The 274,520-nt window shown below is 46.2% G+C and overlaps 2 protein-coding genes across 24 annotated transcripts; both read right to left on the bottom strand.

Moving 5' to 3' along the window:
• Positions 1-9,218: 9,218 nt before the first annotated feature.
• prkg2l (protein kinase cGMP-dependent 2, like) lies at positions 9,219-86,880 on the bottom strand. 2 transcript variants are annotated; one of them, XM_085970731.1, is made up of 18 exons: positions 86,386-86,880; positions 77,116-77,282; positions 67,375-67,488; positions 66,399-66,504; positions 65,753-65,816; positions 57,340-57,417; positions 55,593-55,687; positions 53,441-53,509; positions 52,584-52,682; positions 48,759-48,909; positions 42,839-42,975; positions 34,946-35,035; positions 31,508-31,649; positions 29,030-29,193; positions 17,859-17,981; positions 16,798-16,860; positions 13,022-13,088; positions 9,219-10,783 (listed from the first exon to the last, which is right to left on the bottom strand). In XM_085970731.1, exons 1-18 carry the CDS (start codon positions 86,853-86,855, stop codon positions 10,688-10,690), a joined length of 2,295 nt encoding a protein of 764 aa, XP_085826857.1. In that variant the 5' UTR covers positions 86,856-86,880; the 3' UTR covers positions 9,219-10,687. The 2 variants fall into 2 exon arrangements, with proteins under 2 accessions (XP_085826857.1, XP_085826858.1); XM_085970732.1 differs by lacking the exon at positions 48,759-48,909 and adding an exon at positions 46,418-46,492 and having other exon boundaries at positions 52,589-52,682.
• A 31,950-nt stretch (positions 86,881-118,830) lies between these two features.
• Positions 118,831-256,645, bottom strand: col13a1 (collagen, type XIII, alpha 1). 22 transcript variants are annotated; one of them, XM_085970715.1, is made up of 43 exons: positions 256,315-256,640; positions 255,597-255,632; positions 249,338-249,364; positions 244,375-244,425; positions 236,801-236,836; positions 234,220-234,246; positions 231,993-232,019; positions 231,093-231,119; positions 230,959-230,985; positions 220,697-220,723; positions 218,219-218,245; positions 209,882-209,947; positions 209,567-209,674; positions 207,661-207,723; positions 205,818-205,844; positions 201,664-201,726; positions 193,212-193,274; positions 192,617-192,643; positions 190,914-190,958; positions 169,091-169,135; positions 167,998-168,030; positions 167,846-167,881; positions 166,912-166,965; positions 163,113-163,157; positions 162,871-162,966; positions 157,828-157,905; positions 156,747-156,791; positions 155,758-155,802; positions 155,492-155,626; positions 154,706-154,804; positions 153,302-153,328; positions 151,987-152,037; positions 148,802-148,828; positions 144,352-144,414; positions 142,086-142,121; positions 138,869-138,904; positions 132,425-132,478; positions 130,646-130,681; positions 127,212-127,298; positions 126,523-126,600; positions 122,516-122,554; positions 121,095-121,120; positions 118,831-118,941 (listed from the first exon to the last, which is right to left on the bottom strand). In XM_085970715.1, the coding sequence occupies exons 2-42, from the start codon at positions 255,615-255,617 to the stop codon at positions 121,118-121,120; spliced, it is 2,007 nt and encodes a 668-aa protein (XP_085826841.1). In that variant the 5' UTR covers positions 255,618-255,632; positions 256,315-256,640; the 3' UTR covers positions 118,831-118,941; positions 121,095-121,117. The 22 variants fall into 22 exon arrangements, 19 of the variants coding, with proteins under 19 accessions (XP_085826841.1, XP_085826838.1, XP_085826837.1 ...); XR_015074218.1 differs by lacking the exon at positions 121,095-121,120 and having other exon boundaries at positions 122,516-125,426; positions 256,315-256,641; XM_085970712.1 differs by lacking the exon at positions 121,095-121,120 and having other exon boundaries at positions 155,504-155,626; positions 256,315-256,645.
• Positions 256,646-274,520: the final 17,875 nt, after the last annotated feature.

The following is a 274,520-nucleotide window of genomic DNA, read 5'->3' as shown; positions in this document are numbered from 1 at the left end:
GAAGCCATCTGACCCGCTCCCAACCTGCATCCATTGACAAAATCGCGGCCTAAGAATTTTTATAAATCTCGAAGGGCAATTTACTACCTGCAGGAATGAGACGCCACAGTTTAAATAGTTTGGTTTCTGGGCCAAAGAGGTTGAGTGGCATTGCAGGAGCAATGATCACATCATTAAAAGGGTCCTTGTGCTCTTAAGTACCAGCTCTATGTTTCTGTGACCAGTTTAATTCGGGTTTAATGTGCAAACCCAGCGAGTTCTTAAAAACAACAGGGAGTCTGAGGAGGAGCTGGTGTTCCCGGGCGGCCGGCAGTGATTCATGGGGAAGCTCTCCCTCGCCACAGGCCACTGCACGATTCACACAGTAATAACAGCGAGCGCCATTAAACTCACCGCCACTTTGGCAGCAAATTGTGCGCCAATGCGGTTCCTGGGAATAATGAACACAGCAAATTAATTCTGAATCCCTCACGATGGTATGACATTTTGTTTTGAGCTTGATTGAAAGTCTTCAATTATGATGCCGTTGCCACGGTACCAGCACACATTGCCTCTTGTCGATTTCTCTGTCAATAACATGTTGCTATGGAAACAGTCATCTAATTTCTAAGTACACCCCATTTTACCACCAAATACGGAATAATTCAGCCACTTATATTGTAATTAGTTAAGCTTCAAATGACACAATCAGCTCAGTCAATTCTGCACAAAATTATAATGAAACAAATGATCAGTTAATTGAGCTATTTTTTTATCTTTAGTCCTCTCGCGTTCTCTCTTCATCTCTCTCTTTCTCTTTCTCTCTTCCTCTCTCTCTCTCTTTCTCTTTCCCTCTCACTCTCACTCTCTCTCTCTCTCTCTCTATTTTTCCTTTGGCTCGCTGAGCAGGCTGGTCTTTGCTGTGAGCTTTGCTCTGGCTGCTGTCCAGGGCTCTCTGTCATTATCCCCCAGTAGATAAATGCATCTCAGTAAGGTTGGGCCTGGCAATATGTTGTCCTATGAGGAGAGATTGAGCAGATTGGGCCTCTGTAGTTTAGAAGAATGAGAGGTGGTCTCATTGAAACATACAAGATTCTGAGAGGGATTGACAGGGTAGATGCTGAGAGGATGTTTCCCCCTGGCGGGAGAGTCTAGAACCAGGGGTCACAGTCTCAGGATAAGGGGTCAACCATTTAGGACTGAGATGAGGAGAAATTTCTTCACTCAGAGGGTGGTGAATCTTTGGAATTCTCTACCCCAGAGGGCTGTGGAGGCTCAGTCGTTGAGTATATTCAAGACAGAGATCGATAGATTTTTGGACTCTAGGGGAATCAAGGGATGAGGAGATCGGGCGGGAAAGTGGAGTTGAGGTGGATGATCAGCCATGATCTTATTGAATGGCGGAGCAGGCTCGAGGGGCCGAATGGCCAACTCCTGCTCCTATTTCTTATGTACAGTCTGGCTCTGTGTGTAGGCAGGCTGGACCTGACCTGACTCCATCAGTTGTGTATTTGGCAAACTACAATTTTTCTTCTAAATATTTGTTTTATGAACTCGGTGCTTAATGTGCGGGATGTCGATGTCAGATTGCCCAGAGGCAGAGTGATATTGGCAATGCTGGCGAAGGAACAATTTCTGCTTCTTAAATAAGTGAGGTAGATTCCATGATAGTGTCGGCCGAGGCTCAGTTGGCAACACCCTCGCCTCTGAGTCCGAAGGTTGTGGGTTCAAGTCCACTCCAGAGACTTGAGCACAAAATCTAGGCTGACACTCTAGTGCTGTACTGAGGGAGCGCTGCACTGTCGGAGGTGCCGTCTTTCAGATGAGATGTTTAACCGAGGCCCCGTCGACCCTCTCAGGTGGACATAAAAGATCCCCTGGTACTATTTTGAAGAAGAGCAAGGAAGTTCGTCCTGGGGTCAATATTTATCCCTCAACCAACATCACCAAAACAGATGATCTGGTCATTATCACATTGCTGTTTGTGGGATCTTGCTGTGCGTGAATTGGTTGCCACGTTTCCTACATTACAACAACGACTGCACTTCAAAAAGTACTTCATTGGCTGTAAAGCGCTTTGGGACGTCCTTAAGTTGTGAAAGGTGCTGGAGAAATGCAATGATCTCATTGAATGGCGGAGCAGGCTCGAAGGGCCAAATGGCCGACTCCTGCTCCTATTTCTTATGTTTTAAGTTTTTCTTTTTCTTTTTAGATGGCCTGTGGAAGATGCAGGCTTGATGGGTGAATGTCCTTTTCCTGGTCCAGGTGTTCTTAAACAAATAAATGAACCTGAGTTGCAGTGTAACTCGCTGATCATCAACGCATCAAGCAGGGGAAGTTATAATGGGGAACAAAGAAATGGCAGGCCAATTAAATGCATATTTTGGTTCTGTCTTCACAAAGGAGGACACAAATAACCTCCCAGAGATGTTGGAGGACATAGGGTCTGATGAGAGGGAGGAATTGAAAGAAATCAGTATTTGTAGGGAAATGGTGTTATGGAAATTGACGGGATTGAAGGCCGATAAATCCCCAGGGCCTGATAATCTACATCCTAGGGTACTTAAGGAAGTGGCCCTGGAAATAGTAGATGCATTGCTGGTCATCTTCCAGAACTCGATAGACTCTGGAACAGTACCCATGGATTGGAGGGTAGCTAATGTTACCCCACTATTCAAAAAGGGTGGTAGAGAGAAAACGGGGAATTACAGACCGGTATGCCTGACATCGGTAGTGGGGAAAATGCTAGAGTCCATTATAAAGGATGTAATAGCTGAGCACTTGGAAAACAGTGACAGGATCGGACAAAGTCAACATGGATTTACAAAAGGTAAATCGTGCTTGACTAATCTACTGGAATTTTTTGAGGATGTAACTGGGAAAATAGATAAGGGAGAACCAGTAGATGTGGTGTATTTGGACTTTCAAAAGGCTTTCGATAAGGTCCCGCATAAGAGATTAGCGTGTAAAGTTAAGGTACATGGGATTGGGGGCAAGGTATTGACTTGGATAGAGAACTGGTTGGCGGACAGAAAGCAGAGAGTAGGAATTAACGGGTCTTTTTCCGAGTGGCAGGCAGTGACTAGTGGGGTACCGCAGGGATCGGTCCTTGGACCCCAGCTATTCACAATATACATTAATGATCTAGATAAGGGAACTAGATGTAATATCTCCAAGTTTGCAGATGACACAAAGCTGGGTGGGTGTGTGTGCTGCGAGGAGGATACCGAGAAACTCCAGGATGATTTGGACAGGTTGGGTGATTGGGCAGAAGCGTGGCAGATGCAATATAACGTGGATAAATGCGAGGTTATCCACTTTGGTGTCAAAAACAGAAAGGCAGACTATTATCTGAATGGCAATAGATTGGGAGAAGGGGAAGTGCAACGAGACCTGGGTGTCCTTGTGCACCAGTCACTGAAGGTAAGCATGCAGGTGCAGCAGGCGGTGAAGAAGGCAAATGGTATGTTGGCCTTCATAGCGAAAGGGTTTGAGTACAGGAGCAAGGATGTCCTGCTGCAGTTGTACAGGGCCTTGGTGAGACCACACCTGGAGTACTATGTGCAGTTTTGGTCGCCTTATCTGAGGAAGGATGTTCTTGCCATGGAAGGAGTTCAGCGAAGATTCACCAGGCTGATCCCTGGGATGGCAGGAATGACGTACGAGGAGGGATTGGGTCGATTGGGCTTATACTCGCTGGAGTTTAGAAGAATGAGAGGGGATCTCATCGAAACTTATAAAATTCTGACAGGTCTGGACAAACTAGATGCAGGTAGAATGTTCCCGATGGTCGGAGAGTCCAGAACCAGGGGTCATAGTCTAAGGATAAGGGGTAGGCCATTTAGGACAGAGATGAGGAAGAATTTCTTCACCCAGAGAGTGGTGAACCTGCGGAATTCTCTACCACAGAAGGCGGTTGAGGCCAAGTCTTTAAATATATTCAAGAAGGAGTTAGATATATTTCTTAGAGCTAAAAGGATCAAGGGGTATGGGGAGAAGGCAGGTACGGGGTACTGAGTTTGGATGATCAGCCATGATCGCATTGAATGGCGGAGCAGGCTCGAGGGGCCGAATGGCCTACTCCTGGTCCTATCTTCTATGTTTCTATGTTTCTATGTTTCTATCTGCCTGCGAATGTTGGGTAACAACAGGCCTCACCGTTTATCTCCGTGGAGACTGGTTGAGAATCAACTTTACTCTTTTTTCACCCAGGTCAATAAGTTTAATTTTCAGTAACCATGGTAAATAAATCAAAACTACCTCAGAAAGAACAGAGTAATCAAAGTATCACATTCTCTAATCAAACCCCAGCTCACATTTCCCAGCGACACACATCATCATCATCCAACGGCTCAACCGTTTCATAGCCTCACGTGACACCAGAACTGGCCCTCAGCAGTGACAGTGAAACTGCCAAACTACAGCTCCAGGGCGGAGGCCCAGGTTGTAGCTGTAGGCCCAGGCTGTGGGCCCAGGTTGTAGGCCCAGGCTGTAGCTGTAGGCCCAGGCTGTGGGCCCAGGTTGTAGGCCCAGGCTGTAGCTGTAGGCCCAGGCTGTGGGCCCAGGTTGTAGGCCCAGGCTGTAGCTGTAGGCCCAGGCTGTGGGCCCAGGCTGTGGGCCCAGGTTGTAGGCCCAGGCTGTAGCTGTAGGCCCGGGCTGTGGGCCCAGGTTGTAGGCCCAGGCTGTAGCTGTAGGCTCCAGGCTATAGGCCCAGGCTGTGGGCCCCGGCTGTAGGCCCAGGCTGTGGGCCCCGGCTGTAGGCCCAGGCTGTGGGCCCCGGCTGTAGGCCCAGGCTACACCACAACTACGTGCAATGTTCACACACTGTGACAGACCCAGTTCCAACAATCAGCACGTTAACAGAATGACTACACACAGCTCTGTGATCACACAAAAATATAACAGGACTTAAATTTGTTTAACCTTTATTTGTTTCTAACAACATTTTAAACATTTTAACAACTTGAATCGCATTGCCATTGACTGAATAAAGAAATAAATAAAACAACAGATAGGCCCTGATCTGACTGCAAGCCATAGGGTTTCCTTCCCGATTACATGCAATGTCTTATTTTCATGATCTGGGACTTGATCCCACACATATCCTAATAATCAACACCTTTGAGTAAATCATGCTGTTTTATTTAATGAAATACATGTGACTTATGAACAGAATACAAGAAAATAACCTATTATGAGGCAAAAGCTGTTGAGGCTGGGGATCAATTGTAAATTTCAAAACTGAGATCTGTTAAAGGTTTCGCAACCAAGGCGGGTAAATGGAGTTAAGATACAGATCAGCCATGATTTAACTGAACAGCAGAATAGGCTCGAGGGGCTGAATGGCCTCCTCCTGTTCCTATGTTCTATCCATTCAGTTCTACCTCAGTAAATTAGATTTGTTTCTCTCACAGATAAATACTGGGCCGTAACTTTATTCTCCAAGCTCCACAATAATTATACAAATAGGCCTAGAAATTCAGTCTGGACACTTTTGGGGCGCTAAAGTCGGGCGCTCGCTAAAGTTAGCGCCCGCCGGAAAGTGCAGGCCACCTCACCGAAATTCAGTAGAGTTGGCCAAGAGTTTGGCCGAGCGCTGAAACTGGCGTTGCAATACTCTGTTCAGGCGCTAATCCAGCGATGCGGCCTGATAACGCCGAGGCCGGGCGCAGCGCAGGTGCGGTCATGTTTTGATTGACAGCAGGCACCCTGACGCCGGCCTGCTCTTAAAGGGGGAAGGGTCGACTTTGACTGCTGCCACGCCCTGCATACTGGAGCCCTGCAGCTAGGCCTCAACACTGCTGGTGGGCCAAAATAGCGCCATCGGAGACATGGAGAGGGCCCGTGAACGAGCGCAGCGCTTCTCCGAGCATGCTCTGAGGGTGCTCATTAATGGTGTGGAGGACAAAAGACAGATCTTGTGCCTGGACAGTGGCAACAAGGCTCCCAGGAGCGAGTACAGGAAAGCCTGGAGGAGAATCGCCCGCAGGGTCTCATCCACCTGCGATGTCCCCAGGAGTGCGGACCAATGCCGCAAGAAGTTCAACGACCTCACTCGGTTGGTGAAGGTGAGTACCCTTTCCAGTGTCCTCCTCATCCTTGCATGTGAACCTCACATTATGGGCAAAGGGACCTCAAAGGCCTAATGGGCAGCCCTCCTCCCGCAGCAATGGCACTGGCATGATCATCAATAGCACTTTCTGCACTTACCACACTGGCCAAGCTATTCCACCATGGGAGGCAGTGCACACAGCAACAGGGCACCACACTGGCCAAGCTATTCCACCATGGGAGGCAGTGCACACAGCAACAGGGCACCACACTATACTTAGAGTCCGTCCTTTCTCTTGCAGGCCAAGCTGGCAAGGAATTTGAGGAGCCAGACTGTCACCGGTGGAGGCCGTCCCCAGTACCAGGTGCTCACTGATCTGGAGGAGAGCGTGGCTGGACTCATGCGTTCCCGGGTGACTGGCCCTGTTGCGATCGGAGATGCGGACCCTGTACTGGAACCCACTGGTAAGGACATGACCGGTTGGACCTCTCTCGTTGCCCTAGCGCTTCAGATCTAGATCCTTTCCCACTGACCGACAAATGCGCATAATGCCACCACTCAGGCCTCCCTCGCTGACGCCGTGTCCTCACTCTAAAGCTACTCTTATGCCTTCCTGCTTTCAGCTGCTGAGGAGGAGGTGGTCCCTGAAGCTCCGAGTGCCAGGCCCTTGGAGGAGGAGGACGACGAGGACCAGGAGGAAGGCGGCACATCGGGGGAACCCTCAGCCGCACCAGGGGATGGCAATGGAGGGGGGACGTCTGGCCTGCAGGAGAGCCAGGGGGAAGTGTTGCAGGGGAGGGCAGATCCTGTGGCCAGTGGGGTTGAGGCACGCGGGAAGGGTCCGGCAGCACGCCGGCCTGCTCCCCAGAGGGGGGAGGTGTTGCAGGGGAGGGCAGATCCTGGGCGCAGTGGGGTTGAGGCACGCGGGAAGGGTCCGGCAGCACGCCGGCCTGCTCCCCAGAGGGGGGAGGTGTTGCAGGGGAGGGCAGATCCTGGGCCCAGTGGGGTTGAGGCAGGCGGGAGGGTTCGGCCAGCTCGGCCGCCTTCTCCCCAGAGGGAGAGTCCTCCCTCCAGTCCGGAGAGGGTCCTCGCCCAGGAGGTGCGCCTCCTCGAAGAGATCTCGGCGGCCTCTGAGCGGCGCCACCAGGAGTTCATGGGGGTTGTGGACCAGATGCCTCAGGCCATTCAGTCCCTGGCTCAGAGTGTGGTCGCATTCGGGGAATCACAGGCCAGGGGGGTGGAACAACTCGCGGCAGCCCATGACAGGGGTGTCCAGCATCTCGCGGCAGTGCAGGACGCGACTCGCGAGATGAGTGGTGCCGTCCAGACACTGGCACAGCTGATGCGGCCACATACCAGGGCAGTTCGGGCACTCACTTCTGCCACACTCGCTGTGGCGCAGAGGCTTCGCCACGGCACCCGCCGCCCTGCTGCAGCACAGCGGTCTGGCCTCCACCAGATAGCTGCGCCTGCTGCTCTGCCAGGCCGGCCGAGTGCCAGTGTCTCTGGCGAACATCGCGCGCCTGCCATCAGCCAGCTTGCCCCCCTTGGTGCAGCCGACACTGCCACTCCCCCAGCCAAGGTGCGACGAGCTGCTGCTGGCACTGATGCTGGCCAGCGACAGCTGCAGCAGTCAGCAGCCGGCCCCTCCTGGGACGTGCGTCGTCTAGGCTGACCCCCAAGGGCATCTGCCGACACGCCTCGGGGCCCTCATGAGCCTTCCCCCAGCCTTGTCCCAGCCACAGGGCCCAGGTTGAGGCGGAGCAGCAGGTCGGGCAGGGGCCGGGGAAGGCTGTCTAAGGACTCGCCCTCTCGGCACACCCACTAGAGTGTGGTGAGAGCGGTTTTTTATATATGGGGGGGCTTGTGTTTTGGGGGGGATTATTTTGGGAAGGCCGAAGATCAAGGCCTTGTTTGTTTTTATGGGGGTGTTTGTGTTGTGGAGGGGGGCCCTTATTTTTGTAAGGCCGATGTTGAAGGCCATTTGGATGGCCAAGTTTTGTAAGTCCTCCCCAGGTTTTGGGAGCAACAGATGTTTTTGACTGTTTTTTGGGGCTCTTGTCTGTTTTTCTGTTTCATGTGGGAAGGGCCCTGATTTTGTGAAATAAAGCGTTTTATTTATTTAGCATGTCCAGGTGTCATGTTTCAAGTGGTTGTTGCGTTAACCGGCTGAGGGCTTGCGGAGCGGCTGCCTTCAGGTGCGTACATTTCCACAGCCCATTCCCTGACAGGGGGCCTAGAAGTGTCGAGCAATAAGCCCCCGGCGGACGGCCCTTGGACCTTGTGGCTCCCTCCTGGGCTGGTACTCCTCCTCCTCCTCCTCATGGTCCTCCTGCTCGTCCTCCTGAGGTGGTGGTGCAATGTCAGGTGGCAGTGCCTGAGTCCTGCGGATAGCCAGGTTGTGCAGCATGCAGCACACGACGACGAACTGGGAGACTCTATCCGGCGAGTACTGTAGAGAGCCGCCGGAACAATCCAGGCAGCGGAACCGTTGCTTGAGGATGCCTATCGTTTGCTCTATGATGTTCCTTGTGGCTTGATGGCTTTCGTTGTATGCCTCCTCCGCTGGGGTCCTGGGCGCGCGGAGCGGGGTCATGAGCCATGTACACAAAGGGTAGCCCTTGTCCCCAATAAGCCATCCCCTTGGTGGAGGCTGTGCCTCGAACATGTCAGCCACAGTAGTCTGGCGCAGGATGAATGCATCGTGGCTGCTTCCTGGGAAGCGGGCATTGACAGCTAGGATGCGCTGCCTGTGGTCACACACCAGCTGTACATTGAGGGAATGGTAGCCCTTCCGGTTGCGGTAATCCTTGGCATTGTGGATAGGTGCCCGCATAGCCACATGCGTGCAGTCAATGGCGCCCTGCACCATGGGGAAGCCCGCGAACCTGCCAAATCCGACTGCACGCTGCTCCTGCCTCTGTCGGGTCATGGGGAAGGAGATGAATTGGTGTCTCCTCGCGAAAAGTGCATTGGTGACCTGCCGGATGCAGCGATGCGCGGCAAACTGGGAGATGTTCGCTATGTCCCCAGCAGCGGCTTGGAAGGAGCCGCTTGCATAAAAGCTCAGAGCCACCGTGACCTTCACTTCCACCGAGAGAGACGTCCTGCACATCAGCTGTGGACGCAGATCTCTGTGAAGCAGCTGGCAGATCTCTGCAACCACCTCCCTTCTGAAGCGCAGCCTCTTAACACAATGCGCGGCAGTCATGGTGAGATAGGACACCTGCTGCCGGTATTGCCTGAGTGTGTAAGGCCTACGTTGCCGACGCCTGATGGCCCCTCTGCGTCTAGGCATGGCTGGCCCTCTCTCACAGCGTCTGCGAGCCCTTCGCACATAATGCTGCAACTCAGGGTTGCACCCCCATACAGCCCCCATAATGAAGTTGAAAACAGTGAAATCACAATGAGTCAAATGTCAAAGCACTGGCCAGAAGCCAAAAATACCTCTCCTATGTTGTCCCAAATCAGTTAGCTCTGTCCCTTGGTCTCTGTCCAGAAATCCAAAGCAGTAAAGTAATTGCAGCAAAATGGCTGGGCTTTATAGGTCAGTGTAAGTGCCCTTTAATTAGTGCTCCCCGAGGCCCACAGGGCCTCTGTTGCGTTCCACTTCACAGTTCTTAGCAGCGCCACGCCCACATTGGGCGGGCGCCACTGAATTTCCGGTTTGGGGCGCACAAACAGCGTTGCGCGACGATATGACGTCATAAGCTGCGCGCGCGCCTGAGCGGGCGCAAACACTTTGCGCCGGCGCTAAATGTCAACTGAATTTGGGCGTCGGCGCGGATCGCGCTGCGCCCGGGCGCAAAGTGCCTAGCGCTGGAAGTAGACCCCTCTTATGGCGTTAACGGCTGGCGCTATCCACTGAATTTCTAGGCCATAGTGTTTTCTTCCGTGCTACCTCTCTATATGTGAGTAAAGATCTTCTGGCAAAGCGATGAATTATGGCCAATTCCTACAGGGTTCCAGTCACTAAGCCGCTGGAGAGTTATGTTAATACAATAAAGTTTACCAAGACCTGCCCCTTACTCATCAAACGTTCCTCCTATTTTTTCCCGTTGACAATCTCTCTGCGGTAAATAACACTGGTGGTTTTTCCCATCTGCTGGGACAACTCGCGCATCAACTGAATGTGTCTCGAGTGCGATACAGGAGCCACATCTGATCACCACTTGACATCGCTCCTTAAAGCCATGACCACAGGGCAATTGAGCTGAGCCGCTGTCACTCCAGGGCTGCGGAGAAACACAGGCCTCCAAACTTCAGGGCCCATCCAATCTGAACAGAACTATCAGATTGTAATTGAGTTGGGTTTTTTTTTAAAAGAAAGCTTATCATAAAACATTATCTTTGTTATAAATCTCATCATCAAGAAACTACTTATGAAATAATGCTGGACGGCCAGCTGGTGGCGCCGTCCAAGGAGTATAAATACTCGGGCGTGGGCCCAGCTTGCCCAGGGACATTTTGTAAGACAAGGAGCTAGTGAAGTACAACTAGACCTCCATGTTCTGAAACAAGTTGATTAAAGCCTTGCTTTATACTCAAACCAAGTGCGTAGTGAGTTTTATTACGTCAATCTTATTCTCTCTTTTTGAAGATTCCTGAAGTTTTCGATCTTCATCCCAGAAATGTCCCAGGTGTGGGGATCATTCCTCAAAAGTCCTCATCCCAGCCGGAGAACTCATCCGGAGGCTCGTCATTCTCAGGAGAGAAGCTGTCGAAGTGACTGTGATCTGCTGGTCCTTTCAACTTAAGGCAAGGAGTTAGCAAAAGATTATACGAAGAATGATACCGGGGCTAAAAGGGTTAGATTATGAGGACAGGTTGCACAGACTGGGCTTGTGTTCCCCCGAGTTTAGAAGATTAAGGGGTGATCTAACCGAGGTATATAAGATGATTAAAGTTGATAGGGTGGATAGAGAGAAACTATTTCCTCTGGCGGAGAGAGTCCAGAAGAAGGGGGCAGAACCTTCAAATTAGAGCCAGGCCGTTCAGGGGTGATGTCAGGAAGCATGTCTGCACACAAAGAGTAGTGGAAATCTGGAACTCTCGCCCACCAAAAAAGCTGTTGAGGCTGGGGGTCAATTGGAAAATTTCAAAACTGGGATTGATAGATTTTTGTTAGGCGAGGGTATCAAGGGATATGGAACCAAGGCGGGGAGAGAAATAATCAACAAAACTGGCCATAAAAATTAAAATCTACAGTAAAAAAAAAAGAAATTCTCAATCACCATTTACAATCTTAGAGTCACCTCTTAAAGTCACTCGATGTCTTTAGATAGGAGCTGGGTCAGAATCTGGCGAGGAGGAGGATCAGCAGCTGGAGAGGTTTTAACAGCATTGCTCATCTTATTTCTTCCATAGGAGATGGTGTTCCCCTTTGACATAGACCATGGGGTACGACTGTCTAAATGCTCAAATGTGTTCATCTGAAATTCCTCTCCCGGGTATTTTAGCAGTGGTTATCCTGTTTATTTCGATTGGGTGAACGGCCCACTAAAGTATGAAAGCGAGGACTCTCAGACCAAAACGACAAGCCAGGAATGTTCAACTATTTGGTCTTTGGGAGTCTCATAGAGTCATAGCATCGTACAGCACAGAAGGAGGCCATTCGGCCCATCATGCCTGTGCCGGCTCTTTGAAAGAGCTCTCCAATTAGTCCCACTCCCCCCTGCTCTTTCCCCACAGCCCTGCAAATGTTTTTCCTTTTGAAAGTTACTATTGAATCTGCCTCCTCCGCCCTTTCAGGCAGCGCATTCCAGATCACAACAACTCGCTGCGGAGAAGACTGTCTCCTCATCTCCCCTCTGGTTCTTTTACCAATTAAGGATGCGACTGCTGCCAACAAACCGGAAGCGGACTGCGCATGCACGCTGCCGGTTCGTTACGGGAGCAGGTTCGTTAAAAAAATGGAAATGCCGGGAGAGCGGGCCGTGAGGGAAAATGCCGGGAGGGAGCGGGCCCTGAGGGAAAATGCCGGGAGAGAGCGGGCCCTGAGGGAAAATGCTGGGAGAGCGCGGACCGTGAGGGAAAATGCCGGGAGGGAGCGGACCGTGAGGGAAAATGCCGGGAGGGAGCGGGCCCTGAGGGAAAATGCCGGGAGAGAGTGGGCCCTGAGGGAAAATGCTGGGAGAGAGCGGACTGTGAGGGAAAATGCCGGGAGAGAGCAGACCAGGAGGGAAAATGCTCTGTGGAAAAAAAAAAGAAGCTTCTGGTTCCAGATTAATGCGCTTCTGCGCAGCTTCCTGTCGTCGGCAGGAGTTACTCCGTGAGCTTAAATCTGTGTCCTCTGGTTATCGACCCTCCTGCCACTGGAAACAGTTTCTCCCGATCTATGGTATCAAATCCCCTCATGATTTTGAACACCTCTATCAAATCTCCCTTTAACCTTCTCTGCTCTAAGGAGAACAATCGCAGCTTCTCCAGACTCTCCATGTAACTGAAGTCCCTCATCCCTGTTATAATTCTGGGAAATCTTCTCTGCACCCTCTCCAAGGCCTTGATATCCTTCCTAAAATGCGGTGCCCAGCATTAGACTCAATACTCTAGCTGAGGCCTAACCAGTGATTTATAAAGGTTCAGCAAAAACTTCCTTGCTTTTGTACTCTGCCTCTATTTATAATAAAGCCAAGGATCCCATATTTATTTAACAGCTTTATGAACCTATTCTTGAAAGATTTCTGTCTCTCTGTTCTGGCACCCCGTTAACATTGTACCATTGTTCCTACGTTCCAACAGTGACTACACTTCAAAAGTACTTCATTGGCTGTGAAGCACTTTGGGGCGTCCTGAGGTCGTGAAAGGCACTATAGAAATGCAAGTCTTCCTTCCATTAAATTTATATTGCCTCTCCTCATTCTTGCTACGGTCCAACGGGATTGGCTCCCTGAGATGCGTGGGGCTATCGGTGTCATTCCTTATTTCAGAAACGTGAAAAACAGTATAAAGAAAGTGCCCAGCTATGAGTCATGGCAATGCTGTAATTACCTCTCTTTGAAGAAAGGACTTCATTTTCCGAGATCTGAGCCCTTCCCAGTCAAAGCCTTGAAACCATCTAAAACAAAGTGAAAAATAAACAATGTACTTGTAACGTGGTTATAAGAGACAAAGGTAATTTATTCTCTTCATATCAGCGAGGTCGCAACGATCAATTAGAGACTGACAGCTCGAGTACTCTCTGAGAGCAGTGTGCCTATTAACAAAGCACGACAATGACTTTTATTCCACTGAATATCAAAGCTTTAATATTTTCATAAAAAAGTACCGGAAAGTATTTGGATTTCACCTTGATCTTTCCTGCACATCTTGCATTAAAAAAGCACCTCTCCCATCCAGATATCGCCATGTGCCTCACACCATTATTTTTGATGGTGCAGTGACTGTTATGCATTGCGTTCGGAGCTCCGAGTTCAGAATCTTAGTTACTTTCAAAAGGGGCCACAACTGAATTAAGGCGGGAGTAAAAGCAACCGTACAACATTCACATTCACCTCCCCCCCAACCCCATGGTAGGTGTTAGCAAATTGATGGCGTGTAAACCTGTCATTTGCCAGTCCTCCGACATCAGCCACACTTTTCTCTCAGTGTCAGCCGTGGCTCAGTGGGCAGCACTTCCTCGCCTCTGAGTCAGAAGGTTGTGGGTTCAAGTCCCACTCCAGAGACTTGAGCACAAAAATCTAGGCTGACACTTCAGTGCAGTGCTGAGGGAGCGCTGCACTGTCGGAAATGCCGTCTTTCTTTTTTTATATTTATTCATTTTATGGGATGTGGGCATTGCTGACAAGGCCAGCATTTATTGCCCATCCCTAGTTGCCCTCGAGAAGGTGGTGGTGAGCCGCCTTCTTGAACCGCTGCAGTCCATGTGGTGATGGTACGCCCACAGTGCTGTTAGGGAGGGAGTTCCAGGATTTTGACCCAGCGACTTCTAAGTCAGGATGGTGCCTGACTTGGAGGGGAACTTGGAGGTGGTGGTGTTCCCATGCGCCTGCTGCCCTTGTTCTTCTAGGTGGAAGAGGTTGCGGGTTTGGGAGGTGCTGCCGAAGAAGCCTTGGCGAGTTGCTGCAGTGCATCTTGTAGATGGTACACACTGCAGCCACGGTGCGCCGGTGGTGGAGGAAGTGAATGTTTAAGGTGGTGGATGGGGTGCCAATCAAGCGGGCTGCTTTGTCCTGGATGGTGTCGAGCTTGTGTTGTTGGAGCTGCACTCATCCAGGCAAGTGGAGAGTATTCCATCACACTCCTGACTTGTGCCTTGTGGATGGTGGAAAGGCTGAGACATTGAACTGAGGCCCTGTCTGCCTCTCAGGTGGACGTATTTTGAAGAAGAGCAGGGGAGTTCTCCCCGGTGTCCTGGCCAATATTTATCCCTCAACCAACATATGAAAAACAGATTATCTGGTCATTATCACATTGCTGTTTGTGAGAGCTTGCTGTGCGCAAATTGGCTGCTGTGTTTCCAGCATTACAACAGTGACCACAATTCAAAAAAAGCACTTCATTGGCTGTAAAGCGCTTTGGGACGTCCTGAGATCCTGAAAGGCGCTATAGAAATGCAAGTCTTTCTTTATTGTAACCTTTAGTTTTTACACCTGTTGTATCTTTCTTTTTCCTGGACATAAGAACATAAGAACATAAGAAATAGGAACAGGAGTAGGCCAATCAGCCCCTCGAACCTGCTCCGCCATTCAATAAGATCATGGCTGATCTGATCCTAACCGCCAATCCACTATCACAGAACCATCTCCTGAATCTAACAGAATTAGACACACGAAATAGGAGCAGGATCAGGCTACACGGCCCCTGGGCCCGCTCCGCTACCCACAGGGCCATGACCGATCCGAACCTAGACTCATGTCCAAATTCCTGCCCGCTCCCCGTAACCCTTAATTCCCTTTACTTCTAGGAAACTGTCTATTTCTGTTTTAAATTTATGTAATGATGTAGCTTCTACAGCTTTTTGGGGCAGCATATTCCATGGACCTACCACCCTCTGAGTGAAGACATTGTGTGTGGCCCAGGAGTAATGTCGCTGAAAGGGTTTATCAGTTGGTCTTGGGGCATGATATGGTTGGTGGTTGTTTTTGTCGGAGTTTTTTTGTCATTTACCCAAAATTTCTGGTAACCTCCTCCTTATTGGCCCCATAAATACATAGAATGTACAGCACAGAAACAGGCCATTCGGCCCAACTGGTCCGTGCCGGTGCTTCTGCTCCACGCGAGCCTCCTCCCACCCCTCTTCATCTCACCCTATCAGCATAAACTTCCATTCCTTTCTCCCTCATGTGCGTATTTCGATTCCCCTTAAATGCATCTATACTATTCACCTCAACCACTCCCTGTGGGAGTGAGTTCCACATTCTCACCACTCTCTGGGTAAAGAAGTTTCTCCTGAATTCCCAATTGGATTTATTAGTGACTGTCTTATATTTCTTATATTTATGGCCCCTTCACAGTTGTTTTATTTTGTAGTTTATCTTTTTATGGTCACAGAAGTCACAGAAACCCCACAGTGCAGATAGAGGCCATTTCGGCCCATCGAGCCTGCACCGACACATATCCCACCCGATCCCCGTAACCCCTACGCCAATCCCACCCTATCCCCACATATTTAATCCCCCTAACACTAAGGGTCAATTTATCATAGCCAATCAACCTAACCTGCACATCTTTGGACTGTGGGAGGAAACCGGAGCACCCGGAGGAAACCCACGCAAACACGGGGAGAATGTGCAAACTCCACACAGACAGTCACCCGAGGCCAGATTCGAACCCGGGTCCCTGGTGCTGTGAGGCAACAGTGCTAACCACTATGCCACCGTGTCTGGTGAATGTTTGTGCTTGTCAAGGTGAAGACTATCACTGCTGTGGAGTTGAGGATTTTGCTCTCACTCGCTCCCGGCCCAGATTCAGTATGGTCTAGATAAAGAGCGGAAATCCAGCCACTCACTGCCCCAGGATTTCCTGACCATCAGATGGGAATATTGCCGGCTGCGTGTGTCCTGAGTACTGAAGGGCCGAGAGTGGGTGAGGCTCCCTGCGGGCACAGAACTGAGAGCATGAAGAACTTATTGACTTGAGCTGACTTCAGGCTCCCAGTGAAGTCAGCTCTCCAATGACCAGAGGTGTGGTTCGCACCCTCAAATCCATTCATCGGAACAGGAGGAGGCCATTCAGCCCCTCGAGCCTGTTCCACCATGCAATCAGATCAGGGCTGATCTGCATCTTATCTCCATCTACCCGCCTTGGTTCCGTATCCCTTACTACCCTTATCCAACAAAAACCTATTGACATGAATCAGTCATTCATGAAAGAAAGACTTATGAAATAATACTGAGCGGCCTACGGGTGGCGCTGTCCAGGGAGAGTATAAATACTCGGGCACGGGCCCAGCTTGCGCAGGACATTCTTAACAGGAACTAGTGAAGGACACAACTAGACCTCCATGTTGTAAAACAGTTGATTAAAGCTTTGTTTAACGCTTAGACCAAGTGCCTAGTAGTTCTCTTACGTCACCTATCAATCTCAGTTTTGAAATTTTCAATTGACCCCCAGCCTCAACAGCTTTTTGGAGGAGAGAGTCCCAGATTTCCACCACCCTTTGTGTGAAGAAGTGCTTCCTGACATCACCCCTGAACGGCCTGGCTCTAATTTTAAGGTTCTGCCCCCTTGTTCTGGCCTCCCCCAATTCCCACCAGGACCCTAATTTCCACCCCAATACCACAGTTCCATTCCCCACTTGGCCCTTTACTGGTCCCGTCACTTACTTGTGTTTCCGAATATCATTTATTCCATTCTTCTTGTTTCCTAACCTCTCTGTTGGATTAATTCTGCACAATTATTAAACAGCCACGTTAAAATAGGAACACAATTCATCAGCCAGTTTCAAGTCAGCAATTCATTCAGCAAACACATTAAAATCTGGCAACATTTAAAGAGCAATAGTTTCCTCTTTGAAACATAAGATAAAGAAAATAAAATTCCACTAAAAACATAAAATGGCAGAAATACACAGCAGGTCACTCGGCCTCTGGAAAGTGAAAGGACCAGTTCTGATGTTTCAGGTGAACGATCATTGATCGCTCGTCCTGATGAAGATTTACGCATCCACTGAATCACGGCTGACACCTCGCTCCTGGAGGGACAGACCCGCATGTCAGGAACTTGGGGGTGAGGTTGGGAGCACGAGATCCTAAAATCTACCTTGAGAAAACCTTGAGAGCCACGTGAAAAACCTTAGGACAAATTCATTGTGAAATCTTAACAGAAGAAAGAGGGAATGTATTTGAGGCTAGTTTAAGAGATGAGGCACAAACCACAATCGCTACGGCGTGAGGTTAGATGGAACCTAACAAAACAAGCAGAAATACTCCAGAAGACTCGAGTAATGAGGATTGGGATTCAATGCAAGCAGTTGAAGATAGTTGAAGAAGGAATTAGGAGAAGGAAGAAAGCAATTTGGAGACAATTGAAGACAGCAGTAGGAGGGAGCAAAGACTATAAAAACAGTAGGAAAGTTAAAGAATAGGATGGCCCATTAAGGGATAGATTCGGTAAATCTTTCATAAATAATGAAGATATGGCAGATGGTTTTAAATGGATTTTTCACATCAGTCTTCACCAAGGAAGAATGTGGACAATCCCCAGATACAGTAAGTGTGGCTAAGACTTGTAGAAATGAAGATAGCACTCTGTACAAAAATATGAAGGATTAAAATGCTCCTGGGCCAGATGGGCTAGATCTCTCTCAGAGAAGCCAAGCTCTGGTTGCTGTTTTTAGCCATCACGTTTCAATAAAGGGTCATGTTTGTAAATAACATTTTCTTACTTGCACAGTCTCCTGATCAGATCCTCTGGCCGTTTGGAGATTCGCTTTGGAAAATCCACTTTCTCCATTCCTCTCAAAATCATGTTGTAAATTTTAATTGGATCGGATCCTGTGAAAGGAGGACTGGAGAGACAGAACGACGGGATCATGAATCAACTTGGGCCTGTGTGTGTCCGTAATCTGACAATCCTTTCGATGTTTAGTGACACAGCTACACAACTGGGCGAGTGGTTCAATGTGGACACATCTAGCAACGCAGGAGGTGTCAATAAATACAAACTAGGAAGTCACGCCTGCAGTAGGGATAGTTAATAAAGAAAAACTGTGAAAACTGGAAGTATTGGAAAGACCCAGAAAATGCATCAGGATCTGAAGGAGAGGAGACAGGTGAGAGTTTCAGGTACAACTCCTTCAGAATAGTTAGAATGCTGCTCTTTGTTGTACTAGCGTCATTTCCCCTCTGGTTACCATGGAAATGTAGGGTAGAATGTCAGGGGTCAGGGTCGGGGTTCGGGGGGAGAGACTTTCTCTGTAACAAAACCATCAACGCAATCTTTCATTGTGCGGACCAGATGGAGAACTCCTTTGATGCAATGGATGTGCAACATTTCTCAGTACTTTTGTCGGACATACACTCCTCGGAAGGTATTTGGAGAGAACACCACTTGTGCCTTTCTTACTATTCATGTGTTGTGCTGGGTGATCTACTCATTGCAGAGTCTGAAGGTTCTGTATGGTCTCCTCTATTTCACAGATTCTTCGAGCCTGTAGCCTCACTCCACCACTGGCGGCCGTGCCTTCAGCTGTATAGGCCCAAAGCTCTGGAATTCCCTCCCTAAACTTCGCTACCTCGCTCTCCTCCTTTAAGACATTCCTTAACTTTCTTAAAGGAGGATAGCGTCAGCCAGTGGCTCAGTGGGCAGCACTCTCTAGGTGGGAGGGGCTAGGAGTGAGCCAGGTGTGACTGGTTGCCTAATTGCAGCTGGGTGTTGGAGGAAGTTTTGTAAAAAGTTGGTGGAGGGTTTTGGGGTGTTGTTTTCAGGTTTTAGGGCCTTTTTGGCCCACAAAAAACAGTCAGATGGCTGCTGAGGGGTCCGGAGTGCTGGGCCCCTCAGAGGACAATATTCCCGAGAGGAATTTTATTAGGGAAGAAACTGTGGTGGGAAGGGGGAAAAAAAGGCCCAAAGATTTGGGCTGGGACCTCAGGAGGTTTGGTAAAGAAAATACGGTGGTGGTGCAATGTGAAGATAAGAAGATTCGAGCCTGGGATATAATTCAGGCGGTTCATGAGGACTGTGGTGAGGGAAGCTGTTTTGCCTGCCGACCAAAACCAAATGTGGGATTTGAGGTGACGGTCAGTGGCCGTGAGGAGGTGGAAAAACTGCTGCTCAGTCTGAAAGTTGGGGAGAAATTTTTGGAGGTGACTCTGCTATATTCAGAGGAGGTGGTGGTTTCATTTTTGAACTTGCCTGTGTACATCAAGGACGAAGTGCTGAGCAAAAAGTTGGAGTCGTGGGACATTAAAATCTGTTCCGAAATAAAGAGGAGGTACTATCCGGGAACACGGGTAGCAGACGGAACCCGGTTTGTAAAGGTGCGGTTCCCAGGGGGGGTGAGGTCTTTGCCTTACAGTATGAAGTGCGAGACACTGGAAGGAATACAGTACTTTCATGTGCTGCACGATAACCAAGTAAAGGTGTGTTACTATTGTCTGGGACATGACCATCTCGTAAGAAACTGTCCTGATTTGTATTGTTACAATTGCGGTGAGTCGGGACATATCGCACGGAGCTGCAAGGCAGAGAGCTGTGGGGTGTGTCGTAAAGGCCCCGCCCGCTGTGAGTGTGTGGCAGAAGGGAGAGAAATGAGTGATGAGGAGATGGGAGAAGGAGCAGGAGAGGAGTGTGGAACGGCCGGAGGCGCGGTGCAGTCGGAGGACACAGCCGGTAAAATGAAGGAAAAAGGAGCACAGGAAGAGGCAGAGGTTGGCGGAGCGGAGATCGAGATGGAGATGGCGGAAAACACGGCGAATGCTATGGAGGGGAATAAAGACAGCAGCGGGCAGCAAGGGTCGAGTGCAGACTCGAGCCTTAGTGCAGTTCGGCTCCCCCTGGGGAGTCTGGTGTCTGCGGGGGGAGAGGAGGCGGGAGCGGGGTGTGTGGTGGAAGTGAGTGCTCCAGGGAGAGGCGGGGAGTCGGATATTTTGGTGAGCGGGAGGGGGCAGGGCGGGGAGAGGGTGCAAGAGGCAGGAGCCTTAAAGGGACAGCAGAATGGGATCGGCGAGATAGAGACGTCAGAAGGGAACAATTTAGGTGCGCCATTGTCCCATGGAGTGAGGGAACAAGGTGCAAGGGTCAGAGGTAGAGACGTGGTCAAAGGGGGCGGCACAGTGGGAGAAACTGCGACAGCAGGAAGACTCTCTATGGGAGATGAAGTATCTGACGGGGAGCGGGATTATGTATCTGACGGGGAGCAGGCACAGGGGGTTGCAGAAGAGCTTGAGTGTGAGGAATTAGAGGGGGACAGAGACATGGAAGTCGGGGGTGGGGTGGCATCATGTGGAAAGGGAAAGGTTAGTGAGGGGCAGAAGGAGGGAGAAAGGGCAGCTCCTGGGTCCAAACTTAAGGCAAGGAAGAGGCTGAAATAGCAGGGAGGGGTCAAACAGGAGGGGAAAAAGAGCCGGAGGCTGCAGGAAAAAGCAACAGCTGCCCGGAAAGTTGAGAAGGAGTATGAGAGGAGGGAAGAGCCAGAGATTAAATGATGGGGAGATTATTGGGCATACTTCCCTTCTTTGGAGCCATGATTACATTGGTCTCGATCAATGTGAACGGACTGAGGGGTGAGAAGAAATTGCAGCAGTTGTTGCAGGGTTTTAAAGGCACGGACTTGTTGTGTCTGCAAGAAACCTTTTGGGATGAGGATATTCTAGAAAGAGTTCAGAAGGTTTGGAAGGGAGAGGTGTTTGCAAGTTGTGCAAACATTAACCGTAGAGGGGTGGCTGTTTTGGTGAGTCTGTCCATAGAAGGGAACGTTGCCTTAGTGGACAAGGACACTGAGGGGAGATTTTTACGGCTAAGGGTAAAATTGGAGGGATTTAATTGTGATCTTTTTAATATCTATGCACCGAACGACCATTGCAAGCGTCGCGAGTTTTTTCGGGGGTTATTCACTGAAGTGGCAGAGGTGGAAAATCCTTGTATAGTGGGGGATTTTAATGTATTTTTATCTTGGATGGACATTTCAGCCCAGATGACCTTTAAAGAGGACAACTCCAGAGGGATGATTATAAAAATGATGGCAAATTTAAATTTGAGAGGCTTATGGAGGGACCGGAACCCCGTAAAAAGGGAGTTCTCCAGAGCAGGTTGGGTGGGTGATGTTTTAAAACAGAGCCGAATAGATTTTGTGTTAATGCGGGAAGGGTTAAGTTCGGAGGTGATGGAGATTTATTATAAAAAAGTATTTTTTAGTGATCACTCGGCTTTGGTTCTTAGAATTAGGAACAGCAGAGTTAAGATCAGTTCAGGGGTATGGATTTTAAACAATCAATACCTGAAGGAAAGTGCTTATAAAGAAGGGATTATAAATATAATAAAGAATGCTCGGAAGGAACTTTTGTTCTTGAAAGAAAGAAGAGTTTGGTGGGACAATTTCAAATATGAGGTAAAAGTTTTTTCGGTACGTTATGGGAAAAAGAGGGCGGCAGCTAACCGGCATCGAGAAGAGAATATAAACAAAAGGTTTACGGATGTCTGTAAAGCAGTTGACGGAGGGGATAAAGGAGCTGAGACTAAGTTCCGGGTGCTAAAGGAAGAGTGGGAATTATTGCAAGCTGAAAAATGCAAGGGGGCCATTCTCCGTGCAAAGGCTAGAGATGCATTGGAGGGCGAAAGATGCACTAGATATTTTCTAGAGCAAGAGAAGCTGCGACAGAGATTATCGTTAATTGAGGAGTTGAAGGTTGGGGAGAAGATCATTCATGAAAGTGAGGAGATTTTGGAGGCGGCTAGCAGCTTTTATCAAGAGCTATATACAAAAGAAGACATTTCCAATTTGGAGATGGAGAAGGTTACTGCTTTTATTGAAAAGGGTTTAAAGGATGAGGAGAGAAGCATGTGTGATAAAGAAGTAGGATTAGCGGAAATAAAAATAGCAATAAGTGGTATGAAGGGGGGGAAAAGCCCAGGGTCCGATGGACTAAGTGCAGAATTTTATAAGGAATTTTTCGAGATTTTAAGTCCATTGCTCTTAGGAGTTTTTAAGGAAATTAAAATTGAGGGAAGCCTGGCCCCATCTATGAGGAGAGGTATCATAAGCTTAGCTTATAAAAATAAAGGGGATAGACGGGATCTGAAGAATTGGAGGCCCATCACACTATTAAATGTGGATTATAAGATCTTGGCGAGGGTTATGGCAAATCGTTTGAAGGAGGTGTTACCGGAGATAGTTTGGCCCTCTCAGTCCTATGGAGTCATAGGCCGGGACATCGCAGATTCTGTGGTCTCAATCCGAGATGCAATAGAGCTCATGGAAGAGAGTGGGAGGGAGGCTTATGTATTAAAGATAGATCAAGAGAAAGCCTTTGATAGGGTCTCACATGAGTTTTTATTGAAGGTTTTGGAAGCATTTGGTTTCAAGGAAAATTTCATTCAGTGGATAAGGATTTTTTATTCAAACATATTTAGCTGTGTTAAATGTAATGGTTTTTTATCTAAGTATTTTCCAATACAGAGATCAGTGAGACAGGGTTGTCCCCTGTCCCCATTGCTGTACACATTGGCAGCAGAACCATTAGGTTACATGATGCGAAAGAAACAAGGTGTAGTTGGGATTGTGGTACCCAGTTCTGGGCTGGTGTCAGTGATACACCAATATGCAGATGACACAACCTTAACATTGAGAAAAGGGGAGTCAGTGAGGAAAGCTATGGAGGTAGTGGAGGAATATTGTAGAGCTTCAGGTGCCAGAGTGAATTATAGTAAGTCCCAATGCCTGGTTGCAGGGAGGGGTAGGGGGGAATGTCCCTTTAAGGTGTTGGAGGTTTTGGAAGTTCTGGGGGTGCATATGGGGTGCAAGAAAGACAGGGAAGAAGTGGATCGATTAAATTGGGAACCGAAGGTTATGAAAATTAAAAAGATTTTGGGAAGATGGGAAAGAAGGTGGTTGAAAGTGCAAGGAAGAGCGACAGTGGTGTCTGCTCTCCTGCTATCTAAGCTATGGTACTTGTTGACGGTGGAGGATATTCCTGAGTGGGCAGAAAAGTCCATCCGAGAGGCTTGTGTGAGGTTTTTATGGGAAGGGAAACCAGCCTTGGTGGCTTACAATACTATCATTGGACGGAGAAATCAGGGAGGACTCAACTTCCCAGATATTGATTTGAGGAAAAATCCTTTAGAATCAAATGGGTGAAGAGATTCCTTCAGAAGTCAAATTCAAGTTTTTGGAAGAGTTGTTTTGAGCATTTTTTTAAATGAAGTGGGATAGGAGGGCAGGGGATATTGTATATGGAATACAATAATATGTTTTTGAAATCGATTAAGCTTCTCCCTAGGTTTTATAAGGGGGTTGTAGAGACTTGGGCTCAATTTTTAAAAAGTGTGCAGTTTATGCCCAAGGGGGCTGAGGAATTTTTAGAACAGCCTTTATTTTTGAACAGGTGGGTCAACATCGAAGGAGAGGTTTTATTTAATCAAGCTTTTATAAAAGCTGGGATTATATCGGTGAAAGATGTATTATACGAGGTGATTCCAGGTTGGTTGCCGGAAGCGATAGTGAGGGACATGGTGTGGGAGGAGGATCAGGAGGTAGAAGGAAAAGCAATAGGAATCATGAATGAGAAGATTGTGAGGGCAATGCCACAGGATTGGATGGAAGAAATAAATGCGGAAATCTCCAAAGGAAGTAAAATGCGTCCTGCTTTTCCAAGCTTTGTACTGGAGAAAGGGGGAGAGTTAGTCCAATTTGACAACTGTAATACTCGAGATTTCTATGAGGTATTCAGAGAATGGAGATTCAAGACACCTGCTGGTCAGGAGTTTTGGCAGAGTATATACCCACAGCTGGACTTCAACAGGATTTGGAAGGGAATGTGGGCAAATTTTAAATGTCCAGAGTGGATTGAACTGGATTTCAAATTGGCTCATAACCGGATTTTTACCATGACGGTCTTGTGCAAGATTGGACGAGTGGAGGCGGCAACTTGCCCAATGTGTGGGACACAGGATGAGACTCTGTCCCATTTACTGGTGTTATGTCCGCAGTTAAATGACTTTAAGTACTATGTTCGACAGTTGTGTGAAGCTTTTTTGCTGGGTGGGGACTGAACAGCGAGAATGGGAATCCCGTGGGACTCAATTTTGAGATGGGGATTGCAGGAGAGTCTGCCAGTGTCTAGCGGAGCGGCAATTAATTTAATGTTCAGTTTGGCTAGATTCGTGATTGTGCAAAGAAGGAATGCTCTGTTTTTTAAGGGGAGGAGAATCAATCTAAAAGAGTATTTTAAATATAAGCTAAAAGACCATTATAAGGCTCTGTGGATGTTTTATTCAGAAAGGAATTTAAGGACAGTATTTTACAACCAATTTTTAAAGTACAATCGATTAATATATGTTACAGGTGACAAATTAAACTTCAGGTTTTGATGTTAAAATGTGGTGGCGGAATGGCTGTGCAGGGCGGTGGAATTGATTTGTATCATACAATGTAATGATCACGATGTTGTAAATGTTCTTAATGTTCAATAAAGTATTATAAAAAAAAAGTGGGTAGCACCCCTCACCCCCCGAGTCAGAAAGTCGTGGGTTCGAGTCCTACTCCAGAGACCTGAATGCAAAATCCCAGCTGACACTCCAGTGCAGTGCTGAGGGAGTGCTGCACTGTCGGAGGTGCCGTCTTTCGGATGAGACGTTAAACAAGGGCCCTGTCTGCTCTCTCAGGTGGACGTAAAAGATCCCACAGCACTATTTGAAGAAGAGCAGGGGAGTTCTCCCCAGTGGCCTGGTCAATATTTATCCCTCAATCAACATCACTAAAACAGATTATCTGGTCATTATCACATTGCTGTTTGTGGGAGCTTGCTGTGCGCAAATTGGCTGCTGCGTTTCCTACATTACAACAGTGACTACACTTCAAAAAGTACTTCATTGGCTGTAAAGCGCTTTGGGACGTCCTGAGGTTGTGAAAGGCGCTATAGAAATTTATTTTCCTTTTAAAACTTACCTTTTTGACCAAGCTTTTGGTCACCTGTCCTAATATCTTCTTATGTGGCTCGGTGTCAAATTTTGTTTGACCATCGTTCCTGTGAGGCGGTTTGGGAGGTTTAAGTTAAATGCGCTGTGTAAGAGGAAGTTGTTGCTGTTGTTAAGGGTCCCACAGTGTCTCAGTGGGTGAACACAGCACGTGATACTGAGTCACACAGACCAGGAAGGTCCCAGGTTTGACACCTTGACCAGCTCTTCTCAGCTGGGGCTACGGTCGGTGTGACAATTCACAGAATCACAGAATCACAGAAACCCCACAGTGCAGATAGAGGCCATTTCGGCCCATCGAGCCTGCACCGACACATATCCCACCCGATCCCCGTAACCCCTACACCAACACATATCCCACCCTATCCCCGTAACCCCACGTATTTAATCCCCCTAACACTAAGGGTCAATTTTATCATAGCCAATCAACCTAACCCGCACATCTTTGGACTGTGGGAGGAAACCGGAGCACCCGGAGGAAACCCACGCAAACACGGGGAGAATGTGCAAACTCCACACAGACAGTCGCCCGAGGCCGGATTCGAACCCGGGTCCCTGGCGCTGTGAGGCAACAGTGCTAACCACTATGCCACCGTGCTGCCCGAGTTAAGGACAGGAGGAGTCCGGCTACTTTTTCAGACACTCCGGTTGGGATGTGCGTAGGTTTGGAGGATAGGACTTGGCTGTGAAGCTCTCATGGTAGAATAGAAAAGAGAAGTCTGAGGGGTGGCCTGATGGAGGTCTTTAAGATAATGAAGGGGTTTGATAGGGTAGACGTAGAGAAGATGTTTCCACTTGTGGGAGAGACCAGATCTAGGAGCCATAAACATGGATAGTTACTAATAAATCCAATGGGGAATTCAGGAGAAACTTCTTTACCCAGAGAGTGGTGAGAATGTGGAACTCGCTACCACAGGGAGTGGTTGAGGTGAATAGCAGAGATACAGTTAATGGGAAGCTAGATAAACACATGAGGGAGAAAGGAATAGAAGGATATGCTGATTGGGTGAGAAGAGGGGTGGGAGGAGGTTGGTGTGGAGCATAAACACCATAAACACCGGCACGGACCAGTTGGGCCGAATGGCCTGTTTCTGTGCTGGCTGGCATTCACTGATTGGGCCCAAATATGGAAATTGGTCGTCTGGTCAGATGGTTGCAGGTTTTTGTGAATTCTTGCTGTAGCGTTAGTTACTGCTTGTAGGTAAAGAGGAGAAAAATCTGCATTGAGAGCAATGCTAATCCAAATCACTGTCCCCTTAATAGGAATCAGAGAGTGAAGAATTACTCATTGTAGCTCCAAGGACCAGAGTAATCCCCGGTCCTTACAGACATGAGCATAATGTCCCAACCTAACCAAAGTGTCCACCCACTTCCCGGTCCCCCAGAATGATGCCTTTAACACCCTGCCTCAATGTTTGGAATCCCAGTAATACTACAACAGGGAGAGAGGGACAGGCTTCAGAAAATGAATATGTTAATTGTCCACCTCATTAGAATGTGGAGAGTTGATTATCATATGTATCACTTGTTGAAGGAGCCTTTGAAAAGGAATGATATCACAAGGAGGTGCCTCAGCACCTGAATTTATTCTGTACAAATTTATCAACAAGAGACACGTCTGTATCTCCACATTAGCCAGTGATTTCCAAGGGAACGCCTGTTTATGATAACTTTGCGTTTCATAGAAACATTAGAAAAATAGGAGCAGGAGTAGGTCATTCGGCCCTTCGAGCCTGCTCCACCATTCAATATGATCATGGCTGATCCTCTATCTCAATACCATATTCCCGCTCTCTCTCCATACCCCTTGATGCCTTTTGTGTCTAGAAATCTATCTATCTCCTTCTTAAATATATTCAGTGACTTGGCCTCCACAGCCTTCTGTGGCAGAGAATTCCACAGGTTCACCACCCTCTGAGTGAAGAAATTTCTCCTCATCTCAGTCCTAAATGTCCTACCCCGTATCCTGAGACTGTTCCCCTCGTTCTAGACCCCCCAGCCAGGGGAAACATCCTCCCTGCCTCCAGTCTGTCTAGCCCTGTCAGAATTTTATACCTTTCAATGAGATCCCCTCTCATTCTTCTAAACTCTAGTGAATACCGGCCGAGTCGACCCAATCTCTCCTCTAACAGGATCTCCTTTTGAGCTACCAACGGGATGATGAGAACATGTTACAGGGACACTATCCTCACACAACTGTGTTTGGCAATCCCTTTAGTTCGGTTTGATGACAAACTCATGATCCAGTGACATAAGTTCTGTTGGAACGAATCACCTAATGGATCGTCGCCTTCTGCAAGTGAAAGGAGATGGAAAAGTTCGGACAGTTCTCCTTGCAACAGAGGAGGTTAAGAGGTGACCGAATAGAGGTTTTCAAGATGATGAGAGTTTCTGACAGAGTAAATCTGACGAGTGGTCAATAACCAGAGGTCATTGATTCAAAATCATTGGCAAAAAATCTCGAAGGGAGACGAGGAGAATCTTTTTCACTGAGTGTTGTCGTGATCAGGAACACTCGACCTGCCTGAAAAGGTGGTGAAAGCTGATTCCATCAATAATTTTAAAAGGGTGTTGGACGGGTTATTGAGGAAGAGGAACTTACAGGGTCACGGACAAAAAGCGGGGATGTGGGGCTAAACACGAACTGCTCTTTCAAAGAGCCAGCACCGGCTCGACGGGCCGAATGGCCTCCTGTGCTGTAAGTTTCTGTGACTCTCAATGATTCTATGAGATGAAAGATGTAAATTACGAATAATATTAAACCCCACATAACAAGTTTGTTTTACAAGCCTGTGTTCTCCTAAAGCAGCACACAGAGGAGCCCGAACAAGAACAATTACTTGGTAAAGAACATGTCAACCGTAAATCTTCAGTGCCTCACAGATATCAGCCCGGGCTCTCCGCCTTGGTACATTCCAGCCAAGGTACGGCCACAGGTTAGGGCGTTCACGCATGAACACACTGAAGGTGGAATTCCTGGCCGCCAAATCCGATTTAACCATAAGCCAAGTTCTGACTCACAACATTTCATTCCAACATTCTATCAATCCACCTGAGTGCAAAACTTTTATACTCATCACCTCCTGACTGTAATGGTGATAAAGTGTACACATATCACCTGCAGGGCTCTGGGGAAAGAGCAGGGGGGAGTGGGACTACTTGGATAGCTCTTTCAAAGAGCCGGCACAGGCACGATGGGCCGATTGGCCTCTTTCTGCGCTGTATCATCCTATGATATAAATGGGCTGCCGGATCGCTATCGCCTGTTTTACACTTCTACATAAAGTCAAGATCTACCCCTTAGTGTTAAGTCCTGTGAGTGTGTGCATTGTGAGTGTGTGCTGTGTGAGTGTGTGAGTGTGTGCTGTGTGAGTGTATGCTGTGTGAGTGTGTGCTGTGTGAGTGTGCTGTGTGAGTGTGTGCTGTGAGTGTGTGCTGTGTGAGTGTGTGCTGTGTGAGAGTGTGTGTTGTGTGAGTGTGTGTGTTGTGTGAGTGTGTGCTGTGTGAGTGTGTGCTGTGTGAGTGTGTGCTGTGAGTGTGTGTGCTGTGAGTGTGTGCTGTGAGTGTGTGCTGTGAGTGTGTGCTGTGTGAGTGTGTGCTGTGTGAGTGTGTGCTGTGAGTGTGTGCTGTGTGAGTGTGTGCTGTGAGTGTGTGCTGTGTGAGTGTGTGCTGTGAGTGTGTGCGGTGTGAGTGTGCGCTGTGAGTGTGTGCTGTGTGAGTGTGTGCTGTGAGTGTGTGCTGTGTGAGTGTGTGCTGTGTGTGTGCTGTGTGAGTGTGTGCTGTGAGTGTGTGCTGCTGTGTGAGTGTGTGCTGTGTGAGTGTGTGCTGTGAGTGTGTGCTGTGTGAGTGTGTGCTGTGAGTGTGTGCTGTGTGAGTGTGTGCTGCACTGACGCTGTGATATAAATGCTTTGCCTCAATACTCACTTTCCAGTCAGCAGCTCAAAGACCAGGATTCCCAGGGACCAATAATCTGCCCCGAAGTCATGTCCCTTGTTCATGATGATCTCCGGAGCAACGTACTCAGGGGTTCCGCAGAATGTCCAGCTCTTCTTGCCCAGACCGATCCGCTTCGCAAAACCAAAATCAGCCTAAGAGGGAGAGGGAGGGAGAAGGGGAGCGAGAGGAGGTGAGAGAGAGGGAATGAGAGAGAGGGAATGAGAGAGAGAGGGAGAGAGAGGGAGAGAGAGGGAATGACAGAGAGGGAGTGAGAGAGAGGGAGTGAGAGAGCGAGGGAGAGAGGGAATGAGAGAGAGTGAGAAAGGGAGAGAAAGAGAGGGAGTGAGAGAGAGAGGGAGTGAGAGAGAGAGAAAGGGAGAGAAAGAGAGGGAGTGAGAGAGAGAGGGAGTGAGAGGGAGAGAGAAAGAGAGGGAGTGAGAGGGAGGGAGAAATGTGATAACACGGTTAGAGAAAGGAGAAACCACCCCGACATATTAAAACCAAGAAACTTGTTATCGACCTATTGGGAGACGGCGATATTAGAAGTGTCTGATAGCCCAAACCTTCAGTACTTGTCAACGTGAGATTCACAAATCTGATGATTTACATCAATGGTGTAGGATCAAGTTCATAGAATCATACAGCACAGAAGGAGGCCATTCGGCCCATCGTGCCTGTGCCTGCTCTTTGAAAGAGCTCTCCAATTTGTCCCATCCACTGCTCTCTCCCCATAGCCCTGCAAATTTTTCAAGTATTTATCCAATTCCTTTTTGAAAGTTACTATTGAATCTGCTCCCACCGCCCTTTCAGGCAGCGCATTCCAGATCACAACAACTCGCTGCGTGAAAAACAACTTTCTTCTCATCTCCCCTCTGCTTCTTTTGTCAATAATCTTCAATCTGTGTCCTCTGGTTACCGACCCTCCTGCCACTGGAAATACTTTCTCTTTACTTACGCTATCAAAACCCTTCGTAATTTAAAAACAAAGACTCATTGAGGATTACAGGAGAATTTTTGCACCATATGCAGTTTGAAAATTCACTCTCTGTATTGTCTGGGCAATGAAAGGTTCTGTGTTCTATTTACAACGTGGATTTTAAGGACATTTATGAAAAAAACACTCTGGTCAGCTCACTGCCCACATAACTGGTCAGTGCGGAGCTTTGAGTTGATTGTTCTGGGATCAGTGGGTCTCCAAAGCACCGGGTGAATACAGTATAAAAATTGAAACCTCTGCAAATTTGGCAATGCTTCTGGATGTTAAAGTGCCGCTGAGATCCTGCAGCTGGGTCCTGCTCAGGCTCTGGAGGGGAGCAGTGCGAGACCTCCTAGAACAGGCACCCCGCACATCACTTGGATTTGACACTGCATGGAGTTAAAAAAAGACTTGCATTTCTCCAGCGCCTTTCACAACCTCAGGACATCCCAAAGCGCTTTACAGCCAATGAAGTACATTTGAAGTGTAGTCACTGATGTAATGTAGGAAACGCGGCAGCCAGTTTGCGCACAGCAAGAACCCACAAATAGCAATGTGATAAAGGCCAGATAATCTGTTTTAGTGATGTTGATTAAGGGATAAATATTGGCCAGGACACCGGGTAGAACTCCCCTGCTCTTCGTCGATATGGTGCCATAGGATGTTTTACGTCCTCCTGAGAGGGCAGACGGGGCCTTGGTTTAATGTCTCATCCGAAAGACGGCATCTCCGACAGTGCAGCACTCTCTCAGTATGGCACTGGGAGTGTCAGCCCAGATTTGTGTGCTCAAGTCTCTGGAGTAGGACTTAAACCCACAACCTTCTGACACGGAGGCGAGGGCGCTGCCCACTGAGCCGCGGTTCACACCACTAGAGACCCAACACACCAAATGATCAGAGGTTCAGTTGGAGACCCTGGACACATTTCAAACTTAGGCAAGAGATATGTCAAGGTACTGAGAGATATGTCAAGGTACTGGGAAAGCTCGTGCTCTGCAATGCCTGCACTGTGAATGGAAACTGTGATTGGTTACTACATAAATAACTGAACGCTGAATTTCTCTCACCTTTGTAAATGTAAACTCTTGGAGAGATCTACTCACATCTGAAAATACAGGGGTTGCCAACACCTCCAGGATTGCCCTGGAGTCTCCAGGAATTAAAGATTAATTTTCAGGAGAGAGAAAAATCAAAGGGGCATGAAAGAAATGGTGTGTTTTTCTCATTTTCTTTGAACATTTTCCTTATTAAAGTATTGGAGATGGGGGAAAAGGCTGTTTGGCCGGGTGGAGTGTTTGGAGCCTCCAGGAATAGTCAGCCAGAGTTGGCAACCCTAGTTTCAATTGACTTTTATCCTTAAGTGTTTTTATCACCACAAGATCCCTCCAGATGGTAGTGCCTGAAGGAGGCTGAATCTATTTGGTTAACGAGGGTGAATATAATGCCCAGACGCAGGATGGGAGGTAGAGTTCCATTGGAGCAGCACGTACCATTTTCACATATCCATCTGTGTCCAGCAGCAAGTTCTCTGGTTTGAGATCCCTGTAAATGACCCCTCGGTTGTGCAGATAATCAAAGGCCTCGACAACACACCCAACGCAGAATCTAGCTGTCGACTCCTCGAAGAAACACCTGCAAAAGCACACACAAATTCAGCTCTTGTAGGGGAAAGGGAGTCTGACGAAGGGTCATCGACCTGAAGCGTTAACTCTGTTTCTCTCTCCACAGATGCTGCCTGACCTGCTGAATATTTCCAGCATTTTCTGTTATTATTTCAGATTTTCAGCATCCGCAGTATTTTGCTTTTGTATTAGGTTTTTCTTTGCCTGGTAACGCTCCTGTGAAGTGTCTTGGGATGGTTTACTATGTTAAAGGCGCTATACAAATACAAGTTGTTGTTGTGGTAGTTTTGTATGCGTCTGTCATTGTTAACGGGCCTATCAGTCTCTGATGGCCAAAGCTGGAGCGCCTCTTAACCCAGAATGGTTCTGGCAGTTCACCCAGTCGAGGAGAAGGATCCACATTTGATCCATGCGGGGGCCGTGTTAACTTTGTGTCCAGTTCCCCGTGTGGAGGTCTGTGTTTGTGTTTAGGCCAAATACACAAGGGAGTTCGCAATGGCAGCCCCCATCAATCGGAACCCGCCTGGCAGTGCGATTGGGATTTCATCCTCAGAATCAGTTTCAAGGATATCCTAAATTCATGGAGTTCCCAATCCAAAGCCCAATGGTCTGGAAAAGGTCAACTCACGGCCCCGTTTACTGCATCTCAGTTTGGTTGCTGGGAAGGTCAGTTATTCACCTCAAAAATGTGGACTCCAAAATGATGAACAGCAGCAGTAAATATTCAACTGGGCCCAACCTTTGTGAAGTAACAATTCAGCCCAGTTCATCCTTCAACCAACACCGCTAAAACACATGTTCTGGTTATTGTCTCATTGCTGTTTGTGGGAGCTTGCTGTGCACAAATTGGCTGCCTTGTTTCCTACATTCATTAATTCATTACTTAATTGATTCATTACTTCCTTCCTTACTTTCTTTCTCCTTTCTGTGGCTGAGCTTTCAGCCACCTTCTCCCAAGAATTTGGAACTCTCTGGCTAAACCCATCCAGCTTGTTATGTCTTTACAAACCTCCTTACAGCCTACCCATTTGAACACACCTCTGGTCACCTCCCTACTGATGGGTCCCAACCCTGACAGTGAAGGGTTTGGGGATGTTTTGCTTTCTAAGTGTCTGTTGTTGTTATTGGTTGCCTGTCTGCTCCCTTACACTGGTCGTATTGGAGCTGGGGAGATAGCAGTGAGTCTGCAAGGTGAGGTCGTGCGGCTGGATCCTGGCACTTACTCACCTTGGGATCCTTGAAGGTCAAAACTGGCTTGTAGGTTAAAAAAAACGAAAATCCTGAACACGATATAATGAATTTTTATGTTTCTGTAGCTATAGAATATTTGTTATGTATAAATCATAACAGAACAGTAAACAGACGTACAGTTTGTCCTTTATCAATGGCTAAACGTGCGTCAGCTCGTGAACATTAAGGGTTACATCTCCATGGGAGTTCTCCCGATCATCCACATTAACTTTGACAGAAGATCCGTGTAAACCCAGGAGAATCGGACTATACGTTGATTCACCAGAGTTTCCGTGGACATTCTGCCGAAGTTACGGGAGAGGATCGGGAAACCCCCCCACAGGAACTCACCTCCATTGTATTTTACACGCACTGAGAAACACAGTTCATTTCGACCTTGATATTTACATCGAAACACTTACCAGAATTTGCACTGGTTTTGCCATCACCAGAAGAATCCATGGAGCTCCTCCACAGGTACCAGTGACTTCAGGGTCTGGGTCCCTCTGCTGCTCCCACTAATCTGGCAATAGAATATGATCTTCTCTCTGGCAATCTTCACACCATTTCATTATTGTTATTGCCAGAGTGATGGCCAACAGCTCAGGAGCTCGACACCATCCAGGACAAAGCAGCCCGCTTGATGGGCACCCCATCCACCAACTTAAACATTCACTCCCTCCACCACCGGCATACCGTGGCTGCAGTGTGTACCATCTACAAGATGCACTGCAGCAACTCGCCAAGGCTTCTTCAGCAGCACCTCCCAAACCCGCGACTTCTTCCACCTAGAAGGACAAGGGCAGCAGGCACATGGGAACACCACCACCTCCAAGTTTCCATCCAAGTCACACACCATCCTGACTTGGAAATATATCGTCAATCCTTCATCGTCGCTGGATCAAAATCCTGGAACTCCCTCCCTAACAGCTCTGTGGGAGCACCTTCACCACACGGACTGCAGCGGTTCAAGAAGGTGACTCACCACCACCTTCTCAAGGGCAACTAGGGATGGGCAATAAATGCTGGCCTTGCCAGTGATGCCCACATCCTGTGAACGAGTAAATATTAATAAGTCTGTCCTCAGGCAGTTCTGCAAGCTGTAGATTTTTGTAGGTCCGCAGTTGTGCCTCAATGTCTGCTCTGTAAATCTTGGCTTCCTCGATCCCACAGGTAGAGATTTTGCTCCAGGAGTGGGGTTTACCTTGCGGTTTGGGGCCTCAACATTGACCGTGTCCCTGAATGGCTCGAGGCCCTGTTCAGTAGCAAGGTCGGAGCGCCATCCCTGGTGTACTCAATGTTACTGCCACTATTAGCATTTGTAATTGTTTGGCGTGAGTGACCTGATGTCCCCCAACAACCAGGCATTGATAAAAAGACTTAAAATGCATCAAAAATGCAACCCCATTTATCCGCTTTTGATCCATATCCCTCGATACTCTTACCTAAGAAAAATCTATCGATCTCAGATTGAAAGCTCCAATTGACCCCCAGCAGCCACAGCCTTTTGTGGAGAGAGTTCCAGATTTCTACTGCCCTCTGTGTGGAAAGTGCTTCCTGATTTCACTCCTGAACGGCCTGGCTCTAATTTTAAGGTTGTTCCCCCTTGTTTTTCACTCCCCCCACCTGAGGAAATAGTTTCTCTCTATCTGCCTCATCGAATCCTTTCATCATTTTAAACACCTCAATTAGATCACACCTCAATCTTCTAAACTCTAACAGGAATACAAGCCACGCTTCTGCAACCTGTCCTCATAATTTAATCTTTTAAGTCCCGGTATCGTTCTGGTGAATCTGCGCTGTACCTCCTCCAAGGCCAAGATCTCCTTCCTGAGGTGTGGGGCCCAGGACTGAACACAGTGTCCAGATAGACTCTGACCAAGGCTGTGTGCAAATGAACATTAATTTCCTCCCCTTTATATTCCAGCCCCCTTCGGCTCTTAGTTGCATGCCTATCACACAGGTGCTGCTTCACACTGATACATATTACTTGTATTGATATACAAGGCATTGAGACATACGGGAAGTTTTGAATGTGCAATAAAACATGGGATCATGAAAATGACATACACTCACATGTCACGTAGGACGCTCCACAGCTCCCCGCCCAGACACACCTCCAGCAGCATGTACACATACTTCGAGTCTCGAAAAGTTCGGTACAATCTGTAAGAGAGAGCAGGCTGGCGGTCAGACTTTCTCCGCGCTTATGACATTCATGCCTTTCAGCAAAGCCCCTTCTTTCCTCGGCGAGTTACAATGATTAGTTTTTATTTTTTGTTCTTGTGTCTCAGACATGATATTGGACTCTGACAGGTCAGCCCCTCGGAGTGGGGGAGGGGGCGGCCGTTTCCTCCCTCGCCCCACTTGCTCTGCCTTTTCGCATCGAGAATTGTAGACACACATTAGCTCTCGTAAGGCGCTTCGGCTGCTCTTGGCGAGACCCAGGCTCGAGGGGCTGAATGGCCGGCTCCTGCTCTTAACACGGGAATTAAAAGTTGTGAATATTTTCAAAGAGATTTTCTTGATCATTAAAAGCTTAAATATAAAATAAATAGAAATCATGTAAAGCGAACTGGCAAAAATAAATGCTCGTATCGAGTGACGAACCTGCTTTGAGAGTTCATCCATCATCCCCGTGCTCGCTGATTGGCTCCCGGTCCCTGAACACCTCGATTAAAATTCTTAACCTTGTGTTCAAATCCCTCCCTGGGCTTTACTCCTTCCTGTCTCTGTAACCTCGCACAACCCTCTGAGATCTCTGCGCTCCTCTAGTTCTGGCCTCTTGCGCGTCACTGATTTCAATCGCTCCGCCATTGGTGGCCGTGCCTTCAGCCGCCGAGGCCTCCAAGCTCTGGAATTCCCTCCCTAAACCTCTCCACCTCTTTACCTCCCTCTCCTGCTTTAAGATGCTCCTGGAAATCTCCCTCTTTGACCAAGCTTTTGGCCACCTGTCTCCTCTCCTTCTTTGGCTCAGTGTCAGGTTTTGTCTGATTTATGCTGCTATGAAACGCCTTGGGACGTTTTACTACATGACAGACATTGTTTAAATGCCAGTTGTTGATGTTCTATGCATGGGAAAGAGATCTAATTACACTCCCCAGACAAAAAAAATCACAATTCCACCAAACTTGTCCAATTGAACTGAACGACCACAATGTCCAGCTATTTGCTGGTTCAAAATTTCAACAACGATGTAAAAATGCTGCAAAGCACAAGCAGCAGAGGGCAATGGAAGGTGAGCTGTCACTGATCGGAAAGGCAGTGTAGCAGCTCCACCAGACGCTGAGAGTGTTTTGCACAACTGATCTCAGTGACTGCTGTCCCCTCATTAACAATTAGAGTTACCATCTTCCGATAAACCCTCACGCATGTTACGTTCGGATCGAAAGTTCACTTCTCATCAATCAATGTCGAGTATAAATATGAAGAGCTGGAGACGCAGGACAACACATTGTCAGGAGAGTTCTGGAAGGAAGTAACTGCACCGGTTGAATCCCAGTGTTGCTTCCTCTTGGCATGTGCTCAGAATAAGGAGGTTATAGCCAGAAACTTACTTGGCAAAAGAGTGGATAGGGCTGGATGATGAGAAGAGGAGATTCTTATTATGAAGGAGGAATAGGCTGGAAAAGAGTACTGAGCTCTGGGGAACCTGTGAGTTAATGGAAATTAGATGATTTCCAAACCCGTGACCTCCACTACCTAGAAGGACAAGGGCAGCAGGTGCCTGGGAACACCACCACCTCCAAGTCACACACCATCCTGACTTGGAAGTATATCGGCCGATCCTTCATCGTCACTGGGTCAAAATCCTGGAACTCCCTCCCTAACAGCACTGTGGGAGCACCTTCACCACACGGGACTGAAGAAGGCCCACCACCTTCTTAGAGCATCTAGAGGTGGGCTGTAGAATGCCGGCCTTGTCAGCAACGCCACATCCCGAGAATGAATTTTTAAAAAGGTAGCCATGAACATAGATATGGCGGGGGGGCCATAACATGCGTGAATAGTGCCAGACCCTGTCACAAGCTTCAGAGATATACAAGGCAATGATGGATGATTCATTGTAAGGCAGAGGATCCAAGCTGCATAATAAAGGCAGCAAGAACACTATTGGAACAACCATCTCAAAAACGATACTGAAAGGCCAGAACTTTGAAGGTGATGGACACTTTGAGTAAATAGCAGTCCCGTTATAAAGACAATAGGAAGGTTGTTAGATGGCTATGATGGATCATTTTCCTTCGCAGGGGATGACAAAAAAGAAAGACTTGCCTTTATACAGCGCCTTTTACAACCTCAGGACGTCCCAAAGTGCTTTACAGCCAATGAAGTACTTTTTGAAGTGTAGTCACTGTTGTAATGTAGGAAACGTTGCAGAAACATTGTGCACAGCAAGCTCCCACAAACAGCAATGTTTTAATGACCAGATCATCTGTTTTAGTGATGTTGGTTGAGGGATAAATATTGGCCATGACACCAGGGAGAACTCCCCTGCTCTTCTTCGAAATAGTGCCGTGGGATCTTTTACGTCCACCTGAGAGAGCAGACGGGGCCTCGATTTAATGTATCATCCGAAAGGTGGCACCTCCAACAGTGCAGCACTCCCTCAGCACTGGACTGGAGACAAGATTGAAGACTGAAGATTAGCCTGTATGAAGTGAATTCAAAGCAGATAACCTGAGGGTGCTGGAAGAGATGCCAACAAGACCAAAGGTCCGACTGAAGCCTAGGGATCAGAAATTCCAACTCACCAGGTGGGAATAACCTTGATTGCGGTTATAATGGTCAAATGCAATGGAGCAAACAAGAGAGATTCTTTGCCACATTCATAACTGAAGGAGAAACGTCAGCCAAAAAGGGTCAGCTTTTGCTTTACCAAACCAACTGGGTAAACTTGTCTAGTTTTATTTGTAAGAACAGCACTTTTATCCCTGAATGCATCTGCTTTGTTTTCTGTTTTACCAATCGAACAGTTCTGCCTCCTGAGATTAATTATTTTTTGAGCCAGATTCAGCTTCAGCTTCGGTGAGAGTTGAAGTGATTTATATAAACCAGACACAGCGAGTCTGCTTCTGATTCACATTGTCCCTCAGCAGTGGCTGGGTAAAGATACATGATGTAGAAAGGGGGAAGACAATTTAGTAACAAGATACAGAAAGACAGATAGGTTTAGGAAATATCAGGGTTAAAAATATATGACAGACTGCTTAATAAATATAATCACTACAACAGTCTTAGAGTGTTCCCCCCGAAGAATAGGTCGTGACTTTATCTTCTGCCTATGTGGGATAATGAAGAGGTTTATTCTGGCTCCTTTTGCCTTCTCTCTCAATCCCCACAGACAAGTTAAACTCGTCGGCTCTGACTGACAAAATACACAGTGGTCAGGTTTTCCCCGTTTAGCGCACTTTCATCTGGTACAAAGGTCACTCCCATTACAGTCACAGGAGGAGTGCTCTATGAAGACAACCCAACATTTTTGTCCTTGTCCTCAATTTTCTTCCCGTTCTCCCCCTCTTCTTCTGTCTTATGCCCCAGATGTTTCCACAGATGCTGACAGCCCTCAAAATGGCCATCCTCCATTGTGTGAGCTTTGGCAGCAAGTATCAACACGGTATTGGACTATAGAGAGCAACAGAACAGAGCCTGAACTTGTCCTCATCCGACAGCTGCACGTGTATCTTCCAGTAGAGTCACCCGAGAGCGGAATCAAACCAGAAACGGGGTTTGTTCTCTCTGACCTTCTAGCTGAGCTGGATTGAAATCACGCCATCCAATAATAGTAACAAACCTGTTAATGTGTTCAAAGGAAACTTCTTTGTCCAATATTTGAGCAAAACCTATCGATTTTTAGCATTTTCATTAAAATAGTGGGTGAATGAACTTGATATGGTGACGTTAAATGTGTTTGTTACTAATATTGTACAGCTTAATTTCTCACTGTCAAATTATGCTTGATAACACTCCTGTGAAGCACCTTGGGACATTTTACTACATTAAAGGTGCTTTATAAATGCAAGTTGTTGTTGTAAGGTTCAATGCTCTTCTCCTGAAATGGAAGGTCTTCAGGAAGAAGATGGTTTTGGAAAGGAAAAGAGAGAGAGAAAAAAATGAGAGATAAAGATTGCCACGACCTGAGCAAGAAGCTGACTCCAAGAACCTGAATCAGCACAAGGTGATACCCCAGGTGATCTCGGCCTTTCAAATAATTCGATTCATGTGATTAACAGTGGAAGCTGGCCAGTGCGCCCCTGAACTTTGCCAAGGATGTAATGCAATCTTGGAAGTCGGATTCTCCTATCATATAATGTAATCCCGCTAGTGCTGTGACATTGTAATACTGGATCATTGAATTTATTACATTGGTTTTGATGATTTAGATTCTATTTACTTGTGCCAAGGATCATGAGCCCTTTGAGCTGTGTTATAATCACACAGATCGAATTTTACAATGCTGATGACTGTAAAGTTGCAGATGGACTTGTAAAACATTGAGTCCTGTATCAATTCCTATCCTCATCCAAATGTGTTGAGTTAATAAAACTTTGAATAACTGCACTAGTTTCATGTTAACCACGAGCTGTGACAGTCCCTGCAAGCTGGTGTATGCAGGGTGATTCCAGAGCAGCTCTGTACAGTTCCTTAGATATGAACTGTGTCATGATCCATTCTTCCTATATTGGGTTAGTACAAGCTAAATACTTGAAAAAGACCAAACACAACAAGAGCATCAGCAAAATGCACTGTAAAGAAATGGGAACTACAATTAGATGGTGTTAGCCGTGGCTCAGTGGGCAGCACTCTCACTTCTGAGTCAGAAGGTTGTGGGTTCAAGTCCCACTCCAGAGACTTCAGCACATAATCCAGGCTGATACTCCAGTGCAGTACTGAGGGAGCGCTGCACTGTCGGAGGGGGAGTACTGAGGGAGTGTCGGAGGGGCAGTACTGAGGGAGCGCTGCACTGTCGGAGGGGGAGTACTGAGGGAGTGTCGGAGGGGCAGTACTGAGGGAACGCTGCACTGTCGGAGGGGGAGTACTGAGGGAGTGCCGCACTGTCGGAGGGGCAGTACTGAGGGAACGCTGCACTGTCGGAGGGGAGTACTGAGGGAGCACTGCACTGTCGGAGGGGCAGTACTGAGGGAGCGCCGCACTGTCGGAGGGGCAGTACTGAGGGAGCGCTGCACTGTCGGAGGGGGAGTACTGAGGGAGCGCTGCACTGTCGGAGGGACAGTACTGAGGGAATGCTGCACTGTCAGTGGGGCAGTACTGAGGGAGCGCTGCACTGTCGGAGGGACAGTACTGAGGGAATGCTGCACTGTCAGAGGGTCAGTACTGAGGGAGCGCTGCACTGTCGAAGGGGCAGTACTGAGGGAGCACTGCACTGTTGGAGGAGCAGAACTGAGGGAGCGCCGCACTGTCGGAGGTGGCATCTTTCAGATGAGACGTTAAACCGAGGCCCCGCCTGCCCTCTCAGGTGGACATAAAAGATCCCATGGCACTATTTCGTAGAAGAGCAGGGGAGTTCTCTCCGGTGTCCAGGTCAATATTTATCCCTCAACGTTCACCTAAAAACAGATGATGTGGTCATGATCACATTGCTGTTTGTGGGACCTTGCTATGCACAAATTGGCTGCTGCGTTTCCTACATAACTACAGTAAAAAGAAAGTATTTCATTGGCTGTAAAGCGCTTTGAGACATCCTGAGGTCATGAAATGCGCTGTAGAAAGGCAAGGCTCTCTCTCTTCTTTGATCTGATTAAAACACCGCAGAAAAGCACAACATCCAGTACAATCGTGGATTGGTAATACGTAGCTTAAAATAAATCAACATGAACTGATGTTTGTCTTTCCATAATAATAGGTATTTATGCCACGCTTTGTAGCATAATCTTTTATTTTTAAATTATTCTAAAATATTCTATGATAAAAGACTCCTGTGTTCTCTTAGACAGGGAGCTGGAACAGAAGGTTTTATCATCTTTGTTACACAGCCCATTGAAAATCAATTCATTTATGCTGAGTCAGTTGGACACACAATTCATTTTAATCATAAATGTTTGGATTTTTTTTGGTGACATCTGAAAATGACATGTGCTCCATATTCCATTTAAGCAACAACAGTCTGCTGGCACAAAGCAGCAGGTGGTTGGGTGTGTAAGTGTCAGAATGAGAATACCGCCTTCTCAAGGAGCCTGTGACCATTTTAATCGCTAGAAATGATGGCCCATTAATCAGGGAGAGATGGATTTAATGTTGAGGGGATGCCGAAATCAAAAGTGTGTGTTGGAAGAGGAGGTGTAGGAGAAAACCAGCTACTTTTGAAAAGCATTGTATTTAGGCTGGAAACAATCAAATGCAACGAAACAGAACTTATGACAATTTGTCTGCCAAATCCCCTCCTGCAATTTCCCTGACCCAGCAGATTACAGAGCCAAGTCAAACAGCTCGGGATTACTCACTAATGGGCAGGATTAAATTGGCCTGAAGCATCTACGCAAAATTGATTATCAGAAAATGTGTTCATGCTGTGTGATTGATTCTCACACCTCTGATTGGCGAAGTGACAAAATAGTAATCGAGTCACTCAGTGCAGACAAAATCTGGATAAGGCTAGGTCTTGTTCACTAATGTAACCTGGCCACAGCTGGAAGACTGTATGCAAATTGAAATAGACTTACACACACCCCTACACACTTACGCACTACACACACACTCCTACACACACACTCACACACACCCTTACACACGCTCACACACACCCCTACACACGCTCACACACACACTCCTACACACACACTCACACACACCCCTACACACACCCCTACACACTCACACACACACACTCCTACACACACACTCACACACACCCCTACACACTCACACACACACACTCCTACACACACACTCACACACACTCCTACACACTCACACACACACACTCCTACACACGCACACACACACACTCCTACACACACACTTACACACCCCTACACACACCCCTACACACTTACACACCCCTACACACACACTCCTACACACACACTCACACACACCCCTACACACACTCACACACACACACACTCCTACACACACACACACACACACAGACACCCCTACACACACTCACACACACTCCCACACACACACACACACACACAGACACCCCTACACACACACTCCTACATACACACTCCTACACACACACTCCTACACACACACACACTCCTACACACACTCCTACACACACACTCCTACACACACTCCTACACACACTCCTACACACACACTCCTACACACACACTCACACACACCCCTACACACACTCCTACACACACTCCTACACACACTCACACACACTCCTACACACACTCCTACACACACACTCCTACACACACACTCACACACACCCCTACACACACCCCTACACACACACTCACACACACACTCCTACACACACACTCCTACACACACACTTACACACCCTAACATGCACACACATGCACTTACCCCTACACACACACTCCTACACACACACTCCTACACACACTCCTACACACACACTCCTACACACACTCCTACACACTCACACACACACTCCTACACACACACTCCTACACACTCCTAAACACTCACACACACACTCCTACACACACACTCCTACACACACTCCTACACACTCACACACACTCCTACACACACACTCCTACACACACACTCCTACACACACTCCTACACACACACTTACACACCCCTACATGCACACACATGCACTTACCCCTACACACACACTCTGACACACACACACACTCACTCACACACCGACACACACACGCCAATATACACATACACATGCCTACACACACTCACTTAAATCGGTAAATCGTCTGCCTTGAGAATAATTGGAATGATCGGGCAGCTGCTTCTTAATCATCTCTTCCCCTCTCCTGAGAAGGAAGCTTCTCTTACCTCACAATGAACTGGGATTTGGTCTGAAGCAGGATGTTCTTCTCTGAGTAGACATGTTCTTGTTGCCGAGTCTCCACAATGTGTTTCTTTTTGATGCATTTCAGGGCAAAGGTGATGTCCTCATCCTTCAGTTTCACCTGGAGTACCAAAGCATTTTTCAACACATTTTAAAAGCTGTTGCTGTAAGTGACATGAAGCGATGGCTGATGGTCTTATGTCCAATTGTTCAAAAACTGCACGACACACTTCAAAATATCCCACAAAAATAACCAGACTATGGGGCAAACTCCAGATGGAACAGCTTACATTTTAAATCAACAGGCAACTGAACACAAAGCAATGAATTTGAAAGTAAAGCAATGTGTCACATGGAGGATCAGTTACTGAGAAACTAACGTAGTGAATAAGGAACATTTTTTAATGTTCATGTAATGGCTTAACTCAGAAACAAAACCATGGTTGATTGTGTTAAAACATTGCCGTCACCTTTGGGTATGGATTTTAAACCAAAATGACACAGAGTGGTGAATAGTTTCCTTCCCCTTACAGTTAATAATGATCCTAGGAATGGTCAAACAAGTCCAAACACAAAACTCTCTTCAAACTAAGACAGGTGTGTAGCAACGGATGTAAGTGTGTAGCGCCTTTTAAAGCTGAGAACAGGGTGGGTGACTAATGTACAAGAATAAAGCACAATCCCCCATAGTTTTGCCTTGATTATAAACTTCTGTTAATAGTGAATCTCTCCCATCAGGCTGATTAACGGTGCTCTCACAAACCCATGTCAATCCTCATCGAATATCTCAAAACTGACTGAACTGGCACCAGGATCTGGTTGTGTAGCGTGTTGCCATTAACGACATCATGGTACGACTATGTGAGGGTGCTGGTTAGTTCCCTCAGTAACCCCTAGATGGCACCTTCACTTGTTTTTTCCCTTTGCTAATTGTTACTAGTTTCTCCTGTGTTTATTACTTAACTGCCTTTTATCAGGTTTATTGGTTTCACCTGTTTTTGCTTGTATTTAAGTTCTGTGGTTTCTTCCCTCTGTGCTCAGTCTTGACAAGCCGTTTGCCTAGTGGTAGCTTGTCTTGAGTTTGTAACTGTTTACCTGTGTGATTCTAGTAAAGGAGTTTTATTTAAGACTGCATACCTGCTTCTCGCCTCGTCTGTCTGCACTTGGGTCCAGAACCAGCCTTGCCCTGACAGCAAGACTGAGCCAGTATGGACCCAGCAGTGATGGAGGAATTTCGTTCTATTCTCTCCCATCAAGGTGCTTTCCTCGGCCGCCTTGAGCAACTTCTCCAAAGCATTTCGGACAAGGTAAATACGTGGACTCAGACCATTCAACACCCAGCCGCTGTGGCTTCTGCTCAGGATGTTCCTCCTCAGTCAGTTCCTTTGGGTACTACCCCACGGTCGCCGACCTCCAGACTCACCGAGAGCCTCGCCTACCCACGCCAGAGCGCTATGACGGTCATCCGGGCAAGTGTCGCGGCTTCTTGACCCAGTGCTTCCTAGTTTTTGAACTCCAACCCTCCATGTTCCTATCACCCCGTTCTAAGGTAGCGTTCATCATATCACTACTCTCGGGAAAAGCTCTCGCCTGGGCTACCGCTATCTGGGAGCAGCAATCTTTCGTCTGCTCGGACATTCTCCTTTTCGCCGAAGAGATGAGCAAAGTCTTTGACCATCCTGTGAGTGGATGGGAGGCAGCTAAGAGACTTTTGAATCTGCGCCAGGGCAACTGCAGTGTAGCCGACTTCGCCATTGAGTTCCGCACATTCGCTGCAGAAAGCCGCTGGAACACCGAGGCCCTTCTCTCCACGTTTCTTCATGGCCTTTCCAAATCTATCAAAGATGAACTGGTGTCCAGAGAGGTTCCGGAGGACCTTGACACGCTCATCTCCCTTGCCATCAGAGTGGGTAACCGCCTCCGGGAGCATGGTAGAGAGAGGAGATTCACTACTTCCACAGAGGTGAGATCTTCCGGTGTTTTGAATCTGACCAAGAGTTTCCAAGTACCCCCGAGTCCACCTGTTAGCACCGAAGAGGAACCTATGCAACTCGGCAGAACTCGGCTCTCCCAGTTTGAGAGACAGAGGAGATTGAGAGAGGGGCGTTGTCTTTACTGTGGCCTGTCTGGCCATCTCAGAGCCACATGCCCTGAGCTTCAGGAAAAAGCCAGGAGGATTGGGAAAATACTGACAATCAAATCCCTTCTCCTACCCCTTCTGTCTTCCAAACCCTGCTTCCCGCTCGTCTCTCTTGGGAGGGACAACAGTACAACCTCCAGGCGTTTGTTGACTCTGGGGCCGCTGGCTGTTTTATCGATGCCACCCTTGTGCGCAGCCTGAAAATTCCTTTCTCCCACCTTGACAAGCCTTTACAAGTCACCGCCCTCGACGGCAGGCCCCTTGGTTCTGGACATATTCATCATATCACTGGAGTATTACATGTCCAAGTAGGGGAGAGACATCAAGAGTTGCTGCAGTTTCACCTTATCGATTCACCTGAGCTCCCTCTCATTCATGGACATCCATTGCTCTCTCTTCACAACCCTCACATTGACTGGACTACCGGGACTGTGCTGGAGTGGGGTCCTTCATGTCTAGCCAACTGTCTTAAGGTCTTCCCTAGTCTGCCCCGTCCTTCCTCTCCTGAGCCAGCTGATCAGTTGGACCTTGCTCATGTGCCCCCTGAATATTCGGACCTCCATGCTGTGTTTAGTAAGAGGCGGTCCACTACACTCCCCCCACACCGGTCCTACGACTGTGCCATTGATCTCCTGCCTGGCACTAGCCCCCCTCGGGGTCGGCTCTACTCTCTCTCTGGCCCTGAGAATGTTTCCATGGAAGAATACATCAAGGAAGCCCTCGCTACAGGTTTCATTCGCCCTTCCACCTCCCCAGCGGGTGCTGGCTTCTTTTTTGTAAAGAAGAAGGATGGTGGTCTCAGGCCTTGCATAGACTATCGGGGGCTTAACAAAATTACCATTAAGAACCGCTATCCTCTCCCTTTGATGTCTTCAGCGTTTGAGCAGCTGCAGGGAGCTACCATCTTCTCCAAACTTGACCTCCGCAACGCGTACAACCTGGTCCGCATTAGGGAGGGGGATGAATGGAAGACTGCCTTTATCACCCCTAGCGGTCACTGGGAATACCTCGTCATGCCCTTTGGTCTCACTAACGCTCCTGCTGTCTTCCAAGCTCTGGTCAATGACGTGCTCCGGGACCTGCTGAACCAGTTCGTGCTTGTTTATTTGGATGACATTCTCATCTTCTCAAAGTCCCCCCAGCAGCATGTCCAATACGTCAGACGGGTGCTGCAGAGGCTCTTGGAGAACCGTCTCTTTGTCAAATCCGAGAAATGTGAATTCCACGTCTCTAAGGTCACCTTCCTGGGCTACGTCATCTCCTGTGGAAGCGTCCAGATGGATCCTAGCAAGGTTCAAGCCGTCTTGAACTGGCCGCGTCCCACGTCGGTTAAGCAGGTTCAGTGGTTCCTGGGATTCGCCAACTTTTCCAGATGCTTCATCCGCAACTTCAGCTCCCTTGCCGCCTCCCTCTCCGCATTGACCAAGGGCTTGTCTTTACGGTTCAGTTGGTCTTCTGAAGCGGAACGGGCCTTCCAGGAGCTCAAACAACGCTTCACCTCTGCTCCCATTCTGGTACACCCTGACCCCACCCTGCCCTTTCTCATAGAGGTGGATGCCTCGGATATTGGAGTCAGGGCTGTCCTGTCCCAGCGCTCCCCTAAGGACCAAAAGCTACATCCCTGTGCCTTCTTTTCCCATCGCCTGAAGCCAGCAGAGAGTAACTACGATGTCGGCAACAGGGAGCTCTTGGCAGTTAAGTTGGCCTTGGAGGAGTGGAGACACTGGTTGGAGGGAGCAGAGCATCCTTTTGTCGTCTGGACTGACCATATAAATCTGACATATATCCAGGACGCCAAGCGCCTCAACCCTCGCAGGCCAGGTGGGCTCTCTTCTTTAACCGGTTCAACTTTCTCCTGTCTTACCGCCCAGGGTCTAAGAACCTCAAACCGGATGCCCTTTCTCGCCAGTTTGACCCCTCGGAAAAGGACCGGACCCCGGAACCTATCATCCCCAGTTCCTGCATCGTTGCTCCTGTCGCATGGGAGATTGAGACTGTGGTGCGAGGGGCCCAACATCAGGAGGCTGACCCTGGAGGAGGCCCTCCTAATAGCCTTTATGTCCCCAGTCAGGTGCGCGCCCAGGTCCTTCAATGGGGGCACTCTTCTCGATTGACTGGTCATCCTGGGATCCGTCGGACTCTCGAGTTCCTTAAGAGGAGGTTCTGGTGGCCTTCTATTGAAGCCGACTCCCGGGCCTTTGTCTCCGCTTGTCCCGTCTGTGCCCAGAACAAGACATCCCAACAACCTCCGCTTGGTCTCCTGCATCCTTGCCCATCCCCAGCCGTCCCTGGTCTCATATCGCCCTGGATTTCATCACCGGACTACCTCCATCTGAGGGTTTCACTACCATCCTAGTTGTGGTCGATCGCTTTTCCAAGGCTGCTCACTTCGTCCCTCTTGTCAAGCTTCCCTCTGCCAGAGAGACTGCCCAGCTGGTTGTCCAGCATGTCTTCCGCCTCCATGGCTTGCCCCTGGATGTCATCTCTGACCGTGGTCCCCAGTTCTCATCCAGGTTCTGGAAGGCTTTTTGTTCCCTCCTGGGCGCTTCCGTCAGTCTCTCCTATGGGTTCCACCCACAGTCTAACGGCCAGACTGAGAGAACCAACCAAGATCTGGAGAGGGTGCTAAGAAGCTTTGTGTCCTCCAATCCTTCCACCTGGAGCAAGTATCTGGTCTGGGCGGAGTACGCGCACAATACCCTTCAGAGCTCCTCCACTGGCCTCTCGCCTTTCGACTGTCAATATGGCTTCCAACCGCCACTCTTCCCTGAACAGGAGAGGGAGGTAGGCGTCCCGGCTGCCCAGGAGTTCGTCCAACGCTGCCGCCGTACCTGGAGGAGGGTCCGATCCGCCTTGCAGCTCGCTTCTTCTCGGCAGAAAGTGCAGGCTGACCGACACCGCCGCCCAGCTCCTCGGTTCCGGACCGGACAGAAGGTCTGGCTGTCTACCCGGAAACTTCCGCTCCATGTGGAGTCCCGCAAGTTGGCTCCCCGGTTCATCGGACCTTTTAGGATTTTGGAAAAAGTAAACCCTGTGGCCTACCGGCTCCTCCTTCCTCGGTCGATGAAGATACATCCCACGTTCCACGTCTCTCACCTCAGGCCGGTACTTACCAGTCCCTCGGTTCCTGCTTCCAGACCTGCCCCCCCCGCCCCGCATGATTGACGGTCAGCAAGCCTACACTGTCCGTCGCCTCCTTGATAGTCACCGGGTTAGGAGGAGCATTCAATACCTGGTCAACTGGGAGGGTTATGGTCCTGAAGAGCGTTCCTGGGTTCCGGCCTGGGACATTTTGGATCCTGAACTCATCAGGGATTTTCACCGTCGCCACCCTGATCGTCCAGGAGGAACGTCAGGAGCCGTTCCTAGGGGAGGGGGTCCTGTGAGGGTGCCGGTTAGTTCCCTCAGTAACCCCTAGATGGCACCTTCACTTGTTTTTTTCCCTTTGCTAATTGTTACTAGTTTCTCCTGTGTTTATTACTTAACTGCCTTTTATCAGGTTTACTGGTTTCACCTGTTTTTGCTTGTATTTAAGTTCTGTGGTTTCTTCCCTCTGTGCTCAGTCTTGACAAGCCATTTGCCTAGTGGTAGCTTGTCTTGAGCTCCTATGTTTGTAACTGTTTACCTGTGTGATTCTAGTAAAGGAGTTTTATTTAAGACTGCATACCTGCTTCTCGCCTCGTCTGTCTGCACTTGGGTCCAGAACCAGCCTCGCCCTGACAGACCCTACCATCCTGCATCACCTTCCTCCCCATCACACTTACCAGCTCCACGCGCCCAAAACCGCCCATGCCCAGGGTGGCAATCATGTCCAAGTGCTCGAAAGGGCAAGAGTTTGAAAATCTGGCAACCTTGTCCCTCAGCCGCATGATCTCGCTGCACTCGGATGAAGCCTGGATGGCGAACGCGAGTGGCCTTGGGGTATAAAAAGGATTCCATTTACATTTGGCGATAGTGAAGCGAGGGAAAGAAAAACAACAGAGCTTGTGGTCTCTGTAGCACAAAGCAATCAAAGGCAATCATTACATCAAATATTCGACAGCATCTGCAACGACCTGTCTGTATAAACCCACAACCAGCAGAAGTTTTAAAGGGGTTATTATGTCAGCAGGTCAGAAAATTAACATCTTCTTCCCAATTCTCGTTGTATTATGAATTTCTATTTTATCAGTTTACCTGGAGTTAACAATCAGGAATCAATGAGCACTTTCATTGTACAATTTGTTTACATCGATCCATTATTGCATTTACAAGGAATTAAATGACCACTACGCCATAACTACTTGTAGTAAAATAAAAAGTATCTATTTTACAGTATTTGGATTTAATGTTCAGTGTGTTATTTAAATTAAGCTACAGCTTTTAATGTCTTTGTGTGAGTATTTTGCTCGTCAAGGTGAGTCGTTTTAGCCCAAATCATCCTTGGTCATATCCTGTTCTACAGGGTTTGGCTTTCTCCTGGGTTTATTAACAATAAAAGGCCTGTATTGCTCTCCATTTATGTTCTGATCCAGTTGGTAGGGTTTAAGAGAGTGAAACAAAAGCCAGCGCTATCTTCCCGCCTTCTCTCTCTCTTGGAGCGAGTCCCTCATCTTTGCTTAACACCCACCCAAAGATACCTGCCGATGGTCAGGAACTCAGGATCTGGAGGGTCCGAGGTGTCCCCCCCACATTAGTGCTAAAGGTCTACTTTCTAAACTCGACCGCTACACACGGATTCGGTTTTCTTTCATTCTTGCTGGTGATTAAAGTATCCAAAGGTGGAGATTCCCGGGATACGCAAGGTGCAGTGTCATTTCCGAATGGGGTCTCAACCTGACCCTGGAGGGAAGTGACGTGAGATCCGTTGGAAGAGGCAGTCTCACACCGCTAAGGTATGACAGCACATGCAGTATAACTCCAGTCTGAAACATCAAAAATCCAGTGTCTGGGAGCAGTGCTCTGTGCAAGCCTCGAAGTTACCCTGAAAACAAAGTCAGTGATCTGTGTTCAGAACCTACAACACGCAAAGTACAAGGGTGACTGGAGGGCAATTAGAATATTGTAAAGAGAGCGAGAGCGGAAGAGAAGTACAGTTACTGATTTGTAGCACAATTACCATTCATTATTAAATACTCTGATTGAAAAACACTCTTGGGCTACCAGGACACAGAATGGATGAGGAAAGGTCGAGTGCCCTCTGTACTTTGTGAGATCTTTGGTGATATTAAATGGCTGTTAATTATACAAGTAACAGCTGGGGCAGATGAACTCTCTCAGTGTAAATACAGCATTGACGAGCAAGTCAGTGACTGTCACAGCTTGACTTTCCATGATACATTGGCTGGGAGTTTCAGCACGTGATTTCTCCCCCGGAGCAGTCACTCAGACGTGGAAAATCCCAGCACAGTTCTCAGAGAGTCAAGCTCAGCAACCGCAGATTCCTTCAGGATTCATTACAAAAAGCAATCATCGGAACTTAGCTCAGGTCATTCGCAAATGATTATCCAGAAAGAGTGTAAATGTCTCATTAACATTTTCTGTTACGTTAAACATTAATTATTCATACAGGTACATACATGTATTCATAATTAAAAATAATTTAACAAAACAAAAAATGGCTTGCCTCACATGTCCGAAATCTTTATGAGTTTCTTTAAAACAAAAAGACAACCCAGTGGAGAAATTTGTGTAAACTTAAAAAAAAAAACCTCCTTCCTCTGTGGTTGCAAACACATCATTTGCAATTATATAGCTCTCCTTGTATATCAGCGGAGAGTGTTTGCATTGGGGGAGGGCGGAAGGGAAGGTATGGTCAAGGCTTTTGAAGAGATGCTTGGGTAGCTTGATGAAGTATATTTGGGGCAGAATTCTAAGGGGACAAGGCAAGGACACCAGGAGAACGCACCTGTTCTTCAAATTAATGCCATGGGACCTTTTACATTCACCCGAGAGAGCAGACGGGGCCTCGGTTTAATGTCTCAGTCAAAAGACGGCACCTCAGACAGTGCGGCGCTCCCTCAGTACTGCCCCTCTGACAGTGCGGCGCTCCCTCAGTACTGCCCCTCCGACAATGCAGCGCTCCCTCAGTACTGCCCCTCTGACAGTGTGGCGCTCCCTCAGTACTGCCCCTCAGACAGTGCAGCGCACCCTCAGTACTGCCCCTCCAACAGTGCAGCGCTCCCTCAGTACTGCCCCTCCGACAGTGTGGCGCTCCCTCAGTACTGCCCCTCCGACAGTGCAGCACTCCCTCAGTACTGCCCCTCCGACAGTGCGGCACTCCCTCAGTACTGCCCCTCCGACAGTGCGGTGCTCCCTCAATACTGCCCATCCGACAGGGCAGCACTCCCTCAGTACTGCCCCTCCGACAGTGCAGCACTTCCTCAGTACTGACCCTCCGACAGTGCGGCGCTCCCTCAGTACTGCCCCTCCGACAGTGCAGCGCTCCCTCAGTGCTGCTCCTCTGACAGTGCAGCACTCCCTCAGTACTGCCCCTCCGACAGTGCGGCACTCCCTCAGTACTGCCCCTCTGACAGTGCAACGCTCTCTCAGTCCTGCCCCTCCGACAGTGCGGCACTCCGTCAGTACTGCCCCTTCGACAGTGTACTGCCCCTCTGACAGTGCAGCACTCCCTCAGTACTGCCCCTCCAACAGTGCAGCGCTCCCGCAGTACTGCCCGTCCGACAGTGCAGCGCTCCCTCAGTACTGCCCCTCCGACAGTGCAGCGCTCCCTCAGTACTGCCCGTCCGACAGTGCAGCACTCCCTCAGTACTGCCTGTCCGATAGTGCAGCGCTCCCTCAGTACTGCCCCTCCGACAGTGCAGCACTCCCTCAGTACTGCCCGTCCCACAGTGCGGCGCTCCCTCAGTACTGCCCCGCCCACAGTGCGGCGCTTCCTCAGTACTGCCCCTCCCACAGTGCAGCGCTCCCTCAGTACTGCCCCTCCCACAGTGCAGCGCTCCCTCAGTACTGCCCCTCCCACAGTGCAGCGCTCCCTCAGTACTGCCCCGCCCACAGTGCAGCGCTCCCTCAGTACTGCCCCTCCCACAGTGCAGCGCTCCCTCAGTACTGCCCCGCCCACAGTGCAGCGCTTCCTCAGTACTGCCCCTCCCACAGTGCAGCGCTCCCTCAGTACTGCCCCGCCCACAGTGCGGCGCTTCCTCAGTACTGCCCCGCCCACAGTGCGGCGCTCCCTCAGTACTGCCCCTCCCACAGTGCAGCGCTCCCTCAGTACTGCCCGTCCCACAGTGCAGCGCTCCCTCAGTACTGCCCCGCCCACAGTGCGGTGCTTCCTCAGTACTGCCCCTCCCACAGTGCAGCGCTCCCTCAGTACTGCCCCGCCCACAGTGCAGCGCTCCCTCAGTACTGCACTGAGAGTATCAGCCTACAATTTGTGCACGAATCTCTGGAATGGGACTTGAATCTACAACCTTCTGACTTCAAGGCTAGACTGAGCTACAGCTGACACCTACACTTATACTGTAAATTCACAGCGCCTGTATACGTGAGTTCACTGAAAAACAAATGCACCAAATCAGCAAAGTTGTGAGCCAAACTGGCTGGTGCAGCTGTACAATTAGAAATGATTTGCACATTTCGGGAATACTAACATCGCATTTCTCTTCTCATCGCTGCGAGACAGTTGCTCCACATATTCCTTTAGGTATGTCTGCAGCTCCTCGTAGGTGCCAACCATCTGGTTAAAGATGCTGGGGACACATTTTAAAACATATTTAGATATAAACGCAGACATTTAAAAAAAAACTTCTAGCCGGTCATGTTAATTTTCTTATACAATTACAATAAAATGCATAGCAATGATAATTCTCCTGTTGAAGGATACAATAATCACTATCATAGTCCCTGTGAGATTAAACATTTTGAAATGAAACTGGGATTGTTCGCTTTACAGCAGAGAAGGTTCAGGGGCGATTTGTTAGAGGTGTTCAAAATCTTGACGCGTTTTGATAGAGTAGAGAGGGAGAAACTGTTTCCAGTGGCGGAGGGTCGGTAACCAGAGGACACAGATTGAAGGTGATTGGCCAAAGAACCAGAGGGGAGATGAGGAGAATTTTTTTTACGCAGCAAGTTGTTGTGATCTGGAATGCGCTGCCTGACAGGGCGGTGGGAGCAGATTCAATGGTAACTTTCAAAAGGGAATTGGATAAATACTCGAAGGAAAAAAATGTGCAGGGCTCCGGGGAAAGAGCGGGGGAGTGGGACCAAGCGCTGGAAAGTGGGATTAGGCTGGATAGCCCTTTTTGGGCAGGCACAGACATGATGCGCTGACTGGCCTCCTTCTGTGCTGTATCATTTTATGATTCTATATAAGATAATCTGAAAATCAGGAATCTTGTCGATTTGTAAAACATATATTACTCTCGCCAAAGTTAAAAATAGCATCCAAAACTCCACTACACCCAAGGGCGCATGTTGGAGGAAAGCTCACTCCACAGGCAAGACTTACTCGCGATCTATTACCAGGCACTGGGTATCATCATCAGCTGCAATGATGTTTGCAGAACGAAGGTCCTCACTGTGTAAGCAAAGAAGAAAGAGGTTGGGTATTCCGGAGCAAAATCAGATCAGGGCTGAACCATTCTCTGACGTGACTGTTAAATCATTGCGCCCTCTCTGCCAGAGTTAAAATATTACTGTTTTCCCATTAGAATAAACTCGTTAAACTTCAGAAGTCAATAATAGATTTTTAAAACACTATTTCAAACATATATTGCTTAGCAGTTAGAAAACTAGCAGCAATGCAGACTCGGTACCTAAACCTGATAAAGTGATCACGTCACATCCAAACTGATGGCTTAGAAGAGCAGAAGAACATAAGGAATAGGAGCAAGTGTCGGCCATTCGGCCCTTGGAGTCTGCTCCATCATTCAGTAAGATCTAGGAGTCACACGCTCAGAATAAGGGCTCAGCCATTTAGGACTGAGATGAGGAGAAATGGCTGATCTTCTACCACAACTCCACCTTCCCGCCCAATCCCCAAATCCCTTGGTTCCCTTAATATCCAAAAATCTATCGATCTCTGCCTTGAATATACTCAACGACTGAGCCTCCACAGCCCTCTGGGGTAGAGAATTCCAAAGATTCACCACCCTCTAAGTGAAGAAATTTCTCCTCATCTCAGTCCTAAATGGCCGACCCCTTATTCTGAGACTGTGAGCCCTGGTTCTAGACTGTGTTGCATGCACCCTATGCTGATATAACTATGCAAATGAGAGCTCTGACAGACTCGACTTATCTATGATGCAGTCTCAGGAAACTTGGAACATTGGCCCATTTCATTAGGTTTGATTCAAGAATTCCTTTCTTGTTAGTCAAAAAAATAAACTCTTTAGATTTACATCAGTAGCTATTGAAATACTGAACCCTGGGATACAAAATAATTAGGGGCTTAATTGTCCTTATTTTGGCAAAGCAAAGGTGAGGGTCCCAAGGAGAAAGAGGGAGAGAAGGTAGTGGAGGCACAGTCAACGGGAGAAGTTAGGGAGAAGACGGAGGGCAGGGTCAAAAGGGTCAGTGACAATGTCCACATTTTGTCTTCACTGTCGTTGTACAGAACTCTCAGCAAACCTTTCAGCTGGCTAATCACAGGCAGACTCCACAAAAATATCAACAGTAAACGGCTCGAATCAGGAGGATTTGTTTCGTATCACGGTGGTGCTGCTGGAAACCCTGGTTGTCCGACTTGTTCAGCATCTGTTGATTCCTGGTGTTCACTGGAGCTCCTCGTACCAACCTCGCACCAGCAGGTGAAGAAACGCTTCCCATGCATTGTCCAAGCACTGAGATCAGCACCCATGTGTCCTGGGTGAGGGACAGCCTCAAACCTGTGGCTGCTGGCTACAGTGGAAGAGTGAGTTAATACTGGCAATCGTGTGTTTAGAATCGGAGCTATCTGTGATTGGAAAGTAGCAACGAGTGGAAGAACTGCCTCGTGTTATTGAGCAGCAAGGGGCGATGGAGCCACTTTTTAGACTGTGTGTTTAGTTTTGTCTCTCGTGATCTCTCGTTTCTTTCTGGTTCTTCAACTTTAAATTTATTTTCACTTTGTTATATTTTCAGACTAAGGCATTTTGTGAAATGGTATTTTCCTGTTATAACCAGAAGAGCTGTGTGACAACCCGTAACATACCAGGATATCAGATAACATAAGACACTGACCAGCAGCATGAAGGCCCCCATTGTAGAACAGGACCTAAACATTCTTACCATATCTTGTTGTTGTTTTTGTATCTCCATGGAGAATAAAGTAATGGAAGGATTTACAGGCTGATTGCCAGTCTGACAGGCCGCGACATGAACACTCCTTGCATGGTGTTAACCATCTCTGTACCAGCCGATAGGGTGGTTAGTCCGATACAACAGGAGGGTTTTATGAGGCTCCCACAACCCATATGATGAGAGAGGGGCCTAATGGTTAACAGCTGTTCCACAGTACCAGCACAGGCATGATGGGCCAAATGGCCTCCTTCTGTGCTGTATCATTCTATGAAGGTTTTGTGCTGGAAAGAGGCCCATGCACTGGTTAAAGTGCCATTTGCAATCTGTTCCCTTTTCTTTTGGCCCATAATAGATTTATGTCATTTCATGCACTCCTCTACCTTATTAGAGCTTTCTCTCCAAAGTATTCTCCTGCTCCCAATGTTTTGATTTCTTGTGGATCTTCATCTCCCTCTCTTGTCTGTGTCACAAGAACCTGCCCAAGATCAATAAAACTGTGTGAACGCTTTAAATGTTAAAACAGAGGATGGAGAGAATTTCACACATTAAAAGAAACAACTTGCGTTTATATAACAATTGATCACATCCCTAGGACATTATAAAGCACTTCATATCCAATGGGTTACTTTCAAAATGGTCACTATTATGTTTACACACATCGCAGCCAATGTACACACAGCAAGATCCCCAAAAAAGCAAACGAGATGAATAACAAAGTGATCCCACCACCAAATGCATCTTCCCCTCCCCTCCCCTTTCAGCATTCCGTAGGGACCGCTCCCTCCGAGACACCCTAGTCCACTCCTCTATCACCCCCAGCACCCCTTCCCCTTCGCCTGGCACCTTCCCGTGCAAGCGCAGGAGATGTAACACCTGCCCTTATACCTCCTCCCTTCCCACTGTCCAGGGCCCAAAACACCCCTTCCAGGTGAAACAGCGATTTACTTGTACTTTTTGCAATCTAGTATACTGTATTCGCTGCTCACGATGCGGTCTCCTCTACATTGGGGAGACCAAACACAGATTGGGTGACCGCTTTGCGGAACACCCCCGTTCAGTCCGTAAGGGTGACCCCGAGCTTCCGGTCGCCTGTCACTTTAATTCACCGCTCCACTCCCGCTCTGATCTCTCTGTCCTCGGGCTATTGCATTGTTCCAATGAAGCTCAACGTAAGCTCGAGGAACAGCACCTCATCTTCCGATTAGGCACTTTACAGCCTTCCGGACTCAATATCGAGTTCAACAATTTCAGATCATAACCTCGGCCCCTATTACATTTTTACTTATATGTTTTATCCACACCTTTGTTTTGGTTTTTCCCTCCCCCCCTTTCCTTTTTTTTCTCTCTCCCACATGGCAGCTGTCTCCCATTCTGCCAGCACATTTCACACCTAATCTAGAGCCGTCTTTTGTCTCCACTAGTCCTATCACCATCTTGTCTTGTTTTGAATACCTCTTAATGTCTCTTCTTCTCTTTTGTTCTCTCCCAGCCCGGCCTCTTAACCTATTTCATTCCCTGTGCCTCTTAAGTCTTGATAAAGGGTTTTGACCCGAAACGTCGACTCTAATTTCTCTCCTCGGAAGTTGCCTGGCCTGCTGAGTTTTTCCAGCATTTTCTGTTGTTATTTCGGATTTCCAGCATCTGCAGTATTTTGCTATCGTGAATAACAAGTTAATCTGTTTATTTTGGAGGCGTGGATTAGGGAGGAATGTTAACCAAGACATGTCCTTGCTCTTTTTTATGCCCACCCAGTCATCTTAACATCTCACCCGAATTATACCACCTCCAGGAATGCAGGAATCTCCCTCAGTCCTTCACCCAAATATTAGTCTAGGTTATTCGCTCAAAGCCTAAAATGGGATTTGGACCGCGGACCTTCCAACACAGAGACAAGAGTGCTACCAATATAGCCAAACTGTCACTTAGCAAGAGTTCATTCATTGGCAACTAATATCGCAAAGTGTGGCTTCAATTTCTAAATGTAGATAGCTCTTCAACCCAAGAAAAACCTTCACAAGCCTGTCAGAAGACCCGTGGGACATCACTATTAAACGGCCCACACCACACAAGAATAGAATTATTTCTACATTCCGGACCTAGATTTATAAACGTAAATGATCTTCCTACCTTTCCTTTTGCAATAATGAAGAAGGTGTTGCCTTGCTCCCCTTCACGAATTATATAATCTCCTTTATCATAATAATCCTATCAGATATGGAGAGATTGCATAGTGGTATCAGACATTGGAAATAGACTTTAAAAAGTAATAGCCAGATAATTAGAATAAACAAACGTCTGACTGATAAATTGGAAGTCTATGTTGAATCAATGACAGAGGCTTAGTTTTCTTTGTGGTGTCTTCTATCTGACTGGCCTTTTCCACATCATTCCAAAACCCAGCTCATTGAATAGAGCAGGATGTGGACATCTCCGGCTCCGTCAGGAGGGTTTCCTCAACAACCCTGCTACATATCGTCATCTCGCCTGGCGCACTCTCTTAACATGCTTAAGGCATCCAATGGGAGCTAAAGGTAACACTTGAATCTGTAGTGTATGTGCATTAAGTCAGAACTACTTTTTACAGCTCCTGTATACTGTAGTACCGGCAGTGACCACACTGGTATATAAGCTGTGCGCATGCCTCTGTACCCCAGTCTAGAGATTACCCTCCTCCAGTAAAGACCTGTTATTTGTTTATGTACAGCATCCGTGTAATTATTTATCCACTGAACCACGGATCTAACAGTGGCGACGAGTGTTGATGCGAATCTACCTGCAACATAATTTTTTTTTTTTAAATAGTCGAGTCCAGGAACACGGGCGTCGACCGCGAGCAACCGCCCAGCAGTCAGGCAGAGATCCAACTTCGCTGGGGAGGCTGTGGAGAGCCGGGCTTGGTTCCCCAGCCACAACGAGCAGTGAGAGACCGACGACAGGTCCAGAGCAGACCCTTCCCGAGCAGCGGTGGCTGGAGCCGACCGACGGCAGAGAGAGAGAGCCGGGCAGCGTCGATGGGGTAAGAAAGAGGGTGAAGAGAGTAGGGCGCAGCCGGGGGTTGATCACCGAGCGGCGTCGAGGAAAAATACTGCAAACCGGAGAGAGAGAGGGTAAGAAACAGCCGGGTTCTAGACGGAGCGGCGTCGACAAATATCAAGAGAAGAACGCGCAGAGCACAGCCAGGGATCACGGGCTGATCAGGGTCTGCGGGGCAAAGCAAGGGGAGACGCCATTGAGCCGCGGAGAAGCAGGGAGAGCGCGGGAGATGCCATTGAGCCGCGGAGAAGCAGGGAGAGCGCGGGAGGCGCCATTGAGCCGCGGAGAAGGAAGAGCGCGGGAGACGCCATTTTGTGAAGCCGCAGCGGAGAAGACGGGTGAGCGCGGGAAGGAAGGAAAGCGCGGGAGACGCCATTTTGTGCCAGCGGAGAAGAAGGGGAACCGCGGGAGGCGCCATTGGTGATAGTTAACGCACAACCAAGGATGCCGAAGAGTGGCAGTATCTCTACGTTCGACAATGAAGTCGAAGATTGGGCGACATATGTGGAACGTATTGAGGTGTACTGCAGGGCGAATGAAGTGCCAGATGCTAATAAAACACTGGTTCTGTTAAATTCCACGGGTGCAAAAACTTATGGGTTACTGCAAAATCTAATAACCCCAGAGAAACCGGTAAACAAGAATTTTGAAAGCATAGTAGAAATCCTACAGGACCACTTAAACCCCACACCGCTGCTGATAGCAGAATGATTTAAGTTCCATAAAAGGAACCAACACAAAGACGAAAGCAATGCTGAGTACCTAACGGAACTGCGCAAGCTATCGAAATACTGCCAGTTTGGAGCGGGACTAGCAGACACGTTACGGGACAAGTTTGTGTGTGGGCTACAAAGTGAAGGAACCCAGAAACGGCTTCTATCAGAAAAGGACCTTACGCTGGACAAAGCTTTCAGTATGGCAGTATCACACGAAGCAGCCGCAAGGGGCGCTGCAGAGATAAAACGGAGACTGCAAGAATATGGCACCAACGAAATGACCTATGGAACAGGGAAGTGCTATCGCTGCGGCAGAACAACACATGACCAGAAAGATTGTTGGTTCAAGGACCAAGAGTGCAGACAGTGTGGGAAAGCAGGACACATAGCAAGAGTCTGCAGGTCTGGGAAGAAAACCAACAGTAAGAAATCTCCACAGGAGAAGTACAAAAAGGTACACCAGGTGATGGACAGTGGTTCAGACGAACAGAAAAGTGACACAGACTCCGGAAGCAAGGAGCTGGGTTGTCTGAAACTACATAATGTAACCAAAATGGAGGATCACCAGACTATCTGGGTTACACTCAAGATAGAAGGAGTCCAAGTGGAAATGGAATTGGACACAGGGTCAGCTCTAACAGTCATAAATCAAAGAGACTACAAGCGGCTATTTTCACACATACCCTTGAAAGCTACAGAGATTGTCTTGAAGACGTATACGGGGCAAAAAGTCTACCCCAAAGGAAAAATAAGGGTGAAAGTGACATATAAAGGTCAGGAAATACCTAAAATGGATATATATGTATTGCCAAATGGAGGACCACCACTGCTAGGATGTGAATGGATCCGGAAGATACATTTAGATTGGCATTCCATACAGGCACTGAAGGTGGAGGCCAAAAAGGATGACGACGTCACACCTGGGCGACTGTCAAAAATGCTAACTGACGCAAAAGAAGTGTTCCAGGAGGGACTAGGAACACTAAAAGGAATAACAGCAACAATTAAAATAGAGGATAATGCAAGCCCAAAGTTTCTGAAGGCCAGACCAGTGCCTTATGCGATCAGACCAGCGGTTGAAGCAGAGCTGGAAGGGTTGGAACGTTCAGGAGTACTGTCCAAAGTGGACTGGAGCGAGTTGGCTACACCCATCGTCCCTGTAATGAAGAGGACGTTGAGTAATACGCCTGGGGAACCAAAGAAGGTCCGCATCTGTGGGGATTTTAAGGTGACAGTGAACCCAGTCCTTCACACGGTGCAATATCCGCTTCCACGAATTGAGGATATTTTCGTCTCGCTATCTGGTGGTAAACGCTTCACCAAAATTGATCTAAGGCGTACTTGCAAATGGAGGTAGAAGAAGCTTCGAAACATTACCTTACGATCAACACCCATAAAGGTCTCTATCAATACAACCAGCTGGTGTTTGGAGTAGCCTCGGCTCCGGCTATCTGGCAAAGGGCGATGGATCAGGTCCTGCAAGGGACTCCAGGGACCCAGTGTTATTTGGACGACATCTTGGTCACGGGCAAAAATGACGGTGATCACCTCGCTAACTTGGAGAAGGTGCTCGCCAGATTAAAGGAATATGGGCTACGAGCTAATCGCCACAAGTGCGAGTTTTTCCAGAAACAGATCTCGTATTGCGGCCACGTCATCGATGAAGAGGGGTCACATAAGTCCCCTGACAAGATAGGGGCAGTAGTCAAGGCTCCAGCACCGGAAAATGTGTCACAACTGAGGTCGTTCCTCGGGCTGGTAAACTATTACCACAAGTTCTTACCAAATTTGTCTACAGTATTACACCCGCTGAACACCCTACTGCAAACAGGGGTACCATGGAAGTGGGATGACGAACGTAGACGAGCTTGCCAGAAGTGTAAAGAATCGATCACATCAAAAGAGGTGTTGGCCCATTTCAACCCAGCACTACCAATTCGTTTGGCATGTGATGCATCACCCTACGGCATTGGAGCGGTGCTGTCGCACAAATTCCCAGACGGGTTGGAGAGGCCAGTAGCCTTTGCGTCTCGGTCACTAACCTCAGCCGAGCGCAACTACGCCCAGATTGACAGGGAGGCCCTCAGCCTAGTATGGGGAGTAAAAGAATTCAACCACTATCTGCATGGACAGAAGTTCACCTTGCTGACTGACCACCAACCACTTGTCTCCATCTTTAATCCTAAGAAGGGCGTGCCAGTAATGACTGCACAGCGGTTACAAAGATGGTCCCTGTTTCTAGGGGCGAATCAATATGAAATAGAATATAAAGGCACGAGACAGCATGGGAACGCTGATGGGCTATCGCGCCTGCCACTGCCTACTGTGGAGGAAGCACCAGCAGTGGACCCTATCGAGATATTTTATTCGTCAATAATTGAACAATTGCCAGTAACAAACGCGGATATAGAGGAGACCCGCAATGATCCGACGCCGTCACGGGTATATGAATTGACGGTGAGGGGATGGCCAACACATGGCGACTCACTGTTGCCAGCATTCTCATCCAGAAGAGAACAGCTGTCAGTATGCCAGGGGACAGTGATGTGTGGATCCAGAGTGGTGATTCCACCCAAGTTAAGGGAGAGAGTGCTAAATGAGCTACATGAAGGTCATCTGGGGGGAGTGAAAATGAAAAGCCTAGCTAGGGCTTATGTGTGGTGGCCGGGAATCGATCAACAAATCGAAGACCTAACTAAGAGCTGCTTAGGATGCCAGAAGGTCCAAAATGCACCACCACATGCCCCTCTACACCCATGGGAGTGGCCCTCCTCTCCATGGCAACGGGTGCACATTGATTTCGCTGGTCCATTCATGGACTCAATGTTCTTAATAGCAGTGGATGCTCATTCAAAGTGGCCTGAGGTGATAAAGATGTCTTCAACCACTATAGAGAAAACAATTGCAGTCCTACGGACCATATTTGCCAGGAACGGTTTGCCAGAGCAGATCTGCTCTGATAATGGACCACAGTTTGTGTCCGACGAGTTCCAAAAATTCATGAAAAGGAATGGGGTAAGGCATTACACATCCGCCCCGTATCATCCAGCCACCAATGGATCGGCTGAGAGGTTCGTACAAACCTTTAAGAAGGCGATAAAGGCCATGTGCGACGAGGAAATTCCACTACAGCATAAGATGGACAATTTCTTATTAGCCTACCGAAACGCGACACATGCAGTTACCAACCAGACCCCGGCCATGATGTTCTTTAACCGAAGGTTGAGATCTCGTCTGGACTTGCTCAGACCAAATGTGCGAAGAAATGTTGAGGACAAACAATTCCAGCACATCAACGAGAAGCCGACAAGCAGCTTCAATGTAGGGCAACCAGTCTTGGCCCAGGTCTATCGAACAGAGAAGTGGCAACCCGGAACGATATGTACAAGGCAGGGGCCATTAATGTACACAGTGGATGTCGGGGAGAACATTGTGAGACGCCACGTCGATCAGATCTTAGCGTCACAGGAATGCGTCAACCCCATGTCTCGAGTACCTGGGGATGAACCCGACATACCGGTAGTATCTACTTCAGACCCAGTAGCAGTGGAACCCGATGAACTACCCGATGAAAGGGGGTCAGAATCGCCTCTGCACCAAGAACAAGAACCTCCGGAAAGGCGCTATCCCGAAAGGGTCAGGAAGCCGCCCCAAAGACTGAATCTATAAATGGACTTTTGTTATTGAATGTACATGTAAAAATGTAATTGTTATTTGAATATTAAGGGGGTATTATTAATCTAAAAAGGGAGGAATTGTAGTGTATGTGCTTTAAGTCAGAACTACTTTTTACAGCTCCTGTATACTGTAGTACCGGCAGTGACCACACCGGTATATAAGCTGTGCGCATGCCTCTGTACCCCAGTCTAGAGATTACCCTCCTCCAGTAAAGACCTGTTATTTGTTTATGTACAGCATCCGTGTAATTATTTATCCACTGAACCACGGATCTAACAGAATCCCTCCGTCAAGTCGAGCTGTAAATAAAATGTTGTTGGCTTGACATGAAAAGCACTTTTATATTGATGCTCTGTCACTGGCTGCAGGTGTCTGGTGCTACTGTCACCAGTGGTACAGATAGTACAACAGACACGACTATATGGGGGACTCGACAGAGGTGCAAATAGGTCAGACTTTACTATTGGCACTCCAACAAGGGTTGATGGAACAGTGGTTCAGTAAAAAAAGGGGCAGGGACACTTGAAGGTCTCATGCTCTGCTTGACCTTTGCCCTTTTGGTGCCCCGCTAGCAATAGGAAAATCCCAATAGCCTTAAACATCACCAAAAACCCTCACAGCAACAGCCAAAATAGCTGTGCTTCCCTTCCAATGTTAACTGATTGCACGAGCTAAAGACTCACTTTGCTTTGAAGAGCACAGCTCAACTTCCCTTGAAATTCAAACCCAAAGATTGTGGGTTTTTTGGTCAGCTGCACGTTTGACGTGTGTAGAAACCCAATCATCATGTTTAATAATCTTCAAGATAAGCCGCTGAGAAACCTGTAGGGTTTCTGTTTGCTCGGTATGGAGTGCACGCTCTCCCCTGTAGGGGCATGTCCTACTTACACAAGTCCAGTGAGCTTATCCACAGGTTGACAGATCCAAGGTTTAGGGACCCCTCGTGTGCACAGGTGGACATTAACCAGATGCCACCATGTAGCTTCTCAGAGCTGCTGCCCACTGCTTGCCCAGCTAGGACTACCCTAACTGTTGGGGAGTTAGCTGGAGCTGAGTGAGCAGAATCTCACTCCGTGGTGACAGGTGACGTCCTTGAGGCTCCACCGGTGAGCCTAGCTGGCCAGTCAGTCATCAACAATGCCCCGGAATACTACCGGCCCACCTGGTTCAGGTGTTGAACTATCAAGTTGGCCATGAAGGGTTGACTTGCTTCTAAGCTCAGATCCCAATGAAAGCTTACTTACCGCTCCCCAGGAAAGAGTTTGGAAAAGTCAGTTGAGTGGAGAGCCAACACTGAATTTCCTACCTCTACATTGCATTTAAATTTCTCTCGGCTATGTTATCCTTCTTGTTTAAAATGCACATGAATAAAGATGATACTAAGCCTATTAAAAACTCAGATCACTGACTTGCCACCACGCTATCCCTGGACATACACAATGTTAAATAGGAAGGGAAATTAAATCTACAGGAAATATAACTGCTCTGCGTTCTGTATGTAATTAAATGAGTTCCTAGGTTTTGTTTGTTTAGAGAATGACATGTAGGATAGGGTGTATCTGTATGATTTAGTAAACATTTTTGTATAGCTATAATATGTGACGTTGTGTGTTAAAAGCCTAAAAGCCTGTATAAAATGGTGACTGGCTGAGAGAAAAGCAGGATGGGAAATTATGCCAACCTGACTGAAACTCGCTCTGTTTTCAATTACTGAAGTAACGGAATGTAGTGCTAAGTTTATGGAGACTGTCAGGGACGTGGTATTCAGTAATGTGATGGAAAAGAGATAAGAGTTAGAGAAGAGAGGTATGAATTGAAGGCGTCCCTCAGTGATACTACTATAAAATGGACAGACTGTTTAGATAGCGGCCCAGAACTTCGGGTCCCCACGGGTGAGTACGCACGGGGTCCTCACCCGTAGGCCCAATGGAAGTGCCGGTTTCGTGCATGCACTGCGCATGCGCGGGAAACCGGCACTTCCGTTCCCCTGAAAGAAGGGGTTCAGAGTTCAAACGCGTGTGCGGGAGAGGCTGCGCGTGCGCATTGAACTTAGGTTTTTTTTGCAGGTTTTCCCGGGAGGGTAAGTCTCCAGAAGTTACACATTTAAAAAGCAGTCGCAAGGCCTGCTTTTTACAAGGTAAGTGGTGAATTAATTAAAATTAAAACATTTTTTCCACAGGTTTATTATTTTTAAATACTTTAAAGCAAGGTAAGTTTATTTTTAGCCCCGTTAGAAAATAAAATTATTTTTTCAAAAATTTAAATTATTGTTTAAAATAGTTATTTCATGTAATTTATAATTTATTTAAAAAATGTGATTTAAAAAAAAAATTATTTGAAGATTTAGTGATGTTTTGGGGTCCGTAGTATTTATAAGTTTTGACAGCTCTTCCTGTCAAACTTATGAATGGGCATTCCCTGCTCCGATTGGCTCCCCATGGCCCACGTGATCTCAGGGGACGCATTGAACTAACTGCGCCCCTGGGATACGCAAGCACTGCACGCCGGCAGTTGGAGCAGGCCCAGGATCGGAATCCCACGCGGGCCCACAGCACAACGGCCAGCGCGCAAGGTAAGTCCAAGTCGGAGGCTTGCACCCGTGGGAAGCCCCTGACCCAAATTTCTGGGCCAACATCTTGGGAAATGGTCTTTGAAAAGAGAACATCTAAAGATAAAGGGCACTTTGTTATGCACAAAGGGAGACTTAGTGGAATCAACAAGGTCATAAGATGTCATGAGGTGACTGACAAGGAAAGGAGGGACATTTACCAGGTGTCAGAGAGCTGATTACAGTCACGTAGGCAAAGGAAGAGAAAGTGTATAAAGATACAGATATTGAACACTGAAAGCAGCGCGCACCAAGAATCAGAGTTGGAGGAGCTTCAGTCAACAGAACACAGCAAGAGAACAAAGTCACTCGGAAGGGACGCCGAGGCTCAAATGATCTCCTTGTTAAGTATTACTTCTCTGTACTGGATGTTTAATGCTGAATAAACCTGTTTTACTGATACACAATATACCTGAACCCAGAGCGGTTCGTGTAGTCACCGACAAATTATTATAAAGAGCTTTTGGAAGCTACAGACATACCCGTGATTTAAAATGGTACTCACAACTTCAAGGCAGTCTACAATCTTGGACAATTTCTCTTCGGGCAAACCCTTCAGCAGGGAAACACTGAGTACAAAAAAAACATACAAAATGTTTAAAAACTGCCCCGTCATATCAAAAACCACTGCACGAGCGCACTGACCTCCAGTACCAACATACTAACAATAAGCTCTGAATCTCTTCAGCTCTTTGTATGAACACCGCACGGGAGATGCAACATTTGTTCTCTATTCAAAGACCTTGATTGCATTGTCCGATGAATGAGATCACAAAAGGGTAGAAAACAGGAATCAACATGGATATTTTGGATTCAACATTGCGAAAGCTGTTGGGGCCGGTTTGTAAATGAGTCAGCATTCTCTTTGTAGATTCCCTCAGTCGTCTGCCTTCAGTTTGTAACGTTGAACTACAACGCCTCCTGCTTCTGAAGATGCCCGTTATTACCGATTTCAAAGGTCCCAACACAACTATCTATGGGGTAGAAACTGGTATGCGCTGTGCCTGTTTTTCGGGCATAAAATGGGCGCAGTGTTTACCAATTTCGCAGTGGGATGGCCTGCGCCCACGGCATCCGTGGATTCCATTTCTTGGGTCTCCCGGGGGTGGGGGGGGGGATGCCTAAAGTCACCAGTGGCTCGTAGTTCTCACCTGCTGAGGAAGTTGAAATATTTCTTGTTCCTCGCCTGCGCCGTCTCCATCATGATGCTCTGGAAAACCTGACGATCTAGAACCCAAATCCAAGACTCCGCCACAGCTGAAAAAATACAGCACTGGACCGATTAACACTTTAAATGTTAAAGACTAATCTATAGGGCTATGGTTTCACTTTTGTGCTGTTAATATCTCAAGGTCTTCAGCGATAAAACTGTGGAAAGAGTATCCATACATCTCACTCTTTACCTCCCACCACCACCCCAAGGCAACTTCTTCCATCTGTCTAAAGGATGTTAGATTTAAAGACACAAACAAGACTTGTTCAGCCAGTAGTTGCTCCAAAGCGAGATGGAGTATTCCTCTGCCACTCAATGCTCATTCCATCCATGATTCTGCTCAAGAACAGGCAGAACTCTCTCAATGAAGGCCATCGAGGCTGGTGTTGAAACTCATGACCTTGGTTAGGAGAGTTCAGCTGCTAAATTGCTGAGAAAGTTCAGGGTGTGACAACGGCTCATTGTGGTTTGCTGGTAATGAAGAGTTGACGCTGTGTACGTTTGGGGATATTTAAATAAACATGCAACGTGTATTTAGCAATCACCAATCAGCATCAATCTTCAATTAACTCCATGTGCCTTGCTCTTGGAGAGCATTTGAAAGATCAACCTCAGTGTCATTGTCTACCACCACCATGATGTATTTGAGGTTCATCAGCTTGACTATTCCTCGGCAACACTTCCAAGTAAATCTCACACAATCACACACAACACGAGCTGTTGAGGCTGGGTTCAGTTCTTGAGCTTCACAAACTATTCTAGTTTGGATCTTTGGTGCTGAATTTGAAGTTGACAACTAAAGAAGCTCAGATCAACCTTCAGCACCAGATTACTGGCCGGTCACGTACCCACAGGCAGAGAGACAAATGGAGTGACAGAAAGACAGACACTCACAGAGAGGCACCATCCATTACCTTTCACCGTAGCAGTCCTTTTGCAGTTGTAGAGGATTGCAAGCTCCCCAAATGCTGTCCCAGGACGCATCTGCCCCAATAGTTTGCCGTTCTGCATAACTTCCAAAACACCATCTTTAAAAAGTAAAGTTAAAATTTATTTGCAACAACAAGCGATGGTTACAGTCACCTCTACTTTACTAAACACTGACACACAATACTAGACCCGTAAGCCCCATGATTGGAGGATTATTTCCATTTGCCTTTATCATAGCATTTTGTATCCACCTCACCACACTCTACAATATTCGTAATTCTTGTCAAAAAACATTGACATAATGAGTGACAATACAATGAGTATCTCACATAGTCTTACATCGAATGTACAGCACAGAAACAGGCCATTCGGCCCCACTGCTCCGTGCTGGTGTTTCTGCTCCACACGAGCCCCCTCCCACCCCTCGTCATCTCACCCCATCAACATATCCTTCTATTCCTTTCTCCCTCATGTGTTTATCTTTCTTCCCCTTAAATGTATCTCTGCTATTCGCCTCAACCATGCCCTGTGGTAGCGAGTTCCACATTCTCACCACTCTCTGAGTAAAGAAGTTTCTTGTGAATTCCCGATTGGATTTATTATCCTATATTAATGGCCCCTAGTTCTGGTCTCACCCGCAACTGGAAACATCTTCTCAACTTCTACCCTATTGAACCTCTTCAGAATCTTAAAGACCTCTACCAGGTCACCCCTCAGTCTTCTCTTTTCTAAAGAAAAAACCTCCAAATAATTTTTCGCACAGACGCAGTCCTGCTTTAATACACAGGGTAACCTTGGTGTGAAAGCACTGGGTAAGTTAAAGGGATCATGTGGCCGTCACCACACTAAGGGCTAGAAATTCCTGCACTTATCGCCACTCCGTAGCACCATAAAATGGCGATAAAATGGCGGCCGCCGCTCTTTCGTCAGCTGGTGGCAGTTCCCGCGACGGCCGCCATATTGCTCTCCCACTTTGCGCTGCCAGTAACTGGCAGCACACTGGGGGAAAAAAAAGGCGGCGTGTTGATGTTAATTCACGTGCAACGCCAACTTAACATCACCAACGTGAACTTCGACCCTAGCGCTGAATTCAGCACTGGGTCCTAAGCACGCCAGGTTAACAGTTTGACAATGGCGATGTCTGCAGCTCTTAAACTGACACACACATCATTCAGATAAGTTTGAATTTAAGGGTTTCGACTGTTTTTTTTTGATTTTATTGAAGTGGTGACTTGCTGCAATAGATGTGAAAAGTTTTTAAAGTTTGGAGGGAGTGCTGCTGGATGCTTGCAGGGGCTCGGATGGTAAATTAAGGCCTTTGAGAAGACAGCACATTATGTGAATACGCAGCTCAAGCAACCTCCTTGGAGAAAAAACAGAGCTGATGTCTCACATCGACAGCATTTTGCACTGTCATTTCACATTTACAGCATCCACTTGCAGAGGGAAGAGGAAGATGCAGAAGATGAGGAAGCTGAAGAGGAGGAATCAGATGGAAGGATGCATCCCAGACAGGCCCTTTGTGGCCGGGATTTCCGGAATGGAATCATCCGCCTGCGGTCCCACTGGCTGGGCAGGCTGCCTCCTTTTGTTGGCCCACTGGCTGGGCAGGCTGCATTTCTTGGGTGTGTGAAATGAGGAAGGCACAAGGGTGGAGTTGTGCTGACGGGAGGGCGGGAAAGCAAGAGGTGCATGCCGGAAGGAGGATAACGTATGAGGATACCCGCATCTTGTATCCTTTCAGCCCCGCCGCTGGCCAAGGGCTCAGCCATGCCCCTGCCAAGAATGGCCTGCACCATCTCCTCCAAGGGGGTGAGGTGAGGCTTGGAATGGGAGATGTGCCTCATCATTGGTGCAGATTGTTGGAAGGTGAGTGATTGGGGGTTGTGCATTGAGCAGTGTGTGAGGTTAGTGGTGCAGTTGGTAGGAGACGGCTTTTGAAGATGCATTCACTGACCTTGACTAGTGGTCTGAGGTCCTGAAGCTTCTTTGGTCACTGGAGCCGGGTGGTGGGGGCGACACTGCTGGCAGTGACAGCCTCGGTGATGTACTCTCACATCGTTCTTTCTGGAGGGTCTCCTGGCCCCTGTGGGTAGAGGGCTGCTCTTGCAGTATTGACCCTCTGCACAAAGCTGGAGTGCTGCGTGTGAGACACTTGGTGCCCCTTCCCTGGCTTGTTGAGCCATGTGTGTTGGTGCTGAGGCAGTTTTCCCATTTGCTGAGGTTGGGAAGGTAATTCAGCTTTAATTCACATTTGGAACTTCTTTTAAATATTGAATATTTCTTAAAAGGCAGAAAGGGCTGAAAAATGTATTGATTCACTGCATTTTATTTTGTCTTGCTTCAGTGTGCGTGGCCCCTTTAAACCTCAGACCTCTTCATTGCCCAGAATTTCTTGCGAGCTCCACAGCTTCACTCCCATTGGCTGTGCGAAGCTGCAAGACCGGACCTGGACAGGAACTTGGTCCCGAAACCCTCCAGCAACGCCCCCAGGACGGCGCTGCACGACAGGGGAGCGCTGTGCCACCGATCTCCAGGCCCCCCAGACCAATTTCATTCGGTTAGTGTTGCGGCCATTTCCCACCGCCGTTAACTGCAGTTTAACACCAGCAACTTTGCTGGCGAACACGAAATTTTCCCTCCCACGTCTTCCTAGACGTACACTCAGCAAGTAGCGTCCTCAATAAGATAAGGAGCGGGTAGTGTTGTGTATGTACCTTTAAGGGAATAACTGGTCTCAGACTGCAGTACCGGCAGTGACCACCCCTGTATAAAAGGCACTAACAGCCTTCTGTAGTTTCAGTTTCCCGTTTGTCTCCATTCAGTAAAGACTTGTTATAATCAACTCCTGCTGTCCGTGTCTCAATTATAGACGGACATAATATTGGCGACGAGCAGATACGAACTTACCTACAGTCTGCACCACCTCCTGGGATCCATTCCTGAAGTGAAGTGAGCAGAGGTCGAGGCCAGAAGGAAGAAAGAAGCAGTAGAAACGGGCGTCGACCGTGGGCATCCGCCCCTGAGTCAGCGGAGTTGAAGATTGCAGGAGAGGCTGTCGAGAGCGGGGCTTGGTTCCTGTCGATGGTGCTTCAGCTAATCGGGCTGGTGGCAGGTAGTACACTGATCCTTCCTGGGCTGCGGCGGTCTAGAACTCGAGCGGGTGGCTTGCAACGGGGCCGAGCAGCGTTGTCGGGAAGAGGAGAGAGAGAGAGGGTGGAGCACACAGGGCGCGGCCGGTGCTACGAAGCCGGGCAGCGTACAGACCCGAGAAGAGGGAGGCAAGAGTCCCACAGGGTTGTTCCACGACGGGAAAATAATAAAATAACAAAAAAATATATATATATTAAATGCACAAAAAGCCGCGAGGAGCTGCAGGTTGCAACGGAAACCGCGGAAAGCAGCGCTAGCAACAGTGGGGAAGAAGGCAAAGCGCGGGAGGCGCCATCTCAATCCAGCCGGGAAGAAGGCAAAGCGCGGGAGGCGCCATTTTGTTAAATCGGGGAAGAAGGCAAAGCACGGGAGGCGCCATTTTAGATTTCCAAGATGCCAAAGACTGGCTGTATCACTGCCTTTGATAATGCAATAGAGGACTGGACCACGTATGTGGAAAGAGTTGAGGTATATTGCGAGGCAAACGAAATAGCCGATGAGAAAAAGGCATCGGTACTGCTAAACTTAATGGGCGCAAGAACGTACGGCCTATTGCGGGACCTGATTGCTCCAGCCAAACCGAAGGCGAAAAGTTTTAATGAAATTGTTGCTATCCTACAGGAACACCTAAACCCTGCACTGCTGCTGATAGCAGAAAGATTTAAATTCACAGGAGAACTCAGCATAAAGATGAGAGCAATGCTGAGTACCTTACGGAACTACGCAAGCTATCAAAGCACTGCCAGTTCGGAGCAGGACTGGCAGATACCCTACAGGACAAATTTGTCTGTGGACTCCTGAGTGAAGGAACCCAGAAGAGGTTACTCTCAGAGAAAGAGCTGACGCTAGATAAGGCTTTCAGCGTGGCAGTATCGTATGAAGCAGCAGCCAGGGGAGCTGCGGAAATACAACAAAAGCCACAGGAATACGGCACCCACGAAATGACACGGGGATTTGCAAAATGTTATCGCTGCGGCAGAACTAACCATGACCAGAAGGACTGCTGGTCCAAGGACAAAATATGCAGGCAATGCGGAAAGATGGGACACATTGCACGAGTTTGCAGGTCTGGGAAGAAGACCAACAACAACAAAAAGGCTACTAAGGAACCGTACAGGAAAGTACAAAAGATGACGGACAGTAGTTCCGAAGACCAGATGAGCGATAGTGAATCCGGGAACAAGAGACTAAGCTGTCTCAAACTTCACAACGTAATAGCAAAAGAGGATCACCGAACCATTTGGGTCACCCTCACGATAGCAGGGTCCCAAGTCAAAATGGAATTGGATACAGGATCAGCTCTAACCGTCATGAATCGACGAGACTACGAGCGGCTATTCTCACACATACCCTTGAGAGAGACATCCATTGTCTTGAGGACGTATACGGGGCAAAAAGTATACCCCAGAGGAAAAATAAGGGTGCCTGTCGAATACAACGGCAAGAAAATACGGAAATTGTATCTCTACATTCTGCAAGATGGTGGACCACCGTTATTGGGACGTGAATGGATAAGAAAGATAAATTTAGACTGGCACTCCATTCAGGCACTGACGGTGGCGGGTAAAAAAGATGACGACGTCACTCCTGGGCGATTGTCAACAATCTTAGCTGACGCCAAAGAGGTATTTCAACAAGAACTGGGCACTCTTAAAGGCGTAACCGCCTCGGTAAAAATAGAGGAGAATGCAATTCCCAAGTTTTTCAAAGCAAGACCGGTACCATATGCAATTCGCCCAGCTATCGAGGCAGAGCTGGAGAATCTGGAGAATGCAGGCGTGTTATCTAAGGTAGACTGGAGCGAGTGGGCGACACCCATCGTTCCTGTCATGAAGAAAACGTTAAGTGATAAGTCTGAGGAGCCAAGGAAGGTTCGCATCTGTGGGGACTTCAAAGTGACAGTGAACCCAGTCCTTCACACAGTACAATATCCTCTTCCAAGGATAGAAGATATCTTCGCCTCACTATCTGGAGGGAAGCGTTTTACAAAAATTGACCTAGCACAAGCATATTTGCAGATGGAGGTTGAAGAATCCTCTAGGAAGTATCTCACGATAAACACTCACAAAGGTCTTTACCAGTATAATCGACTGGTATTCGGAGTAGCATCAGCTCCGGCGATATGGCAAAGAGCGATAGAACAAGTCCTGCAAGGGATTCCGGGGACTCAGTGTTACTTAGACGACATCCTAGTGACAGGTGAAGATGACAGTGAACACCTTGCCAACCTAGAGCAGGTGCTCACTAGACTACGTGAACATGGGCTGCGAGCCAATCGCCCCAAGTGCGAGTTTTTTAAGAAACAGATATCGTATTGTGGCCACGTGATTGATGAAGAGGGGTTGCATAAGTCCCCTGACAAAATTGAAGCAGTAGTTATGGCTCCGGCGCCTGAAAATGTGTCACAACTGAGGTCATTCCTCGGATTGGTGAATTGCTACCATAAGTTTTTGCCGAATTTGTCCACAATTCTGCATCCACTGAACGCCCTACTATGAACGGGAGTAGCATGGAAATGGAGCGATGAATGTAAGTGGGCCTTTCAGAAGAGTAAGGGCCTAATCACTTCAAGAGAAGTATTGGCTCACTACAACCCATCACTACCGATAAGACTGGCGTGTGATGCATCTCCCTACGGCATTGGGGCGGTACTGTCACATAAATTCCTTGATGGTTCAGAGAGGCCCATAGCTTTTGCGTCACGCTCGTTAACTTCAGCCGAGCGTAACTACGCCCAGATTGACAGAGAGGCCCTCAGCCTGGTGTGGGGGGTGAAGAAGTTCAATCACTACCTGCACGGTCAGAAATTTACTCTACTAACTGATCATCAACCTCTCGTCTCCATTTTCAACCCTCAGAAGGGCGTACCGATAATGACGGCACAACGGCTACAGAGGTGGTCCCTTTTCCTAGGGGCACACCAATATGACATCAAGTACAAAGGAACTAAACAGCATGGGAATGCTGATGGATTGTCGCGCCTACCGTTGCCGACGGTGGAAGAAGAACTGGCAGTGGATCCAGTGGAGTTATTCCACTCGACTATAGTCGAATGTTTCCCTGCGACGAATGCAAACATAGAAAAGGAAACACGAAATGACCCGACACACTCCTGGGTCTATGATTTAACGGTGAAGGGATGGCCAGCACATGGCGAACCACTGCTGCCAGCATTCTTGCCGAGAAGAGAACAGCTGTCAGTGTGCAGAGGAACCTTGATGTGTGGATCCAGAGTAGTAATTCCACCCAAATTGAAGGATAGAGTGCTCAATGAGCTTCATGAGGGTCATCTGGGAGGGGTAAAAATGAAGAACTTAGCCAGAGCGTTTGTGTGGTGGCCGGGAATCGATAGAGAAATCGAAGAGATGACCAAGAGCTGTACAGGATGCCAGAAGGTCCAAAACGCCCCACCACAAGCCCCTCTACATCCATGGGAGTGGCCCTCATCTCCATGGCAAAGGGTGCACATTGATTTTGCTGGTCCCTTTATGGACTCGATGTTTTTAATTGCGGTGGATGCACATTCAAAGTGGCCAGAGGTAATAAAAATGTCCTCAACCACCACAGAAAAAACTATCACAGTCTTACGAACCATGTTCGCCAGGAATGGGCTGCCTGAACAGATTTGCTCTGACAATGGACCACAGTTTGTGTCTGAAGAGTTCCGGAGGTTCTTAAAGAACAATGGTGTTAAGCATTACACATCCGCCCCATATCATCCAGCCATGAATGGATTGGCCGAGAGGTTTGTTCAAACATTCAAGAAGGCTATCAAGGCAATGTGTAATGAAGATATACCCCTACAACACAAGGTGGATAACTTCTTGTTTGCCTACCGGAATGCGACACATGCGGTTACCAACCAAACTCCAGCCATGATGTTCTTCAATCGAAGACTACGATGCCGCTTGGATTTGGTTAAGCCAAACGTCAGAAGAGATGTGGAGAACAGGCAGTTTCAGAATATGAATGAAAGGCTGACCAGGAGTTTTAAGATAGGCCAACCAGTTTTGGCCCGGAACTACCGCACAGAGAAATGGCAGCCAGGAACGACCTGTACACGGCAAGGACCTCTAATGTATACCGTGGACGTTGGAGAGAGCATTGTAAGACGCCATGCTGACCAGATTCTAGAGTCACTGGAAAACGTCAACTCCACACCACGATCTGATACACCTGGCGATGAAACCGAAGTACCAATTGCATCTACCGCAGAATCGGTGATATTGGAAGCAGATGAACCAAACAACGACATTGATCCCGACTCAACCTCACCAGAAGAACCTGATACCCCAAAGAGGCGTTATCCAGACAGAATCTGGAAGCCTCCTCAAAGACTGAACTTATAATTGCTTAACCTCAACCAATGTATCTAGCAACCGTAATTGTAATTGTAATTAGTTATTATTTAGCTGTTAAATGAATGTTATGTACTGTTTATCTAAAAGGGGAGGAATTGTTGTGTATGTACCTTTAAGGGAATAACTGGTCTCAGACTGCAGTACCGGCAGTGACCACCCCTGTCTAAAAGGTCCTAGCAATCTTCTGTAGTTTCAGTTTCCCGTTTGTCTCCATTCAGTAAAGACTTGTTATAATCAACTCCTGCTGTCCGTGTCTCAATTATACACGGACATAATAGGTAGAACCAGGATCCTTTAGTCCAGAACAAGGGGGACATCATCTTAAAATTAGAGCCAGGCCGTTCAGATGCGAAATCACAAAGCACTTTTTCACACAAAGGGTAATAGAAATCTGGAACTTTCATTCCCCCAAAAAGCTATGGGTGCTGGGGGTCAATTGGAACTATCAAGACTGAGTGGGACAGATTTTTATTAGGCAAGAGTATCAAGGGGTATGGAGAAAAGGCGGGTAGATGGAGATGAGGTGCAGATCAGCCGTGATCTGATTGAATGTTGGAGCAGGCCCGAGGGGCTGAATGGCCTCCTCCTGTTCCTAATGATCCTATCCTCTGACCAGTATTTTCACAGTATGGTAACTGATCATTACAAGTGAGTTGACAAAGTTACAGCAATCTGGAAAGCATTGTTAAAAATGATTCTAAAGCATACATGGATAGCTAATCTTGTAACATGACTTCTATGTGGCCATAGTTATCATTAATAAGCTATAACGGACTGCACAGATTCCACTTTCTACAACACATAAGAGTTGTCTGATTAGCTAGAGGCTTGATTCTAATCAGTTAAAGTGATGCACCGTGTTCAGTGTTTAATGGAGTGGGACCAGCTCTAAGACATCTGCACACTGGCGAGCACAAGTCCCAGGTCAATGTTCAGCTGTAGTTCAATCACCGTCGCGTGCATTCCTCTGTTGCCACCAGTACAATAGTCTTTGTCACACACAACTGTTTCACATTCACAATTGGGGAGCAGTATTATATTTTTCGTATTAAATAGTGTCAAATTGCAGTTTTCAAAAAGTACTTGGCCCTAAATTGGACAGCAGACATGCACACGGCAATCCACATATCAACAGGACTTTCAACAAACACTTAACTCAGCCCTTCAAACCTCAGAGAATCAACTTTCTAAGAAATTACAACGGACGGTCTTAGGACAATCCCACTCGGGGGAAAAGGAGGAAGGGGAAAGGGGGAAGGAGAAAGGGGAAGAAGAGGGGGAAAGGGGGACAAGGAAGGGGGAAGGGGGAAGGAGAAAGGGGAAAGGGGGAAGGGAAGGGGAAGGGACGGGGAAAGGGGGAAGGGGGAAGGGGAAAGGGGGAAGGGAAGGGGAAAGGGGAAGAAGAGGGGGAAAGGGGGACAAGGAAGGGGGAAGGGGGAAGGAGAAAGGGGGATGGAGAAAGGGGGAAGGGGAAGGAGAAAGGGGGAAGGGGGAAGGAGAAAGGGGGAAGGAGAAAGGGGGAAGGGGGAAAGGGGAAGGAGAGGGGGAAAGGGGGACAAGGAAGGGGGAAGGGGGAAGGAGAAAGGGGAAAGGGGGAAGGGAAGGGGAAGGGACGGGGAAAGGGGGAAGGGGGAAGGGGAAGGGGAAAGGGGGAAGGGAAGGGGAAAGGGGAAGAAGAGGGGGAAAGGGGGACAAGGAAGGGGGAAGGGGGAAGGAGAAAGGGGGATGGAGAAAGGGGGAAGGGGAAGGAGAAAGGGGGAAGGGGGAAGGAGAAAGGGGGAAGGAGAAAGGGGGAAGGGGGAAAGGGGAAGGAGAAAGGGGGAAGGGGGAAAGGGGAAGGAGAAAGGGGAAAGGGGGGAGGGACGGGGAAAGGGGAAAGGGGAAGGGACGGTACATTTTAAGGTTAGGATCTGTTACTATAATAGAGGGACAAAATCAAAGGGGTAAATGAAAAATGACTGGAATCTATAGAATTACAAGGCCTGTCAGAAAGGGGAATTTCTGTTCCCTTTCCCCTGATGTTGCCCTATTGCCCCTGTGTACTGAACGCTGTGCTGCTGTTTGTGGAGAAACACAGATGTTCCTGGTTTTCATCACATGAACTGTGCCCTAAGCAAGAGCAATATTGAGCATCACAAGCCGTGCATGAACCATTACTGACCATCAGTCGGATGTTACTAACTGGCCAGTCGCCAATACATTCGGACCCACCTGCCAGGACATAGAGATGGTTTCCTGGTTCTCCCTCCTGGATGACGAGGTCTGTTTTCTGATAGCTCCTCTCGTACATACATTCCACAATCTCCCGCACGTGCTGCGGCTCCAGCTTTTTCAGGAAGTCGTTATGCATTATTGCATCGGTGATCAATTTCTTTAAGCTGCCAAATACATCATTATTTTGGTTACCACCAACACTTCAGGTCCAATTCATCACTGCTAATATCACCCCAATACACTGCTCAAACACTCAATCTACATTATTTAGTACCATCTACAAGATGCACTGCAGCAACTCGCCAAGGCTTCTTCAGCAGCACCTCCCAAACCCGTGACCTCTTCCACCTAGAAGGACAAGGGCAGCAGGCGCATGGGAACACCACCACCTCCAAGTTCCCCTCCAAGTCACACACCATCCTGACTTGGACATATATCGGCCGTCCCTTCATCGTCGCTGGGTCAAAATCCTGGAACTCCCTCCCTAACAGCACTGTGGGAGTACCTTCACCACACGGACTGCAGAGGTTCAAGAAGGTGGCTCACCACCACCTTCTCAAGGGCAACTAGGGATGGGCAATAAATGCTGGCCTTGCCAGCGACGCCCACATCCCATAAACAAATAAAAAACATTTTTTTTTAATGTTCTGTTGGCGGGGGGGAATTAATTTCATTTCCCTTTTTCCCATCCTTGACTCACTTTCCCAGCTAAGACAGCAAGCTGAAGCTGTTCCCAGGTCTCCACGAGGATCGTGACACCAGCAGCAAGCTGGTGACCTGCCCTCCGACCGCCCTCCTGTCTCTGGTGGAGTCTGAGGTGTACGTTCAGTTCCAACTCAAACCAACGTGAGAAAGTCACCCGTGTAAACCCATCATATCACTCAGCCCCGTCGTGACCATGTGCTACATTCTTGGAATGAATGAACCCAACATTTCTTCATGGATGAACCCATGTAGTGAATGTTGGCTATTCGCTATGGAGGGCATCACATGGGCTGTAAAGCGTTTTGGAATGCCCTGAGGCCGTGAAAGGCGCTATAGAAATAGGAGTTTGTTCTTTCTTTTTCTTTTCTCCAGCGCCTTTCACAACCTCAGGACGTCCCAAAGCGCTATACAGCCAATGAAGTACTTTTTGAAGTGTAGTCATTGTTGTAATGTGGGAAACATGGTGTGGTAAACCACTGTTATTGTTGTTCACCATTGTTGTTGTTGTTGCACACTGTTGTATCTATGCATGCCTCAGCATGCCTCTGCTGGCTCCGCCCCTGGCTCCACCCACAGGCCCAGGTATAAAGGTGACTGCTCTGCAGCCCCCTGCCTTCTTGGAAACCAGTCAACCACGAGAGGCATGCTCTGTTCTTTGTTAATAAAAGCCTTTTAGTTACTCTCCTAACTCTCCGTCTTTTATGAGTAATTGATAGCGCATCAATTTTATTAACAAAAACAAAATGTCGGCACCAAACGCTGAGCAGCAGGAGCTGCAGCAAAGGACGGCACCAAACGCTGAGCAGCAGGCGCTGCTGCATGCCCTCAGACCAACATGCCTGGACCTAGACCCTCAAGAGGCGGGTTCGTCTACCAAGTTCGCACAATGGCTGCGTTGCTTCGAAGCTTACCTGGAAGCCTCAGCCGTGACACTAGATGGAAACAAACTAAAAATCCTGGCCTCCAAGGTGGGCCACCAAGTCTACACGCTCATCCAGGACACGACTACCTACACGGCGGCTATCGATCTGCTAAAAGGACAATACACACGCCTGGTAAATACGGTTTATGCCAGACACCTCCTGAGATCCCGCAAACAGCAGTCCGGGGAATCGGTGGAGGCATTCCTACGGGCACTACAGATACTCGGCCGAGCCTGCGATTGTAAAGAGGTATCGGCCGCGACACACACGGAGGGACTTATCCGAGATGCTTTTGTTGCGGGCCTCAAATCCGACTACTCCCGGCAGAGACTGTTGGAGAAGGGCGAAATCGACCTGAAGAAGGCAGTGTCCCTCGCGCTCTCGCTAGACGCGGCCCACCGGAATATGGACGCATTCTCCCCTAACCGCTCCGCACCGTGGACGCCGCAACCTTGGGTCATGGGACCGCCACCCCCGGCACCGACTGCTGCAGCGATGTCCAAGGGCCCGAAATGTTACTTTTGTGGCCAGGCAAAACACCCCAGAGCACGCTGCCCGGCGAAAAACGCTACCTGCTCTGGCTGCGGGAAGAAAGGACACTACGTCAGCGCCTGCAAAGGTAAAACTGCTAACGCCAGCAGCGCCGCGTGTGAACCGTGGGGGCAGCCATCTTGTCCGCCATCTTGGACACCTCCAGCCGCGTGGGGATCGGGATCATGGGCGCAGCCATCTTGTCCGCCATCTTGGACGCCCCCAACTCCAATCGCGGGTGACCCGGACTCAACCACCGCCTCGTCTGACGACCACAGCGACTCGCTCGACCATACGCTGGCCTCCGCAACGCTGGACCAATCTCTCCCTCACCAACTGTCCAGGTCCATGATGGACATTACGGTAAACGGCCGTGCCACTACCTGCCTTTTCGACAGCGGGAGCACGGAGAGCTTTATCCACCCCGACACGGTGCGCAGTTACTCTCTCCCGGTCCTGCCAACGCGCCATCGGATCTCTATGGCTTCCAAATCCCATTCAGCAGACGTCGGTGGCTACTGTGTAGTGACCCTTTCAGTAAGGGGCACAGAATACAAAAATTTTAAACTTCTTGTCGTGCCCCATCTCTGCGCTGCCGTTCTACTGGGGTTGGATTTTCAGTGCCACCTTAAAAGTGTCACATTAGCGTACGGCGGACCCCTCCCCCCACTCACAGTCTGCAGCCAGCAACTTTTAAATCGCCCGCCGCGCACCATTTGCAGCCTCTCCACGCTTAAAGTCTCCCCCCGCCCTTGTTCGCTAACCTCACCCGCGACTGTAAGCCCATCGCTACCAAAAGCAGGCGGTATAGTGCCGGGGATAGGAGCTTCATTAAATCTGAAGTAGCAATATTCCTGAAGGAAGGGATTATTGAGGGTAGCACTAGCCCATGGCGAGCACAAGTGGTGGTAGTGAAGACTGGCGAAAAACAGCGCCTAGTTATTGACTACAGCCAGACGATCAATCGCTACACCCAGTTAGATGCATACCCACTCCCCCGCATATCTGACATGGTCAATCAGATAGCACAATACCGGGTGTTCTCGACGATTGATCTGAAATCGGCATACCACCAGCTCCCCATCAGGGCTGAGGACCGCCAGTACACAGCTTTTGAAGCTGACGGTCATCTCTACCACTTCCTCCGAGTCCCCTTCGGCGTCACCAACGGGGTTTCGGTCTTCCAAAGGGAGATGGACCGAATGGTTGACCAGAACGCACTGCAGGCCACCTTCCCCTACCTAGACAACGTCACCATTTGCGGCCACGACCAGCAGGACCATGACGTTAACCTAGAGAAATTCCTCCGTACGGCCCAGCGGCTGAATCTAACATACAACAAGGACAAATGTATGTTTCGCACCACGCGCCTCGCCATTCTTGGCTGCGTAGTGGAGAACGGAGTCATCGGCCCCGACCCCGACAGAATGCGCCCCCTTATGGAGCTCCCCCTCCCCCACTGCCAAAAAGCACTGAAGAGATGCCTAGGGTTTTTCTCTTACTATGCTCAGTGGGTGCCCAACTATGCGGACAAAGCCAGACCCCTCATCAAGTCCACCTCCTTCCCCCTGACAGCAGAGGCATGTGCAGCCTTCACTCTCATAAAAAAAGATATTGCGAAGGCCACAATGCACGCAGTGGATGAGTCCATCCCTTTCCAAGTGGAGAGCGACGCATCCGACTTCGCCCTAGCTGCAACCCTTAACCAGGCGGGGAGACCCGTGGCCTTTTTCTCAAGGACCCTCCAGGGCCCCGAGATTCGACACGCCTCTGTCGAAAAGGAGGCCCAGGCCATTGTGGAAGCGGTGCGACATTGGAGGCATTACCTGGCCGGAAAACGATTTACCCTGCTCACTGACCAGTGTTCAGTAGCTTTTATGTTTAATAATAATCAGAGGGGCAAAATCAAGAACGACAAGATCTTGAGGTGGAGAATTGAACTCTCCACCTACAATTACGATATCTTGTACCGGCCCGGGAAACTCAATGAGCCCCCAGATGCCCTATCACGTGGTACATGCGCCAACGCGCAGGTTGATAGACTGCAGACCCTCCACAATGACCTCTGCCACCCGGGGGTCACCAGGTTCTTCCATTTCATCAAATCCCGTAACCTGCCCTACTCCATCGAGGAGGTCAGGACCATGACCAGGAACTGCCAAATCTGTGCCGAGTGCAAACCACATTTTTATAGGCCAGACAGAGCAAGCCTGATCAAGGCCACTCGCCCCTTCGAGCGCCTGAGCGTCGATTTTAAAGGGCCCCTCCCCTCCTCTGACCGCAACGTGTACTTCCTCAACATAATTGATGAGTACTCCCGTTTCCCGTTTGCCATCCCGTGCCCAGACATGACCAGTACCACGGTCATTAAATGTCTGAATGACCTTTTCGCCTTGTTCGGCTTCCCTAGCTATATCCATAGCGACCGGGGCTCATCCTTTATGAGCGACGAACTCCGTCAGTACCTGCTCACGAGAGGTATTGCTACAAGCAGAACCACCAGCTACAACCCCCGGGGGAACGGCCAGGTGGAAAGAGAGAACGCGACGGTTTGGAAGGCCGTCCTCTTAAACTTAAAATCTAAGGGCCTTCCGACCTCTCGCTGGCAGGAGGTCCTCCCTGCGGCGCTCCACTCCATTCGGTCACTGCTTTGTACGGCCACCAATGCCACCCCCCACAAAAAAATGTTCACTTTCCCCAGGAAGTCCACATCGGGGACCTCGCTACCGACATGGCTGACGTCTCCAGGACCCGTCCTACTGCGGAAGCACGTGAGGTCCCATAAAACAGACCCCCTGGTCGAGAGGGTGAGCCTCCTCCACGCCAACCCCCAGTATGCTTACGTGGCGTACCCGGACGGGCGGGAGGGCACAGTCTCCATACGAGACCTCGCACCTTCGGGTGCACCTGAAACACTACCATTGCGGGAGGACACAGTCTCCATACGAGACCTCGCACCTTCGGGTGCCCCTGAAACACTACCATTGCCATCCACCACTACCCACAACCCAACCCCTGTAGACGGCATGCCACAGCCCCAGGACCCGTCATTGACCACCCAACCACCCAATGAGGCGCCAGATTCAACGTTGGATGTTGCACCATCACCGCCGCCACCACGACGATCAGGACGGCATACAAGGCCACCTGATAGACTTACTTACATGAACCTTTAGTACACTTCACCCCGCCGGACTCAATTTTAAACAAGGGGTGAATGTGGTAAACCACTGTTATTGTTGTTCACCGTTGTTGTTGTTGTTGCATACTGTTGTATCTATGCATGCCTCAGCATGCCTCTGCTGGCTCCGCCCCTGGCTCCACCCACAGGCCCAGGTATAAAGGTGACTGCTCTGCAGCCCCCTGCCTTCTTGGAAACCAGTCAACCACGAGAGGCATGCTCTGTTCTTTGTTAATAAAAGCCTTTTAGTTACTCTCCTAACTCTCCGTCTTTTATGAGTAATTGATAGCGCATCACATGGCAGCCAATTTGCACACAGCAAGCTCCCACAAACAGCAATGCGATAATAACCAGATAATCTGTTTTAGTAATGTTGGTTGAAGGATAAATATTGGCCAGGACACTGGGGAGAACTCCCCTCTGTAAGGCATCAGTGAGCTGGCAACTGACACAGAAGCCCTGACATCCTGTTAAAGGGGACAATGTTGTTTGGGGAGGAAGAGAAACAGAGACGGAATATTGCCTCTGTCGCAGTGTTTCATGCGGGTGATGCAACGGATTTATTTATGCCATTGAATTTGTGTTTGTAAACAAATGAAGAATGATTTGCCTGACACTTTTATGGAAATGGTGTCCTTTAGCTCTTTAATGAGATGATTACTAATGCAGAATAAGGAATATCTGGGAGTTATTGCATAGCAGTAATCTAATCGAGATAAACAGAGCGTGAAACTCGAGCAATTTCTAACCACATTCAGGACGCAAAGATTAGATTACAGCCTTTAAATCATCCCCAGTATCTGTTATGAATTTCAACATCTACAGTTTCGATTTGATACATGGCTTTCATTCTATTTCAGCTCAGTTTTTTTTTATTTCAACAGCAGCTGTTGAAATGAAAACCAACTGTCAGTGCATTTCCGGTCCTCGATGTAAGATAATTAGCAATTCTGAGATCATTACTGCGTGCAATCAATCGGCAGGTGATTACCAGGCAAACCCTAGGTTCTGCCTACATTACATTAGAGTTAAACACTTCCATTATGCTATCTAGTTAAGGTTAGATTTAAGGGCAGAACGTGGCTTGAGTATGGATACTGTCCTTTACCTCTCAGGATGAAAGACAACTATCGATTGGCTGTAAGTGTTTGATGTAATAAGCCTGAACTCTCTCCATCCAACTCTGAGCTCTCATTGGACAAACCTGCCTATAATTAGCACAAATTGGCTGTGTCACTCTGAGAGGCAATATGGTTGGCTAGTGTGTACAAAGGAAATATTCATACTAGCGACACATGTTATCTTCTGAGGTTGACATTAGGAGCACTGGAGGACTGACGGATCTGAACAATATATCTGCTCTACCAACACTAGACAGACAAAGTGGGGAAAATGTCCCCAGCACTGACTTCACTCACCATGATGAACAAAGACAGAAAGACTTGCATTTCTACAGCGCCCTTCACAACCACTGGACATCCCAAAGCGCTTTACAGCCAATGAGGTACCTTTGAGTGTAGTCCCTCTTGTAATGTGGGAAATGTGGTGGCCATTTTGTGCACAGCAAGCTCCCACAAACAGCAATGTGATAATGACCAGATAATCTGTTTATTAGTGCTGTTGAGTGAGGGATAAATATTAATGGCCCGGACACCGGGGAGAACTCCCCTGCTCTTCTTCAAAATAGTGCCATGGGATCTTTTACATAGAAACATAGAAGATAGGAGCAGGAGTAGGCCATTCGGCCCCTCGAGCCTGTTCCACCATTTAATAAGATCATGGCTGATCATCCAAATTCAGTACCCTGTCCCTGCTTTCTCCCCATATCCCTTGATCCCTTTAGCCTTAAGAAATATATCTAACTCCTTCTTGGATATATTTAATGAATTGGCCTCAACTGCCTTGTGTGGTAGAGAATTCCACAGGTTCACCACTCTCTGGGTGAAGAAATTCCTCCTCATCTCAGTCCTAAATGGCTTACCCCTTATCTTTAGACTGTGACCCCTGGTTCTGGACTCCCCCGCCATCGGGAACATCCTTCCTGCATCTAGTCTGTCTAGTCCTGTTAGAATTTTATAAGTTTCAATGTTTACGTCCACCTGAGAGAGCAGACGGGGCCTTGGTTTAACGTCTCATCCAAAAGACGGCACCTCCGACAGTGCAGCACGCCCTTAGCACTGCACTATGAGTGTCAGCCTAGATTTTTGTGCTCAAGTCTCTGTAGTGGGACTTGAACCCACAACCTTCTGACTCAGAGGCGAGAGAGTGCGGCCCACTGAGCCACAGCTGACTCTAAATCATAAAAAAAAATCACAAAATCACAACAAACGTTCAGAATCCAGCTCCCCCGAAGATTTAAGGGTTAAATACGTCGCACGGTGATACACTGAGCTACGGCTAACAGCTCCTAACAAGTGACATGGTTACACAGAAACAGGCCATTCGGCCCAACTGGTCCGTGCCGGTGTTTCTGCTCCACATGAGCCTCCTCCCACCCCTCTTCATCTCACCCTATCCTTCTATTCCTTTCTCCCTCATGTGTTTATCTAGCCTCCCCTTAAATGTATCTCTGCTATTCGCCTCAACCACTCCCTGTGGTAGCGAGTTCCACATTCTCACCACTCTCTGGGTAAAGAAGTTTCTCCTAAATCCCTTATTGAATTTATTAGTGACTATCTTATATTGATGGCCCCTAGTTTTGGTCTCCTACAAGTGGAAACATCTTCTGTACGTCTACCCTATCGAACCCTTTCTTAATTTTAAATACAATGCACAGCGAGACACTGAGCCGAACAGATCAGGAAGCTCGGGCCAAGGTTCAGTTTGTTGATCTCAGGCAGGGCAGGGATGGGGGCCACCATAACTGACCTCAGTGTCTCTTGGCTGGGACGGGTGGGGGCGGGGATTGCCGTCCATTCCCACTATCCAGGTGGATGTTTGCTGAGAATCAGACCAGGTATGGCTGGGGTGCCCCAACAGTTGAATTTCTTGGCTTGTATTAAACTCTTTGTTTAGATTCTTAGCAAAGGTGCTAATAGTTGACTCTAGTTACTGACTATACACAGACTAGAAAGACACCATTTAACCTAGTGAGAGAGGGTAGAAACAAAGTAAAATAATGTTCTGTTTTTAGGGTGTTTCTAAATACAGTGAGGCCCAGAGAACGAATTCTAGGGAACATTGATGTGGTTTCATGTTATTTTAGGAACGTGTATTTTCCTGAGTAAAATGGCAACTATACCCATGAGTTCTTGGAAGTGGAATATTATTGTGCTGGAATATTTGACAGGGTTTACACAACATGCTCTAAAGTATCTGTAATAAACCCGGTAGTAAACGTGGGGGGGGGTTTATGGGCGGTGGGTTTATGGGCGGTGGGTTTATGGGCAGGGGGGTTTATGGGCGGGGGGGGTTTATGGGCGGGGGGTTTATGGGCGGTGGTTTATGGGGGGGGTTTATGGGCGGCGGGGGTTTATGGGTGGGGGGTTTATGGGCGGGGATTTATGGGCGGAGGGTTTATGGGCGGGGGGTTTATGGGCGGGGGGGTTTTATGGGCGGGGGGTTTTTGGGCGGGGGGGGTTTATGGGTGGGGGGTTTATGGGCGGGGATTTATGGGCGGAGGGTTTATGGGCGGGGATTTATGGGCGGAGGGTTTATGGGCGGGGGGGTTTATGGGCGGGGGGTTTTATGGGCGGGGGGTTTATGGGCGGGGGGGTTTTATGGGCGGGGGGTTTATGGGCGGGGGGGTTTTATGGGCGGGGGGTTTATGGGCGGGGGGGTTTATGGGCGGGGGGTGTTTATGGGCGGGTTTATGAGTGGGGGTGGGTTTATGGGCAGGGCGGGTTATGTATCCCCCGCAGTGCCCCCTCTGTTGTGGGGAACCAGCGACCCTTTGTTCCCCTGGGTCAGGGAGGTTTGCTTTCTTACCTGGAGTCCTTCCGCACCCGGATCTGCTCGATGGAGAACTTGTGAACATTGTGACAGTAATAATTCCAAGAGGTCGGTTCCGCAGACACTCCCTCTTTGGCCTTGAAGCGTCGGTGGATCTCCGTCGCCACCTGTGCGAATCGCTTTGGCCCCTCGTTTATGACGCTGACCAGTTTCTTGTGCTGGCTGACGCTGGGGGACACAGGGGCGGTGTTGTATCCGATAGCATCCTGAAGCTTGTCTATCTGAGAAAGTTTTCCTTTCAGTTCTTTCTCCAGGGATTTTATTTTCCTTGACTTTTGCACCAGTTCATCGTCCTTCTTCTTCAATTCTTCCTCCAGGCTCAGAACCTTCCTCCTGAGCTTCTCGAGGATCTCCAAGGACGGATCCGTCAGGCTGGGGACAGAGTTGGTCTTCTCAGGCCTTGACACTTTTACAGAACCGTTTCCCATTGCGTCGATATAAATCATCCCAAACACCTCTCAGCACTCTCCTGGCCAGGTGGCTGCTGAAATAGAAACCATTCAGGCAGTAGCAATATCATTTAAAACACAGGCTGTGGAGCAACTGTTTTTTGAAGCTCTTATACTGACTGTTTTCTATTCCTTAAACAATCATCTCCTCTTTGCTTGAATTCTATCTGCAAATAACAGGTGTAAAGTTTAGCTTTAAACCTTTGCCCAATATCACCAGGCTGCTGCTTAGTGGGACGATGGGATGTGTGTTCCTCTCCATTATCCTCACAAGCTGGGTTGCTGTGGGAAACACAGCAGCCAATTTGTGCACAGCAAGATCCCACAAACAGCAATGCGATAATGACCAGATAATCTGTTTTATTGATGTTGGTTGAGGGATAAATATTGGCCCCAGGACACCGGGGAGAATTCCCCCTGCTCTTCTTCAAAATAGTGCCATGGGATCTTTTACATCCACCTGAGAGAGCAGACGGGGCAGCACTCCCTCAGCACTGCACTGGGCGTGTCCGCCTGGATTATGGGCTCAGATCTCCGGAGTGGGCCTATGAACCCACAGCCTGACTCAGAGACGAGGGTGCTGCCCACTGAGCCACGGCTGACACCATTGGCCCGTGAGCTATGAAGTGGAACAGTAAACATTTAAACCTGCAGAAAAAAATGATTGAATCACACAAACCTCCTCAAAGTGGTTAATCTCTACAATGATTATCCACAAATTTTTTTTTGATAATTGGTCCAAACCTAATGTCATGAATCAGACAGATGGCCAGAACTTCAAAATGATCTGTTTACTAAATATTTCCGGTCTAGCTGCCTCCTCACTTTGTTTTTTTTTACTTTATTATCAGTAGGAACAATAAGGAAACAGGAGGCATCCAACAAACACACCCGAAATAAATTAATTCTGTACATCATGAACCGAGTCAAAGATTGAGAACTGGAATTTACCCTCACTGAGGAAACATGCAATAAAAGGCTTGTTCATTGTTTAGCTAACACAAGTTATATTTAATCTTTCACATGCTGAGATTATTTTGCAACGTGTGGTACGGTTTCAGCTCTCAGTATTGTGTTTTGTTTGAAGGTAAATTGACCTTATTATGGAGGGAAGGTCATTGATGAAGCAGCTGAAGATGGTTGGGCCTAGGACACTGCCCTGAGGAACTCCTGCAGCGATGTTCTGGGGCTGTGATGATTGACCTCCAACCACCACAACCATCTTCCTTTGTGCTAGGTATGACTCCAGCCAGTGGAGAGTTTTCCCCCTGATTCCCATTGACTTCAATTTTACTAGAGCTCCTTGATGCCACACTCGGTCAAATGCTGCCTTGATGTCAAGGGCAGTCACTCTCACCTCACCTCTGGAATTCAGCTCCTTTGTCCATGTTTGGACCAAGGCTGCAATGAGGTCGGGAGCCATGTGGTCCTGGCAGAACCTGAACTGAGCATCAGTGAGCAGGTTATTGGTGAGTAAGTGCTGCTTGATAGCACTGTCGATGACACCTTCCATCACTTTGCTGATGATTGAGAGTAGACTGATGGGGCGGTAATTGGCTGGATTGGATTTGTCCTGCTTTTTGTGAACAGGGCATACCTGGGCAGTTTTCCACATTGTTGGGTAGATGCCAGTGTTGTAGCTGTACTGGAACAGCTTAGCTAGAGGCACGGCTAGTTCTGGAGCACAAGTCTATTTCTGGAGCACAAGTCATTTAAACAATGGGGGATATTGTGACTAAAAACTAAGGTCATTTCTTTTCTTCCTCCTCTCCACCTCTCCGAGTTTTTGTTTCCCTTTTCTGAAGGCACTGACTAATGTTCTGGTACAATTCCACAGGTATCGAGCCACTCTCTGGTAGCTCATCTACAAAAATCACTCCTCACGTGTGAGGCAAGGATTTTAGTGTTGACCGACTATTCAACCAAAAGGCCATTACAGCCAAACCCAATTCATTCCACACCACATGTCCACACTTACTATGCAGCAGTGGTCGCTGGGTATCAATCAGGAGCAGCAATCTTGGTTTTTATTATCTCCTCTCTGACTATCTCAGCACAGACCGCAGATAGGAACTAGTTTCTTTGGCTCAGTACTGCTGTGGACTTTAAGAACGTAAGAAATAGGAGCAGGAGTAGACCATTTGGCCCTTTGAGCCTGCTCCGTCATTCAATAAGATCATGGCTGATCTTCTACATCAAATCCACCTTCCTGCACTATCCCCATGTCCCTCGGTCCCCTTAGTGTCCAAAAATCTATCGATCTCTGTCTTGAATATACTCAACGACTGAGCCTCCCCAGAAATCCAAAGATTCACAACCCTCTGAGTGAAGAAATTTCTCCTTCACGACTGAGCTATCAGGGGAGTTCAAGGTAAGTCACAGGGTGAGAACCTCGATAACTGAGTGACACTTCAATATTCAAGACATTTTGATGTTATAGGGATTTCTGCACTTTGTATAAAACAAAATTACAGCTTCTTAAAAACAATACACAGCAAAAGGTATCTCTTGTTTTCAACCTACTTTTTGATGACTGGCACCATCTTCATGAGGAAGCCTGTGATGAACTGATGAGGCTACTTTACTGACCATAGCTTTCCAAAGTTAGCCTCACATCAGTTGGAGGACAACTGCTGGATACCATAGTAAAGGATAACATTGCTGAACACTTTGAAAGCTAGGGGCTAATCAGGGAAGGTCAACATGGATTTATAAATGATCAGCGTGTTTGACCCATTTAATGAACATCTTCGAGGCAATTACCAAGTCTATGGGCAAAGGGGATACAACTGATATGGTATATGAACTTTCAATAAAATGTGATAAAGTGGCACATAAGAGGTTTGTGATGAAGCCTAAAGCTCACGGTGGCTTGGACAGTTGGCTGGTTGAAGGACAGAAAGCAGAGAGACGGAGTGAATGGATGATTCTCCAATTGGCAAGATGCAGTTAGTGACATATCACAGGGACCTGTGTTGGGACCTCACGCTATCCATAAACATAAACGATTTGAACGTGGGTATGGAGAGAATATCAACATTTGCAGATGATACCAAATTAGGGGACAGAGCAAACTGTGAGGAAGAATGGAGAAGGCCACAGCAGAACATGATAGGTTAGGAAAGTGGGCAGGTATGGGCAAAAAACAGTCTGATGTAGATAAATGTCAAGTACTGCATTTTGGGAAAAATTATGTAAATAGTGTGATTTTCAAAGGAATAGACAATAGAGAGATCTAAGGGCATAGATATAAAGATTGTTAAAAGTAGGGTTGCATGTGAAAAAAGCCATAAAAAGGGCAAATGGGATTGTGGGGTTGATATACAAGGGCAGTTAACACAAAAAATGATTTAGCCCCTCAATCCTGTTCCGCCATTCAATGAGATCATGGCTGACCTGTGACATAACTCCATCTACCCGTCTTTGCCCCATAGCTCTTAACATCTTTGGATAACAAAAATCTCAGATTTAAAATTAACAGTTGATCCAGCATCAATTGCCATTTGTGGAGAGAGTTCCAAACTTCTACCACCCTTTGAGTGTAGAAGTGTTTCCCAACCTCACTCCTGAAAGGCCTGGCTCTAATGTTTAGACGATGCCCCCTAGTCCTAGACTCCCCAACTAGCAGAAATGATTTCTCTCCAAAATAAAACCAGAAAATGCTGGAGAAACTCAGCAGGTCAGGCAGCATCTGTGAAGAGAGAAAGAGTTAACGTTTCCGGTCCACGACCTTTCGTCAGAACTGGAAAAAAGCAGGAAATGGAACAGATTTTTAAGCAAGTTTAGGGGCTGGGAAAGGGGGGAGGGGATGAAAGAACAAAAGGGAAGGTCTGTGATAGGATAGAAGGCAGGAGAGGTTAAGAGACATTGAGAGATATTCAAGGCAAAAGGTAATGGGACAGGTTAAGAAACAAAGGATGGCTCTGGATGAAGTGTGAATCGCGCTGGCAGAATGGAAGACAAGCTGCCCTGTGGGGGAGAAGAAAAAAGACAATCTCTCCATCTGCCCTATCAGTTCCCCTTAATATCTTGAATTAAGATAAATCTGTACAAGAGGTTATCTAGGTCACAGGTGCCGAATACTTTCAGGTGCTCGAGTATGGAGCAGATACAAGAGCCGTGGCAAAGGTGCAACACATATTGACAGGTACTTTTATGATGAGACTTAGATAACAAAGTATTCGAATGAGCAGCAAAAGTTAAGAGGGACGAAGAGAAGTATCTATGAAAGGGTTTTAGCGGAGAAGTAATGAAAGGTTGTATCAGTGACAAGGCGGAATAAATTAGTGTTGGAAGCATAAAAAGGGCGATTTGAAGGACGTGTTTCAGACAAAGAGTCATTGGACTAGAACTCCATTACCACAAGTGGCTACTGCAGCCGCGACAATCGCAGCATTTAAGGGGGAGTTAGATAAATATTTGAAGAAGGAAAATATTAACTAGTGTGGGGAAACAGTCGGAAAATGCGATTAGAGAGGGGGAGTTAGCAGAGGCTCCGACACCATTAGCCTAATCATTGAAACGCGGAGAACAGTAAATAGGCCACATCAAAAGTCATCAACCGCACCCAATAGGAGGAGGGTGAAAATCACGCTGCGCTCGTCTCACTCCAGAAGATGCTGAACGTTCGTGAAAAGGCTTTTCCCACAAACTCCAAAATGGTACATCCCATTATGCACTGCCAGAGGGTATTTCTAGTATGGAGTTATACTGCACTCGGTGCAAATTCAACCCGACCTTCCAGAGGGGAGAGGGGTGTCTCCAGGTTTTGGTGCACTTGCTGGTCCCTGAGTTACACTGACAATTTCTGCTTTGATGTGTGGCCAACACTTCTGTGTTGATGAAAAGTGATGATGTAGCAACAGCTTTACTGATTTTAACAAAGAAACAACATCAGGCGTGAGACCAATGTGGGGACCCCGTGAAACATAGAATTACATCGAGTCTACAGCACAGGGGCAGGCCATTCGGCCCAACCAGGTCATGTCGGCGATTATGCTCCACTCGAGCCTGCTTGAGTTTTAATGGAGGAGGAAGGATAGAAGGGGAGGATGGAGGGAGTGCGGAGGATGGAGGGGAGGGAGGTGGGGAGGATGGAGGGGGAAAGGGGAGGGGAGGAGGGAGGATGGAGGGAATGCGGAGGATGGGAGAGGGGAGCATGGAGGGGGAGATGGAGGGGGTGCGGAGGATGAGGGGAGGGGGAGGATGGAGGGGAGGGGAAGGGGAGAGGAGGAGGGAGGATAGAAGGGGAGGTGGGAGGATGGAGGTGAGGGTGGAGGGGGAGATGGAGGGAGTGCAGAGGATGGAGGGGAGGATGGAGGGAGATGGAGGGAGTGCGGAGGATGGAAGGGAGATGGAGGGAGTGCGGAGGATGGAGGGGAGGATGGAAGGGAGATGGAGGGAGTGCGGAGGATGGAGGGGAGGATGGAGGGAGATGGAGGGAGTGCGGAGGATGGAGGGGAGGATGGAGGGAGATGGAGGGAGTGCGGAGGATGGAGGGGAGGATGGAGGGAGATGGAGGGAGTGCGGAGGATGGAGGGGAGGATGGAGGGAGATGGAGGGAGTGCGGAGGATGGAGGGGAGGATGGAGGGAGATGGAGGGAGTGCGGAGGATGGAAGGGAGGATGGAGGGAGATGGAGGGAGTGCGGAGGATGGAGGGGAGGATGGAGGGAGATGGAGGGAGTGCGGAGGATGGAAGGGAGGATGGAGGGGAGGATGGAGGGAGATGGAGGGAGTGCGGAGGATGGAGGGGAGGATGGAGGGAGATGGAGGGAGTGCGGAGGATGGAGGGAGATGGAGGGAGTGCGGAGGATGGAAGGGAGGATGGAGGGGAGGATGGAGGGAGATGGAGGGAGTGCGGAGGACGAAGGGGAGGATGGAGGGAGTGCGGAGGATGGAGGGGAGGATGGAAGGAGATGGAGAGAGTGCGGAGGATGAAGGGGAGGATGGAGGGAGTGCGGAGGATGAAGGGGAGGATGGAGGGAGATGGAGGGAGTGCGGAGGATGGAAGGGAGGATGGAGATGGAGGGAGTGCGGAGGATGGAGGGGAGGATGGAGGGAGATGGAGGGAGTGCGGAGGATGGAAGGGAGGATGGAGGGAGTGCGGAGGATGGAGGGGAGGATGGAGGGAGATGGAGGGAGTGCGGAGGATGGAGGAGAGGATGGAGGGGGAGATGGAGGAAGTGCGGAGGAGGGATTCTGAATGTTCCTGGCCCCCAGCGCCCCAGGAATCCTCAGTCTGGCTCTGAGCAACTTTGCCCCAATCTATGGAAATGTCCAGAGATCGCAGAATTCAGAAATGGGGATCGGATATGAGGGAGAAACAGGAGCTGGAGGTGGGGGTGGGAATAGTGAACTAAAATGAAGAATAAAATTCTTCGTTTTTGCTCTGATTTTTTCAATTATTAAACTAATCACAGAGAAAGGCGTTGCCCTTTTTTGGATCACCGGTTGCAGGTCTGTCATTGAGAGCGCTTTGTAAAGCACAGGAGTTAAATACTTTTGTCTAAATATTGTTCCTTTAATGATGACACTCGCTCACCTGCACCAGGGGGAAATAGAAGATCCAGAAATCAATGGCAAAACCCTTCACAAAACTCTTTAACTGCTGCGCAGATATAAATCTCTCAGTTTAGCTCAGGTAAACCTTGTCATTTTTCGGAGCAAAGAGACAAATAAAATATTTACAGAACCAGGTCAAATCTTCGTCCGATTCTCTAAACTTCTAGATGAGAAGTGGGAGAGGGAGAATTAACACATTAACCTGAAATGACAATAAATCAGAGGAAGGGATTCAGAACAGCGACTAAAGAGAAATTGAAAGAAATAATTCGCCGAGTGAATTCACAGACTGGTTTATAAACTGTGACTTTGGAACAACATTGCCTTTCAATAGGAACCGTTTAAGGAACATGTTTTCTGCCCTTTTACAAACACGATGCAATGCACAATCCTGTCAGTTTCTTGTAATGAAATTGACAAACGTCTCCTCACACAAGTGAAGGTTATTCCCCCACTCATAGTCAAAGTTAACAGATCGGATCCAATCATAATCAGCAAAGAACGAAGGAGATAAATGCACATCAAAAATATAAAAAGTAGAATCTCGATTACATGGAAACATTCAGCTTTGCCAGCTTAGCTTTTAAAGTGGAAACTCACTGATGTGATGCTGACTGGCTGAAGGTTCGCCAACATTCATTCCTTAAAGCCGCTGTTTTCTGAATCTGTCCACGGTGCAGAGTCCTTGGCCTCCCATTGCAACAGTAGCAGCAACAACAGGTTGTGTTTCCCTCTCCCCCCCCCCCCGCCCCCCGGGCTCTGAGTCTCTCTGGAGGTCGGAGCTCCAAGAGTGACAGATCAGAGTGGCACTGGTGGCCAGAGATTACTGGGAATCCCAGATCCCGCAGCCTTGGGGCTGGTCCGTTCATCTCACCACCTCCCTCTGGAGGACAAGAGCAAGATGTGAAATAAATAAATAAATAAATAAATAAACACTCCGAGAAACAAATTTGCCGAATCCGTGAAGGTAACATCCACATTCCAGATCCAACTTTATAATCAGCAAAGGGCACATTTTCAGGAGAAAATGGAGCTGTGTGCACAGAGCCGGGACTATCGGCAATAATGAGTGGCAATGGGAATTCGGTGAGACTGGGAATTCGGTGCAGTGGGGGGAGGAGGTGCTAAGTAATTTAAACCAAGGGGCAACAGTAAATATATAAATAATCAGAATAATTCATTAGGTCTAAGGGAATTTTTTTTAAAGTAAAATGATGGGACAGCTGAGACCCGTTGCCTGCAATTCCTGTGGGAACTCCAGGACGCTTCAAGTGTCCTGGATTAACCACCTATGCAGGAAGTGCCTCCAGTTTCTGAGCTTGAGGTGCGGCTGGAGTCACTGCAGGGCATCCGGGAGGTTGAGAATTTCCTAGAACGTACATTCCAGGAGGTGCTCACCCCGCAGCTACAGAGAGTTCAGGAGGAGAGTAAGTGGGTGGCCATCAGACAGGGTAGGAAGAGGCGGGCAGTGCAGGAACCCTCCGGGAGTGTGGCACTCTCAAACCGGTTACAGTGCTGAATACCAGCAGGGTGACGACACCTCAGGGGAGTGCAGTCCAGAGCACATCCACGGCACTGTGGGGCAAATGACTGCAAAGGGGCCACAGCAAAGTGTAGAAATGCAGTGGTTATAGGCAATGTTCCCCGTAAATTTATGGACCGCACGGCCCATTCAAAATTCCATGCATTCAATGTAAAAGCTGGCTCACTGGCTGCATGGGACCCCTGTACGGCCACGCGGCTGCACAACTTAAAGTGAACATTGGTCATAGGGAAATAACAACAGAAAATGCTGGAAAAACTCAGCAGGCCCGGCAACATCCGCGGAGAGAGAAACAGTCAACGTTTCGGGTCAAAACCCTTCGTCAGGACTGAGCGTAAACACAGGAAATGAAACCGATTAAAAGGCCAGTTTGGGGGCTGGGAAATGGGGATAAAGAACAAAAGAGAAGTGAAGAGACATTAAGAGGTATTCAAAACCAGAGGAGATGGTGATAGGACTAATAAAGAGACAAAAGACGGCTCCAGATGTTGAAACGTTGACTCTATTTCTCTCTCCACGGATGCTGCCTGGCCTGCTGAGTTTTTCCAGCATTTTCTGTTGTTATTTCGGATTTCCAGCATCTGCAGTATTTTGCTATCTGACTTAGAAGTACATCGGCCGATCCTTCATCGTCGCTGGGTCACAATCCTGGAACTCCCTCCCTAACAGCACTGAGGGAATACCTTCACCACACGGACTGCAGTGGTTCAAGAAGGCGGCTCACCACCACCTTCTCGAGGGCAATTCAGGATGGGCAATAAATGCTGGCCTTGCCAGCGACGCCCACATCCCATAAACGAATAAAAAAAATAAAACAGGTTAACGTGCAGAAATGATGTAGGAGCCAGGGCTTCAGATTCCTGGGGAATTGGTACCAATTCTGGGGCTGGAGGGACCTGTTCAAGGTGGACGGGTTGCACCTGAACAGAGCTGGGACCACTGTCCTTACGGGAAGGTTAACTAGTGCTGTGGGGGAAGGTTTAAACTAATTCGGCAGGGGGATGGACACCAGGATGAAACATTAGAGAGGGGAAACAAGGTGCAGAGGACTGGAAGAGGCAAGTAGCACTAGAGTAAAGAATATTTCAGAAATAGGAAGGATCAGATAGGGGGCAAATGTGAAGTAGTCTAAGATGGGTTTGGAGTGCATGTACGTAAATGCACAAAGCGTGGTAAATAAGGTTGGTGAGCTGCAGGCACAAGTCGCCACATGGGACTATAATGGCAATAACAGAGACCTGGCTCAAAGAAGGGGAGGATTGGGAACTTAAGATTCCTGGCTACAAGGTATTCAGGAAAGATAGGGAAGGAAAAAAGGAGGGGGAGGCACTATTGATCAAAGAAACTATTATAGCACTGGAGAGGGATGATGTAGTTGAGGGGTCAAAGACAGTGTCTATTTGGTTAGGATTAAGGAACAATAGAAGATCTATTACATTATTGGGTGTATACTATAGGCCACCAATTAATGGGAAGGTTATAGAGGAGCAAATTTACAGGCAAATTACAGAAAGATGCAAGAACTACAGAGTAGTGATAATGGGGGACTTCTATTATCCTAATATAGACTGGGATAGTAACAGTGTAAAGGGCAAAGAGGGAGAGGAATTCCTGAAATGTGCACAAGAGAATTTTCTTGCTCAGTGTGTTTCCAGCCCAACGAGGAAGGAAGCAGTGCAGGCTCTAGTTCTGGGGAATGAAATGGGGCAAGTGGAGCATGTTTCAATGGGAGAGCATTTGGGCAACAGTGATCATAGTATCGTCTGCTAGTATAGTTATGGAAAAGGAAAAGGTACAATCAAGTATAAAAATACTTAACTGGAGGAGGGCTAACTTCAGCGAGTTGAAAAGAGATCTGGCCCAGGTGGATTGGAATCAAAAATTGGTGGGCAAAAAAGTAATTGAACAATGGGAGGCCTTCAAAGATGAGATGATTCGTGTAAAGAGTAGAAACATTCCCATGAGGGGGAAAGGAAGAAAGCTAGAGCTCCCTGGATGACTAAATATATAGAGGTTAAAATGAGACAGAAAAAGGAGGCTTATGACAATTGTATGGTTCATAATATGGCAGAGAACCAAGCTGAATATAGAAAGTACAGAGGAGATCTAAAAAAAGGGAATAAGAGGGGCAAAGAGAGAGTGAGAATAGATTAGCAGCTAACGTAGAAGGGAACCCAAAAGTCTTTTATAAACACATAAATAGTAAAAGGGTAGTCAAAGGAAGGGTGGGGCTGATTAGGGACCAAAAAGGAGATCTTCTTGTTGAGGCAGAGGGCGTGGCTAAGGTACTAATTGAGCACTTTGCATCGGCCTTCACTAAAGAGGATGCTGCCAATGTAGCAGTAAAGGAGGAGATAGTAGCGATATTGGATAGGATAAAAATAGATAAAGACGATGTATTTAAAAGGCTCGCAGTCCTCAAAGTGGAAAAGTCACCCGGTCCAGGTGGGATGCACCCTGGGTTACTGAGGGAAGTAAGGGTGGAAACTGCGGAGGCTCTGGCCACAATCTTCCAATCCTTCTTGGATATGGGGCTGGTGCCGGAGGACTGGAGGATTGCAAATGTTAATCCCCTGTTTAAAAAAGGGGAGAGGGACAAACCCAGCAACTACAGGCCGGTCAGCCAAATGTCGGGGGTTGGGAAACTTTGAGACAATAATCCGGGACAAAATTAATTGGGATTTGGAAAAGTATGGGCTAATAAATGAAAGTCAGCATGGATTTGTTAAAGGTAAATCATGTTTGACTAACTAGATCGAGTTCTTTGATGAAGTAATGGAGAGGGTGCATGTGTATATGGTTTTTCAAAAGGCATTTGACAAAGTACCACATAATAGACTAGTTAGCAAAATCAAAGTATTAATGGATCAGTGGCAGCATGGATACAAAATTGGCTAAAGGACAGAAAGCAAAGAGTAGTGGTGAACAGTTGTTTTTCAGACTGGAGGAAAGTATACAGTGGTGTTCCCCAGGGGTCGATATTAGGACCACTGCTCTTTTTGATATATATTAATGACCTGGAGTTGGGTATACAGGGCATAATTTCAAAGTTTGCAGATGATATGGAACTCGGAAATGTAGTCAACAATGAGGAGGATAGTAACAGACTTCAGGAGGACATAGACAGACTGGTGAAATGGGCAGACACGTGGCAGATGAAATTTAACGCAGAGAAGTGTGAAGTAGTAGGAGAATGAGGAGAGGCAATATAAATTAAAGGGGACAATTCTAAAGGGGGTGCAGGAACAGAGAGGCCTGGAGGCATTGCGGCGCTGGAGCTGCGAGTGGATACATACTGGAGCATTCGCGATGCTGAGGCGGTTGTGGATATCATGTTTAATCAGTTGATCACACCGCAGGTAAAGGTTGCACAGGCAGAAAGGGAATGGGTGACCACCAGGCAGAGTAGTAGGCGCAGGCAGGCAGTGCAGGAGTCCCCTGTGGACATCCCCCTCTCAAACAGATATACCACTTTGGATACTGTTGGGGGGGATGGCTTATCAGAGGAAGGCAGCAGCAGCCAACTTCCTGACACCAGGGGTGGTTCTGCTGCACAGGAAGGGAGGAAAAAGGGTAGAGTTATAGTAATAGGGGATTCTATTGTAAGGGGAATAGATAGGTGTTTCTGCGGCCACAAACGAGACTCCAGGATGGTGTGTGGTGCAAGGGTCAAGGATGTCTCAGAGCGGCTGCAGAACATTTTGGAAGGGGAGGGTGAACAGCCAGTTGTCATGGTGTATATAGGTACCAACAATATAGGTAAAAAACGGGATAAGGTCTCAAAGCTGAATATAGGGAGTTAGGAGGTAAATTAAAAAATAGGACCTCAAAGGTAGTAATCTCAGGATTGCTACCAGTGCCACGTGCTAGTAAGAGTAGAAATAGAAGGATATTTCAGATGAATACGTGGCTAGAGGAATGGTGCAAGGGGGAGGGATTCAAATTCCTGGGACATTGGAACCGGTTCTGGGAGAGGTGGGACCAGTACAAACCAGACGGTTTGTACCTGGGCAGGACCGAGACCGATGTCCTAGGGGGAGTGTTTGCTAGTGCTGTGGGGGAGGGTTTAAACTAAAATGGCAGGGGGTTGGGAACCTGAGCAGGGAGACAGAGGAAAGGGAAACAAGGATAGAAGCAAATGACAGGAAGGAGAAAAACAAAGGTGGCAGTCAGAGAAATCAAAGATTTAAATCAAACATGGCCGCAGTGAATAATAATTCAAAAAGGTCTAAGAGTGTTAAAAAAACAAGCCTGAAGGCTTTGTGCCTTAATGCGAGAAGCATTCGTAATAAGGTGGATGAATTAGCTGTGCAAATAGAGGTAAACGAATATGATATGATTGGGATTATGGAAACATGGCTCCAGGGTGGCCAAGGCTGGGAATTCAACATCCAGGGGTATTCAATATTCAGGAAAGATAGGCAGAAAGGAAAAGGAGGTGGGGTAGCATTGCTGGTTAAAGAGGGGATTAACACAATTGTAAGGAAGGATATTAGCTCTGATGATGTGGAATTTGTATGGGTAGAACTGAGAAATACCAAGGGGCAGAAAACATTAGTGGGAGTGGTATATAGACCTCCAAACAGTAATGCGGAGGTTGGGGATGGCATTAAAAGGGAAATTAGAGAAGCGTGCAATAAGGGCACAGCAGTTATCATGGGTGACTTTAATCTACATATAGATTGAGCTAACCAAATTAGTAACAAAACTATGGAGGAGGAATTCCTGGAGTGTATACGGGATGGTTTCCTGGACCAATATGTCGAGGAACTAACTAGAGATCAGGCCATCTTAGACTGGGTATTATGCAATGAGAAAGGATTAATTAGCAAGCTTGTTGTGCGAGGCCCCTTGGGTCGGAGCGATCAAAATATGATAGAATTCTTCATTAAGATGGAGAGTGAAGTAGTTGACTCTGAGACTAGGGTCCTGAATTTAAATAAAGGAAACTACGATGGTATGAGGTGCGACTTGGGTAGGATTGATTGGGGAATGTCACTCAAAGGGTTGATGGTGGATAGGCAATGGCAAACATTCAAAGACCGCATGGATGAACTACAGAATTTGTTCATCCCAGTTTGGCATAAAAATAAAACAAAAAAGGTGACTCAACCGTGGCTAACAAGGGAAATTAGGGATAGCATAAGATCCAAGGAGAGGACATATAAATTGGCCAGTAAAAGCAGTAAACCGGAGGATTGGGAGCTGTTTAGGATTCAACAAAGGAGGACAAAGGGATTAAATAAGAAGGGGAAAATAGAGTATGAGAGTAAGGTTTCAGGGAACATAAAAACTGACTGTAAAAGCTTTTATAGATATGTGAAGAGAAAAAGATTGGTGAAGTCAAGCGTAGGTCCCTTGCAGTCAGAATCAGGGGAATTTATAATGGGGAACAAAGAAATGGCAGACCAATTAAATACATACTTTGGTTCTGTCTTCACAAAGGAGGACACAAATAACCCCCCAGAGATGTCAGGGAACATAGGGTCTAATGAGATGGAGCAACTGAAAGAAATCAGTATTTGTAGGGAAATGGTGTTGGGGAAATTGACGGGATTGAAGGCCGATAAATCCCCAGGGCCAGATAATCTACATCCTAGGGTACTTAAGGAAGTGGCCCGAGAAATAGTAGATGCATTGCTGGTCATCTTCCAAAATTCGATAGACTCTGGAACAGTACCCATGGATTGGAGGGTAGCTAATGTTACCCCACTATTCAAAAAAGGTGGTAGAGAGAAAACGGAGAATTATAGACCAGTAAGCCTGACATTGGTAGTGGGGAAAATGCTAGAATCCATTATAAAAGATGTAATAGCAGAGCACTTGGAAAACAGTGACAGGATCGGACAAAGTCAACATGGATTTACAAAAGGTAAATTGTGCTTGACTAATCTACTGGAATTTTTTGAGGATGTAACTGGTAAAATAGATAAGGGAGAACCAGTGGATGTGGTGTATTTGGACTTTCAGAAGGCTTTTCATAAGGTCCCGCATAAGAGATTAGCGTGTAAAGTTAAGGCACATGGGATTGGGGGCAAGGTATTGACTTGGATAGAGAACTGGTTGGTAGACAGAAAGCAAAGAGTTGGAATAAACGGGTCTTTTTCCGAGTGGCAGGCAGTGACTAGTGGGGTACCGCAGGGATCGGTCCTAGGACCCCAGCTATTCACAATATATATTAATAATCTAGATGAGGGAACTAGATGTAATATCTCCAAGTTTGCAGATGACACAAAGCTGGGTGGGCGTGTGTGCTGTGAGGAGGATGCCAAGAAACTCCAGGATGATTTGGACAGGTTGGGTGATTGGGCAGAAGCATGGCAGATGCAATATAATGTGGATAAATGCGAGGTTATCCACTTTGGTGTCAAAAACAGGAGGGCAGATTATTATCTGAATGGCAATAGATTGGGAGAAGGGGAAGTGCAATGAGACCTGGGTGTCCTTGTGCACCAGTCGCTGAAGGTAAGCACGCAGGTGCAGTGGGCGGTTAAGAAAGCAAATGGTATGTTGGCCTTCGTAGCGAGAGGGTTCGAGTACAGGAACAAGGATGTCTTGCTGCAGTTGTACAGAGCCTTGGTGAGACCACATCTTGAGTATTGTGTGCAGTTTTGGTCGCCTTATCTGAGGAAGGATGTTCTTGCCATGGAGGGAGTGCAGCAAAGATTCACCAGGCTGATACCTGGGATGGCAGGAATGACGTATGAGGAGAGAGTGGGTCGATTGGGCTTATACTCGCTGGAGTTTAGAAGAATGAGAGGGGATCTCATTGAAACTTATAAAATTCTAACAGGACTAAACAGACTAGATGCAAGAAGGATGTTCCTGATGGCCAGGGAGTCCAGAACCAGGGGTCACAGTCTAGGGATAAGGGGTAAGCCATTTAGGACAGGGATGAGGAGGAATTTCTTCACCCAGAGAGTGGTGAAGCTGTGGAATTCTCTACCACAGAAGGCAGTAGAAGCCAATTCATTAAATATATTCAAGAAGGAGTTAGATATATTTCTTAAAGCTAAAGGGATCAAGGGATATGGGGAGAAAGCAGGGACAGGGTACTGAATTTGGATGATCGGCCATGATCTCATTGTAGGAAGTCACACAACACCAGGTTGTAGTCCAACAGCTTTATTTGAAATCACAAGCTTTCGGAGCGCTGCTCCTTCGTCAGGTGAAGTTGGACTATAACCTGGTGTTGTGTGACTTCCTACATTTGTCCACCCCAGTCCAACACCGGCATCTCCACATCATGATCTCATTGAATGGAAGAGCAGGCTCGAGGGGCTGAATGGCCTACTCCTGCTCCTATCTTCTGTGTTTGTATGTATGTATACAAATCTTTGATGGTGACAGGACAGGTTGAGAAGGCTGTTAAAAAAGTATATGGAATCCTTGGCTTTATTAATCGAGGAATAGAGTACAAAAACAAGGGAGTTACGCTAAACCTTTATAAAACACTGGTTTAGGTTTCAGCTGGAGTATTGTGTTCAATTCTGACACCGCACTTCGGGAAGGATGTCAAGGCCTTGGAGAGAGTGCAGAGGAGATTTACTAGAATGGTACCAGGGATGAGGGACTTCAGTTATATGGAGAGACTGGAGAAGCTGGGGTTGCTCTCCTTAGAGCAGAGAAGGTTAAGAGATTTGATAGAGGTGCTCAAAATCATGATTGGTTTTGATAGAGTAAATAAGGAGAAACTGTTTCTAGTGGCAGAAAGGTCGGTAACCAGAGGACACAGATTTAAGGTGATTCACAAAAGAACCAGAAGCCATGTAAACATTTAAGAATAGGCTAGCTAGGTGGTTGCAGGACTAAAGGGATATGGAAACAGAGTGAACACATGGGATTAGGATACTGCGCATGTGGAGAATAAACACAAACATGGACTGGTTGGGCAGAATGGCCAGTTGCCATGTTGTGCCTGATGTAATAAAACTCACTACGCACTTGGTTCGAGTATAAAGCAAGGCTTTAATCAACTTGTTCAAAACATGGAGGTCGAGTTATCTTTCACTAGTTCCTGCTTACACAATGTCCTGGGCAAGCTGGGCCCACACCCGAGTATTTATACTCCTTGGATGGCGCCACCAGCTGGCCGTCCAGTGTTATTTCATGAGTCTTTCTTCATGGATCATAAGATTCATAACAATGCCTTTATGTCACTTCCAATGGCTTACTTTTAGGATAAAATCCCTTCCGACACTGTAGGATCTCTGGGGAGCTTCTGCTTGTCCACATTTCGAACTATATTCTGCACCTTGGTTACCCTCCAGCAGCAACATGTGGGGGCTACGGGTTTGCTGGATACCTTCTGACATCGATAGACACTGCATGGAAATTTTGTTTTAATTTCCATTAAATTCACTGCTTTAACTCAGTTGTTATTTTCGTGTGAAAAAACCATTCTGGGTAGACTAACCTTCCTAGAAAAATAAGGGTCATCATCCCATTCGACCCCTTTAAAGGGGAGGCACTTGTTTGTATCACTACATTTATTCTGGCCCATCACAAAATATGGGCCTAGAAATTCAGTGCCCTTAGCACCGATTTTGCGGCGCTAGAGGGCCTAGCGCTGCAATTGGCGCCGGTTCCTAAATTGCCTGGGGCCCTTCCGCGGCGGTAGACCGGTAGCGCTGCGCCGGCACCGATGACGTCATCGGTGTGCGCAGCGTCCCGGTTGCCGTGGTAACCCGGCCCCAAGCCGAAATTCAGTTGCGGCCGCCTCGCCAGTGGCAGCCGCAACTAAGACTCCGGCAAACGAGTGTTGCCGGAGTCTGCGCCGGCGCTTTAAGGAGGCGCGGCGGCCGGCCGCTTTCCCGCCGGCCGCCTGCCCGCAGCTCCCTCCCTGGACTTCTCCCCCCCCCCCCGGAACAGATGCAAGCCCGGCACTTGTCCGAGGTGCCGGGCTCATTTTTGAAGAGATTTGCGCGGGCTGCGGCCGGGTGCAGGCAGCTCCTCCTTAACGGAAGGAGGAGGCCTGCACTTCCCGAGCCTGCCGCACCGCAGCGGGCGCCGCAGCGCCGGAATAGCGCCGCAATGCGGCGCGTTGCGCCAGTTTTCAGGCGCTAAAACCCTTCAGTAGCGCCGGCAGCCGTTTGGGCGCGGCACTACTGAATTTTTGGCGCGCGCAAAGGGACTTAGCGCCGGCGCTAACTTCCGGCGCTAAAGCCCTGGCGCAGTGCAAACTCAATTTCTAGGCCATGATCTTTTCACTGGGAATACTCGTGGTGTTGTCTCTTTTAAGAGGAGGATCCCTTTAATTGTTAAGGGATTGCAGCCGCCATTAAAGGGGAAGTTGTGGTGGGGACAATAAAGTGGAGTCATTGATCACAATGACAGAGTGGGGATGTATGGTTAACACAACAACAACTTGCATTTGTATAGCACCTTTAACATTGTAAAACATCCCAAGGCACTTCGCAGGAGCGTTACCAGGCAAAATTTGACACCGAGCCACATAAGGAGATAGTAGAGCAGAGGTAGGTTTTAAGGAGAGTCTTAAAGGAGGAAAGAGAGACGAAGAGGTTTAGGGAGGGTATTCCAGATGCTGAAGAGTTGGGAGCTCCAGCTGTGAGAGGTGCCCCAATGGGAGGTGACCCTGCTTGGAGCACAAGACCACTTTCCAGTAAAAGCACAGATGCAAGGTGCATTGGGAGAGGCTGCTGACCAGCTCGGTCACTGGGTTGGTGAGAACCCTCAAAACCTATGGCCCCCTGCTGGAAGGAACCTCCTCAGGACACCCGCTCATCCCTCAGGGGACACAAGAGCTTACATCTCAGATTCTGGTATCCTCCCTTCGTTGTTGCCCAGAATAGTTCTTAAATGGAGTCAAAGCAACGGGTTACGATGGTGACCATTTCTGCTGATCCTTTACCATGTAACAACTAAACTGCTTAATAGACACTTATACCCTTAAGTTTTATTTTTGTCTTGTATTGGCTATTTTAAACCATCAGTGATAAAACCAGAGAGCTTAGGATGTTTTTTTATAATTGCTTTAGACTTTATCTTAAGCATAATAGCAAGTATGCACGTTATAATTTGCAGCTGTTCATCGGAATATTTGTGAGAAGTCGCACAACACCAGGTTATAGTCCAACAGTTTTATTTGAAATTACAAGCTTTCGGAGCACTACTCCTTCATCAGGTGAAGTGAAGAGAGGCATATAGACACAGCTTATATAGTCAGAGAGCACTGCCAGATGATTACAGGTAATCTTTCTAACTGCCCTTTATCACACCTCGGCAGAGAGATAATCACAGCAATCAAAGGTGTGGATGGTGTCCAAACAGGTCAGTCAGGAAAACATTACATCAAAGAACAATGAGGTGGGATCACAAGGGGTCAAATGTTGCAGATGCTGGGGTCTGTATGAAAAACAAAAAACAAACAAAATTTTTTTTTGCTGGAAATCACAGCAGGTCCGGCCGCATTTGTGTAGAGAGAACAAGCTAATGACGACTCGAGTCTGGATGACTCTACGTCAGGTGGGGTTACATGTAGCGTGACATGAACCCAAGATCCCGGATGAGGCCGTCCTCATGGATGTGGAACTTGGTTATCAGTTTCTGCTCGACGATTTTGCGTTGTCATGTGTCTCGAAGGCCGCCTTGGAGAATGCTTACCCGAAGATCGGAGGTTGAATGTCCTTGACTGTTGAAGTGTTCCCCGACTGGGAGGGAACACTCCTGCCTGGTGATTGTTGTGCGGTGTCCGTTCATCCGTTGTCGCAGTGTCTGCATGGTCTCGCCGATGTACCATGCTCCGGGGCATCCTTTCCTGCAACGTATGAGGTAGACAACGTTGGCCGAGTCACATGAGTATGCACCATGTACCTGGTGGGTGGTGTCCTCATGTGTGATGATGGTATCTGTGTTGATGATCTGGCATGTCTTGCAGAGGTTGCTGTGGCAGGGTTGTGTGGTGTCGAGGTCGCTGTTCTCCTGAAAGCTGTGTAATTTGCTGCGGACGATGGTCTGTTTGAGGTTAGGCAGCTGTTTTGAAGGCGAGTAGTGGAGGCATGGGGATGGCCTTAGCGAGGTGTTCGTCATCATCGATGACATGTTGAAGGCTGCGAAGAACATGGTGTAGTTTCTCTGCTCCGGGGAAATACTGGACGAAGGGTACTCTGTTGGTTGTGTCCCGTGTTTGTCTTCTGAAGCGGAGAAACTACGCCATGTTCTTCGCAGCCTTCAACATGTCATCGATGACGACAAACACCTCGCTAAGGCCATCCCCATGCCTCCACTACTTGCCTTCAAACAGCCGCCTAACCTCAAACAGACCATCGTCCGCAGCAAATTACCCAGCTTTCAGGAGAACAGCGACCTCGACACCACACAACCCTGCCATGGCAACCTCTGCAAGACATGCCAGATCATCAACACAGATACCATCATCACACATGAGGACACCACCCACCAGGTACATGGTACATACTCATGTGACTCGGCCAACGTTGCCTACCTCATACATTGCAGGAAAGGATGCCCCGGAGCATGGTACATCGGCGAGACCATGCAGACACTGTGACAACGGATGAACGGACACCGCACAACAATCACCAGGCAGGAGTGTTCCCTCCCAGTCAGGGAACACTTCAGCAGTCAAGGACATTCAGCCTCCGATCTTCGGGTAAGCATTCTCCAAGGCGGCTTTCGAGACACATGACAACGCAAAATCATCGAGCAGAAACTGATAGCCAAGTTCCGCACCCATGAGGACAGCCTCAACCGGGATCTTGGGTTCATGTCACGCTACATGTAACCCCACCTGACGTAGAGTCATCCAGACTCGAGTCGTCGTTGGCTTCTCTCTACACAGATGCGGCCGGACCTGCTGTGAATTCCAGCAAAAAAAATTTTTGTTTGTTTTTTGTTTTTCATACAGACCCCAGCATCTGCAACATTTGACCCCTTGTGACCCCACCACATTGTTCTTTGATGTAATGTTTTCCTGACTGACCTGTTTGGACACCATCCAGACCTTTGATTGCTGTGATTATCGCTCTGCCGAGGTGTGATAAAGGGCAGTTAGAAAGATTACCTGTAATCATCTGGCAGTGCTCTCTGACTATATAAGCTGTGTCTATATGCCTCTCTTCACTTCACCTGACGAAGGAGCAGCGCTCCGAAAGCTTGTGATTTCAAATAAAACTGTTGGACTATAACCTGGTGTTGTGCGACTTCTCACATTTGTCCATCCCAGTCCAACACCGGCATCTCCACATCATCGGAATATTTAGTTGCACCTTTGTTTAGACATTCCTCCCACTGCCTGTAGGCTCCATCAGTGGCAGAACTTCCAGCTTCCATGATCCTGCACTTTGGAATTCTCCCTAAACCTCTTTATCTTGCAACCTTATTCCTCATTCAACCCCCCGCCCTGAAAACCTCTCTCTTCAACAGTACTTTCGGTCACCTCATTAATGTCTCTCGCACTTTCTGCTCAGCGTCCATTGCTTCTCTCGAAGTGTTTCGGGACATTTTGTTCAATGATGTGAATCTCAGTAACTGTTGTTAATACTCCAAACATTCTACAGAGTTTGCCCAACAAGAGATTAGATAAAACGGAACATTTCACTTCTCACCAGTGTCATTCGAATGATAAAACTCTACTGAGGCGCTGAAATAAATATAATATTCGAGGAATAGGGATCAGTTAATATCAAGAGTTATTATTGTGAGGGAAAGTTAATATAAGGACCAACAAATTTATGGAATATTCCCATTTCATTTTCCTAACTGGTCACTTTATGATCTGTGCTTCCCAAAACAAAGTGATGATATTTCTTCACTCAGGGGGTTGTGAATCTTTGGAATTCTCTGCCACAGAGGGCTGTGGTGGCTGAATCGTTGAGTATATTCAAGGCTGAGATCGATAGATTTTTGGACACTAAGGGAATCAAGGGATATGGGGGATCGGGCAGGAAAGTGGAGTTGAGGTCGATAATCAGCCATGACCTTATTGAATGGCGGGGCAGGCTCGAGGGGCCGAATGGCCGACTCCTGCTCCTAATTCTTATGTCCATATGAATAACCTCAATCTTACAATAAAAGGAAATTCCAATTTTGCAACTATGTGACCCTCCAGGGGCAGCAACAATGTGCCAGACCAGACTATCTGAGGGGCATCGCCAATGAAAATCTGGTCAAGAATTTCAAAGCATGTTTGAAACAATCAAAATGTCCCATGTGAGGATTTTTAAGCTAATTGGATCATATTCTATACATATTATTTGAAAATGTGTTTATGAAAATGTTAAGTATTTACAGTCTGAACATGTTTCATTAGCTGAAAATGTTACCCTTATCCATCTAATACAAATAAAACAGCTTTTTACTTTAAAGTCTGTTTTCAGTAAACAGGAGTTCTAATTTGGTTTTCGTAGAGTTTCTAGTTGACTTGGGTTCAAAGCATAAAATTATTATGAATTTGGCAACCAATCATTGCCTGTCATGGTACACTGCTAATAGCTTAACTTTAAACAAATAACCACTATTTAAAAAAAAAATTACCCAGTTTAATACTTCTATTTTCTACCTCAAGCCAATTCTAAATACTTATCATCTTATTTCTCAGTAATGATTCAATCATTGTAGACCAATTCAACTGCAGTTAAAACCACTTAAAAGACCATAGCCCACTGGGCAAAACAACAAAGCCACTGCAAGTCCTGTCTAATAGAACCTAACCATATAGGAACAGGAGGAGGCCATTCAGCCCCTCAGACCTGCTGTGCCATTCAATTCGATCACGGCTGATCTGCACCTCAATTCCATTTATCTGCCTTAGTACCATATCCCTTGATACCCTTAGCTAACAAAATCTATCGATCTCAGACTTGAAAGCTCCAATTGACCCCTAGCATCCACAGCCTTTTGGGGCAGAGAGTTCCAGATTTCCACTACCCTTTGTGTGAAAAGGTGCTTCTTGATTTCACTCCTGAATAGACTGGCTCTAATGCTAAGATGATGTCCCATCGTTCTTGATTCCCCCACCAGAGGAAATAGTTTCTCCGTATCTCTATCGAATCCTTTTAACAACTGCATCTGTGTTGCACCCGCTCTAAGGCCAGTATATCCTTCCTGAGGTGCGATGCCCAAAAATGAATCATAGTATGGTTACAGCACAGAAGGAGGCCATTCGGCCCATCGAGCCTGTACCGGCTCTCTGCAAGAGCACTTCCCACTCATTGGCTGAAAATGTTACTCCCCGTGGCCCTGCAAATGTTTTTCCTTCAGGTACTTATCCAATTCCCTTTTGAAAACCACGATTGAATCTGCCACCACCACTCTTTCAGGCAGTGCATTCCAGATCCGAACCATTCGCTGCATAAAAAAGTTTTTCCTCATGTCGCCTTTGGTTCTTCTGCTAATCACGTTAAATCTGTGTCCTCTGGTTCTCAACCCTTCCACCAATGGGAACAGTTTCTCTCTATCTACTCTGCCTAGATCCCTCATGATTTTGAACACCTCTATCAAGTCTCCTCTCAACCTTCTCTGCTCTAAGGACAACAACCCCAGCTTCTCCAGTCTAGCCATGTAACTGAAGTTCCTCATCCCTGAAACCATTCTTGTAAATCTTTTCTGCATCCTCCCTAAAGTGCGGTGCCCAGAATTAGACACAATACTCCAGTTGAGGCCGAACCAGTGTTTTATAAAGGTTCATCATAACTTCCTTGCTTTTGTACTCTATACCTCTATTTATGAAGCCCAGGATCCCGTATGATTTTTTAACCGCTTTCTCAACCTGCCCTGCCACCTTCAACGATTTGTGCACATATACCCCCAGGTCTCTCTGCTCATGCACCCTGTTTAGAATTGTACCCTTTAGTTTATATTGCCTCTCCTCGTTCTTCCTACCAAAATGTATCACTTTGCACTTTTCTGCGTTAAATTTCATCTGTCACGTGTCTGCCCATTCCACCAGCCTGTCTATGTCCTCTTGAAGTCTATCACTATCCTCCTCACTATTCAACGCAGTACTCCAGATTTAGTCTGATCAAGGCTCTATACAACTGAAGCATAACTTCCTCCCCTGTGCATTCCAACCCTCATTGAGATAAAGGACAACGTTCCATTAGCCTTTTTGATTGCTTAGTTTACTTGTATACTGGCTTTTAATGACTTGTGTACTTGGACCACCAGGTCTCTTTGCTCCTATACAGTCCCAAGTTACTCACAATTTAGAAAATACTTGATATCTACTTGAAACACATATCCTGAAAATCTGCAGGTAACATCTGCTGCATGAGGGCCAAGAGGAGAGGATGGTGACAGTTCTTACAAGGAACTAAGCCTGTAGAAGAATTCAGAAGAATGCGGTTCCTTGAATGTCCCATTTTCTATTTCATTTGTAAACTGAAATGCTTCTAGGTTGCTTCAGAATCAACATTAATAACAATATAGAATTGAGCCACCGCAAGCAAATTCTGGGAAATCTGCTGCTCAATGTGACAATAGGCAGTGATGGCGACATCAGGAAGGACGATATTGAGCTCCTCGCTGTAGAATCTGTGCTCCCTTTGTTTCCACTCTACCACAGTCATACTACAAGTCACAGCAGAGGATGTGCAGTCTGTGCTGTGAACTCTCAGTAGATTGGTCATTATAAGATGGCACTGTCCACTTCCATTGTTTCTTTAAGTGTTACAGCCAATCATAGAATTACACAGCACAGAAGGAGGCCATTCGGCCCATCGTGCCTGTGCTGCCTCTTTGAAAGAGCTAACCAATTAGTCCCATTCCCTCTGCCCTTTCCCCATTGTCCTGCAAGATTTTCCTCCAAGTATTTATCCAATTTCCCTTCTGAAAGTTACCGTCGAATCTGCTTCCACCGCTCTTTCAGGCAGCACATTCCAGATCACAACTGCGTAAAAACAACTCTCCTCATCAGCGACATCCTTGTGAACAGTTATCGGCAACATAGTTGCAACTGCAGAAAACTTGCTGGAACAAAATACTAAATGATTAAATAGAACTAATTGCTTTCTGAATTGGTCCAGTCAACCTACGTATTCAGTGAGAAGAATTTTTGGAAGTTAATACACCTTAGCCTGTCACAGCATCCTGTAACTGTAAACACATCACTAAACACACTGGTCCCTGCTCCAATTCCTAGAAAGTGCACCCATTGCTTTTCAGTATTCATTATTTGAAGAGAAACATGACAAAACTCAACAGTTTAATTTCTTAAATAAAAACAGAAAATGCTGGAAATACTCAGCAGGTCAGGCAGCATCTGTAGAGAAACAGCGTTAACGGCCGCGATTTTGCCAGCGCTCAGAGGGCGGGTTTGGAGGCGGGTCAGAGGTTAAATTCGATTTGATTGATGGCGGGTCCCAAATCCGCCTCCAAACAGCTTTCCCAAGTGTCGGGTCCCCGATTTGCAAATGGACCCGACACCTAGTGGCGGGAAGCGGATTAAAGGCAATTACCTGCCTATTAACAGGTACTTGTCAGCAGTTTGCAGCCTGTTTTTGGATTTTCCCGCTTCTGGGTCGGGTTTCCCGACGTGCGGACACCGCGCCAGGTAAGTGTGGCGTGTTGTGAGTCTGCTGTAATGTTTGTGAAAAGATGACAGCTGCAGAAGTGGTGTGAAGGATGCAATGTTGCACATGGTGAGTTTCAGAGCAAAGAAAATGTTGGTTACTGCATTTTTAAAACATTTACAGATTTCTTTAGCTTACAAGTTTTTAAATCCAACAATATGTCTAGTGCCACCTCATTGGGAGAACCTCTCTCACCAGTGACAGATCGCTTCTGTCACCTCGCTTGCAGCTACCATCTATTCCAGCATATGGAGGGAGCCATTGGAGAGCCTGGGTGCAAGATTTCACCTTTGTGCAGTGATTGTGTTTTCAGCACCTCAATGCTGTCAAACACTGAGAAATCAACTGTCAAAATAAAATTGTGCGTGGTCCCTTTAAGGAAACCGGCAGATGACGCGTCATCAAATGATGTCATCAGGCCCGCTTCCTGTTAATTGGCCGGCAAGCCCACAGGGCGGGCTTAACAAGGTCAATCAAGGGAAAATCACGTCTGTGGAGCGGAGGCAGCAGGGGGGCGGGACTGGAAGCCAGAATCCAGCTGTCCCACACCCATCCCAACACCGCTGACAAAATCACGGCCAAGGTTTCAGGTCGATGGCCTTTCATCAGAACTGGAAAAAGTTAGAGATGTAACAGATTTTTAAGCAAGTGCAGGGGTAGGGAAAGGGGGGAGTGGAGGAAAGAACAAAAAGGAAGGTCTGTGATAGGATGGAAGGCAGGAGAGATTAAGGGGGAGAAATTGGGTATAGCCCCATTTGGGGTGCTAGTTCTGGCGAAGCGCAAAGCCTAGCGCCAGTTGCGATTTAGCGCCACCTGGCACAATATTGGGTTGCAGCGCCCCTAAAGGTGATTGCGGTGCTAAATCAGGCGCTGCGCGCTACTCTTAAGGCGCTAACCTGGCGGCGCAACCCAATTTCGCAGCGGCGGGGCGCAGCAAGGGTGCTGTCAATAATCACTTTCCCTGAGACACAGTGGCGCCGGCCAGCTCTTAAAGGGGCAGGTCAATTGGCATCACCAGACACACTCACTGCCTTGTAGGCCTTCAAAGCGGTGGGAGCCTACCTGTGGTGCACCAGCCTAGCAAGGCTAGCCAAGGGCAGCACGGTGGCATAGTGGTTAGCACTGTTGCCTCACAGCGCCAGGGACCCGGGTTCAAATCCGGCCTCGGGTGACTGTCTGTGTGGAGTTTGCACATTCTCCCTGTGTTTGCGTGGGTTTCCTCCGGGTGCTCCGGTTTCCTCCCACAGTCCAAAGATGTGCGGGTTAGGTTGATTGGCCATGATAAAAAAATTGACCCTTAGTGTTAGGGGGGATTAAATACGTGGGGTTACGAGGTTACGGCTTGGGTGGGATGGCTGTCGGTGTAGGGACCGGGTGCTAGGGTTTGGATGATCAGCCATGATCTCGTTGAATGGCGGAGCAGGCTCGAAGGGCCGAATGTCCTATCTTCTATGTTTCTATGTCTATGTTTCTAAGACATGGAAAGGGTGAGGCAGAGGGCGGAACGACTCACTGATGGGGCATTGGATGCTTTGGTTGGCGCAGTGGAATCAAGGCCAAGGAAGATGGTCGGAATGTGATTTATGTTTTGGACAGTCTCCCGGGTGTGAGAGCCAGTTATGTGTCAGTGTATTAGTTTTGCTTTCTGTTGCCATAGCTTTCTCATGTTTGAAGGAACCACATTTTGTTTAATGAAACACTTTCTTCATTTACAATGGCCATGCCTACTATTTACATGCATCTTGCCCTTCACAGGCTTGGGGGTATCAGACCGGTTCCATTCCTGTTCTTGGAATGGCAGCAAGCATTCCGTGAGAGGGGCCTAGAAGCTACTTCTGATCAGCCTCTGATGCGCAGCCTGAGAAGAGCTGCTCGCGTAGAAGTTCAGGCCAGCAGGCATCTTCTCAGCCACCGACAGAGATGTCCTGCACCTTATCTGAAAGCTGCAGATCTGGCTGAAGCAGCTGGCACAGCTCAGTCACCACCTCCTTTCTAAATCGCAGCCTTCTGACACACTGCTCCTCCGGCATGTTCATGTAGGAAAACTGCTGTCGGAAAACCCTGCCAGCGTAAGGTCTGCTGTGGCGACGTCTGTTGGCCCTCCTCCGTCTGGCCATGCCCGCCCCCCTCTCCCAGCATCTCAGTGCCCTTTCCAGATGATTCAGCAGCAGGACGTTCCCCTCCAATGCAGCCCCCATAATAAGTGCCCACAGGAAGGTTCCCCATTGTCAAGACTCACCAACAGCAAGGTGATGGTCAGAAGGCTGAAGATCGTCTGCCTGCGCTGGCTCAGTGGTCAAATGGCTCTCTGTGTGCAGCTCAGCAACTCTTTGTAGCTCTCGAGGAAGTTGTGCTCCAAAAATGGCTGCCGCTTTTAAACCACACCAGTCCCCTTTAAATAACGCTCCTCCAGCCCGAGAGCGACTTGGTAAGGTCCAGGTAAGCTGTCACTATTAGCACCAGGCGCTACGGAGGGGGGCGCCACTGAATTTCCGGTCTGGGGCGCCCAAAAGGCGTTGCACACTCAAATGACGTCATAATCAGCCTGCGCCCATGAGCGGGCGCTAAGATTTAGCGCCGGCGCTAAATGCATGCTCAATATGGGGCGAGGCGCTAGGCGCTTTGCGCCCGCTCGGAAATTGGCTAGCGCCCCACTTCTCGGCCTCTTTAGGCGTTAATCGGTGGCGCTAATAACCGAATTTCTCCCCCTAAGAGACAAGAGGGGTGATGGTGCAAGGCAAAAGGAGACGGTAATGGGACAAGTTAAGAAACAAAAGATGACTCGAGATGAAGTGTAAATGGCACTGGCAGAATGATCAACAGCTGCCATGTGGGAGAGAAAAAAAAGATAGAGGCAGAGGTTGTGGTCTGAAATTGTAGAACTCTTGAGTCCAGAAGGCTGTAAAGTGCCTAATGCTGTCTGACCTACTGAGTATTTCCAGCATTTTCTGTTTTTATTTCAGATTTCCAGCATCCGCAGTATTTTGTTTTTGTATGAGTGTGTAATTCCTTTCCCGTGTTAACATGAATCTCACCAAAAGTATAATATTGAGCGATGCACTGATAGGACAGTCAGTGTCATATTAAATAGCCATTATGGAACTCGCAAGCTTCTTCAATCTCTTTTAAGTCTGAGCACATCAGGCCTTTTTACATTCATCTGCATTTTTTCTGATAAGTCTACAGCTTCCTTCCTCCGCACCGACAAGACTCGGAGGGATTACTTGTCGCTGTGGATAGAGGGAGTATCTGACATACCTTTCAATGATTTGGAGCATTAGATTTACTGATAAGACACACCGTGTAAAGTGCATCATGAGGAATGCACCAGCAGCAGTGGGGGTGTTATTCCCACATTGGAACCATTACTGGCTTTGAGATTTTGGCAGGAAAATGTGACCTTTTCCAAGACACAGGCCTGAAATTGGCCTTAAAAAAGTCTGGTCCGCATAAAACTAGATACTGCCCCCGAAGTTAACCATGAGCATTGAGAAACCGAGATGGAGACAGTACAGTATAATCGGCAAAGTTAACGAAGGGGAAAATCAGGTGGAACAAAGCTAAGGTTCTAAAGGCTGAAGCCTGTAAGGGGAGGTGAAGACAGAGAGGGAAGCTTTTCACAGCTTTGAGATCCTGGGAAAGAGTGAGTTACAATAGGAGAGGGGACAATGGCTGGATTTCCACCCATTTGTGAATCTTGATTTTGGGAGAGTGAGGAGGGTAAAGAGGAGGAATACTGCACAACACTAATGTTAAATTGATGCAATGCCATTTGCTTACTGCCGTGTGTTCAGTCACTTCCTTTGATGCTGCCAATGATGGTGCCAAATACAATTAGTAAATTGTCATTTTCTTTCAGATCGATATGATCCGCAGAAGGCGGGGAAGTTCCGATTTTAAATCGCCTCCGGGATCACAATGGCCATTTCTTCCTCAATCTGCAGGTGGTGACTGGGAGCAGTGTCAGTTTTTTTTTTCTTTGACAAACCGCACAGGCTCGCAAACTCATTCTGAGTGTGAAACACCCGTCGAGACTAGGATTCGAACTGCGATTCCCAGTCAGGCGTCCGTCACTGTAATTCCACCTTGCAAACAGGCAGGTGTTTGCTCTTCAAAGGAAGGTGCGGGAGCAGTTGTAGGTTTACAGGAGATTGTGGAATGTGGCAAGGTGCTCGAGGAACAGCACCTCATCTTCCGATTAGGCACTTTACAGCCTTCCGGACTCCATATCGAGTTCAACAATTTCAGATCATAACCTCGGCCCCTATTATATTTTTATATATTTTTTATCCACACTTTTGGTTTGTGCCTTTTCCTTTTTCTCTCTCCCACATGGCAGCTGTCTCTCACTCTGCCAGCGCATTTCACACCTCATCTAGAGCCATTGTTTGTCTCTTTACCTGTCCTATTACTATCTCGTCTTGAATATCTCTCAATAGAAACATAGGAGATGGGAGCAGGAGTAGGCCATTCAGCCCCTCTAGCCTGCTCCGCCATTCAATGCGATCATGGCTGATCATCCAAATTCAGTACCCTGTCCCTTAATGTCTCTTCACCTCTCTCACACCTTCCCTTTTGTTCTTTCATCCCCTCCCCCATTTCCCAGCCCCCAAACTGGCCTTTTAATCTGTTTCATTTCCTGCTTTTTTCTCAGTTCTGAAGAAATGTTTCGACCTGAAACGTTAACTCTGTTTCTCTCTCCACGCATGTTGCCTGGCCTGCTGAGTTTTTCCAGCGTTTTCTGTTGTTATTCCCCACTTACAGTCTTCCAGCGATTTTCAGAAGACTTTCACCCGAGTGCTCTCTGTGGGCCTCCTGTTGAAACTGTAGAGGTCACAGGCGAATCTCCTCTGATGGCTCTGTTTATTTTAAGTCCATTACTCCAAAGTTGGTGACATTTTGAACCAAAATCAGCGAGTGAAGGAAAGGTGCTCGGTCTGGACACTATACTTGCAAAGACAACAAGGGGCCTATACCATTCAGCTGCCCCCTCTCCGTTTATTGTCATCAGTAAAGAAACCACAAATCAGTGTTTCACTTTGAAAATTTTATATTCTGTACAGCAGATATGATAAACAGACACAAAAAACAGACAAGCCAAATTTTGTCTTAAGCCACAGATTATCCATCGCAGAAGCAAAAAACCTTTACAGTCTCGCAGGGGGGAATAAATGATGCTTTCAGATCAGCTCAAATCCCACACACAGCAGGAAAGTTACCTGCACGAAAGGCACAGGTACAGCCAGCTACACCAGACCAACTGCTACCAGTTCTTTTGAAAAACAGATTTCTTAAAAAGGTGATGATATATACAATCAAAGATGCTGCATGCTATCAGTAAAGGTGAACATTCTGCAAATAGAATCTGTCAGTAAACAGTATGAACATTCAGACCTCTACTGCTTCACAAAAATTAAACTGGAAATTGGAGTCAGATTTACTGATCTCCTTCAATACGCTTCACATAATAAACTCAAAAAAATATAATACAAGTTCATTTACAAGTATTTTTTATAGTATTATACATCTTATGCTACAAAATCGAATTTCAATATAAAATTTTTGTAAATGTCTTCTTGAAATTGATAATGCTAAGGTATACAATTCAACAAATGTTTTTAATTAAATCAATAGCTTTAAAAAAATAAGTTAGGCATCATAAATGCAAAATGATATGTTGCAATTAAAACTGGCCACTAAAAGTGAATGCATAGCCCAGATAATTTCTGCAGCTATTACGATGATTTTATCCCCAATTCTAAAAAAAAGTGACCTCTGCAACAATAAAAGTTGTTGTTTTAGGAACTCCCAAAGATACTTGGAGCAAAAGCAGAAGATAAAAAAATGACAAGTCCCCAAGTCTTTTCAGAATGTGAAAGCATTCTGCAAAGATAAGGTGGTGTGTTGGATAAAGAGAAGGTACATTTTCAGAAGTCAGAACACATCGCTTCTTGAGATTCATTTATTAGATATAACTGAAATTTTTACAACAATTTAAAAGTTTTTTTCTTAGTTTTCAAATGCAGTAAAAATATATATACCTTGCAAATTCAACCAACCAACGTACTGGAACCACTGCAATGGAAAGTTACATTGAGAGATCTCAGACTACAGCACGAGTTGTTAAAGCGTTTGGTTGGTAGAAGTTATGCTGATTCGCTCTACCATGGAGCCGGCACAGGCACGATGGGCCGAATGGCCTCCTTCTGTGCTGTATCATTCTCTGATTTACATGGAATTACTGCAAAATGGAATTTAATTATCTTGTGTAACACTGCAATGACTTACAAAAGCTAAAATTATCACTTAAATAGGAATGACTGGATGTCTCACACAGCCATATCATAAAGGCATGTGCCATACAGATCGTATCTGTTAAAAATAGCTAAATCCAGGATTATCAAGCATGCAGTAGTAGATTCAAAATAGGTTCTTCATAGGCCATAAAAAATATTAGTGCTCTGCAGACCAATTGCGCTTTGTTTAAAGTATGGGGCTTTGCTACAACATACACTGATCTTTTCCATTGTACGGTTAGTATGAGCCTTATCACCCTTCAGAAAGGGACTTTTGCATTGATTACTGTGCCCTGGATACACCCAAAATCAAACAGTGGCGCGAGCCTGATAGACGGAGCTCTTGATTTATATAAAAAGTTAAAAAAAAACTCTGACCTTTTTAAAATCTAAATGCAATTGTCTGAAAAACATTATGGCGCCTTTTACAAAACAAAAATGTTGGGTGGATAGGAAATCATTCTCTCCCTCCAAAAAACCCCCAAAGATGCAGGGAAAGCAACACATCAAGTTTTGATTCAAAGAAAGGCGATGATACCAATTATTTATTTAAATGAACTATACAAAGTCACCGATATATCACCATCAAAAAAATATATAAAAGCCGCCAGCAGTTCTGGTCAGTTCCCTAAAAGTACATCAGTTAAAAGGAATCATTTCATTCTTGGCAGTGTGTTTATCTGTTACTCTCTCGGAAGAAAGAGGGAAAAAAAACCACAGTGATGGTGGCCTTTCAGTTAAAGGTCTACCAAAAATATATAAAAACTGCTCAACAGATCGTTCCTGCCCGTACTGAAAGAACGAGCCCACATCCGAATAAAGACGGACCCTTCCGTTCCACAGTCAAAATGCACACACACATTTTGCTGCTTTTCACGCACCACCCGGGAGCACGGTGAAGAATGTGGCTCAATCCACAGATCTCAGCGGCCACAGCACACAAACCGTCACTGTAGAGCGGAGGTCACCTTCCGAAACTCTCAAAACTTTCAGCACTCCGCTCCTCCATTATTTTTGTGTCAAACTTTTTTTTTTGACCAGGTGTCCGGGAAGGTTTCTCTGCAGCCATTTCAAATCATTCCAGTTTTGGCCAACTTCGTTACTTTTTAGCATTAAGCCATGGCGTCTGGCCCTGGTAGTGGTAAATACATCATTTCAGAATTCATCGCTTCAGGTGGCAGTCATGAGGCAAAGTCCGCACACAGCACATGCAGTACCAGGTACAGAAACATGCACACACTTCCCTGGAGCAAATAGGAGCTGAGATTAGACACAGCCAGGTCCTGACTGGTACACTTTGCTGAATTGCGTACTTTATGTAAAAAAAAAATCTGTAAATTTCAGCTTTCTGCTGGTCCAATTGTGTGGTTCCTCCTGTCAGGTCTGTACTGTCTTTATAGGACAATAATTACAATTAAACTTACAGACCATGCTGCTTTGCAGAAGGCACTGATCTGGGATCAGATAATGTGGAAAAGCAAATATGAGCTTCAGAATGAAGTTCTCCAAAACTAAACATTAGCCTGGAAATTGCTGTTCCGCATATTAACAGATTAACACTTTACACGTTTGTGTAACGTTCCTTTGTCCGCGGTTTTACTACAGGCATTAACCGGTTTGAAATAAATTTAAAATAAACTGGCTAATGTCTGTGATAAAATTGCAAAGGAATGCAATACAAATACATTAATTATCTGCTAATATCACCAACTGTAATTTCTAGAGAAAAAAAGTTACTAAGTAAAGCATATGAGGTCCTGGGCTTTATTAACAGAGGCATCGAGTACACAAACAAGGAAGTTTTGCTAAACCTTTATAAATCATTGGTTCGGCCTCAGCTGGAGTATTGTGTCTAACTCTGGCACCACACTTTAGGAAGGATGTCAAGGCCTTGGAGAGGGTGCAGAGAAGATTTACTAGAATGGTTCCAGGGATGAGAGACTGGAGAAGCTGGGGTTGTTCTCCTTACATCAGAGAAGGTTAAGGGGAGATTTGATAGAGGTGTTCAAAAATCATGATAGAGTAAATAAGGAGAAACTGTTTCCAGTGGCAGAAGGGTTGGTAACCAGAGACATGATGGGCTGAATGGCCTCTTTCTGTGCTGTGTTGTTCTGATTCTATGAAAGCTGAAATAAAGTACCTTTCATAGCACTGACTCTATGGCCTAGAAATTGGTTGATGTCGGGCCTGTTTTACAGGTGCAAAATGAGCGCTAAAGCATCCAATATGGCGGGCAGTGGGCACATTCCTCGCCGGAAGTGCGCCACCATCTTGGTAAAAGGTATACATCTTCTAAACTTTAGAGTTAGGATACTGCTAATTCTAAAAAGCTGTAAATAGTGTTAATGAAATTTCTCTGCATCGTGTAATTATAGTTAAAAACAAACAGAAAGCCTTATTTTTGTTGAACCTGTCAGAGGGTAAAAGTCTTCATTGGCATCTTCCACTATCCCTACTATTAAAAATCAACTTCTGCAAGAGCAAGAGGCTGTTGTTTATCAGGGGCCAGAGCACCCGGCAGTTTCATCAGCCGACACCGCACCACGCAACTCTTACTGAGAGTTGCCGTAGCTAAGGATTTACAGTGATGCTTCGGTTAATGCCTAATACTATGCTTTTCTTGCTCATTAACCATACCGAGTGTGAAAATGCTGGGACAACAGCGTGACATTTTTTATTGGTGTTATTCCTGGGCACAATTTGTGATTATTTGATACAGGCTCAGATATTTTGCGCCAACACATGTTTTAGAATTTAACAAGGTAAAATAAATCTCTTTGTACTTTTTTGCTTAAAAATATAAAATTGAATGCACCTGTCCCTGCTCAATTTCCACTAACAGCAGCCTCTGTTAAAGTAATTGAATTGTTTTGCTTGCACTTAAGGCACTAGCATTTCCGCACACTTGTGCAACAAGTATTATATGAGCAAGAAGACACAAATACAGCCCTGGCAGGAATACATACATTTTGCAATTGGTGGCCTGGGGAATTGACTTCAAATAACCAGGTCTGCTATTAAGTGCAGCCCAATCGATATAATGCAATAAGTTATAATGCAACAGAGGCTCTTTATATTATGCACAAATATCATGCAAATAATACTGCTGTATAATGCAACAAAGTGAGTGGATGAATACACAGTACAAGGACAGTGGTAGACAACACAGGATTTAATACAATCTATACAAAATGGGAACTTATTAAAATATGCAATCGTTTTAAAAAAGATAACTTTTATAATTGCAAAAAAAACTGTATAAAAATAAATATTCTATGTACACACTCCATTCTGAGGTTAGATCATCATCACTGCAAAAAGAAAAAAAGTAAACTTATGTTAGTTCAAACTTCAGCACTTCAAACCAAGCCATTACGGAACAAGTCATTAACCAATTAAAGGGAGATTGAATTCGCCCAGTATTACATTCCCTAATATTGAGGAAAAGGAGGCCAGTGTTGCACATTTATCACTTTTATTATTTGCTATTAAAGTTGATTCAATTTGATCCTTTTTTATAAATGTATTTCTTCCTTTTATGTCCTGAACATTATCTCTTCATATCGCTTGGTCAAACACAACCATTGGCTCCTCTCTGTTTACCAAAGCAATATTCTCCACTCCCCAGTCTAATTCAAACAAATGACAAGTAGTGTTTTCAGTTTATATTATCTGGGAGTCTCAGCCAGAGAGGATAAAAATCAAAGCTTACGAATTATATTATGCACTGTGTTTATAGGACATCCATTTACCCATTGTTAACCACGTTAACCTACTTAAAATAAATGGGTTAATACGTCCATTAACAGGGCAACGATGTCATTTGTACACCAATATCATGTAGCATAATTTCTAGGCTCAGACCTTAAGCTTACATGGCACAGAACATTCTCATTCTGGAAATAAAGCTGATAAATAGCAAATTCTGTACTAATTGATCATTTACAAGCAATTAATTAGTTTAAATCAAGTGGGTCAGTGTCAGTGAGCAAGCCACACTAACATTTTACAACTGTCATTGATAAGATTGCATTTTTTTGTACAGTGATCTGCTGATGTTTTAGAGTAGTTACTCCAACTTGTGTAATCCCGATTAAAGCACAATTTGCCAATAAATGTATTTTGTTCTGGTGGGTGTTGACCCAGAGTCTACATCCCACATTGTAGGTGTGTGATATTAAATCAACTGCATGTATTTTGAGGGGCAGCTTTTTATATAAAACTTTTGTTCACATTTTAGTTATTGCAATTGGTTCTTTCAGATACGATGCTGGTCAGTTCCGGGTCCGACATGCATTTAACAATTCATTAGCACTTTTACAAGTATGTAAACTCAATTTTAATTAGGAGGAATGTTGCAGCCCAAACTCATCATTAACTGGTAGAGCAATTTATTAAGGGCCCTAGGGATTGTAACAATCAAATTACCACCGTTAAAGTGAGCACATTGTTTATGATTAGTAATGAATAAGTTGGCAATAAAGGAAACCTTTCAGAAATCAAACATCTAAAGCAATACTGCAGTAATTGCTGCCAATACAGGACTTCCCTGCAGCATTTGATTACAGTGTCTAGTATCTACACTCGGAGCAGGCTTACCATGCTACAGACACTGGTGACTTCCAGTTAATTCAAAGACACTTTACATGCCACACACGAACATGCTTAAGTTGTTCAGAATTTCAAATCATTTCAATTTTACTTACTTTATTCCAACAGCCCTGTACAGGTAAACCATCTTCACCCTGCAATTCGAAGCAGAGAGAATATTTATATATTTTTCCACTTCTCTTTTTTATCCAGTTCTATCAAGGTCTCTTCCCCTCATTCACATGACCTTCTATTTCTCCTTCTCCCTCCCACATTTATCACTTCTTCCCCAGAAATATCTTAACTGCGATGAAAACCTCCCTTGTAGGAAAGGCAGGAAACAAGAATCAGTTCCAACAAGATACGAATGTGCGTGCAACACGGTGGTGTTGTAGTCACTCGACTGCCAAATATTTGTGTATTTTAAATGATGCCAGGGGTAAACCCAGAAGATTATACTGCAGCGACATCAGTCTAATAGTGGACAGGGATTGCATTAACGTCACAATTTTGGAAAAAAAGAAATGACATATTTGGTATTGAAACAGGAAACGCGGTTCATACTCGTGGAAATATAGCTCGATGTTTGGGGTGGGCTATTTTCTGCCTGAACACATGTCAATATGTGAATGTCTTTGATGAAATCTCACCCTTTTTTCTCTGGATCTTTTATCTATCTTCTTGAACGAGGTGAAACTTTAAAAAGAAATCTTGAAAATTCACCTTGATTTGTGAAGGCAATAGGTTGAAAATTCCACCATGGTAAATCTAACGTCAGAATCTGTGCTAATCCTGAATGGTTGATATCCATAGATTAAATCCCAATGGTGACACGTTTTGCCAACATGGAACCAGCGTTTTCATTGTAGTTTGTTTTTCAGTGTCAATACTTACCTCTCAAATCTTTGACCCCTTTCATGACAATATATTTCTCCAGTTCTTTTTTTTAAAGGAGTAAACAAATAAGATATCAGATTAATTTTATGGAAGCCTATTTTATTATTTTGCAAGGAGAACAAAAATCTCTAGCCTTAGTTAAAGTTTGCCAATATTGCACTCAAGCCCTCTAATTAAGTAATGTGATAACACCCACAATCTCTGTGCCTCTCGACATTTTAAGGACATGGATTATGTTGCATCACTATGTTTTTTCTTCCAACGAAAACAAGTTTTATTACCTCAGCTTCTTCTCAAAGCTTTCTATTTTGATTCCTGGAATCACCCCTCACCCCCCTTCAACCAGAATGGCAGCTTCTGCCCCTCCAGCTCTCAACTTCAGAGACTTAAAAAAAACCTGCTATTATTGGAGATCCTCGTTAATTTGACTGATTTGCCGGGTTTGTACCTTCATGAAGTCTTTTTTTTAAAGTAAATAGATCCTCAAGTGACAGGGCTGTTAACAATGGGAAATTGTAGAAATCTGAAGCCATTACAAGGATTTCTATCTGTAACACGTTTGGACTTGTGTGTATTCAATTTCATAAACTTCAAAGTCACATTTGACTTGGTAAACAGACTATCGCTGTGGAGAATTCTACGTTATTACAGAACAGTAGAATAATAATCTGTGGCCATTAATATTTATGCATGACTCTAGTGTAGCTAGATAGTAGATGGCCTTATGGTGCGGGCAGGTCTGCTGCTCTTGATGCTATCAGAGAGCAGGCAAACTCAACAGCAGGTGAAGGGTATGTTGACCCCCCAATACCCTTTCTGCTGTAAACAGCTTTTCCCTTGGGATTTACCCACACAAGCCGCAATAAATCCCAACCCCCACCCTGAAAAAAATCAACAAAACCAGCTTCATTCCTGCTGGACAAATTTTATTTAAAACTTCAGCCTAGAACGATGAAGTGGTCACTTTTATTGAAAGGGACAATAGTCTAGAAATTACAGTTGGTGATATGAGTAGATGAATGCTTGACACTTTCCTATAGCATTCCTCTATCTGCTATTTTAGCGTGGATATTAACCCATTTATTCAAAATAGTTTAACATCACGGCTGAGAGGTAGAGAGAGAAATGTCATTCAGTGTTCAAATGCTGATATCGCCAACAATATACATCTACTAATATTCACACAACCAAGTCATTACTGTGGCAAAGTTGGTGCAAGCTTTATCTCAATACTATAACCAAGTAAAAATCAACGGCATCAGCCATTTCACACATCACGCAAGATACTGTGAAGAACTACTGTGGCATTGTAAAGGGAGGCTTTCCCTCGAACACTCAGAGAGTTCTGGCCAGGTATCTTGCACTCACAGTTTTATTTGCTTTGCCAATTTCCTGAGAGCAAACTAGCAGATTAACCCAGAATGCTGGCAATTTTTAAATCATGTGAAGAAGGATTATTGCACCCTGTTGAACACCAATAATAAGTACATTTATTTATTACTGGACAGTTGTATGCAACATGCTTTTTAAAAAAATATAGTTTCCAAACACAAGAACTATAAGCAAGCTTTAAAACGGTTGCTCATGCATTGAGCTACTACCAGTAGAAATGGTTCAGTAAAACATTTTTGCAATTATAGAATAATATTAAAAGAACAGGATCAGTACACTTAAATAAAACATTTACTAAATGAAATGTTATACATTATAGATAGGATTCCTGCTCACTCTTCACTCTTACAAGAATCTCACATTAAGCAGAATTTGATTTCTCACTGATGCACTATAAAAATGAGATTGATTTATTCAGCCATAAATCTGATTTTAAAGGTAATTAATATTGACCCATTGGTACTCTGTTTTGATGCATTCAGGGCAGGGTTTAGGAAAGTGGCAGAGAAGGGAGGGTAGGAAAGAAGTGAGGAATGTTAATTCTTAATTGGTTTTGAATGGGTAAACAGGAGCATCATTATGATAAGGGAGGATTCTGCAAGAAAATCTACTGCAGCAGCAGAAAATAAGTAAGGGAAGTTTGATGGGAATGCCTGGTGTTTGATACAGCAAGGAAAGACAAAGCCACTAAAATGAAAATATCACCTCTCCTGTAGGATTTGGGTTAGCATCGTTTAACTGTGGTAGAAAGAGAAGAAATTGCATTGCTATAGCACCTTCCACAACCTCAGGATGGCCCAAAGCTCTTTACAGCCAATGAAGTACTTTTGAAGTATAGTCGTTGTTGTAATGTAGGAAGCGCGGCAGCCAATTTACGCACAGCAAGCTCCCACAAACAGCAATGAGATAAATGACCAGGTCATGTTTTTTTTAAGGTGTTGGTCGAGGGTTAAATGTAGCCCAGGATGTCTCTCTGTGTGACTGATCTCATGGAAAATCTACCGTCCAAATCAACTGATTTTCTTATATTATGAATTAACTCGGTAACAAATTTTTGAAGCCAAAATGTTTGTGTGATAAATAAATGTTTTTTTTGTTGCAGAAATGCCAAGGTTCGACTGGCAAAAGGCACAAAAAAGGGGAGATGGGGAGTGATGTGATATCGCCTATGGATTCACCTTCACCATCACACAACTCTAAAGCAGCCTCTTGCAATTGACAACCTGCAATATTGTATTGCAAACTTCTCATTGCAGCTATCCAATGGGAGCTTTATAATAAATGTTTCAAGAGCAAAAATGTAGAAATTTCGCACTCGCCATCTGACATCATTGACAAGACTACCTCACGGGCATGGATTAGAAATGTGTGTTTTCAAGTGTGAAGTACAGAAATCTCAACCAGTGAGTATTACTACCGACTAATCTGTGGAAGTCAACTTTATAGTAGTTGCTCCTCATGTAAGTTAGTCTGTTTTTTATTGGTACGTATTTTGTCTACAATTTGTGCTTCTGAGCGGCTCTCGTTGTATTATTTGGTAAAGGATATATTGATTTATGTTGCTCTAAAAATGTCTAAATTGCCATGTGTAAAGTGAGCAATACTTTATATTTCTGTACATGTAGCAAAGTTTATAATTGCAATGAACAATTACATCAGGAACATCAGATTGTGTTAATAAGCATCTGTGTCACTGGTTGTTAATGAGTCGATGGCTATGTGGGAATAGAGCAGTACTTTAACCAGCTTGCACTGGAGTCATTAGTTCACTACCATGCATGAAAGTGGGTTACAATGATTAACATGCAGGAAGGGAAGGGCGATAACACCATACCAATGGGCAAGGGGCGTCAAGCCCATCCAGGCCGGGTAAGCCCGGTTCAGCTTTCTCTCCTTTAAAGCCTCGGAATCCCTGTTTACAAAATGAACTGACTTGGTTAATACAAATGCATCTTGAATCAACTTTCACATAGATGGAGAAAGGAGGGAGGACTTCGAAACAGGCAAGTCAATGTGAAACCAGGTGACACGTCATTGGAAAGTGACCTGGTCAAAGGGATGGTTTCTTTCCTCTGATGCCCGTTGAGCATCGCAAATGAAACTCTCACGCTTCCAGTCAGACTCTCAGTGGGCACAGTGACAAATGCCAAGGTCAGAAAGGCTCTTTGGTGACTGTTGGGAATTGAGATGCGCATCTGAGGCAGGCAAAGGAATTCCAACTGATTTCGGTCATTGGCGAGCGAGCCAACCAGATGTGGCTCTGAACTCCTCCAGAACCACACTTTGCATTTGTGTGTACAGTTCTTGTGGTAAGGTGGAATTACAGAACGCTACCGCATTGATGATGGGCAGAGGCTGGATCCAAGTGAGGGTGAGGTGATTCCACATCACTTGTGCAAAAGTAGTCTTCAGGTCTGGTGTGACAGACTCCATTTGAGTGGCACTCTTGGGCTGATATTCTTGTTCCTCCCTTATTTTTCCATTTCAATACCTGACATTTTCGATCACATCATGAGAACATACCAATGGACAAGGTGCATCTAATCCAGGAACTCCTTGGTCTCCCTTATCCCCTTTAGGCCCTTTAGCACCTCTCTTTCCCTTCTCCCCCTGCAAACAATATTTTTATTAGTCAAGGAACAAATTGCGAAAGCAAAAAAAAAGGGGGGGGAAGTTGAAGTAACATTTCCCAATTTTTACTCAACTGCACATAAGTAAAACACATTTTTTTTTACTGGACTGAATAAATTGTTAGGAAAGTTAAGCCTGACTGTAAACTCCAGTAACATCTAAGTTTTTGATAAGAATGATGTTGAAGATATGCCTGCACTGGAGATTGCTTCTAGTGACAGACTGGTTGTTTAAACAAGCACAGTGTCTACAAAAGGTTTATATTACACAGAGTACTTCAGTACTTGGAAAACACTAGCCTGCTTTCTCTTTTTTTAAGATTCAGTTGTCCCTCTTTCTTCACACAATATATTTTTAAGCAAAATAATTTTTCTGAAAAAAAAAGTATACGGATCCGAGTGTACAATTAAAAAACAGAATCAATTCCCTGCCCTAAATTATTTTGACATAAAAAAAATTACAGTGGCCACTTCATTAATGCTTACAGTCTCTTTACAAACATCAAAGTGAATTGCACAATGAATTAAAGTCCAGGATCGGAATAAATATTAAAGGGGGGGAAGCAGATTGAGTAGAAGGAATAGCTCACGCATTAGGATCATTGTCAGGAAGAGAAGGAAATGCTGTTTGAGTAAGGAGCAAGGAGGATAATCTGGGATTAATGCAGAACAGAAGGAAGGGATGAAGGGGGTAAGGCAGACCTGTTGGAAGGAATAAGAGCACAGGAGAAAAAGCAAAGAAACAGCACAGCATCATTTAAACATCTGCAAAGACGACACACACGCCAAACTCGCAATATTTTCATCTGTATTTCTGTGTGAATTAAATGAGTTTACTTTTTATAATGCACTTCAAAAATCAATGGATTCAAGTTTACAATTTGAATAAAAAACATTTTTGTTTAAATTAACCAGACACTTTACAAAGTTAAATCTATCTTTTAATTAAAGTGTAAGTTGTACCTCCAGATTACTCTTGAGCCAAAGTTAAGCATTATACGTTCACATTACTTGCCATCAATTATTGTATTGAACGCTACAATAAAACCAATTGAAATCATCACTGAATCACTGCTGTGTAATTTATTTCACAACAGACCGAGGCCATATTTTCCTCCTTTTTCAAATAAAAAGCGTTAAGTGCCTTTTTCCAAAGATGCTAATGACCTGCAGTCCAAGTGACACGTGCGTGTAATCCTGGATTGGGCGATTTCATGCCACTATTTCATTAGAATGGCAGAAAATTGGCCAAACAGGAAATACATGTGATAATGATCCCTTTAACACTCCTCAAACAGGTAATGAGCTCCGCTGGTGTAAATGTCCCAAAATCTGAGTGTATACATGATCCAATGCAGAGCATGACTCAAGAGACACTATACTGAGAACAGAGCCTGGCTAGATAGCAGTGCGGGTCAGAGAATCTGAGCTACAGCATAATAACCGACTTAACTCCCATCTAGCAAGGCTCCAGTGCAGGAGCAGAGCCTCTCCAAGCTCGTTACATCAGTGTGAGCATGTGCACTTGTTGTGCACACATGCTTATTAGTTCATAAATTGGCAATTCAGAATCAGATGGATAGGTATGATTATCTACTCCTAATGCCCCATCTTGAAGTGGCCGCATTTAAGTAAGGCCTGGGAGTGTAATTACCCCGGGCTCTGGAACTGCAGAGCTTGAATTACCTCCTTAATGGTGCAGTGGCTGACTCCCGTGATGTCCCTCTGGCTGCCTTGAAGACACCTTGGGGTCGATTTTCCCGAAGCTGTCGGGAAGAAGGCGGGACTACAACTTTCGGTTTAGATCCGCCTACATCGACGTTCGGCCAATCCGCGCGATTTTCCCTTGATTGACCTTGTTGAGCCCGCCCAGCGGGCTCAGCAGGCCAATTAAGGGCCACTCGGCAACAGGTGACGTCACAGACTGCCATTTCATCTGTCAAGAGTTCTTGACAGATGAAGTATCAGTGTTTCACAGCTGTTTGAAGCTGTCAAACACTGACAGTCTGAGTTCTAACATGAGTCCTTCTGCACAGACTCAGTTAGAACTCTCAGCAGCACTCAAAGCTGAAGGCTGTCACTTTTCACAGATCGCAGCTGTTCAGCTTTCAGTTCCGGCTGAGTGATGGGCTCCCGATGGCTACAGGAAGAAAGGCTGTTAAGGTAAGTACAGGTAAGTAAAAGTTCTTTACACACTTTAGACACACCAAACACACTTACCTTTGCACTCATGCACCCATCACTCACCTGAGCACCGACATCGCGACCCCTCCAACTCCTTCAACCCGACGGCCCGCCTGCTCTAACCTGGCGTGGTTTGGAGCCGTCGGGAATTCCACACGACAACCTTCAAAATAGGGATTAGGCTAAAAACTGCCTGTTAACTACCTGTTAACCGGCAGTTAATTGGCACTGATCCCTTCCCGCCTCGGGTCGGCGGGTTCCAGTGCGGGGCGGGTACCCGCCACCTCTGAAACTTGCGTGGAGCAGGGTTTTAGGCGGGATGGTGTCGGGACCCCCGAATTCGGGATTTCCCCCCCCCCCTACACGCCTGAAACCCCGCCTGACAGCTCCAGGAAAATCAATCCCCTTAGATCAAAGCTGAGGGCAATGGTGGCCTTCGCTCTTTTTCTTTCGTACGGTAGTAGCAAAAAGCAAATTAAATTTCAATATCTAAGTCAGATATCCAGGCCAATGTGTTTTGCAAATTATGGCCACTCCATTCCCAAGCCTCGCTCGCCTCCTGCCCAGCAACGGCCAATGGGGCTAAAAACTCCTCTGTATTGTTCACGGGTGTTAGTGATACTTCAGAATCTTCCGGAGCTCAGGGCTCACTATTCAAGTACACACCAGCGAACCATTTCAGTGCAACGCTGCCCGAGCTCCTTCCCGATTTGTGTAAGAAGTCACACAACACCAGGTTATAGTCCAACAGCTTTATTTGAAATCACAAGCTTTCGGAGCGCTGCTCCTTCGTCAGGTGAAGACTATAACCTGGTGTTGTGTGACTTCTTACATTTGTCCAACTCCGGCATCTCCACATCCTTCCTGATTGACCTTTAACCTGCCCTTGATAAACCCGAGCAAGTGAATAGTTTCTCCCCCAATTATTTCCCTTGAAGATATTTTAGCGTGAAGCAGATGGAATGGCCGTCACCGCTTGCTAGATGTTCTGCTCCTCTTTTACACACTTCCGCTTTTTGTCAAAAAGTAACAGAGGAAAATATGGCCCCTACAAATAAGACTGGACCTTTACTTCAACATAGCATGCAAATGACAATCATTGTACAATTAAGCAAGATCATGCAAAGGGCTGATCACACTTACCCGGCCTCCCTTTTCACCCTTTGGTCCGAATGAACCCTGCAAAAGACAACATTAACATGGTTTTCCAGTTGGGTTAACATGATCCAAGTTCATTATTCTCAGTAAAAAAACCTGCAGGATAAAATCACTGATTGCACACCACCAGTGGACACCTGTACTTGAAGGGACAACAGGTTAGAGAGAGGGAGGGAGTGACAACACTGCAGCCCCAATTCTTCGACCCCTGCTCCCTTCGAGCACAGATCCTTGTTGGGAATGAGGTATCGATTACCTTACCCTTACATAAACGATGAAAAGAGCCCATTTATGTGAACCCTGCAGATTTGGATTCAATTTGAATCATCAGTATTGTGGAGAATTGTATGGGAAGTGTGATTAGCTGTCTTGGTTGCACTGAGGGGTCTAAGAGGAGATTTGGTAGCGACGAGCCCAGGCGAGCTGTACACGTGCAACTGAACGCACAGCCTCACGTGTATTCCCACTGTGACAACATCACATTCTATGTTGTGCTTTGTGGGCTGGTTCTGCCAGTGTGGCATTGGCTAGCCAGTGACAGAAGGTGTGAGACACCAGCCAATCAAACCACAGAGTGTGAGACACCGGCCAATCAAACCACAGGGTGTGAGACACCGGCCAATCAAACCACAGGGTGAGAGACACCGGCCAATCAAACCACAGGGTGTGAGACACCGGCCAATCAAACCACAGGGTGTGAGACACTGGCCAATCAAACCACAGGGTGTGAGACACTGGTCAATCAAACCACAGGGTGTGAGACACCGGCCAATCAAACCACAGGGTGTGAGACACCGGCCAATCAAACCACAGGGTGTGAGACACCGTCCAATCAAACCACAGTGTGCGAGACACCCGCCAATCAAACCACAGGGTGTGAGACACCCGCCAATCAAACCACAGGGTGTGAGACACCCGCCAATCGGAACACCACAGATGTGATCACCTTTTCAGAAGGTCACTTTCTGCACTGCTGCAAAGACTTCTACACCGAATGGTTTGTGTTGGGGCAGCACCACACTGGCATTAAAGGGGTCATTTCTGGACTTTGAACTCCCAACAGGGAGTGTTGTCCGTCGGAAGTCTATATGAAAAATGTGGGTGAGCACTGTGCACTGTGGTTTTGCAGCCATTTCAATGAAGCGTGCTCCAATCCTAGTGGGGCTGGCTGGGAAAGGTGCTTAATGGAGGTAAAACTGTTTTCCAGGAAGTGCAAACTGGAGGTGTCCCTCCTAATGGCCACCTCAAGTAACACAGATAGTCAGGAGAATGGGGCACCTCCTGCACTCTTTGGTATTATGGCAGGGAACAGAAAGAAGGGAAGAACATAACTTACAGACTGGATGATAATAAACGAATATCAGAACCAGAAAAAAAAAGTCTTCAACTCTCTGAGTAAGTTAAATGCAGAACCCAGACAGCAAGCAGCTTTCAGTGTGGTTTCACATCTTTGCCACGGAGTTGGACCTATTTTGTAGTTGTCCACCTTACGAAAATCACAGCTACTTCCCTGTTGATTACATTACCATAAGGTAGAATAATCAGCAGCGCTTCCAGCACATAGCAGGAGCCGCACCCAATGTTAACCCAACACACCCGGCAAGAATGGGGAGCGCTCGGGTCAGAATCCTGACTTACACCCCACCCGATTTTACACTCAACAGAGTGACCTCAATGGGCCCGAACCTGCCCCATGCCTGCCGGCTGCGTCAGGTTAAAATCAGGACTAGTTTCAGAACATAAAATACAAACTAGCTTCCTTACAGGTAATCCCCGTGGTCCAATTGATCCTGTAAATCCAAGGTCTCCTTTATCGCCCTAAAACAAATACCAACACAGTTATTTAAATGTTGCAAACATACTGTACATACATTCAATGTAAATGATGATTCTACTCACTACATTATTGGTGCTAACCTCATCCATTAAAGTCACAACAAATAAAAATGCCAATGGCTCTGCTCCCTCATTTGGAAAGACACTAAATGAATTCACTTTTGCAGTTCAGCACATTCAACATATGGATAGCAAGAATGCTCATGATTATGCTATGTGTTGAATGAGTTCAGAGGGCTAATATTTTAGCATTCTTAATCACGAGATGCACGTTTTCCATTTACAAATAAATATTTGGCTCCTCAATGGTGCAGTTGGTAAGCAAATTAACTTTCGTCGAACTGAGACATACTGATCAGGACCACCCTCTCTCCTTGTCTGAGACATACTGATCAGGACCACCCTCTCTCCTTGTCTGAGACATACTGATCAGGACCACCCTCTCTCCTTGTCTAACTGAGACATACTGATCAGGACCACCCTCTCTCCTTGTCTAGTTACCTAGCGTCAGTGGTTTGGGCACTAGGGGTTAGGGAAAGGAAAACATCTGCCAGGGTTCCCATTACGAATCATTATTCAATGACTTGCTAGAGTGCGTGAGCGCGAGTGTGTGCGCGGCGCGCGTCTATGTACACATCTGTGTGTACGATGCCCTCCACGGAGGAATACCCTGTTGACACATTGGGGGCAATTTTAACCTCACCTGCCCGTCAGGAGTTCCACGGGATCGGGCGCAATGCTGATTTTAAACCCCTGCCTGGTTTTACTCTCCAATTAAGTTAATATTGGGCGTGGTGCAAAACCAGCGTTCCACCCGATCCCGTGGGACTCCCGCCCGGTAAGTTGGGTTACAATGACCCCCACTGTCTCAGCTCATGTGAAGGATGGTACCTGGGGCCAGGGACAGGAGGGTGGAACGACGTCCCAACTCGAGTCCGCATCTTCAGAAAGAGAGAGAGGAAACATGGGGAGAGAGTGCAGAGCAGTAATTGCACAAAGCAGTTGCTTTGAAAAAATATACATTATAGCATTGGAAAATATGAAACTCATGCTAACCAGTTGTATCCAAATGTAGCTACTTTCAGCAAAAGTTCACAATTTCTTAAACTTTAATTATATCTTTCATAACTGACTATCACAATGGTGCTTTAAAAAGAATAGGCACTGTGGGAAGGGAGATACTGGATATTAAACAAAATGCTGATCAGATTCAAATTTCCACAGATCTTTACAACAAAAATTGTTTTACGTGTCGGGTTAGTTGCCGATTTCATGACTGTCGAATCATAGAAATTTACGGCACAGAAGGAGGCCATTCGGCCCATCGTGTCCGCGCCAGTCGACAAAGAGCCATCCGGCCTAATCCCACTTTCTAGCTCTTGGTCCGTAGCCCTGTAGGTTACGGCACTTCAAATGCATATCCAGGTACTTTTTTAATGTGATGAGGGTCTCTGCCTCTCCCACCTGTTCAGGCAGTGAGTTCCAGACCCCCAGCACCTTCTGGGTGAAAAACTTTCTCCTCCAATTCCCTCTAAACTTACGACCAATTACTTTAAATCTATGCCCCCTGGTTATTGACCCTTCTGCTAAGGGAAATAGTTCCTATCCACTCTATCTAGGCCCCTCATCATTTTAATACACCTCAATTAAGTCTCCCCTCAGCCTCCTCTGTTCCAAAGAAAACAACCCCACCCTATTCAATCTTTCCTCATAGCTAAAATTCTCCAGCCCAGGCAACATCCTCGTAAATCTCCTCTGTACCCTCTCTAGTGCAATCACATCCTTCCTGTAATGTGGTGACCAGAACTGCATGAAGTATTCTAGTTGAGGCCTAACTACTGTTTTATACAGTTCAAGCATAACCTCAAATAACAACAGATAACGCTGGAAAAACTCAGCAGGCCAGGCAACATCCATGGAGAGAGAAACAGAGTTAACGTTTCAGGTCGAAACCCTTCTTGCTATCGTCAAGCATAACCCCCCTGCTCTTATATTCTATGCCTCGGCTAATAAAGGAAAGTATCCCGTATGCCTTATCTACCTTATCTACCTGTCCTGCTACCTTCAGGGATCTGTGGACATGCACTCCAAGGTCCCTTTGTTCCTCTGCACTTCTCAGTGTCCTACCATTTAATGTGTATTCCCTTGCCTTGTTAGCCCTCCCCAAATGCATTACCTCACACTTGTCCGGATGACACCACGGGATACTTCCCTCTCCCCGATATCCACCCCTACCCTCATCTCCTCCATGAAACCTACCTCCTGCTTCTTTTACCCACTCTATCGACTCACCTCCTGACTCAAATCTGGACCTAGTGCCAAGCTGATCTCTCCCTTCAGGTACAGTCACCCCATCCCCAGAATCATGGTAATCATCCCATTCCTTGAAAAGCCTGTCTGTTGACCCTTGTGTCCTCCCCGACTGATGCCCCCATCTACAATCTCCCTTGCTCTGTAAGGTTCTGGGATGTGTCACTGTCACCCAACTCTATGGTCACCTCTCTCACCCCTCGAAGCTCAAATCCCTTCAGTTTAGTTTCCACCCTGTCCACGGCATTAAGACTGTGGTCATCATTATTCTGTGTAACTATGACTAGAGTGCACTATCCCTCCTCATTCTCTCTTTGGCTTTAGGCATAGTTGACTATATCACCCACCTCCACCAGTTCTCCTCTCGGCTTCACCTGCATACCATTGACCACCGGTGGAGTCAGAATGGCTTCTCTCCCATGCCGCACAGCCACCTACAGTGTGTCCCAAGGTTCCACTGTAGTGGTCTCTCTTATTTTCTGTATAGACTTTTACCGTGGAAATATACAAAGCCACATGTGTGCCAATGATACTCAGCCTTACACCTCCACCACCACCCTTGCTTCAGGACTGTAATTGTGTTGTCTGACTTCTTATCCGAAATCCAGTCATGAATGTGCCAGAGTTTCCGATGCTCAATGTTGACAAGACTGAAGCCATTTTGTTCGTCTCCAACCAGAAACCTACCACCCAAAATTCAACCCCAGAGTTCACCACCTTGGTGTCCTGCTCCACCCGAAGCTGGGCTTCAAACCCCAAATCTAGTCCATCACCAAGCCTGCCTACTTCTACCTCTGAAAGATTCTTGCATTCATCACCCACTCTCACTGCTGCTTAAATCCTCAGTGCGACCGCCGCCATCCCAAGAAGAGCCAGGTTTAATGACCTCACAAGGGCAACCAAGGTAAGTCAAAGCTCTGGTGCCGATATACATCTGCTACCACCCACACAGCTTCAGTCACTTCCTTGCCCATCATTCTCTCTCTCAGCAGCTGGGGGGCAGGTAACCTCTCCACACACTCAAGCACCTTTTTAACTCAGAACCATTCATAACTCAAGTCACAAAGGCTTCTGCCAGTCTTTGAGAAGACATCAACCTAGAGTTTCCGCTAGTTCACCTGAAATCGGCCAAACCAGCGTAAAAGATTGAGGAATTTCAAGCGCAAATTACGTCCAGCGCAAACAGTTTCCATCATCTTTTTCGCTGGTTTAAAAAACATTGCGCTGGAAGCCGGCCCTGCCCACAAAACTGGCCCCGCCTCCGATCGAATTAATCGCCACTTTGCGGCTCTTTGAGGAGTCTCTTCAATTTGAGCTTTTTTTTTTTAGGCGCAAAGGTACTAATAGGCACCAACTGACAGTAAACTAAGAAACTGACCAGTGTACACCAATGACACTAGTAAATGGTTCAGTATAGTGTTTTAAAAATCATTTTCAGTCATTTAAAATCGGGTTACTCACAGGTGGGGGACGAGACACTGATTAAAAATGCTTATTTTTTTGTGATAAACCTATTTTCAGCTGTATTAATAAAACTGCACCAGGTGACCATTCTTAAATACATCAATGAATATTTTTTAATTCAAGGTAAAAAATAACCATTGCGTTCAATTACGCTGCCCGACTGCGCTGGTCCAGGGAAGATTTTACATTTGTGATTATGCAAATGAGCGAGCGGAATCTGGAACCATAACTTCACTTTGGAAAAACCAGCGCAGTTTCCAGCACAACCTGCGCCCAGAGCGGAAACTCTACCCCATCAGTTATAGGGTCAAGGCACCTTCACCTCTCGTCACCCATGACCTCATGTGGGGCAAGTCCCCACGACATTCACAGCTCTGTAACACGGCCTTCCCTCCTTCCAAAGGGAAAAATATTACATTAAACCACACCAGGACAACCAGGGAGGACCATCACTGAAAGCTTTTAGTCCAGAGGAAGAGGAAGCATTAGATTTAATAGGCAGATGTACAAGTGGGTTTGTAGGAGAGGGCAATGTTTGAGTTGGGTTGGCAAGAGAAGGTTGGTAAAGGCTGGGCAATATGTAGCTTTAGTTTCTTGTGCTTTCTCTAAGTATTGCAATGCCCTTACACTTACCCAGTGTTTCTTCAAGGGTAATTGTCATTGAGTACACAGCTAAACAAGCTCTTCTACCTTTCATATCATGGGAGGTGCCTTAGAGAACTGGCGGCCTTTTGGGAGCAGGTGCAGTTTTTTGTAGGAAAGGTGCAGTAGCCTTTACCCTGTTTATCATTTTGCCCTGTTTATCAACCCAAATGGGCAGCAAGTCAGGGAAAATCCAGGCCCCTGGATCTTGAGTACATCCTTCATCTCCCCACCAGACGACTTCTGACCAGCTAACTTCAGGTTTCAAGGCTTGATGTAAACAAACAAGATGTGCACGTGCTGGATTCTGTGTCCAATGCGGAGCATCGCGGGGAAGCTCTGGCAAGAACATTTATAAAGAGCGTGGGAGAGTACAAACATTGACAGAGCAGAGCATCGAGGGAAAGGCTGTGACAAGTGGCGTACCTCAGGGATCTGTACTCGGGCCTCAACTTTTCACCATATTTATCAATGACTTGGATGAAGGAATAGAGAGTTGTATATCCAAGTGTGCAGGTAACACTAAGTTAGGAGCACAGTAAGTTGTGGAGGTGGGAGCAGGAAGTTGCAAAGGGACACAGACAGATTAAGGGAGTGGACAAAACTATGACAGATGGAGTTCAATGTGGAGAAGTGAGAGGTCATCCACTTTGGATCCAAGGAAAAACAAATCAGAATACTTTCTTAATGGTGAGAGACTAGGAGCTGTGGAGGAGTAAAGAGATTTGGGTGTTCAGATACAGAAATCACTAAAAGCTAGTGGACAGGTACAAAAAGTCATCAAAAAGACTAATGGATTGTTGTTCTTTATTTCAAGGGCTGCAATACAAAGGGGAGGAAATTATACTTCAGTTGTACAGAGACTTGGTCAGACCCCATCTGGAAAAAAATTAATTCTGAGAGAGCTGAAAATAAATACAAAGAGAAATAAATATTGAATAGAGAGTAAACTAAATTGATAGAGAAGCAGGGGGACGAAAGAGACTGAAACAGAAGGAAAGGGGAGAGAGTTTTTTCTGCAGACTTCCCAAGACACTATGAGAATGTCATAAAAAAGTTTGAGAATTACTAAGATAACCAATGACAACCTAATATGTGCAGCACAGGATTGAGTCGTTAATGAACGATCTCAGCAGCACTAATGGCCCATAGAATGGAGAGAAAAATGAACTGAGGTGGTGGAGAGAGGGAGAGAAGAGAGAGAGTGCGGGTGAAAGGTGTGAGAGAGACCGACCCAGCATGTCTGGCTGTGCAGGAAGCTCTCTCTCTCTCTCTCTTTGATGGACTAGGGCTGTAGTGAAATCAACAGCACCGTTGAACTCAACCAGTCTGTCCGAGCCGAGCCTGAAAATGGCCACAAAGGCTCAAGTGAATGACGGCAGGTGTCTGGCTCCAGTCAAGGCGTGTTCCCAGCAATGACTGTGCCCACGGGAGGCTGCGCAAGAACCTTGGAATATGGTTTGATGCTTGTTCCGTTACCAAACATCTGTGTCAAAACAAAAGAAGGGTGCAGGCTACCATATTGAATTGGAGTTCCGATTGTTTCACTGGACCATATCTAGTGGATGTGCGGACTTTGTCTCATACGCATCTGTACAGGATTAATGTGGGACTAGAACTGCAGTGTGGTGTTATTCATGGACACGGTAGCATATTCATGGGACAAATGGTTACTGTATCATATTGTAAACTATGTTCGTTGCTATTATTTCCAACTTCATTCATCGTTTAATTTTCCATCTGTTGCAGTGCCACTCATCGAATCGCGAGGCCGGAGGGTCCGCCTGTCACGGTACGTCCCCAACAAATTCGTACGGAAAGTCATTTGGAAATAAAATGTTGCCTGTAGGCATTTTCATTCAACTATTTACTGCTATCTGTTTCTAAACAGCATTCGTGTAAGTTTGAAATTGAAATGGTCTTGGCCCATCGCCCCACATTTCGTCTCACTCTTACCCTTTCTCCTTTTGGTCCCGCTGGCCCTGGTACACCCTACGCAGAAATGAATATATTTAAAAACAGCAGACTATCTACTCCTATTATCTAGCAACAATACCGTATACAAAGAAGGCCCAGCATTAGAGCAGAAGAACACTTTGCTCATTCAGACAACAGTACATGGACCAGTTGCTCAGCCTAAAGAAAATTAAGTAGCGCTATCTTAGTAGGACTGGGGCATTTCTGTTGGTGACAGAACCCTGGGTTTTCTCCAATGGAATGAATAGGACTCGGTGATATCCCTTCTGTAGGTCAATTATCAGTATGGTACACAAATGGAGGCAGGAGGCAGTGGCTTGAGGTACTCTGCCCTCCAATTTTCCTTCCCTCCTCCTTGGGTCTTCACTCTACATGCCCCCTCCAATGATGGCACAGTTGAATTTGGGAACGCTGTACCAGGATTCCGTGGCATGACATACTTCTACATCACGGCACAAAAATAAATCTTAGAATCTGAGGCATGTTTTCTCAGAAAAGTCTGTGTTTCAGGTGAATGAATAAAAGGAAAATGACTGACATGAGCAATGAAGGTGATGGCAGTTTAAATGGGATTTACGTGGGTGGGAATATAGTTATTTTACTGGCTCTCTTTTCTATATTAGATACCTGTGGGGAAAATTAGATTAGGTCCCCGGGTATCAGTGGTGAATTTAAGCAGTCACAGAGCAGCAATGCAAGAGGGTTTTGTCGAAATTGTGTGCAGGTACAATAAATAAAAGGCTCTGAAATTCTGACAATACAGGCATATGAACGTTAAGGAGTTGTCTCACATTCCTCTCTCAGCTATTTTAGCTAAAACATTAATGTTTAAAATGAAGGGGTGAGCTCGTATCTTACTGCATAATTTCATGGGCGAACGCGAGAAAATTATACTGCCGTTGGGACAGATGTAAGTCACAATGCAGCATAGTCTTTGTGTGCAACACCGGGGATAGTGGGACAGATATTCTGGTGTTGAGCTGGCCAAGTGCTCAGGGAGATTTTTGTTGCTATGAGTATGGAATTTACAGCTCCCTGGGCATGCTTACGCATTGGATTTACAACATGACAAAAATGTACCGGGTTCAGGGTTCACTATGGAAGCTTGACTGTATCTGCTGGGTTATCTCAAAGGGCCAACTCCACTGGCAACAATTGATGAAAGTGGGCCAATTGTCTCCTCCTCTTTGTTGAGGAGGGCACCCCCCCCTGTGAGGGGCTGATGTTCCTTTAAACATCTCAGTGCCTTCAAGACAGAGCGGGACAAAAAAAAATATTTCAGAACTACTCCAGTCTGAGTGCATTTCCAATTAAAAACAATTTCATTTATTACAGTCCATTTATTTTCTGCTCAACTAAATAATGTATAGTGAGATGAAGATTATCAATTGAAAACATCAGTGATATCCACTGTTAAAGTCTAGTAATCCTCAGTAAGGGAGGAACTAACTAAAAAGCAGAGAGTATCTGTATTTCCGGGTTAACAAAACTTGCTTGTAATGCAATGAACCAAACTATAATCTAAAGTTATTAATATACAATTTACTGTGTCTTAATGCATTGCAAAACCATCATAACTGGCCTCACTTATCGCCAACTGCTCAATCCAGAACCTAGATTAAGTGTCATTGATGTGGATGTCTAGAACCAAGGGGCCTGGCACAGTGGAAGCTGCCTTGTGCAGGAGTCTCCACCCTGCTAAAGGCAGGTGTCTGTCCTGTAGTTGATGAGGATGCTCAGAATTGGTCCAACAGCTGCTGACAGATGCTGCTGGAGGCTGGGTACAAGAAGGCACACACACACATGTACCATGACTGGAGCTCAGACAGGCAACCAGCTGCTGCTGAAGTTCAGCATCTCCAACTGGTGAAACTACCAGTCTATGGGGTATGGAGTGTGTGTCCATGGTGTGGTTATCTGCTAAGTACCTAGCGAGGGCTCAAACCCACTCTTGCCAGTTGTCTACTGACCTAGTGACTATCCTCCTTAGAGGGGGAGTAGGTGGGGTCTCTTTGGCTCCAAGATGATGCACTTGGTGATGGAAGTTTGAATCCAAGGCAACATTCCACAGTAGATATGCTAAATTATTACCAGGTCCTCAGTACTCCAGGACACTGTCGATGATCAACCAGCTAGCTCTGCTCTTGAGGGATAGGTTGGTCACTGGGAGCTGGGACCCTTCCTGCTCTGATATAAAGAATCTTGCACCTAATGGGTAGGCTAGTCCTAGCTGGACAAGCACAAGTGATCTGTTCTGGTAAGCTCCACAGTATTAGCTGGTTTACCTCCTGCAGTGCCACTCTACACACTTGGGGGTTCCTAATAATTTGGCTCTGCCAACCGGCATCTGTGCTAACTTATGTAAGTGAAATGTGCCCCTATAGGGAGAGAATGTGCACTCTATAATTGGGCAAACAAGACTGTACAGGTAGGTGTAGATATCTGAACATCTTCAATTGGAGACTATTGAGGAAGGTGGTGGGTTTCCACAGATGACACATGCCCAGCAAACCAAAAAACTCTTGATGGCAGTGAAATTCATCAGTGATGCAAAACGAGCGACAGCTAATCAGCTGCCTGTTTTACACGCTGCCCTCATTATCATTTCCATTGACTCAGAATTTCACCCCAGTGACTCGATAATCAGTGCAACAGATTAGGCAACGTGGAGACGGGTTTCACTGTAATTTCAAGGGTCTGCTTTAGTCAGTATAACTCAGTAAGGTCAGAGGCCCAAGTTACACCTCAACACTAAATGCTTCAGACCTACTAAGACAGAATAGATTTGACTATAAACCACAGATTGCTTTGGTATATGAAAATGTAGGACATTTGAAAATATCAAACATAACCAAAATCGTGCACTGTTCAGTATGACACATTTCATTTAAAAACAGTAAAGGACTTTAAATTTTGACCTCCTACATTTGTTAATTTACCAGAATAACAACACTGTGGCTACAATATTTGTACCCATTGAACAGTCACATTACTGAAGCAGTTCCTAATACAAATGATTGACCAAAAGGTTAATTAAGCAGTCGCATGCACTGGCATATTTCTCATGCTTCATTTATAATGGAAGCGGTCCACTGTACAGGCATGTAATCCAGCTATGTATATTAAATTCACAATGCAGTCCAACAGCAGTGTAGCAGGCATGAACTATCTAGGAGAATGGACGTACAGAACTCACCAGTGGCCCAGGCTGTCCATCTAAGCCAGAAGCACCCTGGACGGTGTATGAAGTGTTAAAAGTGGAAAGAACAGTGGGGAAGAGATGAGTGTAGCAGTGAAAAGGGACATGTGTTGGCATAACTCAATGAAAGGTGATGACATAACGTTGAAAGAGACGAAGACTTGACATATCTGTCAGCACACAAGAACGTTCTTAGAAAAACAAATTATACGGTTGAGTATTTCAAGCTATGAAAATGGTAATGGAACCACCGTCACAGTTGCAAAGAGTTACCTGGTTTATATATCTGTCTGGCAGCAGGAAAGTTCTGAAACTAGCACAAGTGCTAGCTGGACAAATTGAATGCCAAATCTTCACAATTAGCAAAGAGTGAGTATGACCAGCACGCCATGTGATTGAAAGTGAATTATGAACCATGTAAATTGGACCAACAATGAATTATGTCAAAGTTGATGACACTGCACTGTTTTCTATCCATTATATAACCTCTGTAATGGACAGTAAAATATCTAATGTAGGAGGAAAAAGGTTATCGTAACATGTGGGTCTTGACATCATGCTGTAACATTTCAGCATTTAATGCTTAGTCCATTCTTGTGAACTTCTCTGCTGTTTTAACAGTGGCTTTAAATACTCAAAGTTTAATTTGTGCTTGTATACACCTGTCGAGTCCTTAGTTCTGTTGACGGAGATTGATATTACAAATACGTTGAGTAGACAGGGCCTATACTCTCTGGAGTTTAGAAGAATGAGAGGTGATCCCCCTGAAACGTATAAAATTCTTACAGGGCTTGACAGGGTAGATGCAGAGAGGATGTTTCCCCTGGCTGGGGTCACAGTCTCAGAATAAGGGGTCGGCCATTTAGGACTGAGATGAGGAGGAATTTCTTCTCACACAGGGTGGTGAATCTTTGGAATTCTCTACCCCGGAGGCCTGTGGATGCTCAGTCGTTGAGTATATTCAAGACTGAGATCGATAGATTTTTGGACACTAAGGGAATTAAGGGATACGGGGATAGTGCGGGAAGATGGCGTTGAGGTCGAAGGTCAGCCATGACCTTGTTGAATGGCGGAGCAGGCTTGAGGAGCCGAATGGCCGACTCCTGCTCCTATTTATGTTCTTATGTAATTGAAATAATAGTTTTATAGATAGCCATGAACGAGTAAGGAGAAGTCTGTCATTTTAAATTTTGTTAGCCCCCTCCATCAACAAAAATCGAACAAATGGAAATGAAAATAACTATTAGGCTATCAAAAGTTCCAGGATTTCATGCTATGTTCCTTTTTTTTTTAAGACTTTCAAATTATCCACATCTAATCTTTTAAGTAAATAAACCTTTTCAAATAATTTTGGGCATTGCATGAACAGCTGGATTATATTTGGCCAAGTGAATTGTAGCCGCACTGCAGTTCTTGTATATCCAGAGACCCCGGCCTCCGCCACGGAGCACACGGATGGTGCAAAAGTTAACTTAACCATCACCGTTTCTTCTGTCTGTCCCAAACCTGACTCAGTTGCCATCTTCATGCTGATTTATGCCGAGGACATGAATTCACAAAGGTGCAGCTTGTGCTTGTACTTTCAAAGCAGCGTTCACCTCAGGAAACCCCGGAGGTGCCGTCTGGGAGCGGGGCTTGGAGCTGGCTGCTTCGTTTTTCTCCTCTGTCGGACCAGGTTGTACCAGTTTCCCTTCATCTTCAAGGCCCATATCTTCACCGCCCCCTGCAACCACCCCCTTTCTCTTCATCCCCACAGCGTTCCATTCTCCCTGTGCAAAGTGTAGTTACGTGTAGGTTTGCTTTTTCCTACTTTAGTTTTGTCGATAGGGTAGGCGAGAGCTTGTTGCTGAGTTACCCATAGTTTGCACCATTAAAACAACGCACAGATTGGTGGATGGGGTCATGCTTCCGCAGAATGAAAAGGACCGTGTCATTTTTCTCCACAGGACTTTGAGTTCAAACATGGGTTGGTAAACTGGGAGGGCAGATGTTCATCGCTGGACCTGGTCACTTTGTTGCACAGGTGGAAAACAAATGCCTAACCGAATATGATGTTGAGTTACCTAACTTTAGAAACTTGAGCTTGACGTGCAGTCACACACACACACACATTATAGTTAGATGTTTTCTATACAATTAGCTCTTTCAGGGTTAATCTGATTTGAGGAATATATGTTAATTACACTCTCATGCCCTGAAATCCCAAATGGCAAGTACATGCCGGAAATGCAGATTGACGGTAGCAGCAGAAAATGTAACTTACAGGCAGTCCCAGGGGACCTCGGTCACCTCTATCACCTTTGACACCATCTGACCCGGGGTCACCCTGTGTCAATGACAAAATGACAGCATGTTAGATCCTACAATGTCATACATACACTAATGTATATAACTTACCGATCTGGTCAGTAATTAACACGCTAATCTATATAACTTACTCATTTGGTCAGTAACATGCTAATGTAAATATCCCTTTTGATCCAGTCATCCTGTAGAGGCTACAAATTTGACATGTTTGGCATCAAGGCCTCAATTTTCTGACTGGCGTTATTTTAATACCAGCCTGATCAAAGTAAATAAGTTCAGGCCAGCGTTAAAGTAACACCGATTGGAAAATCTAGGCTCAAATGTCTTTGAAAGTTGTATCAGTTGGAGAGGAGAAGTTGAACAAGGAGTAAAGGAAAGAATACAGCAGAGGGCAGTGAAGCAACTTGTGAGGCCAAAGCCCCTCGGTCGTGTGCTCGGGATCCAAGACTCTTCAACAATGCACCAAATGCGGATAAGGCATCTGAATGGAAGCCCGGGAGGCCGAGAATAACCTGGTTCTGTAGAAAAAGACTCCCTTAAAGCCAATATAATCTGGGAAGAGGTGCAGTGGTTAACTGAAACCAGGGTGCAGTGAGTGGGAGAGACCGTAACTGGCCAGATATGTTTGGCACAAGGCTGCACACAGGCAGATTCAGGCATCACTCTGCCTTATAGAAAAAACCATTTAGCCAAAATGTAGGAAATAAGGAAAAAGATAAGACAGGTATCACTACTGAAAATGATGATGTTGTGTTGTACTCATGTAGCAAGAACATAAGAACATAAGAAACAGGAGCAGGAGTAGGCCAATCGGCCCCTCGAGCCTGCTCCGCCATTCAATAAGATCATGGCTGATCTGATCCTAACCGCCAATCCACTATGACAGGACTATCTCCTGAATCTAACAGAATTAGACACACGAAACAGGAGCAGGATCAGGCTACATGGCCCCTGGGCCCGATCCGCTACCCCACAGGGCCATGACCGATCCGAACCTAGACTCATGTCCAAATTCCTGCCCGCTCCCCATAACCCTTAATTCCCTTTTCTTCTAGGAAACTGTCTATTTCTGTTTTAAATTTATGTAATGATGTAGCTTCGACAGCTTTTTGGGGCAGCATATTCCATGGACCTACCACCCTCTGAGTGAAGTAGTTCCTCCTCATCTCAGTTTTGAAAGAGCAGCCCCTTATTCTAAGACTATGCCCCCTAGTTCTAGTTTCACCCATCATCGGGAACATCCTCCCCGCATCCACCCGATCCAACCCCTTCACAATCTCATATGTTTCAATAAGATCGCCTCTCATTCTTCTGAACTCCAATGAGTAGAGTCCCAATCTACTCAACCTCTCCTCATATGTCCATCCCCTCATCCCCGGGATTAACCGAGTGAACCTTCTTTGTACTGACTCGAGAGCAAGTATGTCTTTTCTTAAGTATGGACACCAAAACTGTATGCAGTATTCCAGGTGCGGTCTCACCAATACCTTGTACAACTGAAGCAATACCTCCCTATTTTTATATTCTATCCCCCTAGCAATGAAAGCCAACATTCCATTGGCCTTCTTAATCACTTGCTGCACCTGCATACTAACCTTTTGAGTTTCGTGCACCAGGACCCCCAGATCCCTTTGTACTTCAGTACTTTCCAGTTTCTTGCCATTAAGATAATAACTTGCTCTACGATTTTTCCTGCCAAAGTGCATAACCTCACACTTTCCAGTATTGTATTCCATCTGCCAAATCTCTGCCCACTTACTTAGCCTGTCTATGTCCCCTTGCAGGTTTTTTATGTCCTCCTCACTCACTACTTTCCCTCCCATCTTAGTATCATCTGCAAACTTTGATATGTTACACTCGGTCCCCTCCTCCAAATCGTTAATATAGATTGTAAAGAGTTGGGGACCCAGCACTGACCCCTGCGGAACACCACTGGTTACTGATTGCCAGTCTGAGAATGAACCATTTATCCCAACTCTCTGCCTTCTGTTAGATAGCCAATCATCTATCCATGCCAGAATATTATCCCCAATCCCGTGATTTTTTATCTTAAGCAATAATCTTTTGTGTGGCACCTTGTCAAATGCCTTTTGGAAGTCTAAATACACTACGTCCATTGGTTTACCTTTATCCACCCTATATGTTACTTCCTCAAAGAACTCCAGCAAATTTGTCAAACATGACTTCCCCTTCATAAAACCATGCTGACTTTGTCTTATTAAATTATGATTATCCAAATGTCCTGTTACTGTCTCCTTAATAATGGACTCCAAAATTTTACCTACCACAGATGTTAGGCTAACTGGTCTATAGTTTCCAGCCTTCTGTCTACTGCCCTTTTTAAATAAGGGTGTTACATTAGCAGTTTTCCAGTCTGCCGGGACCTTTGCTGAGTCCAGGGAGTTTTGGAAGATTATTACCAATGCATCCACAATCCCTACCGCCACTTCCCTCAAGACCCTAGGATGTAAGCCATCAGGTCCAGGCGATTTATCCGCCTTGAGTCCCATTATTTTACCGAGTACCACTTCCTTAGTGATTTTGATTGTGTTTATCTCCTCCCCCCCCTATAGCCCCCTGCTTGTCCAGTGTTGGGATATTCTTGGTGTCCTCTACTGTAAAGACTGATACAAAATATTCATTCAGTGTTTTTGCCATCTCCATATTTCCCACCATTAATTTCCCGGTCTCATCCTCTAAGGGACCAACATTTACTTTAGCCACCCTTTTTCTTTTTATATAACTATAAAAACTCTTACTATCTGTTTTTATATTTTTTGCTAATTTACTTTCATAATCTATCTTCCATTTCTTAATCAATCTTTTTGTTATTTTTTGCTGTCTTTTAAAGTTTTCCCAATCCTCTATCCTCCCACTAGATTTGGCTACCTTATATGCCCTTGTTTTTAGTCGAATACTATCCTTAATTTCTTTACTTAGCCACGGATGGCTGTCTTTTCTTTTACACCCTTTTCTTCTCAGTGGAATATACTTTTTTTGGAAGTTGTAAAATAACTCCTTAAATGTACACCACTGATCATGTATCGTCTTACCCTTTAATCTATTTTCCCAATCCACTTTACTCAATTCCGCTCTCATACCTTCATAGTCTCCTTTATTCAAGCTTAGCACGCTTGTTTGAGATCCAACCTCCTCACCCTCCAATTGAATATGGAATTCAACCATGTTATGGTCACTCATTCCAAGGGGATCCTTTACTAGGACATTTTTAATTAATCCTGTCTCGTTACACAGGACCAGATCTAAGGTTGCTTGCCCCCTGGTCGGTTCAGTTACATACTGCTCAAGAAACCCATCCCTAATACACTCAATGAACTCATCCTCATGGCAGCCCTGCCCAATTTGATTTGTCCAATTAATATGATAGTTAAAATCCCCCATAATTATAGATGTTCCCTTATTACAAGCCTCAACTATTTCCTGATTGATACTCCGTCCAACCGAGTTGCAACTGTTCGGAGGCCTATAGACTACGCCCACTAGTGTTTTTTTCCCCGTATTATTCCTTATCTCCACCCAAACTGTTTCATTATCCTGATCTTTTGACCCAATATCATTTCTCTGTATTACAGTGATTCCTTCCTTTATTAACATAGCCACCCCACCTCCCCTTCCTTCCTGCCTGTCCTTCCTGATTGTTAAATAACCTGGTATGTTTAATTCCCAGGCATTGTCACCCTGCAGCCATGTTTCTGTAATGGCCACAAGATCATACCCATATGTAGCTATTTGTGCCATTAACTCGTCTCTTTTGTTACGAATGCTACGTGCATTCAGATAGATGACTGAAACAATTCCCAGTGTTTGAGGATATTACAGCCATAGTCTGTCGACAATGTTTCAGGGCCATTGTATTTACAGAATTTAATACTTCAAGGACCAAGAACTTGAACAACCATGATACAAAACAAATTGAAGGCAGCACATACTACAAGAGCAAACATGGTGAAAGGGTTTACCAAAATCATGTTAAACATGGGTCTTAAGAGACTTTAACATTGATCAGTACTGACATGCTGAAACAGCTCCTCCATGATTCATGGAAAGTGGGGGTGGGAATGAGGCTGGATATTGAATCCACAGGAGGATGAAAGCTCATGGATTTCAGGCCAAAGATTTCCCCATTCAGGAGACACCAAATCACCTCAAAGTGATGGGCAGAACTAGGTGAGGTCAGTGAGACATTTCTCTCTTTTCCCTTTTCATAAAGCTTAAATGCACAATATTAAAATACATGTTACATATCAAATTTGTTTTTTTTATTTTTAGCAGTCTACAAATTTTAACCAACGCAGAGATAGGGAAAGATCACAGTGAAGAAAGGCACCAGGCAAACCTCCTGCAACCTGCAATTATAAACGTAGTTTGAGTGTAATTGAAATTACCTTTGTCCCTGGAAGGCCGTGCGGTCCCTGGGCAAAACAGATCAGAAACCCAATTTTTAATATAAAACGACATTTCATACAGATAATACTTTTACTTACTTGTATATTCTAATAGAATAATTTGTGACATTTTGGGTTTTAAAAATAAAACTATTTGCAATATTTTATAAACAGTTTATTTTTGTTATCATTGTGGTATAGTCCACATGCCCTTAGATTCAAGATATGATTCACTTAAAGCAACCTGGCAGATTCATTAAGTGTGGGGTGATCTATATGTGTATTCTATATGTGCGTGATCTATATGTGCGTGATCTATATGTGTATTCTATATGTGCGTGCTCTATATGTGTATTCTATATGTGCATGATCTATATGTGTATTCTATATGTGCGTGATCTATATGTGTATTCTATATGTGCGTGATCTATATGTGTATTCTATATGTGCGTGATCTATGTGTGTATTCTATATGTGCGTGATCTATATGTGCGTGATCTATATGTGTATTCTATATGTGCGTGATCTATATGTGCGTGCTCTATATGTGTATTCTATATGTGCGTGCTCTATATGTGTATTCTATATGTGCGTGATCTATGTGTGTATTCTATATGTGCATGATCTATATGTTTTCCATAAAGTATAGTGACTACGCTTCAAAAGTAATTTATTTCTTTGGAACGTCTTGAGCTATTGAAAGGTGTTCTAAAAGTGTACATTCTTTCTTTCCACTGAACTGCAAACTGCACAAGTAGTTACAGCGTGCACAGAGGCTGCAGTTTAAATCCAAGTTTACGTCTTTTGTCAGAGCAACCCAGCTACATGAATAATCAATGGCTACCAACCGGAAACCTTTCAAATTAAACCTTTGACGAGCTGAACCCCCAGCTGCCTGCACCTTTCCCCCTCTCGTCTACAAGATCGCAGGGCAGCTTCCTCTTGGTGGGAGTCATAGAAACATAGAAAAATAGGAGCAGGAGTAGGCCATTCGGCCCTTTGAGCCTGCTCCGCCATTCAATATGACCATGGCTGATCCTCTATCTCAATACCATATTCCCACTCTCTCCCCATATCCCTTGATGCCTTTTGTGTCTAGAAATCTATCTATCTCCTTCTTAAATATATTCAGTGACTTGGCCTCCACAGCCTTCTGTGTTGGAGAATTCCAAAGATTCACCACCCTCTGAGTGAAGAAATTTCTCCTCATCTCAGTACTAAATGTCCTACCCCGTATCCCGAGACTGTGACCCCTCGTTCTAGATCCCCCACCCAGGGGAAACATCCTCCCTGCATCCAGTCTGTCTAGCCTTGTCAGAATTTTATACGTTTCAATGAGATCCCCTCTCATTCTTCTAAACTCTAGTAAATGCAGGTCTAGTCGACCCAATCTCTTCTCATACAACAGTCCTGCCATCCCAGGAATCAGTCTGGTGAACATTCACTGTACTCCCTCTATGGCAAGTATATCCTTTCTTAGGTAAGGAGACCAAAACTGCAGACAGTACTCCAGGTGTGGTCTCACCAAGGCCTTGAACAACTGCAGTAAGACATCCTTGCTCCTGTACTCAAATCCTCTTGCAATGAAGGCCAACATACCATTTGCCTTCCTAACTGCTTGCTGCACCTGCATGTTTGCTTTCAGTGACTGGTGTACAAGGACACCCAGGTCCCTTTGTGCATCAGCATTTCCCAATCTATCACCATTTAAATAATACTTTGCCTTTCTGTTTTTCCTACCGAAGTGGATAACTTCACATTTATCCACGTTATACTGCATCCGCCATCTATTTGCCCACTCACTCAACTTGTCTAAATTGCCTTGAAGCCTCTTTGCATCCTCCTCACAACTCACAATCCCACCTAGTTTTGTGTCGTCAGCAAACTTGGAAATATTATATTTGGTTCCCTCATCCAAATCATTGATATATATTGTAAATAGCTGGGGCCCAAGCACAGATCCCTGCGGTACCCCACTAGTCACCACCTGCCACCCCGAAAAAGACCCATTTATTCCTACTCTCTGTTTCCTGTCTGTTAACCAATTTTCAATCCATGCCAGTATATTACCCCCAATCCCATGTGCTTTAATTTTGCACACTAACCTCTTATGTGGGACTTTATCAAAGGCCTTCTGAAAATCCAAATACACCACATCCACTGGTTCTCCTTTATCTATTCTACCAGTTACATCCTCAAAAAAACTCCAGTAGGTTTGTCAAACACGATTTCCCTTTCATAACTCCATGTTGGCGTTGTCTAATCCCGTTGATATTTTCTAAGTGTCCTGTTATCACATCCTTTATAATAGACTCTAGCATTTTCCCTACTACTGATGTTAGGCTAACCGGTCTGTAGTTCCCTGTTTTCTCTCTCCCTCCTTTTTTAAAATAGTGGGGGTAAATTTGCCACCCTCCAATCTGCAGGAACTGTTCCATAATCTATAGAATTTTGGAAGATGCCAACCAATGCATCCACTATTTCCATGGCTACCTCTTTTAGTACTCTGGGATGCAGATTATCAGGCCCTGGGGATTTATCGGCTTTCAGTCCCATTAATTTCTCCAGCACTATTTTTTTACTAATACTAATTTCCTTTAATTCCTCCTTCTCACTAGACCCTTGGTTCCCTAGCATTTCTGGGAAGTTATTTGTGTCCTCTTCCATGAAGACAGAACCAAAGTATTTGTTTAATTGCTCTGTCATTTCCTTGTTCCCCATTATAAATTCTCCCGTTTCTGACTGTAAGGGACCTACATTTGTCTTCACTAATCTTTTTCTTTTTACATACTTATAGAAGCTTTTACAATCCGCTTTTATGTTCCTTGTAAGTTTACTCTCATACTCTATTTTTCCCCTCTTAATCAATCTCTTGGTCCTTTTTTGCTGAACTCTAAACTGCTCCCAATCCTCAAGTTTGCTACTTTTTCTGGCAACTTTAGAAGACTCCTCTTTGGATCTAATACTATCCTTAATTTCTTTTGTTAGCCATGGTTGGGCCGCTTTTCCTTTTGTGTTTTTGCGCCAGAAAGAAATGTATAACTGTTGCAATTCATGCATTCATTCCTTAAATGTTAGCCATTGCCTATCCACCGTCATGCCTTTTAATGAAGCTCCCCGATCTATCATAGCCATCTTTCATTTAATACTGGTTTCCATGCAATTTGAAGAGAATGGATCCTTACCATTGGACCTGGGGGTCCCTCTGGCCCAGGTGGTCCTTGAGGACCACTAACCTACAAAAGTAACAAACATCCCTCAGTATATACACAAGGCAACCCTTGCAAATCATTCATGAAACAACGTAGATCATGTTGTACAGTCACACATCATGATTTAAGAAATGGGCAGCAGATATACTTTTAAAGTATTATAATTGGATGCAAATCCCTCAGAGAATGCAGTGCATAAACTACATCAAAAGTACTAAAGTGTGTAATATTCAGCAATGCTTAGAGTTATCTTATATTGTATTCAGGCTAGCTCAACTTTTTCGAATAATATATCTGATACCTCAGGGTGAAAAAAATAGTACATTTGTGACAAGCTTCATCCGAATCTGCATTGCACGACTCATTGAGATCTGGAATGCACTGCCCGCAGATTCAATAGTAACTTTCAAAAGGGAATTAGATAAATACGTGAAGGGGAAAAATTTGCAGGGCTATGGGGAAAGAGCAGGGGGGAAGGGGACTAATTGGAGAGCTCATTCAAAGAGCCGGCACAGGCACGATGGGCCCAATGCTCTCCTTCTGTGCTGTATGATTCTATGAACTCCAGCATAAAATCCTGGCTTCTCTACCTACCTATTAACTTATACTTTCAAATTAGTTCCTTTAAAGCCAGCAAGACACGATCAAGATATCCCTTCGGCTTTTAAATTACGCTGTGCAAATGTAAGTTTGCAAACACTTGATGCGTTTCTTTGATGCGTACAAAATTCTTTTGCCTATTATTTTAAAACAATGGGTTAACAGTTCCATTAAAGTAGTGGACAAGGGATTGGATATAAACGCATTATGCGTTTAGATGTGAATAATCACCCTGGGCAAGTTCACGGCCATTCAGCTTCCTTTCATTTTACCCATTCCATTGTGCGATTTTACGGCAATTATTTGAACTTCCCAAGGAAATACACTGGCCGTTGCGATGGGCAGGCAATCTACTGCAGTCCCTGACAGCGGAAACGTTTGAGCATTTTGAATCAGCAATGTTCCAGTGAAATACAAAAAATTAAAGCACCTAAACCATTTCTAACATTTCATCCCGATAATATACAAACCTAGAAATGACTGCTTGCAGGGTTAGCTTCTGAACGTTAAATGCAGTTGTACGACTTCTGTCTGCTATTGTATCAGAGGTGCGAACCTGTTGTTATTTTAAATTACGCCTGCAACCACATTCAGCACACGCACACGCTAACTTCACAAACCGGAACCTCTCAGCTTTGGACTGCTCACTGTTTAACTTCTACATAAAATAAATATGAACACCCCTTACCGCATCACCCTTTTCGCCTTTATCTGCCTGAAATCAAAGATAAAAGTAAATTCCAGTCAGTCTATATGGAAATTGTCGACAGGAGTTTCCCATCGCATCAATATGTACCAGGGGGAGGGACGTCAGTTTTCCAGTGCGAGATTCAGCGAAAGGGGAGTTCACACAATACAGAAATTGCCCTCTTTATTTTTATCTGCAAGGGAGTCACTTAGCCCTGGTGTCTGTTAGAGCTGCTGGGATTACTCAGAGTCTGATCTGTGGGCTAGTCCATCAATACCGTTGCTAGTGAACTGACCACGCCAGTTTTCCTCCTTTTACTTCACTAAATTTGCCCGACAGAGCGCTCCGCTACAGTGGGGCACTCTATCCACTTTTCGAAGAATTGGCAGCTGCATCCCAAGTCATGAAAGACTCTGGGACTGCAATCTGTATCCGAGCTCTCAGACTCTGGCTACTGGGCTGCCACTAACTTATGTCCTTAACATTATTAAACTTAAAAGTTTTGAAACTCCGGGTCCCTGCTCTGTTGCTGGAAGTGTGGTGGTGCAGGATTGCTGGCCACCTACAATGGAGGACTCTGACCCTGTCCCAAATCCTGGGAACAGAATCATTTAAGTAACTGGGATGGGTGTTCCTAGGTCTGTCGAGGCGCTCACCCCAAAGGAGTGCCAGGAAATCGGAGTAGCACTCTGCTGTTCTGATTGGGCGACCTTAAGGAGCTAAACAATTGGAAAAAAATGTGCTTTAGTCCAAAGTAGAAAAATTGAGGCCATTTGAGGTCATTGCTGTCCTCTGGGATCGACGACCATTTCTTCCTCAGCTGTTCAAGGCCTTAAAGCCTACTTCCCTTGAAATTTGACTTACAGATTTCCTCTCCTGCAGCTACTCTGTTCTTTAGATACATCTAAACTTACACCTCAAGTTACAGGAATGGGATGACAGAGGAACATTAGGTGGAAGCAGGTCGCTCACATTTCAATCTGTCTAAGACCCATCAACAGCCAGCGTGGCATAAATTATACCAAAAGAGGGAAATCTAGCCCAGATCTGCTGAAGTAACATGGCAGGAAAAACGTTTCTTGATTAGTACAGAACATTACTGTTAAACTTTGTGCCTCAGTGCGGACTGTAAGGATAGATGACTGGTTGGCCATTAGTATTAATATTCGGACTTGTCATTGGGGTGAAATTGGTCTTGGGTAGTAGCACAGAAAGGGCGATAGCAAATCGGGAGCCTGTTTTACACCCGCTGATTTTATGTTCTATTGACTTCAACGGAAAAGAAAATGGGGCGGGTGTAAAACGGGCTGCCAATTCGCTCACTTTGTGCTTCTGCCTAACACCAAAATCACCCCCCATTGTGTCAAATAACAGAAGGAACTGGTCGTGGCTGCAAATACTTACAGTTGAGCCAGGAAGACCTACGGGACCGGGCAGTCCGGGTGGGCCTTGCAGTCCTGGTTCTCCCCTTTCTCCTTTTTCACCCGTGGGCCCATCTAGACCCTAAATGTTCATTCAAGCCACAAGGCAAAATAAAATTACTGAATAGCATTTACAGATAATTCAAATACTTTAAGCTTTGGAATATTGGATTGTTGCAAATGGGGCAGAAACAATCAAAAGCCCTTTAGGAATAATTTTGAACAAAGATACATTGGGGGCGAAATTCAGCTCTTTTGCGCCTGCAGTTAGTGCCTCCGACATTATGCTCCACTTCCTGGGCGGGGCAGTAAGGCGAATTTCACAGCCGGGCAGGACTTCCTCGCCGGGCACAGGATGTCCCGCCTCGCCAGCACTACCACCCCGAAACAGGGCACTACCAAATTTTGCACCCATTATGTTTTATTGTGTCTGTTACATGATGACAACTAGTATCACATGATCAGTTTGGTACAGTCGAACGTTATCACATGATCAGTTTAATACAGTCAAACACTAGAAAGATTTACAATACAGTTGTCAGGTAATACATCAGGCCAGTAAGTAAAGTAATGTATTACTGTGCAGGCAAAGATTTGGATGGGTGAGTACAACATTTTCACATGAACAACTTACACAACCATAAAATTTTTTGAATGGAATGGAGAAATGGCCAAAATTTGCAACAAAGTACATGGATATTAATGGATGGGTTTATGAATCCAAGTGTCTTTGTTTGAAATAATACAGTATATTGAAGTTTGAACATACTTGAGGTCCTACCAGCCCAACATCTCCCTTGTCTCCTTTAGGTCCTGGGAATCCCATAATTCCTGTCTCTCCTTTGGGTCCTGGTGGTCCCTCTGGGCCAGAGAGTCCGACATCACCCGTTTTACCACGAGGGCCCTGGAAGAACAAGCCACAGTAGCCGGGAAAAAACAAGACAGGAAGTGGGAAACACTCTGGTAAGATAATGGGAACCTTAACACACGACACAACTGCATTCGTTCTTTAAGAGAAATAAAAACTCTAATTACCTTTTCTCCATCAAGTCCAGGTACCCCTGGCAAGCCTATTTCACCCTATGAACATATAATTAAGCATCAGTATGTACATTCCACTTGGGCAATGCCAACAGTATGATAATGCGACCCAAGTTTCCGTTTTACAACATTTAAGCAATTTCATAGTGTAAAAGTCACACTCGAGTGTTAAACAAGGAACGAACCCAACACAGGGCTGGACAAACGGGGTTTTTATTTGCTGTTATAAATAGCTTCACACCGTCCAGAAAGATAAGGAAGAACATTCAAGATTTTGGGGGTGAAATCAGTCTTGGGCGGTAGCGAATCGGAAGCCTTGTTTTCAAATCCCTCCATGTCCTCGCTCCTCCCCATCTCTAACCTCCTCCAGCCCCACAACCCTCCGAGATCTCTGCGCTCCTCCAAATCTGGCCTCTTGAGCATCCCCCGATTTTAATCGCTCCACCATTGGCGGCCGTGCCTTCAGCTGCCTGGGCCCCAAGCTCTGGAATTCCCTCCCTAAACCCCTCCGCCTCTTTCTCCCAATTTAAGATGTTCCTTAAAACCTGCCTCTTTGACCAAGCTTCTGGTTATCTGCCCTAATATCTCCGTACGTGGCTCGCTGTCAAATTTGGTTTGATAGTCGCTCCTGTGCATGGTCTTGGGGCGTTTTACTGCGTTAAAGGCGCTGGATAAATACCCGCCCTGCAGCGGGTAGTCAAAACTGCCCAACGCATTACCGGCACCCGGCTACCGACCATAGAGCACATATACCAGAAACGCTGTCTACGGAGGTCACGGTCCATCATCAAAGAACCTACCCACCCCTGTGCATGGTCTTGGGGCGTTTTACTGTGTTAAAGGTGCTGGATAAATAGAAGTTGTTGTTTACACCCCGTCAATGGAATAGAACATCGGGCGGGGTGTGAAACGGGCGGACAATTGGCTATCGCCCAAGATAGATTGAACCCTCTTTGAGTCATCGAACTAGGTGAAGACTTTACCTTCTGGCCTGGTAGTCCTGGCATTCCTGGCACTCCTGGTGGCCCCTAAATATAAATCAGATGTGTCACCATCTGCTCCTTATGGCAACGTAAAGCCACACAGGAAAGGACAATAAGCTTTGTTTTTAGACAAACAAAAACACGTAGAATGAAGTCTAAAGGGAGGTAGGTCTGGTGTAGTGTTCTCAGATTATAAAGTGTTTGTTGGACCCAGCCATAACCATAGCCCATGTGCATTATTAGTTCCTTTAAATACCAAACCAAAGATGGTGAATTGCCACATTATAACAGACAAGTAGGATTCAACAGAGAGATGGACGGATATTTGACAAGAGCAGTGATTGAGAGACAGGAGAGATATCGGGCTAGATTTCGACTATCGGGAAGCTGACTGGAGCTCGGCGGGTAAACCCAGATATTGCCGACGGCAGACTCGGTCGATTCCGGGTGCCGGTGCTCGTAGAGGAATGCCCGGCGTTCAATTGCATGAAATGTACATTGTGTGCCCAGACACCAGGAATGCCATAGAGGCGGTTTGAGCATAGTGCATCTCTGGAACAGAATGGGAGTAAAGGATTTTAGTGCCCGTTCTCCCTCTGCATTGTACCCATTTTTCAGGTGTAATTGGGGAGTAGGGCCGTGGAGAATCAGGGCTCGACTCCCTGGTGCAACTTACAAGAGAAAAGCCACTTCTGCTATTGTCCCATTTATCGAGAAGTGAACATGCATTTTTTACGCAGCGAGTTGTTGTGATCTGGAATGCGCTGCCTGAAAGGGCGGTGGAAGCAGATTCAATAGTAACTTTCAAAAGGGAATTGGATAAATACTTCAAAAGGAAAAAATTTGCAGGGCTCTGGGGAAAGAGCAGGGGGGAGTGGGACTAATTGGAGCGCTCTTTCAAAGAGCCGGCACAGGCACGATGGGCCGAATGGCCTCCTTCTGTGCTGTGTGGTTCTGTCATTTGTACTTTGATGCATACACTTACAACACTTGGACTATTTTCCAATCAGAATTATAAATATGTTTGACAGAAAAGCTTCAACTAACTAGTGAGGGATGCAGCTCTCAGACGGATACATACCTGGAGTGCTTCATTGATGTTACCATTGTAGTCAATTATCTCGGTTTTTCCTAGTTCACCTTTGGGACCTGATGGGCCCTGCAGAGCAAACACGGATTAAACAAGCCACCGTCAGAACCAGCAAGCCAAGAAACAGTCTGTGCTTATGCAGAATGCATAACTGAAGCTCATTTTACTCATTCTCTGTGTAAACCAGAGGATTAGTGCTTGATGTTTATTCAATCAGAAATTGTAATTGCAGAGTCAAATGACTTCACCAGTTTTGAAATGTATTATTTAATATATCCAAACTACAGAGCTGTGTGGCAGAAATAGTCTTTGAGCACAGGTTTACTGGAAAAAAATACACAATCTTGGGACTGTGTTACCATGTTTCCCCAAGGGCTATTGTGCAGCTGTAATATCAGGAGAGTCCCAAGCTCTTTGTTAACCTGCTTATTTGCTCCCACACAACAGGAAGGGAGGAAGGAAGAGGGAGTGAGGGAAGGAGGAGGAAGGGGGAGTGAGGGCAGAGGGAGGAGGGAAGGAGGAGTGAGGGAGAAGGAGTGAGGGAGGAAGAGAGTGTGAGGGAGGAGGGAGTGAGGGAGGCAGGAGGAAGAGAGGTGGGAGGAAGGAAGGGGAGGGAGGGAGGAGTGAGGGGGAAAAGGGAGTGAGGGAGGGAGGAAGGAAGGGGAAGGGAGGGAGGAGGGAGGGGTGGGAGGAAGAGGGAGTGAGGGAGGCAGGAAGTAGAGAGGAGGGAGGAAGGGATGGAGGAAGGGAGGAGTGAGGGAGGAAGAGGGAGTGAGGAAGGGGGATGAGGGAAGAAGGAAGGGGAAGAAGGAGTGAGGGAGGAAGAGGGAGTGAGGGATGAGGGAGGGAGGAGGGGTGGGGTGAGTGAGGGAGGCAAAGGAGAGGAAGGGACGGGGAAGGGGAGGAGAGAGAGAGAGGGGGGGAGGGAGTGTTTAGTCCCAATGCTCTGGCCATCATGGTGAGCCCCAGCCTTGATAAATCAGCTGGTCTTTTCCTGCCCATCCATTTTGTATGTTACTAATTTCAGGAGTCTAAAAAGCCTCACTTTCAAACCTATAGCAGAGCTACTATGACCTTGGCCCATCTCTGTGACTTCCTCCAGCCCTAATCTCTGGCAATGTGCTGCTTTGACCCTTCCCTCCATTCAGGGGCTGTGGCCCAGGCTTCAGGTGTTCCAGCTCGGCTCTGTGGAACTCCCTCCCTGAACCTCTCAGAACCGACAGCTCCAGCATACACAAGGGTTATGGCACACAAGAAGATTTGTTGCAAAGGAAAGATATTATTCATATCATAACTGTGATGTGCAAGTACAACAAAACAGCAGCTTTGCATTATCTCTAGGGAATTGTTTACTAAGGCAAATTGACATCACAAAAGATGCCATCATTAACTAAAGCTCCACTCGCCTGCAGTCCTCGAGCCCCAGCTCCACCCTGTAAGACATTCCAGAACACGCCTTTACTTGGATAGTGGAGTATAGGCACTGGTTTTTAACTTTATTATGCAAATTTTAGAGTGAACACAATAATTATTCTCCTTAACAACAAACCCCCAATATTATTTAAGAATATAGTACAGATACATTAATAGGAAGGCGACTGTACTGAAACCGGGCCTGAGCGGGTAAAGGGAGGCAGCTTGGCACCTGGTGGGACGGACGAGGAGGCCCGACAGGCTGGTGGGACGGACGAGGAGGCCCGTCAGGCTGGTGGGACGGACGAGGAGGCCCGACGGGCTGGTGGGACGGACGAGGAGGCCCGACAGGCTGGTGGGACGGACGAGGAGGCCCGACGGGCTGGTGGGACGGACGAGGAGGCCCGACGGGCTGGTGGGACGGACGAGGAGGCCCGACGGGCTGGTGGGACGGACGAGGAGGCCCGACGGGCTGGTGGGACGGACGAGGAGGCCCGACGGGCTGGTGGGACGGACGAGGAGGCCCGACGGGCTGGTGGGACGGACGAGGAGGCCCGACGGGCTGGTGGGACGGACGAGGAGGCCCGACGGGCTGGTGGGACGGACGAGGAGGCCCGTCGGGCTGATGGGACGGACGAGGAGGCCCGACGGGCTGGTGGGACGGACGAGGAGGCCCGACGGGCTGGTGGGACGGACAAGGAGACCCGTCAGGCAAGTCAAATAAATTCCGACACGAGGCCGGGATGAGCAGGACTGTTCCACCCGAAACCCCGTCCCCTCCCGGAGACCCTCCAGAAACGCCCTCCCCTCCCGGAGACCCTCCCCAAACCCCTGCCCCTCCCGGAGACCCTCCAGAAACCCCCTCCCCTCCCAGAGACCCTCCCCAAACCCCTGCCCCTCCCGGAGACCCTCCAGAAACCCCCTCCCGGAGACCCTCCCCAAACCCCCTCCCCTCCCGGAGACCCTCCCCAAACCCCCTCCCCTCCCGGAGACCCTCCCCAAACCCCCTCTCCTCCAGGAGACCCTCCCCAAACCCCCTCCCGGAGACCCTCCCCAAACCCCCTCCCCTCCCGGAGACCCTCCCCAAACCCCCTCCCGGAGACCCTCCCCAAACCGCCTCCCCTCCAGGAAACCCTCCCCAAGCCCCCTCCCCTCCCGGAGACCCTCCGGAAACCCCCTCCCCTCCCGGAGACCCTCCCCAAACCCCCACCCCTCCCGGAGACCCTTCCCAAACTCTCTCCCCTCCCGGAGACCCTCCCGAAACCCCCTCCCCTCCCGGAGACCCTCCCGAAAACCCCTCCCCTCCCGGAGACGCTCCGGAAACCCCGTCCCCTCCCGGAGACCCTCCAGAAACGCCCTCCCCTCCCGGAGACCCTCCCCAAACCCCTGCCCCTCCCGGAGACCCTCCAGAAACCCCCTCCCCTCCCAGAGACCCTCCCCAAACCCCTGCCCCTCCCGGAGACCCTCCAGAAACCCCCTCCCGGAGACCCTCCCCAAACCCCCTCCCCTCCCGGAGACCCTCCCCAAACCCCCTCTCCTCCAGGAGACCCTCCCCAAACCCCCTCTCCTCCAGGAGACCCTCCCCAAACCCCCTCCCGGAGACCCTCCCCAAACCCCCTCTCCTCCCGGAGACCCTCCCCAAACCCCCTCCCGGAGACCCTCCCCAAACCCCCTCCCCTCCCGGAGACCCTCCCCAAACCCCCTCCCGGAGACCCTCCCCAAACCGCCTCCCCTCCAGGAGACCCTCCCCAAGCCCCCTCCCCTCCCGGAGACCCTCCGGAAACCCCCTCCCCTCCCGGAGACCCTCCCCAAACCCCCTCCCCTCCCGGAGACCCTTCCCAAACTCTCTCCCCTCCCGGAGACCCTCCCGAAACCCCCTCCCCTCCCGGAGACCCTCCCGAAAACCCCTCCCCTCCCAGAGACGCTCCGGAAACCCCCTCCCCTCCTGGAGACCCTCCCCAAACCCCCTCCCCTCCCGGAGACCCTCCCTGCCAGTGTTTTGGAAGCCGGTAGATGGCCCAGGGCAGCCGATGCTCACCATCCGGCAGCTCTGCTCCCTCTTCCTGCCTTTTTCAGGCGGGGAATGGACCAGCGGCATTTAAATGAGGCACCGGGGGTTAATTTTATGAATGGACAGAAAAATAAAGGGAGCAATCCCCTGATTTCCTACTACGTGCTTTTGGCATGTGACCACCACCCCCTCCCCCCCCCCAAAAAAAAAACCAGGGGCAGGCATTGCCTAACGTGGCTCAGTGGGCAGCACGCTCGCCTCTGAGTCAGAAGGTTGTGGGTTCAAATCCCACTCCAGAGACTTGGGGCTAGACTTTGCCAGCCCTGGGGAGGCAGGTTTGGAGGCAAGACCGCCGGGAAAATGGCAGAATTTGGGGGCGGGTGCCCAACCCGACTCCATGCCATCTTGCCAGGAGGCGGGTAGCCAACCAGCGCCGGGTCCCGTCTCCTTGGGGGCGGGAGTGGATTAAGCCTATTCACTGCCTGTTAACAGGCAGATAAGAGGATTATCCCCTTTTTGCCCTCACAAGTGCGGGCTACCCGAAGGCTCCGAAACCCGCCAGGTCACCAAGGCGAGTAGTGGGTCTGCGGAGTCCAAAAGTGTGCTGTGGAGATGAGTGATGGGTGCAAGTGTGGAGAGATGAGCATGTGAGGTGAGTGGAAAGTGTTAGAAAAAGTTTACTTACCTTTGTTTCTTCCTGCAGGCTTCAATCGGTGGGTATGCGGAGAGTCTCAGACCTCTGCGTTGGAGATGACAGATGGCCGTTGCATTCTCCAATGCAGCAACCATCTAATTTCTGCTAAAGAAAGAGGTTTGATGAGGACTTGAATTCAAGAACTCATCAAACTACAGAGAATGTCAATGTCTGACAGCTTTACACAGCTGTCAAACGATGACAATTCATCGGTCAAATATTTTTGACCGATGAAATGTCACACGTTGACGTTCTCTGCAACCGGCTTTCCCTTATTTGGCCTGCTAAACCCGCTGGGCGGGCTTAACAAGGTCAATCAGGGGAAAATAGCGTGGATTGGCCAGAAGTTGATGGGGGCGGAACTAAAACCCGACAAGTGGGAGTCCCGCCTCCAAAAGCTCCCCATTGGCAAAATCCAGCCCCAGAGCACAAAGTCTAGGCCGACACTCCCAGTGCAGTGCTGAGGGAGTGCTGCACTGTCAGAGGTGTCGTCTTTCAGATGAGACGTTAAACCGAGGCTCCATCTGCCCTCTCAGGTGGACGTAAAAGATCCCACGGCACTATTTTGAAGAAGAGCAGGGGGGAGTTCTCCCCGGTGTCCTGGCCAATATTTATCCCTCAACCAACATCACTAAAACAGATTATCACATTGCTGTTTGTGGGAGCTTGCTGTGCACAAATTGTCTGCCGCAATTCCTCCATTACAACAGTGACTACACTTCAAAAAGTACTTCATTGGCCTGAGGTTGTGAAAGGTGCTATAGAAATGCAAGGCTTTCTTTCTCAAATTGACATAAGTGACAAAAAGTGCCGACGTGTCCGATTCGCCAGTTTTAAACAGCCAAACCTCGATAACAACAATTCACCAGAATTATATGGATTAATAAATAAATAAATAAATAAAAGAGATACCGACCTTTGGTCCTGGAGGGCCAGCAGGTCCAGGTAAACCCGGCCGACCCGGTTCACCTTTAATTCCACCAGCAGCTGTTCCTGGGTGTCCTCTTTCACCCTATTGAACAAGACCATATTGTCACGTTAAATGCACAGTTTATATCAATGTTTCAAATGTCAAGCGGACTCCATGCCCTGAGCTAAAGCTGTTTAATCTACATGAGGCGTTCAATACAAAAGGGAATGTTGGGAGAGCAGACTTACTTTCAGTCCTGCGAAGCCATCTTTCCCTGGGATGCCACTTTCGCCCTGGATGATTTAAAACACGCCATTGAGTAATTTTCTATTTTTATGTCTGCCTAGCAACTTTTCAATTCACATGAGAAAATTACAGACTTAACCTAAATGAAAAAAAAAATCTTGAGTCGTCTGTAAAAGCATGAAACTAGGGGGGAGAAATTCATTATAGGCCCATTTGATGCACTAAACCTCGCCTTTAATCATCGCCCCCGAAGCAGCCGGCCGCCCGATACACGCCTCCTGCAGCTGTCGGTGTTTTCGACCGACGCCGCTGCAGGGGACGGAAGTCAATTTTGGGTCCGGGGCGATGGCGTCATGATCTCCGGGCGAAGGAGATCCGGGCACAATGCCGTAGTGCCGCCGCAAAACTCCGGCCGAATATGGCAGAAGTCGATGTCAGCACCGCGCACAGTCGCAGCTCAAAGAGACCCAATTTTGCCCCCTAGGAGAATATCCACTTTCAAAAACTAGTAAGTCCACTGGAAATGCAGCAAGAATGAACTGCAATATTTCCACTCATTATATTGAGACTTGTCTTCCTTAAAATTCCAAAGCCCTTGCAATTGCTGAGCTATAACACCAGCCAGTACCTTTACTCTCCTCCCATGTCTCACCAGTTTGCCATTGACTATTTGCCATCAAAAAGGATTCATTCAACAGCTACTGGTCACTCACAGTGACATCACATACCTGCAAAATGACATTTCTAAAGAAATTTTCAAAATCAAAATGGCTAAAGTTCTTGAACACGTGCTACCAAAATGACATATTGTCATCTGTTTCAAAGACTAGGATCAAGTTGCTCTTCAATCTACTTTTCTCCAATCTAAACAAATTCAGTTGTGAGTCTCACCTCAGAACCTGGAACCCCAATCTCAGAATCAATCTCATCACTCTTCTCTGAACCCTCTCCAAAGTATTAATATCCTCGAGAAAATAGCGTGTTGAAAACTGCACAATAGCTCTGCAGCTTAGCATAGCTTGTTTCAATTTGTAGTCCAATGTTGTTGGGATTCATCCCAATACTTGATAGACTTCTTGGTAACTTTCAGTGGTTGATGAATAATTACACCTAGAAACTGGCAATTAACAACCCATCCTCACAACCTTCCGATTTGCTGTTCAAATATACATTAACTTACATTTATCTCCCTTAAAATCAACTTAAAATTCATTTGCTATTTCTTCCTCCATCTGCTCAATTGGTCTCGATCTTTTTGAATGCTGTTTTACTCCCGTGACATTTTCCATTACTGTTAGAAGTTGTAACCTCTTCAGTTATGATTAGTGGGAGCAACAGGAAACTTAAGTGACCTGCACAACTCTTCCATCTCGTTAGCTAGTTCGCCATTAGTCCTAACTTCCTTGAAAAGCACTCTTGGGAACTTTAACAAATACCCTCTGAAGGTCAGAATTTAAATATAAATATTTAACAGTTGATTTTCATTGGTCAAACTTTAAAAATAAAGTTCTTTCTTGTTGAGGTTTAAACATCCGATGTTGAAAAGACGAACTGTAATTTTTCACTACTGCGCTGAAAGTGGGATTTTTCAGTTCTGACAAAAGGTCATCGATCTGAAATGTTAACTCGGTTTCTCGCTGCACTAAACTGGATTCTTGTTAAAGCTGAAGGATTGCAGGAGAGCTGTTTGCACAGAGCACTGCACCCTATACAGGAGTTATATCACAATACCACAACAAAAGCAAAATACTGCGGATGCTGGAAATCTGAAATAAAAACAAAAAATGCTGGAAATACTCAGCAGATCAGGCCTCCTGCAATCCTTCAGCCTTCTCAAGATTCCAGTTTAGTGCAGTTTAGTTCAGATCTATTGAAGATGATCCATTCATGCCAAAGCTAAGCTTGCCTCCGTTGACTGTTGCATGTGAGCCAAATGATGCGAGCAGAGTGAAAATTTGACAAGTGCAGATGCAAACCCTGCTTTAGAGCTCAACCCTACCCTTGCCAAGCTATCGGCAAGAAACACAAGGCCAGCAACTGCAATTCCAAACATGACAGCACAAAAATAATGCAACCTCCAAAAGGATTTTCCCACTCCAGGACCGTTTCTCACAGTGAGAGACTACACTCGTTACACTGAAAGCGGAATTCATTTTTTAAATGAACCATGTCAGGGAATGAGTCTAGGACGTGTACCAAATGCTATCAGTTGTTGCTGTTATATACAAACGTGATAAATCATAGTTGCATGCATTTAAAAAACACACGGTGTGCAGGACTTCAACTGTGACGTGTGATATTTCAGCTGTCATTTCACAAGCTACTCATGCATTAGGAAGCTTCCAAAATCCAAAACCCATTGCCAGAATTCAACCTGCAAGCATAACAATCACTTAGAATAGCTTCACCTGACTCTAGAATATATTCAATCTATATTCAAAGTGGAAATTTTAATTAAATCACTTCTGCTAAAATTTATGAAGTAAAATTCATCCATAGGAGAATTTATATGGGAATTACATACATAGGGCAGGATTTTCATTGGGCCGTGGAGTCGGGATTGGAGGCGTGCGGGGGGGTTAAAATCCCGAAATCAGGGGTCCCGACCCCATCCCGCCTCCATGCCAGTTTCAAAGGAGGCGGGTACCCGCCCCGCACTGGGACCCGCCTACCCGAGGTGGGAAGGGATTACTGCCAATTAACTGCCGTTTACAGGTAGTTAACAGGCAGTTTTTAGCCTAGTCCCTATTTTTAAGGTTGAAGTGTGGGATTCTCGACAGCTCCAAACCACGCCAAGTTAGAGGAGGCGGGCCGTCAGGTTGAAGGACTTGGAGGGGTCGAGATGTCCGTGTTCAGGTGAGTGATGTGTGCATGAGTGCAAAGGTAAGTGTGTTTGGTGTGTCTAAAGTGATTAAAGAAGTTTTACATAGCTTTTTTTACTAATGCAGGCTTCCTTTCTTTAGGTCTCGGGAGTCCCTCATCTCACCGGCACAGAAAGCAGAATGGCCACGAGCTGTCAAAAGTGACAGCCTTCAGCTTTCTGTGCAGGAGAGATTTCTAACTGAGTCTGTGGAGAAGGACTCAAGTTAGAAGTCAGATTGTCAGTGTTTGACAGTTTCACAGAGCCGTCAAATGCTGATATTTCATCTGTCAATAGCCCTGACGTCACCTGTAACGGGGTGTCCCTTAATTAGCCTGTTGAGCCCGCCCAACGGGCTCAACAAGGTCAATCAAGGGAAAATCGCGTGGGTTGGCCACAAATCGATGGAGGCGGGACTACAACCCAAAAAGTGGGAGTCCCGCCTCCATCACGTCCCCATTGACAAAATCCAGCCCATCATCTCTACATCTACCCTATCAAACACTTTCATAATCTTAAAGACCTCTATCAGGTCACCCCTCAGCCTTCTCTTTTCAAAAGAAAAGAGCCCCAGCCTGTTCAGCCTTTCCTGATAAGTGTAACCTCTCAGATTTGGCATCATCCTAGTAACTCTTTTTTGCACCTTCTCCAGTGCCTCTATGCCCTTTTTGTAATATGGAGACTAGAACAGAGCACAGTACTCTACACCTAACTTGTCAAGTGGTAGCCTTAATCATATCTGGAGTGATAGGGTGACAACGAGTGATACGGTGTTGCTACATGAATGCTACCGATAAATTATGCAAATTTCAAAATCACCAGTTTTGGTTTATAGCAAAGTTAATTTTCTATAAAAGGCTAGTTAGTAGTAATTTCTTCAAGGTGAGCATTTGCAAATTCATGCATCAATGTGTCAGTCAGACCCACACTATAGGTCCTACCCTAAGACCCCTCTTTCCTGGGAGGCCACGTAATCCAGCTTCTCCTGGTTCACCCTATGTATAAAACGCGAAGGTAGGAGATCAGCACACAGGACTCAGTAGGAAAAGAGAAAGAGAAGGGACGTGAATAATGGACAACAAACCTTAAAGCACAATTTTCAACTTGTGATGAACCCTCATGGTGATGTATGGAATGGGGCAGTTGGATCTATCTCCTACAATCCCAGGAATTTACACTACTGACATATGATGAAGCTATCAGTTCTGACAGTTATTGGATCATCTAATTATACCCATGTTTTTAATTTTTCATGATTTATCAGGGATTCTGCAAAAAAAACTCTTACAGGTCATTACGTAGAGCAGTGCTGTCTATAAAACATATTAAATTATGAATGCTAAATAGCAGGATAGGCTTTGGAACTCAAATATCATCAGCTGTTCAAATACCGCTGCAATAAAAGTCTAGTAGAGTGGTTTGATTGTCTTTCTTTAAGTTCTCAGTACTATACCTCTGCAGTTAAAGGCTTATATTTTAGTTTAGGCCAACACTTCAATCTCCATTGCCAAATGTTGTGCTCTCAGCCACAACGAGAATGATCCACTCCAGGTTGAATAAAGGCTTGCACACACAGTTCCCAAAAGAAAAAACGTGCAAAACTGCTGAAGGCATCCGCTGCCTAAGTGAGTGATTTGGAAAGTGGGGGGTGCGGGGGGGAAGTAAGGGGAAAAGTCGAATTGGGAAAGTAAAAGAATAAGTAATAAAAGAAACATTCAGCATATGCTGATTAAAACTGGTCAACTGTGGCACAATACAAGTCATCCTGACGCTACTGCATTGTTAAGCGATGAGCCATGTGCAGAAAGAGCCGCTCAGTCTGAAAAGGCCGTCACACGGAATTAAATTAACACATGAAATAAAATGGAGTTCTACCTTTTCTCCAGTTGGTCCAGTCTGCCCTGGCTCTCCCTGTGTCCAAGAGAAAGTATGAGGGGAAAATAGGTAAGAAAGGAATAGAGGCAAAGACAGAAGCAAATCAAGTAAAAGAATGATTTGGTTTAATAACGTGTTGCACCGTGACTAACCTTTAACCCAGGAACAGTTGAAGTAAGCGTCCCCTATTGATTGAAGATAGGAAATAGCATGAAGTCAGATATCAGCACAAGGTGAACATAAGAGATGAAGCTGAATTATAGAAACATGAGTAACTAATTTTGCGACTCACTAGTTAGTATTTATTCAGAGATTGAGTTTAAGTGGCAACTCCATAAATTTGTTGTAAAATGAGCAACATGGCATAGAAAAAGAGATATTAAAGTGGACAGTCCCGATTATGTCTCAGAATCAATCAGTCACGCTGATTACACCACAAACCTCTGGGGAAAAGTGGTTCAACGAACAATAGGCATCCCTAGATTCTGCAAGTTTTGGGTTATTTCGTAGGATACAGTTAAAGGATTTCGACCAGCTGGCTGGGATTTGGAGGATGGGAAGAAAGCCAGAGGGGAACCTGGAACAGCAAAATTTAATGTAATGTTCAGGGCTCGGAGCAGTAATGGAAGTGGGAGAAGGAAACATCAGCTTGTCCCGTGCAGCCCTATCACTCGCCACAAAATTAAGTGTCTTGTTTAGCATCTATAATCAGCCTTTTAGACCAACTTTATGTTTAAACATTATTTCATCATCTATCTGTATAAGTCAGATCTTAAGTGTTTGAAAAGTAGAGCACAATATTTAAAGAAGATAATTTTAATGGGACACTGCAAGAGTGATTTTCAGTAATCGTCACACACTCCAAACTTCCTGGAAAGACAGGAGCAGCACTAGATTGGCTGCCTGTAATTGAAACCATTCTAGGATTGATTACCGAGGATCATGCTTCAGATAGTGTGGCAAGAAGTTGGCAAACTCTCTCCGACACCCCCAAGGAACATCTTAAATACTGGACATTTTTGAAATATCCACTTTGTCTAAATACTCCAAACGTTTAGGGAAAGATTGAAGCAATAAAGTAGGAGCCTGCTTGCAACTGGTCCAAATGATTACTAGACCTTATATTGGATTAACAATACTTTAACTTTGAAATGTTTTGGAGTTTTATCACTTCAGTGGGTGTGTCAAAGTATGGGTGGTGCAGAAAAGGTTATAGGGGGAGGGGAATCTATGGGTGTGGAGTACCTTTGCTCCCAGTTTTCCTGGCATACCAGGTCTTCCTATCTCTCCCTATAGAAAACAGGAAAGCAAAGACAAGTACAAAGCAACTGGAAAATATTACAAAGAAATATCGTCATTTCTTTTGAAAGGAGAGGTGGGAATGAAGAGACACAAAGATAGGGAACAGGGTAGGGAGATGATAGGAATGAAGGGAAAGGGACAAGACCATCTTAGCTGTATATTTATGCTGTAAATACATTCTTAAATTCCATTTCAACCAACTGATAATGAACCTCTTCAGGTACTGATTATGTTATTGGTTTAGACAGTTTCTGACCATATTTATAAACTATGCTAAATGGCACATCCTCTATCCATGGTTACATTTCGATCACTACTTTCTCAAAGTCAGGGCTGAAGGTCAAATTCCTCCAAGATTAACCAGTCCCATCGGGACAGAGGTCATGAAACAGCAGAGTTCACTACTCGACTAGAGAACCACAGCTCCGCTGATAGGAAGGGAAACCACTGGAGTCCTGCTGGAGTTCCACCTCTACTTTATTTACCCAATTACGACGTCACTGTTTTGGACCTCAGGTAGACTCAACGGACTAAAATCAATTCAGGTCACAATGACGTGAAGACTACTTTGGTCCTCCCTATTTCTTGTTTGTAAAACTATTTCCCCTGTGACTGAACTTCAAACAGTAAATCATTGGCTGTGAAGCACTTTGGGAAGTCCTGAGGGTGTGTAAGGTGCAATAAATATAAATACACGTTCTTTCTTTCCTCTTTCTCTCTCTATTTATGGCTGCTTGTTGTTGCCACTTGAATTGAATTTTGATTTGACTTGTGATTTCTAGGAACGGTAATAATAATGGGCACAATCGCCCATGTTGCTGAAATGATGTCAACGAGAGAATCTTGCTGGAGTTTCGGTGTCTCCATCAATGCCATATTTTGCCAGCATCACTATGGGTTACCTTTGGAATTGTCTCCAGTCATTGTTTCCAGAGTTGCCCTTTCGGTAGGACCTCTTTAGTATTATTTCAGTGAGAATAACAACCACTTAGCCTTCTCGGAAATGTTGACCAAAGAATTACAACTTGATTTTGCTCCCACTACCACCATTTCTTCCTCTTACCCTCCCTCTGTTCAGGAGGCAATGATTCATCGTGGGCACAGTGCAATGGACGCTGGCCATCATCTGCTGCCTTGTCCAAGTGGCCACTATCTTTGTGTGTGCCTAGACAGTGAATGTTGGCACAGCTATTCAACACAGGGGCACCACAGACAAGCCAATCTGGTCATCACCGAATGTTCACACGAGGCACTTTCCAGCCTGGCTACTGGGACAGCGATTGGGGCCAGGAACCTGGGCTGTTTTCCCATTGCCTAAGCTGGCAGCACCAAATGGAACTGGTATTGCTGCTCGAGTTCAGCTAACAGCACAGACTGGGGATCAAACCCAGGAACCTCATGGGCTGTACGGCTCAACTACTGATCGACTTAACCAGCTGAACAGGTGGGTACCTCAACGGTCAGCTGAACAGGTGGGGTACCTCAACAGCTTGTGCTTTGATTCCCCGAAAGGTTCACATATGTTTGGAATAGTATCCATTTCATAAGCAAGTTTTGTAAATCGTTACATATCAAAACACAGGCGCACACTCACTCTCAAATGTACAGTCATGCTTTCTGAAAATCATTTTGTTTACAAACATACATCGCACGGTCAGTGAAAAGGTTGAATTTTAAACTCCAGACCACTGTTGCTCATCATTAATCAAGATTAAAATGCTACATCAAACAAACTATTGCAAGTTCTGGTTCTTAAAATAGAAGAATAACAACTTACTCATTACATGTATAAATATTTTAAAGAGCACGACTGAGTTGGAACATGTGAGGAGCTGACATCTTATTACTAATGTTTAGTCTCAAATAATTGTCTTGCTGGTGATAAAACAGTTTGGGTTAGAGTTATAAACTTCTGATTACTGCACTGCAATATAGTCAACCCAGATGGGCAGAGGAAACGCTTCAAGGACACCCTCAAAGCCTCCTTGAAAAAGTGCAACATCCCCACCGACACCTGGGAATCCCTGGCCCAAGACCACACAAAGTGGAGGAGACGCATCCGGGAAGGCGCTGAACACCTCGAGTCTCTTCGCTGGGAGCAAGCGGAAGCCAAGCGCAGGCAGCGCAAGGAGCGCACGTCAACCCAAGCACCCCACCCACCCGCCCCTTCAACCACCGTCTGCCCCACCTGTGACAGAGACTGTAGGTCCCACATTGGACTCATCAGTCACCTGAGAACTCATTTTTAATGTGGAAGCAAGTTATCCTCGGTTCCGAGGGACTGCCTAAGAAGAAGAAGATAGTCAACCAACAGCATGTATCTATAGTTAGAAACCTCCAGAGATAATGGCCAACAGATTTGCTGGAATATTATCATCTACGTAAAAACATGTGCAAAATACGTCAGCTTAACATTCCTTCATCAAGATTTAAAAAGAAGAAATACAGTCTAGGTTATTCTCAGATACACATCAATACTCGATTGGTGTTAATTTATTTTATTTTGTAATGTTCAGAATTTTAAAAAGTAATTTTTGTGAATGCCAAACGATTTTAAAAAGTATGAACAGCAGAACTGTGACTGTACGACAGTTGAGGTAAATGCTGCCAGTAAAACTGCACAATTTAGTGAGGAGTGAGGCTGCACATTTTCCCAAACAGATTCTCTATCTCTGCAACTCCTGCTCGGCTCATCGCTATCCATTTTCCCAGAATAGGCCGAATCCTGGCATTAGGCCCCTCATTTACATATGGAAGGGGCCCAACACCTGTTGTAAGCGACCACCAGGGACGCCTGATAAACGGCCCGGCCCAATGTTGGGTCAGAGGTCATTCAGGTGTACCTTGGGCACTGGACTTTGGTCCTCAACGCTAGTCTGTTTGGTCCAGTTTTTACCCCATGAGTTTGAGATGAACTCACCAGTTCCTCAGCTTTCTTCCCCGATTCCAAAATGTCCACTATGGCTGCCAAGGCCAAACCTCTTTAAAAAAGATAAACAGCACCTCACCCAAATTAGTGTAGATCATCAAGGCAACCCTCAGGCCCAGACTAGTCCCAGTTATAGTTTATAAAGTTTGACATTTTTCACAATGGCCCATATGTTACGATGCCTACGGGTATGTACGAGGTGTGTACACAGCCATAGGGACCACGCAAGTGCAGGTTTCAGGCATGCAAAGTGCATGCGCTGAAAACCGGCACTTCCGATCAGTCAAGAATCATTTTGACAGATCGGACGCCTGCCCTGGAGAAGGGCCTCTGCGGGGGGAGTGTTCCGCTTTCTGCAGAACCTCCGCCCACTGAAATCACTTAAAAATCTTATGCCTGGTAAAAGCAGCGTAAGGCCTGCTTTTACCAGCATAAGGGTTTAAAAAAATTTTTTTTAATTTCCACTCATTTATAATTTTAAAAATACTTTAAAAAAAGGTAAGTTTATCTTTAGCTCCATAAAAAAGTTGATTAAAAAAAAAAAATTGTTTAAAATAATTTAATGCAATTTTAACTAATTTTAAAAACGTGATTAAAAGTGTATTTAATGTTTTGATGTGTTTTTGGAGCGATCTCCATTTATACTTTTGACAGGTCTAAGCTGTCAAAAGTATGAAGGGGGATTCCCTTTTTTCATTGGTTCTCCATGACCCACGTGATCCCAGGGATGCTTGCGAACCATAAGCACCCCTGGGATACGTGGGCCCTGCGCATTTCGACTGTGGAGAGGCCTAGGATTGGAAATGGCCGGACCTTGGGAGCCCTCAGGTAAGGGCGGAGATTTTTTCCCGATAGGAGGCATCTGCATGCAGGAAGCCTTCAATCGGAAATTACGGGCCTATATATCTAGGCACAGACAAAATAGTTTCTTTATCCAATGACTGAGGACAGCTACACAATTCTCTCCAGTTTCCCTTTCATAAGTCATTTATTTTGAACTAGCTGAAGTGCCCGGCGGTGCCGAGGCTTTTTCGAGGGCATGTTGTTGTTGGAAGAGAGAGAGAGAGCGACTGGGGGGCAAGAGAGAGAGCGACTGGGGGGGAAGAGAAGAGAGCGACGGGGGGGGGGGGAAGAGAAGAGAGCGACGGGGGGGGGAAAGAGAGCGACTGGGGGGGGGAAGAGAGCGACTGGGGGGGAAGAGAGAGAGCGACTGGGGGGGAAGAGAGAGAGCGACTGAGGGGGAAGAGAGAGCGCGACTGGGGGGGAAGAGAGAGAGCGACTGGGGGGGAAGAGAGAGAGCGACTGGGGGGGAAGAGAGAGAGCGACTGGGGGGGAAGAGAGAAAGCGACTGGGGGGGAAGAGAGAGAGCGACTGGGGGGGAAGAGAGAGAGCGACTGGGCGGGAAGAGAGAGAGCGACTGGGGGGGGGAAGAGAGAGAGCGACTGGGGGGGGAAGAGAGAGAGCGACTGGGGGGGAAGAGAGAGAGCGACTGGGGGGGAAGAGAGAGAGCGACTGGGGGGGAAGAGAGAGAGCGACTGGGGGGGAAGAGAGAGAGCGACTGGGGGGGAAGAGGGGGGAAGATAGAGAGCGACTGGGGGAAGAGAGAGAGCGACTGGGGGGGAAGAGAGAGAGCGACTGGGGGGAAGAGAGAGAGCGACTGGGGGGGAAGAGAGAGAGCGACTGGGGGGAAGAGAGAGAGCGACTGGGGGGGAAGAGAGAGAGCGACTGGGGGGAAGAGAGAGAGCGACTGGGGGGGGAAGAGAGAGAGCGACTGGGGGGGAAGAGAGAGAGCGACTGGGGGGGGAAGAGAGAGAGCGACTGGGGGGGAAGAGAGAGAGCGACTGGGGGGAAGAGAGAGAGCGACTGGGGGGAAGAGAGAGAGCGACTGGGGGGGGAAGAGAGAGAGCGACTGGGGGGGAAGAGAGAGAGAGCGACTGGGGGGGAAGAGAGAGAGCGACTGGGGGGGAAGAGAGAGAGCGACTGGGGGGGAAGAGGGGGGAAGAGAGAGAGCGACTGGGGGGGAAGAGAGAGAGCGACTGGGGGGAAGAGAGAGAGCGACTGGGGGGAAGAGAGAGAGCGACTGGGGGGGAAGAGAGAGAGCGACTGGGGGGGAAGAGAGAGAGCGACTGGGGGGGAAGAGAGAGAGCGACTGGGGGGGAAGAGAGAGAGCGACTGGGGGGGGGGAAGAGAGAGAGCGACTGGGGGGGAAGAGAGAGAGCGACTGGGGGGGAAGAGAGAGAGCGACTGGGGGGGAAGAGAGAGAGCGACTGGGGGGGAAGAGAGAGAGCGACTGGGGGGGAAGAGAGAGAGCGACTGGGGGGGAAGAGAGAGAGCGACTGGGGGGGAAGAGAGAGAGCGACTGGGGGGGAAGAGAGAGAGCGACTGGGGGGGAAGAGAGAGAGCGACTGGGGGGGAAGAGAGAGAGCGACTGGGGGGGAAGAGAGAGAGCGACTGGGGGGGAAGAGAGAGAGCGACTGGGGGGGAAGAGAGAGAGCGACTGGGGGGGAAGAGAGAGAGCGACTGGGGGGGAAGAGAGAGCGCGACTGGGGGGAAGAGAGAGAGCGACTGGGGGGGAAGAGAGAGAGCGACTGGGGGGGGAAGAGAGAGAGCGACTGGGGGGAAGAGAGAGAGCGACTGGGGGGAAGAGAGAGAGCGACTGGGGGGGAAGAGAGAGAGCGACTGGGGGGGAAGAGAGAGAGCGACTGGGGGGGAAGAGAGAGAGCGACTGGGGGGGAAGAGAGAGAGCGACTGGGTGGGAAGAGAGAGAGCGACTGGGGGGGAAGAGAGAGAGCGACTGGGGGGGAAGAGAGAGAGCGACTGGGGGGGGAAGAGAGAGAGCGACTGGGGGGGAAGAGAGAGAGCGACTGGGGGGGAAGAGAGAGAGCGACTGGGGGGGAAGAGAGAGAGCGACTGGGGGGGGAAGAGAGAGAGCGACTGGGGGGGGGAAGAGAGAGAGCGACTGGGGGGGGAAGAGAGAGAGCGACTGGGGGGGGAAGAGAGAGAGCGACTGGGGGGGGAAGAGAGAGAGCGACGGGGGGGAAGAGAGAGAGCGACGGGGGGGAAGAGAGAGAGCGACTGGGAAGGAAGAGAGAGAGAGCGACTGGGGGGGAAGAGAGAGAGAGCGACTGGGGAGGAAGAGAGAGAGAGCGACGGGGGGAAGAGAGAGAGAGCGACTGGGGGGGAAGAGAGAGAGAGCGACTGGGGGGGGAAGAGAGAGAGAGCGACTGGGGGGGGAAGAGAGAGAGAGCGACTGGGGGGGAAGAGAGAGAGCGACTGGGGGGGAAGAGAGAGCGACTGGGGGGGAAGAGAGAGAGCGACTGGGGGGGAAGAGAGAGAGCGACTGGGGGGGAAGAGAGAGAGCGACTGGGGGGGAAGAGAGAGAGCGACTGGGGGGGAAGAGAGAGAGCGACTGGGGGGAAGAGAGAGAGCGACTGGGGAGGAAGAGAGAGAGCGACTGGGGGGGAAGAGAGAGAGCGGACTGGGGGGGGGAAGAGAGAGAGCGACTGGGGGGGAGAAGAGAGAGAGCGACTGGGGGGGAAGAGAGAGAGCGACTGGGGGGGAAGAGAGAGAGCGACTGGGGGGGAAGAGAGAGAGCGACTGGGGGGAAGAGAGAGAGAGCGACTGGGGGGGAAGAGAGGGAGCGACTGGGGGGGAAGAGAGGGAGCGACTGGGGGGGAAGAGAGGGAGCGACTGGGGGGGAAGAGAGAGAGCGACTGGGGGGGAAGAGAGAGAGCGACTGGGGGGGAAGAGAGAGAGCGACTGGGGGGGAAGAGAGAGAGCGACTGGGGGGAGGCTGGGGGAAGAGAGAGCGCGACTGGGGGGGAAGAGAGAGAGCGACTGGGGGGGAAGAGAGAGAGCGACTGGGGGGGAAGAGAGAGAGCGACTGGGGGGAAGAGAGAGAGCGACTGGGGGGAAGAGAGAGAGCGACTGGGGGGGAAGAGAGAGAGCGACTGGGGGGGAAGAGAGGAGAGCGACTGGGGGGGGAAGAGAGAGAGCGACTGGGGGGGGAAGAGAGAGAGCGACTGGGTGGGAAGAGAGAGAGCGACTGGGGGGGAAGAGAGAGAGCGACTGGGGGGGAAGAGAGAGAGCGACTGGGGGGGAAGAGAGAGAGCGACTGGGGGGGAAGAGAGAGAGCGACTGGGGGGGAAGAGAGAGAGCGACTGGGGGGGAAGAGAGAGAGCGACTGGGGGGGAAGAGAGAGAGCGACTGGGGGGGGGAAGAGAGAGAGCGACTGGGGGGGAAGAGAGAGAGCGACTGGGGGGGAAGAGAGAGAGCGACTGGGGGGGAAGAGAGAGAGCGACTGGGGGGGAAGAGAGAGAGCGACTGGGGGGGAAGAGAGAGAGCGACTGGGGGGGAAGAGAGAGAGCGACTGGGGGGGAAGAGAGAGAGCGACTGGGGGGGAAGAGAGAGAGCGACTGGGGGGGAAGAGAGAGAGCGACTGGGGGGGAAGAGAGAGAGCGACTGGGGGGGAAGAGAGAGAGCGACTGGGGGGAAGAGAGAGAGCGACTGGGGGGGAAGAGAGAGAGCGACTGGGGGGGAAGAGAGAGAGCGACTGGGGGGGAAGAGAGAGAGCGACTGGGGGGGAAGAGAGAGAGCGACTGGGGGGAAGAGAGAGAGCGACTGGGGGGGAAGAGAGAGCGCGACTGGGGGGGAAGAGAGAGCGCGACTGGGGGGGAAGAGAGAGCGCGACTGGGGGGGAAGAGAGAGCGCGACTGGGGGGGAAGAGAGAGAGCGACTGGGGGGGAAGAGAGAGAGCGACTGGGGGGGAAGAGAGAGAGCGACTGGGGGGGAAGAGAGAGAGCGACTGGGGGGGAAGAGAGAGAGCGACTGGGGGGGAAGAGAGAGAGCGACTGGGGGGGAAGAGAGAGAGCGACTGGGGGGGAAGAGAGAGAGCGACTGGGGGGAAGAGAGAGAGCGACTGGGGGGGAAGAGAGAGAGAGCGACTGGGGGGGAAGAGAGAGAGCGACTGGGAAGGAAGAGAGAGAGAGCGACTGGGGGGGAAGAGAGAGAGAGCGACTGGGGAGGAAGAGAGAGAGAGCGACGGGGGGAAGAGAGAGAGAGCGACTGGGGGGGAAGAGAGAGAGAGCGACTGGGGGGGGAAGAGAGAGAGAGCGACTGGGGGGGGAAGAGAGAGAGAAGCGACTGGGGGGGAAGAGAGAGAGCGACTGGGGGGGAAGAGAGAGCGACTGGGGGGGAAGAGAGAGAGCGACTGGGGGGGAAGAGAGAGAGCGACTGGGGGGGAAGAGAGAGAGCGACTGGGGGGGAAGAGAGAGAGCGACGGGGGGAAGAGAGAGAGCGACTGGGGAGGAAGAGAGAGAGCGACTGGGGGGGAAGAGAGAGAGCGACTGGGGGGGGGGAAGAGAGAGAGCGACTGGGGGGGGAGAAGAGAGAGAGCGACTGGGGGGGAAGAGAGAGAGCGACTGGGGGGGAAGAGAGAGAGCGACTGGGGGGGAAGAGAGAGAGCGACTGGGGGGGGAAGAGAGAGAGCGACTGGGGGGAAGAGAGAGAGCGACTGGGGGGGAAGAGAGGGAGCGACTGGGGGGGAAGAGAGGGAGCGACTGGGGGGGAAGAGAGGGAGCGACTGGGGGGGAAGAGAGGGAGCGACTGGGGGGAAGAGAGAGAGCGACTGGGGGGGAAGAGAGAGAGCGACTGGGGGGAAGAGAGGGAGCGACTGGGGGGGAAGAGAGGGAGCGACTGGGGGGGAAGAGAGGAGCGACTGGGGGGAAGAGAGGGAGCGACTGGGGGGGAAGAGAGGGAGCGACTGGGGGGGAAGAGAGGAGCGACTGGGGGGAAGAGAGGGAGCGACTGGGGGGAAGAGAGGAAGCGACTGGGGGGGAAGAGAGGAGCGACTGGGGGGGAAGAGAGGGAGACGACTGGGGGAAGAGAGGGAGCGACTGGGGGGGAAGAGAGGGAGCGACTGGGGGGGAAGAGAGGGAGCGACTGGGGGGGAAGAGAGAGCGACTGGGGGGGAAGAGAGAGAGCGACTGGGGGGGAAGAGAGAGAGCGACTGGGGGGGAAGAGAGAGAGCGACTGGGGGGAAGAGAGAGAGCGACTGGGGGGAAGAGAGAGAGCGACTGGGGGGGAAGAGAGAGAGCGACTGGGGGGGAAGAGAGGAGAGCGACTGGGGGGGAAGAGAGAGAGCGACTGGGGGGGGAAGAGAGATGAGAGCGACGGGGGGGAAGAGAGAGAGAGCGACAGGGGGGATGAGAGAGAGCGGACCGGGGGGAAGAGAGAGAGCGACCGGGGGGAAGAGAGAGAGCGACCGGGGGTAGAGAGAGAGCGACCGGGGGGGAAGAGAGAGAGAGCGACCGGGGGGGAAGAGAGAGAGCGACCGGGGGGGGGAAGAGAGAGAGCGACGGGGGGGGAAGAGAGAGAGCGACCGGGGGGGAAGAGAGAGAGCGACCGGGGGGGAAGAGAGAGAGCGACGGGGGGAGAGAGAGAGCGACCGGGGGGAAGAGAGAGAGCGACCGGAGGAAGAGAGAGAGCGACCGGGGGTGAAGAGAGAGAGCGACCGGGGTGGAAGAGAGAGAGCGACCAGGGGGGGAAGAGAGAGAGCGACTGGGGGGGAAGAGGGAGAGCGACTGGGGGGGGAAGAGAGAGAGCGACCGGGGGGAAGAGAGAGAGCGCGACTGGGGGGAAGGGGGGGGAGGTGGAGGAAGGAAGGGGGGGGGGAGGTGAAGGGGGGGAAGAGAGGAGCGCGACTGGGGGGAAGGGAGGGGAGGTGGAAGGGGGGAGAGAGCATGACTGGGGGGAAGTGGAGGGGGGGAGGAAGGGGGGGGAGGGAGGGAAGGGGAGGGGAGGGGGGGAAGGGGAAGTGGGGGGAGGGGGAGGGAAGGGGGCGAGGGGGAGAGGGGAGTGGGAGAGGAGGGGAGGGGGAGAGGGGAGGGGTGGGGGAGGTGGGGGAAGGAGGGGGGGGAGAAAGGGAGGGGGGAGCCAGCAGACCCTCTCCCCTCTGCCGGCGATGGCTCCGCTGAGCTCCGTGCCGCCCCACGCACTGACATGCCGAGCGCAGCGCCCCGGTGAGCCCGAGCCCTGCCCTCCCGAGGCCGGGCCTGAGATGGCCGATTGCGGCTGGCTGGGCCCGGGTAACCCTCTCCGCTCCGGCGCCGCTCGTGATATCGCGCTGCGGGCGCAACCGCCCAGAGACACCGTGCTCCCTGGCCTGAGTCAGTGGACGCGCGAACAACGGGTATGGGGGCGCGGGGGGCGGGTGGCGGGGGAGGGGAGTAAAGAAAAAAAAGCTGTCGGCCAGCCTTCAGGGCGGGTGAAGAAGCCGGAGGCCATTTTTGTCATGTCGGTTGGAAGCAGGCGAAATGTATTTTTTTAAATAAAAAAACTGCAAATTTTCTTTATTTTTAAAAAAAGGAGCTACAAAGTACAACATCGGAAATTTGTATTTTTTTTTAAAAGAATCCCTCCTAACTACAAAAGGCGAATTTTTTTTAAGGAAAGAAGATATAAAGTTAGAAGACATGCTGGCAAACAGATGGCCAGGCTTCAAGGCTTGAGGCCTGAGGCCTGCAGGCACCAGACCTCGAGAAAAAATTGACATACTGGACTCATTTATTACACGCAAATAATATAATGAGCTAGTTGGGCTCCTAAAGTACTGAATTTGTGCCTGCATAAAATCCCCTGTACACGTACAGAAAGTGGGAAAAAAAAATAAACTTACGGATCAAGATGGCTGACACTCACCTTGGTTCAAAACGATTAGGCCCGCCCACACACGCACCGATTGGTCGACTGTCATGTCACCGAAGCTTAGGATTGGTCAATCGTCCTGTCGCTCGACTCTAGGAGGGGCCCGCACGCGCGACGAACCCGCCCCCCGCCACGCAGCGATTGGTCGACCGTCGGGTCGCTCGACCTTAATGTCACTCTATGCTAATGAGCGGATAATGAGGGGGAATTTTGAACATTTTTTGGATACCGCGGGCGCAATTTTTGTCTCGCCGATACATAAATACGCTTATGACCGTTCCGGAATCGTAAGCTTTCTTTTGATGTAACGCACATGTATGTACGCTCTATAACTTTAGAGTGTATAGCCGGACAGACAGAAGGACAGACAGATAGACACAGACAGACAGACAGATGTATCCTTTTATTTATATAAATAATATAGTTAGATATCAAAATGTTGTGCATTCTATACTTTGAGTACTTGCTAATCATTTGAGTACTGAACATACTTAAAGGGTTAAAACCATGAGGGGTCAAGTGTGCTTCCAAAATTCTGTTTAAATTCTTACCATCGGTCTCCGTGTACATTTATTCCCCTCCCTACCAAGTGAGGTTTGTGTCAAAGCTCTGCTTCTGTTTTCCAATGTCATAGAGTTATACTGCACAAAAAGAGGCCCTTTGGCCCATCGTGTCGACGCTGGCCATCAAGCCCTGTCTATTCTAATCCCATTTTCCAGCACTTGGTCCGTAGCCTTGTATGCTATGGCGTTTCAAGTGCTCATCTAAATGCTTCTTGAATGTTGTGAGGGTTTCTGCCTGGCAGTGAGTTCCAGATTCCAACCACCATCTGGGTGAAAATGTTTTTCCTCAAATTCCCTCTAAACCTCCTGCCCCTTACCTTGAAACTATGCCCCCTGGTTATTGACCCCTCTACTAAGGGGAAAAGTTCCTTTCTATCTATGACCCTCATAATTTTGTACACCTCAATCAGGTCCCCCCTCAGCCTTCTCTGCTCTAAGGAAAACAACCCCAGCCTGTCCAGTCTCTCTTCATAGCTGAAGCACTCCAGCCCAAGTAACATCCTGGTGAATCTCCTCTGCATCCTCTCCAATGCAATCACACCCTTCCTATAGTGTGGCAACCAGAACTGCACACAGTATTCCAGCTGTGGCCTAACTAGCGTTTTGTACAGCTCCATCATAACATCCCTGCTATTATATTCTATGCCTCAGCTAATGAAGGCAAATATCCCATATGCCTTTTTAACCACCTTATCTACCTGTCCTGCTGCCTTCAGGGATCTATGTGTATGCACACCAAGGTCCCTCTGATCCTCTGTCCTTCCTAGGGTCCTACCATTCATTGTGTATTCCCTTGCCTTCTTAGTCCTCCCAAAATGCATCACCTCACACTTTTCAGGGTTAAATTCCATTTGCCACTGTTCTGCCCATCTGATCAACCCGTCTATATCATCCTGTAGCCTGAGGCTTCCCTCCTCGCTATTTACCACTCCACCAATTTTCGTGTCATCTGCAAACTTACTGATCATACCTCCTACATTCATATCTAAATAATTAATGTACACTACAAACAGCAAAGGACACAGCAACGATCCCTGCGGTACACCACTGGACACAGGCTTCCAGTCACAAAAACAACCTTCGACCATCACCCTCTGGATCCAAAATTGGCTTAGTGGCAATGTGCCAAATTGCCCTGGATCTCATGGGCTCTTACCTTCTTGACCAGTCTCCCATGTGGGACTTTGTCAAAAGCCTTACTGAAGTCTATGTAGACCACATCAACTGCACGATCCTTATCCACACACTTAGTCACCCCCCCAAAAAATTCAATCAAATTGGTTAGACATGATCTCCCCCTGACAAAGCTATGCTGACTATCCTTGATTTAATCCTTGCCTCTCCAAGTGGAGACTAATTCTGTCACTCAGAATTTTTTCCAATAATTTCCCTACCACTGATGTTAAGCTCACTGACCTGTAATTCCTTGGTTTATCCCTATTACCCTTCTTGAATAATGGTACTACGTTAGCTGTCCTCCAGTCCTCTGGCATCTCCCCTATGGCCAAAGAGGTTCTGAAAATTTGTGTCAGAGCCCCTGCAATCTTCTCCCTTGCCTCACACAGTAGCCTGGGATACATCTCGTCTGGGTCTGGGGATTTATCCACTTTTAAAACCGTTAAAACCGCTAGTACCTCCTCCCTCTCAATACTAATTTATTCAAGTATATCACAATCCCCCCGCCTGATTTCTATGCCTACATCGTCCTTCTCCATGAACACAGATGCAAAATATTAATTTAAAACCTCACCCACATCTTCCGGCTCTACACACAGATTGCCACTTTGGTCCCTAATGGGCTCTACTCTTTCCCTGGTTATCCTCTTGCCCTTAATATACTCATAAAACACCTTGGGATTTTCCTTTATTTTGCCCGCCAGTGTTTTTTCATGCTTCCTCTTCGCTCTCCTAATTTCTTTTTTAAGTACCCCCCTGCACTTTCTATACTCCTCAAGGGCTTCCACTGTTTTTAGTCCTTTGTATCTGCCAAAAGCCTCCCTTTCTTTCCTAATCCATTCTTGTATATCCCTTGACATCCAGGGTTCCCTGGGCTTGTTGGTCCTACCCATGACCTTTATGGGAACATGTTGGCGTTGTACTCTCTCTATTTCCTTTCTGAAAGACTCCCATTGCTCTGATGTGGATTTTCCTACAAGTAGCTTATCCCAGCCCATTTTGGACAGATTCTGCCTTATCATATTACAATCGGCCTTCCCCCAATTTAGAACCTTTATTTCCGGTCCATCTTTGTCCTTTTCCATGACTACCTTAAATCTCACCAAATTATGGTCACTGTCACCAAAATGCTCTCCTACTGACACATCTACCACTTGCCCAGCTACATTCCCTAGAATTAGATCCAGTACTGCCCCCTTTCTTGTAGGACTTTCTACATGCTGGCTCAAAAAGCTCTCCTGGATGCACTTTAAGAATTCCACACCCTCTAAGCCTTTCACACTCTGACTATCCCAGTTAATTTTGGGGAAGTTGAAATCCCCTACTATTATTACCCTATTATTTCTACACTTCTCTGAGATTTGCCTACATATCTGTTCCTCTATCTCCCCCTAACTGTTTGGGGGCCTATAGTACACTCCCAGCAAAGTGCTTTCCCCCTTTTTGTTTTTAAGTTCTACCCATATGGCCTCATTAGAGGAACCTGCTAAGATATCATCCCTCCTTACAGCAGTAATTGACTCCTTGATTACTATTGCGACACCCCCTCTTCTTTTGTGTTCACGTTAAAATCATTGTATATTGCAGCCAAATATTACACTAAATATCATCCTGTACACATGTGTTTAAGACTTGGCTCAAAAGGATGCACTGCATTTATAATAGATTTGTTCTGAGCTGCTAGGAATGTCCTTTCGAAATAGTTCAGGTACCAATCTATTCCCTGGTGTTTGAAATCAGTGCTGATTGGATTATTACCCAATAGTGGTGAGCTGATAATGAGGAGTTCATTTCTACCAGAGTTTCAGCATCATATGAAGTTAATATGTAAACATATGTCAAAGTACAGATACTAATTTAGTCAATTGGAATGTTGATCTCTTTTGCAAACCCAGGTACATTTTTTCAACTTCCAGACATTCCATTGAGGGACACAAAACAAATAATCCCACGATATAAAAGTTCTGCTGAACAAGGGTTGTTCAAACTTACTGACATTTGCTCCCAAATTCTTGCTCTTGAGTATGTGGTGCACAAACCGATGAGTTTCCCACATCAACTATGTGTGATCAAGGGACAAGGATCATAATAAACGACTCCACTTTAACCTTGGCCGGTGGGAATCCCCTGCAGCTGGTTAATGTGGAGCAACACCCAGATACGAAGGCGAGAATGTCTGTGAACAGCTAGCTCTGCTCCAAGTGTCGCAGGCTCACCATATGTGAATCCATTGAAGCCGCGTAGGGGACAATGCTTCAGTTGGATGATTCATGTGGAAGAGTTACTACGGGGCGTGTTCAATTTCCCATATTTTGTGAGGTTTTTAAACACTGTTACATATGGTACTTACATCTTGAGGTTTTGTATATGTTCAGGTCAATTTGTTTGTATAGCTATACAAGAATAACAAAAGAAGATTTAAACCCATTAAAATCTGAATATTCCATCTTGTAGTGAGGAAAGGGGTTGAGGGGGTTTATGTATTTTGGAAGCTCAATCTTTTTACTCGTGTTGGCATCACTTTCTCCCATTGATGGGGAATGGGATGGCCTTTACTATTCACCCTGTCATTTTCCAGTGTGCTACATGTATGAATCACACACTTTGAGCCTGGAGAAACATTTACAAAAACTCTCCAAACTGAAGGCAAGCAGAAGGATAATTCTAGGACTTGACATCTCAAGATTCTGGCTGGGAGTCATGGCAAATTACTGGACCACCAGCATTGAAGTGTTCGACTATAATAATCAGTGCCATCATTTAAATTTATGTACGATGCAATTAGTTCGAGATATTTTGACTGAAGGTTTGGGATTTGCACTGTTCTCTGCTTCAACTATTTTTCACGGTTGAACAGTGGCAGATTTTGAGTTGTGTTGTAACTGAGGTTCAGAGAAGTAAAATGGGCAGCTGTTCAACACGCCACGACAGAAAGTTCCCAAAGGTTTAGTATTATTATTTTTAAATGGTACAATTCTATGTTCTGCCAGATTTTATTTTTAATCATGGAACTTTTGGCACAGATTATCAGAAATGCCAGAATTGAATCCCCATGAAAAACATTCTAACAGACGTCTCGTTTATTAACTGAATTTGTTAGATTTTGTACTGAGGATGAAAAGCACCTCCATTGGTGACAAGTTCTTATTTCTCAAGTAGAGAAAGGTATGATTCCAATTATTGTACTGTATTAATAATGGCAAAAGCTTCTGAACATTTCCTCCCTGGTAGTGCTGAGAATTACGATATTTAGTAACGGCAGAAAAAAATATTAAACTATAAATAGAGCAATGTGCGCAAAAAACTTTTGAAAGGTGTTGATAGAGACGGTTAAGCAAGTCAACAACTTGCATTTATAGAACACTTTCAATGTAGAAAAACATCCCAAAGCACTTCACAGAGGAACAGACACTGAGCCAAGAGAGATTAGACGGAGTTAGCAAAAGCTTCGTCAAAGATGCGGGTTTTAAGGGGGGGTGGGGTGTTCTTAAAGGAGGTGGAGAAGCAGAGGGGTTTGAGGTAGAAATTCAAGAGTGTGGGGCCTCGGCAGCTGAAGGCACGGCCGCCAATAGTGGGGTTAACGGGGGAAGCGATTTACAAAAGGTTGAGGTGGGGGTTGCAGGGCAGGAGGAGGTTCCAGAGAATGGGGAGTGCGGAGGCCATGGAGGGAGTCGGACGACCTCAAAGCATTTTACAGCCAATAAAGTACTTTTGAAGTGTAGTGACTGCTGTAACGTAGAAAAGATGAAAATCTATCTCCAAGAGTCTGAATAAGATGATGTATTGTTAAGTTTGAGCAAGATGTGGCGCCAAACGGACAGTTCCCAACACTGATTTAGAAATGCTCGGGGTAACTTTCAACTTCAGCAGAGGCGGAAAACCGGCGGTAGAAGATCAACCGCCCGTTAAACACCCCGCTCGATATACATACCACCCATCGTACGCCTGTCCACTGTACCCCCCGCCCGTTATACCCCCGGCTCGTTAAACCCCCCCGCCCGTTATACCCCCGCTCGTTATATATCCCACCCATCGTACACCTGTCCACTGTACCCTCCGCCCGTCATACCCCCCGCTCGTTGTACCCCCCCACTCGTTATACACCCCACCCATTGTACGCCTGTCCACTGTACCCCCCACCCATGATACCCCCCGCTCGATATACACCCCGCTCGATATACCCCCCGCCCGATATACACCCCACCCATCATACGCCCGCACCTGCTGTTATACCCCCCACTCATTATACCCCCCACCCGTTATACCCACCGCCCATTATACCCACCGCCCGTTATACCCCCGGCTCGTTATACACCCTGCCCGTTATACCCCCCGCCGGTTATACCCCCTGCCGGTTATACCCCCCGCCCGTTATAACCCCCGCTCATTATACCCCACGCTCATTATACCCCACGCCCACTGTACGCCCGCGCCCGCTGTTATACACCCCGCCCATTGTACACCCGCACCCGCTGTTATACCCCCCATTTGATATACACCCCGTTCGTTATACACCCCACCCATCATACGCCCGTCCACTGTACCCCCTGCTCGATATACACCCCACTCGTTATACGCCCCACTTGATATACGCCCCAGCCCGCTGTTATACCTCCTGCCCGTCCTATGACCCACTCAATATTCCTTTCGCTTAGTCAATGGAAAGGATCATTCGGTTGGGTGTAACGGGCGGGCAATCTGATACCACAAGCTTTCCCCCTGCCCCCTTCCCACACCGAAGTTGAAAGTTACCCCCATTACTTTCCTCAGTTATAGAAACTTTGCACCATTTCTGTAAAATTAAAACAAACTTCTTTAGAAATACATAGTAGGTCCATCAACATCTGAAAAGAGAAAAGATGGGCTAATGTTCCAAGTGTCGACCCTTCTGCCCGGCTAATCCCAATACATTAATTCACCTGTTCTCCTTTTAGATGCTAATAGATCTGTTGTGTATTTCCAGCACAGTTCAGATTTACAGTTTTGCTTTATCTGAAAATACAGCCCCGGATTTTAACTCCAAGTGGATTCCCCGTTCAAGCCCGAGTTAAAATTATGGTTGGGTCTCAATGATGTCATCGGGCCGCAACATGCATATGTAAAGAAGGACCCCTGCCCCTCCCTCCCGGAACCACGATAGGGTTCCCCTTGTCCTCACCTTTCACCCCACCAGCCTCCACATTCAACGGATCATCCTCCGGCATTTCCGCTACCTCCAAAGTGATCCCTCCACCAAATGTATCTTCCCCTCCCCTCCCCTTTCAGCATTCCGTAGGGACCTCTCCCTCCGAGACACCCTAGTCCACTCCTCTATCACCCCAAACAGCCCTTCCCCTTCGCCTGGCACCTTCCCGTGCAAGTGGAGGAGATGTAACACCTGCCCCTATACCTCCCCCCTTCCCACTGTCCAGGGCCCCAAACACCCCTTCCAGGTGAAACAGCGATTTACTTGTACTTCTCGCAATCTAGTATACTGTATTCGCTGCTCATGATGCGGTCTCCTCTACATTGGGGAGACCAAACGCAGATTGGGTGACCGCTTTGCGGAACACCTCCGTCCAGTCCGTAAGGGTGACCCCAAGCTTCCGGTCACCTGTCACTTTAATTCACCGCTCCATTCCCACTCGGACCTCACCGTCCTTGGCCTCTTGTATTGTTCCACGGAAGCTCAACGTAAACTCGAGGAACAGCACCTCATCTTCCGATTAGGCACTCTGCAGCCTTCCGGACTCAATATCGAGTTCAACAATTTCAGATCATAACCTCGGCCCCGATTACACATTTTTTCTTGTAATTTTTCCACTCCTTTTCCCCCCCCCTCCCCCTTTCCTTTTGTTTCTCTCTCACACCTGGCAGCTATCTCCTGCCCTGCCAGTACACTTCACACCTAATCTCAGCCTATTACCATCTCCTCTAGCTCTTTTACTGCTTTTGTTTCTTTCACTTCTTTTGTCCGATCGCAGCCCTGCCTTCGATCTATTTTCTTTTCTTTCCAGTTTTGAAGAAACGTCAACTCAAATTTCTCTCCACGGATGTTGCCTGACCTGCTGAGTTTTTCCAGCATTTTCTGTTGTTATTTCGTATTTCCAACATCTGCAGTATTTTGCTATTGTAAAGAAGGACCCTGTTGGCTCTGGGCTCGTGTCCCTGCTACCTGCTCAGGAGAGCGGGTTAAAATTGCAGATGTTGTGATCATGGTGGCTTTTGGACAGGCAAGAGCCAGGGCGATTTTAACCCCCCGCCCACTCGCCAGGTTTCTGCTGAGCGAGTGGGGTTAAAATCGCCTCTCACTTCAAGGAACCTGTGCTGTTGGATAATGCTGCTGAAAGCCAGTTGCTGGTTTTCATTCCCTCCTTCCCTGTCCACTCCACTTGCCCCAGGAAGAGACTGACTTTTACAACCCTGTATCAACAAACCAACTCGAACATCAAGTGGGACCAGCAGATGGCACTCTTAGAACATAAGCATAAATGGCCAGTCTTCGAACAGCTCCATCGCCCAAATTCATCATTAAAATGTGCATCAACACCAGATATGTTACATTTCAAGTGCCAAGTCCTACTGTTCACGAATAGCTGGGAGTTGAATTTCAGCTTACAAATTCTAATATTTCTTAATTCAAAATAAGTACACGTGGGGATTCCTTAGGTTTCAGCTTGTTTGCTCTGCTTCAAGGGTAAGATATTTCAGCTCGATGTCCAGTCACATACAGGGGTATGTTTCTCTGTTGCTGTGCCTGGGGGTATTTGATCAGCTGGATGTATGGAGAGGAGTCGAGGGCAGGAGAATTACACACTCCATTTAAATTAACGCCTGAAAAATGTGCTCCCTAATGGGCATGCTCCTCTCTCGGCCCGATTTTCAGTGACGCGCTGAGAGCCAGCACGTGCAGGAACAGGAGAATCTACCCCGGTTTTCAATTGAACTTTTCGGCACACTAATACACTTTAACACATTTTCCAAACCTGTGCTTTTTCTTAAGAAAAAAATTCATTTGACAAGAACCCTGGATGTACTCGTCATCATTTGGGCTTCTTCTCATTACTGTACTGTTGCTCAATGCAAAGGTTATCTACTCTAGACAAGCAGGAGCTCTGTATGAATCAGAACTTAACCTCATGCATGAAGTAAATGGGATTTTATGCTGGGTAAACTATTCACCCTTATACCACTGGGTTTCACACCAGACATAGTGTAGGATGCTGCTGTAAACTGGTGACCTCGCACTCAGTTCATGTAGCTCAGGATGAAATTACCAATTCAAATTTACTGTAAAAATTCAAATTCTTACAGAAGCTAGCATAAATCAGCAGATAAAACCAGCAATACCTTAACTCTCACCGATACTTTAAAACTGTTTGCGACAAATAATTTTACTTGGAACACACATTGACCTCCAGCTCACCACAGTGACTCAGACATTCGGCTTAATGTAGTTAATTAGGTAGCTAAAGCAAGTCTGAAAGCTGGCCATATTTATTCTGACCCCGAGTTAGAAAGACAGAAAATAACTTGCAGTTCTATAGCGCCTTTCACAACCTCAGGACATCCCAAAGCGCTCTACAGCCAATGAAGTACTTTTGAAGTGCAGTTACTGTTATAACGTAGGATACGTAATGCCTCTGGCTCTATAATTGTCAACTCCGATTTCAACCAGACAGTAGGCACCAATAGGAGGCTGTAAACCCATCTGTATTTCGCATTTCAAAGACCTGGAATAATGGCAAATGTAATTGACTCTAAGTATAGGCAATCGACAGCTAGTGATCAACATCAATTATTTCTAACAGCTGGGTAGGCTTTACATCTTCTATAATTTGTTAGGCTATACAAGTAGTTAGGTCCTAGCTGACCATATGATTCTGAGGAATTAATCAAGCCAATTGTGACCAGATGACAGAGAGAGAACTTGTATTTCTACAACGTTTTTCACGATCTTAGGATGTTCCAAAATGCTTCACAGCCATTGAAGTACTTTTGAAGTGTGGTCACTGTTGTAATGTAGGGAAAGGCAGCAGCCAATTTGTGCACAGCAAGCTCCCACAAACGATCGTGAAAACTGAACAGATAATCTGCTTTAGTGATGCATTGAGGGATAAATGTTAGCCAGGACACTGGGAAAACTTCCCAGCTCCTCTTCAAATGGTGCCGAGCAAATTTTTACATCAATCTGAGAGGGCAGATGGGGCCTCGGTTTAATATCTCATTTGAAAGACGGCACCTCCAACAGTGCGGCACTCCCTCAGTACTGCACTGGTGTGCCAGCCTGGATTATGTGCCAAGTCTCTGGAGTGGGGCTCGAACCCACAACCTTCTGACTCAGGAGTGAGAGTGCTGCCCACTGAGCCACGGCTGGCACCTGAAATCAAGCAATAACAGGACTTTCTCTGAGTATCACAGTCTACTCCAGACAGGCAGGTGTGGATTATGTTGCACTCAAGCTCCCATGTCAAGGCAAAGCAATCCTTAACCAACACAGAAAAGGCCACGGTTTTCATTTAAAAAATCCCAGCTACAAATTCATATAACAATATATGATATAGAAATTCTTAGCGCTTAAAGCTGTGCAATTAAAATCAGCAGTGGTTTTCATCATTTCCACTTTGCATCAAGTGATAACATTAACAATGAACAGGTCGAGTGTGAAACAGCACAAGTCAGATACTACGTCAAACACTCCCAACGCTATTCTAGTAATGCAGTTGAGTGCCACCTTCAGAGATTTAACACATTCGTACAACGTTCCTTTGCTATTCTAGTGGAGGTGCTGACCCATGTTAAATAAAATGGGCGAAGGCCAGCATTAACATGGTGGAAAAGGAATGTCATACAATTGGGTTAAGCTTTCATCCGCTGGTATCACCAGCAGTAGTTTCTTAACTAAAAGTAGTTCTGGGAAGCTACTGCACTACAACTACGAGGTTTTCACAAACTCAGTTATTAGTTCATTTTATTTTTAAATCACATTATTTGAATGCAGATGTTAGCACAAGAACACTGAATGTCTGTATGGAATTCCTTTGTCCATTATCCTTTGTCCACTATATAAATGGAGGAATTAATCCATTTAAAATTAAAGAATTTAATGCCTCTGTTTAAATAGTGGACAAAGGATTTTCATATAAAAGAATTTTCAGATCACTAGCAATGGTCCAGTGTAAATCTGTGCTATTCTAAAGGATTAAAAAGAAATCTCATATCGTTCTCAACATATTCAATCTAGCATCATTCTTCCAATAAATAAGTCTGGTTTCAAAACATTTGTTTCCAATTGATTGGCAGGTATGATGAAAATGACAGATTTTCAATCCTGTGTGCAGTGTTAGCTACCCTGTAGCCCATTCAGTAACCTGCAAATTCACAGCAAAAGATTCTGAAGTAAGTTTAAAGCTACCTTTTCTCCTTTATAACCTGCCTGGCCTGCTTCACCGGGTTCTCCCTGTGTGGGGGGTAACAAAAGTTTAAATGAAGGACCGAGAGGAGGAGTGAAGAAGAGGCACATCCTTACACGTGTGAAAGTCGCCATGTCTGCTTTGTGAACACCTGATCACTGCAATGAAAACAGCAATGCAAAAAACCCAGAAAAGCCACAGCAGTCAGTCAACATCCGTAAGAGGAAAGATGAACCATTAACACAGGGACCTGAAACCACAGGGGGCAAAGTCTCCACTTGCTGCCCGGGCATGAAACTGGCATCGCGGATTGCCCGCCTTTTGTAGAAACCGCCGCGTTTTCTGGGTCTATTTTAACCCTACCTGCCCAGTGGAAACAGGGTGGGCCGGCAGTTAAAAAACGACTGGGTTACTCACCCGCCCAAAGTGGAAACCCTATCGCCCCATTTCCCATTTTGACCCGTGTTGCTCTGCAGGCGGATGAGGCGACCGCCTAAAGTGGGGGAGGCTTACGAATTTATGCAAATCAGGGTCTTATTGTGCCAAAGGGTCGCGGTTGGATTTTAACTAGGGCCTGAGCGGGGAATCCATCCGGCTATTCCGCCAGGTCTGCAGCTGCTCTGTAACCAGAAGTGGCTCTCCAAGGTAAGTGGAAAACATTCCTTTGTGGGGCCAGGAGGAGCAGGAGAATTCCCCTGGCTTGGACTCTCCCCCTTGCCCACCAATCCTCCCCTTTGCCTCTCGCGTGACTCTCTCGCAACTCCCCAGCAGGTGGCTAGTCTTCCCTCAGTGTCTGCTGGAAATGAAAATTGGGCAGTTTTTGGAACAGCCGACCGATCCGCGACGATGGTTTTACATCCGGGCGGCAAGCTGGAACTCGATGAACAGCTGCTCCCAAAACGTTAACCTCCCTGCCTCTGATAGTTACTGACGTGTTGTGCATCTCCAGCCCTCAGAGTGTTGCACCTCAGAAAATACGGTAGCTTTTTGATTAGCTGACTTGAGTTTCAAAATCGGTGAGCCACAGCAGATTCTTTCCATAGCAGGAATTGCTTGAAAGCAAATACAGTCGACTCCTCTTAGTTTGAAGTTTTCTTAATGTGAATTATCTGTTAATTTGAATTGAAGCTGTGCAACATAAGCTCCCTGTCATATTAAAATTGCTTAATTCATATTACTGGATAAATTATTCTTTTTTTAGTTTACAAAAATGACAGAATTAAGAGAGTCGACTGTACCACTTAAACACTGGCACCACAAAAGCAGGGACAACGGGGAAGAGAGTGGAGGCGAGCACCAGACAATATACGTGATGCATTTCCTAGTATAGAAGTGTGCCAGGAAAAATAACAATTGCAAAACAAACGATGTTTGGAATGCAATTTTAGCACAATCATGATGTTTAGAAAAAGTACTTCGCCATAGCACTTGTGAATTTTATTTCACATCCCACTGGTGCACATGTGTAAATCGCAATTATATCAAAATATGAAAATTCAACACTTACACCACACTAAATGCTCTCTATTGGATCTACTTTTGTATGAAATTCATTAGTTTGATTCAGATTTGTGGGGGAACTAGTGGAAAGGTTAACTGATTAAGATAAAACAAGATAGATTAGGCAAAACAAGACAAAACAGATTAAGGCAGGGCCACACAGATTAAGGATGAAAAGAAGAGAGGCATAGCTCTATTTCAGTACCTTTTGTCCAACATCTCCTCGGTCTCCCTGTTAACACAAATAGGAAAGCCAGAAGGAAAGCAGAGATAAGTCACCTTATAGAATGTAGCCAGGAGCAGGAAAGAGAATGGGTCAGCTGACATATCATATGCAGTTTAGAGTTTAGCGTCTTTCAAACTGCTCTGAGATAACTTTCACACACACAATTCGACAACTGACATTTTGACTTAATCACCCTGATCCAAATTTAACATCTTTAAAATAAAAAAATAGCCTAAAGACTTGACAACTATACCACCTTTTGTTAAGAGATTTTATTTTCTATTAAAAAAAAGATATTTTAGTGCTTCCCAATAATAATGAATAATTAATTGGTGTTAATAATTTGATATTCTAAACTAATGGAAACCACAGACCAATGTTCCCGCTAAGGTGCGCTTTGTTCAGTGCGGCCCGTTTCTTTTAATGCGTGGTCCCTTTAAATTTCTGTGCATTCGCAGTATTTACAGTGTAAAAGCCGGTGAGCGGCCTGCGCGGGACCTCAGAGATTATTGCGCGGCCGCACGCCTGCGTACATTAGCGGGAACATTGCCACAGACCATTCCTCCACTTTTACCTTTCGCCCCACAGATCCAGGCAGTCCAGCTGGACCAGGAAGCCCTAGTTCGCCAACCTCTCCCTGAGAGAAAGAGGAGAAAAATAAAACAACAGAAGACTCAGGGACATAACAGGAGAGCACACAGCAGCGAAGGCAAAGGTAGGCAGAATATAAACCGAGTCACGAGAGAGAAAGGCATGAAGAATTCTACAAAAGAGAAGGCTGAGAGGTGACCTGATAGAGGTCTTTAAAATTATGAATGGGTTCGATAGTGCAGACGTAGAGAAGATGTTTCCACTTGTGGTGGAGTCCAAAACTAGGAGCCATAAATATAAGATAATGGCCTAGAAATTGGGTATAGCCCCGCTTGAGGCGTTAGAACTGGCGCTGCGCAAAGTTTATAGCCAGACGAAACTTATCGCCGCCTGGCGCGATATTGGGTTGCATCGCCCCTAAAGGGGATTGAGGCGCGAATTCAGGCATTACACGGGACTCCTAAGGCGCTAAACTTCCGGCGCAACCCAATATCGGAGCGGGCGGGCACAGCGCAGGTGCTCTCAATTACTGATGACCACGAGACTTCCAGGCGCCAGCCAGCTCTTAAAGGGGTGGGTCAGTCAGCTTCAGCATCCACACTCTGCGCCTTGCAGGCCTCAGAATCGGCGCAGGCCCTTCTCTGGCGCTAAAAACTTGGACCAGATGGAGAAGGTGAGACAGAGAGCAGAGCGCTTCACCAATGAGGCTCTGGAGCAATTGGTGGCCGCAGTGGAGCGCCGGCGAAATGTTCTCTACCCAGACAATGGCACGAGGCCGAATCATAAGGACTACCGACGAGCTTGGAGGGATGTATGCCAGAGGGTCAACTCCAGCAGCATGGTGACCAGGAGCCCTGTCCAACACAGAAAGAAATTCAACGACCTCACGCGGGTCGTGAGGGTGAGTGTTGTTTCTGCAAACTTCTGCATCCCTTCATTTGCACCTGACTTTATGGCTACAGGGTGGGCTGTGCCCCATTGGCCATCTGCCAGCAAGCACCCATGGCCCTTCCTGGGCACACACATGCACATTTGACTCAAGGCGTCATGTAAGGGCTCTTGCACCATGGGGGGCATGAGATGATCACTCAGGGCATCATGTAACATAACTTCCCCTCCTTTCCCCTGCAGTCCAAGCTGGCGAGGATTGGCAAAGACCAGCTTCGCACCGGTGGAGGACCTCCACAAGTGGTCACTCTCACGGATCTCGAGGAGAGAGTCCACCAGATTCTTGGAGGAAGTCTGAGTGGTCCTGTAACCACTGCAGCTGCCGACTCCATTGTCGACAGCGATGGTAAGGTTCTCACCTTTTACAACTGTCTCCTTCCACTTGTTCCCCCCGCCAGCATGCTTTCTAACTGTGGACCCATGTCATAGCCTTGCCGCAATCTGGCATCCCTTGCTGCCAAGCTGTCCTTTTGCTAAAGCCACTCTTCCACCTCCCTGCTTTCAGATGCTGCATCACCAGCTCGGGAGCCGGGCCCTCAAGCTGCCAGTGCCAGTGCCTCCGAAGGCTCAATGAGAAAATTACTGTCCAACAGAAGGTCAGCAACTCTCTCCAGCAACGATCAGAATGGCCAGCCCAAATGGCTGCAGCTTTTATACTAGTGCTGTCCCCTTTAAATAACGCCCCCCGAGTCCGAGAAAGGCCTGGGAATGCTCCATCCAACTGTCACTAATAGCACCAGGCGAAAAGGTTGCGGGCGCCACCGAATATCCAGTCCGGGGCGCCAAAAAGGCGTTGCACACTGAAATGACGTCATGATCTGCCTGCGACCGCGGGCGAGCGAAAAGAGTTAGCGCCGGCGCTAAAAGGATACTCAATATGGGAGGTGGCGCTATATTCACTGCGCCCGCCCGAAAATTGGGTAACGCCCCAATTCTCGGGCTCTTTAGGCGCTAATCGCTGGCGCTACCAACCGAATTTCTAGGCCAATAAGTCCAATAGGGAATTCAGGAGAAATTTCTTTACCCAGAGAGTGGTGAGAATATGGAACTTGCTGCTAGTTGAGGTGAATATCATAGATGCAGTTAAGGGGAAGCTTGATAAGTATATGAGCGAGAAAGGAATAGGAGGATATGCTGATAGGGTGAGATGAATTAGGGTGGGAAGAGGCTCGTGTGGAACAGAAACACCAGCACAGACTCGTCGGACTGAATGGCCTGTTTCTGTGCTGTACATTCTATATAATTCCAATAGTTCTATGCTGTGTGCAAAAGAGCCATTTGCAATTCCTCGCTGCTGAAGTCAAAATTCTGGAAGGATTTTACAGACACTTGGAAAGTATGATAATGCCTCTTTCTAGAAACAAGGTGAAATTACGCATAATTTAATTCCAAAAAGACAAGTTGCTTCTGGGTGTGAACAAGTGAACTGAAATGAACTTGTGATTTTGGTCTGATTTGGTTCTATAATGTAAGCCCCATAGAAAAATATCGGCGTTTTTTGATAAAAGGAATAAAGAGTTGGAGAAAGTTTTGCAAAGAACATGACACTCTTGTGGATACAGAATGGAAAGGGAAAGGGTAACAGGGTTCTTGTATATCTGCTTTATTCAGTGATAATCCCGTCACAAATTAAACAAATTAGCTCCACACTGACTGGGTTTCATATTTGGCACGCTAAACTTACTAATTTCAATGTAACCAACAACAGACTATCACAGAGCTCAGAGAGATTGCAGATATACCAGGGGGCCAGCTTTTTTTTAAAAGTATTCAGCGATCTTATTTTTAAATGGTAATTTTAAGTATTACATAGTATTTACAGCACAGAAAGTCCATTCAACCCAACAGCTCCCACCCGAAATCATCTCACCCTATCAGCATATCCTTCTATTCCTTTCTCCCTCATGTGTTTATCTAGCTGTCCCTTAAATGCATCTGTGCGAGTAGTGTTGCTGTGGGGAAAGAATTTCCCAGTTATGGTGGTCATGCCAACATCAATCACTCCAGTAATTGGCACTTGAAGATAGTCCTCAAAAATATTAAATTTGTATTGTAATTACGGCAAGAATACTAGGAATATATCTGCAGTGGATTTCAGGGTAGTCCCACCATTTTACTTGTTAGAATGGGGGTACGGTAGCACAGTGGTTATGTCACTGGGCTAGTAATTCAGAGGCCTGGACTATTAAGCCGGAGACACGAGTTCACAATCCCACCACGGCAGCTGGGGAATTTAAATTCAATTAAATAAATCTGGAATAAAGACTAGTATCAATAATGGTGACCATGAAACTACTGGATTGTCATAAAAACCCATCTGGTTCACTAATGTCCTTTAGGGAAGGAAATCTGCCGTCCTTACCCGGTCTGGCCGATATGTGACTCCAGACCCACAGCAATGTGGTTGACTCTTAACTGCCCTCTGAAATGGCTTCGTAAGCCACTCAGTTACATTCAAGGTGGCAGCTCACCACCACCTTCTTGAGGGCAATTAGGGATGGACAATAAATGCTGGCCTTGACGACGACGCCCACATCCCGAGAATGAATTGTAAAAAATCTAATTTGTACCAGGTATACTATTTCCCTTGCAATAAGCAATAAAATGAAATATGAAATGACTTTTTTTGGAAACACACGGTAAAACAGGACTTCAGATATATAAAGGATAAGGTTTCCAGCTGGGACTTTACAAGGTAGAAGATGAATGCCCAAATTTATTGACTGTGGCAGGATATGTATAAACACTTTTTTTTCCTGATTGTGAGGTCAGAAATACACCACCTCAGGTTTACTCTCCAATGCATTAAGCACTGGTTTACAGATTATTTGTTTAGGAGAATTTAAATGGTCATTTGAATCAGCCCAAGTGCCCAATGACACTCCATATTTCCATTAATGGGTGTAATATTACACGCATTTACTCTCTGTCCAACTTCACCAACCCAAATGTTTCCAGTTAAACAAATACTTCCTGAAATTCCTGTGACTGCAGCGGGTGGGAGATCGATTTCTAGTGTGTGTGTGTGTGTGTGTGTGTGTGTGTGTGTGTGGCGGGGGGGGGGGCGGCGGAGGGGGGTTCCTGGGCTTTCTCTGGGACATTACTCCCTTTATGCCCTTAAAAGGCCTCAGTGTAACACATGCCAGTTGAGACCCTCTGAGGCCTTCTGAAGGCCCTAAACCTCCACTAGAGTAAGATATGAACCCCAGAGGTTATATTTAGTTTATAGCTACAGGAGTAACGTGCTAACAAGTTAACAAATACAGCAAATTCAGAAGTCTGATGTGATGCATAGAAACTCGATACCCTTAGGGACCAACAGCACCCCCACCCCAATCCCTTCTCTCTCTCTCTTTCCTCCTCTCCTCCCCTTTCTCTCTTTCCTCCTCCCCTTTCTCTTTCCTCCTCTCCTCCTCTCCTCTCTTTCCTCCTCTCCCCTCTCTCTTTCATCCTCTCCCCTCTCTTCCCCCCTCTCTTTCCTCCTCTCCCCTTCTCCTCCTCTCCCCCTCTCTCCCTTTCCTCCTCTCCCCTCTTCCCCCTCTCTCTCTTTCCTCCTCTCCCCCTCTCTCCCTCTCCTCCTCTCCCCCTCTCCTCCTCTCCCCCCTCTCCCTTTCCTCCTCTCCCCCTCTCTCTCCTCCTCTCCTCTCTCTCCCCTCTCCCTCTCTCTTTCCTCCTCTCCCCTCCCCCTCTCTCCCTTTCCTCCTCTCCCTCTCTCTCTTTCCTCCTCTCCCCTCTCTCTCTCCTCCTCTCCCCCTCTCTCCCTTTCCTCCTCTCCCCCCCTCTCCCTTTCCTCCTCTCCCCCTCTCTCTCCTCTCCCCCTCTCTCTCCTCCTCTCCTCTCTCTCCCCTCCCCCTCTCTCTTTCCTCCTCTCCCCTCCCCCTCTCTCCCTTTCCTCCTCTCCCTCTCTCTCTTTCCTCCTCTCCCCTCTCTCTCTCCTCCTCTCCCCCTCTCCCTTTCCTCCTCTCCACCTCTCCCTTTCCTCCTCTCCCCCTCTCTCTTCCCCCTCTCCTTCTCTTTCCTCCTCTCCCCCCTCTCTCTTTCCTCCTCCCCCTCTTTCCCCTCCCCCTCTCTCTTCCCCCCCCTCTCTCTTTCCCCTCCCCCTCTCTCGCTTTCCCTCCTCTCCCCCTCTTTCCCTCCTCTCCCTCTCTCTTTCCCTCCTCTCCCCTCTTTCCCTCCTCTCCCCTCCCCCTCTCTCTCTTTCCTCCTCTCCCCTCTCTCTCTCCTCCTCTCCCCCTCTCTCTCCCTTTCCTCCTCTCCCCCTCTCTCTTCCCCCTCTCCTTCTCGTTCCTCCTCTCCCCCCCTCTCTTTCCTCCTCCCCCTCTCTTTCCCCTCCCCCCTCTTTCCCCCTCTCTCTTTCCCCCTCTCTCGCTTTCCCTCCTCTCCCCTCTCTTTCCCTCCTCTCCCCTTTCTTTCCCTCCTCTCCCCTCTCCCTCTCTCTTTCCTCCTCTCCCCTCTCCCTCTCTCTCTTTCCTCCTCTCCCCCTCTCTCCTCCTCTCCCTCTCTCTCTCTTTCCTCTTCTCTCTCTCTTTCCTCCTCTCCCTCTCTCTCCCTTTCCTCCTCTCCCCCTCTCTCTCCCTTTCCTCCTCTCCCCCTCTCTCTCCCTTTCCTCCTCTCCCCCTCTCTCTTTCCTCCTCCCCCTCTTTCCCTCCTCTCCCTCTCTTTCCCCTTCTCTCTTTCCCCTCCCCCCTCTTTCCCCCTCTCTCGCTTTCCCTCCTCTCCCCCTCTCTCTTCCCCTCCTCTCCCCCTCTTTCCCTCCTCTCCCCCTCTCTCTTTCCCTCCTCTCCCCCTCTTTCCCTCCTCTCCCCCTCTCTCTTTCCCTCCTCTCCCCCTCTCTTTCCCTCCTCTCCCCCTCTTTCCCTCCTCTCCCCCTCTCTTTCCCTCCTCTCCCCCTCTCTTTCCCTCCTCTCCCCCTCTCTTTCCCTCCTCTCCCTTTCCCTCCTCTCCCCCTTTCCCTCCTCTCCCCTCTCTTTCCCTCCTCTCCCTTTCCCTCCTCTCCCCCTCTTTCCCTCCTCTCCCCTCTCTTTCCCTCCTCTCCCCTCTCTTTCCCTCCTCTCCCTTTCCCTCCTCTCCCCCTCTCTCTCTTTCCCTCCTCTCCCCCTCTCTCTCTTTCCCTCCTCTCCCCCTCGCTTTCCCCCTCCCCCCCTCCCCCCCTCTTCCCCTCTTTCCTCCTCTCCCCCTCTCTCTCTTTCTCCCTCTCTCTCTTTCTTTTTCCCTCTCTCTCTTTTCCCCCTCTCCCTCTTTCCTCCTCTCACCCTCGTTCCCCATTGTCGACTCCATCTCCTTTACATCTCCTAGAGTCAACATCTTCATAAGGCAGGTTCCAAAAGTTTGCCAAGTTCCTGGGATGCTCATATCCTTTTTACAATACATAGTTTTGCTATATAATAAACAATAATAGATTTCCAAGTACTTCTGATTTCAGCCTTGGAGCTGTGTAGAAGTTGTGATTGAGGCAGTACACTATGAATTGGCAGAGATTCGAAGTAATCCATCTTAATTAAAATACCTCAGCACCCCACCCCCCGGCAGTCCCAAACAACACCCACCAATTCAACAACACAGCCCAAGTTGAAGATTTTCAAAAGGCAAGTCAATTAATGATGTTATCATCTATTTAAATAGCAGCTCACACATTTGATAACATGCCTGGTTCTTACATTTTTGAACCTCTTGAATGCTTAAATGTTAAAAACCCAGATCCTTAACTTGGCTTATCTTCAACATCAAAATCTGCACTAATTCCAAGAAGAAATGAATCCAACTTGACACAGATGAAAAGATGAGTAATAAAAGTAAATGGAGTTACAGCTTCTGTCAGTGATGCAATGGGTGGAAACGGTTCTGAGCACTGAGGTTAAAACATTATTAATAGCAGCATTATAGTTGGATTGCTTTACAGTTCTGTTTACAATAAACCATAATAAAATAATTCTACAATTAATGCGAAAGAACCAACACATTTTAAGTGGTCTACTCATGGTCTGGGAATAGTACAGGCTGATATAATCAACAACATTCCCAGACGGGCTGTGTTCTTGGACTAAATTTGTGCAGAAATAAATAGATGCCGTACAAACCCTTAAGATTTTAACATGAAAAAAAATGCAATTCCTTTAAGGAGACCGATGTACCTTCTAATTAATCGGATCATCTCCTTAAAAAGGCATCTTGGAAATCCAACACGACTTTACCAAGTGGTCAACGACCTAATCCACCTCATTTACCAGCAAACTACTGACATGATACTTAGTCACCAAGTTATTTTTACATGGTTCAGGTTTAACAGTGAAGCACTTTGACCTTGTGTCCTGTACTGTAGCTTTATCACTTCATCATACAGGCATTACAAATAAAAATCTGGGAAGACTTTTCTGCAACATAATGGTCAATGAATATTTAATGTGCTAAATGGTTAATTTGTACATTCTTCTGTTGTGTGCTCTCTGCAGCATTAGTAATTACCAATACTCTTACTTTCATACCAGGCAATTCCACCAGTTTAAGCTAGGGGGAATGGTAGCATAGTGGTTCTGTTAGTGGGCTAGTAATCCCAAAGCCTGGACTAAGGAGTTCATAATCCCACTAGCAGCTGGGGAATTTAAATTCAGTTCATTAAATCAAATCAAATCTGGAATAAAAAGCTAGCATCAGTGATGGTGACCAGGTTGTCGTAACAATCCATCTGGTTCACAAATGTCCTTTAGGAAATCTGCCATCTTTACCCGGTCTGGCTTATATGTGTGTGACTCCAGGCCTACAGCAATACAGTTGACTCTTAAAATGGCATCGGAAGCTCACCACCACCTTCAATGGGCAATAAATGCTGGCCAGTGACACCCACATCCTATGAACAAATTTTTTAAAAGGCTGCACTTATACGACCACTTATGCTAGTGTTGGCGAGAAGCAACATCACAGCAATGCTAAGTTGCAGTGTAAGTCTGGAGACGGGACTTGAGAGTTGATCAGTCTCACTGTTTCTTTCTAGAATCAGGTTGGCCTGACTCCAGATTTACACGTTTACAACTCCTTGATGCTACAGTCATGATGTAAATGCAGTCTTACTGTTCAACTGTCCTGCTTCAGCAACTATAGGACTGGTTACACTGGCAACTGCTGCTTGATCCAGACATGAATGGAATCCAATCTCTGGCCAACAAATGAGGGAACAGGCTGTGAATCTTGTGCTCTGCATTGACAGCAGGTTCATGTTAATCCTTTGAAGCAGAATTAATGAGTTGCAGGAAGAGCAAGCAGAGCATTGGTCTAGACATGTTTCTCTCCACCACATCTGCCTGCATTACCTGGTGTCCATTCTGTCAGTCACATTTTAGAAAATTGCACATGGTCTGCAGACAGCAGAGGACGGGGAGCTACCTCTCACCAGTCCCAGGGCCATAGCTCCTCTCAATCATTCCTCCTACAGATTGAGGCACTGTCAACTCTGTAAAAGGGATAACCCACAGCTGCAAGAGAGTTTATCTTACCTTTCTTCCTGGGAGCCCTGGCATTCCTGGTTTTCCCTGCGATCCTGTTATTCCTGGATCTCCCTGAAACAGTAAGAGGAGTGCGTTTGCTTTCATTATTTAGACGAAACACTTAACATTAGTATCACTTCAGTTATTATACATTTAAAATGAGTAAAATTTGTGATTAAAACACCACTGATTTAACTTTTTGTGGAGTATAAAACTGGGTTAGCAGAAGTTCATTATATACACAGGTTCTCCCGTTAAAATCGACTCTCTTACAGCTTCCGCAATGCCCTTTAAAGTTTATGCTGCTGCATTTTCTGATCTGATTTGCTCTGTGCTGCCCCAAGTTCGGCCAGTTTATTGTAGTTATCTGTTTAAGATTACAACACAGAAACCCCGAGGGAGGCTCTGTCATCGGTACCAACAAAAGAATTGCATCTCAATGGCTTGACATCTTGTGGTCGTCTCCCTCCCAAGGGTTTAACATTTAACTGAAGCTTCCACATGATTTCATCGCTCCACCATGGGCGGTCGTGCCTTCAGCTTCCTGGGCCCTAAGCTTTGGAATTCCCTCCCTAAACCTCTCCGCCATTCCATAGCTCTCTTCTTCTTTAAGTCGCTCCTTAAAACCTACCTCATTGACCAAACTTTAGGTCATCTGTCCTAATAGCTCATGTGGCTCGGTGTCAAATTTCGATAACGCCCCTGTGAAGTACCTTGGAATGTTCTACTACATTAAAGGCAGTAAATAAATACAAGTTGTTGATGTAAAGCTATGCATATCTTTGCACCTGGATTCTCAGAGGATGATGGAAAAAATAATTTTAAATTTTAGGAATGGCATTCTGCCCTTTCAAAAAATGTAACTTGGATCACCTTGTTAACCATTGCTCCCCATGCCAAGTACAGCAGGCACTTTAACCAAACTGTATATCCGAAAGTTTTGTTCACTTTCTAAAATTTATCTAAGTTACACAAACTTTATGAAAAATTCTTAAATTAGACAAAAAAAATCCCCATATGCTTCAAAATGCTACATTTCTGTCTTCCCCCCAAAAATACTGCCCTAAACATCTTGCACATGAAACTATTTACCTTATATGTTCCTTTTTGTTAATAAGAATGACATATTTTACACACAGGGCTATGTGTTATCTATTTGTTTTTAAAGTCCAAAGAAAGCTGTAACTTCACGATCAATTAATTAGCCTTTCAAGCTGGGCTTCTCTAACTGGGGAACAACGACTTCCCTTCAGCCTGACTGAAGGGACAAGACACAGGGGGGCAATTTTCTCAGCCCCGAGGAGGCGGATATGGAGGCAGGACTGCCGGGAAAGTGGCAGAATTTGCCACCCACCCCCAACCCGCCTCCGTGCCACCTTGCCTGGAGGCGGGAAGCCGTCCCGCCCCGGGTCCCATCTCCTTGCAGTCGGGAAGGGATTAAAGCCTATTAACTGCCTGTTAACAGGTTTCATCCCGAAGTGCGGGCTTCCCGACCTGGGGGAACCCCGCCAGGGTGTAGGAGGCGAGCAGTGGGTCTGCGGGGGTCGGAGGGGTCTGAAAGTGCGATGTAGAGGTGAGTGATGGGTGCAAGTGTGGAGTGGTATGTATGTGAGGTGAGTGTAAAGTGTTAAAAAATGTTAACTTACCTTTGTTTCTACCTACAGCCTTTAGCCGCTGTGGAGCTGGAGTCCCCGACATCTCCATTGTAGAGATCACAGACTGGCTGTTGCATCCTCTGATACATCAGCCAGCTGATTTCTGCAAAGTAGAAAGGTTTGATGAGTCCTGAACACAAGACCTCATCAAACTACACAGAATGTCACAGACAGCTTCACAGAGCTGTCAAACGATAACATTTCTTCTTTCAAAAATTCTTGACAGATGATACGTCATACGTTGACGTGCTCTGCAACTGCATTCCCCCTAATTGGCCTGCTGAGCCCGCCGGTCAATCAGGGGGAAATCTTGCTGGTTGGCCAGAAGCTGATGGAGGCGGGACTGAAACCCGACAAGTGGGAGTCCCGCCTCCAAAAGCTTCTCATTCAGAAAATCACAGGGGATGTAGCTTTGTGAAATGAGCTACACCTCAGAGAGCCTGCTCTCCATCTGAGGCAGCACCAGAGCCATTTCCAGAGCAAGTTAAGGGCACTTCTTCAATATTGAAGAGATGTGCTTAACATTTGTAACTGCAATGATTTGGAGTTGAGGATTCACGAACTCTTCCTGCATTCACATTGTTTCGATATGTGCCCATATTGGTTTTTCTAATTTAATAAGTGTTTGTAATTTGCATTTTAAGAAATATTTGTAAATTGCTGTTTTTTGATTTATCCTGCAACCAACACCTAAAACAGATTATCTGGTCATTTATTTAATTGCTGTTTGTGGGAGCTTGCTGTGTACAAATTGGTTTCTGCATTTCCTACATTACAACAGTGACTACACTTCAAAAGTATTCCATTGGCTGTGATGGGCTGTGGGACGTCCCGAGGTGGTGAAAAGCGCAAGTCTTTCTTTAGACCAACAGAAGAGCAGCTCCTGTTTGACTTGGGAGAACTGAGGAAGTCAAACTGGGAGCAGAGTGAGTGGACTCTACTGTGGTAATGCTTAACGTCCCATGCTGCCATATTGTATTTTAAAGTTTTATTTTTAATTAGAAAAGGGTGTTTTTAAACACTTTAAACAAAAGGAGGGCAAATTCGGTTGATTTGCGCCTCCAGGTTGCTAACGGAGCGCAAATCAACTAGCACCTGGGCGTAGCGTTGCTAACGCCGCCCGCGAAATTCAGCGGGAGGTTAGCGGCAGCGCTGTGCCACCGGCGATGACGCCATCGTCGTGCGCAGTGCCCCGCTGGCGTCCCGGCTGTAATATTGGGTGCCGCCCCCTGACTTACCGCCGGACGCTATGTCCGCCGGGGTCAGGAGGGCCTCCCTGCGGCCGGGGTGGCGCTAGTTAAAGGGGAGGTGGCGTGCGGCCATTTTTGTTGCTGGCCGCCTGCCAGCACCTGCCCCCATGAAGCCCCCCCTCTTGAGTGCCGGGCTCGTTTTCCAGCACTCCCAATCCCTGGTGGCCCAGCTGGGCGCTGGGACGTGCTGCGCCAGGCCCCTCCCCTTTAATAAGGGGAGGAAGGCCTGCAGTACCGCGGGGCGACGTGGCGCTGCGGCACGTAGCGCCGCGATATTGGCTCGCAGCGCCCCAAGAGGGACGCGTGGTGCTTCCAGTAGCGCCCCTCCTCCCTCTCAGGGCGCTACCTGGGAAAATCGGCCACAGGGGCGCTAACAATTAGCGCCCCGGAGAAGGTTGCACCCAAGGTGTTGAGTTGATGATTACTCTGTAGGGATTTCAACACTAATGTGATTTTCTTGTAAAAACCTCCAAGGTTGGGAGGCTGCCAGTTCTATTACTGAATGGGAGGGCTGTTAGGAGTTGGCATGTATAAATGAGATTTGCTCCTTTGATTATGAGCAGGATGCTTTCCTTTAAGCATCCTCTTCATCGTGTGTTTGGAACGGTGACATTGTTTGACTGAACCACCCCACGTTCCCCCCGAGGAAGCCCTCATTGTGCTCTTCCAAGAGGAAGGAACATTTCCTAAACACACATCAACTATTCTCACCTTCTGGCTATGTTGCCCAGGAAAGCCTGAACCACGCTACATGTTTAGAAAGGAAAAATAAAACGAATTTTCAACTTTCGCTGGCGCATCTTTGAAAATACTTTCTGTGTATTCTCTAGCAATGTGCCTTACACAGAATGACAAATTGTACAGCAGAGAAACAGGCCATTTGGCCCAACTGATCCAATGCCTGCTCTTGAAGTTCAGAAAACATTCACTAACAGTCTCTCCACCTCAACACAATTGCATCAGAAAACCTTTCCATTTCCTACAATTATTTATTACTGAGCTCCAACAACTGTAAGAGGAGAATTCAGTTAAGAGCCAAGTTAACTTTGTGACTAGGAGTAAAATCCTATTGCGTGGCGCTAGACTAAGACTACGAGAAGCTGTTATTCTAATGGTGAGCAGAGGGCTTTCTGTTTCTGAATTAAAACCACATGTCGGAGGACATGCTAAAAATAGTTCTTAATTTTACAGATCCACCTAGGCCTCATAAATTACATTTATTGATGTAGTCACAGATCCTATAACAGGCATTAATTACCTTCAGCCCAGGAATTCCAGACGGACCCTGAGAAATTAAAAGGATGGTGATAAGATGTTGGTCCTTCTGCTTAGATCCTATGCAATATTGTCTTTTGAAATTGTGAACTGGCTCAGAGAAAAGAGACTTGGGTAATAGTTTGAGGTAAATTTTCCAACCGCATGTTCTGTGGTAGCACTTTTGCCCAAGTTGGAAGGTTGTGGGTTCAAGTCAAACAACCCCCAATCCAAGACTTGGGCACATAATCTAGGTGACGCTTCCAGTACTACACTTCCATCAGCTTGCCCAGGTGGACTGTATAAGATGCCATGGCACATTTATTATTGAAGATGACGACTGACGTAAGAAAACTACTCGGCACTTGGTCTAAGCGTTAAACAAAGCTTTAATCAACTGTTTTACAACATGGAGGTCTAGTTGTGTCCTTCACTAGTTCCTGTTAAGAATGTCCTGCGCAAGCTGGGCCCGTGCCTGAGTATTTATACTCTCCCTGGACAGCGCCACCCGCAGGCCGCTCAGTTGGTTCATGTCAACGACCACGGAAACTTTCCTGGTGTCCTGGCCGGCATTCATCCTTCAACCAACGCCACCCAAACAGAATAATGGGTCATTCACCTCATTGCTGTTTGTGGGACCTCTGTGCGCAAATTGGCTGCCACATTCACCTACAAAAACACCTGCTATTCCAGCAGCTGAGGCTCCACAGCGGGAGTACACATGTGTAAAATGTACCCTTTGTGAAGAATTAGAACTATGTTAAGATCCACTGTGCGTATTAGATCTCTTTTTTTTAAATAAATTGATTGCCCGTTGTCTTTCAAGGTCAGATTCCTACCATCCTGCCCATGCACCTCGTCAAGGCACAGTGTCAATGCTAAACTGGAAATATTGGTAAATAGTGAGTGAGATGCAAAATCAGCAAAGCTGGCAGACTTCAAAACCATCAAACAGATTTATTTTATCTTTTTATTCGTAAAAAAAGCTTACGTTTTTAACCCAAAATTGGCGCATGGCTGTTGGCAGGTCTGTGAATGGAGTCCCAGTCACCTTCTCCCTTTGGTAATGGCGGTTCTGCACCAGCTCTCTGAGGGAGGTGAAGATTTCCCCAGAGGGCTATGGGTAGCAAAACCGTGTTTATAAAAAGGAGTTTACAATTTCACTACTTGGCCACTCACACAGAGGAATCATTACCCACAATCTCTGTCGCTCTTTGAATCTCTACAATTTAGCTTTTACCTTATACTGTAAATGGTAATGAGGCACTAAAAGGTTTTTATGGCAGTTTTTCAATAGTACAGTGAGAATGCAGTTTTGTAAAGATTAACTTCATGTTAAGGAAAGATTTTTAATCGTGCTGAAGTACCTGGCCTGCTCATGTCACTGATTGGTAACTTACGAGCAATGTGCTCGACAATCTACCCTATCCTGCTCTCCTACGGGGACTCTATTTTGCAGTCCAGGTTACTGCATCCACGCCAGCCATGATTCAGGCCAGTATTCGCCTGATGTGCTGCATCATGACCTCTCTGCCACCTGTAATTCTGCCTGTGGTGAATTGCAAGTTTCTGCCGAGTTGAGAAGAGGCAGCAAAAAAAGGCAGTAAAATGCTTCCTGTCCTGACATCAGTCTAAACTGCCTGTACTCGAACATCGAAACGGTTCAGGGCTGCACAGGCAGAACTGCGGCAAAGCTTGGCATGTTGCAATAATGGGGCGTTGGGAGGATCAAAACGGCAGAAAATCAGCTTCAAACAAAGGGAATTACACACACTAAAAAGACTGTCGAGTAAACAGTGCGTTTTTGACCAAGTAATTTATATAGAAAAACAATTTCAGTTTCCTACCCGGATTCCATCTTTTCCAGGTTTCCCAGGGTCTCCAGGTTTCCCAGAATCTCCAGGTTTCCCCTGGAATTAAGAAGTCAGTCGTTATTTGCGTTATCACTATGTAGCAAACAGGCAGACAAGAACTGACTAAATTCAGAGTCATTTAGGCGCTTAATATTTTTCACTTTGATTATTGCTGCTTTCAACAACTTCACTTTGTAATTTCTCAACTGCTGCAAAAAGATTACTGTAAACAGCAAACCTTCACTGTTTATTAGTCGCACAGACTAGGTTCATGAAAAATAAAATTTACCACAGCAATGTCCCACTCTACTGGCGCACAAGATAAACTCTTTTCAGCAGTTGTTCAGTTTTATGCAGTGATCTCTTCACCGAGAAACAGCAGTTATTCACCAATCCCTGCTCCTAAGCTGTTTCACAGATGCCTGCTGATTGGCTGCTGGTCTCTTTCTCGACCCTGCCTGGTTCAGACTGAGCTGAGCCTCTCTGTGATGGCACTGGATGATAATGGAGTTCATCCTCTAGACCAATCCTGCTCTTTTATCTTGGACTCTCTCATCATCAGCAGTCTCCCACTCTCTCTCTCTCTCTCAATCAAATAATCAAATCAAATCAAATCAACTTTTATTGTCATTGTTAGTGCACAAGTGCAGTACAACGAAATGTAGGCTTGCGGCTCCCGAGAGTGTACATTTAGATTAAGACATTTAAACATTCAACATACATTTGGCTTGTAATACATTAACATAAACATAACCATAATAAAGTGCATTGGCAGATGTGCAGGCTTTAGAGTTTATTTGTGGAGTTCAGTAGGATGACAGCCCTGGGAAAGAAGCTGTTCCTAAATCTGGTCGTACGGGTGCGAATGCATCTGTAGTGTCTCCCAGATGGCAGGAGGGCGAACAGACTGTGGCTGGGGTGGGTAGGGTCTTTGATGATGGACCGTGACCTCCGTAAACAGCGTTTCTGGTATATGTGCTCTATGGTCGGTAGCCGGGTGCCGGTAATGCGTTGGGCAGTTTTGACTACCCGCTGCAGGGCTTTCCGGTCATAGTAGCTACAGCTGCCATACCATACTGTGATACAGTTCGTCAGGATGCTCTCTATTGTGCAGCGGTAAAAGTTAGAGAGGATCAGGGGTGACAGGTTACATCCCTTCAGCCTCCTTAGGAAATATAGGCGCTGCTGGGCCTTCTTCACCAGAGAGGAGGTATTGAGGGACCAGGAGAGGTCTTCCGTGATGTGGACTCCGAGGTCCCATTCTGCTATGACTAATTGTGTGTGCACAACAACTTGCATTTATATAGCAGCCTTAACGTAGTAAAACGTCCCAAGGTGCTTCACAGGAGTGATTATCAAACAAAATTTGACACCGAGCCACATAAGGACATATTAGGACAGGTGTCAAAAAACTTGGTCAAAGAGGTAGGTTTTAAGGAGCAGCTTAAAAGGAGGAAAGAGAGGTAGAGAGGTTTAGGCAGGGAATTCCAGAGTTTAGGGCCTAGGAAGCTGAAGGCACAACCGCCAATGGGGGAACGATTAAATGCACAAGCCCCTATTCCCCCTCTTCCCGCCCGCACAATTCCAATCAAATTTGCACTATGCAATTGTAACCCAGATAGTTCACTCTTTGCCAATAGTTGCGAACCATTTTACCTGCAGTTGTGATTAACGCTGCGAGCAGTTTTCGATACCGCTGAAATAATCATGGCATTGTATGCAAGGGCTCGTAAATGTCTTAGGTTAAGGCAGTGAGGCAATAAGGAGGTCAACAGGAGAAAGTGTAAAGATGGTTAATTCCTAAGCCGCGTTGTTATGCACACGCTAGGCCAATGCCAACATTTTTCACATGCAGGGCAGAGGTCCAAAGAAAAGAGAAATGGACACGACCAAAACTTACTGGTAATCCATCAGTCCCTGGTTTTCCCGAATGCCCTGGGGGTCCTTTAGGCCCTGGGGGTCCAGGTGGCCCTGGAGAGCAGTTACTAGTAGGTTGTCCTTGCTCACCCTGGGATTGAATCAAAAGCCACTAAGTTCCATAAAGACAATACTTCCAACAATTGGCTCGTCAATTAAAAGAGCAAGTAATTGATATTATGTAGAGCAGCCAAAAAGCATACTTCATAATCAAAGAATAGCTTATTAGATTAGGGGGGGAAAATAGGAATACAGAAAAAAGAACAAAGTGACGCCTGGCAACAGAAGAGGTATTTACCTTGAGGTAGAGGCGTCTGATGAACTGGTCAGCAGGTGGCAGTATTTTCAGTCGAGGTGGGGTAAACTGAACAGGCAGGTGAGCCAGAGTTCACAGGTCAGTACAAAGCCAAAGGTCATGAGGTGATGTTTGGTGTGTTTTTTTTTGGAGGGGAATGGGATAAATAGAGGAAGGGGAGGAAAAAAGACAAGAATATTGAGAAAAGCAGCAGAGCTTGATACCAGAGTGAAAGCCAGCAACAGAAATGGGTGTGCAGTTGGTGAAAGGAAAATATAAAGCCTTATTCATGTGCCAAATGTTACAGGAAAAAAACCCTCAAAAATTAAACAGTAAAACAATTTTTTTTTCACCAAAGGACTACCTTCAGAATTTGTTGCTGGCTTTTAATAAAGAGAAATAGAACCCAGTCTTATAACAAAGTGAACTGTGATTTCAGAACAATGTGTGTGTTTAGAAACGGTTAATTGCAGTTTGTAACGAGGAATTTTCCTAGTTGAAACTGAGCAATGCTAATTAATAGGGTCGCCATCTCTCCAAGAATTGAAGATTAATCTCTGGGACTCTGCTGGGAGCAACACCCGGGAGAAAGATCATCAGGGCTTTAAATATTGTCGTTTAAAAAAAAAAATTCTTTGAACACTTTGGTTTATTAGTTATAAAAATATCAGACGGCGGGGGGGGGGGGCGGAGGAGGCTGGCTAACAGTCAAGAATCATCCAATCAGGTAATGAAGAGACTGTTTGCTTTCCGATTGGCTGTGGGAAGGCAGGGCGGGGCAGGGCGAGGATGGACGTGCTGGGCGACCAATGGCGGTGGGGGGGGGGGGGGCGGGGGGGGGGGGGGGCGGACGGAGGTCACGTGATGAACCTTCCAGGACTACGTCCAACCAGAGTTGGCGACCCTGCCAATTACTGTAAATAGAAAACAATGAAATCAAACTTCAGTTCAGAACCTGACTGGTCACGTCAACTGAACCATATAGATATTATAGGCGAATATCCAATTTGGGTTGGGAATAGGAATTTTGATGAGCTGCTTCGCAAATCGGCTAGTTACAAAACCAATTTTGAGCAACTTCGAAAGAACACGAGCCACTCTGTTGTAAGACTGACCATAACGACAGTGAAAGCACCCACAAACCTTCACAGTCAGGATCTGATTTAGCCGCAGTGCTGCTATTGAAGTCCCAGGGAACTCCTACAGAATGCAACATAGAAACTAAGTGATTCTATCCACAGGCAGACAGAATCATACCTCTTCATCTGTTCCCTCCAATAAATGTACACGACACCCTTAAAACAGGTATTTTAAAGAAATTGCATACTTACCCTCAATCTAGAGATTTTTGTAGTCTTTTACAAATGATATTTTTTTATGGTCATGCACTGCCAATCTGCGCTGTCCTGCGAGTCTTTGTGACAGAGACAGAGTATGCAGTTCCTCAGAGACCCAAGATTGGCCGCACTGCAGGAGAGCAGGAATGCAAAACTGCAGTGCCTCAAAGTGTGACACTTTGTAAAGCGATAAGATGTGTGCTTGACACAGGACTTTTACGTACAAGGGATGATTTTGCACTCCCAGAAATATGCCTTGCCCACCAGGAGTACAGATCAGGAAATCGCACATGTGATTTCTATGATTTTCCATCCATTTTAATGGACAGAACATAATGGGAAGTGTGGACCCACACTCCCCATATGGATTACTGGGGAGACCACTGCTATAATGCAAAATATTTCAGGGCTTATAGATGTGAACAGTAAAATCTCCTGCAATCATGATCTTGGTAGGTTATCTCTAACCCGATCCATACAGAAACCTGCATTCATAAAGTGATGCCAACTATAATAATTCAACTGAAGCATCGAGAAAAATCCTAATTATAACAGGAAGAAAAAGCTAAAAAAAAAGAGATACAGGGAATTTTAAAAAACCGCCAGAGGAATCTTTTGGATTGCAACCTAGATAGGAAAGAAATGGATATAAAACTTCTTTGAATTTGGACGAGTTTATGGTCATATCTTTGGTGTAAGTGTGAAGTCGAGATGGAGCTTAAACAACTGTTGCTCCAGCAGATATTATACAGGCACGATTGGGACTTTTTTTTTAATGCTCCTAAATTTGGAGTTTGCAACAATAAGACAAAGTCACTCTCAACTATCGCCCACAATAAGCTAAAAAAAGAGTTTGTTTTCTCGTTTCTCTATTGACCTTAGGTTGTCCTCACATCGCTATACTGAAGAAGGCAGACTACATTACGGCTGTTGAGACTGGTGCTGGCTGTATCTTTCTCCATAGGTATAGATGATAATAAATATTGGAATTTGAATTATGAAGCTCCATTTAGTTGTGCAACAGCAATTTTCAAACATGCTTTCTTTACACAAACATCAAAGGGCCAAGCCTTGAAACAGCTTTCCCCACAGCATGTCCATCATGCGATGAGAGTCAGAATTAAGACGGTTTCAATTGACACCATTCTAAAGGCATGACAGGAATAAAGCAGGGCTCTAAATCATCCCATAAGAACTATGCAACAAACAAATCCACTTGTAAGTGCTTTTAAAACTGCTTTGATGCATAAAAAGGCAATAAAGTACCACCATGAGCAGAAGTTCTGCTATCCCTGTTATCAAGGCAACCAGACATGCCACGGACTAAAATTTCCAAATGGTTTCCTTTGCAGTCTGGGGTCAATTTAGACTTTTTTCGACATGTCTTCGTAATGGGTCTGTGCAGGGTCATGAGACGTGATTCAATTCTTCTGTGTTATCAACATATCCTTGATGTTGCTTTCCACAGAGAATGACATTTTAGATTAGCCTGTTGGATAGGAGATGAACCTTAAAACAACTTATGTTTGAATAATGGAAGCAATGTTCTGACAGATAAAATACCTAACAGGAGAGGCTTGTACAACTGAAACTAAATTTAGAAATTTCAGTAACATTTTCACCCATGTAGCTTTCGTAGAATCCTCAAAACAAATGTGGTTTAATGAAAGCAAATAAAAGTATTATAAGATGGCAACAATAAATGAAGGGATTCCCAATCAGAGCAATTAGTCAAACATAGAAACATAGAAGATAGGAGCAGAAGTAGGCCATTCGGCCCCTCAAGCCTGCTCCTCCATTCAATGAGATCATGGCTGATCATCCAAACTCAGTACCCTGTCCCTGCCTTCTCCCCATATCCCTTGATCCCTTTAGCCTTAAGAAATATATCTAACTCCTTCTTGAATATATTTAATGAATTGGCCTCAACTGCCTTGTGTGATAGAGAATTCCACAGGTTCACCACGCTCTGGATGAAGAAATTCCTCCTCATCTCTGTCCTAAATGGCTTACCCCTTATCCTTAGACTGTGACCCCTGGTTCTGGACTCCCCCGCCATCGGGAACATCCTTCCTGCATCTAGTCTGTCCAGTCCTGTTAGAATTTTATAAGTTTCAATGAGAATAGGGTAAGCATCGCCACGCCCGGGCGCTAGTTGCATTGTGCCCTGTTAGCGCCCTCTTAAGGCGCTAACAGGAGGCACAAACCAACTGAATTTTTGCCCCATTACATCTAGTTCCCTTGTCTAGATGATTTATATATATTGTGAATAGCTGGGGTCCTAGCACCGATCCCTGCGGTACCCCACGAGTCACTGCCTGACACTCAGAAAAAGACCCATTTATTCCAACTCTTTGCTTCCTGTCCGCCAACCAGTTCTCTATCCAAGTCAATACCTTGCCCCCAATCCCATGTGCCTTAACTTTACACGCTAATCTCTTATGCGGGACCTTATCGAAAGCCTTCTGAAAGTCCAAATATACCACATCCACTGGTTCTCCCTTACCTATTCTACCAGTTACATCCTCAAAAAATTCCAGTAGATTAGTCATGCACGATTTACCTTTTGTAAATCCATGTTGACTTTGTCCGATCCTGTCACTGTTTTCCAAGTGCTCTGCTATTACATCTTTTATAATGGACTCTAGCATTTTCCCCACTACCAGTCTATAATTCCCCGTTTTCTCTCTACCACCTTTTTTAAATAGTGGGGTTACATCAGCTACCCTCCAGTCCATGGGAACTGTTCCAGAGTCTATAGAATTTTGGAAGATGACCAGCAATGCATCTACTATTTCTAGGGCCACTTCCTTAAGTACCCTAGGATGTAGATTATCAGGCCCTGGGGATTTATCGGCCTTCAATCCCATCAATTTCCCTAACACCATTTCCCTACAAATACTGACTTAATTCAATTCCTCCCTCTCATTAGACCCTATGTTCCCCGACATCTCTGGGAGGTTATTTGTGTCCTCCTTTGTGAAGACAGAACCAAAATATGTATTTAGTTGGTCTGCCATTTCTTTGTTCCCCATTATAAATTCCCCTGATTCTAACTGCAAGGGAACTATGCTTGACTTCACCAATCTTTTTCTCTTCACACATCTATAGAAGCTCTTACAGTCACAGCTTTTATGTTCCCTGCAAGCTTACTCTCATCATCTATTTTCCCCCTCTTAATTAATCCCTTTGTCCTCCTTTGTTGAATCCTAAACTGCTCCCAATCCTCAGGTTTGCTGCTTTTTCTGGCCAATTTATATGTCCTCTCCTTGGATCTTATGCTATCCCTAATTTCCCTTGTTAGCCACGGTTGACTCACCTTTTTTGTTTTATTTTTATGCCAAACAGGGATGAAAAAATTCTGTAGTTCATCCATGCGATCTTTAAATGTTTGCCATTGCCTATCCACCGTTAATCCTTTAAGTAACGTTCCCCAATCCATCCTAGCCAACTCGTGCCTCATACCATCATAGTTTCCTTTATTTCAATTCAGGACCTTAGTCTCTGAGTCAACTACTTCACTCTCCATCTTAGTGAAGAATTCTATCATATTATGATCGCTCCTCCCCAAGGGGCCTCGCACAACAAGATTGCTAATTAATCCTTTCTCATTACATAATACCCAGTCTAAGATGGCCTGATCTCTAGTTGGTTCCTCGACATATTGGTCCAGGAAACAATCCCGTATACACTCTAGGAATTCCTCCTCCACAGTATTGTTACTAATTTGGTTAGCCCAATCTATATGTAGATTAAAGTCACCCATGATAACTCTGTGCCCTTATTGCACGCGTCTCTAATTTCCCCATTTAATGCCATCCCCAACCTCAGCATTATTGTTTGGGGGTCTGTATACAACTCCCACTAACGTTTTCTGCACCATGGTATTTCTCAGCTCTGTCCATACAGATTCCACATCATCAGAGCTAATATCCTTCCTTACTATTGTGTTAATCTCCTCTTTAACCAGCAATGCTACTCCACCTCCTTTTCCTTTTTTCCTGTCCTTCCTGAATATTGAATACCCCTGGATGTTGAATTCCCAGTCTTGGTCACCCTGGAGCCATGTCTCCGTAATCCCAATTATATCATATCCGTTTACATCTATTTGTGCAGCTAATTCATCCACCTTATTACAAATGCTCCTCGCATTAAGACACAAAGGGGGAAAAATTCAATTGGTTGCGCCTCCCATTAGCGCCTTAAGAGGGCGCTAACGGGACGCAAACCAACTAGCGCCCGGGCGCGGCACTGCCCACGCCTCCCGCAAAATTCAGTGGGAGGTTAGTGGTGGCGCTAACCAGTAGCGCCCTGCGGCGCTGTGCCGCTGGCGATGACTTCATTGGCGTGTGCAGCACCCCGCTCACGCCCCGGCCACGATCTTCGGGAGCGCCCCTTGACTTACCACCAGACGCTATGTCCGATGGGGTCAGGGGTGCATACCTGCGGGCAGGGAGGCGCAATTTAAAGGCGAGATGCGGGGCGGCCATTTTTGTTGTTGGCCGTCTGCCAGCACCTGCCTGCGCTCCTGTCCCAGACCTCCTGAAATGCCCCCCCCCCCTGCGGAGTGCTGGCTGCGCTCCAAGAGCCCGGCACGTCTCTTGAGTGCCGGGCTGTTTTGCCTGCACTCCCGATCCCCGGGGGCCCAGCTGGGCCCCAGGTCGCGCCGCACAAAGCCCCTCTCTTTTAAGAAGGGGAGGAAGGCCTGCAATACTGCGGCGCGATGTGCCGCAGTGTGTGGCGCTGCAGCACATAACACCGCAATATTGACTCACAGCGCCCCAAGAGGGATGCGGGGTGCTTCCAGTAGTGCCCCGCTTCCCTCTTGGGGTGCAACCACTCAATTTCCAGCGCAGGGATGCTAATTTTTCCAGGGTGCTACTCAATTTTTAGCCCAAAGCCTTCAGACTTGATTTTTTAACACTCTTAGTCCTTTTAAAATTATTATTTACTGTGGCCCTGTTTGATTTACACCCTTGATTTCTCTGCCTTCCACTTTTGCTTTTCTCCTTCCTGTCTTTTGTTTCTATCCTTGCTTCCCTTTCCTCTGTCTCCCTGCACAGGTTCCCAACCCCCTGCCATTTTAGTTTAAACCCTCCCCAACAGCACTGGCAAACACTCCCCCTAGGACATTGGTCCCGGTCCCACCCAGGTGCAACCTTTATATCCAAGTTTTATTTGAAACAAAGACATTTTTAAAAAGCAACAGAAAAAGATAGAAAAAGGATAGAGAAAGCACTAAAGAAGGTAAAACCCAACGTCTCAATGCTGCTGGAAGCAGAATCTTTAGCTGCAAACCCTGTTTTGACATCTTGTTAACAACCCCAAGAAATCTTTAATAATTAACAATTATACTTAAGAGGCTGGTGCTATGCTTTGCCTCTGCTTCTTAAACACAAATCTATCTGAATATGGCCACTTAGTTTACAAAGTTGTTCCAGGTTTAAGCATCAGGTTACAGTATAACCTCAAGGAGGATTCAAATGAATTTCTCATCAAAATGAAAAGAAGATTATGTAAAACTGTGGGTTAATAATATACTGAACGTTCCTCAGCAATGTTTCCACCAGTTTGGGGAATAATTATTGGGAAGCTAAGACAGAGGAAAGTCACAGTTAACCATGGCTGCTGGATGCTCTACATTAGATGTGAAATTCAGTCTTATTCAGCTCCCATCAGGGTGATTTAACAAATTAAATACAATTGGCCTGTAGCTCCAAGGCAGATCCTGTATCAGTCTCCCTGTACAAGGTTATCTTCTGCTCTGGTTTGACAAGCTGCAGACACAGCATTGGCATGAAGACAACCTCACAAATCATCATCTCCAGTTGATCAAATCCTCTTGACAAACCTGCCCCAAGTAGGGCCATTACCTTTTAAAAAAAATATATGATCAGCTAGATTTTATTGATGGGCTGTAGGTGTACCCCAAGAGAGAAATGGACTTTGTAAGCACTAAGACTGTGGAATCAGCAAAAAACAGTGGGTAGGTGATTAATAGGGAGAAGGAACAGAGTGACAGAGAAACAGAGCCCTGTGCCAGGGTGACAGGAAGCACCGAGGCAGCCAAATCAGTCACTTTCTCTGCCCTGAATGGTAAATACACTGATAAGTCATGACAGTGCAAAAGAAACAGTAATCATTTCCCATAGTGTAGTGTGGAAAAGCAAGTGTCTTATGCCCCGGGTGTACTATTCTTTAGTGATAAAATGTGAGTGACCATGTTTCCCACAGTAAACGTTTGACCCGAGACCTGCCCCAGGAAAACCGAGTCAGTGAGGCATCGCAGAGTGATTTTACAGAAACCTGGACAAGCATGGATATTATTTTAGTGGCTGATTACCTCGGGAATAGATTTTTCTCTATTTACTTACATTAAAGAAAACGAAAATCAGCAGGAGTATAAAGCAGGTTTTTAAAATCATGGTAACTTGTTTAAAAGTGCATAACACCAGACCCCGTTTAACGGTTTGGAATATGTGCAAGCTGATGACAAATCAACTGCTAAAGTGTGGAAGAGCTGAGTTCTTGGAATCCGTATTGCAAGCAAGATCACCAGTGGGAGGCCAGTATCAAAAACTACACAGGCAATCAGGAATTAGGTCTGAATTTCCAAACTAATGGACAATTTGAGTATAGGCTGCAGCTTTCATAGCTTTAGAAGGGAGGTGGTTGAAGATGCAAGAGGTGTTAATTTTCTTACTAAAATTAACATTTGAATATTAACAGTGAGCACGACTGAATTATTGGAAAAAAAACATGTACGACAGAACAGCTTTAAGCTGAATAAGATGGATGGATTGAAACATCTTTAATCATGCCCTTGAACTGTTAAAAAATGAAATGTAGATACAATCATCTTTTATGACTTTATATTTTCACCCCCTTATTAGTTCTGAGTAAATCTCTATGTAAAAATCCTATTACAAGGCTGGACATAAATGTTGCTGTTTATACGCACTATGCCTGTAAGTTAATATAGTTTGAAAGAGAGATTACTTACTGTGAGTGCAGAGTCTCCACGCTGACCCTAGAAAATGGAAGTTTAATCAGACTCACAATGTCAATACATCATTTATGTTTTACCTCTAACATCCTGGGGAAAAAAATTAACGTGTTATAGTGAGTTTTCAAAATCTTCTATAATAAACTTTAACTGTCTTTGAATATTATCCAATATTTACCACTTCACATCATGGGTTTCATAAATAAGAACAGAACATTTCTACAATCATTTGACTGATTACAGTGAAGTGAAAGTTATATTTTTGTTGATGCGGAGGTCAGCGACACTGGGAATTCTTTTAACGATAAACAGCTAGGATCCCCCAGAGCGAAGATGTTTCAGACAGACTTGGCCCGGTTACACTGACACTACAGGGAGGTTTGGAAAAATGTGTGAACAGTGTCACGGTGTAAAAAAACAGGTTGTTTACCACACGCAAATCAGAGAAAAGTTTGAAGGCTCATTAAATGTAAAGAAAAATCAAGGAATGTCATGGACTGATTTACTTGTGTATTTCAAGAAAATGGGACACAGTATCCTCCTTTTCTTGACCTAAGCTGCATCTGTCTTTCAGATGAGTCTGCTCTCTCCGGTGGACGTAAACGATCCCACGGCACTATTTTGAAGAAGAGCAGGGGAGTTCTCCCCGGTGTCCTGGCCAATATTTATCCCTCAATCAACATCACTAAAACAGATTTTCTGGTCATTATCACATTGCTGTTTGTGGGAGCTTGCTGTGCGCAAATTGGCTGCTGTGTTTCCCACATTACAACAGTGACTACACTTCAAAAGTACTTCAGTGGCTGTGAAGCGCTTTGGGAATGCTGGTGGTCGTGAAAGGCGCTATATAAATGCAAGTCTTTCGTTTCTTTCTTTAAATTCTATGAAAACTGTCTGGACAATAAGCCAATTTAAGTGTCTACATTTCTAGATCACTCCCACCACAGTATTATGACGTCTTCCTGAACATTATAATCAACATTAAATATAGGACTCACTTTTTAAAAAAGACATTTAAAATTTATTTTATTAAATATCAGAGGCAGGATTCCTTTTTAATCAATGCTTGCGAGGAACTAAGCAGATGACATTGCTAATGCTAGGCTTTGAGTGTGGATAATTGTAGATAAGGTTAGATCAAATGTTCAATCTTGCAACATTTCTGAAGGAGGAATTCAAGACCTCTGTGTGGAAAGTGTGTTTGGCGACATACTGGTGAAAGATCAGTGTGAAAATATTCAGATCCTGAGTTAAGTAATAAATTACCGGAGAATTCCTGCTAGTAGCAGAAAGCAAGATCTATAGGGGGAGAAATTCGGTGGAGCCGCAAACGAGGCGCCCAGCTCGCCTGGGCACCGGAATTACCGCTGCGATCGGAGCAGTTGCGACTGCCGGAAATTCAGCTTGTGCGCCCCAAGAGGGACACGGGGCGCTGCTCGAGGCGCTCCGCGTCCCTCTTAGGGCGCTGAAACTGAATATCGCAGCGCAACGTGCCGCAGCGCTGCAGGCCTTCCTCCCATTCTTAAGGGGGCGGGGCCTGCACCAGCACGATCAGAGATCGCGAGTGCCGGCAAAAGAGCCCGGCACCGAGGAGAAGTGCCGGGCTCTCGGAAAACAGCCGGCACTGCCGCGGGGGGAGATCAGGAGGCCGGGGACGGAGGTGCTGGCAGGCGGTCGCCGAAAAAAACGGCCGCCCCGCACCTCCACCTTAATTTGCGCCACTCCCGCCACAGGTAGGCCCCGTGAACCGGGCGCAATTTGTGGACGGCGCTACAGAGGCGGGTGCTACCAAATATCGCAATCGGGGCGGTAGTGGGGCGTTGCGCACACCGATGACGTCATCGGTTGCGGCGCAGCGCAACAGGCTAACGCTGCCATTAGCGCCCCAGCTAAATATCGCGGGAGGCGTGGCCAGTGGCGCTAAAGCAACTGAGTGCCCTCTTTAGGTGCTAACTGGTGGCGCAGCCCACCGAATTTCTAGGCCATAATATCTTAGTTTACTCCACGGGTCCCACAGACTAGACTTTCAAGGTCCTCACTCCGCAAACATAACTGCTGGATCTCACAACCCTGGAATTGTCCAGCTCTTTGATTAAACTTAAAAGTTTACGAATCAGTTTTAACGAGTTTATGTTTCCTAGTGAAAGACGAATCGAATGTAATCAGCTATTCCAAACTATGGGCGCACTTTCAACACAGGCGGGTGTGTAAAACGAGGGATAGCGGATTGGTTGCACATTACGCACCCCGTCCGTTATTCACACGTCCACCCGCCACACCTGATTTTCCTTTCCATTGAAGTCACTAATGGCCGGCCGATACTTTACCCCCATTTTATGCCCCCGCTGAAGTTGAAATATCCGCTTTGTACCTTGTCTCAAGTTTGCAAAACAAAGAGTTACAAAGGTGACATGTTGGAACATTTCTAAGGTTAATACAAGCTCAGCAACACTGGTAACAGTAAAACATGCTCACCTTGTCGCCCTTTGGACCGTATAGACCCTGTGCAAACACAAACAATGAGTCATATTCAAATGCTGCCTTTGTAGGGCTAACCAAAGGAGATAGTCTCTTTAAAAGTTAGTGCCATGATGTAAAAAATAGAATGGTTATTAAGAATAATACTTAAGAATTTAGACCAGAAATGTATCTTGTGGTAAAAACATATTTTTATCGTTTTTGTATTTAGAATGTAATTAAATATGGAGAGCGGCCAGGAATGTACATTAGCAACTCACGATAAGCAGCAACAAATAGCAAAACTTTCAATAGATTTTAAAGCAGTGGCGATTTTCAAGTAATACAATCAGGCCCAGGTAAATGTATGTGATTTAATGCCTGCACAGAGTTCCAATGTACAAAACCACATTCACTTCGACTGTGTAAAATTCTTGATGCGTACAAAACGTTCACGTGCCAAATACTGTTCGTGGTATGAAATATTCTCTGATGATCTGCTTTTTGATGATCAGTGGACTAAAGGTAGTCGACCAACTGCAAAGTTTCAGCGAGAGGCAGGAGCATGCTTTAAGAATCTAATAGTACTGTACATGTGCATTGTGGAACAGTTCCAGGCTCTGCCAGACTAGCGCTGGGTCCTTGCCGATGCAGAACCTGTCCTGCTTGTATCGTAGGACAGTTTTAACAGCAACAGGAACAATATAACACCTGCACATGTGTAATCTCTCACAGGGACAGTTGTTTTAAATGATGTAATTGGCTGTTGTACCTTCCTGATGTCTGCACAGAACAATGAGTGAAAACGTGCTTAAAATGCATAAGGAGGACAAACAGACCACCCCCCTCAGAGCCCAGAAATGTTTCATTAGACAGCAAGGCTCTTAGTTAATGTCATCACTGAAAACGGTGTTGCCCGAGGAAATGCGTAAGGAAGCCGCCTCTTTAGTGATGAGGGCGAAGAGCTCATAATTCTTTGTCACCATGATTGAGACTGTCTGTTCAGTCGCATCTCTCTCTTCCCCTTGCCCACCGAGCCAGCACTCCTGGATGCCCTAGCCCTGAACTCGCAGCTTTCTCGAGTTTCTCTTGTTTCCTTTGATCCTGTGACAGTTGTTATTGGAAGAACTTTTAATCCCCCCAAGTGTCCTGTCTTTTCATCTGCTCCTGTTCTGTTGAAGTCCTGTAAACACTGCACTTAGAGTCCGCTTTCCAGTGACTGAGCCGGCAATAATATTCGGCATGTTTAAAAATAAATTTGCCATATTGAGCATGAAAAACAGCCTCTCAAAAATGTTTTCAAAAATATTAAAATTCAGAAATGTTGAAAGAATCTAATAAAACTACAGTACCTAAAAAATACTATGAACTGTCCAACAAATAAAAAACACACAGGGCCTGGTCCCTTTCAGAGGTGCACAGCGCATTCAAAATGGGCTTTGAAGGCAAAAAGCTCAATCACATGTACAAACGCTGGGAAATTATGCATTCATTTCAATACTTCTGGATGCATTCTGGGGCGGTCGGTAATAAACTATGGAATGCACCGTGCACGGGTAATCCAGCAAACTGGAACTGGGCACAAAACCCAGGCCTAGGTCAGTTCACTCCGTTTCACCCCGCCCGCCCATTCTGTGCCCAGGTACTCAGTGCAGCAGAGCGCAAAACCTTTGATCATTTACACCGTCTAAGTGGCTTGTTAGCTACTTGAGGCTAAATGATCAATCTTGAAAGTGATTGGTTGATGCTGCACTTTCCAAGAAACTGATTCCCAAGATTTTAAAAAAAAACAAGCATTTCTCCTAATTTTTGGGGAGAAATAGCATTTTCCGGTCTGAATGGGGCTATGAACTATACTGGCGCCTGCACTGAAATAGCAGAGAGAGGAATTTCAGACTAACATGTCAAGGGTACAAATGCTATTAGCAACTTTAAGGTCTATGATCTGTTTTTAATTTTTTAATTTTTTATTCATTGATGGGATGTGGGCATCGCTGGCTAGGCCTGCATTTAGTGCCCATCCCTAATTGCCCTTGAGAAGATGGTGGTGAGCCGCCTTCTTGAACCGCTGCAGTCCATATGGTGTGGGTACACCCACAATGCTGTTAGGAAGGGAGTTCCAGGATTTTGGCCCAGCGACAGTGAAGGAACGGTGATACAGGTCCAAGTCAGGATGGTGTGTGGCTTGGAGGGGAACTTATAGGTGGTGATGTTCCCATGCGTCTGCTGCCCTTGTCCTTCTAAGTGGTAGAGGTCGCGGGTTTGGAAGGTGCTGTTGAAGGAGCTTTGGCGAGTTGCTGCAGTGAATCTTGTAGATGGTACACACTGCAGCCACAGTGCGCCGGTGGTGGAGGGAGTGAATGTTGAAGGTGGTGGATGGGGTGCCAATCAAGCGGGCTGCTTTATCCTGAATGGTGTCGAGCTTCTTGAGTGTTGTTGGAGCTGCACTCATCCAGGCAAGTGGAGAGTATTCCATCACACTCCTGACTTGTGCCTTGTAGATGGTGGAAAGGCTTTGGGGAGTCAGGAGGTGAGACACTCGCCGCAGAATTCCCAGCCTCTGGCCTGCTCTTGTAGCCACAGTATTTATATGGCTGGTCCAGTTCAGTTTCTGATCAATGGTAACCCCCAGGATGTTGATAGTGGGGGATTCAGCGATGGTAATGCCATTGAATGTCAAGGGGAGATGGTTAGAGTCTCGCTTGTTGGAGATGGTCATTGCCTGGCACTTGTGTGGTGCGAATGTTACTTGCCACTTGTCAGCCCAAGTCTGAATGTTGTCCAGGTCTTGCTGCATATGGACACGGACTGCGTCAGTATCTGACGAGTCTCGAATGGTGCTGAACAGTGTGCAATCATCAGCGAACATCCCCACTTCTGACCTTATGATGGAGGGAGGGTCATTGATGAAACAGCTGAAGATGGTTGGGCCTAGGACACTGCCCTGAGGAACTCCTGCAGTGATGTCATGTGATTGAGATGAATGACCTCCAACAACCACATCAGAAATTCTTTTTTGATATATTTCTGATTAAAATGTTTACAGGAAATAACTTTGCAGCCATGATGAGAAAAAGACCCTTAATAAAGTGCAATCTCACCGACCAGCAGCAAGTCTCGTTCGAACGCAATGCGGACAAGACAACCTGCTCTTCCTTTCCTCTTTGAGGGCTTAGTAAAGTTACACTTCACCACTATCATTTCTATACCCCACATCTTTTGCAATGAAAGGAAATACCTGCATCAGCAAATATACCCTTTCAAAATCTTAGATGTAGTAGACAATGAGGAGGATAGTAACAGACTTCAGAAGGCCATCGACAGACTGGAGAAATGGGCAGACACCTGGCAGATTAAATTTAATGCAGAGAAGTGTGAAGTGATGCATTTTGGTACGAAGAATGAGGAGAGGCAATATGAATTAAAATATACCATTTTAAGAAGGCGCAGGAACAGAGCGACCTGGGGGTATATGTGCACAAATCTCTGACGGTGGCAGGGCAAGCTGAAAAGGCTGTTAAATCCTTGGCTTTATTAATAGAGGAATAGAGTATAAAAGCAATTAAGTTATGCTAAACCTTCATGAAACAATGCTTAGGCCCCAGCTGGAGTATTGCGTTCAACTTTAGGCACCACTTTAGGAAGGATGTCAAGGCCTTGGAGAGGGTGTCGAAGAGCTTTACTAGAATGGTACCAGGGATGAGGAACTTCAGTTGTATGGAGAGATTGGAGAAGCTGGGCTTGTTCTCCTCAGAGCAGAGAAGGCCAAGAGGAGATTTGATAGAGGTGTTCAAAATGATCAATGGTTTTGTTAGAGCAAATAAGGGTCGGTAACCAGAGGACACAGATTTAAGGTGATTGGCAAAACAACCAGAAGCGACATGAGGAAACATTTTTTTACACAGCGAGTTGTTGTGATCTGGAATGCGCTGCCTGAAAGGGCGGTGGAAGCAGATTCAATAGTAACTTTCAAAAGAGAATTGGATGAATACTTGAAGGGAAAAAATTCACAGGGCTATGGGGGAAAGAGCCGGGAAGTGACATTATTGGATAGATCTACCAAAGAGCCAGCATAGGCCTGATGGGCTGAATGGCCTCCTTCTGTGCTGTATCATTCTATGATTCTATGTTTCATATACATTTGATGAAGAAGTTCATGTCATTTGCCTGTGAATTTATGGACTAATTTCTGAGAGTTAGTACTTACAGATACAAAAGCACTATTTATATAACTAATGGAATGCAGTGTCTGTTGGCTCTTATAGTACATTTGCATTACGGTCAGACTGCATTTTGGACCTGGGATTGAAACGGAAGTCAAACTTTCAAACCAGGCACATTTGGTTCAGTTTATTCATTGACAATCAATGCCAGTATAAATAAAGCACGTTGTAAAACATGGTTTCAATATTCTTGCCTAAAATCCCCTCCATAATTGCAAAACTCCTCCCACTTAAGTATCAGCCTTGGCTCAGTGGAAGCACTCTCACCTTAGTCTTAAGATCATGGATTCAAGCTCCAGGCCAGGATTTCAGCACATAATCTAGGCTGACACCTCAGGAAGTGCTGTATTGTTGGAGGTGCCGTCTTTTGGATAAAATGTTAAACCAAATCCCACCCTGCCACCCCCCACCCGCTCAGTGGGCATAAAAATAATGCATGGAACTATTTGAAGACAAACTGGGGAGATCCTCTGGTGACCTGGCCAATATTTAGCCCTCAACCGACATCACCAAAGACATATTATCTGGTCATTCATCTCATTGATGTTTGTGGGGCCTTGCTGTGTGCAAATTAACTCCCGCACTTGCCTACTAAACAATGAATACACTTCAAATTTAATTCATTCAAAGGTGCTATATAAATGCAAGTTCTATCATCCCCTTCCCCCATCCTGCTTGCCATGTTCTTCCAAGTACTGTGCATTTGCCTCATTATTCCCATTCACCGTCACAAGTAAATTAAAAAAAGTATAATTTGTTTTCAAATCGGGATGTAGTAGAACATTTTTTTTTTAAACCCACAGGCCTAGAAATTCAGTATAGCCACTTTTGGGGCGGCAAAGTCGGGCGGCCACTAAAGTTTGCGCCCGGCGCAAAGTGGAGCCCCCTTCGCCGATATTCAGTTGCATCGCCCTAAGAGGTTGCTGCTGCGCTAAAACAGGCGATGCAGGACTATCATTGTGCGCTAAGCCGACAGCCCGGGGCGCTAACACCGGCAGTTGGGCGCAGGGCAGGTGCGGCGAGCTGCTGATTGCCGGCAGACACTCTGGCTCCGGTGAGCTCTTAAAGGGGGAGGGTGGATTTGTTTTTTTGAAAGGCCGAGACTAGTGCATGCTGCTCCTCCTCCTCCTCCTCCTCAAGAAGGAGTGTTGCAAAACGGCTGCCTTTTCTACTGCAGGAGTGCCCTTTAATTTGCGCTCCCCGCGGCCCGCATCGGCTGAGCACCGTTCGACTCAACAGTCGCTAGGGCCGCCAGGCGCACAATGGGCCGGCGCGACTGAAGATCCGGTTGGGGGCGCACAAAGGGCGTTGCACGAGGAAATGACGTCATGATCTGCACGCGCAGCTGAGCGCGCGCAAAGACTTTGCGCCGGCGCTAAATGTCTACTGAAGTTGGGGCGAGGCGCAGATCGCGCTGCGCCCGGGCGCTCGACATCTACTCCTCCTAAGGCGCTAATGGCTGGCGCAGCCAACTGAATTTCTAGCCCACAGACTTTTGCTGGGGAGCAGATTCAGTAATTAGAGAACCTCCTGTAAGACACAGACAGTCACTACACCACTGCTTCAGCCTCTGCGTAGCAGCACAGCTATGACTTCATCAAGGAAAACAGGTCTCGTTCTTGAACACAGACTTCTGAAAGGAATTGCTTTCAAATATTCAGTCTGTTTTCACAGACTGCCCGGTGCTTACAAAGCCGAAGACTTGTACAATGAGCAAATACGAAAATTGAAAATTTGAGCACATGTATAAAGGTACCAAAAATAATTCTGTTTCTTTAAAGGACGAGTGCAGTGAACGACAGCTTGCTCTCAGTTAACACTACTTTACGTGTAATCTGTGCAATTTTGCAACCATTGGCTTATAGACACCAGCCATTGGTGAAGCAACAGAGGAATTGCTCGACGTAAAAAGATCCCGGTTCATCTATTTTGGAAGGTATAGCTGCCACTTAGAGACATAAACTGGAACTTTAAAAACTGAACGACAGATTGACTGTTTCTCTGGCTGATGTACAAACTGCCCTGGAATATAAACATGGCCATTTCGACAGCACAGCCTCACTCTCTTTTCCCCCTTTCAGTTATTATCAAGTCTGAATTACTGTTACACTATTGGGTGGGTGAGGGGAGCATCATTAGTTTCTACACTCACTCGAGCTATTATCACTGAAGAACCTGTAATTCTATAACACTAATCTGTATTAATCATAGAATGGTTACAGTACAGGAGGCCATTCGGCCCGTCGAGCCCGTGCCGGCTCTCTGCAAGAGCAGTTCAGCTAGTCCCACTCCCCCGCCCTTTCCCCGTAGCCCTGCAATTTTTTTTCTTTCAGGTACTTATCTAATTCCCTTTTGAAAGCCGTGATTGAGTCTGCCTCCACCGCCCTTTCAGGCAGTGCATTCCAGATCATAACCACTCGCTGCATAAAAAAGTTTTTCCTCATGTCGCCTTTGGTTTTTCTGCCAATCACCTTAAATCTGTGTCCTCTGGTTCTCGACCCTTCCGCCAATGGGAACAGTTTCTCTCTATCTACTCTGTCTAGACCCCTCATGATTTTGAACACCTCTATCAAATCTCCTCTCAACCTTCTCTGCTCTAAGGAGAACAACCCCAGCTTCTCCAGTCTATCCACGCAACTGAAGTCCCTCATCCCTGGAACCATTCTTGTAAATCTTTTCTGCACCCTCTCTAAGGCCTTCATATCCTTCCTGAATTGTTGTGCCCAGAATTGGGCATAATGCTCCATTTGAGGCCGAACCAGTGTTTTATACAGGTTCATCATAACTTCCTTACTTCTGTACTCTATGGGCTAGAATTTCCCAGGGCCGTGGAGGCGGGAATGGAGGCATGTGGGGTGTTAAAATCACAAAATCGGGGGGCACGAACCCATCCCGCCCCCAACACGCCTCCATGCCCGTTTCCCAGGAGGCGGGTACCCGACCTGTGCTGGGACCCGCCTCCCCGAGGCGGGAAGGGGATTAGTGCCAATTAACTGCCTGTTAACAGGTAGTACTTTCCATACCTCGGGAGCCTACTGTCAACAAGGGCAGACGTCGACGATGAAGTCCAACACCGCCTTCAGTGTGCCAGTGCAGCCTTCGGTCGCCTGAGGAAGAGAGTGTTTGAAGACCAGGACCTCAAACCCGGCACTAAGCTCATAGTCTACAGGGCAGCAGTGATACCTACCCTGCTGTATGCCTCAGAGACATGGACCATGTACAGCAGGCACCTCAAAGCACTGGAGAGGTACCACCAACGCTGCCTCCGCAAGATCCTGCAAATCCATTGGCAGGATAGACGCACCAACGTCAGTGTTCTTGCTCAGGCCAACATCCCCAGCATCGAAGCGCTGACCACGCTCAATCAGCTCCGATGGATGGGTCACATTGTCCGCATGCCCGATACGAGACTCCCAAAACAAGCGCTCTACTCGGAGCTCCGGCACGGCAAGAGAGCCCCAGGTGGGCAGAGGAAACGCTTCAAGGACACCCTCAAAGCTTCCTTGAAAAAGTGCAACATCCCCACCGACACCTGGGAATCCCTGGCCCAAGACCGCACAAAGTGGAGGAGAAGCATCCGGGAAGGCGCCGAACACCTCAAGTCTCTTCGCCGGGAGCAAGTGGAAGCCAAGCGCAAGCAGCGCACGTCAACCCAAGCACCCCACCCACCCGCCCCTTCAACCACCGTCTGCCCCACCTGTGACAGAGACTGTAGGTCCCGCATTGGACTCATCAGTCAACTGAGAACTCATTTTTAGTGTGGAAGCAAGTCATCCTCAGTTCCGAGGGACTGCCTAAGAAGAAGAATTGGCCTGCTGAGCCCGCTGGGTGGGCTCAACAAGGTCAATCAAGTGAAAATCGAGTGGGTTGGTCACAACTCGATGGAGGCGGGACTACAACCCCAAAAGTGGGAGTCCCGCCTCCTACTCGCCTCCATTGATAAAATCCTGCTCTATGCCTCTATTTATGAAGCCCAGGATCCCGTATGATTTTTTAACCGCTTTCTCAACCTGCTCTGCCACCTTCAACGATTTGTGCACATATACCCCCAGGTCTCTCTGTTCATGCACCCCCTTTAGAATTGTACCCTTTAGTTTATATTGCCTCTCCTTGTTCTTCTTACCAAAATGTATCACTTTGCACTTTTCTGCGTTAAATTTCATCTGCCATGTGCCCGCCCATTCCACCAGCCTGTCTATGTCTTCCTGAAGTCTATCACTATCCTCCTCACTGTTCCCTATATTTCCAAGTGTTGGGTCATCTGCAAATTTTGAAATAGCGCCCTGTACACACAAGTCGAAGGGGGAGAAATTCAGTATCGCCCCATTTGGGGCGCAATTATCGGCCGGACGCAAAGTTTAGCGCCTGGCGCTAATTATCGCCTCCGACTGCAAACTTGGCTTCTATTGCCCCTGGAGGTGATTGGAGCGCTAAATCAGGTGCTACACACCTCTCTTAAGGTGCTAACGCCAAGGAGCGAGGCGCTACCTCGGAGCGCTGGCGAAGCTCATGTGATGTCAGTCAGCAATGGAACACAGACACACTGGCGCCGGCCAGTTCTTAAAGGGGAGGGTCGATCTTGCTCTCCATCCACACCTTGCTCATTGCAGCCTTGAATCTCGGCCTGGAGAGACCTGTACATCAAATCTGCTGGAAAGAACAACGAAGAGGCCCAGGGAAAGAGCTCAGAGTGCAGCCCCCATAGTCTCAATCAATGCAAGGAAGGTCAAATCAAAATGAACCTGCAAAGTGCTGCTCAGTAGCCAAAACTCCTTCACACAGTGTTGAATCTCCCAGAAGTCTCTCTCTCTCTCAGAATGCGTGGTGCAAAAATATCACCAACAAAAAAAGGCAGGAAGCGGTCGCCTTTAAATAGCGCTCCCCCAGTCCCTTCCCGACTGCAAAACGCTCCCCTCAACCTGTCGTCGCTAGCGGTAGGCGGTAAGGCAGGGGGCGCCACTCAATATCCGGTCCGGGGCGCTACCGGGGTGTTGCGCCCTCGATTGACGTCACGATCTGCCGGTGCAGGAGATCGTGGCGGTAGTGTTTAGCGCCGACGCAAAATGCCTAGTTAATTTCGTGAGCGGCGCAAACATCGCCGCGCCCGGGCGCTAGTTGCGCCCTCTTAGGGCACTAACGGGAGGCGCAAAGCAACTGAATTTCCCCCCTAAGTCATCAATATATATCAAGAAAAGCAGTGGTCCTAGTACCGACCCCCTGGGGAACACCACTGTATACCTTCCTCCAGTCCGAAAAACAACCATTCACCACTACTCTCTGTTCCCTGTCACTTAGACAATTCCGTATCTATGCTGCCACTGTCCCTTTTATTCCATGGGCTTCAACTTTGCTGGCAAGCCTATTATGTGGCACTTTATCAAATGTACGCCAACCTCATCAACTCTCTGTTATCTGATCAAAAATCTCAATCAAGTTAATTAAACACGAGTTGCCTTTAACAAATATACATGCTGGCTTTCCTTAATTAATCCATACTTGTCCAAGTGACTGTTAATTTTGTCCTGGATTATCATTTCTAAAAGCTTCCCCACTACCAAGGTTAAACTGACTGGCCTGTAGTTGCTGGGTTTATCCTTATACCCTCTTTTGAACAAGGGTGTAACATTTGTAATTCTCCAGTCCTCTGGCACCAGCCCCGTATCCAAGGAGGATTGGAAGATTATGGCCAGTACCTCCGCAATTTCCACTTTTACTTCCCTCAGCATCCTAGGATGCATCCCATCCGCTCCTGGTGACTTATCTACTTTAAGTACAGCCAACCTTTCTAGTACCTCCTCCTCCTCCTCAATTTTTATCCCATCCAGTATCTCAACTACCTCCTCTTTCACTATGACTGTGGCAGCATCTTCTTCCTTGGTGAAGACAGATGCAAAGTACACATTTAGTACCTCAGCCATGCCCTCTGCCTTCCTGCGTAGACTCCATTTTGGTCCCTAATCGGCCCCACCCCTCCTCAATCAATGGCTTCTAGCTATATGCTTGCAGAACTCAAAATCTTATTGTTCAATATGTGTTTAATTCAGAATTGCAGCTTACCTTTTCTCCTTTAAGCCCGGAGTCTCCCTTTGAAAATCAATAGAACAGTTCGATGATATTAGAGAATTTGCCCACAGTCCGTGTAGTCTTAAAACTTAAACAGATTGCATACATTCTATAGAAAGCTTGCTTACCTTTTCACCTTTCGGACCAGGTGACCCCTGTACAAGAGTAGAAACAAAACAGACAACAGTCAGAGTTTGCAATAAACAGTTTTGTGGATTGAGAGTTTTACTCCTGTAAAATATAAAAGACTGTTTTTACAATCTTGTGTAGAATGGTCACAAAGATGTGCAAGAACTGTAGACAGTGCAGGAAGGAATTGCAGGAAAGTTATTTATAATCAAACACAAACATTTGGAAGGAACTGGTGAAAGTAGTTTTGCTTTGAAAAATGAGTCACAGGGCACTCAACCACAACAACTTGCATTTATATAGCGCCTTTAATGTAGTAAAACATCCCAAGGCGCTTCACAGGCACGATTATCAAACAGAATTTGACACCAAGCCACATAAGGAGATATTAGGACAGGTGAGCTCGGTGAAAGAGGTGGGTTTTAAGGAGCGTCTTAAAGGAGAGAGAGAGGTAGTGAGGCAGAGAGGTTCAGGGAGGGAATTCTAGAGCTCAGGGCCCAGGCAGCTGAAGGCACGGCCGCCAATGGTGGAGCGATTAAAATCAGGGATGCTCAAGAGGCCAGATTTGGAGGAACGCAGAGATCTCGGGGGGTTGTAGCGCTGGAGGAGGTTACAGAGATAGGGAGGGGACGAGGCCATAGAGGGATTTGAAAACAAAGATGAGCCCACATTGTCTAATCTCTTACACCTGCACGAAAATGTTCCCATTTCTACTTGCACACTGTGCATTTTCTTTTTTAAAAAGTAAAACTGCCATGCCTGTAAACCTGAAATAATAAGTGTTGGATGCACATTGAATGACTGCATCAGAAACAGAGTTTTATCTGATGCTAATGGGCCTGATGTGCATTTCCAGCACTTTGGGATTTTTTTTAAACACATTTTACTTCTAGTCTTACCATGTCACCTTTCGGACCAGCTTTCCCCTGAAATGACAGAAATAAAATATTAAGCTGCAGTGGATTACTTACTTTGTGAATTTATTTATTTCTCCACCCACCTCCACCACCCCCCCCCCCCGCAAACTCTAAACATCTTCAGAAAATTGGATGAAGAAAAAGACAAAGAAATGTTGTGCATGTATGTGTGTTGTGCATGTATGTGTGTTGCTTTGTTCTATTTAAATCTGGAACACGAGAACAACATACTCAGCTAGGCTGCTTATGCAATATTATATCTGTGACGACACCCACAATCACATAATCAATGGCTTACTGTTCATGAATTCAATAACCTTCTATTCCTTTTTTTTTTAGTAACTAGTACCCTTAATTAAAAACCTCTCTGAGGATGTCCCTCCTCCAAATAAAACTTGAAAAGGGAGAATAACCCATCTAACCATTAAGAAGCCAAACAATTCTAAATTCAATCAAATCAGACCCCTGGTGGAACCTTCAGCTTCAACGATATCAGAACAGCCCGTTATGCATCCCCTCTGATTTTCCTTGACATCAACGGCCGTATAACGGGCGCCGTTCTGATTCCGCAAGCTTTACACACCCGCCGAAGTTGAAAGTTCAGACGTTCACAGGATTGAGTATTTACACTGGAGCACCAGTAAGGTCAAAAATCCATTCACTGAAATTCTGAGAACTTCAAGCAGACGGCATTTTGACCACATCAAGGCATGGTAGTGAACTAGCAATACAGAAACCATGGGCTGGATTTTACCAGCCCTGAGGAGGCGGGTTTGGAGGTGGGGCTGCTGGGAAAGTCAAAAAGAATGGGAGCGGGCCCTGAACCCGCTCCCAACCCGCCTCCAACCAATCTTCCCAGGAGTTGGGTCCCCGATTTGCGCAGGGACCGACTCCTAGCGGTGGGAAGAGGATTATAGCCACTTAACTGCCTGTTAACAGGTCGTTTACAGGCAGTTAAGAGGCTTTTCCCAATTTTTCGACTGCTGCTGTGGGCTTCCCAACGTCAGGGAACCCCACCAGGGTAAGTGAGGCATGCTGTGGGTCTGTTATTATGTTGGTGTATAGATGACAGCTGCAGAAGTGGTGTGAAGGATGCAATGGAACACTGGTGAGTATCAGAGGTAAGGAAATGTTGGGAAAGTCATTTTTAATGTGGTTAGATGTTTCTGTAGGTGACAAGCTGTGAAGTGTTTGTGTAGCCTCATCTCATTGGGCGAAGTGACAGATGGCTTCTGCAACCTCAGCTGCCATCTGTTTTATCCTAAGGAGAGAGTAATTGGAGAGCCTGGGTGCAAGGGCTCATCTGTGTACAGTGATTGTCAGTGTTTGACAGCACCTCAATGCTGTCAAACACTGACAATTCATCTGTCAAACAAGTGTGGTGCATATGCCTTTAAGAAAACCGGCAGATGAAGCGTCATCAACTGACGTCATCTGACACCGGCTTTCCCTTAATTGCCTGGCAAGCCTGCAGGGCGGGGCTTGACAAGGCCAATCAAGGCAAAATAGCGTCTGTTTGTCAGACATCACTGGGGGCGGGACTAGAACCCGGAAGGCAGCAGTCCCGCCCACAACTCATCTCGGTAAGTAAAATCCAGCCCCATGAGTTCAAATACCACCATAGCAAGTTGTGGGACTGAAAAAAGAAACATGCAAAAGCCCCAACTGGTTTAACTACTATGCCACCCTACCTGGTCTGGCCTACACGTGATTTCATCCCACACTATGAGGTTGACTCTTAGGGGGTGAAATTGGTCTGGTGCCGTAACAGTGAAACAGGCGGAGTGTGAGACAGGCGGAGTGTGAGACAGGCGGAGTGTGAGACAGGCGCAGTGTGAGACAGGCGCAGTGTGAGACAGGCGCAGTGTGAGACAGGCGCAGTGTGAGACAGGCGCAGTGTGAGGCAGGCGCAGTGTGAGGCAGGCGCAGTGTGAGACAGGCGCAGTGTGAGACAGGCGCAGTGTGAGACAGGCGCAGTGTGAGACAGGCTGCCAATTCACTATCGGCCGATTTGCACTATGGTCCAAGACCAGTGTCACTCCATTAGTGCCCTCTGAAATGGCTGAGCAAGTCACTCTGTTGTGAAAACAAAGGATGGGCGATAGATGTTTGAAGTATATCCATCACAAACAAAGCGCTGGTAGGAATTTGCACGTTATTGTTATATTATCTTACAGCAATAAATGTAAAATTTACATATAATACTTACAGATTTGCCATCCAACCCTATTGGACCCTTCAAAATAAATTAAACACTGATGAATATAAATATATTAATGAATTGTTTCAGAACATTAAAAATCACTTGAATAGGAAATGACGCTCAACATAAAAAAGTTTTCAGGAGATTTAAACATCGACACGACAATGATCCATTAGTTGAATGAAAACTCAGCAATGGAATCGTTAGTAACACAGACAAACAACTATGCTCCTTACAGACTTGTTTAGTCACCAGTAGTTTGTTAAGATGCAGTTTTAAATGGCTCCCATCAGCTGGTAGTGAAGTGTGTAAAGCACGTTCAACCCTGCTCAGTTTTATTGTTTCAATATATTCACCAAAAAAAAAGACAAACGGAAGCAGATTGGCAAATTGAGCAAAACACAGCTGGCAAGAAATCAATATGTTAAATGCTAAATCATTTTTCACAATATTAACTGTTAAATTGTTCTTTTCCCAGATCGACACAAGCTCAGGCACTTAACTCGCACTCAATGTCTACTCATTTAATACTTTACTGAAAGTGTGAGTAAATTAAATGCACAGTTGCAGATACTTGAAATGCTGTCAAATTTCAGATGGGTAATTATAAATCAATGAGTCACAACATTTTGTAATGAATGCAGGCTTTCCTTCAATATATGGATTCTGTTCCAACATGTACCAAGGTGTACACAGGCTTGTTGTGTTCAAGTGTGGCAGTTCACAGTCTCAGCTCCCCTACACCTACTCAATGCCTAGGATATTCTTTTCCAAACCTCACTAATCCCCTTGCTCACTGGCATCGTGTTTCATTGATATCTCCATCTCCACCTCAAGTGGCTAAGATTTACAAACTGTACACAGTCTTCCATGCAGCAAACCATTCATTATTAAGGCAGCATTGCAAGTGACACTTGGATTCCTAATCCAACCCAGTGAGGTAACAGCTCTGTGGCAGAAGAGTGTTCTCAACGGTTTATCCCAACACAGAATTCAAATCTTTCACAAATTCAAAAATGCTGAGTGTTATTTACCTGAACGTTGGGAGTGAATAGTGAAGCCCCATTACAGGAACACACAAGAATGTTTAGGAACGGAGAGGTCATTAGGCTCAGTAAGCTCATCCTTTCTTGATTGAACTCAGACCCACCTTTTCACCATCTCACCTTCTCCCGCAAATGTGGGAAGAATTTCACATTCAACTCTTAAATGGCAAGACTGGCTCTTTATACACTGATCTTAAGATCCTCAAATATTAGTCTATTTACTTTGAATATTTTAGTCTGTTGCTTCCTATTGCTGATCTGGGGGACATTACCATGCCTACACTTACTATAAATTACAGTATCTTTTATAATCCATATATCTTGTTGCTTCCCACAGTGCTCTGTAGCAGGGATAAGATAAGTCAAAAAATATACGTCAACAGAATGTCCAGTCTCACATCTGTAAGTTTTCATTTAAGAAGTTTGCGCACTTCATAGCAATCCCAGTAAGTATTATTAGTTAAATCCATAGCAAGCTTTCACAAATCTATCTGGATTGCAGGTTGAATTTTCAGCCAATAAGGTTGAGTTTAGAAGGCTGAAAGAGATTTTTCATTCTTCTCCTCAACACCGTCGCCAAAAATAGAAAACTAGTCGTTCAACTCATTGCGGTTTGCCAAGCACAAAATGGCTGCTGCTCCAGATGACACAACAGTCACTGCGCGTCAAATTAATTCATTGCACGTGAAGTGCTTTGGGACATTTCTGAGGGAGGCACCGTATACATGCACGCCGCTTTACGCCTGCTACCAAGGCGGATATTCCCTTGTACTATTAAAAAAATCAGTTTGACCGTTTAAACTCCTAAATGCAAACATACTTGAAAACCAGCGTTTTACAATGATCCGTTTTGTTGTTGAAGATCGGTATATTGTAGGGAAGATCAGTATATTGTAGGGATGATTCTACGAGTCACAATCTTAATGGAAGCCCCGATGGCCAGGAGTGTGGACTGGAGCATGATGCAACAGCCCTGTCTCTGATCTACAGTCTCTTCGAGTCTCTTCCCTGCTAGCAGTGCAGAATCAGCCCTCATATGCTTACAACCTGCACAGTGTGGCAATACACTGTCCATTAATAAAGGGGTAATTTTGACAACAGCAACTTGCATTTATATAGTGCCTTTAACGTAGTTACAAACCTCCCAAGGTGCTTCACAGGAGCGTTAATTAAGGCTATTTGTTGCTGAGCTTTTAGTGTAGATGCTCAATGAAGTTGCTTAGGATGGAACCCAAAACATAAGAAAACAGCTTTAAGTGAAGTGAGGCAGCTTGAGTTCACAGCAACATAAATGTAACGATCAAACGGTATGAATATATGAAGGGCAGCTTGTATAACTTAGGTACTTGTAACTCAGAAGGACTAATAGCGGCATAAATATACGATTAATTCCTCCCAGCATGGCCATTCATGCATGAAAGCTGGTCTATTTTATATAAATAAGCCAAAGTAATCTGGTTATCGTAAGCAAGCTATTAAAATATTACTGAATGATTAACAAGTGAAATTCCAAGGAAAAGGTCTCTCAAACATCAACACACCGGATATCCTGGGAACCCTCTTGCTCCTGGCTGACCCTAGATTAAAAAAACAAAATTGGGGGAAAAAAATTAATCTAATTCATCACCTTGTACCTAGTTACATATTATAGTACAGTACAAAGCAACTTTTTTTTTTAAACTAGTTATGATTTTTCTTCTCAAGTAACGTTTTCTAAACAATTATCTTTGTTAGTGAATTCACACAACTCACTTGTATTAAACCACGAGCAAAAACTATTTCTCTTAGATCTAATCCATCCTACATACAGCAGCAGGTGAAAAAGTGAGCAATTGTGCCAGGGATTGTACAAAGGAAATATTTTCACTATCGTGTATATTGCGGTCAGCATCTGTCATCAAAAGCACTCCTCGCCATCACTGTATTGGTTACAGGTGTGTCTACTTCAGTTCATGTAGACTCATGTATTTATATTTCTTCAATAGTCATTCCTGACCTCCGAAGTACAAAAAGACAATACGGAGATAGTTCAAGTAGTCGAACTTTCGACACACAGGCAGCAGTGCTGAAGCCTCACTGTTTTTGCTTGCTGCAATTTTAGCTTCTAAAAGGGAGGAAAGAGAAGAGGGAAAAACAGAAGCTATGAATCGCTGGGAATCATAACTCCCGCCAGCTGCTCATGGAGTGAAATTGGTGCCTCTCCTATATTCAAGACAGAGGTCGATAGATTTTTGGATATTAAGGGAATCAAGGGATATGGGGATAGTGCAAGAAGGTGGAGATGAGGTAGGGCAGGCACAGCAGGCTCGAGGGGCCGTATGACCTACTCCTGCTCCTATTTCCTTTGTTCTTATGTTCTTAACCCAGTATCACAAAAGTTAACAAATATTACGAGTTGCCAAATGTCATTTAACTCAACGCAACTCAAATGCTTTACGCTTTCAAGGCATTAAAGGGTCATTTCAATGGATGGAAAATCATGGGCTTTCACACAAATTTCTTGACTGCGCTCCTGCCATGCAACAATCCAGGCAACTGGAAAACCTACCCAGGTATCAAAGATTGGAGTATATCATCGTAACTTGTGCTGTGACACATGTTTATGGGTCCTTCATTAGATCAAAGAAAAGAAAGTACATTCCTGAAGCGTACACAAACTTTTTGCTATTCTCAGACAGAACTTTTTGAAAAACACAAGGGGCTGGATTTTACCAGCCCTGAGGAGGCGGATTTGGAGATGGGACTGCTGGGAAAATGGGAGCGGGTGCCAACCCGCCTCCGAACCATCTTCCTGGGAGGTGGGTCCCTGACTCGTGCAGGGACTCTAATCATCTTCCCGCCGCTAGGAGACGAGACAATTAACTGCCTGTCAACAGGCAGTTAACAGGTAGTTAAGAGGCTTTTCCCCATTTTCAGCCTGCTGATGCGGCCTTCCCAACGGCGGGAAACCCTGCCAGGGTCAGCGAGGCGAGCTGTGGGACTGCTGCAGTGTAAGTGTGCAAATGACAGCTGCAGAGGTAGTGTGAAGGGTGCAATGGTGCACAGGTAAGTATGACAGGTGAGAGAATGTAGTGAGAAATATTTTTATTCTGTTTATATGTATCTGCAGGTGACAAGATTTGATGTTTCTTTGAAGCCTCATCTGATCGGGAGAATTGACAGATGGCTTCTGCAATCTCACATGTAGCTGCCATCTGTTTTCTTGTAAGGAGAGAGTCATTGGTGAGCCTGGATGCAAGGGCTCACCTTTGGACAGTGATGGTCAGTGTTTGACAGCACCTCAATGCTGTCAAACACTGACAATTCATCTGTCAAAAAATTATGGGGCCTGTTCCTTTAAGAAAACCAGCAGATGAAGCATCATGCACTGACGTCATCTGACACCGGCTTTCCCTTAATTGGCCGGCAAGCCCGAAGGGCGGGCTTAACAAGGCCAATCAGGGGAAAATAGCGCCAGGTCGTCAGGTGTCACTGGGGGCGGGACTAGAACCTGGAAGACAGCAGTTCCGCCCCAACTCGTCTCGGCAGGTAAAATCCAGCCCAAGTTATCGTCTATATCTCTCATCCAAGTCCGTGGCAGTCTGTGTTGGCAAGCTATTCAGAGCTGGGGGGGAGGGGTCAGTATCACAGCCCAGTCCAATCTAGGCCTCACACTGGTATGTGCACTTCCAGTGAGTAGTGCTAAGATTAGAAACAGAAGCGCTGGCTGATTTCGCCTGCCTAACCCAGAGCACGAAGGCCAATTGTACCATCCTGTCATCACTCCAGCTGAGCTCGGGCTAACTCGGCACCATTGAGAGAAATCAAGCTTCAGGCTTTGCTGGTCTGGACCAGCTGAGCAATCAGGGAAGCCTTGTAGCTCTCTCTATTGTCCAAAAAATATCGACCTCAAATCGATTCTAGGCATTACTGTCACGGCACAATTGAGTTAAACTGCAGTTTCACAATCCATGTTCAGTGCTATATTTGCAGTATTGTAATCTCAACACAATGTTCAGAATTGTGTGAAATCTAATCCTTGCAAAAGTAGCCTGTTTGTCACAACTTTTAAAATGTCCAACAAGAGACTGAGCGGAATTTAGGTTTAATCCTGGCTTTTGAAGGATTTAAATGAATAAGTCACTCCAATTTCAATTGTTTCTTACAGAGACTTCAAATAATCATATAGGATTAAAAAATTAAAAATGACTTTTCAAAATATGCCCTAAAGATGGAATGTTATATCACAGACATGTTCTTCAAGTAGTGATTCCTGCAGGTGACTGATTCACTGTGTAACCAACTCTCTCCAGCTTCGCCACAATATCCGAAGACAGTTTAAAATCATTTCAATTTAAAGCTACTGGAAAAAAGCAGCTTCCTTTGAAGACTGGAGGGCTTGTTATTTGTTTGTCATTTGTTAAATGTAAAATGTGGGAGCAAGTAACTTGTTCTCAAGCTGTTCCTCATTAGCAATGGTTTATCATGCCGCTTTTGATGCCTAACTGGGAAAGCAGATGGTCAAGCTATGTTGTCACATTGCTGCAGCCCTGGCTTAAGCTCAACGAGAGAGTGAAAAACGCCGCAAATAAATCAATTCTTTATGGTATATTCGAACAGGAAATAACATATCAAAGAAATGAAATCCTTCCCTATCATCTGTAAAAGGACGATGCCTTTTCTGGCACATTGACATGTCCACTCTTAGCAGCTCCTTTAAAGGCACAGCAATATTCACCGAGCTCCATGGATTTAAGGAACCCCAACTACAGATCGAAGAGAAGCAGACCTCTACTTGTCTGCTGCCTCAAGGAGAAGGGAATGCACTTGGTCACAAATCGTTTGTTCATCATAAGGTGTGCTCAATCGCACAGCCAATTTACACATTATGATCTCACAAATATGGGCAAAAATAAATGTGAATTGTTGTACATCCAGGCACGAGGTTAACTGAGTTGATCCAAATTTGAACAATTTGGAAAAACCTAGGGGCAAAATTCGTTTGCTTTGCACTTCCCGTTAGCGCGCGCCCGGGCGTGGCGCCGCTAATGCCTCCCGAGGAATTCAGTGGGAGGTTAGCGGCGACGGCAACCGTTAGTACCCCGCAGTGCTGCGCCTCTGGCAATGACGTCATCGGCGTGCGCAGCTCCCCGCTTGCAAACTTCAGTCGCGCCCCCTGACCTACCGCCGGACGCTATGTCCTACAGGGTCGGGGGGGGGAGGGGGGGTACGTGCGGCCGTGGCGGCAATATTTGAAGGGGCGGTGCCGGGTGGCCTTTTTTTTTGCTGACCGCCTGCCAGCACCTGCCCCCGCTGCGCAAGGCCCCTCCCGTTTAATAAGTGGCACTGCGATATTCCCTGGGAGTGCCACAAGTGGGGGGGGTAGCGCTTCCAGTAGTGCCCCGCCTCCTTCTTGGGGTGCTACCATTGAATTTTGGGCGCGGGATGCTAACTTTTCCGGGGCGCTACTGCACCCCAAAGGGGGCGCGACCGAATTTCTGCCCCCTAGACATTTTAACCAACAAAACACTTTAGAATAAAAATCACATGACAACATTCACTATTTTTGTAAAGATAATTTTACCTTTTTATTGCTTGACCCTGTCACTCCTTTATTTTCAATTAAGCTTCCAAGGTAAGATCTACTACTACATTAAATAGGACTTTAAAAAGCTCTTAAAAAGCACTATGATCATTCATTTTCAAATGTACATTTCCATATTTTATATCTCCTGCGATGTGACACACGGGCTAAGGTGCAAGGGGGTTAAAGGTTGGGGGATAATTGGACTAGGGTAAGCAGGTGTAATTCAGTCCCCATTCTAAAGCAATACATCTTGTTCTCATTTTTAAATAATACTTTGACAATTTGGTTCGAGTTGATCGCAGTGCTGGAGTTACTGGAGGAGCTGAGGCTCCACAGTGCCACCTCTGGCAGAGGGGCATAATCACAGTTTACATAAGACAGTCCCATTATAAAGGTGGACATAGAAATTTATAATGGAAAAAGGTTGATGGGAATGTGTATATATTTTTTATTAATTCACAGGAAGTGAGTCACGGCATGTCACTGGCAAGGCCGGCATTTATTGCCCATCCACTGTTGCCCTTGAGAACGTGGTGGTGAGCCGTCTTCTTGAACCGCTGCAGTCCGTGTGGTGAAGGTACTTTGTCGTAGTGGTCATTGGTACAACTGAGTTCCTTGCGAGGCCATTTCAGAGGGCAGTTAAGAGTCAACGACATTGCTGGGGTCTGGAGTCACATGCAGGCCAGACCGGGTAAGGACGGCAGATTTCCTTCCCGAAAGGACATTAGTGAACCAGATGGGTTTTTACAACTATCCAGTAGTTAGATGGTCACCATTACTGATACAAGCTTTTTATCCAGATTTATTTTATTAACTGATTTTAAATTCCCCAGCTGCTGTGGTGGGATTGTGAACTCGTGTCTCTGGATCATTACTCTAGACCTCTGGATTACTAGCCCAGTGGTATAACCACTCTGCTACCATTCCCATGTGTGTTTATACATGTATACACACTATATGCATACACACTTATGTGTGTCTAATGAAAAAGGAACAAAATCTAGAGCTTTTCAAATTGTGTGGGTTTTCCAATTATTTACTTTGCAATAAAATTCACTAAGATATCTGGCGTCACAGTTTTGTGTAATGCAAATGTCATTAGCTGGAAACTTCAAGGAACATGTAATTCTATGTCCAACAGTTGATTAGTGGTCGACAGATGGTAAATGTATTATCAAATGTGAATTAAGTATGACCGTAAAGCACTTTCATTCTCAGATTTGTTTAAAAGTTAACTTTTTGTAACTGCACTTTTTCATAAGAGTTTCCAGTAATTTTGGTTTCATTTGATGTGGTGCATGTATAGATCTGAAAACTAGAGGCTACATTTTCCATCATCCACTAATTTTAGCAAAATAAGTATAGATCAGCATAAAGCGGCGATGAACACTTTATAATTGAATCTACTTGTTTGCTACAGTTAACTATTGGAAGAAACTATGCCCCCAAATTATGTTGCTTTTGAAATATGATTTTTCTTTTTCTTCTGAATCAGGTTAGCAAGTTAAAAATTCTCTGGCTCCCAAAATGAAACTATTTACACAAGAGAAAAACACATAACTTTAGGAGACTATGGCACAAGCCACTTAGCATCTTTTTTGCTGTCCATATTGTGTATGTAAAATTCCATCAATATCTGAAAGTTTCATCAAAAAAAGGTTTGACAGGACATATTGAAAAATATTTTCTCCTTTTCCACATCATCAACAACAATGACTTGCATTTATACAGTGCCAAGCACTTCACAGGAGCATTATCAAACAAAATTTGACACCAAGCCATATAAGGAGATAGTGGGACAGGTGACTAAAAGCTTGGTCAAAGAGGTCGGCTTTGAGAAGCATCTTAAAGGAGGAGAGAGAGGTAGAAAGGCAGAGAGGTTTAGGGAGGGAATTCCAGAGCTTAGGGCCGAGGCAGCTGAAGGCACAGCCGCCAATGGTGGAGCGATTAAAATCGGGAGTGCGCAAGAGGCCAGAATTGGAGGGGCGCAGAGATCTCGGGGGGTTGTAGGGCTGGGAGGAGGTTACAGAGATAGGGAGGGGGCAAGGCTGTGGAGGCATTTGAATCCCTAGAATTCAGAAGTTTAGTGCACAGCTTGGCTAGCATTGCAAAGCTCAGAAGCAGTCAATCTCATTGAACTCCATTCTGAAACAGTTTAACCCCTTAGTCCATGTATTGCATCAGTGCTAAAACTCTGGCCAACATACCACAGTCAACACACTGTAGTGCAAGAAGAGGCTTGACACACGACCAGAGGTTGCTTTGTTCCTGGTTTTCAGGATGCACAGTATGTCAGTACAACAACTGGTTAGCACTTCACCCATGTATCTGCCACCCAAAATCAGCAATAGAGTCGGCGCTGTTTTAAATAAAAGCAACTGAACGTAGCACAGCAAAACTTGTTCCATTTTGGTAAGAGAAATGCTAATGCATGTGAATCAGAGTCGTTATCTGACCGAAGATATTTTTACACAGTATTACACAGTATTTACAGCACAGAAACAGGCCATTCGGCCCAACTGGTCCGTGCCGGTGTTTATGCTCCACACGAGCCTCCTCCCACCGCTCTTCATCTCACCCCATCAGCATATCCTTCTATTCCTTTCTCCCTCGTGTGTTTATCTAGCTTCCCTTTAAATGTATCTCTGCTATTCACCTCAACCACTCCCTGTGGTAGCGAGTTCCACATTCTCACCACTCTCTGGGTAAAGAAGTTTCTCCTGAATTCCCGACTGGATTTATTAGTGACCATCTTATATTTATGGCCCCTAGTTCTGGTCTCACCCGCAAGTGGAAACATCTTCTCTACATCTGCCCTTTCATAATTTTAAAGACCCAAGATGTAGGAGTAATTGATGTAAGTCTCATCTGATGAGTTGTTTAGCTAACTTGAGGCTGTTGAAGACTTGACCTGGTGAACGAACCCGTTACCACATGTGGAATAAATTGCTCTATCCTGAAGAAACACCATTTTAACGTCTTGTATTTTTGTTGACTACTTCATTATTTCTGTTTGAACTGAATGATCGACACAAATCAGAGAAATTGGAGTTAATTGATGCCAGCAGTGAAGGGAGCACAATGGACAAGACCAGGGAAACATCCTCAAGTACCTATTATCTGTTGTATGTTGCACCCTCCCTCAATATGCAAGTCATTTCCTTTAAGAAAGTCATCAGCAAAAAATAATTAAAGATGTTTTAAAGGGATGTTAAAGTCAATTATAGTTTGCTGTCTCTGTCAAGCCATTAGGGCACCTTGATTATACTGAAACCTTTTATACTGCATAGATTACCAAGAAAAATTATGCTTACTCAAATACCCTATGTTACAGCCATTGACTAAGTAAAATAAAACAATATTTACAACAATAGAATGCAATGAGAGACTAGTGGTATCGCTTACACCTAGAAGACACTGCTTGTGTTTACATTACTGCTAAATAATATTCAACAGCTGCACTGGTAGATATTCCAGCATTTCCTGTTCCAACACGTCATAAACGAACACACAGCGAACAAGGAATCAATAAAAGAGGGTAGGACTTACAGGAGGGCCACGGGGTCCAATGATTGAGATGCCGGGATCTCCTGGAGCTCCCTATGGTAGAAGGGGAAAAGGCAATCAGAAAAAGCACCCGCTACAATCCACATACAAATAGGCTGCATTTTATTATGAATCTCCTCTCGGATGTACTGTCTCCTGATACAAACCAACTACGTGATGCTTGCAGCCAAGATTCTAAATCGGAATGGTTTGTTGTCTCTCTACGGAGGTTAGAAGGTCAATATTGGTAAACTCCAAACCTCATGTAAGCATCTCAGCTATAGCGTTAACTTGGCTTCCAGTTCTTCTGGTCTGTATTAGGTGCTACATTCACTATAGCAGGCAACTCATCATGTCCTTCACCCTCCAGGATTGGCTCTCAAGGAACACATTTGTGTATTTTACAGAAAATAGATACAGCTTAAATACTTTATGACTGGCTACAAACTGGGATGCATTTGACTGCCTTTAACAATCTTCTAAAAGTTTTTAATCCCCTCATTTGCTTGCCTTCTCTATGGTCACCCTGCAGCATGTACTATATATCTCTCATTAAGATAGTGGTATCTCCCATGAAGATAGTGGGTTAATAATGTGCTGCTGGGCATGTGGCTATGTTGTTCAATGACTGGTCGCAAGGTATGTGTAAGAGCTAGTTACAGTGACTCTTGATCACCTTGCTCCTTTCCCTACTGTTTTCCTTTATTGTTATGGGAAAGCACCTGTTTTCACTCAGTACCTTCCCATGACACCATGTAGAATCTTACAGCACAGAAGGGGGCCATTCGGCCCATCGTGCCTGTGCTGGCTCTTTGAAAGAGCACTTGCGAGATCAGGAACCATGGAACCCATCAAAGCCCAGCCTATCGCTGCCTTTGCCTGGCCCCCGTGCACGGTTACGTCCAGCAGCTTGTTAGCAAATAGCAGCTGGAACCCAGACAATCTCCCCTGCCTTCCTAGCCTGGAAATACCAAGGCCAATGTGGTCACTTGTACTTCTATCACCTTCCAATGTAGCTGAGTGCACCTGACTCAACACAGACCAAGAGTTTGGCCTGGAAGATTCTTGATGTGAGTCGCTGTGTGTCATCCTGTGTAATGTATCCCCTTCTCAGGCACCAGGAGATCTTGCAAACTAAGATTTTGATTATGGCTGAATTCTCATGAACATCACAAATCCATCTAACCAAATGTACAATTTCAGGACTACGTACATATTGCAAATGAAGCTGAATAGCGCACTGAAAGTCTAAAGCTAATTCATCCATTGTTCTGAAATGCAATCTAATTGTAGCATCTCAAAAGCAAAATGGGCATTTTACTTAATTTTATTTCTAGATATGAAGAAAATATTAATTGCATTTTTGCACCTTACTACCATTTAGATGGCCAAGCAGTTTGTTAGTATCTGGTAGTAGGTTGTGTAAAATTTAAAAAAAACTTATTTCTTCCACTTTATAGTTTTTGGGACAAACGGGTCATTCTGAGTAAACTCTTCAAGCATCGCCAGTGTGTGGCAGCTGGAGCGGAGAGAGAGAGAGAGCATCTTACCACGTCCCAGTTCTTGCACAAAACTATCGATGAAGGAATAGAAGGAAATACTGGCATTGAAAAATGTAGCTTCACAATTCTGGAATTATGGAAAATATGAAATATCGATATATACATATTTCTTCTGTTTCCTTAGTCCCCAGTTTTATTATGGCTATGGTTTGAAGACTAGTTACACCAGTATTGATTAGGCCCTGATTTTACATTGAGTTGTTATCAGTCAGTGTTATAGTGTTGTGGAAAGTTTGCACAATATGGCAAGTTCATTAACAATCACTGATTAGTGGACAGAAATATTTCAAAGATCAACCTTTGAATGAGTTGTGCACAAGACCACAAGAACTCCTGCACGCTACCATTTTTGAAAGCTCTCTGTTTGCATTGTATTTCCTCACAGTGATGATCTCATTTGCAAGTCTGGTTCATGAAGGGATTTGCCTTCCACCAGTACACTCGTTCAAGTTTGAAAGACCTGTATGAATCCAACTAGCCACAGAAAAAAATAAGTCTGCAACACGTTATAATTTAGGCGTGACCCGATGCTAGTGTTGTTTACTTCAAACTCATGGTTTGGGCCAAACCCTGCACTGCATTAACCATTCCTTACAGGAAAACTTCTGCGCAATCCTCACTTAATTACCATTGGGTTACGTATGTTGCCTTATCCTGAACACACTTCAACTGGGCTGGAATTAATCAAAGCTGGTAGACTAGACTTGACTTGATTAGACTTAGAATGGGATTCATGCCAAAATTTGGTAAAGTTTGAGAAAACAAAATGCTTTCACAGTCTTTGAGAATGCCTATCCGCCAAGTCTTTCTAAATCATGTTTTGAAGAGATTTGTCGCACCTTCTTCCACCCACTCTACACAATTACCAGACCAAGTCAGGCAGAATGGTCAAGTATAGTTCTTGTCAGTCCCAGCCATCAACTAGAATATTTAATCGACCTGTTATATTCAGTTGACAAATACTCCAAGGCTGTGCTGGTGGTGTGTGGGATCTCATGGACAGTGGGCACAGTTTGGAAAATCGGGCCTCCTATTTGGGATTGGCTTAACTCACAGCACACACCTTGCCTACATAAATTGGGCTCATTGGGGATCTTGGGATCGAACCTGCTCAAATTATCTTCTTAAAGGTAGGATACAGTTGCACCGTTTTTTTGAGTTTTCTGTTTAAGGTTGCTCCGTGCGTTAGTTGGTGTTGCTGAATACCATGCTTCCATATTTGTTTTTCTGCCGATACTTTCCTTCATAACTCTTTGTGTGGTGCTATTTAAAGTATCATACCGATTGGGGTTGAGATTCAGGTACTGAAGACCTGAGGATGGCCAATAAATGGAGCCCCAGCAACATTTTCTCTGCATCTTTCACTACCCTGGGAGCTCCGTTTATAGAATTTACTACACGTCCCTGGACAGAACACCTCTCCTTCAAGAGTGGCTGCCACAGAGTTGTACCAAATGCTACACTATGACTTGTGGACAACATTTGGTAGAGAGTGGACCTTCCCATAGAGGGGTAGTTACCACAGCATGAACATTTATGTCATTGTATCCTTCCAATCCACCATCAACATCATCTGTTCGTGTCAAGCCAATCAGCCTGCATTGCACCCTTGTATAAAGCAAGTGACAAACGTCATCCTCACAAGGGGAGACAGTTGATCAGTTCTCCTGCTGAAAGGAGGTATCAGCTGGACAGAGTGTACAAGTTTCGATGTTCAGAGTTCCTGAGTGCAGCGTGTTATGGATGGCACCCATGTAGGAGGCAGCAGTCTTCATAACAACCTCAGGCCTGCATGAAGGGAAAGGGTTTGAACTCAAATTACTGTCCAGGTGGTATCTGACCACAGAAATATTATTCTACATGTTGGCGCCCATTTCTCAGGAAGCAGCCATAATGCCTTCATTGGAGAGTAGTCCAAAGAGCTCGCAACTCCGTGCAACTTGTACCTGTGCCTTTCACGGTGACTGGCCTTCAGACCCAAGTAAGGTCAACCCTCCTGTGGTGCATCTCCTGCAGCAAGGCCTCCAACCATTCAGCATCAAAAACAGCAGTGCTGCCCACAAGTCGTCACTGTACCATTGTGAACAATTAGCCGGCTTTCCTGTAACCAGCACAACTTCCCCTTTAACGATGAGCTGCAGCCCTTTAAGAGCTGTTGTCTCATCAAATTTTCTGCTCCCCAACCAAGTGTGCTACAGAGCAAGCTCACTGGGCAAACTTTACATGTGCCAGGAATCTTTTCAAATTACAGGGTGGGTTGTCCATCAGAAACCTCCGAGGTGCTTTGGTTTCAACACAACTTGAATTCAGCGAGAATGACGAGCGTGTAGGACAGTGCACTTGCAGGCTGTGGAGGAAAGCACTGAGAGCTCAGAGAAGCTTTGTTATATTCTGTGTAGGAGTCAGAGGGGTGTTAGACTGGCCTTTCTATCTACTGGAGAAACACTTTCATTTTGGACTGGATGCACACTTTTTAAAGAAAGAGTTAAAGAGTCGTTGAGGAAAAGAAATGTTTGGCACAAAAGAGGAAGCCTCGTTTTGGGGAACAGTTTCGGTAAGTTTCCTCTTAGATTGGAAGAGAATATCAATAAACAAAAAAAACGAGTGAGAAAAGTGATTGGACTTGTGAGGGTCCTGAAGGAACAGCCTTCGAAGAATCGAAGTGAATACGGTTCATTGTCCTGATCGAGGGCACGACGGATTGGAAGATGTAGTGATTGAACCATTGCACTACTAGAGGTATTCAGAATTTGACACGGTGAAATCATCACAAAAAGAGCATATATTGAGGAGGAAGTCACTGGGAATGGAGAAGGAATGCAGTGGGGGGGAGAACAGAGCATTTAGGAACTCGAGGGAAAAGTAAATGCCAAAGGATGAACCGTACAGATGGAGCAATCAGAGAGGAAACGAGATAGCCCGGAGCACAACTAGGGTGGAATATCTTTGGTAGCAAAATCCTGCTTAAAGTGCACGGTGCCGGAGGCTGCACTGTATTTACCCACTGAGCCATGGCGGAAAGCCACATCAAAAAATGGCAAGAACTAACATTTATTTCCTTTCAGGTTTGTTTATCTCATTTAAACATTGTGAAGAATAAATTGTAAGGAGGTTCCAATCATTGCTTTAAGAAAGAATAAGGATTACGAAGATTTGTTGTTTGATCGGATACATAATTAGGTTTGATATTGACTCCAGAATTATACTCCCGATTGAATCATTTTGCATTTTTTTCATATCCACTACACATAAACCACAGCTTGACAGTGCAATTTTAAGATTAGATGGAATGACATGTCTGTTCTACCCTAAGTCACTCAGACAAGGAAGCATTTAGAAGTCCTATTAACATACTACCAGCAATACAAATGAGGGACAGGCTTCCCTTTCCTTCTATGACTCACCTCTTCACCAGGTTCCCCCTTTAGACCCTGGGCAGTCACAGCAAACACAGCATGCAGAAGTAAAGGAGAGACACAAATAGAGGATTAGTATTGACCAAAAAAAAACAATGTACTTATCAGCACCTCTCTAAAGCAGTCTGCATAAAGAATTCAGCAGCCATAAATCTGCGTCTATGCATCAGACCATACTCCAAACCTCAAGCAAGCAGTGTGGTAATAGATTACACCCTTCGTAATCTTCAATTCTGGACAAAAGTAAAATTACCTGCATTAATACAGCGCCTTTAATGTAGAAAAAACATCCCAAGGTGCTTCACAGAGGCAGAACCAAAACGAAAAACCCAGCAAGTAATGGGCAACCCTGTGAAACAGCGAGTTGGCGTGTCGGGGACCACTAGGAGCCAGGTTTGCTCACACAGGGACAACCTTTCGGTTGGGTCACCAAGCAGCGGACAAGCAGTTCGACAAGCATCCGAACCCCGGCTCCCCAGTGCATCTTGTAGCAGCTGGTTACACAGCGAGAAGCGGAGGACTATAGTGCTAAGCATGGGTGGGAGGGTGATGGATGGGGGATGGGTGGGAGCTCACTGTTAATTGGACTTTTAAAATGGTGGGGGAGTCAAAAAAAGGGGAAATCAAATTGGGGTCTCAAAACCGTCTGGCAATTGAATCCACTTAAAATCTAAGAGTGCAGTTATACGATTGGTATCCATAGAATGTAATGAGTAGCTGGCAGAATGGAGTTATACTGCTGTCTGCCACTGAGCCGAGTGCAAGGAGCAAGGTATCACTACAGCATGCTTTGCTTTCTGGACCATCGAACAGCTGGAAATAGCACGTGTCGTCTCTTAAAATAATAAGTATTATGTTTAGATAGCGGAGACAGTCTCGCACGTCCTTGGTTCACGCGCCCGGACATTAGATTGTGGCCAGATTCCAGAGTTACATTCCTGTTTTCCCCATCAGTGCAGATTGGAAGCTACTATGTATTACTGCAAAAGGGGAAATATGACAGCACCTTGAGATTGAAAAGGATGAATGCCTTGCAATACTGGGGGATCTCATCTGGCAGGGGGGGGTGGGGGGGAGCGGGGTAGGGTGGAGAGGAATAGAAATGACATACATCTCCATTTAACCCAGTTTAAAAACTTATCACCAGGACCAGATGTCATGAAATCTCCAATGTCCAAGGAGAAGATTCCAAGCCATCTCTCTAACAGAATAGTGTACATCAGGACAGAAACAAACCAAAAAAAACTGGAAAAAGTAAAATTGTTGTATGTCCAGTATTTGTGGAGCAATTGGTATAACACCTTACTGAAATGTCAAGTGCTTTATATCCAATTAATTACTTTGGTGTGCAGTCACGGTTTTCTCAGCAAACACTGCAGCCATTCTGCTGGTCCAACAAACAGCAATCAGGTGAATGATCTGCCAATTGGTTTTTTCTGGTGGTGTTGTTTAAGGGAGAAAGGTTGACCAGAACACCGGGGAGAATTCCCTACTTTTCTGAAATATTGCCATGGAGCCTTTAACATCCACCAGAGCAGACAGACAGGAGCTCGGTTTAACGTCTCATTCGAAGGACGGCACCTCCGACAGTGCTGCACTCCCTCAGCACTGCACTGGAGTGAGTGTCAGCCTAGAACATGCTTCCAAGATCTGAAGTGGGACTTGAACCCATGACCTTCTGACTCAGCGGCAAGTGTGCTACCCACTGAGGCAAGGTAACAGGAGCAGTAATAACCACTGGATAAGACACATTGGGGCAACTGAATGCAGGGCAGTTGGGTCCTTATTTCCTGGTTGTAACAAAATGTTCTTGACTATTCAGGGTGTAATCTCACCACACATAAAGCAAAGTTGTGAACAGGTACCTTATTTTAACAGTTTAAACTCAGTTTTTTGGGAGGTTACGTGCATTCAACTTCAACAAAGATGAGGGTACAGGAATAAAATATTTTCCTTCTTTACATGCAATGTAAGACCCCCTTATTGACCTCAACAATACGTCTAAACCACAACCTGTCAGGGCGTTTTTCTTCACACTAAGAGCCAACAATCCTTGGAATGGATTTCCGGAATGAGTAGTTGGGTTGAAAAACCCTGGAATCATTTAAGGAACAATTGGATGTGGCAATGGGGGTGGGGGGTGTTTGGGGTCTTTCTGGATGGATGACTGGTCAAATGGCTTTCCTCATTCTTAATTAGCACAGTATCCAATGTAGCAGCTCCTCATTCCACCCCCAGCAATTATTTTCTAAAGGCATTGACCCCTGCTGGATCCAGAGCATTGGTCATAACCCTCCAGCATCTCCACTTCAGTGGTCATCCTTTCTATGTGAGCCTCAACAATGAACGTTGGTGGCCTATTCAACCATGAAAGACATCACGGCAGAGATGGAATCATGACCTCAGCCTGATGTCCACACACTCACTTTCAAACAACAGACACTGATTAGTGCTCAGGAGCTGCCTAGGAAGTTCCAAGACTTTCCCCAGCCTTGCCCAGTGGTGCCGAGGGTAATTGCAGCCCTCCCAAACTACTGCTCTGCCTGAGATCAGCCAGTTTTGCACTAACTCAGTGAGACATTGCTATTACTGATGCCGGGAGAGCCTACTCGTTCAAATTACCAATCTAATTAAGCACTGGGTTGAAACTGCACAATTTTGTTTCAGTTAAGACCAGTGTAGAGAAAGTTTTCATCCTCCAAGCCGAATTTGGGTTCAAACCCAGGGCCTCTTGTGCGGCCGTGTCTTCAGCTGCCCGGGCCCTAAGCTCTGGAATTCCCTCCTTAACCTCTCCGCCTCTCTACCTCTCTTCCCTCCTTTAAGACACTCCTTAAAACCTACCACTGTGACCAACCTGTCCCAATACCTCCTTTTGTGTATCGGTGTCAAACTTTGTTTGATAATCGCTCCTCTGAAGCGCCTTGGGACGTTTACTATGTTAAAGGTGCTATATGAATGCAAGTTGTTGTAGACGTGCGAGGATATGGTCCATCACCCAACCCTTCATCTTTTCAGCTCTGATTATAGGACGAGAATATGTGAAATCTTTCAAGATCTGATCAAAACTGCTCACAACTTTGCATTTACATGCCAATAGTAATAAACACACAGCCAGAAAGTAAAATATAATGAATGTAAAACAAATTCTACTTTAATCATGCTTTTAAAAGCACATTTATCACATTATAAATTGGGTAGTGTTTAAAAATCAGCCTCATCAGGTTTGACAATGCCAGATTCATGCAGTGAATTAAACATCTCGTTGGATTCCATCAAGCTTAAAAAAAAGCAAGGATGCTTGCGCAGGTTGCAGAGAATGGCAGATAATTTGGAGAACGGGCTTGTGCTGCAGTGAGCGACTGATCATGGAAACATGGTCACGGAACAGGCCTGACTATCTCACCCATGCATCGGCATCCACCATTTCTCACACTACCCCAGGGACCTGGGAGACCCAAGCACTTTGCCAAACTTTGCTTGTAGCACAAACTGACGAACTAATTGACAACTTGCAAAAAAATCCTCATCGTAATTAGTTAAAAACGTTGGGATAAATCGTCGCGCATTAGCGGATAGCAGGCGGCATCGCCTTAGCTGCCTGTTATACGCCCCACCTGATATTCAGTTCCATTAATGTCATTGAATTGAATGTCCGACGGGGCGTGGAATGGGTGGTCAATACTGTATCACCCAAGGCAAATTTCTACCCTGTAATGTTTAGCTAAATCACCTGTGCAGTTATTCTTCCATCTACACAGGTGATTGAATAGTTTAAAAAGAGTAAAACCAAATACCTGAAAATATAATATTTGAAGCTTATCTGCCCTCTACAGTGTAAGACTTTAGATTGCTTGTAACTGAGCTTTTGATTTGGGAGTTTGGAAGGGCTGTGTGACAATTTATTCGTTAGAGCACTTTGATAGGACAAGTTGTCTGTGAGCCAATGCGTGTTAACACGCATTAATAGGGAGGCAAAAATCAAGGTTTTGCTTGTTTCTCTCCACTTGAGTCAGGCTACTGTCACCAGAAACTCCACACTGTTTTTTGGGTTTTCTTGAAGGAGAAAAAGTAATGAGTATGCGCCACTAATGACAGGACGTTCTGCTGTGGGCACTTCCTGCACTGAGAAAGTGATCCAAAACAAGTAGGACTTGGGAACCTTTCAAAGTGATCTTTCTAAAAATAGTATAATTACTGCAAAGGCTCGCTGCCTATTGCAAGAGAGCCTGCAACAGTGTTTGTCCTCCCCATTGTCGTAACCACTCACCGAGAGATGGTGATGGCAACCTAACCTTAAAAACCTAGTTGATCCCCCCTGGAATTTCCCCATTTAATGAGCTGGCGGAAACAAAGATCAGTAATAACAGTTAACAGTCCTTCAGCCCACACACAGTTAGAACTTCTTTCCTTTTAAAGTAATGAGGCAGTTAGTGTGGGTTGGGTTATTTCTGCTAAATACCAACTCTTTGTGATAAATGTGCTTATGAACTAAAGTCCTCATAGCACCTTTGCTTACATACAATATTAAAAAGAATCAGGCCAGATGCATGACAATCAGGTTAGCCCACAGTATTTCTACAGCAATGAGTCAAGTTTTAAAGAGGCTGTTCAGTATTAGGGCACAGTGAAGATATCCGCAACATTACCTGCAGTGAGCCTACCTTTTCCTACACTGGCTTTTCCGTAATAGTAGTTAGAGTTATGGCTAAAATTAAATGTTTTTACACATGTATTTTACCCCCTTGAATTTATAAATGAATATTGGAAATTACTTTATAAGCTTCTTTTTGTTTTAAGAATGTATAAAACTTACGAGACACACAAGAAATTGCTTGATGACATTCAGAAAGTGCAGGGGCCCCATAGTCTTCACTGCTTGCAAACATTAAACAGTGAACTCCGTTAAATAAGTTTGATTGTATTGTATATTGCCCTCTGAATTTACCGCAATTCCAGCTTATCTGCTGATGGATCGATACAGTTTTGCGAGGAGGGGAGAAATGTTTACCAAACAGCCTGTTTAACTGACCAATGCTTTAAAGACAGAAATTGCAATCTGGGCAAGGTAGCACGTTTTAAAATAAATCACAAACCAGAACTGCAAGGCATCACAGCAAGGAATCCACACATATTTAACAGAAACCTGACTCAGATAAGAGCCTCACTTGAAGTCAACATTACATTCATCTTACAATGTACAGAAGTATATATATATATATTTCAGTTCGTAGCGCTGACTGAATTGGTCCATTAAGCTGGAGCCAAAGAAATGCGCAAAATGCTCTCAAAAAGGTGCAGTTAAATGCTGCAGTGGCAAATAAATAGTTTAAGGCTGCATTATCCTGGCATCCGAAATTAAAATAAAATGTTACAAAACCTGCACAACGTCACTTTAACAAAAGTCATCCATCTCCGTAAACCAGATGTTGTTCTGACCTTTTATAAATGTTTATACAGTGATTCTTCGGGGAGAACATGACACTTCTGAACACGGTGCCGGTTTTTCTCCCCCCAAAGGTTATATATATATATACACACACACACACACGCACGCACACACACATACACACACACACACACACAAACTCGCACGCACGCACACACACACAAACTCACACACAAACTCACACGCACGCACGCACACACGCACACACACACGCACACACGCACACACACACACACACAAACTCACACACACACACTCACACACATACACACACACACAAACTCACACACACACACACACACACACACATATACACACACACGCACACACACACATATACACACACACACACAAACTCACACACACACACTCACACACATACACACATACACACACACACAAACTCACACACACACACACACACACACATATACACACACACACACACACAAACTCACACACACACACACTCACACACACACACACACACACACACACACATACACACACACACACACACACACACACACACAAACTCTCACACACATACACACACACACACACACACATACACACACTAATTTTGTGCTCGTTAACACAGATAAAATATTGCAATTCAATTCAACTCAATTTGAGTTGCCCAGGAAAGGGGGGGGGGTTTATGGAAGGATATTGCAGCTTTAAAACTATTTTCTGACAGTTCATTAATGAACAGCTGAAATGATCATTTATTGTGCCTCCAGAACAACACAAGGTTTATGTAACCACACGGCTAAAATTAGATGCAATAAGTAAACTTACCCTTCTCCCTGGTAGGCCCATGGATCCTTTGTTTCCCTAATAATCAATGTACAGTCAGAACTGCAAAGGAAGAGTTTTTTTGCGATTTCACCCAAAAAGCTGCTCAGCCACACACTAGGACGTCCAGCAAAGACGTTTGCCCCGAAATCACAGAGCAAGCGTTCCAGAGTTTAATGCTCGTTCATAAAAGCATGAAGGGTTCCCATTAGATGCTGCTATTTAGTGCTTTACACACCAAACTACCAGACTGCTAGGCCAAGAGTTACCTCTTTAGGAAAAAAGAGCTCTTACCACAAAAAAAAAGCTGGAAATATGATGACTGAATGCTAACACCACACCACCAGTTAAAGAAGTTTCCATCCACAGCCTGAACAAATGTAGCGAGAGCCACGGTAATATTTTTGGGGAGCAGTGTTTGCCAGAACAGTTGATTAGAATGACGAAGGTGATGGCCATTATGTGCATTTTAACATCTGGGGGCTCAATCCTTTCTGCAATGAGATTGTTCGTCCTAAAAAAGGCCTTTATTTTTTTTCTTGTTTTGTTAAAAACAAAAAAAAAATGGAGTAAATGAATGAATTAAAGAGATCAAGTTGGAGTGGACAGAAAGTTAGCGAGAGGCAAGCTCCACAATAAGCAGAATGTTAAAACAAGGCAAAGGAGTGCAGACACGGCTTTAGGACAAGACAGGAGAGCGGTGCAGTGAAAGGTTAATTACCGGAAAGCCATCTCTTCCTGGAGGTCCCTGAAAAGGACAAAAATCAGTAGAAGGGGGAAAGAAATTAACATTTTACACACAGCACAACAAGCCAAAGGTATAAAGCTGACTTTATCACATTATTGCTTAAAAAAAAAAGTATGAAATTAAAATGTACATTAACGACAGATGCAAAGGATAGTGTTTCACCCCATTATTGCAGGTGCTTATTGCCGACACAAATGGCTTACAAGGATAATATCAAATGTAAATTCCACAAGGACTAAGGAAAGGTTATGATGACACTGGAAAGATTTAGCAGAAATAAGTTAATATCTAAAGTGCAGGACACTATGCAGAAGCTTACTGACAGTTACTTTTTTTACCCGACCTGTTCCCATGGGCAATACTAGCCATTCTCGTACTTACAGCTGGCCCTGTAAACACAAGAAGAGAGGAGGAAAACATGTTATTCTGCTGTAGTGTTCTTCGTAGAATTAATACAAGCTTCAACCCACATTTAATTCTCTTTCCCATTAACAAATTACATGTTTACAAAAAAATGGAATGACATTTCAGACAGATGATTGTGCAGAGGGAAGTGTTTGTGTTTATACGAGGGGGAGGGACAAGCACCAGGAAATGGAATCATGCTCTGGTTTTCCTGACAATGCCAGCATTGCAGGATGAAGCAAGCTCCAGTTCATTTAGACCAGCTGGCATCTCATCCCTAGAAGATTCTGCCAATCGACCAGTCCATTACCCAACCTGCTGATGGCACTTCAAGCCAGCTGGCACATCCGCCCGCCCTCCTCCCTCCAGTGAGGGTGACACATTACTCCCAATTATGCCTAATGTGAGGGTAGTTTTGTGGTGTACAGTTCCATGCACTGGATTGACATTGACACCTGCTCAAACTGATCTCATTCAGGACCCCTAGATAATCACAGCTGGGCAAATGTGCAAAGAGTTGGCATTTGAAGCTTTTCATACTGTGAAATGTTCCAATGGCAACCCAGAAGCCATGTCTAGCGGCAGCGGGCTATAAAGTACCCGCATTGTGTATGGAACATGGACATCAATAACAATCCAGGCCGCTGACAGTTCTTACTTAAATCTCTTACACATAGATCAATTGTTCTTTATATATACAGTAAACAATCCAGATCCTGTGGTTTGCTAACAAACAGTAAAACTCCAGGACTTACAGTGGTCTCTGCTGTCGCTAAAACATTATGAAATAAGCTAGCCAAATAAAAGCCCGGCAAAGTGATTTTTATTTCTGAAATTAAAGTTCCCAGACTGAGCCCAGCCCACAGAGATCAGAGGTGAAAAAAAACCAGAAGGAGGTTCGATCACTCCCCAAACATGCAGTAGAAAGTCAAGAAGGGACAACTGCAGTACTAGCAGAGGAAAAACTTAACATTCGGTTTCATAAATGTATCTGGCAAACTTTCCCACAGGGCGCGAATACAGTGTGGTGTCCAGGGGTCCCAGGGCTTTGCTGCCCTCAGACAGAGTGAAGGAGGGGGTTCTAAATATTTACCCCCAGTATTCACAGAATCGGGAAGAATTACCTCCCGAGTTTTCCTTTCAATTTATTTTTCCCCAGAAGGAATACATTTGGAAAGAGTATTAAGAGAGAAAGTCAGAAATGAACAAAATAGACAACAGTGCCAATTCTTTTAAAGAAAAGAATTAATAGTGAAATTTATTCTTTAAGGCTCGTTAAAATCATTTCATTGTTTTCCCATTACTGTTTTGTAACCTAACATTTCTGGATTCATCTTAAAACATATTGGAGTAGGTTTTGCCTCATTCACCAATTTTAGTGGAAAAAACATAAAATTCCAACACTGCTATATACACCCATCTACCTTTTCACAAGTTAGTAAATGGATGAATATATATCCCAACAAGGACTAAACCGTTTTGGTGAGCATACTGATGCAAGACTCGGGGGGAAGTGGGGGTGTGTGGAATTCATTATAGCCCCATTTGGGGCGCTAACTTTTAAAAGTTAAAAAACATTAGTGCCTGGCGCTAAATTTTTCAAATTTTAAAAAATTTGATTTTGCGCTCCAGGAAGGAAGTGGAGCGTTAAATCAAGCGTCCACTTCCTTCCTGGAGCACGACATGCAGCAGGCGGGGCAGGGCGGGTTGGGGGGGGCGGGGCAGGATGGGACGGGGCGGGGCGGGGGGGCGGGGCAGGATGGGGCGGGGCGGGGCGGGGGGGGCGGTGAGCAGCTGCACACTGGGCTGGGCAGAGCTGCCCCATTAGAAGGCTCCTTCCCTCCCTTAAAGGGAAAGGCCATCGCTGCCAGCTCTGCAAGGGCAAAACTTACCCGGTCCCCGGCGACAGCCACGATCTGGCCCGATCAGCCCGATGCCCTGCAGCAGAGTGCCGGGCTGATCGATCGCTGGCGAAGACAAATGAGAAAAAAAAAGAAAGACCTTTTGAGAATTTTTTTCCACTTATCTCGCCCCCCGAAGCTCCCGGCCTCCCGATGAATGCCTCCTGCAGCTGTTGGTGCTTTTGCCCGTCGATGCGGTGCAGGGGGTGGAACCGAAGTTCGGGTCCGGGGCGATGCGCACGGCAATGACGTCACAATCTCCAGGCAAAGGAAATCGGGGTGCAACGCCATACCGCCGGCGCGAACCTCCCGCCGAATATAGCGGGAGTCGATCTTCTCGCTGCACCCGGGCGGCAAGTGATTAGCGCCCCGTTAACTTCCCCAGAGGTGATAACGGGAGGTGCCAAGGTGCCCAATTTCTAGCCCAGGCAATTCCCAAAACAAAGGGGGAAGCTTTTGTCTCTGCGTGTTGAAGGTATGAATTTACAATATTATTAGACATGGCGCACAGAAAGACCCTTCCCCACAGTGATTTGATCTCTCCTGACCTGTGGACGGTGCCTTACCCTGCTTGTGCCGCCACTGGCTCAGGCAGACACTCGTTCACAACTCAATGCAAAGCGATTGGCACGCCAACAAAACACAACTAGGAGATTGTTAGCAGTTTTAGAATTCTAGAATAGTGACAGATTAGGCTTAAAAAAAAGCCACATTATGCACAGTTCGTGCAATTTCAGCAAACTAGCTCACACTATGCAAAGAAAATAAATCACACTTTGGTGGCTTAACAGAATGTAATTGATAACAGAAACACAGAAGCAACTCTTGTGCTGATTACTCCAGCCTCTTATTAGAGACAACAGCTGAACTGAATTATCACTAAAAGGCACAATTAGTACCTTTTAAGATCCTTATTTTATATTCAAGAAATAAGTTTTTGACTTCATATATATTGGAAATTTGAGGCTTTGAATAATAACTTGGCAACATTCATCCAAGCCTCGTACACCTCTTTAATCCAATGAACCTTTACAGAAAATAGATAGAACTTTATTGCTTCATAATAGTTATTCCTTAATAAGTAGGATGTGTGACTAACATATCTCAAACAAGCATCTTTCACAGACTCACGGTAGAGAGACACACAGTCTGGTAAAGATTAAAGGTTAATAAACACCGCACCCAATAAATCAGGTTAACTTCTCCATAATCCACTTGATTCTTGGTTCCCTTTCTCGAACAGATGGAATAAGAACGCCATGCAGTCTATTTTAAGTGAATACCTCGGACTTGCTGTGCCACATACCTGGAACACCTCTCCGACCATGTCTTCCCTTTTCTCCTGGTGGCCCTAGTGTGGAAACAGTAGGCGGACATTAGTGCAATTGTTAGCAAATGGGGAATGTGAATAGGTTTATCTGTGTATGCACATCCTACATATTAATATGATGACTATTAAACACAAATTGGAGTCAACATTTAAACAAGTTTAATTTGGAATCTAGCACATTTAAAGACCATCGTGTTCGTCACTTGGCATGGAGCACTACACTCTAATGCTGATCCAACTCACAAGCTTAAATGCAGATACATACAGCTCCACTGAAATGTAAGCCCGATAGCCTGTAATATCAACAAGATAGCTATCTTCCACATTTCCATATGCAATGATTCAGTGTGCCTAGTGATCTTATGCTTCCTTGGGTTATTGGTTGACCGGTCTAGTATTGGGATATGGTCTATGCTCAGAAAAATGATATTTAATAACATAAGCTTTAAAAATACTTAAAACGTTGAAACAGAAACAAGCAATCAACATTCCCAAACTCTCGTTGATCTTTAAGCCCACATCTACCTATACTGCATACAAAACACTGGCTCCCCAAGCACATCAAGCAGTAATGAAGAGAATATCTTCCAGCCTTTCAAATTTCGTGCAAAGGAAAGCAGCATTTAAAACTTGAAACAAAAGCAGTACTCTAAATATTTACTTAAATGCACACACACACACACACATAAAATAAATCACACGCTCATTCGCAATTGATTGTTACAAAAACCCGTGACTATACTGAACGCTACCTCGGATCCTGAACCTCAGAGACAAACATCACCATCACCTAGATTGTGCAATTGTGCATCATCCAAATTATAATTTCAGCATTACTAAAGTTAAGGTGCTAAGCAGATGTTTGTCTTGGAAAAGTGGAAGTGCTATTTATTTTATAGACTTCTATTATTCCAATAAAATAATTCGCCATTCACAGCTTTAAGTATCTACAGTAATAAAAGGTTCCTTTAAGTTTCCACTAAATGCTAGCAGTTTTGACGCGGCCACTTCTTGACATGGCCTAAGTATGAATTGCCTGTTCAATGAACCATGACTTGGCTGCATAATGAACAGCTCATTCATGGTTTTCAGGGCATGTAATAGTTCAATCAGTCTGGACTTACTGCTGGAATGTAACAACTGATATACTGATCTGTCCCATTTCTAAATGCAGCAAAAGTGTTTTCACAAGGCTAAAGTGTTGGATACTAATATTTTCACAAGGTGTTTTAAGATAGTCCATCATCATTACAAGGCATCTGTCAAACTGAATATATTGCAATCTTGAGCAACGGGAATGAATCCAATTTCACAATTAAGGGTAAGTAACTGGTGCTGAACAGTTCTTCTGTAGCCTAGTACTGTACATGAAAACTTTTATAGCAAAGGGTCCGGATAGTCTGTCCCCAGGAGAAGATTTAAATATCTGCAAAAGTAAATAGTGATTTAATAACTTTTAAGATACCCCTGACATTTCACTAACTCATTCAGGTCTAACACTACACTCTCAACAGAATATTTTTCCACCAAGATGGATTAATTCAGGAAGGAAAGTGTTAAAGGCCTGGGTTTCAGGTGGTTCAGCACTCGCTAATACAAGGACATTCTGGTGGGTTTCCCTTTTGGCGTGCGATCCTCCCCATCAGATATTCCTCTCAGTGCTCGACTCAGTCGATGCTTAATGCTCAAGCGGTAAAGATAACAGTCTACCCCATGATGTCAGTGTGATGGAAACAATGTGTGGCTTTACTCCCTCCGCAAAGAATAAAGTTGCCAAACACTTTCACTAGGGGTAAAATTCAGTGTTGGCGGGGATGCAATATGAGTAGAAGTGGATCGGTCACCCCGCTCAACTTTCCTGTCCATTGACTTCCAATTTTACCCCCAGTGTCCCTTTAAAGCAGGAATGTCCCAACATATTGGAGCTGCAGGCCAGATGCACAAGGGACAACCAGAAAGTGCACCCCAGATGTGTATATTGAAACTAGAGAAACATACACAAAAATGCAAGTCCCCATAAACAGAAAATCCTAACACCTGCCATATACATAAAAATCCAAGCCTCCAATAAGAACATTCAAACCCTTATACATGAAACGTCCAAATCCCATACACAAATATTCAATCCCCTTTACACATGTTCAAGCCCACTACACAAAACATCAAAGCCCTCCCATAGACAATATCAAATGCCTATACACAAACTATCTGAGGCCCACATGCATTCAAGTCCCTCTCCAACGCATTAAATATTCAAGTCTTCCTTCCTCCCTAAATATGCGAAAATTAGGAAGTTTCAGCTTAGCTCTTTAAACGTCTTGGATCTGGAAAATTGGGAAAAGACTGAATCCAGATTGATGGAAAAAAGACTGCTCAATAATTGGTGGATTTGACCAATCAGGAGCAGCCTACTCCAGTCCTCCAGGCCCAGGGCATTTAAGGAACTGGATTAGAGCTAAAGTCTAAATCAGCTTTGCGTACAAGCACCCCAAGATAGGAAGCATTAGGAGCTATAATGGAGATAAAATGAGTTTGTGGGCCAAAGTTAGCCCATGGGCCATGTGTTAGACACCCTTGCTGTAAATAAATCACCACTTTACAACAACAACTTGCCTTTAACGTCGCAAAGCGGCCAAAGGCACTTCACAAGAGCCTTATCAATCAAAATCTGACACCGAGCCACAGAAGGAGAAATCAGGATAGATGACCAAAAGCTGCTGTGCTATTCATGAGTACTTTGTAGACTAGTTCTGCAATAAGCCAAGGTGGTCAAACACTCTTGTGGATTACAATGGCTCCGATAAATACCAGGAGCTGTCTTTGCAATCATCAGCAGAGTCTAGGAAAATTCCTGAATACCCAGGATACAAAATTGGGTGAAAAATGCCGTTGAAACAAATAGCAGATGTGAAAATTCATTCTGTTTTTACAATACAGGAGAAGGACTTCCTCTGCATGCGACGTGTGGCAAAACTGGAAAAAGCATTCTTCATAAAGAGGTTAGCAGCTTTTTTTTACGCGCCGTGCACACACAAAGAACATCCGACACCATGAGCAGAATGGTTTTATATCCCCCACTGAAAAGCAGATCGGTTATAGCTGATAAAATCATTTTCCATAGAAAATCCTATCATCAGTAATCTGGTGAAGCCTGCAGTGGCATTTTGGCAACAAAAGAATACAATATAAAATGTGTCCAGTAATATACGGGACTATTTTCAGATTGTCAATGATTAAGGCGTTTTAAGCATTTCTGTAGCATAAAGTGCACCAACTTCCCCCCAGCCAAGAACAGCAAATTAATTTACTGACAGTGATGGCACCTAATCATTGCACAACAATAATCACAGTAATAATCACAACAATAATCACAGTAATAATCACAACAATAACCACAGTAATAATCACGGAAATGTTAACTCTGTTTCTCTCTCCACAGATGCTGCTTGACCTGCTAAGTGTTTACAGCATTTTCAGTTTTTATTTAACAATAGTCACAGGTTAGCACCTGAACAAACAGGACATGAGGGAGCCGACCCTTTAACTCACAATGTGGGAAATAAGCCAGCAGAAACTAACAGCTACAGTACCAAGCGGTGGAAAGGTCCAAAGTGGCCTTGATTGTGGAGCAGGATTTGGTCAGGAGGTGAGTAATAATGGGAACTGGTCTCAAGACACAGGGCAGGGACGAGTTTGCATGGTTGTTGAATGCAATCGCCACAAACAACTGAACATGTTGCAGAAGTATGATATCAAGAAAATCACCACATTCAACCACCAAGCCAGGACAGTAACAGCAACAGCCAGAACTCTCCGACTGAGCAGAAGGTCTTCAGTTGAAAAGGATATTGAGGCACTGGAGAAGGTGTAAAAAAGATTTACAAGGACTGAGAGGTTATAACTATCAGGAAAGATTTACAAGGACTGAGAGGTTATAACTATCAGGAAAGATTGAACAGGCTGGGACTCTTTTCCCTAGGAAATAGAAGCATGTGCAGTGACCTAATAGAGTTCTTTAAATTTATGAAGTGTTTCAATAGGCGAGACATAGAGAAGATGTTTCCACTTGTGGGAGAGTCCAAAACTAGGGGTCATAAATATAAGAAAATTACTAATAAATCCAATAAGGAATTCAGGAGAAACTTCTTTACTCAGAGAGTGGTGAGAATGTGGAACTTGCTACCACATGGAGTGTTTGAGGCGAATAGGATAGATGCATTTAAGGGGAAGCTCGATACGCACGTGAGGGAGAAAGGAATAGAAGGTTATGCTAATAGGTTTAGATGAAGAGGGGTGGGAGGAGGCTCGTGTAGACCATAAACATCAGCATGGACCAGTTGGGCCGAATAGCCTGTTTCTGTGCTATATATTCTATGTAATTCTATGTAACCTGGACTGAGAGGAGAACGTGGCAAAGTTGCCATGGAAACTTCCATTACCATCTCAAGCAACGGTCTCCTGTCTGAATGTTTGAGTTTAGAATATATTACCCAATCACAGTTTCATGGATCTACTAACAGAAAAAGTACAACAGTGATGGCACCCATGATGTCATGCAGTAACCATTAATCAATAAACACCCACTAGCTCAACTGGTGAGGTTATGTTGACAGTAACACAACAGATGATCCTTGATTACCTAGAGTCTAAGAACACTAACTCTAACATAGCTATAACAAATCACAAATACTAACATAGCAGGTACCAGCAAGTAGACTGAAGCACTTGTATAAGACATAATACAAGGTCACCGTTACATAAATGTTCACCTGTTATGGAGAATAGCATTTCCAGAACTTTGAAGCAAATTAGAGTGGCCTGTTATAAGTTGCAGGCATTGCAGAATGGAAATATCACCAGACAAATGGGATCTTTTTCATCCACCTGAGGGGAGGCTGGGCCTCAGTTATAGGGCACCTCCAACAGAGCAGCACTCCCTCAGTACTGCAATGCAGTAAATGCATAATACAGGTGTGATGAAATATATTCCATTCATCACTGCCTGTGACTGTGGTCGGTTTCAGTGTCATTTCCCTTCCCCCAGTCCTCATTGTATTATGTATTGGAATGTGCTGGAATGTGCTGTGTGTAGGGCTCCGCCCATACCTGGCCCCTTTTGTAAGCTGGCTCAGTCTGGCCCCAGTCTCCAGAAGGAAGACATCTCTCTCTTTTACATGTTACTTTCTAAGTTAATAAAAGCCTTGTTTTGTTTCGCTAACATCGAGTCTCGGAACTTATTGAGGCACATCAACAGGAATCACATTACTGGACATGTCCATATAGTGCAACATTTTCAGACTTCAACGCTCCTGCAGCAAAACTCTGTTTAAAAGAGTGGCTAATAATCTGAATACCACAGGAGGATGTTCCTTTGAGTCATGAGAGGGGAAAAAATGTTTAAAGGGAATGAGGAAAGGGCAGGGATATGGAACTAAGTGGATAGCTCTTTCAGAGAGATAGTAGAGGCATGATGGGCCAAATGGCCTTCCTCGTTCTGTAAAATTCCATGGTTTTATCAACAACATCAACAGCTAACTAATCTCTTCAATGAAAAACTAGGAATTTATCTCTGTTCTAACTTGGGATGAGCCACAGAACTACCAGGAATGTAATTTTAAAGTTAAAGACACTAATTTTGATTTAAACACCTTGTGACATTTCTGATGGTGTGGAGATGCCGGAGTTGGACTGGGGTGGACAAATGTAAGAAGTCACACAACACCAGGTTATAGTCCAACAGCTTTATTTGCAATCACAAGCTTTCTCCACTTCACCTGACGAAGGAGCAGCGCGCCGAAAGCTTGTGATTTCAAATAAAGCTGTTGGACTATAACCTGGTGTTGTGTGACTTCTGACATTTCGGATAGCAGCATGAAGTTGTGAGCAAGAGGTTAACTTTAAAAGTAAATTATTTACAAACTGCGAATCAATCTGGATTTTATCGCAATTCAGAAGAAGTCAAAACCAAAACCTTTGCAAGAGGGTTAGCACTGTTGCCTCACAGCGCCAGGGACCCGGGTTCGAATCCGGCCTCGGGCGACTGTCTGTGTGGAGTTTGCACATTCTCCCCGTGTTTGCGTGGGTTTCCTCCGGGTGCTTCGGTTTCCTCCCACAGTCCAAAGATGTGCGGGTTAGGTTGATTGGCTATCATAAATTGACCCTTAGTGTTAGGGGGATTAAATACGTGGGGTTACGGGGATAGGGTGGGATATGTGTTGGTGTAGGGGTTACGGGGATCGGGTGGGATATGTGTCGGTGCAGGCTCGATGGGCCGAAATGGCCTCTATCTGCACTGTGGCGTTTCTGTGATTCTGTGAATCACCTACAGAAAAGAGCATCCAAAATAAGTTCCACAACTAACTTTATAATTGGACAAAAATTTCAATAAAATAAGCTAAAAAATAAATCTGATGCTGGGGTGGGGGAAGGGGACAATTGTCCAGTGTGCACATATTTGAGCTGGCATTTTTCACATTCCCACATGGAAAGTTCCACGTATGATAAGTTAAAACACTGAATCAAAGGACATTTTTTTTTTAAATGGCTGGTTTAATCAACCTAAACCAGAATTGAATGTGGAATAGCTATAATTTATTGCACATGACCAGAAAGATAGAGCAAGGGAATATTTCCTGAAGTGAAAGTCAATTTGAGCACTGAGGAGGTCTGAAAAGGTGGCCCTCCACTTTTGGGACCACCATGATCCCCAAACCCCAGAGAAAAGCACACAATGCAGGTTTCTGTGAGGTCAAACGAGACCTCTCGTAATAAGGGAGCCCAACAGGATGTCAGAAAATGGTTCAGTGACATCAAAAAGACCAAAGGAAAACATTGCATTCAGATGCTTGGTTTGTGCAGCTACTGGAGGGGGGACACCCACCTCGAGAACACTGGTACCTGCTGAGGCTTGGAGTGGCAAAACTGTTCTTAATGGAACGTTTGTGACAATCTGAAGCTAGAAACCACCAGGGATTCTAATAAGTGAATCAATATCAGTTCAAGTGCAACAATCCATTAAAGCATGCTGCTCAATGCAATACAATGCTCAACACCAGGTGACATTTTCACTCTTAATTTTGACCTTAAAAACTGTATGAATGTTGTTAATGTCTACTGGTTCTTACACCATGAAGTCAATACTCTATCCCGGTAAGAAACAGTAACTTCATTGTATTTTCTCAGGCACGCGCCATCCATTGACTCACTCACATCAGTCTGGAGCAGCAGGGATCTCAAGGATACAATTTGCACCCGAGATAATCTGTGGAACCACAGCATCAACAGCACCAAACAGATCAGCATAGAATATGCTATTCACATATTATCAAACTTAATCGTATGCCCTTATTCTAACCAAAGCACTCGCAATGTGTTCAGTTCCATTCGGAACTCCTCAAGCAGTTCATGCCCACATGCAGCAAGACCTGGACAACATTCAGGCTTGGGCTGATAAGTGGCAAGTAACATTCACACCACACAAGTCCCAGGCAATGGCCATCTCCAACCACCTCTCCATGACATCCAATGGCATTAGCATCGCCGAATTCCCCATCATCAACATCCTGGGGGGGTCACTACTGACCAGAAACTTAACTGGACCAGCCACATAAATACTGTGGCAACAAGAGCAGGTCAGAGGCTGGGTATTCTGTGGTCAGTGACTCACCTCCTGACTCCACAAAGCCTTTCCACCATCTACAAGGCACAAGTCAGGAGTGTGATGGAATACTCTCCACTTGCCTGGATGAGTGCAGCTCCAGCAACACTCAAGAAGCTCGACACCATCTAGGACAAAGCAGACCATCCACCACCTTAACCATTCACTCCCTCCACCACCGGCGCACTGTGGCTGCAGTGTGTATCATCTACAAGATGCACTGCAGCAACTCGCCAAGGCTTCTTCGACAGTCCCTCCCAAATCTGCGACCTCTTCCACCTAGAAGGACAAGGACAGCAGGCGCATGGGAACACCACCACCTGCAAGTTCCCCTCCAAGTCACACACCATCCTGACTTGGAAATATATCGCCGTTCCTTCATCGTCACTGGGTCAAAATCCTGGAACTCCCTCCCTAACAGCACTGTGGGAGCACCTTCACCACACGGACTGCAGCGGTTCAAGAAAGCGGCTCACCACCACCTTCTCAAGGGCAACTAGGGATGGGCAAGAAATGCTGGCCTTGCCAGCGACGCCCACATCACGTGAATTAATTTTTAAAAAATGAATACTTTGTGCAGGTACTTTGGTGGAATTAATACAATGTCAACACTGTTTCAGTGCCAAACCATAGCTCATGTAGGCTGCTCTACAGTTTCAATAAAATATCTCCAAAAGTCAAAGCCATATTATGCATCACGAGGACTTAATAATCCCTTGAGGGCACAATGTGTTGTGCAGCTTGGAACAGGAGGTAAGGCATCTATTAAAACACCTTTAATTATGAAAAACCAAAACTGTACTTAATATGATGCAACATGAATATGAAATACCTTAAAACCACAATTTTAAACTTAAAAACCTTGTTGGGTGGGAATGGACTCGGTAGAGAATGACTCGATGGTTAAAGCTGGAAGCCACTTGAAAAGCCAGGATCCCATTGTTCTGATCTCCATTGTCAGATATCCTTTTGAGTAACTAACAATTAAGAATCAGCTGCTTTTCTTTTAGTTTTTCACCCCCATATAAATCAGAAGCTGTACTTAAATTAACTACCCACGCACTGCAACTCAAATACAAATGTGGAAAATTCTACACCATCCAAAATTAAAGGTGTAGATAACGTCAAAAGCAGCAAGTTATTTAACTTGGACATTGAGCATAGGATAAAGGACACAAGTACAAAATTCAAAAGCAAAATATTGCGGATGCTGGAAATCTGAGATAAAAACAGAAAATGCTGGAAATACTCAGCAGGTCAGGCAGCATCTGTGGAGAGAGAAACAGAGTTAACGTTTCAGGTCGAGGACCCTTCATCAGAACTGGAAAAAGCTTCCGACATGTCTTCCTTTTTCCTCAACCGAGGATTCCCCTCTGCTGTGGTTGACATGGCCCTTAACCGTGTCCGTTCTATCTCCCGCACTTCTGCTCTCACCCCTTCCCCTCCCTCCCAGAACCACGATAGGGTTTCCCTTCTCCTCACCTTTCACCCCACCAGCCTCCACATTCAACAGATCATCCTCCGCCATTTCCGCCACCTCCAGCGTGATCCCACCACCAAACACATCTTCCCCTCACCTCCCCTTTCAGCATTCCTAAAGGACCGCTCCCTCCGCGGCACCCTGGTCCACTCCTCTATCACCCCCAACACCCCTTCCCCTTCGCCCGGCACCTTCCCATGCAAGCGCAGGAGATGCAACACATGCCCTTTTACCTCCACCCTTCACGCTGTCCAGGGCCCCAATCACTCCTTCCAGGTGAAACAGCGATTTACTTGTACTTCTTGCAATTTAGTATATTGTATTCGCTGCTCACGATGCGGTCTCCTCTACATTGGGGAGACCAAACACAGATTGGGTGATCGCTTTGCGGAACACCTCCGTTCAGTCCGTAAGGGTGACCCCGAGCTTCCGGTCGCCTGTCACTTTAATTCACCGCTCCCCTCCCACTCAGACCTCACTGCCCTCGGCCTCTTACACTGTTCCAATGAAGCTCAACGTAAGCTCGTGGAACAGCACCTCATCTTTCGATTAGGCACTTTGCAGCCTTCTGGACTCAACATCGAGTTCAACAATTTCAGACCATAACCTCTGTCCCCATCCTTTTTTCCCCATTTCTTTTCTCTCTCCCACATGGCATCCTGCCAGTGCCATTTACACTTCATCTCGAGCCATCTTTTGTTTCTTAACTTGTCCCATTACCATCTCCTTTTGCCTTGCACCATCTCTTAATCTCTCTCAATGTCTCTTAATCTCTCCTGCCTTCCACCCTATCACAGACCTTCCCCTTTGTTCTTTCCTCCCCTCCCCCCTTTCCCTGCCCCTGCACTTGCTTAAAAACCTGTTCCATCTCCAGCTTTTTCCAGTTCTGACGAAGGGTCATTGAGGTAAAAAGAGGGAGGAGGTCCTACAAGCTGAATTTAGGGAGTTAGGAGCTAAATTGAAAAGTAGGACCTCAAAGGTAGTAATCTCTGGATTGCTACCAGTGCCACGAGCTAATAAGTTTAGAGGGAGTAAGATAGATAAGCTAAATACGTGGCTTGAGCAGTGGTGCAAGGGAGAGGGATTTAAATTCTTGAGGCATTGGAACCAGTTCTTGGGGAGGAGTGACCTGTACCAAGGGGACGGTCTACACCTGAACTGTGAGGGAGCCGATGTCCTCGGGGTAATATTTTCTAGGGCGGTTCGGGAGGATTTAAACTAATTTGGCAGGGGGATGGGAACCTAGGTAGTGGAAAAGAGGGAAGTCATATGAAGTTAGAAATAGATGGTAGAAAGGTGAGAAGCAATAAGCAAAGGAGAGAAACACAAAGGGCCAAACTAATTCATAATGAGAGTGTGAAAAAAGCAAGCCTGAAGGCTTTGTATCTTAATGCTAGAAGCATTAGGAACAAGGTGGATGAATTAGTTGTGGAAATAGAGGTAAACAAGTATGATTTGATTGGGATTACAGAAACGTGGCTGCAGGGTGGGCAAGGCTGGGAACTTAACATCCAGGGATATACAATATTTAGGAAGGATCGGCAAAAAGGTAGGGGAGGTGGGGTAGCATTGTTGGTAAAGGAGGGGATTAATGCAATGGAAAGGAAGGATATTAACTCGGATGAAACGGAATCTGTATGGGTAGAAATGAGAAATAGCAAGGGGAGGAAAACGTTAGTGGGTGTGATATATAGGCCTCCAAATAGTAATATGGAGGTGAGGGAAGGCATAAAAAGGGAAATTAGAGAAGCGTGCGATAAGAGCACAGCTGTCATCATGGGTGACTTTAATTTACATATTGATTGGACTACCCAAATTAGTAAAAATTCTGAGGAGGAGGAATTCCTGGAATGTTTTCGGGACGGTTATCTGGACCAATATGTCGAGGAGCCGACTCGAGATCAGGCCATTTTAGACTGGGTATTGTGCAATGAGAAGGGACTTATCAGCAATCTTCTTGTACGAGGCCCCTTGGGTCAGAGCGATCATAATATGATCGAGCTCTCAGTCGAGATGGAGAGTGAGGAAATTGAATCAGAGACTAAGGTCCAGAACTTAAATAAAGGGAATTACGAGGGTATGAGACGGGAATTGGGTAAGATTGATTGGGTGGTGTTTCTGGGGGGATTGACAGTGGATAGACAATGGCAAGCATTCAAAGATAGAATGGAAGAATTCCAGAACATGTTTATACCGGTTTGGCATAAAAATAAACCTAAAAAGGTGACTCAACCGTGGATAACGAGGGAAATTAGGGACAGCATAAAATCAAAAAAAAGGGCATATCAACTGGCAAAAAAAAGCACCAGACCGGAAGATTGGGGGCAGTACAGGATACAGCAAAAGAGGACAAAGGGATTAATCAGGAAGGGGAAAATAGAATACGAAAGTAAACTTGCAGCAAACATAAAGACAGACTGCAAAAGCTTTTATCGGTATATCAGGAGGAAAAGACTGGTAAAATCCCAAGTCGGTCCCTTGCAGTCCGATTCGGGAGAATATATAATGGAGAATAAGGAAATGGCAGACCAATTAAACTCATACTTTGGTTCTGTATTCACAAAGGAGGACACAAATAACCTCCCAGGAATATCGACAAACATAGGGACTAATGAGAGGGAGGAGCTGACAGAAATTAGTATCTCTAGGGATATGGTGTTGGGTAAGTTGAGGGGACTGAAGGCCGACAAATCCCCGGGGCCTGATAAACTACATCCTAGGGTACTTAAGGAGGTGGCCCTGGAGATAGCAGATGCTCTAAGGATCATCTTCCGGAACTCCATTGACTCGGGAACAGTACCCGTGGATTGGAGGGTAGCTAATGTTACCCCAATATTTAAAAAGGGGGGTAGAGAGAAAGCAGGGAATTATAGACCAGTAAGCCTTACATCGGTTGTGGGCAAAATGCTAGAGTCCATTATTAAGGATAAAATAGCGGAGCACTTGACAAATGGGGAAAGGATCGGACAGAGTCAACATGGATTTACAAAGGGTAAATCGTGTTTGACTAATCTGCTGGAATTTTTTGAGGAAGTAACTGGTAAAATAGATGGGGGAGAGCCAGTGGATGTGGTGTACCTTGACTTCCAGAAAGCCTTCGATAAGGTTCCACACAAAAGATTATCATGCAAAATTAAGGCTCATGGGATTGGGGGCAAAGTATTAACGTGGATAGAGAACTGGCTGGCGGATAGAAAACAGAGAGTTGGAATAAACGGCTCGTTTTCGGAGTGGCAGGCAGTGACCAGCGGGGTGCCGCAAGGATCTGTCCTGGGACCCCAGCTGTTCACAATATATATAAATGATCTGGATCAGGGAATTGGATGCAATATTTCCAAATTCGCTGACGACACTAAACTAGGAGGAGGGGTGGGCTCTGATGAGGATGTCAGGAGGCTACAGTGCGATTTGGACAGGTTGGGGGAATGGGCGGATACGTGGCAGATGCACTATAATGTGGATAAATGCGAGGTTATCCACTTTGGGGGTAAAAACAGGAGGGTGGATTATTATCTAAATGGCAATAGATTGGGAGATGGGGAAGTGCAGAGGGACCTGGGTGTTCTTGTGCACCAGTCACTGAAGGAGAGCATGCAGGTGCAACAGGCGATTAAGAAGGCAAATGGTATGTTGGCCTTCATATCAAGGGGGTTCGAGTATAGGAATAGGGATACCTTACTACAGCTGTACAAGGTGCTGGTGAGACCGCATCTGGAGTATTGTGTACAGTTTTGGTCGCCCCATCTGCGGAAGGATGTTCTTGCCATGGAAAGAGTGCAGCGGCGATTCACCAGGCTGATACCTGGAATGGCGGGAATGACCTACGAGGAGAGATTGAATAGTTTGGGCTTGTACTCACTGGAGTTTAGAAGATTGAGAGGGGATCTCATCGAAACATATAAAATTATGGCAGGCCTGGACAGGCTGAATTCAGAGAGAATGTTTCCAATGGCAGGGGAGCACAGAACCAGGGGCCACAGTCTAAAAATAGCGGGCAAATCATTTAAAACAGAGATGAGGAAGAATTTCTTCACTCAAAGAGTGGTGAGCCTGTGGAATTCCCTGCCACAGAGGGCTGTGAAGGCTAATTCAATAAATATTTTCAAGAGAGAATTGGATATATTTCTGAAGGCTAAGGGGATTAAGGGTTACGGAGAAAAGGCGGGGACGGGGTACTGAACTGGTAAGATCAGCTATGATCTCAGACGAAGATCAGCCATGATCTCATTGAATGGCGGAGCAGGCTCGAAGGGCCGAATGGCCTACTCCTGTTCCTATCTCTATGTTTCTATGACCTGAAATGTTAAATCTGTTTCTCTCTCCACAGATGCTGCCTGACCTGCTGAGTATTTCCAGCATTTTTTGTTTTTATTACAAAATTCAAAAGCCTTGAGCAAAGTTAGAGGTATCCCCCCACAGGATAGGAGACCCATGGAATAGACTTAGAGAATGTAGCTGATTCGAGGTCAACTGATACCTTTATAGGGCGCGGTGTTGAGAAGGGGGATTGTGGATGATAGAGGTATTAATAGCATTGCTTAATTTCTTTTCTCAGGGAGGAGAAGGAACTTCGTATTCCTAAAAGTAGGAAAAACAGGTTGTGGTGGTGAGGGGCAGTAATTGGTGAAGCAATGTCCATGACTGAATAATCAGACATGGCCTCTGGGGAATGGGCTTAATGGGTCGAATAGCCTTTTTTTACTCCCAATTTTACGTTCTTAATTAAAAGTGGAAGCTTTGCATTGCCTTCAGTGCAGCAGTGGAGGGTTCCAGGAGCTGAAGCTAAAACAAACCATTTGGACACTTTAGCCTTGGGATCATTTTGAAGTCGGCAGTTCTGTTCAGGAGGCCACCCTCTGCTTGGTTCAGCTTAACATGTTGAAATGGGGAGGATACTTTTCCTGCAATTTCTCTAACAAAAGGTAATTGTGTAGCATTATCCTGGAATAATCTTTAAATCAACTCTGTCCATCATTGTACTTAAAATATCCTATCATAAGAGATTACCCTTGGAAATAAAATAAATTCTGCACGTATTATCCGTAAGGAAACTATATTGTTGAGTATTCAATGCTGTGATTGATACAGTAACTTCCATTAACTCCAATTTAGTGGATTAAAAAAAAATCCCTAGCGAAAAGGAGTATTAGGAACACAGGAACAGGAGGAGGCCATTCAGCCCCTCGAGCCTGTCCCGCCATTTAATGGTTGATCTCTAGCTTAACTCCATCCACCTGCCTTGGCTCCATATCCCTTCATACCCCTGGCTAGCAAAAATCTATCGCTCTCTGATTTAAAATGATTAATTGAGCAAGCATCTACTGCTTTTTGTGGGAGTGAGTTCCACACTTCTACCACACTTTGAGTGAGACGTGTTTCCTAACTTCTCTCCTGAACGGCCTGGCT

Source organism: Somniosus microcephalus, chromosome 29, assembly GCF_052327205.1.
Source record: "Somniosus microcephalus isolate GS21.2 chromosome 29, FLI_Smic_1.0, whole genome shotgun sequence".
In the NCBI taxonomy this organism is placed as follows: domain Eukaryota; kingdom Metazoa; phylum Chordata; class Chondrichthyes; order Squaliformes; family Somniosidae; genus Somniosus; species Somniosus microcephalus.
The sequence above is the reverse complement of the archived record's forward strand: the minus strand, read 5'-3'. Positions and strand labels throughout refer to the sequence as shown.

What these genes read in the sequence shown, in the direction of transcription:
- prkg2l (XM_085970731.1), bottom strand. Translation starts at nt 86,855, where the DNA reads ATGATTTATATCGACGCAATGGGAAACGGTTCTGTAAAAGTGTCAAGG. An exon ending in GGAGAGAAAGCTCTAATAAG is followed by an intron (nt 53,510 to 55,592) that starts GTAGAGGAGTGC and finishes TTGCTTACACAG; the next exon opens with TGAGGACCTTCGTTCTGCAA. An exon ending in TTTGAGCTGCTGACTGGAAA is followed by an intron (nt 17,982 to 29,029) that starts GTGAGTATTGAG and finishes CTGTCTCTCCAG; the next exon opens with TCCTCCTTTCACAGGATCCG.
- col13a1 (XM_085970711.1), bottom strand. Translation starts at nt 255,617, where the DNA reads ATGGGCCTACCAGGGAGAAGG. An exon ending in AGGGGGAACCTGGTGAAGAG is followed by an intron (nt 244,426 to 249,337) that starts GTGAGTCATAGA and finishes CTTCTACCATAG; the next exon opens with GGAGCTCCAGGAGATCCCGG. An exon ending in CAGGAAAGAGGGGTCTTAGG is followed by an intron (nt 163,158 to 166,911) that starts GTAGGACCTATA and finishes TAAATCATCCAG; the next exon opens with GGCGAAAGTGGCATCCCAGG.